We start from the raw sequence: 218,085 nt of genomic DNA, 5'->3' as shown, positions 1-218,085 counted from the left end.
TTGATTCATTTTTGTTTCCATTTGTTTCCACTAGAAACAAATTATTTTCCTTTTTGTTCAAATTCTTAAAAAATCTTGTGGTGATTAGGTTGCCAATGCAAAACATGAGGCCTCTAATCTATCCATGATTTGGAGCCTATATTTTGATAAGTATCCTCTGTGCACATATATGCCAAATAACTTGCTGAGAAAGTAAAAAAGCTAAAAGATTATTATGAACTTTTTAAATTTAAAATCAAACTTTAAATCACAGCCTGTTATTTAGTATAAAAAGTGCATTGTATTTGAGTTAATTTAAATGCATTAATTGAGGTGCTGAAATCTTTTTTCTTAATATCCTAGGGTTTTTTTAGTTTCCTATTTTTGGTAAATATGCCAGGTTTCAAACTTCATTTTGACACGGAGATTAATGACTAACTACCCTTTTTGCCTGGTTGATAGAAGCTTCGACATTTAATTCAAAGTTTTTTGGAGAACGTAGCTAGCTGCACTGCCAGCAAGCAGCGTCATCGGAGTCATCAGCGTTTGATGACGAGGCTCTACACCTTCAAGAAACTTGCTGATCACGCTCTGGTTGGGTCCTCTGCAACTGTTACGCAATTGTCATTTTCGCAGTTGTTCATTCCTTAATCAATTACCTTTTTCGCCAATTTTAGAGGAAGAGAGCTCAGAGCTTAGAACGATTGATTTTTCGAACACAGACGGAGAGAGAGGAGTAGGAGGATGGAAGGATTAGCAGGAGAAGGCTTGAAAGTGGACAAATGGGGATACCAGGTGAGAACAACTTCGGATGCATGCATCTCAGCCATCAACACCTATTACCACCAGGTACCAATACAATTGTATCTCTTGTTTAGTCTCTTCCTTTCCTTTCCCACCCTAATTTTCAGAAATCAGTTTTGAATTTTGGTTTATTTTGGTGAATTGAAGGTTCTTTCCTATGGAAGAGAGCGAAGAGTGATTCTTGAAGCAGTGTCTCATGATCCAGACTGCGTTCTCGCCAACATTCTTGCTGCTCATTTCCTCTCAACCGGTGACCCATCTCGTCTTTCCTTTTATCTCGCCGCTGCTGAGTCCCGACTTGTAAGTTGTAACTCTTTTTCTCCTTCTGAGTTAGCTATTCTATTGTTTCCCTTCCTAATTGCCTTTTCAAATTACCCAGGAACAAGCTACCCCGTATGAGAAAGCGGTGTTTGAAGCCATTTCTTCTTTGATTGCCAAAGATAAGGACGACGATGCTGCTCTTGAGATGCACTCAAAGGTGTGCTGAATCTTAGTTTTTTTTTTTTTTTTTCCCCCCCCCCCCCTTTCTTGTGGGTTTTGATTTTTTATTTGTTTATGTTGCTTATAAAATATGAAGATGAGATTATGTGAGCTTATGGCTGAATCGGAATCCACATGTAGAGGAGGATGTACCAACTTCACATGATTTAGATCCTACAAACGCTAAGCCTTTAGTTTACTCAACGTCAAATTTTTTTTTTGGGTGGGGGGACCAAAATGTCAATGATCACTTTCTTTGAGGTTGTAAAGCCTCTTATTGGTGCAAACCGGATCACTTCTCAATTAATATTAAGACACAACCTCAATAGTAGAAAATGGTTGAATGATTTCATATGAGAGAACCTCAAATATATAGAGCATACATCCCATGCTGGTAGGTAATTATGAACAATAAAGGAAAGATATAAAAGATGGAAATACAATACAAGGAAATGTTTGTATGGAATATAATACATGGAAATGTTTGTATAGCAAATATTATACATGGAAATGTTTGTATGGAAAGAATTCGAATTGAAGGTGAGATGGTATGGAAAGAATTCGAATTGAAGGAATGATGAATGGAAGGAATTCAAATGGAAAGAATTCAAATGAGAAGAGCAAATAATATGGAAATAATTCAAATGAGAGGAGGGAATAATATGGAAAGAATTCAAATGAGAAACAATTAGGGAAAGGATGAAAATCATCCTTAGCATGCCTAATAATTAATCTCCAATATGAAATCATCCCAAAAATGTGAGGCTATAAGTGTTGTATGGACTCCAAAAGTTGTGCTCAGCACTGGACAAATAGAAAGAACAAGGTTGAAGTGGAGAAAACAAAGCTTTGTAGAGCCCCATATTGGTGCAGATGTGATTCCTTCCCAATAAACCTCCAAGATGAAACTACCCGCAAAATGTGAGGCTATCTAGCAGTGTTGCACTTGCTAACAAGGGCACCCAAGTGCTCCAAGGGCTGTGTTTGACACACTGGAAAACATAAAGAACAAGATTAAAGTGATTGCAACTTTAAAAGCAAAGCTTTGTAGAGCTTTGTATTGGTGAACTCGTGATTACTTGCTGGTAAACCTCCATGATGAAACTACCCCAAAATGTGAGATTGGTTCTGCACTTGTTCACTATGCCATTCAATTGCTCTAAGGATTCCAATCCAAAAGACTAAGACTGAAGTGAAGCAAACTTCAAAACAAAGCTTTGAAAATGGGTCTACCTTCTATTTATAGAGGTAAAAGGAATAGCTAAGGCACCGTTTGTTTGCTGGAATAGTGGTGAGGTGGGAAAAAGTTTGGAAAAACAAACTTTTCAAATTTTCAATGAAATCCCAAAAGTGTGGTTTATTTGGTTCGTGGGGTAGGAAAGTTGGCAGACAAGCTTCCTTAAATTAAGGAAGCTTATTTGGTGAAGTGGCATGCTAACTTTTCCACCCCATGCCTTTTCAAAACTTCACAAAATAGGTGAGATTTTGTGAAAAAGTGTGAAAAACAACAAAGTGGAATCCACATTTAACAATTTTCCACAAAATCCTTTTCATTTCCTTTCCTTCTCTCTCATCCCATTACATATGGGACTCACATGTTTTTTTTTCCCACCCCACTTTCGCAAACAAACGGTGCCTAAATGTTTTAAATGGAAACGATTGTTTCATTGTTCTGTTAGACCTAGGATTATGGGTTCAACCTTTAAGGCAAAAGTGTTCAAAATAATATGTTTTAAGACGCCTTTTGTATTCATAAACTGACCCTCTGTTTGTACTTTTCATCATCAAATTTGAGTTGGAAATGTTATCTGTGTAAACAGATCTGGTTGCACTTCTCTCCTGCTAGTTTGACAAAGATGCCTTGTGCTTTGTTTTTCTTATGTGGGACTCCTTAATCCAATCCTCACTTCTCAGCTTGAACCTTATAAGATTTCCTCCATATTCGACTTATATCTTATTTTTATGGGTTTCCACAAATGGTCATCTATCTTTACAGTTATGAATTCATTATCTCTTGCAAAGACATTTTCTTTTGACTGCTGTTTAATGTAGCTATTTAATTTTTTTTTTTTGTCTGTGATGTTTGGTGTTCCCAGCTGCTAAAACAGTTCCCAAGAGATCTGGCATCTCTGAAGAGGGCTCAAGTTCTATGCTTCTACATGGGTCAACCAGAAAAATCTTTGATTCTTGTTGAACAGGTTAATTTCCTTCTGGAACAAACGAATATCACATAGATTTCTCTCTCCTTTTTTTTAATTTAATTTAATTATTATTATTAAAGTAAAGAGGATCATCTGCAAATAATGCATGTCCTGCCAGCAGTTTCTGAAATGCTTTGTCAAAATAATATTATTCAGGAAAGTGAATATGTTCTACATTGATCATCTCCGAGGCTTTCAACGATTATTTGACTTCTGAATCTTGCTGGGGGTTAAGGGGTTACCATGGGTTAACAAATCTCATTTTTGCAAGTGAAACAGGTTCTGCCACAAAATAAACAAGAGAGCTACATATATGGCATGCTTGCCTTTCCTTTGTTAGAACTTGGCAGAATGGAAGATGCTGAGAAGGCAGCAAGGAAGGGCTTAGAGATCAACAAACAAGATCTATGGTCACAGCATAATGTGAGTCAAATTGTTTCCAGCTTCTTGAATGAATATATGTTACTGCATTCTTTGACATGATTTTACCTCTCTCATGATGTTGTTTATTTGTTCAAGAGCAGATTCTGCTTGCCTATATTGTATTATTATCAATTCGACTGCTGTAGCTCATGGATTTTGGTCTGTCGAGTTACCTCCTGGATTAAATTTGGTTACTGAATATAATTGTTACCACCGAACAACAAGTAATCCTTATGTTTACTCTGTTGTATTTCTTTGATTGTATGAGAATTTGAGAAACAGGTTTATTTTACCCATTCATGCAGTACTGATATTTCGGTAGTTAGTGTTATGTTGTAATGTTAATGTCCTATCTGTGGACTTGGAAATCTATCATTGAAGTGCTGACAGACACGAGGAGAGTCCATATAGTTTGACCTTTGGATGTGGTTGCTGGTTTATCTTGAATTTTTGAATAAGTTTCATAACCAAGCTTCTGCCAACTACGCGACAACACATTCCCTGTTCTGTAGGATATCTTTATGCTGTTATGCTTTAAACTTTTAGCTTTTGTAATCTAAAATGGAGGGACCTACCACTCCCACTTCTTCCTCTCCCTGCAACTCTGTCCACACCCGATTCCTAGGTTGAATTTGCAATCCATGACTGATCCAAACTCAGGGACTAGGGAGGTTGGCATGGACAGCAGCAGAGAGATGTCTGAAGACATAGAGGTTCTTCTTAGAATGTGCTTTGGAGTTCAGATTGGGGCAGTGCATGGTGTGGCAGGAAGAGTAAGAAAAGGAAATGAGGAGGGCAGTTTGGTTACTCTACATCGGATTAAGGGTTGTTTGGTCATTTAAAATTTGGGGCAACACCACTTCAATAAGTAACTGAAAATATTTAACAGGGTTTGATGGATTGGACAATAGTGTTAAAACATATGGTTTCAAGGGAAGTATCTGTATGTCTAAAATATGCAGGGTGGAACACATAGTTATGGCTAAACTCAAGGGAGGTCTGTGTAATCTACCCTATTTTCTAAACTGCGAATATGAACCTTACCATTTTATTGGTTAGAATATTAAAGATACAACCTCATTTTAGAAATGGACGACATACAATTTATGCTACTACTCCAAAGGTGGTAGGAATTTACTTCATCTGCAGTTTACAAGTACAAAATATTAGGTCCACTTCCATGAAGTTGGGAAAGCGTCACGAGAACTTTTCAACTATTTTGAGCATTTTAACACCATAGTTAAGGCTTGAAAGCATCATTGTAACCATTTCATATTTATATTCCTTGTGCTTGCAATAATGCTGGTAGATTCTTTTGCAGCTTTGTCATGTCTTACAGCAAGAATGTCATTTCAAGGAAGCAGTAGAGTTTATGGAAGAAAATTCGTCTTCATGGGGATCTTGTTCTTCATTCATGTACGGTAAATCTATTTCTATGGCATCAGAGTTTGTTTTGATTTTGGTCATTTAGTAATTTATTTAGCATCTGAGAAAGCTAAACAATATTTATTTTAAGGTTCACACACAATTGGTGGCATGTGGCTGTTTGTTACATGGAAGGCCATTCTCCAACTAGCAAAATCTTACAGATTTATGATGAGCGTATCTGGAATGAGTTGCAAAGAGCTGATGCTTTTCAAGAGGTATGTTACCAATAGCCCTCTTCACCACAACCATATTGCACACTTATTACATTCTACTCTCATGCATCCAGGTGTATCTGAATGCTCTAGGTTTGCTGTTGCGGATGGACATAAGGGGACAAATTGGTTTCTTTGGAGATCACTTAGACACCTTTGCAGGCCTTCTAATGGATCGGGTAAGACTACTTATATTAATTTCAGATATTCTAAGGTAAAGAAGTTGGTAAAGCTACATGGCAGAAAAAAAACATGATGCCCAATGATAGGCTTAACTGCAAATCTTTTCTTGATTGACAATTGGAAAAGTTTAGAGTGGAAAGGGATACCGGGGGAAATTGTTGCTGATGCACAGACTCTATCAGAATGACTTCTTTAGAGAGACTTCGGCTTTGCTGAATGAGTATTTGATCAATGTAGACTCTATCATAGTGACCTCTTTAGAGATTCTTTGGTTTTGCTGAATGGGTAGTTGATCTTCTGCTGTCAATTTGATGTATACCCACAAAAGCAATTATACAGGAGTAGTACATCGAGACCTTGATTTTGTAACCATAGAGTGAGCCACACATTTCAATTCAGTCCAATACTGACTGGAGACTGGAAACAACTTCTGTTCAGCAGTTGTTTTTTTTTTTTTATCTTGATAAAATAGAAACAATTCAGTCCACTCATTTACCTCCCATCACAGCCTTCCATATCCACCATTCATAACTAGTCACTCACATCAACATCAACATGGCAAATAAATAGTATAAACAAAATGAGAAGAGGCAGGCATAAGAGACAAGGGACAAGACGTATGTGGTTCATTGGTATGGCTATATCCATGGTGCATGCTTGGGCTTCAATCCGAATTTGGCTTAGGTACGTAGCACCTACCATAAGGAGCCCTCTTCTAGATTCTTGTTGCATCCCCTTGATTTGATATAGATTTAACAATTAAATGTCTGACTTTGATGCTCAATTAATGCCTAAAAACCAACTAAGACCTTTTTTCTCAAACATTTTTATAAAGAATCTTTAAAAAATATTAAAGGAAAAATTGTAAATATTGAATTTTGTGGTTTATACTCTCAACGAATTGTGTTCCTTAGTCTTTACCCAGCCCCATTTAGTTATAATAAGGATGGGCAGTTCTTGTCATGCTGAATCTTGCATTTTTTCTAGTACTTATATGCTTCTCCGCGATACAAGCATGACTTTGCATGAAGCAAGCATGTAGGGCCGTTCTTGAGTCATGTTCACATATGTTAGATTTTGTATGGAGCCTCTACTACTTCTCAATTCATAAAGGCACATCACTAACTAAATTGGGCTGGGTGATCTTTCTCTGTTAGAGCTCTCTCTTGTTTTCTGTCAGTTGGGAATATTTTCTTCTCAGAACTTGTATGGCCAAAAGGCCACTTAAATAGCCAAGGATTTTTTTAACCAAGTTAAGGTCACGTGTTACGGTGTTCTAAACCTGATGTCGAGAGTTTCCTGAGCAACCCAGCCACACCACATTGCTCAACAATAAAAAGTGCCTCCATAAGATAGGTGTTGTAATTCATGAAAGATTTACAATTGGAGGGCAAGGGAAAAAAATTCACCGTGTGTAAAGCTAGTGATTAATGAAAAATAAGGTGTTGGTAACAGGTGTTAGTGGGAAACAACACCTATCCTCTACTATGCCGCAACCTGAAATATTAAAATTTTATTTGTAAGTAGCTTGATCATCTCATTGAAAGATACAGTGTCTTCTGATCCAAGAACCTAGTAGGATCCACACTTAACCATTGAGTTCTTCCAGCTTGCATTGGCTGCATGTTGTGGTTTTCCTGTCAGATTTATCCATTGGCCTATTAATCTAAAGGGGAATTATTCCTGAGAGTGCTGACAACACATCAAGCACAAGCCTGTTCTTATCACATATTTGCCTTTACACTTAATGCAGCCTTTTCTAATAATTGTATGACTTTTGTGGGATTGACTAATATGCTTTTACCATAGTTTTGTTTAGTATTTCACTGTGTGCTAGTTACTATTGTAAGAATAATCAATTGATTTCTACCTTTCCTGGGTGACATGTTTTCATTCAATAGTCCAATTGGCATGTGGAATGGCTCCTTGATCTGTTGATACTCTGGGCGTTTGGTAGTGTGAAGGAAAGCGACAAAGCAGAGGATTTGCTAGATGGCATGAGATCCAGGTAATGAGGATAAAGCAAATGCTTTCTTATGATGTAACTTCAATATTCCATTGTAAGGTGACTAAGGTCATTCTTCTTTCTTCTTTTTCCCTTTTTTGTTTCTTTTATTTTATTTATTTTTATTCTTGTTTTTTTTTTTTTGGGGGGGGGGTGTTTGAGGGAAGGCGAGGCATGGCTCTGGCAGGGACTGGAGTAGAGTTGGACTTATAATGTCTTAAACGGTGCTGGTTCCAGTATGGCTCAACTGCACCTGGCCCCATCCAGTTGGCATCGTTTTATGTGGAGGGCGTAGGGTTGTTTTTTGCATTTTTGAAGGTGTCTTGATATCTAGATTTTCAATTTTTGGACCTTTGGATGCAGAATTCTCATTTTATCCCGAAAATAGTGAAAAATAGGCTGAATTAGCCTACTATTTCCATTAATTGAATGGCGGTTGGAATGTTCTCACTCTCTTCTTTTAAGCCTACACTGTTGAAGGATTTATTTTTTAAGTCAGAAAGTATTAAAATGAGGCAGTTGAAGGTCAATTCCTAGTTTTTACAATGCCAAAAGATTTTCCTGTGCCACTTTTATTTAATTTTTGTTGGTTTCCTTTCATGAATTTTATAGGTGTACTAGAAGATTGAGCCTCATGGTTTGGCTACAACTTCCTTCATGCTTTTGATCTAATATGAATAAAATAAGAATTCATATTATATTTGACTTATTTCAACTGACAGCTCACCTCCTCTTCCCCCTCCCCCCCCCCCCCCAAAAAAAAAATAAAATAAAAATAATAAAAGGATTTGTTCGATGAGCCAGAAGAAGCAGCTGTCAATGCAGAGAGCAATTAAGGTTTTCTTCGTTACTCTTCTGTCTATTGTTTCTCTTAAGCCTATCTTATGGAAATGTTCTTTACTTAACTAGCTGCCATTGTTTTATCTTACAAGTAGAGTCAACTAAAGCATAAAACGTTGAGTTATATGATGTCCTGCTGAATTGAATGGATTAGTGAGTAACGTTCTTAGTCAGTTTACAAGTAAAAAACTTTAGTACAGAAAAACAAAAAAATGATAGTAGCAAGTAGAAACAAGATGTGCAAAGAAAAGTTAAGGGGTGATCTGACTAAGTTGGCTTACTGAATTGTCTTTTTTTGAACAGTGATAAATTTGTTTTTGTGTGTTATAAGTTCTACCAGTAGTTTTGACTTATGCTCTTTACTTAGGCCGCATACTGCGATTCTTTGTGGCACATCGTTATTTTTAAAAGAAAAACCCAAACCGCTGTCCGGTGACTTCCTTTGTGGCGTCGTGTGGGAGCTCCTCTTTCACCCTTCCTTCTCCCTTCACTCTTTTAACATTTTTCTGCCCACTTTTTCCTTCTTTTGTTCCCCCTTTTCTTCTGCCTGTTCTGTCTTTTTTTGCTGTTTCCCCAACTAGCCACTGTTGTTTTATCTTACAAGTAGAGTCATCTAAAGCATAAAACGTGGAGTTATCTGATTTCCTGCTTAACTGATTAGCGAGTAAAGTTCTTAGTCAGTTTACAAGTAAAAAAACTGAAGTTCAGAAAGAATTTTTTTTTTATAGCAAGTAGAACCAAGATGTGCAAAGAAAAGTTGAGGGGTGATCTGACTAAGTTGGCTTTCTGAGTTATCTTTTTTTGAACAGTGATAATTTTGTTTTTGTCTGTTGTCAGGAAGTTCTTCCAGTATTTTTGATTTCTATATTTTATGGCGCGTCTTCTATTCTGCTAAATTTTTTGTGCTTTAAGGAGCATTCTTGTAAATACAGACCAAGTTTTCTTGAGTCTTTGTGGTTTGATCCAGTGTTACCATTTCAATTCATTAATTATATGTATGTGTTCCTCTCAATAAATCATTGTGTGACTTTACATGCATAATCATTTCTTAAAATTTGCAATTTTCTTTATGTGATGATCTTGCTTAGCAACTTCCCCTTTCAGCATAACAATTGGCTGTTAATTTCTAAATTTACTTGATGGCATTTCATGCTAAAGTTCATAAATGAATTCTTGTAGGCATCATTTGTTTGCTAGATAAAAAAGAGTGGGAAAAGTAAACATGTAGGACCTACATGTAGTGGGGTGGGGAGTAGAAATAGAAATGAAAGAACTTTGTGGAAAAGTTGCAAGTGTGAGTTCCACATTTATCATATCTCTCTACTAATTTAGCGGGACTTTAAAAGAGGTGGGGTGGGAAAAATAGGGTGTCATGTCAGTAGACGGGGTTCCTTAAATCAAGAAAACTTGTCTGCTGACTTTCCCACCCCATTGAACCAAACAAGTCATGGTTTGAAATTTTGTGGAAAAGTTTACTTTTTCCATCCTTTTCCCACCCTACTTCAAATTCTTTTTAAACAAACGATGCCATAGTCCTTGTAGGTACTTATATCCTAGATATCTAAGATATGTAACATGTGATTCTTTTTAACAAATGTTAAGTTTTCATTTAATGAGCAAAAATCCTTTTAGATAGAAGTTTGTATAAACTGTTTAAGCCTGAATCTTATTTCCTTTAATATTCAGCTTGCTGAGGCCTTGTATTCATATGGGAGGGGTGATTATGAACATGCATTTCAATTGCTTGCTCCAGATTTTAATGCAATCGAATTTAAGGTACTTCTCTTGGATTAGTCTGAGACTTTTCCATTTTTTTTTCTGGGATGGGCATTAGAGAATTGAGTTGTCTCTTTTTCCTATGCAAGATGATTGGGGCATCCGATGAACAACTTGAGGTTTTCAATGAAGTCTGGTACAGCATTCTGTTGAATTCTGGGCGTGCTGAGAAAGGTATTCCCGTTGTTTCTTGTATTGCTGAAACTTATCCCCAGGTTTTCTGTATTTATATGGTACTTGTAATGCAGCAATTGAAGAAATTGAGAAGGCGATAAAGCAGAGGGAAGGGGTTCCTTTCTTATGGCGCTTGCTGGTACGTCTCTCACATTCAATGCATCATTGTTGTAATCAGTAACTATAAATCCTTTGGAATTTAGTTATGAAAATTCACTTTCACTTTTCATTCAAATCTGTTGGATGTGAGGAGTAAAATAAACATTACATCTAAAATGTATCATGACTAATATGACAGGAAAAAAAACCTAGAACCCTTGCAGACTTCCTAGGGAGCTGCTTGGAAACTAGTTTATATTCAGAAACATATGTATATTTTCCATCTCATGCATGATATGTATTTGTGTGGTTTGTCCAGGAGAGAGGTTATACAATGGCAAACAGGGTGGATGCTGTCCATGCATCAGAGAAGGCCAAGGCATTAGAAGCAGCATATTTTGAACAACTGGTATGGTCTGAGAGGAGACCTGGCAGAGCTGATGTTTATTCATCCATTTCTCCAGTTATGTAAAAGTAGATTGTTATAAAAACCATCTGATATACCCTTGCTCAGTCGCCTGTGTTTTAGTTCATAAGAAATGAACTATATAGAGATTGATCACTAAATAAAGGATGGGGAAATAAACTACGTTAAATAAATAAATGTTCTTGCTTGATTTGTGATTTTAGCCATTTCATTCTCGGTCAAAATTTGCAGAGTTGAGAGGGAATCACACACTCATTTTTTTTGTGTGGAAATTTCAGCGCCATCCCTAAGTTACCCCCTAAAATTGATGTCGCCCTCTAAGTTATTCAATTTATCAATTAGACCCCCTATAGAAGAAAAATACATCAGTGACACCTCCTGTTGTTAGGAAATCAATGTTAAGTGCTGATGTGAGCAGGTTAAATTTTTTAAAGAAACAAGAACACCTTTGAACGAAAGACTCGAAGCTCTATTCATCTTTTTCTTCCTCTATTGTCTTCAATCACTCTTCTTTGCATTTTTCTGATTTCTATTCTTCATGATTATTTTTTTATTTCCTTTCTCCTTTGCCATCTTCTTCTCATAAAATGTGGGGTAATATTGAAAATGGATAAGTAAAAATTAATTGAGATTAATGATGTTAGTAACACGAGGTCTAATTGATAAATTGGATAATTTAGTGTTGGCATTGGAAATCTTCCTCCGCACCCCTTTTTTATTCTTTTTTGTTTATGGGGGGTGAGTCCGGATCCTCACCCCGTCGGGAGCACACAGATGCTCCCCGACAGCTTTTCAACCACACAAATACGTGGGGCCCATAGGTGAAAAATACTTTTTGAAAAGATTAAAAAAAAACTTTAAATTTTCACATGTGAGCCCTAGGTGTTTGTGTGGTTGGGAAGCCGTTGAGGAGCAGTTTATGCTCCCCCGACGGGGTGAGGATTCGGACTCGTTTTAGAATGACATACTAAATGACACAAAAATGGTTTTGGACGTCAAATAAATAGTATTAAAATAGATAGCGTTAAAATGAAAATCAATAGGGTAAATGTTAGTTTTTTTTTTTATTTTTTATAAGTAGGGTAAATGATAGTTACCTTTCTCTTGTTGGTTAAATGACATTTAGACCTCCACTTAATATGCTAATGACATTTAAACCCCATTTTACATTAAAAGTTTACAAATCCTTCTACTGTTAACTTTCTCAATCAAGTGATAACTTTTTGGTTAAATATTCTTTTAAAACTCCAAAATACCTCTAACTGATATGATATTCTAGTCTAAACCCAAATCACCCTGAGATACTATAGAAGTTAAAACCTTAGGATACCCTTATTCAATTTAATAGCTAAAGCCCCAAATACCCATTGAGTGTGTTTCCGACTTTTTGGCCTGTGTGGGGGCAGCGACCTTGGAGCCTATGTCACTTTGGCAAAAATCGAACAAAAATTGGTGAAAAACGAATGAATTTCTCTTATATATGGCAAATTTGGTGATATATATTGCCGACATATTGGGAAGTCATGTCACCCCCCAGCGATAGGGCGATATATCGCCCTGTGACACTTTGTTCCTTGGTATCTACATACTTGTATATGTCAATACCCTCTGTTTGTACTCTGAACTGTCAGATTCAAACTAAATTATGCGAAAAGTTGCAAATAAATATCTCCTTTTTAAGTCTGTTTTTTATTCACATCAAATTCAAAACACATTTCAAACTTTCATGAAAGACTTTTTTTCTGCCAAAAGTTTGAAATTTATGCTTACGTCTTCTGCTCCCGAAATGCAATTCTTATTTGCCTTTCATCCAATTCTCCAAATAAGCATTTCATAACCAGAGAGGAAGTCTCAGGTATTTCACCCTTCTTCTCTCTTTCTCTAATTTATTGCCGTATAATGATCTACTTGAAAGATTTTCTTTAAAAATCTTTAAATGCAACGTAGGATTTTATTATTTTTTATTATAATCTTCATATTAATTTAGAAAATCGGTTGTTCATATTTAGGGTTTTTCTTTTTTGGTTTATAAACTTGGATTAAACTCTATGCTTTTCTCTGTGTTGGTAAGATTTTCAGAAGTATAAGTTTTGTTTTTTTGGGTCGAAGAAATAAAAATTTTGAAAATTACATAATCGAACCCTTCAACTGGCTTTCTACCATTACCCAAAAAAAAAAAAAAAGACTCCGCCACCACCGGCGATGCTGGAAGTTCGGGGGATTTTGCTAAAATGACTCATGGAAATCGGGAGTGGCCAAGCGGAAAGGGAAAAGAAAACCTGATATTGTGAAAGATGACTTCAAATCAAAACCCTACCCCAAGTTCTATACAGTTTCAACTGAAGGGAGTAGGAATGGAAGAAAACTTCAAGAAACGCTCGCCAATTTCCAGAGGATGAAACACAAATCTGGACATGAATGTTAGATTTCTTCTTTGATAGGTCCTAGGTCATCATTGTTCTGTACTTCCATCCTTGGTTCTAGTTATTTGATTTTTTATTTGGATTCCTTTTTCAGGAGTTAGGTTCTTCCAGCATCGCCGTCGTCGAGTGATTTTGTCGCCAGTGATGGTGGCAGTCTAAACAGACAGCTCTAGGGCCGGTGAGTCGACCGTTGAAGGGTTTGATTATGTAAATTTAAAAACTTTTATTCCAAAAATGTTAAAACAGAAAAATTTTGTATTTACGTCAATCCCCTTTTTAAGTGTTTTTTTTCCCTTCTTCTTTTTTCTTCAAATTCAAAACACATTTCAAAATTTTAATGAAAGACTTTCTCTCCGCCAAAAGTTTGAATTTCTGCGTATGTCTTCCGCTTCCATAATGCAGCTCTGCCGAGTAGCATTTCATATCCAGAGAAGAAGTCTTAGGTATTTCACTTTTCTTCTCTCTTTCCTCTAATTTATTGCCATGTGTTATAATCTGCATGAAAGATTTTCTTTAAGCATCTTCTATTAAATGCAACGTTAATTCTTACTGTAATGTTGATATTAATATAAAATATCGGTTGTTCATATTTAGAGTTTTGTTTTTGGTTTATAAACTTGGATTAACTCTATGCTTTTTCTTTGTTAAGAAAATGAGAATTGTTAGTTTAGTAGATGATTGGTTTTTTATGGAATGAAGGTAACTTTGGTAAAAATAACGAAAAAATGGTGGTGTTACAATCTACAAAATTTCTTTCTATTTGCATCATTCGTAATATAATTGGATAATGCCGATGGAAGGGCTTTAGGATGGAAACGGACCTAATTAGTATATTTAAAAAATCCAACTAAGAAGTTAGCGCAAGAGTTTAACTGAAGTTTAACTCATGAATACGATCATCAAAAGTGTACTCTTTTCATATTCAAAGATTTATATGACTAAGTTTAAAACATACCAAGAAACCCTAAAATTCCCCTTTAGCATTTGTATGACCATATTTAAATCAGATTTTATCTGAACATAATCCGTCTCTTTTGTATGCGAATAAATTTTTTTTTGTGATGTAGAACTTGTGAATGCATAATCAATTTGCTTATGAATGTGAATTTGTTAATAAAGATTTTTATCATTTGAATGATTAATTTTTGTGACTGTTGCTTTTGGAATTTCAGAATGTATTGGGTACCATTTTCATTCTAGAAGACTAGTTCTTTTGTTAAACCATCTTTACATGTATTTACATGTACTTTTGCTGATCAGATATTATTCTTTATTTGAAAATGAGTGTTTGATAAACCCATTCAGAAAATATTTGATCATGTAATGCTGACGTATTGCGTAATCCACCATCCAATCCACATTCTTGAAAACCCAAGGAAGAGGAAGTGCTCAAGAAAAGGCTACTCTGCAAATCAAGCTTCCACACTATAAAGCCAGCATTTGGCAAATTGCATTTGATGTAAAATCTCATGAGCTATGCAAAATATCATCAGAAATCAGCCAAGAATGGTAGATGTTCTTGATAAAGACTAATGAGTGAGTTGCTAATAGGGTTAAGACGATTTTTTGCAACAACATTGTAGAAAATCAATGCAAGCTAATAGGTCTAAAATGGATTATTTCGATCTTGTGCTAACTTAGGCAATGCTAATGATGGATATTCTATCACATACCCATGTACCCAACTATATACCAATTGCACTGGTAGAACTTACAAGGCATGCCATCAAACTCATGGAGCCTTGTATGCTCCAGTTGGAAGTTGGACATGGCATTGGCATTCATGATTTCTTCTGAAGAGAAGGAAGAGAAAGAGATGCTAGGTGCTACCAGTTCTAGTTCATTGCAATTGTTGGGTCATCAAAAGATGATAACCAATGAATCTTATTTATCATTTATAAACAACGTATGAATGATGGTTGCAGATAATTGGCAAAACTGTGATATATATGAAAAAGTATATATATCATCTGAACTCAGTGATTGAAGAGCTGGGAAATCAATTAAGAAGCGAAAGAAGTAAGAAAAAATGACATTTATATTTGGATACAAAGACAGTATAACCTTCCTCTCCTATTGTACTTCGATTGCTTCTTAAAATTATTTGAAAGCAGTGCTGAAACTGGAACCATGCAGCCATGCATTTCAGTTCATTAACGTGCTCATTCGTTGAGTTGTGTCCTTTAATGTATCCTTCAATGAATCTTCCGAGCTGCTGCTCGGTTCAATCATTTAAAAAAAAAAATGAACATCAGTTCTAAGAAACTCATATATTCCTTAGAAAGATCTAAATAATAATAATAAATAAATGAAAAACCAATCTTTTCAGTTTTTACCTGGATTCATAAGCTTCTTTGGAATCAATATATGATGATTGCCTATCATCCATTGTATCAAAAAATGCAGGAATTCCATTATAATCTCGTGGTACTTCTGTCAATTCTTGTTGGAAAGGAAAAGATAGAAATGTAGATTGATTTGGTGCTGCTGAATTAACACCAAAGTTGGATGCATAAGGATTTTGATTTTGAATCCATAAAGGGTTCACTACGTTTTCTTTAGAATCCAAGTAAGCATTAGGATTATTGGAAACATTGTTTCCATGGGTGGGATCCAGAGAAATTCCGGCATTGAAATTCTGATCATACGAATGATGGTAGAAAGGTATAGAATTGCTTGATGTGGGCGAAGTAGCCATGCCCAATTGTAACTGGGCAGATGGTGATTGGTGAGGTGATGAGGAAGAGGAAAGGAGATGGTTTTGCTGATGCTGATGTCGATATATGACAATCTGTTGATTGATGGCGTTGAGCTCGTGTTGAATCTGCTCAATCTGGAACCTTAGTTGACAGATGTAACCATAACAGCCATGGACAGGAAACTTCTCACGCATGAGAGCTTGAAACTTGATGGAATACATAGCATCGTTCTTCTCATTCGGCTTGAGTTGCTTCAAGATCTTGACGATATTACTTACACCAAACAGTCTGTGTGCATTCTCAAACACTCTGGGTTTGTCAGGGGGGAAGTATGGTGCAAGAGCACAATCTGCCGTGCATTTTCTTCTCTGGTATTTGCATGCAGCACAGGCTTGGCTGGTGCCACCCTTCACGGTCATCTTCTGTGAAGAATCCGATGAATCGATTAGATTTGGTTGAAACAAAACATCGAATAGGTGGAGGACATGGAAATTGATGTCAATGCAGGGCTAAAAAATGATGGAGATTGAAGAGGGAGAGATAGATAGATCAGATTTCATGGTTGGCAAATTAGGATGGGAATATGAGAAGAACTGAAAGCTGTAGCCTAAATGGAAATGGCAGATTGATCAGAAGAGGTGTGATTGTTACCGAATTTACTGGAAGATGAGGAAGACTGAGTAAAAAAAAAAAAAAATAAAAAAAGAAAAAGAAAAAGATAATCAAAAATGGAAAAACCGAATTTAGTGGGGGTGGTGGTTTTCAGTTTTGCAAGTGATTGAAACGAGTAGGGTCGTTAAGACAGATGTTGGAAGATGGTGGAGTCTATAAACACTGTGTGCCATCACCTCATCCCATTCTGATCATGGCTTCATGTGTGGAGCTTCCTTTAATCTATTTCCTTAACCACCACCAACCCATTACATATTTAAATCAAGGAAATCAATAATAATAAAAAATAAAAAAAATCATCATTATCATTGTTCTTAAATTTAAATTTGGATTATATCAAAAACAGTTCTCTGAAGGAAGTCATCATTATCACTTTTTGAATTTATATATGTTTTGTTATAGAATTTTCTAAGGTTTGGAATGAAGTTTTGATGATATGAAATAATTAATCTTGGATTTAAAACCATTGTAACAGTATCTAACATTGGCTCTCCTCTCTACCCAAAGAATTTATGAAGCTCTTTTTGATACCATCTAAATCAATGATTATTTATTTGAAAATAAAGCTTACGATATTTTGACCTATAATCATAAATAGATGTATTTGATATAATTTTTTTATCATATCTACCATGATTAGACTAGATGCTAGTCTTTTGAGTGTAACCTCAATGTTGGCACATTTCGATTCAACGATTTTGGGTGAGGCTTTATATCTTCGTTGTGTTGTTTTGAAATGCAATCCAATTGGGTTTTTTGTGGGTATGCGTTCAATCTAATAATCGCTCATGCATTGACTATCATTAGCAACAAACAAGGAAGCTTTCTATTAGGGTCTAGGGTGTCTTGGTGGATGTTAGAAGTATGTTAGGGAGACTTGAGCATGAACTTTTTTTCTTTTATTCCACGGGCATTAAATACTTCAGCGGATGCTTGGAGGGCTTTGTCCATACCCAGTATAATGGATTGGCCACTTTCCATTACTTGGCTTGGTGACTTTATTCAAGCTAGGTGTATAACTTGGTAGTTCTAATATAATTTCATTTTACAAAAATTAATATAAAAATAATTTAAACATAAATAAATCAAGAGCTAACTATAGTCAAGAGAATTTTTCCAAATAATTTCAAATAAACTACAAGTCACAAGTTAGGAGTTAGAAAAGCAAAAAAAGAAACTCCGTCTAAGCTTTCCTCTTTGTAGACTTCATAAATGATATTTTTATTTTATAAAATTTGTAAAACTCAATTTGAAAAGGAAACCAACGGATTTTATGGAAATTATAAATCACAACTTAAGAAAAAGAAATTGAATAAAATCACTTTGAACTTTTCCATTTTAAAAGTTTTTTTTTTAACGAGAATTTTTTTTTTAGCAATATCAAAGAAATTATAAATTGTTATAAACAACATTTATTTATGAATGTCCATTACCCTCAAAGAGATTGTACATCCAATTGAATATCTCAACTACTTTAGGATGCAATCTTGGTAATTCACATTCTTATATTATTGAATATCACAGCCATTTCATTACACAATGTTGACAGTCAATATTTTTATTCTATGAACATTCTATCTTGGGCGATAATCTATCATTCCATATCAAGATTATATTATTATGTGTGAGAATCATATATTGTATTTCTTTATAGACTCTGATATTACCATATTAGAAAAGATGCTAGTTCCATTATAAATATATAATGATTAATTCAATAGAAAGAGTTGAACTCATCTTGTCTTTCTTCTTTGATATTCAATATATCTTATGTATTTTATAACACGTTATCAGTACCATTCCACTCGAAGTAATTGTGCACGATTCCACTCAAAGTATTGCATTTTGTGAAGAAAGACGAGAAGCTATATATCATTATGTTTTGTATTCCGAGGTGAAAAGAATGATCGACCTCCCTATGCGTTTCTGTAAACAATGGATGAGTCTGCCTTGTCCATCTTGTAAAGTAAGTGCATAGTGATAAAAATGTATGTGTTTTATTGAATCTAAGAATCAAACAAATAATAAGATATTAGGTTGCCTTAACGATTGTGGTTTTTTATTAACCAATTTAAACATAATGGTTTTATTTATTGTATATAGTGGTTGCTAGTTTTGCACCACAAATATTATTAAATGCACCTGAAGTTGTAAGATTTGAAACTGTAAATTAGTACAATTCTATGGCTGCATTTGAAGTTGTAAAATTTAAAACTGTAAATGAATACAGTTCTACAGTTTTTAAAATTAGTTCTCAATTGAAATTATGAGGAGAAAATATAATTGATGAGGACTTACTAGAAAGAAAAATATTTTTCAACTTTTCATGCTTCATATGTGCTATTATAATAGTAATATCATGAAAAAGAGTTTTAAGAAATACTTTGAATGATATCATGCCTATTTATGACTGAGTAAAATAACGGACTATTAATGAAAAATCATGAAGCTCGTCTTATTGGTTGTGCCCATCCTCTGAAATGAAATGCAACAATACATGATAACCTGAAAAAAAGTAAAATTATAATTATGGTCATGACTGTAGAAGAGGACGAGACAAAAGATGGAATAATTACCATCATTTGATGGAAATAAATAAGATAATAATAAGGATTCTCAATATAACTTTCCAAGGAATGAAGATAATATTTGTTATCGATGTGGTGTGAAACCATTAGGCATGTATCTGTTGTAATCCATAATATTTCATTAATCTTTGTCAAACTTTAATTAAATAAATAAAAATAATGTGGAAATAAATTAGATTTTCAAAAATTATGATACCTTGATCAAATTAGATATCACCTCTTTTGTTTGGTTTTACTTTAAAAAAATCTCTTTCGTTTCCTACCCATACACCACCATAGATGAGGGTTTCTCTAATGGATTGCTAGAGAAGCAACTCTACTTAGAACACAACAATGATGGCATTCTTAAAGATTTCGGTGCACAAGTTCACTTATTCTTCAATCTTCACTGGTTCATTGTTTCTTATGTATAGTTGCTTATATTTTACTTGCCGTTCATCCATTACATAGAAATTTATCGGTGTCCATTGTTCACCATGTGCATTCAAGGAAAAATGTTGTATTCTATGCATGCCACGAACCCAAAGAGGAAGCGTTGAGTATATAAACAAAAGGAGAGAGAACGACGATCAGAAGAACTATAGTACCTATGAGGGCTATAAGAAAACGAAACTGTTCTTTCCATCCAATAATTTAATTTTAGGTTTTTCAATTAAATTGGTGGATTGTTTTAAAGAATGACTCGACTACTTATTAGTAAGTCACATTTTCCTTTTAGAGTTTTAAATCCATGTAGTTCTTCACTGAAAGATATTATATCTTCTCTGATTTATTTAATATCTTAATTTTCAACTTTAGATCGATGTCAATATATGATATCTTTATTAATGTCAAATAACAAACGAATATTGTCATTTAGGCTTTATTTGTTCGTGTGATATTTATAAGATTTGTAGTTGTTTATTTACTTAATTCGTATTTAAAACCGTTAGTCACACATTTTGATTGTAAAAGCAGTGCTTTACAATTCTATATCATTAGGAGTTGATCATATTGCATTTTATGACTCATTTTCTTGAGGTCTACCAATTTAATTATTTTTTATTTATTTTTTTAGTCTATCTAGTTTGAATAGTTTTGTTTTTATTAGTTTAGCATGATCTTTCATCTTCGCCTAATTTTCTGGTAGGAAATGTTTGGTTGGAAATTTAGAGCATTTTATTAATTATTTGAAATATTGTAAAAACCTTATGATCAAATTGTTTTATTTAAGTGAGTGCTCAATAACACATATCTTTCATTCCCCCATCCATTCACTACTACATGAGCTCACTCTCATTTCTACCACGCTCTCATTTTTGAGAATAACGAAGTGAATGACTTTTTGGTGATAAGGGTTTCTCTAACGGGTCACCAAAGATGAATGTCGTAAAAAAAGTAGCTTAGCTTAGAGCAAGGCATTAGCAAGAAAGTTCTTGTAGATTTCACTGTAAATGTTAACTTCTTCTCTTTAAATCTTCACTAATTCATTGTTTCTTATGTATTGTCATCTTCCAGATTCTGAATGCTTACTTAAGTTTTCATTGCTTGGATCATTTTGCTTCAATGAAACAGCTAGGTTAAGGTTCCAAATTTGGAACTAAGGATAGGGGTGTCAATTTTCAACCCAAACCGTTTAAACCAGACCGAACCAGCCTGTTATAGCCCGAACCGGCCCGAACCGATCTTTAATGGGCCGTAATTGGTCTTATGGGTCCCTCAGCCCGAAGGCGTTTCGTGGTCATTTAGCCGGCTTAAAATGACATGGTCAGACCTCGTTAGTCTTTACATAAATAAAAATAAAATATTAAATGTAATTAAATTTTGTTTGGAATTGTTTAAATGTAATTAATGATCCATGAATTTCAGTGTTTGAGACGTTGAGACTTGAGTTTGAGTAGTTGAGAGTTGCTTAAGTTTTAAGTTTTAACTTTTTAATTTTCAAATTTCATTTAGTTTTATTATTTTAAAATTTAAAAGTCTTAATTGATAACTCTTAACTCTTAAGTCTTAATGACTTAATCGTTAACTTTTTAATTTTCAAATTTCATTTAGTTTTATTATTTTAAAATTTAAAAGTCTTAATTGATAACTCTTAACTCTTAAGTCTTAATCTTAATCGTTAACATTGTTTCCCAGTTCTGAGCCTCACTTTCAGTCTTTAACATTTTCGCTTTTGTGAAATCAGGCATCAAGGTTTCAAATTTCATTTTCACCGTTTCATTTCCAAACCGGATTAGTCAACCCGAACCTGCTAAGACCAAGGCACTAAACCGAAAGCTTGTAGATCATTGAAACCGTTACTCTTTCTTTAAATGGGCACTGGTTCTGGGTTGGGGAGGTATTGTCACCTTCTAGATTCGAATGCTTACTCATGCCTGGACACTAGCTCCAAAAACACTAGGTTGACACCCCTAAACTAAGGATGTGTCTCAACTAAAATTAGCATTGAAGGAAGTAAAAATGTCTCTCTGTATACAAATCCAAGTATCAATATAAAGATGATATAATACAACTAAAAATTGATTTCAAAACATTTCCCTTCATTCCCTACATATATGGTCACGTGCATTTGCATGTGCAATTCTTACTAGTATATATATTACAAGGTAAACTGAAATCAATCCAAAATACTAATTTAATAGTTTCATACATATTTCTTATTATATAATATATTATGTGTAGTACTAACTAAAAGGAAAACTGTTTATCAAACATAACTTGTTATCATAATAAATTATGCATATATAGGTCATAAACATAAATATAAATTATGCCAATGAGATATTTTGCTTAATACCATTATGTGTGGGGTTTTTGAATATTATACATTGGTTTCTCAAATATGGGATATGCTAAAGCATATCTTCTATCAATGAGTCAATTCCAAAGGGTTTCACAGTTCCTATAAATAAATAAATAAAAATCACAAACTATTTATTTTCTCTTTATTTTATTGTTTGAAAAAGAAAAAAAAAACGTAGAGAATCAAAGTCAGGCTTAAAACCGAGTAGCTCCTAGGCTCTTAGTCACTAACATATAATATAAATACCTACTCAACTTTGCTTGTGTGAAAATTTTTGACATTGGATTCCTCTTTTATATAATACAATGGTATTTTTAGGTTTTTTTTTTTTTTTTTTAAAGTGAAATTTACAATACAACAAAGTATAGTATTTTTTGGTAAAAAAAACTTTCAAGAAAAGAAAGAAGAAGACTAAGAAGAATGATGTATGAGACACTCAAATCATAAAGAAGAATGATTTCATATTTGTGTTTGGGATAACCATATCCGATGACAAACCAATATATTGTCATATGAACAAAATTTGCTTGTTTTGTCTCTTGCAGCATCAATTGAAGAAAACATTAAGACGGTTTCATTTGAAAGGCTGTTTTCGAACCTCTCCCTCCAAATCATCTTGCCAAATGTCACAAATGTAATCCTGAAGCAAAAACTATAGAAACCCTCTGCCATGTATGCTCAACTCTGTAGAACCTCTTCAAAGTAGAGTTAATTAGGAAGAATAAGATGGATTCTTTTCATATGCTTGATTGATGCAGTAATTTTTTGAAACGTTGAACATGATCCATGCGTCTCAGAAGAACCGAACAAATAGAAAAAGGAAAATTTTCACTAAACCATTGACATTATTCATGGTTTTTTTTTTTACTTGATGATTGAAAGCATATTAAAATTATTCATGGTTCTTCACAAAATATCTTCTAAACAGATTCCATAGCCACTATGACTGATTCAGTTCAACAAAAAACACTTCCTTATACTAGCTGTTAATAATCACAGTAGATTCTCTCTGTTTCATATTTATTGAATGTCTGACATGTAATGCACGAATATTCAACGCAAAGTCTGTCTCACTGACAGGAGAAACGATATAAAACTTATCCATAGTAGTTGGACCCATGATCGAAAAGCGTGTGGAGATCTTCTGAGTTCTGACTCCAATAGGTTTAAAAGAGGAGTCCACCTTTGATTCCTTCTAAGCAGCGTTGCAGAATTGCAGTAATCTTCAAAGAAATGTCCACTGTTGGTCCTTCCTAGCGGGGATTGGAGCAGGAAGGTTCCTTATTTGCTGTTACTTCTATGAATTCCAAAACGGACCCGTTTCTTCCAAGACTGTGAAGGCCTTATTTATTCCCCAAACCCCCTTCTTCCATTAATACTTATCTTCTGTTACCACCCATTTCATTTCGATCATTAAGGAAGTCTAGAACATTGAGAGTTGAGAAATCTAAAGAAGATTGTGTTTTTGGAGAGATGGAGTTCTTTGAGAAAGGCAAAGCTGTTCTACTTCGAAGTCATCTGGATAAGTATCTTCTCGCCGATGAGGATGGAGAAACAGTTAGGCAGAGCCGGAACCTGAATTCCAGCAGAGCAAGGTGGACGGTGGAGTTCGTGGAAGGGTCAAGCCATTTTCTGCGATTCAAGAGTTGCCATGGCCGCTATCTCACAGCTTCTGAAGAACCCTTCCTTCTGGGTATGTCAGGGAAGCGTGTGATTCAATCTCTGTCTTCCAAGTCTGAAAAATCTGTACAGTGGGAACCCCAGAGAGATGGGATTCAGGTGAAGCTCAGGTCCTGTGATGGCACATACTTGAAGGCAAATGGAGGTCCACCTCCTTGGAGAAATACAGTAACACACGACAATCCACAGACCACAACTACACAGGAATGGGTATCATGGTTTGTGGAATTGGTGGATAACCCTGAAACCGATGAATCCATAGCTGATTACCAATCCCAGGCGTCGTGCTTGTCTTCTATGTCGGATGATCTCGTGGGCTCTGAACCCAATTCACCATCGTCGACGGCGTTGAGCAAATCCAAGAAATTTTCATTTTCGGCATTGGCCAAATCCTCAAAGTTCTCATTTCCCAAGTCTCCCAAGTCTCCCAGGTCTTCTTCAATTGCCTCTGATTCGGGAAAGGACGACTCCCACCACCATGAATTTTTCGCTCTCCAGGTTTGGTTTCCTTCTCTTTTCTCCCATTTGGTTTCTTTAACTGTACAAATTTAGCTGATTTGTTCTTGGGTTAGAATTACATTTTTGTTAGTGCCTCGAAATTAACTTCCCCATCCTCTGTTTTCCATCTTCATTGTCATCTGGGTGTTAAACCCCAGCACTACCAGGGGGAGATTTCCAAGATGGGATCATGGACAGAGCCAAAATCCAATCAGATTATTCAAATTAGTAAACAAAAGGGTAATTATAGGAGAACACGTCTGTGAGGTGGAGACTTTGTCAAATCTCTCTCCTGATCTTTAAGCCAACTCACACACGCAATTCCAACTAATCCACGTCTTGGAGCTTTTCAAAGCTTTTACATTAAGCCTTTCACGTGTTTCTCTGCTGATAATATCTGCAGTTAAAAGCGCGTATTGAGGTCATGCCGGCTTGGGTTTCACCCTGAGACCCACAAGGTCACATTTTTTCATTACAAAAGACAACGAAAAGGAAAACAGGGTTCAAGGGAGAGCAGGGCAGGGTCGGTAGACGATCGGTTCATCCCAACCCTCATTTTTGTCCTGAAACGGTGGCAAATCGTGTCTGTTGAGTGTAAAAACAGCCTTAGTAGTTTGTTTTCACATTTGGTACTGATTCGGGAATTTTTAATTGTATCTCCACCTTGCCCACTTGCCTTTGTTCGCAATTTGGTATATGAAGCTGGGTTCTGAATCATTCTGAGAGATCTGTTTTGGAATTTAATAATCTTTTGATTGCAGAGTGGAATGGAACTCTTCCGCAATGCCCAAGCCGTGCGGCTGAGGAGTCACCATGACAAGTATTTACTTGCAGAGGAAGACGAAGAAGGTGTGTGTCAAGAACGAAATGGATCTTCTCAGAGGGCTAGATGGACTGTGGAGTTCGTCGAAGGAGCCAACGTTATTCGTCTCAAGAGCCGTTACAACAAATACCTAACTGCTTCCAATGTTCCGTTCCTTCTCGGAATGACTGGTCGGAAAGTTCTTCAAACTATGCCCAGGAGATTGGATTCTTCTGTAGAATGGGAACCCATCAGAGAAGGACAACAGGTCAGGCTCAAGACTCGTTACGGTAACTACTTGAGAGCCAATGGAGGGCTTCCTCCATGGCGGAACTCGATCACCCATGATATTCCACATAGAACTTCTACTCAGGATTGGGTGCTCTGGGATGTCGATACTGTTCAGATTAGGGTTGAATCAACTCCTCCTCCTCCTAAACAAGTTGCTACCAGACAAGAATCTGAACCCGCACCTCCTAAATTATCAAAGCAGGAGGTTTGTATTTGGGGTTTTCAAAACCAAAATTGAAATTTCAGATTCAGATCTTTCCTTTAGATGTTTCTAATTTTTGCTTTTTTTTTAATCTCAATTTCACGTTGCAGTCGCTTGATGATTCTTATGTCTGTTCGCCGCCCAAACCTGATGGCCGAACAATCTATTATAATGTTGCCGATGATAATGGTGATGTAAGAGATGCAATCGAGGGTCCCAGTTTCATTTTCAAGGGGGGTAATGTGGATGAATTGACCCAGAAATTGGAGGAAGAGACTGGGCTTCAAGGTATCACTGTATGTTCTCGCAATATCTTGAATGGCAAACTTTACCCCCTTCGTTTGCATCTTCCTCCCAATAACACCACTATGCATGTGGTGGTTGTTCCAGCCTCCTCAAAAGGTGAGTCTCTCCCTCTTCAGTACATATCAATTCAGTTTGGCACCCTTTTTCTACCTTTCATGGATGGTGGTTGGTTTTTGTTATCAATTCAGAACCCTTTTTTATACCTATGATGGATGGTTATTGGTTTTTGTTATTTTTGTTTTGGGTGAATTAGCGTATATGGTAAACAGCCCAAATGGGAGAAATACAGGGGGAGGGCCCCAGAGGGGAATTCAAGATAGCCTAGATATGCCTAGGAGGATTCAACAAAGAAGAATAAGGCCCCATGTAACAACTCTATTGCTTGGGGAATCTAAAAGAGGTTTAAGTACAATAAGAGAGAGCTTGGAACAGAGTCTCTGCAAATTCCCTGCAGAGCACTATTTTATTGTTCTTGGAGTAAATGATTGAAATCTTTTTTCCTGTTAAAATTTTCTACTTTGTCCAAGCTTCAGTACTTTGTAGCTGCAAAAGCTCCCAGTAGCTTTATTTATCATTATCTGTTGGTCACAGCTAGTTTTCCCCTGTTTGGTATCATTAAATATTTTCTCAGAATGGTATTTTATATAGTTAATACTAGTTGGTAGTCGGTCTTACAGCCTCTAGTAATTTAGAATTCTGAGAGATTTATATTCTCTCTAATTTCCTTTGTAGAATCTACAGGAAATTGAACAATCTAGTAAGTATATGTATATGTGTGAGCAATAACACAACCTAAGAATGATCGAAGGAGAGAGAATTGAGTCTGCTGTCATTTGGTTTATGTTAGTGTTTCTTTGAAGTCAAATCATTTTAAAACTGGTAGGATTAGTCCACTGTTCAACAATGAAAACTATGTTATGCATTGTTTGTGTAAATTGTTTTAATGAATTGAAAATAACGAAGGAGAATCGATAAATCAATAATCTGTTTAGAAGTTCTTTGAGTATGTGTGTCATAGGAAGGTCCATTAGCATTCAAACCGTTGAGGGGGGGGGGGGAGGAAGAGAGAGAATGTGAAAAGCACCTTGCAAGCAGCAAGAATAGACCAAGACAGCATGTATGAGTCCACCTTTTGTAGGGAAACAGCACACACAGAGAGAGACTGCAATTCTGGTTTTATCTCTGGAATGACAAGAAATGGGGGACAACTGACAGCAGCAAGAATCATGTAACCAAGACATGCTAGTTGTTGCATTGATAGAAAACTAACCAGAATAGAATGGGTCAGAAGATTTGCTTAGATGAGGGAAGTGAGATGAGAGACTGAAAACACTAATGATGGTTTGAAAATTACTGGTGTTTTTGATTTCATGGGATCTGTTGTTTCAGTCATTACTCCTTGTATCTTACATATGGATTTAATTATTTTCTCTTGGTGTAACTAGTTTATGTCCTGTATTAATGTAGCAAGCTTGAAATTACGTCAGGTCTACACACAGTCTAATCTCACCCAATATGTGATTTGGAGTTGCTTGAAACCTATGAAACATTTACCTAAAGAGAAGCCTATGGAATGTAATCCCAAGTAAAAAGGATAGAACCCTAGTTATAGGGACCACAATGGGGCTCAAAACCATTGCTGGCACAAAACGTTGAGCCCTAAGGGAAGTGCTTGCGTATAAGAATAATATCGGAAAACAAACTTCTTCGCATTGGTTGTAATGTAGAGATATAAATGTGGGAAAATTATGATTAGCAAATGAAGCTCGCAGGATTGTAGTGTGACCATCCATCCTTTTGCCATGGATGCAAGCAAGCAATCATTTTGTAACATCGAACTAGCGTAAAAGAGCTTTTACTTGGATTAGCTTGCCTGATTAAAAATAGAGTGGTGACAGTTGATTATTTAGAGGATTTGTAACCTCCTGTAATCTATGCTTATTTGGCTACTTTGATTGCACTTGTTGTTTACTTAAAGCATTTGTTCTTTTGTATCAGCTGCAAGGGAATTTGGAAAGCCGATGAACCCAACTGTTGCATGAGCAATCCTTCGGCGTGATCATCCGTGTACAAAAAGAGAGAAAGCATATTCAATTAATTCATTCAGTTTCTGTGTCTCAAGGCAGTGAAGGCCTCTTTCAGTTGTGGCAGATGGTTGTTTCACCAGTCTTCACCAAACCCTTAAGACTGAACGTGGGAAGACATGATTATTAGGCCTTATAATTAATGTCCAATGTAAAATTTGGTCTTTTATGTATGTTAAAAGGATTTCAGTTTCAGTTTGCTTACCAGAAAACAAAAAGGTTCCTTTAGTTTGGACGAAGAATGTAATGGTTTTCATCTGAGGCCATCAGAAAAAAGATATAGATATTGTCGTCCCAGGTTTTTAGCTTGCTATTGACCAGAAGTTCAACTCCAAACACTCAACATCTTCACCCAAAGAAAAGAAGAAAAAACTCCTTGATTAATGTGTCAAGAAAATCGTGAAATGAAAAGATGTCCTTTAGTCAGGTTTTATTTTTAACCGCTATGGAAAATTTCCACAGCAGCTCTCCCTTGATAAGGATTTTTGTTGTCTCAATCTTCGCTTGGTTGATCAAACTACTTGAAGATCATCATTTAAATAACTAGTACGTTCACGACCCCTTAAACTATCATCTGGAAGTTGTAGGGTTTTTTTTTTCCTTTCCTTGGGGGGTTAGGGTTTTGGCAATTAATCAGCCTAAATGGTAATTATTACGTTTTCAACAATTCACCCAAATAAGTTGTGTACGTCAATTATACTTTATGTGTATAATAAGTATTTTAATACGAACTGATCTGAATAAATACGAAAGAAAAAATACGGAGGAGTAAGGGGCTTTGTTTATAAAAATCACTAGCAAATTGATTTTTTACAATTAGTTCAAATTTTTTATACCTCTGTAAACAAAAAACCTAATTTGAAACCATTTTTTCATTCTTATGTATAGCTACATCTAAGTTTAGAATGACAATATATAAAACTCATTTGTCACATAATTCATTAAAACAAAAAAAACATTGTTTAAAGCAAAAAGGAAATGTTACATAATGACACGTGTTTTTGTCTCAGAATCATATGGGAAAGGAGTATCGGAAATAATGAGTAGATGAGTCAAAGTATCATTGTAGATTGGAGTATCAATACCATGAGAGTGTAACTCATCTTTTATTCTAACTTTTTTTTTTTGGGTAAATTTTCTTTTATTCTAACTTTTTTACTTAGAAAAGGTAGCTAGATATTTCTGAAGATAACAATTATTTAAAAAAATACAGAAAAGAAAAACAGTCATCTATTTCAAGTCTAATTTTTCATTGACATTGCTCAGTCCATTGAGTTAGCTCTTCTATTGCAATAGAAATTGCTGCTTTCGAGAATAACATCAGCAAGTCAAAACATGCTTAGAAGACATGTAATGTATGGTTGTTCAAATGCTATTTAGGTGGATAAATCTGATCTCCATTTTTTAATACATTCTAATTTATCTTGACACTTTGAATTCTTTTTGTTAGAATGATTCTCATTATGTAAACATTAAAAAAAGACCATGAAAAATGTGTTTATGATATACACTGAAAATTCAAAATACTACATAAATAGTTTATGAAAGAGGAAGTATGTTACTAAACAAAGAAGGTGACCATTGACGATGAACAAGTTATAGATTTTGAGTGTTATAAATTATTAACGAAGAAAAAATAGAAAAAGAAAAACAATGAGAATGAATCGAATGCCTGAATGAGGGTTTCATGAATACAAAGTAATAGGAATTCATAGTTTTTCATACTCTTTGCGGGTTTCTATGACTACTTTAGAAGTTAAAATGTTAGACACAGCATTAAGTGCACGCTTAATGTACGAAAAAAGATCGATTTTTCAATTATACATTCGGATACACATATTAATACGGCTACAAATATGCATATTTACTACCTGTGGCCTATGGGTAAAACTGGACGTAGGCGTTCATCAATTAGATATACAGCCATAGTATGCTTGCTGGAAACCCTAATTATCTTGTACATTTCAGATCATAATTAAGAACGACAACTGTGCTAAAGAAATCTATACAGACTGAAAGATAAAACTACAAAGATTTGTTGCGCTCTCTTATTGTAAAACCTCATACTTCAAGATAACAGAGAAGCAGAAAAATCAATCATGAAGCTGGTAAATACAGAGCAACAGTTTATAGGCTAAAAGAAAGAGAGGGATAAAAGTAAAATGACAAAAAGAGCATATAGAACTTTCCCACCTTTCATTTGCTCCATTAAAGCTATGTAAATGTAATCAGTGAATGCTACAAAATATTGGGAACCGATGGGCCATCATCTTTTGTATGCACAGGACCTCCTTATGTCTCGCAGTACAAAAATAATCCCAGAGAAAATTTAGACCCCTCTCAACTCATTTTCTCTCTATGTAACTACGCTATTGGCTTCCCAACTGTATCCTTGCAACAAAGTTAGCTTGATGAACTCTTCCATTGCGTCTATGAACTGCAACACTTGTTGTTTCTGGTTTTCCTTGATCAAACTATCAAGCCTCCTTATTGGAAATTGGAAAATAACAAGAAACCAAAAGAACCCAAAATCTGCAACTTTACTATGAAACTTGAGTCAAAATTTCCTCCCTCAGCGTGAAGCAATAGCTCTTTATGTAGTATATACACAGTATTTCTCCAACAGAGCAAGTCAGCCTAACAAAATCTTGCCCCCTCTTCAAAACTTGGATCGCTTCACAAATTGTAGTCCTAAAACCCTCAGCTTCCCGAATTGCAGGATTAATACAGCTTTATGCGCCACTATGGACAGCTTGAACAGACGAACGCAGGGCAAACTACACTAGGAGCAACCATCCTCAACTCCCCCCCCACCTCAAAAATATCCTCCTTTAAGTAGTTGCCCATAGAATTACCAAGTAAAAAAACTAATTTACAGCTTCAAAGAAAAGAACCTGGGGTTGCAAGCGCCCTCTTTCACACATGCTCAGAACTTCATTCCAGTCACCAATCACCTAGATGAATCAAATTGATCAGCTAAAGCAGCAAAAGGAGTAGTAATGGAATGAAACGTGATAACTTGGTGAATAATACCTTTACAGTTTTGTCATCATACATCATCCACCTATCTTGTTCATGACTGTAGGCAAAGCAGTGGTAATGTTGCCCATAATAGCAAACCTACAAATTGCAAGGAGAGATCAGAAACCAAAAGAATCAGCTAACTGTCGCTCTTTCAGAAATATTACACCCACAACCAGGTTCTACATTGAAGTAAAATGTAAAGATAACGCAGTAGCACCTAAGGTTGCTGCTTGTGCTTTGTTAGTATCAACCCAAACCAGGTCAAAGTTGCAGCCCCGGTCCAGTCGACCTCAGGGAGCCAGTCTGAGGTTTTCCAAGCCTAAGCCAGTTAACAGGTTGGCGCTACTTAAAGATTAATTAGCCCAATCTACTCAAAGTTTGGCTAGGCTTGGACAGGGCTTATACTGTTGATGCCTAGGATGACCTGAAACATGTTTTTAGAAAACCTGAGTTATGTAATGGGGAGATATTTCATACACCTGCTGTGAGGCTCTCCATATCTAAACTTAACTTGCGGACTAACCCAATTTTCACACATGGGGTCCTGCAACAATCTATCTCTTCCCATGTCTCCTTGCTTTGACACTAAGTTTGTACTATCATAGTTCCAAATCTCTGTGAAACTGCAACTGATATCTCAATCAATCTTCGCTTGTTTTCAAAGTTTTGACCAAATAATACCAACTTTTGCCCAGAAAATGACAGATCTAGTTGAAACTTGGCAAGTTTGCTTTTGGCTAGGGTTAAAACAAGACTCAGAGCCAAGATTAAGAACAGATCTAGTTGAAACTTGGCAATTTTGCTTTTGGCGAGGGTTAAAACCACCCTCAGAGCCAAGATCTAGAACCTTGATTAGATAAATACAAATAGCCTAAGTCATGTATCATTTGCTTTCTTCTTATAATTAGGGTTGTAAATAAAATAAACCAACAAACTAGGCAAACCCGTTGAACGTGGGTCCTGCCACTGGGGGCTCTTTGGGGGGCATAAACTACAGAGTCTAACCCCTGCTTCAAAGAGAGACTGTTCCAAGAGACTTGAAACCTTGACCACTTGGTCAGAATGGAGCAACCTAACAGTCAGATCAAAGTCCACCATCCATAACGGTCATAGTCTCCTATGTCCTTGTCCACCAAATATGGTCGCATTATGACCTCTAAATTCTTCCCACTAAAACATGATGAATGCATGTTTATACCCAAGCAGGGTTCAAGATTCCATATAATCAAGAGTGTTTGTATATTCTCAATGTTCTAGGACAATGTGGCCTTAGATATAGCTAAGGGCCAACTGACAGGATCTCAAACAACCAACTTGATTTGGGTAAAAATCGTGTTAGGTTGTTGCAAGAAATAGAAAATTGGGATTTTAGGGTTCCTGTCAAAGCATCAGGGCTTGGATCCAGTGGATGAATAGGGGGGAAAGGGGAACCCAATCCAAGATTGATTGAATCTCAAGGTGGAAAGTGTTTCTTGAAAATGAAGGTTTTTGGGAGTGACAAAGAGATCAATCCTATACTTTAGGATGGCGATTGGGGATGGAATGGGATTCAGTGTACGATTGTATGGGGGCTAGCTGTGGTCAAAATATGATGGAAGCGTGATGGACAGGAAATAGAGAATAATTTTATAAGGGTTCTAGAGAATTAATCTCCAAACTGTTATTATATTATTATTATTATTTTTTTTTTTTTTTGGGGGGGGGGGGGGGGGTGTTGGCTTCTAGGGTTTTAGTGGTATAAATTTGATTCAAAGTGCTGCACTTTTGCTTCTAGGTTATTGCGCCCCTCCAGTTTGAACCTTAAACCGATTTCTTTTGGATTCTACCCCCATTTTACCTCATTTTAACAACTCATTTGCATTCCAACTCCACTCTTACTCCTCTATTATTGGGTTTTTGAGAATCAAACAAGGTGAGTTAACAAAGTTTTCCATTTTTTATGTTTGTTTTGTTTATGCCTGAAATCAACTTAGATTGCTTTCAAATTAAAGTATGTTTATTCTAGAGTGGCTTTTTTTTTTTTTTGAATGAATAAATAACTAAATTAAAGAACAAAACACCGAACAACAAAAAGGCCAAAGGGTCAAGGAGGAGTAATGAATTGGGAGTTAAGTCCCTAGGAGACAACAATGAGTTTGTTCCTAGGGGAATCAATTACCGGGGGATGGGGGATGGGGGTGGGGGTAATAGCCCTAGAAGATACATTAAAATAAATAGCATTCCAAATCGAGTCAAGAGAGCAGGATTTGGAAGTCAAGTGCCTGAGATTACGCTCCCACCACAAATGGTGAAACCATGGCACCAAAGACAAACTTACCGATTCGGTCACAAATAGAGGTACCTGAAAAGTTACTCAAAATCCAAGACCGTCACGATCAAACCCAAATGACAATGGAGTGGGGTCTTCTGGCTAGGGCTTTCCTCCAAGAGACTAAGGCAACTCTCATGTCCTCTCCATTCCAACATAGGATGCTTAGGTTTCGGTTGCGTTAGGAAGCCTAGTAGGAGGGCTTTCTCTCAGTGTAGGGGTGCAGATGTTCTTTAACCACCAGGGGGCCGGGGGAGGGAGGGGAGCAACAGGTTCCAGCCAGATGCCCATCGGATGCCTGATCACCCGTAGAATCAGGTGGTGGTTTAGAGCACTTTTGAGGAGAAGCTTCCTCCGTCTGGAGGGATTGGAGGGGATGGCTCAAATCCATTTGAGGAGTAGGTGGACCCGTTGACCCGATAAAGTCATGCTTAGAGACATTTTCTAGATGAGTTTAGCGCTGAATTGACCTCTTGGATTCACTTCCCCCCCTTCAATTTGGGCCGCGATGTTGGACCAACTAATGGGTGGAGGAATCACATATTTCCTAACCCTTCCGAGGAAAACCCCAAGAAGATTCCATTCCAATGAGATAGACTTGGGGATAGGAAGATGCTTCCAAATAAAGGTAGGAGGATTAAGCACCAAATGAGTGCTACCCTACTAGCGAAGGAGAGAAGCCGGCTTTTCCAATGTCGAGACTCATATGATGTGGTCCATGAGAGCATGATCAAGGCCTACCGATAAGAAGACCAAGGTAGATACGATAGGTTCCAAGCTTCAACCAAGAGATTTAGGAGATTGGAGTGCGAGGGTCGACACCCCGAGAGGAAGAGTAGATTTTCTAGGTTGACCTTAGACCCGATTGGACTCCAGAGGAAGGTGAATATGGAGGAGATGGAGCTATGGTCCGCTTTGGAGAAGATCATGAGGTTTAGAGTGTTGATCCATGATTATATGAAGTTAAAATTAATTTTTGCATATTGCTACTTTTTATTTTTCTGTATTTAAAATTTATTTTCTAAAATATTTGTACTCCAAAAATACACATGTATACATTCATATATGAGCTTCAAGTTGATGAAAGTGAGACACCACCACTTCATTATACTGTGATGGTGTTGAATCAGATTTTTTGTTGCAAGTTATTAATTTTAGATGTTTGAAAAATATTAAAATATTTTCAAAAATTACTTAAGAAATTTTAAAAAAATACTAATTAACTTATATTATATATTTAAAAATAGGAGATTATTTATAGAAGCATGTTTGTAAATTTTTTGAGCTTATTGTAATGCTTTTTAAGGTACATACTGTGTATTTCTTGTATCATACACTCTTTGAAAGATGTCAAACATAACCTGGCAACACGGGAAGCCACTAAAAGCGGATAGGAAGAAAAGTGATGCAATATTGCAAACGATAAGGAGATGGCCACTAGATTGAAGGTGCATCTATTGGGGGAAGTAGGGATGTACTGCGAAAAGGTGCCCTCGGAGATCAAGGCAATGGCCTCTATTGAGTGGGGGAGCAAAGGAAAAAGATAGCACAGGTTCACAGAAAGAGGAGACCGCGGAGTCCAGGATGCTAACTAACACCTTCCAAGCCAAGAGAGTAGGATTTTCATCCGGAGCCTCGTTGTGTGAGCCCACTCATTCCCATAGGAGGGTATATGATGATACCATTGTCATAGTCAGAGCTTTGGGTCCTCTAGAGCCGATTGAGCCCCCTCCCGTGTGAGGGGGAGTTCCTTCCCCCCCCCAACCTTACTTCCCTCTCGATCCATCTTGAGACTCTTCTTTATCCACCCTATTTGGGGCTGAAACATTGCCTTTCTTTGGAGAGTGGTGATACTTTCTCCAAATGGGCTATGTCCATAGTATTCGCATCCCTTACTCGTTGATTGGAGATCTTGGGGTGGTGTCAAGCCCCACCCCACACATAAGATATGTAATGTGTATTTTGCCTAAGCATAAAGAGGACTTGAATGAATACCTTAATGGATTAAAGCCCATGTGGCCTCATTATGGAGTGACTTGATGGTTGTGGTTGGCTGGTCCCACTGTCTCCATCATCAATTTCATGTTAAATTGTGATGGGAGGGCGTGTTTCTCGTCTGTGTATCCGTGAAAGAGGATAAATACATTTACAAATTATTAGCATGGTGAGGAGGTTGGAGTGGAGATGTGATCCAAATTTATCGATAATGGCTCCAACTATAAGAAAGTTGGGTTGAAGATGATGGAGACACCGGATATCAAAACATACTTCTATTGTAGTACTAATTTTAATTTTAAATACATATTACATTACAAATACACTTTATGACTTTATATTGATGCATTGATGGTTATGTAAATCATTACTATTGTGGACATTTTTATCTAGACAAATATAGGCTCTTTTGGACTCCGTGTGTTGCTCAATGCATTGATCTAATGCAAAAGGACATGGGAAAGGTCAAGCTTGTGAAGAACATTGTGGACCAAGCCCGACAAGTTAGCATCTTCATCTATAACTATACCAATGCACTAAAGACGATGAAGGACAAGAGTTAGTGTGACTTAGTGAGGCCAAACATAACCAGATTTGCTACCAATTGGATAGCACTCCAGAGCTTTGAGAAGAGGAGATTGGGCTTAAGCATTTTGCATCAGTAGTGGTTTAACTCGAGAGTTCTTCATCCTGAAGGACCTTGACCATACTCGGTGACAAATTCTAGAGTAATGTGAAGATAGTGGTGACAATGCTTGAGCCTATATAGCATGTGTTGAGGATGGCACATCAGCAGCGAAGACCTACTCTATACCACACATATGAGTTGCTATATGATCATCTTCTCTCTCTTCTCCCGGCAACAAGAAAATCCTTGACATCATCCAACATAGATAGGAGTTTATGTCGTAGCATCCACTACATAAGGTTGGTGAGTAGTTAAGTCTAATAATCAAATTAATTTTCATTATATTAGCACACTATTGACTATTCCCTCTTATTTTTGCTTTTTCTTACACAAGATATATCTAAACCCCAAGTACCATTACAAAGACATGCTTGGATGAGCATTTGTGTGTTGTCCATTGTTGATAGGTTGGCCATCCTCAACAGCAATCATCTTTATGGAGGTGAGATTTTAATTTGATATTCACAATTCATAGTTTTATACTAAGTTATTAAGTATTAACCTACTTATTATTTTTCACTTTATATATTATATGAGCATTTGGGATCCCAGAGTTTTGGTCTTTCTCCATTTGGGATGGGAATCCCCCTTAGGGTAAGTAAAATCAATATATCGGATGGGAATCCACCCTTGAGGAAAGCTTTTATCCTTTGCTGGTAGAGTAGTGCTTATTCAATCTGTCCTTCAATCTTCTTACCTTTATTGGAGTGGTTTCTTTTCTATCCCCAAATCCATTATCCAATCCATGGAGTCCCTTTTTTGCGCTTTCCTCTGGAAAGGGCAAGAAGTTTCCAGATTCCTTCATCCCATCTCTTGGGCCCTCCCTCCCAGTTAGATGGCCTCCATCTTCCATCCTCTCTTCTTGGCCCCTCCTTGCTCATTTGGAGTTGCTTTCCTACCATTTATTAAACAACCAAAGCTTGGGGCTCCTCTTCTTACCTCCATTTACCATAGCACCAGCTTTAGTCATATTTTTATATAACTACTTTTAAACTACTTTTATACAAATACTTTTTATAATAAACTAAAGTACTAAACAAACATTCAACATCACATTCACAAAATAAATAAAACATTCAGAATCCAATTATGATACTTATTCATTATAGTTTAGTATTATTTCACAAATTATTTTTAACATGACTTTTTTGTAAATATACATGAATAATATTCAAATTGGAATCGTTGATGTATCCATTTTTCCCTTTTTTAACCACTTACATGATAAATCAATAGATCTCTTATTTCTTTCCAGTCTTTGTTTATTTAATATTCATTGATTATCAATGTTATATCTCTCTTCCTTCTATTGCCCACTTTGGCCTCTTCATTTCAATTGCCTCTTCCTGGCTCCATATTTAAATTTATATACGGCATAGTAGAATAAATTATGATTAAAAAATATATATATGCACAAATTACAATTCCTTCTTTAGCATCTCCTATCCCTGCTGCCTCAAGCCATTCCTTTTCTCCTTTCGTTCCCATCTCCCTTGCCCCTTTCTTTGATACCTCGTACTTTTCTCTCCTCTATTCTTCATTCTCCATTCTTTTCCTTCTTCCCTCATCCTTCTTTCCGGAGATTCTTCTCTTTCGTCCCCGCGCTCTCTCCGCCATCTCTATCCAAGTCTCGTTTGATTCCTCCACCCTTTTCTGGCTAGACCCCGAGCATCCGTTGGATGTTCTCTTCGCCCTTCTTGGTCCCCGCACAGTCTATGAGACTCGCATCCCTAAGACTACCACCTTTGACATCTTCATCTCCCATGGGGCTTGGTCCCCTCTCCCCCACCCAGTCTCACACATGTTTGGAATGCACTCCCCCCTGTCCTTAACCCATCCCGAGATACCACCATTTGGTCCCCTTCGCCATCCAAATCCTTTACTACTTCCTCCGCGTGGAACCTTCTCCGCTCCCCTCATCCCCCAGTCCCCTGATCCCATTTGGTTTGGTTCAAAGGTCACATTTCCCGTCATACCCTCACCCTTTTGGGAGCTCTTAACCATGCTCTCCCTACCCAATCCTTCGTCATCAGCCGCCATATCCCCGCCAACCCTAGCTGCACCCTTACTAGAGTGGTTCAAGGTACATTAACCACCTTTTCTTTTCTTGCCCCTCCTCCCTTCCCCTTGCATCCATTTGGCCCTGCTCGAGATGCTCAAACAGGTTTGTTCGTAATTGGTCTTAGATCTCAAGAAATTTTGCCGGTCACTTCATTTGCGATCGCTTAGGCAAGCTAGTCTTTAGTGCCACTATCCATCACATTTGGTGGGAGCGCAACCTTTGAAGATGGACTCCCAAATCTCGATCCTTAGACCTGATTTGGAAAGCCATCTACTTTGATGTATCTTCTAAATTGCTTTCCCTTCCCCCATCCCCTATTGCCAACAACCCCCAGAAATAGGTTAATTGTTAGTTTCTGGGGTCTTAGCCGCTCTCTCATCTCCCCCTCTTGAGCTTCTTGCTCCCAACCCCCCTTTTATTTCAGCAACTTCGTAATCTTCTCCTGTAGTGTTGCTTGTTGTTTTGAATATATTAGTTATTCATAAAATAAAAAAAGTAAATTCATTTTATATTTAATTTGTTATATTCTATCTTTCAGTTTCAGTTAGTTATTTAAAGTATTGAAATGACTTGGAGTCTATGTTTGTTGCAGCTGAATGGTAGTTGCACTTTAGCCGTGACTCACCCCACTTGAGTATGATTGCATGCAAAATGCTCTCGCTGACATGCTTCGCCATTGGTTGTGAGCGAAATTGGAGCACCTTCAGCCTCAGCCTCTTAAAGTGGCGCAACCGATTGAGTGTGAAGCGTCTAGAGGACCTTGTCTACTTACACTATAATATGAGATTGAAGGACGATCACCTTCAACAGGGGATGGGGAGAGAGACTGAGAGAGTAACATGATCGAGTTGGCCGACATATTTGAGATGGATGATCATGATAACCCAATAGTTGACTAGATTAAGGGCAATAGAGAGCCCTTGCTAGATGAGGAGGGAGGTCATCCCAATAGACAAATTAAAGAGCAGAGTGCACATGTAGCTCCCGCCTGTACCTTCGTGTCACACCACAGTGCATCCACCCACAGTGAGGATTTGATTGTCTGGTTTAACACTGATGATGATGCGACTGAGGCATCCCCCGCGATGCGCGCGTGTTGATGATAAGGGTGTTGGACCTTATGAACAAGATTCAGCTGATCCTACGGACAGACCACCACCACTAGCAGTACGTGAGTCAGGGATGGGAAAGACGACCACCAAGATTCAAAGATCAGAGTCAGTTCAACAATGCGACAGAGCATACAGACCATGGTGGAGCTGCACCTCAAGGCAAAATGTTTCATCGACATATTCGAAGAAGGGGAAGGGGAAACAACATGGATATGGCATGGAGGACATGCCATCATATGAGTTTTACAGTCCGGCTGATGCGAAGAGCTTGGTGGGCTTTATAAGATCGATGATCATAAATGATCCTATAGATTTCACCTCTAGAGGATTTGGAAGGCATAGACCCGCAGAGTCCCAGTCATATGAATACTACTATGGAGAGTGTTGGTTATATTCGGTCGACTTGTGGACTTTATAGTTATGGACCTTATGGTGTCCCTCCTAGCTATCAGACTCAAGAGTTAGCCACCAGTGGAACCTTATAGTCATGGAGCTAATGGCATCCCTCCCACTCTCACCTAATGAAGTCAGTCCCAGTGGAACCTTATAGTCATGGAGCTAATGGCATCCCTCCCACTCTTACCTAAGGGAGTCAGCCACTGGGACCTTATCATGGAGCTTACGATGTCCCTGTCCCTACCGATGACCAGGGTGGTTCTTCGTTTGTTGAGCAGATTTTTCACTCTATACCACAGCCACCACTAACCCTTCCATCAGTAATTGCATAAATTCATTATCCGGAGATTCCCAACTTCCCGCTATTAGGACATCTTAGGCATGTGGATGAGGCCACATATAGAGATGTAGTATGTCAACAACTATATGGAGCATACATAATGGGACATGTATTATGCTTGGTATGGAGTGTAGAGGGAAGAGGGAGAGATGTATTAGGCAAACCTATACTTTGTAACATTCTCGATTCTTCTTATATATACTATATATTTGAATGGTAATTTTTCAATGGTTTTTTTGGTAAACTAGTAGTTCCATTGTGTTTATTATGTTTGAAATAAATAGAAGACAGGAATCCATAACATTGAGTCCATATAAGGCTCGAAACTGAAGTTCAAAACTTCATAAAAAGCAAATGATTCGACTGAAATTTCAGTTGAAACTTGAAATTTTTGGCCTTCTCTTGGGTCGAAATTCAAGTTTCGATCAAAATTTCTTCCTTGTGGTCATATCAGGCCGCAAATTGGATCCAATGCTGGAGCCATGGGAGGGACGGGGTAGTTCAAAAATTATGATGATCTAATTGCCATATTGGGCTGGATAGATTTCTCCTAGGAGAACACCTTGCTATGATCGTGTTGCAGTCCTTCAATAGAAAGCAACTTGCCTAGTTGAAGGGAAGGCTTTAATTAGGAACCTCAAGGGCCTCTCACCATCAAGGAGTCTATTAGTTTTTGGGATGATATTAAGTTTTTCAATTGCATGACTGACATCAACACAACAAATGTGAATAAGTTAAACTCTATACGACCCTACCCAAATTAATTGTTTCAAGGCATCAACCTATCGATCTGGGTCCCAAATGACTGACGGATTTTGTGGAAACTCTGAATTTGCTAACACAAAAATGAGCATTCACATGGTAAGCATTCATAAAAATTTCTGATAGTACATACTGGGTCGTTTAACATCGAACGGGTGGCCCATTTGGCTTTGCCGGGGTTCCATAGACCTTAATACTATTTGCACCCACATCCATGTTGATCCAAAGACGGTTGGCTTGAGTGAATTAGGGATTGCAATGCTAGACCACAAGTTTGATTTAATTAAGGAAATTATGCTTCAACAGAGATCGAGCAAATTGTATATTCAAATGAATTAATTGATTGAGAGATAATTGACGAAATTGAAATTCTGACCTTTCTCATCTTTAGAATTCTATTTTGTTAGTTTGGTAATTTGTTTTGCTTAACTATCGATTGAATTATTAAACATTAAACCAAAATATGGAGGGTTTTTGAGGATCAAACTAGAACTCTCACACATCTGAGAGAAGGAAGCAGCAGCTTTGCTAAATATTGCCAAGGAAAAAAATTGATAACATAAACCGTCTATTACTGCTCGCAATGGAGTCTATATAAAGGGCTGGCGCCATTATAGGAAAGCAAAAGTAGAAACGCAAACATAACACAACCTCCCTTGTAAAATCACAGAAAGGTGTGGGATTCCTAACTGTAATCCACTAAGAAGTCCTGTGCCAATGACATGCTAACTTAAACTGAAGCACAATAGAACCAGTTAAACAAAGACTTCTTGGTTCAATTGAACAAACTAAAAGAACTTCAAACAAAAAGTACAGAAGCTACTATCATACTATCACGAGTACTACTACTTGGACTTCTCTACATCATAGTAATGTTTTCTGTTTTTTACCTAGAGGGAACAAAATAAGTCTTATGATGTGATGTCAACTACAAACCACCTTAGAGTTAAGACCAATAACTAACTACATTGCACCTATTACAACCAAATTGTGATCCCTAAGTTCTTCTTTTGCAAGACAATGCCTGGTATTTACCTAAAAACTCCAACAGCTTGTATGTTTAGAAGCATACCAATCAAAAGCAACGTTAGGAAACTTGGTTTTGGTGGGCAACTCGGTGAGAACAAAATCAAGTTGGAGAAAGATCTTGCTGAGTTGGTGTATTTTTTTCCCTTGTTGAAACCAAAATAAGATTTGGGTGGAAACAAAAATTACTGTAAAATTCCGAGACACACACTCGGAGATCTTTCTGAGGTCTCATGGAGATATCGAAAACTTGCAGGTCATCTCATCTCAAAATCTAAAAAAAAAAATACATGATATACTACTACCAAGATCTCACCAAAATATCAGTAGGTTCTCATACTCAAGGGTGTGCTTAATTCTACCACACATTAGAGAAATTTCTTCCCTTGCTAGACGTCAAAAAAGACTTACAAGTAATGTGACCCAGGTTATAAAAACCATGCTTTGGGAATGGTATGGGTCCGCCCAGATCAAATATAATGGCAATGGTAATTCTGTAATTTCAAAAAACAATGTAGAACCCTTTAGGAAACCAAGGAGTAGAAGGGATGCATCAAGAATTAATTTTTTTTTTTTAAGCCAATGGACTACTTTGGAAGTTGAAAAGATGACTGGAATAACAGAAACACTGGTTATAAAATAATGCTGTTATGTCTAACCAAGCAAAGCCAGTCTTGTTAGTCCTAGATTGATGGGAGATGAACTAGGAGCCAACTCCTCCAGGATCTTTAATGAACCAACTCGAATCAGACTCATATTAATGCAGCACAACCAGAAGTTACTTTTCACACTAAAGTAACATAACCTAGCGGATAATTATTCATATCTAGTTGGCCCCAACTCCAGCTTGCAAGGAGATAAAAGTAGGAATTGTTTCTGTAAGATTTTTTAGAGATGATGTAGGATTTTGTTAATTTATTTATTGGGATGATTATGTAATCAGATTTTTAATTCAGGTAGGATATCTAGGATCAGTGTGCGTTAGTATTAAGTTGCTAAGAGTCCTAGTAGGATCCGTTTTTACCATGAGTCATACTATAGTTGTTTCCGTATTGAAGTATGTCTCCTTTATTGTTTAAACACTTGCAGTCAGTTTATTGAGCAAGGAATAGAAAAAGGAAGTAAAGCTTGGGTTCTGTACTTTCGTAGCTCCCCTCTCTCTCTCCACCTCTCTTCTTCTTCTTAAGAGTATTCTTCTCAGGTTACCCCTTCTTCCCCCTATATTCTTTATCCTTCTTTATCCTTTATCCCGTCCCCTGTTACGTACTCTCTTTGCTTTGTTCTTTGAGCGCTTTGCCTTCTGTTTTCTATTGAAAAAACACGATCACATCTGCTACAACTCAAATTTCAGTCACCAGGCTTGAGATAATTTTTAGGGGGGGGAATAGTTAAGTGCCATAGTCAGGTTTAGACAGAACAACGCATGCTATCTTCTTACCCTCAACGTCTCAAATAATTTGTAACCTTGCTTTTCTTCCTATTGCGAAGGGTTTTCTTACAACAAGGGTAATGGCGTCATTTCATATATGTGCTCAATAGATGTTCCTGGCAACTTTACTTCCATTGATAATGACATAATGGTATTTGATTTTAGTTTTGAAACTGTTTAATACCCCTGATTGGAAACCTATTGGGAACAGGTCAAAGGGGCAACTAAAAAGTCATATCAAGTATGTAACACACATGCAACAAGGAGGTTATGGTATTCTTGGGTAAAAACAAAACCATAAGTTATACATTTATTAGTCATTTATTTATTAGTTTTACTCATTATTTTAGACAAATGTGGCTATATAATATTGGTTTCCAGGCAGACACAATTTAAAGGATAATTGGTGGAAAAAATGCTATATTGACAGGAATGAGGACAATTGGAGATCAAGCCACCTGCAGATCACTTCGACTGACCAGCTAACAATCACGGGTATGAAAGCATTAAAAAGAGAGCCAGGCATCTGGTCCAAAAAACCCAATTTTCTACCATATAAATTGGCTGGACCATGAAAAGAAGAGTGTAGGCCATGATCATAATTTTGACTAATTAAGAGTTTGCCAAAACATAGTGGATAACTAGATACTGGTCTCATTTCATCCACAATTTGAATAACATTACTTTAATTCTCGGAGCAAATCAAGCCAAAGTCAAGATGGAGAGATACAGCCAAAAGACCATTTTTGGCCAAATTAGAATAAAGGTAAGTCTTTTTGTTTATATCTTTTCTATTCTGTCTCCTTCTCACCTTTATGTTTTCCTCATTCAAAGAACCCCCACTCTCCTCTTCTTTTTTTATTCCTTCTCCACATGGTTATCAAAGCGTCTGCCTACGCGGCAAAGAGGTTTTTGAACCGCTTAAATTGTGACCGCTTAACTAATGGACTGATTTCTTGCCGTTTTTTTGCTTAGGCACTACCGTTTTACCGCCTTTTGCGCCATATTGCCGCCTAGATGCTAAAGTAACCGCTTTTTTTACATTTTGTAATTTATGCATATTATTTTTATTTTTTTTTTTTTAATCATAATTTATTCTACAATGTCATATATAAATTTAAATATGTGAGCCATTTCGGAATCGAGGCCCAATTTGCAAATGAACTCCGAGGCTCAAAGTGCCTGTCAGCAACAGAATGTGAAGCATGACCCATATTCAACATTGATAATCAATGAATCATTAAATAAACAATGACTTGGAAATCGGAATAATGAGATCTATTAATTTATCATGTCGGCACTGTTTGGTTAAAAAAAGGGAAAAATGGATACATCAATTCTGATTACTGATATATGCACAAGAGTACAAGACACTTATTTGGCGTCACACTATCATAGAGGGAAGTAAGAATGTAAAATTACTACTTTCATTTTCATTTTTCACATTGATTACTGATATAGTACATACTACATAATTATTGTTATGAATCTTATGATGCTTGATGAGATGAAGTTATGTTTTTAATATTTTTTTGGATAATTTTTCACAATTGTGATTCTTGAATTTTTTTTTTTTTTATTTTTATGAATGTGATTGTTGAATGTTTGTTTAGTACTTTAGTTTATTATAAAAAGTATTTGTATTAAAAAGTAGTTTAAAAGTAGTTATATTAAAAATATTGACTAAACCGCTTTGGTTGCTTTATTGCCGCCTAAGTGCAGCTTAGTCGCCTAATCGCCAAGACGGAGCCCCAATCGCTTTTCCGCTTTAATAACCTTGCTTCTCCAATCTAACTTCTCTCTCTCTCACACACACACCCCATAACTAACAAATCTTATCTTCACTTCCTATGAGATTCACGTACAGCCTCCCTTATTTTTTTTCGTATAAGGCTTAGGTTTGTCTCCCTTTTGGCTTGGACTTCTCACTTCCTCTGATTAGCCTCTCTATTGTGTTTTCCTTCTCTTACTCAGTTCCCTCCTCTTTCATATCCCTTTCTAATTTATTTTATTATTTCAGAAAAAGTTTAAAGGATTTTGTTAATTTTATTATTCTAGACAACAAGTTTAGGTACAGGATTTTATCATTTTGCTAGAAACTGTTAATTAAGCATTGAAACTTGGGCTGCACTTGAAGCTTGGTCTATGGTTTGGGTGCAAAAGCTTGAAGATTTTATGCAATTTGAGTAATGTTGTATTCTTCCTTCTCTTTAATTTTAGCTTATTTCATGGATATTTTCTTTTTAATTTGTATTCCCTTTCCACCATGGTTATCTATATTCATCCCCTTGGAATTGGATAAAGCCATGGGGAAAGAATGAGAAGAAGAATTAACATGCCTATGTTTTAATTGACATAATTGCAAAGGACTTACAATAGCTGGCCGCCGTATTATGCATGTCATCCCATTGGACCATAAGCGTAATTGTCACCATACACATAGTGACACCATCATGCTTATGATTTTTTAGTTTCTAGTTAGTATGATTGAATGCTAACTACTCGTAGGATATGTTAGCTCTTTTTCCGCATCACTAATAGATTATAGATCTATGCCATGATATGTGCAGGTTTCACATGTTATTATTGATTTTATTTAACCAAGTGGTGAATCTTAATTACAACTTTTACAAGTGATTCCTTGAATTTAAACTTATCTTTGTCAACTTCATTATTCTTAATTCCTTGCATCATAGTGATAGATTCATTCATTAATTTTACACCTTCCGGTAGTTTAGATTAATTGAGAGACACTTCCCTAATGATTCACTTTGCGCATTTTGAGAGTGACAATTTAATCACTCATCTCCTTGAGACCAACCCCCGTAGCCAAAGATGACACTGTGCGCTTGCAGTTTTTTTTTTTTTTTTTTTTGCATCTTTGCAACAGGTAACACAACACAAAAAGAAATATAAAGCTTGAATTGATAGAAAATAATTCCGGCATACCACTGAAACAAGGCAATGTCTGTTCCCTGGATCCAATCCATGATATAAGACACCGATATCTATCTCCATTGTAAGGGCCGCTAATGTGGCAGATATGTCTTCTGCATTCTCACGAGTATTCTGCCAGCCCAGAACTGCAAAATGAAAGCTAGGATGAGTTATGGTTTTCCACCAAATAAAGTAATGACATAGAACAATGACAACTATATAGAGCATTACCTGTTGTAAATACATGAGGTGGGCTTGAAAGAATATGATGAATATAGTTGAGCTGTCCACAACCCCCCACCTCTGGGTCACAAGCTAGCTGGTGATTCCTCTCTACAAGCTTCAATAGCTCTTCAAATGAGCTATCCGAACACATAACCTGGCCACATAAGGCACGTTAGCAGGACTATTTGGTGAAACCTTAATACCTTCCCAAATTTAAAATTTCTGTACAATACTAGAAAACAAAACTGCTGCTGTAAAAAGAGTTTTTTGACATAAGACATGCCTTCATTGTTCGGAGTGCACTGGCATTGATATTATGAAAAAATGAGGTATACTTTAGATGTCTAGAATCCACACCACAGCTGTGACAGTTCATTTGTTCAAATATATCCATTCCAAAGAGATTATGTGCTATACAAGAGCTTCTAGTACAATCCCAAGAGCCCATGCAACTGCTTCCTTCTGAATAAGTGTCTGAAACACTTGTACTAGAAGTAAATGACTGATGAAGGCAATCAAAGATTACTGCCAATACTTCAGATGCGTCATTCATTTGTGCCTGTGATAAATCACAGATTTATCAGAATTATCCAAGTTATAAATTACCAAAACTATCCAAAATCCCATTTGCAATTTTAATTAAAGAAATTGCTGAAGATACAAAATAAAAGAAGAGTTAAACATAAAACACGGCAGTCTTGTGTATGTACCTCTTGGAAGAAGTTACTATCAGGATACAAGTTGCTTAGAGCAATCCTTAAACAAGAAGGAGAAACAGCTTCTCTTTGCTTATCTACAGATGCAATGCTCAAGGCAGTAAAAATTTCATACAATGCACAGACAACACAAGGATCTCCAACATGAACATGACTTGATGTTGATCTACTCAAGAATTCATCTCGGAATCGTTTCAAATGCCACAAAGACTGCATTTCAAAGGAAAAAGATACTTTCAGGCCATAGAACCAAATAAAAGTCAAAACAGACAGATTTGTTTTGCTAAAATTGCTAGCTTGCAGAAAATCATGGAGTTTGTACCTGTATGATTACATTCAAAAAGCAATTATATTCACCAACTTCATTTTTTAGCCCTGTCCCAAACACATCTCCTTCATTTTTGTCACTGGCACTGCAATCGTTGTACAGAGCCCCACAAGAATCTGCCTCTGGAGAAAAATTTACAGACGATTTTAGCTCTATATCCAATGGCATATTTTGATGTGCTTGAAATGTGTCTGAAAATAGACTTGAAATATATAAGAGATTTGGTTGGATGTGCTAATACTGCTTCCAAATTCTTTTTCCCCTGGGGAGAGGAGAGAGAAAGAGGGGGGGGGCATGGGAGGAGCATCCCCACTGGTTTAATGGAACAGGGAAGAGACGGTGCAAATTGTAAGTCACAACCTGCTCCAAATGGTCATGTGACATACCAACTCGAATTAAAAAAATGCACAGGCATAACATAAAATACTACTATTATTAATCTTGAATGTACTGAAATTTACGAAACACATCTTGATAACTTAAATGTTTCAAAGTCCAAGGAGAGGAGGAAGTTGGTAATGGCTTGAAATTGGCTACACAGAGTAACATTTAAAAATAGCTTATGCTTATGGTCTCATGCTGATGCAACCCTCCTCCTTTACCCGGGCTTGGGACCGGCAGTGCAGAACACACTGGCGGAGTTTTCAAAAGGCTTGCTGAATAAAAGCTTCAGGCTGAATCTGGTGCACAAATTGCCAGAATGATTCTCTTAAAACTAATATAGGGCTTACTATTAAATAAGAGGCACAGATTTTTTTAATTCTAAAATGGACATGGATCAGAATGACAACTTTAAGTTCTTACCCGAAAAAAAAGGAGGAAAAAAAGGCAACTTTAAATAGTAGCCAGCCAGGGAACACCCCAAGTCTTCAGGGGATGGGAGGTCTTTCAGTAACGACTTGAATAACTTGTTAATTGGGATAATTATTATTGCGCCCTTGTACTAAAGTTTAATTACTCTTCAAACCCTGATCTTTATGAAATTACTACTGCCTCCCTCACTTTTAACGGTGTTAAGAGGTTTTCAAGGTTGGACAAGTAATGTCAATTTTGCCATTCATTAGAACTTTTTTTTCGCTAAAAAGATCATTACATTAAACGAAGAAGAAATATTAAAAATACATCAAATAATACCTTATGAGGAACCAACATCCCTTATCCACAACAACTATTGCCCCCAATACACCCTTCCTCACTGGTTCCTACTCAAATTAGAAAACCACTAACTCATAAAACGAAATCTAAGACGTCTAGAGGCATCCACATCAACTTCATTAAGAATTGAAGCTGACCAAGGAATGTTTATATCAGAAGTTATTGTCCTAGCTGCCGAATTTGCCAAAAAATCTGTCACTGTATTAGTCACGATAGCAATGTGAAATCTTCCAATCTATAGTCATCAAATATTCTTGTAACTCTCTCCACATATGAAAGATATACCAAGGTATTTTCTTCTGCTGTATTAAAGTCACCATAGCTTTTGAATCACTTTCTACCCAAAGCTTTGTAATTTGTAAATGTCTTGCCCAATGCAATCCGTGAATGAAAGTTTCCAAATCAGCTTCAAAGTTGGTTTTAACATCTAAAAAAATACTGAAATTGTAAACCACCGCAGCAACTTCATCTCGAAATACTCCTCCACCGCCATACCTTCTTGGATTGCCCAAAGAAGACCCATCAATATTTAGTTTTACCCAAAGTTCGACATGTCGCTCGGCGCCGTGCGGCGCCCACACAGCGACAGTCCGCTGTCGCCCGACTCTTTCCAAATCGCCTCAAATCCTCTGTAATTAAAATACTCTTGCTCCTTCTCGTTCACTCTCTCCCTTAAAATTATTCATTTCCTTCTTAATAGTTGATGCGCCCTCCCCCTCCCTCCTTGTGCGCGGGAGACTACTATCTACACATCCCTCCCGTGCTTGCTTGCCGTCTTCCCCCCCCCTCTCTCTCTCCGTGCACTCGTCTTCTCGGTGGGTGCAGGTGAAGAGAGAACCAGCGTGGGTTATTTGTGTTGTGTTTGCCTTCTGCCTCTTCTTTCCTTTGCTCCTTCCCGGGCTGCGGCGAGCTTCGCGCCGCTGATGGTTGGTCGGCTGTCGAGATCCGAAGGCTGCCGGATCGTTGCCGCTCCGCGGTGCTCGTGGCTCCCCGGGCCCGTCCCGCTGGTCCGGTTCCGTTCCGCTCTCCGGTTCTCCCTTGCGCCCTTTTCTCCCCGCCTTGGGGGTGTGCCGCTCTCCGTCCGTGTGTCGCTTTCTCGCCGTCGGCGATTTCGCCGTTTTCGCGTTCGCCGTTTTCGGCGTTCGTCGTTGCTTTTCGTGTCGCCGGGGGTTTCGTGTCGCCCCCGGCGCACCTCGAAATTCGCCGTGTGTCGGCGAATATCGCCGACACCGGTCCATGGTTTACCCATCCTGCGGGGGGGGCGCCCCTTTTTTGTGGGGGGGGGGCCCCAGAGAGAAGTTAAGGCCTAGTCTTCTTGCATCCGAAAAAATGGTAGGAGTTACTTTTCTCCCATCCATTTTAAAGCCAAACTGTACTAAATCTGAAAAAATTAAACTCACCACCTCATCAGTCCTGAAATTTAAATTTTCAAACCGGATTTTATTGCGAACCATCCAAAGAAAGTATAAAAACAAACAGCATCCATTAATCCAAATCGTCCGTAAAGGAGACTATGAAGCCTGGTGTTTCCAAGCCTTGAACGACTCTACAATCGAAACTTTTACTGTCTAGTTATAACCAAACTTTGCTGCAAAAGCTTCTCCACATCCACATGAAAATGAGCAATGAAGAAAGAGATGTCCTATGTCCTCTAAAGCTTTACCACATAGATTACAACGAGAGGCCAGCATAATCCCCTTCCGAGTCAACAAGGCATCAACAAGTAGCCTATCATTAGAACTATCAATGCCCTCTCGTACCGAAGCTTAATTACTACCTCGTCCCCTATACTCTTTTGAATTACTAATCCAACCTTGGACTTTGCCCCAAATTACTAATGTCACCCTGCCATTGACTTCCTTTAGTTAATTGATGAAGTGACATCTTTGTATTTTTCAGAGACCCCAAAATAACCTTGAGGTTTGTTATTACTTATTTACCGTTGACGTCATCTCATAAGGATCTGACTCTTTGAAATCCAAAATGACTAGAATATAAGGGCAAAATTGGTATTCCATATGGTTTTATAAAAAGAATGGAATAACATCTTTGGCTTCTTAATTCTAGTGAAAGGCAAAATGTAGATTGCACACACAACCTTAATAGTTTTTAAACACCGTTAGAAGTGAGGGGCCAATAGTAATTTCATAAAGAGCAGGGTTCGATTAGTAATTAAGCTATAGTACAAAGGGGCATCAGTAATTATCCGTAAATAATAACAAACCTAAAGGTTTTTCAGGGTTTTTGAAATACATAAAGATGCCATGACATCAGTTAACTAACGGAGCTTAATAGCAGGAAGACATCAGTAACTTCAGGCGAAGTCTAATGTTGGATTAGTAATTTCAAAAAGTATAGGGGATAAGATAGTAATTAAGCTATTGTGCAGGGGGGCGTAAAAATTTATCTCTTGTTAATTTTATTCCACAAAATAAGAAATCAACTCTCGCCTTTCTCAACCTATTAACAGAAAGTAGTATTCTAACATTTTAAAATTTAGGTACCAGAAATGTACATCACACTCCATACAAAGAACAATTTCCATACTAGATAGAACAAAGCCATTACTAGAATAGCCGCAAAGAATCCAGAGGAAGCATGGTTCAAGATTTCAGCCAACACTCACAAACTGCTTTAGTTTTGACCTTTATCGAAATGAAATTGCATGACTCTATAGGCATGCAACACAAAGCTGCAGTATATGACACTTCTTAACAGCCCAAATTTGTTGGAAATCCTAAAAAAATTCACACACTAAGTTTCATCTAGGTGAAACTGTATCAAACCGCAGATTATTCATCCAAAAAAAGGTGAATTATTTCAATCCATTTCTTGACCAGTTTCACTGCCTTCAGTGAGTCTTGACACTGCCTTCCCAGAAACTCTCCATTTGCTCAATTTTTTATGTAGCACTACCCAATCTCGTGTGCATCCATTAAATTTCTTGCTAAACAACAACATTTGGCTGTTGATTTGCTGCACAAAATAAATGTCATTATGTGGAGACTGCAACCTAGAGTTAACGCACTACCTAGCGGTTTGTAATTTAAAATATTTTCCATTCCTAATTCTTACCTACACTTTTTCTAACTTGAATACTATGTGTTTAGTACTGATGGACCATGTCACTTTACCAACCATAGGTTCAGAGTTCAGTGTCAAAGTACCATTTTGAGGGAGTTCGTTAAAAACATTTAGGGCCTAAAACAGGTTGTACAGCAGTTTCATAGCCTAATTTGGTTGCGTGTCACCAAAACCAGGCCCCGCAAAGAACATAAGTACACCAACTAGGCCCAGATATTGGAATTCACCCATATCATTTGGGTTTTTGGCCTGATCACAAACTGAGACCACAATCTTGCTGATTGTGTCCTGAAATTGAAATAGAACTCAAAACTTTTCTTTCTTTCTTTCCCTTTTTTTTTCTTCAAAATGATAATGATAAAATTACAATAACCCCAAAGAAATAAATAAATTCTTATTGAAAAATAACAAAATGATAATAATAAATTTTCAATAACCCCAGAGAAATAAATAAATTCTTAAATACACCTATGGACCAGAAACCAGGATTGGATCACTTTATTCTTGGCCTGGGTTCCCAAAATCCCAGGCTAGGTCACACATATCCAGCCATGAGTTTGCTATTGCACTAAGTTTGTATCCTACATGGGTTTCTGCATGTAACAAATCAATTGAATGTCTTAAAAGTGATATAGGAAGAGATGTATTTAAAGACCTAGTACCCAAGCTCCAATATAAAACCTAGAAGAGAGCTAAAATATTCTCCGGTTCTTCAAAGTTGCATCTCTTATTTCAAACTTCTAAGGAGTTCCACAATACTAATGGCCACTAGTCATCTTAGTACCCGAAGTATGAAAATGGGGGGGGGCGAAATTTCAGCGAAATATTGGGGTTTCGGTGGGTGGCGAAATGATGACATGGATCGAAATTCCGCACCTTGGTTGGATGTTCCTTGGCAATTTAGAATTTGTCATCACAAATATCTTTCATTCCGATATTTCGCTGAAATTTCGCCCCCCCCCCCCATTTTCAGACTTCAAGGGGGGTATTTGAGCTGGTTTTTTGTGGCTAGCCTAAGTTGAGGCCAATAAATACAATGGGGATGATATTTTTGCCTAAAACCTAATGTAAAGTGGATATCTTGACCAGCACATGCCCACCTGTATGCAACGAAATTGGAAGTATGGAACATGAATTTAAACAAATGTAAATAAAAAAATAATGCAAGAGAACAATCAAATATCTTCGTTAAATTGCAAGAAATAAAAAGAAAGTGATCCAAGCATCTTAATACAATACAAGTAGTCAAGTATATATAATATATCATGTACAACAGTCAACAACACAAGTATACAAGCGTAGGCAAGTAAATAGTGATCCCATCATCTCAATAAGCAAGTATCACCGTATTTCGGCGACATCGCCGACATTTTGTAATTTCGTTTCCGCTACTAGGTTTCGTGTCGATACTAACCAAACACCAAATCGGCCACATTTCTCCCCATGCATCCAACACGCCAACCCCAAATATTTAATAAGCCAACCTAATCACATTGAAATATTTAACCCAGAAAAAAAGAGTAAAGCAAACCTAATCACATTGAAACTTGAGAGAGAAAATGACTACATCAACAGGGAGTAAAGTTGTTGTCTAAAATCAACTTCTAGTCTCAAAACAATAGTTCAGAATAAGTGATAGGGTTTTCGCAGGCTATACACACAAGGAAAGAAGTAGGCACGTACTACAAACAAATAAGACTGACTATAAATTTCAAAAAATTACGGTAGCGCTTTTAAAGTTCCTGCAATTATATTTGCACGACTTACCCAAAAGGGGTATAGTAAATGATGTGAATCCAACTTTAGGGTTAGGGTTTCTAAGATGAATTCCCTCAAATTTAGGGTTTGCCCAAAATCTTCCAGCAGTAGGTGTCAAATATATATGGCAAGAATAATATTGTTAAATAAATATGGGGATCTAAGTGCAAATCCCTTAATCTCACCCATCTAACCTTTGCAGATTATCTTATGATCTTCTCCAAAGCTGATGTCACCTCCAGCTCTTCAATCCTTTCCTCTCTCTCTCTCCGAATCCCTCTCGGGTCTTCATGTCAATCTTGACAAATCCTCCCTTTTCCTTGTTGGGGTCTCTGAGTCAGTTCGTTCCTCCCCTCAATCCCTCATTGGCTTTAACATTGGTTCTTTCCGGTGGTTTACTTAGGCCTCCCCCTTATCCCTAGTAGGCTCACTAACCACCATTGTACTCCCATGCTTGACCATATCAAGAAATAGCTTCAACTTTGGAAAGGAAAATTTATCTCCTTTGCTGGTTGAGTGGTGCTCATCTGATCAATCCTCCTACCTCTACTAGTGTGATATCTTCTCCATTCCCAAAGCCACCATCCCTTGCTATGTAGGGGTTAAAATGAGCCCATGGTTTCATGGGCTTGGATTACTTAGTGGGAGAAGACTAGCCCACATATTTTGAACTCCCAAGCTAGCTTGAAAGTCATAAAAGGAGCTGTGTGGGGTGTAGTGGTGGTGTTTCCATTTTGTTTTGACTGTGGTGTTGTGAGTGATAGGTAGGTGGTGTTGCTGTGGTGGTGTTACTATTAGTGTTGTGTCTCTTTAGAATGCTATATAAAGAGACTTTGTGGGTGAAAAGCAACTTGTGAATGAAATCAAATTGCTTGCTAGCATTCCCCTCTTGGAGAACCCTTGTGTTTGATCAGGTAGGTTGGGTTTGTCCAACGATCCACCGCTGAGCGGGGGGGTTGTTTTTTGGTTTTTTTGTTTTTTTTTTTTTTTTTTTTTTTTGTCCCCCCCTTTTTTTTTTTTTGGCTTCTGCTGTTTTGGAGCCTATTTAGTCCTTGTTCTTAACCAATATCCTTGTTCTACCACTCCGTTTTTTTTTTTTTTTTTTTTTTTTTTTTTTTTTTTTTTTTGTTTTTTCGGGGGCGTTTTGGGGGTCTTTTTGGTCTGCTGCCAAAAACAACATTTCTTTGGAAAGGCCAAGAATCCTCCTGCTTCCTCCACCCCATTAGTTGGTCGGTTATCTACAGACCCAAATCTGAGGGTGGTCTTGGTATCCGTCATATCCAGGATGTCAATTTGGCCTCTCTCCTAAAGCTAATCCGAAAGACAACCTCAAAGCATAATTCTATTTGGATCAATTGGGTCTATTCCTATCTTCTTAAATCTGACTCCATCTGGAATATCCCGACTCCCCCCAACCCTTCCTAGGTTTGGAGAAAGCTCCTCACCCTCAGACCTCTTGCTCTCTCCTCTTTCTCCATCCAAATTTCTTTTGGTACCTCCACTTCTTTCTAGCATGACCCTTAGCATCCAATAGGTATTATTTTCAACCTCCTAGGCCCTCGTATAGTTTATGAGTCCGGTATCCCTAGGTCAACCCTCCATGTTCATTGACGATGGTTCTTGGCCCCCTGTCCCCCACCCTTGTCTCGCTCAAGTTTGGACTTCCCTACCCCCGCTCTCTAACAACCCCCCCCCCCATGACCTTTCTATCTGGCCCCTATCTCCATCTAAAACTTTCTGCATTTCCTCAACCTGGAACCTCCTCTGCTCCCCTCCCCCTTTTCCTCTTGCCCCTTGGACCCCCCGGTTTGGTTTAAGGGTCACATCCTTTACCCTCTGGAGAGCCCTCAACCTCGGCCTCCCTACCCAAAGCTTTCTTTCTAGCCATCGAATATCTGTTAACCCCAATTGTATTCTCTGTTGAAGTGGTTCAGAGGACCTAGAGCACCTACCCCTTTTCTGGCCTCCTTTGGGGAAAAGCCTTAACCTCCATTTGGCCCCGCTCAAGACGCTCTTTCAGTTTCACTCAGGGCTAGCATTGGATTTTGAGACTCTATTCTGGATCGTCCATTTGTGATCGGGTTGGCAAGATGGTCTTCAGTGCATCCATCCACCATCTGTGGCGGGAGCACAACCTCAGGAGATGGACTTCCAAATCTCACTCTATTGACTTGATTTGGAAAGCCCTCTATTTTTATGTTTCTTCTAGGCTACAGTCTAACCCCCATCCCCGGTTATGGATACCCTAAGGAACAAGCTTAATGTTGTTACCTAGGGTCTTAAGTCCTCTTTTCAGCCTCTCTCTTGATGGCTTGTTCCCCCCCCCCCCCTCACTCTCTTTCTCTCCCCCTTTTTGTTTCTCCTTGCTGGTTAATACATTTTTTATTCATCCAAAAAATATATATGGGGATCTAAATGTGGAGGTTATGGGTAGGGTATGCATTTGACAAAATTATATAGAATGGGATAATTTGCGAAATGAGGAAAAATTAGGGAATAATCAATATGGGCTTGATCTTGAGAAATCTTCCTTGGATATTTTCCTTTCTTTTCTTTTCTCCTCTTTTATTTTTTCCTTTCTTTCTCTCTTTCTTTTTCTTCTTTTCTGTTATTTTTTCTGCTTTCTGGTTGCCGCAAGTCAGAGAAGGGAGGAAAAGAAGAATCCTAGAGAGATTGGAGGGTGTGGGGGTTGCCAGAAGGTTTGGGGAGGGTGGGGAAAGGGCTGGGGAGGGTCATACGGGGTAGGGGAAGTTGATAGGGGAGTTGCCGGGGCTGAGGATGCTGCTGTTGTGATGCGGCAGCAAGGGGGAGGGGTCTAGGTAGTTGCACGGAATAGGGGAGGAGAAGGGAGCTGTTGTAATTGCAGGGAATGGGAGTGGGAGACTGGGAGTGCTGCGATAGTAGGGGAGGGGTTTCCTAGGTCTCACGATGGGAGGGAAGTAAGAGGGAGGGGCTGCCATGGAGGTAGAAGAGAGGAAAGGGGGCTGGGCTTCTTGAACTTACTTGAAATACTGCTGGAGGAAGGTTGCTGCACTTGAATTTTTAAGAGCTGTAAAACCGCCATGTCTCTCCCAAAGAGAACCACAACCCAATTTCTCACAAAGACTCAAATTTTATTCAAAACAGACTTGATCAATACAAGGAAAGAATAGGCTATTTATAGTCAACTAAAGACCCTAATTCTAAGTGTGATTCTTTATAGATTAGGATCCCACCACATTAATCACAACCGTTGAAATAAAAATTAAAGATCCGATGAACCCTAATTGACACATGCTGAAATAAAATTCCATGGTTTGAGATCTCGTGAGATATCTCGCTTTTATAAGAAGGCGAGACAAGATTAAGGGCGAGATTCCCACATCTCGCTCGAGATCTCGCTATATCTCGCTGGAACTCTCAATTTTTGCCGAATTTTTAGCTAGATTTTCACTTGCAATTACTCTTAGCACATCTACAACACCAAAGGAAGATCAATCATTATATGCTTGTCTTATGAACTTATGAGTTATGACTTATATAGAATTTCTAATGGTTGTATAATTTTATTATTCTGTTCTCGAGAGTTGAGATTGTGATACTCATATAGATGGAATTTTAATGACATTCAAGTTATTTGATGTATTTGATACACTTACATTTCATTTGTAAGGCTTAATGGTTTTATATTACATGTAGTATAACCTTGCATTCCCCAATCCTGCAACATTTCGGATTCACATTTAGGGACAACTTAAAATTCATACATAGGGTTGTTTTCTCACAAACCCAAGCCCACCAGTGTGTTCAGAAGGCCTAAATTACGCTAACAACCAAGTTTGAGCCCAACCTAAACCCTAAAACCCACTAAAATGGGCCATTAAGTTGGCTAAAAAAAAAGACCATATCTAGACTGACATCTCGCCAACTCGGTTGAGATCTCAATTTTTGGAAGGGGTGGGCAACGAGATCTTGCTCAAGATCTTGAACCATGTAAAATTCTAAGTAACTTAAAACTCTAGACACATGCTACATTCTATTTAATTAAAACTCTAATTGACAAGTGCTGGAATTAAAAATAAAATTCTGAAAAAATAAACTAGCAACTAAATTAGGGCTGAAGTGACCAAGATATCCCTCCTAGAGGGCGCCCAGCCCTAGAGGGGCCCACTTTAGGGTTCAGCCAAGTGGGGATCAACCTTGTTCACATCAGTAAATCAGAGATGCACAGATCCAACCCGAACAAGAATCAAGTTGCAGTCTCTCAGCCACCAAAAGAACTAATTCCTCGCACACAAGGTCAACAAAACTCACATACAGAGTCTAGATCAAACAAGAATAGCATAACATGATTTTTTTTTTTTTTTTTTTTTTTTTGGGGGGGGGGGAATTACCAAGGCTTTGTCGCATAGCTTTCTTAATATCAGCTTGAAACCTTTCGTCATCAACCTCTTCACCATGTAGTAGTTGCAATGTCTTCGTTCCATTGTCAGCAGAATATGGATCAACTAATTTTCAAAAAAAAAAAAAACCCATGACCATTTTAGCATCTATAATGCAGTATACCAACAGAAGAAAGAATCGAAATAAAATCTCCCACAGTTTGGGTTAGTTTGGTTCAATCTTGAATCCAGTTTCTGGTTTGAACCAACCCAGCAGTTCCTAACTTCAAGGTTTTCTGATCACTTCAAAAGATTGGAAAACAATCCAGTCATGGGGTGTGTTTATGTCTTACCTACATTTACTTTTTTATAGAAGCTGTAATAGATGGCCCATTCAGGGACTCTATGAGTTCAACCATGTTTTAAGCTGTTTTATTCAGCTTGATTGGACTCAAACTAGGGAATCCACTTTGGATTGGGATTCTCTTTACAACTCAACAACTTAAAAACAAACTAGAAATGAGTCTTCTAAAAATATCCTAAATAAAAAATTACTTGCATAAATGAATAACTAATTTCCAGAAGCAAACCTACTTGAAAATTGGATTCCAACTAGGAATCCGAATCAGACAAGGACTCTAACCACTAATCCAATTGAAAAAACAAAAATATTAGCAAATTTATTGGACCCTTTTGATGTTTAAAGAGGGAAAGACCACAGTGCCCCTCTTAAGGGTTTGGCCAGCTCCTTGGTGTGCCAATTGGGCTTGGTTTTTGGTTCAAACTTTGATGGGCTTTGTGGGGGATGGGCTTGGTTACATCACTTTGTGTCATCATGCTAATAAAAACGGCTCGGTGGTATGTCAACAAACTTGGTGTTTTCAATATAATTATTTATTCATCCAAAAAAAAAAAAAAACTAGTCCACTACAGAAATGAGGCTTCATAAGCTTCAAAGGCATTTTGATGATCAGTCCGATTCCATCTCTGTCCATTCCGTTTGAAGAAAGGAAGGATCCCAAAGAATCAATATTTCTTTTAGTTGTTGAATCTCATAAGATCTTTATTGACCTAGAAAAGCTTAAGATAGAGTCCCTAGAGTGTTAATTTGGAAAGTACCAGAAAAAAGAAATGCTGCAAGTAAACATGTGGATATAGTTAAAGATCTGTATGATGGTTCAGTGACAAGTGTAAGAATGGTGAGGGAACAAGGTGGTGAAATCCTGATTAGTTGGGGTACATCAAGGATCAGCTTTAAGCCCATATTTATTTGACATATAATTGATGATTTACCAAAGACATTCAAGATGAGGTTCCTTGGTATATGCTTTTTGCTGATGATATTGTTTTGATACATGAAACACAAGTAGGGATTAATACCAAGTAGGGATAGAGTCCCTAGAGTGTTAATTTGGAAAGTACCAGAAAAAAGAAATGCTGCAAGTAAACATGTGGATATAGTTAAAGATCTGTATGATGGTTCAGTGACAAGTGTAAGAATGGTGAGGGAACAAGGTGGTGAAATCCTGATTAGTTGGGGTACATCAAGGATCAGCTTTAAGCCCATATTTATTTGACATATAATTGATGATTTACCAAAGACATTCAAGATGAGGTTCCTTGGTATATGCTTTTTGCTGATGATATTGTTTTGATACATGAAACACAAGTAGGGATTAATACCAAGTTAGAATTATGGAGAGCAACTTTGGAATCAAAAGGCTTTAAGCTAAGTAGAATAATATGGAATATCTAGTGTGTAACTTTGGTCGCGATTGGACAGATGATGCGGTGGTGAAACTTGATGAGAAGGGAACTCCAAAAAGCAATGATTTTGGGTACCTTGGCTCAATCATAAATAAAAAGGTGATATAAAGGATGATGTTGCCCAAAGAATTAAAGGTGGCTGAAGTGGAGATTGGAGAGTTGCATACAAGTTCTTATGTGATCAACATATTTCTTTAAAGCTCGAAGAAAGAATAAATACGACCATTGTAAAACCAACTATGATGTAAGGTGCAATTGTGCAAAGTGTTGGACTATTAAGAAGCATCATATAGATAAACAAAATGTAGCAGAAATGAGGATGCTAAGACGGATGAGTGGCGAAACTAGGAAGGATAAACTAATGAATGATCATATTAGAGCTAGTTTAGGAGTAGCTCTAACAAATGATAAGCTATGAGAAAGTCAATTGAGGTGGCATGATCACGTCCATCGAAGGCCTTTAAATGTCCTTATACGGAGAAGCGACTTAATCTATATTGAAGGAAGAAAAGGACTAAGGTTAGACCTAAGATAATCTTAAGAGAAATGCTGAAAAAGGATATGCACAGCTTAAACCTAGTATCTAGTATGACCTCAAATACAACTAACTGGAAGGGAAGAATTCAAGTAGCTGACCCCATTTAGTTGGGACAACTGTTTATTGGTCATTGTTGTTGTTGTTGTTGTTGCATGGTATAAAATATGGTAAAGTCAAAAGAGGTCTTTGGGGCTACTGTTTTGACTTATGATTTAAAGCGCGTACTAGCTTAAGGTCAAAGAGAAGGTGCATAACATTTGAAACTGATGTAACAGAAGAGAGATTCCTCATGGTATGGGTTAGGGATGGGGTGAAACTTGTAGGACATGTAATTGATGATATACGGGCATGATCCTTTGAGTTTGGTGTTGGTCTGACGGGTAGAATGGACTGGATCTAGGTTTTTGTTTCAAAGGTTTGAGGGAGCTCAAAATTTGATTCCCTGTTTTACAATGAACGGAAGGCTGCATTTAGGGATCGAACATAGGGAGCAGTGAGAAAGAGAAAAAGGACGGAGGTGAGAGATTGACAGGGATCTGTGAGTTTAATCTTAAGGCAAACTGAGGACTGGTTGATGAAATAATGGGTCTGCACAGTCGTTCTTCAATGGAGGGTTCTTCATTCTTGGGTTCAAGAAAGTAAAAGAAGGCAGGGCTGAATGGACCTACAAGCTTACCTTACCACTGATTTGTCCTTCAATGCAGTAGCCTGTATGATGGAGGTAGAAGACTCGATCCTCAGTCATAACAGAACCCTTGGACTTAAAACCCCAATATCCAAAACGATCTAGGACTTGAAACACCAAAAATCCCCGGTACTTGGACTTTAACCACAAAGAAACATCAAAACACCAGATAATTCTCTCATTGAAAGGAAAGGGCAGCAGCTGAGCAGCCAACTTTGCAAACAGTTACATTTCAATCAACTCTATATCTAATTTTTAGTCTTCCATGATGGGGGTTCATAAAGGGGTTTGTCAGCCTTAGTTACAATATGAAAATACTGAAGGAAAGATGATTGTAAATAAAAAGTAAAGCTTCCTTGTGTTGGAAGGTGTGAAACCCAATTACAATGCTAGGAGAATCTCCAGTCGCTAACTTAAAATTAAACTAAATATTAAGTGATTTTCACACCAGCTAGCGTAGTTCCAGCCCCACTAAACAATTTTATCTTAAAACTAAGGTATCAAGGTCCATGACCTATGTAACCTAACCCTTAAATAAGCCCAGCTAGGTGCTGAATCTGCATCAATGCTCTTGTCCTATACGGAGATTTGTAAAAGATCCTATTAACCTCAAAAGTATTTGTAAAGGTGTTATTTCCCTTGTACCACCCCCCCCCCCCCCCAAAAAAAAAAAAGTGTTATTTTCCTACCTATTTTATTGAAAAGAAAGCAGTTGTGGAAGACTCTAAAATGTTCTTGTTGTTTCTTGCTTGTGTGAATTTTCATTTTGCATATTTAATTCAAATAAATGTTGTAATAAGAAAGAGGCAATATTTACTAGTAATTAAAACCCTTTATCTCATAAAATCCTCATAAACTATACCTTCCACTAAATTAGTATACAACATTGCATTATCAATACTCCAAAGACATCTTTGTATCTACTAAGCTTTATTTCTTAACTTTGGCACCAAATGTCTTACTATGAATAAGTTCCATTTGTAAGAAGGTTCACAAATAGATAAGAAAAGGCAGGGTATGCTAGTACTTCATCATTCTCTTCCTCCATTTGGATCCGCATCCTCTTAGTGGTATCCGAATCCCTCCGATTACTATTAGGATATAAATATAGTATACCCCTTTCCTACCAATTATATCCGCCCGATAAAACTATTCAATTTAATTACTTATTTAGATTTATTTTTATAGATTTTTCACTTGAGATATGTGACTATTTTTCTAGATTTTCTACTAAAATAATTACCAAATTTGGTAAATTCTTAAATTTCAAACCTAGCCCTCACAAATATAATGGTAAAGATGTCAACAGGTGGTCGAAAACTTGTATTCAATCTGTATTCATGCCCATTTAGAAGAATCTACTTAAGAAAATAACTATCCGATTATCATCTAAATCCAACTGAATCCGTCTAAAAACTGATAGGATACTATCCGAATCCGTTTGAATAGAATAGGATACGGTATTACAACTATCCAATCTGTTTACACCCCTAAGAGAGATAGACACATAAGATGCTAGAAAATCATATACCGCTAGCATACTTATCCTTCTCCCTAAGCATATATTAGGTCTTACCTTCCTTCAAAATCAAAAGCAAAGAAAAACAGAGTATGCAGCAATTGAGTACACCAGCATAGATGTCCTTACCACTACCAGCTTGAAGGTTATCCTGAACCCTCACTAGCCTTTGAGTGGAAACTTTTGTTGGAGAACAACCTACTTCACGGTTCTCCTTTGAAGATGACGAGCCTTGCAAGTTTTTGGTGAAGCTGATCTGCCGTTTAGCTTGTTGTCCTCTTCGTCGCTCAGGAGAGGGAACATCTCCTTGACTTACCTGGCTAGACAGATCTGCAGAAAACAAATATACATCATAGAAAAGCTATAGATTTCTCATAATCAATGCCCAATCAAATTAATTAACAAAAAACACCAAATACAGAATTATACATCCAAGTATTAAAAAATCAGGGGGCTTTATCAACCTTGCTTGGCTTGGCCATGAGTGTCCAAGTTTGTCCTCTTAACTTTTGGTGGGCCAGAATTAGCAATGGATTTGCTGGCCACCTCAATCCCTTCCTCGTCATTTATAGTCATGTGAGTCCTGTCTCCTGAAACATCCTGACAATTCTTTTTCTTTTTTTTTTTTTTTTTTTTTTTGGGGGGGGGGGTGTGCAGGAGAAGGAATGAGAACTTTCTTGGAAGTTAATGAAATCCATACACCACAAAATTGATGCAGCAAAAAAATGAATATTTTCCTGAGCTTTCCAACTCAATATCCTGATTGTCCACATGAAAAATAAATAAATAAATAAAAACAAAATGGAAGCCACCAAGCTATTCCTTTTCAACCAACCAGAGAAAAATCACTTTGCATACTTACCAGCTTGTCATCATTGGTCTTCAAGTTAACACAAGGCAGCCATGCCAGATCCACTGACATTGTTCCGAACATCATTTTATGTTGCTCAGCAAGGTGCTTTTGTTTGGCCTCATTCTCAATTCGCCTTTGGTACTCCAAAGTTTCTTCAAGCTTCCTTTCCTCAGCTTCAATACGTTTATATTCATCCTCCTGTTGTGTCCAGTCATCATTACTTCCAGAAACAGCAATCTCAGAGTATGGATGATTTTCATCAGATGCAATGGGAGAGTAACTGCAGCCAGATACAGAAACAATGTTTTGGGCAATCAAGAAGAAGATAAAGTAAGTGTTTTCTTTTGGGAAAACATATATGAAAATTCATGACCCTTTTAAAAGCAAGGAAGCATACTTTTGTTCAGCCTGATGAAGGAGAAGCTGCTCACTACCACTAACAGCCTGCAAAGAACATAAAAAAAATAAAGGACAACGTAATCCTACAGCATGGGGTCTGTATATATGCTACATTAGCCTCACAAAAGAAATAAACCAGACAACACAAAGTTAAACCTTTGAATCTTTAGGCTTTCTGTAATCTTTGTTCTTTTTCTTATCCTTTGATCTCTCCTGTATCTGTTTCAAGCGATCACCTCCTCTATTGGTATTCTTCTCGGAGTCAAGTGCAAGTTCTGCTAAAAATGCTTCTCTGGCAGCATCAGACTTCTCTTTAGCATCTTTATCCACCAGATCCTCCAAGTGTGACTGGGGAAAACAAGATTAAAAACTAACATGTGAATTTTATCTGGAAAAGGTAGCAGAAAATATTCAAAGCAGTAACAAAACCATTACAAACCCGCATGAAAGACTTTACAAGAGGCAACATAAGTGCCCGGTAATCATATGCTGAGAAAGGCCCAAGCTTAAGCTCCAACTGTTGCATGCCACTGACACTCCTCATGATCCTTGCATCAATTTTACCAAGCTGCACCACTGAAAATAGTGAGAACAAAGAATCTAACTCTGGTAGCTCTTCCAAAGATAAAATCTATACCAGCAGACCTACCTCAATAGACAACTGTTCTTTCTGTTTATGAATTGCCATCTCAACGCACTTGTCGGCTTGGTGCATGTATTCCAGCATTCTCCCCTCATCTTCTTCACCACCTTCCACGTCACATAGACGAGAAGCGGTCAAAGTTTCCCCATACCCAAATGGAGTAACAGTAAAATTTTGTAAGTCTTTAAGAACGTTTGATAAAGCATCCAACTCAAATTTACTGCTTATGAACAGCATATCATTGTCCCTCTCAAAAAGCTCTTCTTGCCGCTTCCTCAGGATTGTTTCATAACTACGGGGGACAAATTTTGTAACATGCTCCCTTTTTTTGAGTTCTTCAAGACAGAGACTTTCAACAGCCTGAAAAGCATCTTCATAACTCAAATGCTCACATTTTCTCTCACACAAGCTCTGCAAGAGGTAGAATTCCTTCTCTAGCACCTGGAGAATTTCCTTGCCCTGTTGTGTTTTCTCTTCCTTCAGACGCGTCCAAGATGTCAGTTGCTCTCCACATGATGGACCTGTAAACATCCATGATATTAAAGCATCACTTTCGGTCAGCCCCCCATCTTCACGATCACCACCAACAAGGGAAGATACTGCAGAACCATCATCTGCTGAAGCATCATGATATGTGCTAGGAGTAAGCCTACCCTGCAGTAAGCGCTCATCCAAATGGAGACATGATGAATCACAGGTCAAAAGAATCCTCTCTTTGATTTCAGACACTGGTATGCCACTGGCAGAATCATCTTTCTCAGAATATCTGCCTAAACCACAAGAATTAGAAACTTCCCGTAAAAATCTGAGGATTTTTTTAAGCTGGGTGGCTCCCAGGAAGCAGATAGAGAGAGGTGTTTGGTCCAAGCCATGGTTTAAAAGTGATGAACCCGAAGCAAGACCCTGAAGCTCCTCCATGGTATACTGTATCACCTTGTTAAGATGGCTAACTGCAAGATTCTTATGTCTCAGAAGCAACTTAAACATGCTATTTATTCTCCCGAGGAGTCCTGCACGCTCAGAATCATCAGACAGTGGCCAACTCTGTGAAAGTGAATAATCCTTAGACAAATGGTTTTCATCGATATCTCTTAGATCATAATTGGGAATGTCCACATGGTTCTTAATTCCCATGGAACTTCCATGGCAAATATCCCCGACTCCTGATCCATCTTCCAACACCTGTGGTTTCTCATCATCAGGGGAAGAATCACATTTAGCATTGGAGCAACAATCAGCAACAGATTCATCCTTATTCCCGTCAGGATAGTTCCCCATATCAGAATCATCAACAAAATTACAGGGCTGGCATTTCGATTGATTTTCAAGATTGGCCAATGCAGCAGATACATCCACGGGCTTCCATGAACAATTAAGAAGCATATCCACCCAATCAGTCTCAACTTCTTGAGGCAAGACAGACTGTAATTTGGGTGGGAGTTGTCCCATGTGTTCGCGCACAACATGTTGCATGTGTGATTCACAATCTACGAATTTCTCACCACAGCGGCAGCACATCCAGAATTTCCATGTCTTATTGACTTCAGCAAAGCTAAGTGCTTCTGACAGGGCATCCGATGCCAAACCATCCTTGGCTGAACTGAAATAAGCACCGAGTTCATGAACACTCACTTCCAGCAAATTGCGCTTCTTGTCAACACTCATAGAGCTCCAATATGATCGAATTTGATCCATCCTATCCACGGAAGCAGCAATCTTCCGCAAATTGGCATACTTGCGACGCTCTCCCAACCTGTGAGCCCCCGGAGACAATTCCAAAGTCCTCTCGTCTTCGTTCTGGTGCTCAGGCGAGTCTGATGATTTCTGCTGCACCAGCCTGGCAGCAGCAACACGTACCTCAATCTCCTTTCTCCGTTCTTCGGGTGTCTTGGTTGCCTTTTTTATCTCATTAGGTCGCCTGCTCTGAACCATCCTGACTTCCATGGGATCTTCAGGAAGCCGCCTGATTGGGATGAAACGGAGCTTATTATCCTCGGTAGCTGCACTGCCCAAATGTTTCATCCACGAAGAAATCGAAGCAATGTTGGCCTTCTGAATGAGGGACCGAAGATCCTGGTGGACATGGGTGATCCGGGCATCGGGGCTGGACGACTTCATCTGATTCTCATCTTGCAAGCTTTCCTTTCCAGGATCGATCGGATTCTGAATCGAGAGAGCACGATCACACTCCTGCACAACCTCCTCATAACCCTTACTGTCATTCGAGGCCTCGTAAAGCAGATTAGCGTAGAAGTGTGCGAACTCAATGGAGTTGGGAGAGAGTGCAGTTGCACGGCGAGCAGAGTCAATTGCGTTCTTAAGGTGTCGCTGTTTGACATTGGGATCCTCGATTAAGGAAGCCACCTTAACACAGACAGTGCCCTGAACGCGGTAAAGTAAAGCAGAGTTCTCGTGGCGAAGGTGCGCCTCTTTCAGCAGCCTTAAGGCCTTATTATGGTTCCCAACACGGAGAGCATTGAGGGTTCGCTCGCATTCGAGCTTGACTGCAGAGCAGGCTGCAACATCCGATTCAGGTGAAGCAGAGGGTTCGATTTTACGCTGCTCAAAGGCAGAATCATCGAGATTCGGCGAACGCTCATCTTCAACGATTCTATTGACGGATACATCGGCGTCTGAAGATACCGCCGGAGATACTACAGTAGCAGCAGCAGCAGACGGTTTTGAACGCTGCCCAGGGTTTCGCTTCTTATTCCCCATGCGAAGCTGATCCCAAAACTATATTTGCTTTGCATGCATAACAACAAGGGGAAGAGGGTTTGGAATCAAAAACCAGACAGAGAAACACCCACTTGAAATTGGTAATACCCAATTGAAGAACAGTTGATTTCTGCCGGCGTAGACGATCGATTTAACCTTCAATCTGTGATCTATCAGGGTGAGTATCTCTTATCAATCTGTGCGTTCCCTTCGTCCTTCTCGCTCTCACTCACCTACCACGGTAGTAGAACATAGGTGAGATTGAGACGTTTCGATTTTATATTGTTTATCTTCTTTGGGCTTCACTGCTGTTGCGTTGGATTGAAAATGACGATAATAAATGGTTATGCCAGACCCCGGCTGCGTGCTTTCTTGTTGATTCAAAATCGACAGAGGAAGAAAGGTTGAGAAGAAGGAGATGACTTTCGAGTCTTTCTTGGTGACTTTTTGTGCGGGATGAGATTAATCCTGGAGATTCAATGGGCAAGAACCCTTGAAGACTCTGAATAATCCATGACTCGGAACCCCATTATTAAATATTAATTAGCTAAAAATGTTCATAATCGTCAAAGAATTGTAATAATTATAATATAATATTAAGAATTTCAAACGACAACTAAACAGTAATCTTTAATTGTTTGCAGCAAAACGATTGAATTCCGCGAATGACCAAGCTGATTCATCTGACAACTCACTATTCTATATTACCATAAATACACAATCGTCATTGATGAGAATATGAGATGATCTTCTACCAAAAAAAGGAAAAGAATATGAGATGATCCAATCACTGTTCATGTTTCTATCGTTCTATATGGAGTCAAAGACCGAACACATTTCTACCCAAAAAAAAAAAAAAAGACGAAAACATCACCGAAAGAAAAGGAGACAACCAAAAGATAGATCCAAACCTAGATCATTAAATTGAAGGCAAATTGCACTAAATGCCCTCAGGTTTGATGAATTACCACTTGCAGTACATGTTCTCTAGAAGTAACGAAATTGCATGTAGCTGAAATACCCTTCTATTTACGGAGGAATTACCGAAAATCATGGCGAATGAGAAAAACAGAATCAAGAATACCAATCAGAACGAAAGCCTATGAGGAATTGAAATTCTTGTTTTGTTGTTCTCACTATTTCATCCGGTCCCCGCAAAAGGATTAAAATTTTCTCCATAACATCAACAAAAGAAAAACAAGAATCGAAGAGAACTGTGACTATACGCACCAGAAGAGTACCGAAAATGAGAATCTCAATCAGAGCCAACTCAAAACCTGGAGATGAATTCTCGAAAACTGATTTACAACCAGAATCGATTCAGACTTAATGATGAATCTCCGCTGGAGAATATCGAATTCCTTTCTTCAAAACCCTATACAAGTTCTTGATGCTTTTCGATCCTTGATTTTCCAGTCTAAGTGATTCTTCGAAAAAGAACTACAGAAGTTAGATGGATTTCCTGTCCGGAATTTGAAGAGTGAAATCTCAGGAGAAACTCATGAACTTCGCTGAATCTATTCTAAACCACTCTCAACGACACTGTCTGTGCCTCTCTGATGGATATGCAAGCAGGCCAAAGCTTCCGAGGTGTTGAAAGTTTAGAGGGGTAATTTAGTCAGATAACAATTCCTACTGGTGGATTTCGATATTAATTCGAATTTCCGCGGCCAGGCGGCTTATAAGTGCTAATTCATCAAACATTAGGGACCTCACATGGAATTAACCATTTTAATTTCCACAAAAACTTTTCATTCCCTTAAACCCAGTCAAAGTCAAACGCTGCATTTGTTTGTTGGAAGTGGAACACGGGTGGGATGGAAAATTTCGTTGAAAAAATAAACGTTTTTTAAATTCTAAATGTGTTGTGTAGTTTGTTTTGTTGTTTGGAACAGAAAAGTTAGAGACAAAGCATCTTTAAATTAATAAACTTGTCTAGTGAGGTAATGAGCTAATTTTTCCATCCCAAGCTTTTTTAAAATCCTACAACATATGTAGAATTTTATAAAAAACCAAAAAGTAAGACTTACAATTAATATTTTTTCATAAAATTCCTTCATTTCATTTCCTTCTCTCTCACCTCACTACACATGGGGTCCATATGTTTTTTTTTTTTTCTCACGTCATATTTTTAGGTGTTCTTTACAAAAATACCTACTCAATGTTTCACCTAACAAAACTAATTAAAATTTAATTTATATTTATAAAACTAATTAAAATAGTGATTTTTCATCAATTTGACATTTTTACTCTTAAAATTGACCATACCAATATAGGGTGAAAATGACCAAAATGCAAATGAATGAAAAGTGAGTGATTTTTTTCCTTTTGGACAAAATAGTGATTTTTTTTTCTCTTTAGTGTAGTTAGTTTTAGGAATTAAAAATGTTTAAAGGGATAAGAAATCACTATTTTTATTCATTTTGTAAATCCGAACTAGTTTTGTTAAGTAAAACATTTAGTATTTACTAATGTAAAGGAAAATCTAAAAGTAGTTAATCATGTAATTTTTCTAAAGTTTTCTTCTAATGTTGACTCATCATTCAGTCAAAAGGAGGTGATCATTACTCTACTGCAATGAGTTCAATAAGTAAACACTGGGCCATTCTGTATGCAAGGCCAAATGAAAATGCTAATCACATTCTTTCATTATATACGTGGAAAGAGAATCCACCTATAAACACTAACAAAGTCGAGCAAAATTCGACTCTTGTCCTAAACATGTGTATTGCAGGGCAAAGTTTTCTTTCACACTTGGTGTCACCCTTTATTTATGAAGTCATCGCAACATAAGCGTAATTTAAACAAACTTGGTTATTCTTCAATCAATAAATGCACTTAAGGGGAAATTGTTGTCAAACTATGAGCGAGTGCTATGTAATTTGCTCAAAATAAATAAATTTTTATTTCAACGGATAAAACTGGTGTTTCATGCATTCTACGTCAAGTGTAAGCACTCCATCTTACCCAAAAAAATATACCACGACATGATTATGTTATTCTTTTTATAAAAAAAAAATGTATAAGTTGAGAAGATTAACACGTCACATAAAGCCACCCTGCATTCAATTGATTCATCACTTTCTATAAGATAATAATAACAAAAGCCAAGATCTAAACTTTTTGTTTAGTAACTAGTAAGATGTTTTAACTTCTTCTAACCTAACTCATAAAGAAAAGAATGCATTTATATGTTGGATGATAAAACAACTTTGCTAAGATCACAAACATTAAATAGATAATTTTCATTTTTTTATCATCTTATTATATGAATCTTAATGTCTGTTGATATAATATAATTAATGTTCTTTATGTATCATATGAACTTAGCAAATAGGAAACCTCCATTATCCAAATAAAGAAATAAATTTCTACAAATCCACTATGAGAAAGTCACACGCCACTCAATTTGATTTTCTTAGATTAAAGTGTGACATCTAATTACCATGGTATAAAACCCTAATGCCGCAAGAAACCTAAACAATAGCATTACAAATTCTAGTCATTTATTTGATTAAATTATTATTATTATTTCTTCTTTTTTCTTTCCGTACCTCAAAATTTTCTCTTACAATCTGCCTAAAATAAATAAGCCTAGATAGTCAGTGTGTCAGATGAGCTGTGAGAAAGAGTTTTGAGGTAGTGTGGATTTTCCCTAACGGGAAGAGCACACAGTAGTCCTCTGATGGCATTACAACCACAAATTATGTGAGGCCCACAAGTAAAAAATAATAAAATATTAATAAAAATAAAAATAAATAAAAAATAAAAAAACTTCATCACCCAATCCTGTGGGCCTCCTGTAATTAGTGGTCAACAGAGGTCAAGGGAGACGATCCGGACTAATTTTGAGGCTATTGGGGTAGAAGATCTGAATTAGCACAAGATAGACATCACACAATTTTTGCTGGGTTGGGTCAGGTTTTTCAAAACCCAATTCCTCTCAGTTCGACCCGATTCAGACCCAACCCTAAATCTGGCTGAGATATTTTAGCCCATGTCCAATTCTCTCGGGCTTAGCCCAACCCAGTCTGGCCCAGCCTGGATTGTTTTTTTAAGACATGCCATGCTTGGATCATAATGGCATAGAATAACTTCTCGAGTCCTATAGTTACAGATTTATTGCTTTTAGTTAGGCCACAGTGCTTTTCTTTCCTCTTCTTACCCTCCAACACATCCAGCCCCTCCTCCATTACTCCAATGAAAGTGTATGGATTAGCACAAATTGTATGAAGATCAGAAAGCACAAACATACCCAGAAACCACCACCTCAGTTACATTGAGGGTTTATCATACAAGTCATAGTTCCATCAAACTTTCTGCATGCAAGATGTGCCAATGTCAGGAAGACATTTGATTCAACTGTTGTTCACAAGTAACATGCTTGAATTTAATTACATTCAAAAATAGGAACTATCTTTCTCCTTTTCACGCAAAAAAATCTGCAATTATGCTGAGCTCAGATCACCACCAACCAAAGGGCATTCACTCAAAGTAGGAGTAAACCAAAGTATCTGCTGAGAGGCTTACCATACCCAGAAAACACCCAGAGTCGCCTATTCAGTAAAGGAAAGGAATCTAAAAGAATGAAGCAGCTGTTCCACTGATGGTATAACAAGAGAACATCCCATTGCCTAGCCACATTGGCCCCATCCTGTCATAATATTGATAGAAAAGGATGGCAGAACCAGGGAAGGTCATTGACAAGGCTGTAATAGCAATTCCATCTGACATAACATGAAGGTTGATAAACCAATAGCATGATCTTTTCTCCATTCATCTGGGTAGATATTCTTGTGAAGTAACCACCCAGACTGAGCCAGCCTCCTCCTTCAAGCCTGATTGGTAAAGGAAAACCAAAATCTACATCCATAAGTCCCTTCTTGCTTTCCACATCCTCACTGTGCATAAGTTCTAAGAAGTTGCTACCATCATCCCCCGTATGCCTGTCTGGTTCTGTAACAGGCAGGGACAGCAGGAATGTGAGCAATATGACCAGTAAGGGCCATAAGCTTCAAATAACAGCCCAAATCCGGTGGTGATTTTGCTTTGGTAGAATATCCAAGGACCAATGCATGTCTGTGACCGGGGTTGCAGACCCATTTCCATCATGCTCTGGAGCATAGCAAAGACATCGGCAAAATGAGTGTACTTTTAATGAATGCAAGTACGCAAAAAATTGCATCTTTGTAAATTAGGTAGTAAGCAGTTGCGAGCATCGCTAGATATCATTCTCAAGCCTCGTCAATATTGTCTGCTTTTCTCCACAAGTCATTCAGGGGGACGATACCACAGGTTCATCAGGAACCCAATTATTCTGTTCCATTTGTGCCAAGACAGCTTCTGTTTCATCAAGACATCCACAATGGCCAAGAACCTCCATCAAAATGTTGTATGTCACCTTAACAGGCTGGAATCCTACAATCTGCATATCCCAGTATGGCTATAACACAATAACGTAATTCCTTCTTTTTGCTTGCGATGTAGCAATTATATTGGACGCAACCAAATTAGGAATGCAACCATGAAAGATCATCTCAGACAACAGCTTGTAAGCAGCAGCTAGTTGGCCAGGTTTCTAAGTCAGTCGACTATTAAACTATATGTAAAGTATCCGGCACACAGACCCACCTCCTGCATCCGTAGATCCACGTCAAAATGCAACATCAAGAAACTCTGCCTTTGCTTGGATATCAATTAGCATGCAAAAGTTTCTCGATCAGGTTCACATCCAGCATCTTGAATCTGGTGGAAAACATGGATTACTTCATCCATGTAATTTGCATGCCCATAATGATAAATAAGTTGGTTATATGTAACCATATAAGGGCAGCATCCACCCCTGACCATTGATCCAGCAATGTGATTATGGCATTGAATTGTCTGGAACACCCAAGAATGCCAACCATGCTGGTGTAACTATGTTCATCATTTTGATTCCCCACTGGTACTTCACACAAGTCAAGAAAAACTGAGAGCAAGTGAATGATAGGCATCAAATGAGAAGCCCAGAGTCCCCAAAGCCTCTACTGTTACTGGCCCCCGCCTCATCAGGTGCAGAATTTTATTTGCATGCCCAGTTTTTATAGAGCACCAAGTCCGCCTTTTAGAATTGGACTCAGCAATTAAGTGGTATGAATCGGTTTAGCATCATTGGGGTATTGAGGGCTTCCCGTAATCTGAAAGCAAGCAGTGAGTTTGCTTCACTGTACCAGATTCTATGAACCTGGTTGACCTGCTATTAGTGAGTTGCAGAGCCTGTATAACAACTGATGGTTTCCCATGGGTCTTGGAGTAGTCCCTTCAGAAGGCTGCTCAGTTGATGACCTTATGTTGGAAATGGGCCTAGTAAGATCAACCACACAATTCTGAAACAAGAGGAGTGCCTTTATATATGATTGTAATTTACCAAATCAGAAAGGAAAAGGAGACTAGCTGGCTATAATACCAGCCTTGAAAAAGTAATCATTAACATGAGTGGATGTATGCACCAAATCCTTCAAAGCTGTAATGGACATTGCCACTTTCATAAATTGAATCATTAGATCATATTGAAGAAGAGGGAGTGGGTGGAATAGATGGCATTAGAAGTTTAGAACTAGATGAGCACCGCTCTCTACTTCATCTTCTAGTAGTAAGACTTCTTTCTGGTGCCAAAGTCTTCAGTGGTCACAAATCTTTTTTACTTCTTTGTTGCTTTCGAAATATAGTTGTTTTCATCTTCAGTGTGGGTGCATGAACTTCTGTCTGTAGGACTACCTAGTGAACCATTCAGGAAGAAAGATCTAGCACACCGGGAAATGGTACCAATCTGTCTTGATCTCGACATTATTTGCAAAACGTAAACAGCTTTAGTGCCGCTATTCAGAAAAAGGAACCTTGTGTCCCCAGCATTAAAGGGGCAATGATAATAAGAGTGCTCTGAGGCTATCAGTTGCTGATAGGTCATTCACAATAAGAACTCCATTCCCCCAAGACCATCCACAGCATATGCAGTTGAAACTCTCTGTTGAAGTCAGGGAACAGTACCACAAGGCCCCCAAGATTCCCCCTCCCAATCCCTCTAACCCTTACCCCCCAAAAAAATAATAATAAAAAATAAATAAATAAAATCTCTAACATTAACGGGTTGCATTGATCCTTATATCAAGCAAAAGGAAGGCCCAAAAAAAAAAAAATGCAAGACAAGGAAAACTAGTTCTAGGCATCAGGGTTAAAAACTTAAAAGAACTTCTCCTGTACTATAGGTGCAACTAAAAAGCTCATAAGCACCAAAAACTGCTTCCTGGTTGGCATTGAGCCATTAACATAACAACTAGCTCGGTATCCTAAAACAGCAAATTGACCAGCAGCTATCTGTCATTCATATGCTCCTGGGACATAGTTGAATGCCATTACGATTTGATATGGCCTTGATAATAGTACCTGACTTCAGATTCCTAATCTCAATAAAAAGAATTAGAGATTGGGCCACTCAGAAACATCCAAGCTAATAAGTATCAAGGTAAAAATAGTAGTCATATGGCGAAGATAACTTGCAACTTTAAAACAAACAATTGGCTAGTGGTTACTCACCCCTTCCTAAGATTTCTTTTGACAAACTAATGGTTCTACTAGAATTAGTGAAACAGGAACGATGCAGAAGAATTAAATCGACAATGTATGATAGACCAGTTGGCTTCCCATTCTTTTGTGAAATATTGGTGAGCCCAGCCAACATCTAGAGTGTTCATGTGGCTTTCCCTATCAAATTCTGGAATGACTTTCCAGCACAAAGCCTCCAAAAGCTGTGTCCGTACCTACGACAATTTCAAAATTCTTTTCAGGACAACACAAATCTAAGACCAGTCAAGACCTAGAAGATCAGCATATAAATTGCTGCAAATATATGTTCTGGAAGAAGTAGAATAATGGAATTGAAAAAAAAAAAAAAAGTTGCCAACAAGAAAATTAAGTAGTCCAAGATCAGTAAGTGTCAGGATAAAACCTATAAAAGCATTACAAGGATTACATTAACTTTCACCCTGCCACCCACAAGCTCTTTTGTCCGTCAAAGGTCTTCAGATATGACATTTTTAGCCAAGAGGTTGTAGCTCCCATATTTGTCACAGGTTCATAATTTGAACTTTGAAGCATGATCCACTTGAGTAGAATGTATATTCATGAAAGCATTCACAATGAGATGATCAAATTGCAGACAGACATAAGAAAGGAGAAAACATAAACAGTTCACAGGAAATGCTGCAGCCACCACAGCTTTTGTACCAACCGAGGGGAAATAATAGTCAACAGATTATCATAATACCATCCAGATAACAACATGAAAAAGTAAAAGTTTTTCTCATTATGTGAATAGCTATTACCAAACAGATAAAAACTGACTTGTCCAAGCAAAACGGTACCAAAGTTCTAGAAGAAAATGAAAAAAGCATATAAATAATGGCCAAAAAAGGAGGAAGCTTTGTAAGTTAAAACAAGGCACCAAGTGAAAGGCCAGCAAATTGTGCTTTCTAGCTAATTTTAACCTTCACAAGGTTAAGGAGAATGTGAACTGCCCAAAACAAGGAATAACGAGAAACAGGGTTTTTCCTAAGCATCACAGAAGCTCTAGCATATACCTTCTACAGCTCTAACACATTCATTGTACCAAGCTATATCAGAGCAGCAATTTGGAGCATGCTCACAAAAAAAAAAAAAAAGATAAATCAAAAGCTAAGGATACCATGTAGAATGCTGCCAAGAGTGATTCAATTACAATATGCAAAATAATTTCTTCCATGTTTGAGTTGAATTTTGTGCTTGATATCACATTGCATTGAAAATTCAAAACCATAAGCTGCAAAATCTCTCCATTTCATCGTTTTTTAATTTGGAAGATAAAACTCACTCTACTCTTTCCAGTTCAAAACCCTATTATTTGCTTAATTTTTCTAAAATTAAATCCATTATATTAATGGCAAAGTGAATTGACAAGTAAACCAAGATTTGAACTGGTAATACTATTAAAGAAGTAATTTTCATCTTACAGACGGAAAATTATAAGTATTTGTGGTTCTCAACCTCCCTACTTAAGTTTTTTGCTTCTTGAGGGGCACATGTCATAAAGTCATAGACCAAGAAAACAAAACCTCTTATCTTTTTCCTTCGGCATATTATTGTTATTATAATTATTTGGGGGAGGGGGGCTACCCAAGCAATTAGTAACTGAAATCAACAGATGTGTTAGTTTAGGAGGCTAATTTGATTAAAGAAATGAGCCATGGGGAAAGAAAAAGAAGGAATCATGTTGACCAAGCTAACACACCTAGACCATGGGAATTCAGCTAGGTATTCTGATTACTTCCATTGGAGATGATCAGTTCTTATAGGTAATATTCAAGTGTAGATGGTAGAAATAAAAAGTATCTAGTAGTAAACTTTCAACACTGAATGGTGTAACATGCAGAACTCAGGAGGGATAAGCCCAGGATAATACAACTGGAACATTTCAAGCTCTAGTTTAGAGATTTTTTTTTGAATGATGCCACAATGATACAGATGAAGCAAGTACCACTTACCTCAAGCTCTCCACCTGGAGGCTCTAGAAGGACAGGGGAGCCCAAGGATTATAGACTAAGTTTTGAGAATGTCCAACATCCAGCAAATTATCTCAAATCATTCATTTAGTACAATGAACATCTTCCTCATCTGACATTTCGATATGATCACTTTCTTCACCAGTAGAGTCAGATTCTCCCCCAGTTTCTGAGCCCAAATCCTCTTCTTGCTCTCCATTAATTCCCAATGTACCAGTTTCTGAGCCCAAGTCTGCTTCTCGCTCTCCATCAATTCCAAATGTACCAGTTCCTGAGCCCAAGTCCTCTTCCTGCCCTCCTCCTATCCCAAATTTATCTTCAAACCTAAAGCCTACAGATCTATCCTCAACACGATCTCTTCTGATTTCCCTCCTTTCACCATCCCTTCCATCCCAATCAGAGTCAAATAAATCCCGATCCACACGTGCTTTCCTAGGGCTCAACAAAATTAACTCAGCCAATTTTCTCCTTGCCAAATACAGATCATTTGGCTCTATCAATTCACCCTTTCGGTATGCCTCCCGAAGAAAAACCGTATGAAGTTTACCATAATTCCCTCTTGTTGATATATAAAAAATCCCTTGATGTTGAAGCAGAAACTCCTTCAACTTACTGGGTAAATCCATGGCCATTCTAAAATGTGCAATCCTCTCTAGACTAAGCTTCTTCTCCACGGTCAACGAAAGTAACTCATGAATTGTTGCAATTGCTCTCTTCTCCATGCGCTTCTGTGCCTCAAGCGAACGGAGGTCATGACCTGATACATCCTCATATGGTGACCAGTAAGGAAGCCGTTGCCACTTCCACACCGCAATCTTATAGTATTTACCAATCTTAAACCCAGGAGGGAAATTAACAATGAAAGAAAATCTTATGTTTTCAGCATCAATACCTCTTTCCCTGTATTCTTTCTCCCTCAGTTTCTCAATAGCACAGACTGCCAAACTTGGGTCTTCGTCAACTATCTCAACATACTTAGACCGAGGATCTTCCGCATCAAACAACCGGAAGAACTGTGGATTCTTAAGAATTACAGAGAACTCGAAGTCATCAGGAAGCCCAAAATCACGCCGGGCAATTCTTATATGTTCAAGGCGAAGGCGAGCTGTTTTCGACAACATAAGCAGCTTACGGAGACGGGTAATGGCATCTGGAATTTGGGCCTGAAGGGCTTGACTTTCTTGCTCAATCTGAAGGTTTGCCTTCCGGGTGAGACGACAATAGAGGATTCTCTGAACCGGGTGTTCATATATCTCAAAGACATGGGGGAATTTGAGGATGAACGCACCAGCCTCATGTTGTTTGAAGCCGAGGCGACGAGCTAAAGTGTCGAGGCGAGAAACGCAGATGGTGCGGTTTGGTTGACTGTGGATGATATCCTGAAACTTAAGGACCTTGCGTATCTTCTTATAGACTTCCATGTAGTTATCATATCCATGATCTCTGACTCTCTGTTGTTTCTTCGGGATTGAAGTGGACTGTGACATAGCTCTGGAACAAGTAAATTCATAGTAAAGGTGATGCTTAGCTATCAAGGTTTGTTTATGGCAGTGATTGTGATTGATTTTGAGAAATCTAAATGGGGAATAAGCGAAAAATCTAAGATTTTGCATCGTTTCTGTGGTTTTCACAACTTAGAGAGTAGCCGTAGAATTCTTTGAGAATTGGAAGTGCAACTCATTAGGGTTCTACTCAAGAATTGAAGATGAAGCAAATCTCTGGAGTGAAACCCTTATTCAGTAAGGACCAGGGGACAAAGGCAGGGGTGCTAGTGGTAATTAAGGCATAGTATTGGGAAGGTTTGAATAATAATTTAATTAAAAAAAAAAAGGGTAAATGACAACTGCAACTGCAAATGATGCTCGAGGCTTTAAGATTGAGTCTTGATATGCATGGATCGACTCTTACACAGAAGCAGCATCAAAGCATGGAATCGTTGTATGTCTCTCATTGGAAGCTGTTCCAACATGCAACAATTCAAGGCTGTTCATGCGCTTTTCGTCGTCCATGGTTTCCACCACAACAATTACGCTTTGAGTAAGCTTATTTCCTTCTGTGCTCTCTCCGACTCTGGAAGTCTCACGTATGCTTCTCTTCTGTTCTACCAAACTTCAAATCCGAATGCATTCATCTACAATACCCTCATTAGAGCCTACTCTCGCAGTTCAGAACCACAACGTGCTTTTCATTACTTCCACCTGATGTTGCTAGATGACAGCGTTACTCCTGGTCAACACACTTTTCCTTTTGTTCTTGCGGCTTGTGCGAACATCTCCTGTGTCTCTTCGGGTAAGCAACTCCACTGCTGGGTCTTTAAAAACGGTTTGGCTTCTTCCGACTCTCACATTCAGACTGCCCTTGTCCGATTTAATGCTGACAGTGGTTTATTAGTTGATGCCCAGAAGGTTTTTGATGAAATTCCTAACAGAGATGTTATCCAGTCGAATGTACTCATGAAGGGGTATCTTCGTTTTGGTTTTGCCTTAGAGGCTCTGAAAGTCTTCCGTAGTCTGCTACTCTCCGGAGTTCTGCCCGATGAGTTCTGTGTGGCTACTGCACTCACGGCTTGTGCTCAATCTGGGTCTCTTCAACAAGGAATGTGGATCCATGAGTACATTAAGAAGAGGAAAGGGATCACTGTGGATGTTTTCATCGGAACAGCCCTTGTTGACATGTACAGCAAGTGTGGATGCATTGACAAGGCTGTGGAAGCATTTGAGGAAGTGCCTAGAAGAAATGTCTTCTCCTGGGCTGCAATGACTGGTGGGTTTGCAGTGCATGGATATGCGAGAGAAGCACTCCGCTGCTTGCAAAGAATGCAGGAGGAAGATGGGCTTATGCCGGATGCAGTAGTGCTTCTTGGGGTTCTAACGGCATGCACCCACATAGGACTTGTAGAGGAAGGCAGGCACCTTTTAGGGAGCATGGAGGACGTTTATGGTATTGCACCAAAACATGAGCATTATAGTTGCACAGTCGACTTGCTTTGCAGGGCAGGCCAGTTAGATGAGGCACTTGAACTCATTAAAAGAATGCCAATGAAGCCACTTGCTTCTGTCTGGGGCTCATTGCTGACTGGTTGTAGGAGCCATGGAAACGTTGAGCTTGCTGAGCTAGCAGTTGAAGAATTATTACGGCTTAACCACGATGATGTTGCCAAGGAAGATGGGGCTTATGTTCAGCTGTCGAACATCTATCTTGGTGCAAAGAGATCCGACGATGCGCGTAGGATCCGAATGATGATTGGTGATAAAGGAATCAAGAAAATACCTGGGTGCTCTGTTATTGAGGTGAATGGGCTGGTTAGTGAGTTTGTTGCAGGGGATGTGGCACACTACCTTCGACATGAGATACATGAAATGCTGAATTTATTGTCATTTGAAATCATTCATCAACAATTATAGTATAAATATAGTTGACTGGAGGCTCTTAATCATTTTAAGTAGATCACTACAACTGATGCTTGTTTAAACTCTGAGCAGATGAAGAGTTTCAGTAGTGATTTGATCATACCATAATGGTTTCAAGCTGCCATCAATTGGAGAAGTTTTTATGGGTTGTGATCATGGTTAGTAAATATGCATGTTATATGCATATCAATGTATTGATGAAGAATGTAATTTTCAACAATATTTGGCAATCTTTCTACCTTCACATGGAACAATATGAGGAAAGACTATTGACATTTGGGTAAGGCTGGATAGAGCAATCGCTAACAAACTTGACAATGCCATTTCATGAAATCCACAATGTTTATGAGGTCAAAGTGGGTTCCAAGAACTTCCCTGTTCTTGTGGATTCCGAAGGTTGTAAAACTCCTGGACGGTGGCCCTTCCCTTTTGGAGAAACAGGGCTTTGACACCCAAATTGTAAAAATGTTGCTCAGCTAGTCAAGAACCCAGGATATAGTGGAGCAGCATCTCAAACTCTCCAACAAAAACAAAGGAACTCCAGAGGTAGATTCAAGATTTGGAATGCTTAAGTTTTTGGAAATTTATAATTGGTATTCAACCCTCAAATCAAGGACGATTTTTGGAAAGTGAAATCTCAAATTCAGTGATTGAATCCTTGATTCCTCAACACCTCTTTCTTTCATGCCCTTAGAATGCAAAGGAGATGTGCCAACAAAATCCTCAACATCGAGAAGGGGGATGATAACTGGCCTACTACCCAGCCAGAGGATAAAACAGAGTACCTCAACTGCTTCCAGCATTCATACTCTTTTGGGAAGATTTGACTTAACTTTCTTCAATATATATGGAGTTGTATGATTGAATCTCTCCTAAAGTTTCAGATGAGATGAACCATATCTTATGCACATGCCTTGGTGCTATAGAAGTGAAGCATCCTCTGCTTAGCATGATGCCTACAAAGCCATCAGGTTAAGATGGCCTCCATTATCTTCATCTAACTTCTTTGAGTTTTGTTTACTAGTTCTGTGGTTCCAGGACTGTGCCTGTTCAATTCAACAAAAGTCTAATCTTCTATATACCTAAGAAGAGTTGCCCCTCAACTGTTGAGGATTGTTGCCCTATAACTCGACCTGGCATTCCCCACAAAACTGATCTCTGAGATTATGGTCACGCAGCTCAAGGAGATTCTCCCTCACTATGATGCTCGTCAATCAGCATTTATTCCTGGCATTTCATTTTAGTCAATGTTTATTTAGCCCACGTTGTCTATCATTTCATCCGTGGCAAGAAAAAAGGGCAAGAAAAGGTTTGTTGCTCTAGAATTGGATGTCAAAAGAAGCCTCCAGTGAGCTTGAACAGGGTTCAATAGAGCAACTGTTTCTTCAGCTTGGCTTTCAGAGCCACTGGATTCAAATGGTAATGGCTTGCATCAAAATTGATTAACTTCATTCTCCTTGATTCTTTATGTGGTTCCATCTGTACCCTCAAGAGGGATTTGACAGGGGAACCCCCTATTGCCGGTGATATATTCCCACGTACGTCCAAGACTTGTGCTCCCACAGCTTCCAACAATCCTATTAGATGATTTTATTCACCTATCAGCATTACACCTTCGAAAATTTTCTTGTTCTCCAAGGCTGCTTTTAAATCTATTTTAGGCAAGTGGTTAACCTAACATGGCACAGGATTCAAGGGATGGTTCTCAAGAATTCTTCATATCAACCATTGGGTTGGTCCTCAAAAATATCTATGATTGCCTTTGGCAATTGGGAAACAAATCAAATCTATTCAAGGATATCTGAGACAAAAGTTGTGAGCATATCCAAAGCACAAGAGTGTAGCTGCTTACACTGCTGGTAAGCAAATAATGCTTAAGTTGCCTTTTCTCATGCTGGTATGATTTTATTTGAAAGGTTTCTGCCAAGTTCTTTTGGGACCAAGCAAAAGGAGACTCAAGGATGAAATGGATTTCATGGAAGAGACTCCGCAGATCAAAATCTAGAGATGGTCTAGGAGTTAAAACTCCCCAAATTAGGTAAATTAGATGCATAACACATATACTACTAGTATATAATAAAAATTTGTTATAGGAAGGCTGGTTTTGGCTAGGCATTCTACGGGTATCTACACTTTCCCCAAGCCTAACCTGACACTTACCCATAGATTGAGTTCTGGATATAATTTAGTGCCTCATACAAAGGAGGGACACCATTTAGTCCTAGAATTTGATCTAGGTGGCAACACTCTTTCACATCACAGCATACATGCTCCTCTAGATGCACTGCACATTGGATTTTCATCCAGTGCACCTTTAGGGGTATTATCATAATGCTCCAATCTTTTTTGTGCTCAAGCCACCTTTCATCTTGTAAAGGTGAATCTATAATTTTCAAATATCAGAAGGAAAATACCACAACTTCCACAGGCATATGCTTCTTGCTTTGGAAGTTACAATTAAGCAATAAACTAGTTCCTTAAGTACCCTTATTACATAAATTCTTAACAATACTATTATTGAAGCTATGGGCAATATTATGCTGATAACTGAGATACTCTGTGGACCTGCTGGAGTAGAAAAACTTCTTGTGATAAATTTCAATTTTCCTTTAGAAGGTAGTATTGTTTATTTATTTATTCGTTTCATTTTGAGCTTACTGTAACTTTAGGTCCATGATTCATTTGGTATGAAGTGAACTTGAATGAAAAAGCTCCAATTTTTTAATTGAGTAATGCTCTATTCTGTGGGTATGTACAGAAACAAGTATTGGTACATTGGCATGATGCTCTTCATCGTCAAGTGGAATCTGTTTAATGGGTGGGCTAAACATAATTTTGGATCTATCTGAAGGACTAATTGAGGCAGTCAAGTAATAAAAGTGGCTATCTTTGAAGCACTTGATTGACCCAAGGTTCGAGATCCTACTAAACATGCCAAACAGGGAGGTAGGTTCATGGCCTTGGGACATCTGTGCCTTGAAGTGACCATGATGGTGGATCTGATCATCACCAATTTTGTTTGTTAGTAACCTTATCCATACTTCTTGGCAAGTATCAATTTGACTTGTTTGTATAGGTTCCTATTCAGTTTTCAAGTTGTGGCAAGAAATAAAGGAAAGATGGTGGCTGCTTATTTTGTAACACAGACATCCTTCTTGAAAGGTTGTTAGAACTATACTCTGGTTGCTGCACAGAGAATGCTTGCATGTACACTTTTTCTCCCCTCTCTTTCAGTACACTATACAATGACTAAACAATAATACAAGAAAATTTGCATTTTTAGAATGTAGGTGGTGCTTGGTATTTCACTTGTTAATGCATATTCCCCTTGCTTTCCTATATGAGTTGTTTCCATACTGTAGTTCCCATGCAGGATGATGATAGTTTTGGTAGTTGTCCTGCCTCAATGTCTACATGTAAACTGGGCAGTCTTTGTGTTTGAGTCGAAGCTGTTGCATACTTGCATTAGTTTGTGGACCTGCAGTAAACTTACATTATAGACTTTCTCTCTTTCACTATTTAGTATTTAATACTAGATGTCAAATATATAGAGTTTGGATGAACAAAACATAATGCAGTGGGAGGCAAACTATGGAACTCATCCAAGAGTCTGGATCACCTCTTTGTAGTGCTCCTTTGACATTTTTTTTCATCATACATTTTATGTGGGGCCCACATATAAAATTGATAAAATAATTTAGGGGTGAGATCCTGAGTGGGTCCCACATAAATTGTATCGTGAAAAAGTGTAAAGCCCAATGGGAAGTAATCCGGACTAAATCCTCATCCAAGCAGGGGACTAGTAAGCTTTTGCATTTACAGAGTCCAATAATGTCTATCTATGCGGAAACAACAACCACAACAACCAGCTACCCCAGATCAGCCAATATCCTGAGACGTGGGGCTTACCCCATGTGTGTTGTCTGATCTGGGATTAGGTAACCTCTCTGAGTAAACTGATCCCAACTTGCAGTGATGCAGCTCAACACTGATGAAAGTTTTTGAAAAGGAAGACAGAAAAGCCGTACACTGACCTCTTGGGAGAATGCAGTTCAGATTCTCTTACAGGAATCATCCTCGTACGAGAATCTGAGGCAGCCAGCTCCAGGGACATCTGCACTCAATCTGGTGGGGCTGAGCAGGGCAGGGCAGGGCAGGCACCAACCCACCACATAGACTACCCTGTAGAAGCAATTATCTTAGGTGCTTTTGCATTGGTCTTGTGGGGATGAAAACAGGTATGATTGTGTTTGTGGTGCTCTAATCATTATCATCATCATCACAACATGCAAGCCTTTGCAACCTTTGCATTTGATTAGGGTTTTGCTTGAAACTTTTGGAAAGGAAGGGGGCATCATCATGGCTCTAACAGCTGCCTCACATGGAGTGTTTGATGTATAAGCCCTCTTCATCCATTAAATACGGAAACACTTTTGGGCTCTTCTTCTCTAGGCAATCAGCTTTAGCACTAAAAAGACTAGATGGTCCAGCCACTCATTCTGTTAATTGTAGGTCAACTGGTCAAGCAAGTTTCCCCAATTCTAACCACCCAGGAACACCTTCCCTCCAAAAAAAAAAAAAAAAAAAAATTCATGGTGAATAGTTGGTTACCAAACCCTGAATGGTCTGTGTGGATTAGGTTCCTAATCTTGCAAAGAAGACAATAAGTCTAAGTAGGCTATATGACAGTCAGCCATAAGCTCAAAATAGAAAATTGGTTGGTAAGTGGGGTTTTCAAAAAAAAAAAAATTAAAGAGAGTTGATTCAATTGACAAAGGCTAGTCCTCCATAGATCAAGATTTCAAATTTCCTTTAAGGTCTGAAGCATACATAAACTCTCCTGAAGATTACCCAAGGTTCACGTAACTGAGCCTGAACATCTCAGATCCAGAAAACTCAGAACAGCTCCCAGTTGATTTGGATTTGATTCTTTAAAAGATTTTTCTCAAACCCTGATCTTGCACCTCCTCAATTATTTGTTTACTAGCAGGGTTCAAGGAGGGGGGAGTCAGATCTACAGGATTGTCCAGAGTTGAAAACTTGGGTAAAGTTTTCAAATCTTTGTATGGATTTGGAACCATTGCTACTGTGTCAGAGGTGTTTTGTCTTTTGTTTCCAACCATGTATAGGAGAAAAGGACAAACATTTCTACTTTTTCTTTTACGTAAAAGCATTTTCTGTCTTAAATGTGTTTCAACATGTCTCGGTTCTTTTTCCTTTTTTTACTGTAATAACTGGAAAATTAGGCCTTGATTAAGATCAGTGATTAAATTTTTAAGCGGAAAAGAAAACCATTGAAACTTGATTAGGACTTTGAAAGTCTTGAAAACTAGTCTAATTTTAAAAAATACCAATGGATTTAACTCTTCTCCATGGTACATTTAAACAGAATCAATCTGTCCATGAATCTTGCAGAGGACCATTTCGATTAATAATCGAATATTCTCTTTTATTTGGAATTACTGATTCTTGATTTAATAGGTGGGGACAAGAAACCAGCTACCCTGAATCTGTTTCTATCAACCATTATCAAGATTCAAGGTCTAAGGCTATATATATGAAAGATCAGTTTTCAGCCATGACTCTTATTTTCATCTTTCTCATCCGATTTCAATCAAAACTTATCTTCGTGGCTTCATGGAAGTTTGAGTTTTCAACCATTCTTTGGTGGCTGAAGAAGAAAGAGCAGAGCTTCAAAGATGTGGAAATTTGGTGTGGACGACATTGTTTCATGTTGACTTTATCTTGTCTTATTGCAGGAAATTAGTATTATTTGGCCGTGTGGGATGGAGAAATAACTAACTTAAGCAAACATTTTCAATTGATGGAAGATATAAACACCATCACTATTTTATTTTCTTTGGAGTTGATGGGGACTATTACATATGCTATAGGTAGGGTCAAACTTATGACATCTTCACTAAGAGACATTGATCACTAATGACTGATCAACCCTTCAATGGTAGCACTATACTAATTCATGAACTCATCATCTATCATTCAACTTGTAAGATAAGATATTGACTCCTGTTTATGCTTATATCATCATCATAGTTTGACAATATGATATCAATTAGACTTAGGTTAATTCATTCCAAGACATAATCAATTTCAAGCTTCTACTTTATAGGGGCATTTACGGAAAGAAAAAAAAAAGGTCCTTTAAGGGTGGGGGAAAGTATTAATCTTGTTTCATACTAAAGAAAATTAATATATTATAATGAAAGAAAGGATTTAACTTCTTTTTTATATCCATGGTGAAGGGAGAATCTCTTGATCCATCTTACTTAGTCCTTCATTGAATTGAACAAGGGTATTTTTGGACATGAACAATAGGCCATGAGATTTTTCTTATTCTAATAAACTTAGAGTCTAATTATAATTGCATGTTGTTATTGGTGAAGAGATTCCATTTATTTCAAATGCATGACCTTTTTGGTAAGAAAATTGTAACACACGATGAGTATATATTGTCTGGTGACCGAAGAATATCTTCACCTACCATTTTTTTTATGAGTGTTAAGAATGCGAAGGTAGCCCAAGTTCATTTGGACTTCACATAGGAATATAGCATAAAAAAAAATTATGATTATTGGTATAAAAAACTTAATTAATCATAAATGGAGAAGGGTTTTCTTGTTTCGCATGTAAGTATGGGTTTCACTCTTACCAAAAAAAAAAAAAAAAAGTATGGGTTTCACATATGATCACATCTAGGGGTAAATATTAAGCACATAATATAAATAAAATTCGTCTTTTTATTTTTTTTTGTTTACCAACTCCAGTTTTCAAGGCTTTATCCTGACTAATTCAGTGTTCGACCCGGGTCACACACCTGGCTGTGATGGGTGGTCTACTAACGGAATTTTTCGCATCCATAAGGTTTTGATACCGAAACTTTGCTTAAACGGAACTTAAGCAGACCAAGCTGCTTACCACTTGGACCAATCCAGTTGATAAAATCCATCTTTTTAACTAACCTTTCATCTCTATCACATATTATATATGCTATTGTCAATCGTATTTATGATGCTACATTAATTTTTGCCTTAAAATTTGGATAAAATGAAATTTTTGAAAAATTATAATTTTTAGGAGTAGATATTTTGTAATATATTTATTGCTGAGGTCATTTTCGAAGACTTTAGAGAAGAATATTATGTGCTGTAGAAGTATTGGTATGACTTCTAGATACATTTGAAACTTGAGAGGGGGATTCATTTCTAAAAAATAAAAGAATGGGAGAAGATGGAGTCAAGGCATTCATGAATCATGAGGCTTGATTAAGAAAAAAGTATATTGACCACAAAAAAATTATAGACCACTGAAAATATATAAAATTAAGAAGAAAGTGTTTTTTCACCATCTTAGTTGAATGTCCATCACACCTACCTAGGAATGATTTAAGCAATCGATTGAATTAGTTAATTTCTATTGACATTGGAAAGCATTATTAGTTATTGGACAATTCAGCCAATGTAAAAAAAAATGTTTCACCACCCCTCCCCTTCCCCTAAAAACCAAAAAAAAAAAGAAAGCCAATAAGGGTGTTAGAAGTGGGACCCAATATGATAAATTGGTAATCGAGGTGCACGCAAGTTGGTTTGACTATTGCGGATGACAAAAGTCCTTCTTAAGAATGTAATCGAGGTGCACGCAAGCTGACCCGAATGAACATCAGACAAAAAAAAAAAGTTTAAAATCATAATAAAGACCTAGACACTGGAATTACCTGGCTCAGCTCAAAACTCAAAGCAAATTGAAACCAATAAAGATTATACAATCTATGTAAAATAAAGTCTTATGATATTAGTACAGACCTTAGAATAAAATCAAAACCACACCCAAAAACCAAAAGAAGCAAACACCATAACCAGCTCAGCTTAGAGTTTATATCTAAGTTGAAACCATTTTTATTTTTTGGTGAGAATTGAAACCAATATAAGATTATAGAATTAATGTAAGAAAAGTTTATCTAAAACTACGTTTGTTTGCTGGAATAAAGGTGGGATGGGAAAAAATGGGTGCATTTTTTTTTTAAAAAATTAAATTTTTTATATTTTTTCTTTAAATCCTAGAAGTGTAGTTTATTTGGTTGTTTGGAATAAAAAAGTTAGAGACAAGTTTATTTAAAATGTATAGCAAACCAATTTTCCCAGTGCAAGACTTTTCAAAACTTTACAAAAGGTTTAAAACTTTGTGAAAAAGTGTGAAAAAATAAAAAGTAAAACTTATAATTAACATTTTTTCACAAAATTCATTCATTTCATTTCCTTTTCCATCACCCTACTACATATGGGACCTACATTTTTTTTTTTCCCACCGCAACTTTGCAAACAAATGCAGCTTAAGGCTTTTTAGTGCGGATTCCGAATTTGACACACCAACCCTCCTACTAATGAAAAAAAAAAAAGTTTCAAAATTATTGATAAAAGAATGCCATGGAATGGGATGTTGTTACTTGGTCTTTACATATTATTCAATTTTGGGCTAAATGAAGGACCATTAGTATGAGGATATTTCTGTAAATTCACAAAATAGAATAAAATGATTTTTAATAACTTAAAAACATATATTTGGGGTAACTAGTAAGTAACCGAATCATACCTAATAAAACATAAAGAAATCATCGATTCTATCCATCATTTAGAATTTCGCTTTCTTTCAAAGACTTTTTTTAAAACAAGTCTCTTTACTTGCTCAACCCGCCTTGTCCTCTGCTCACTTTGCCGGAGACTGGCTTCTGCCACCCATGTCCGGCGAGAACCCCAACTCCGAAAACAAGAGAAACCCACTAGAGCTGAGATCTTTAGATCATTAAGCTTTCTGGGTTTCACTTCTTGAGCTCTCAATATGGGGAACTGTTACGCTTGCTTGGGAGTTGTGAACTCAGAAAAAAACCGGAACACATCGACGAAGAAAAAACGAAGAAAGAAGAGAGAAAAGAAAGAGAAACCTAACCCTTTTTCTCAAGACCCAAGACCTCCGGGGCCGATTCGAGTCCTTAAGGATGTTGTGTGTCATAGAACACGAATCACAGATAAGTATATACTGGGTCGTGAACTGGGTCGAGGTGAGTTTGGTATTACTTACTTGTGTACTGATAGAGAAACTAAAGAAGCTTTAGCCTGCAAATCTATATCCAAGAGGAAGCTCAGAACAGCCGTAGACATCGAAGATGTTCGCCGAGAGGTTGCTATCATGTCTAGCCTTCCTGACCACCCGAACATCGTTAAGCTAAAAGCTACTTATGAAGATAATGAAGCTGTTCATCTCGTCATGGAGCTTTGTGAAGGTGGTGAGCTCTTTGATCGGATCGTTGCTAGGGGACATTACAGTGAGCGTGCAGCCGCGAATGTGGCCAGAACGGTTGCTGAAGTTGTTAGGATGTGCCATGCGCATGGAGTGATGCATAGAGACCTTAAACCTGAGAATTTCCTCTATGCTAACAAGAAGGAGCATGCGCCTCTTAAAGCCATTGATTTTGGGCTCTCTGTTTTCTTCCGCCCTGGTGTGTGTGCTATCTACCCAAATCTGCTTGTTTGCTGATTTCATTTGATTTTGCTCGTTTTCTTAACTTATATGCTGGGTTTCTGAGCAGGGGAAAAGTTCTCGGAGATTGTGGGAAGTCCATATTATATGGCACCCGAGGTGTTGAAGCGGAATTATGGGCCGGAGATTGATATATGGAGTGCTGGTGTGATTTTGTATATTTTGTTGTGTGGGGTTCCTCCATTTTGGGCAGGTTTGCTAGTTTAATTTATGTTAAGAATAGTATAATTCTTTCAATGAATTCGTTTTCACTTTTATTTTTTATTTTTTATTTTTAAGGGGTTCCTTCTTCTTATCTTGTTGATTTTATTGTTTACTGTTTATTGCAGAGACTGAGCAGGGGGTTGCGCAGGCAATTCTGCGGGGGGTGATTGATTTCAAGAGGGATCCATGGCCTAGGGTTTCTGATAGTGCTAAGAGTCTTGTTAGGCAGATGCTGGAACCAGACCCAAAGAAACGGTTGACTGCTCAACAGGTTTTGGGTAAGCATCTTTTGCAGTTTTTGAGTTATTCAATCCGGTTGCTGGATATTGTCATGTTGCTGCTCTCTGTTCATTTATTTTGCAGCTCTGGTATTGATAGCATATAATGCACCAAGCTCTCCTTAAGGGTTGAGAAGTTATGAACCCAATTCCTTGAGCGGGTCCCTTTTATTGAAAAACCGCATTAAATTGGTTGGCCTTCTCAATTGATTGGGAGGGCTAGACTTGATGGAGAATGAGTAGAAGTGATCTTATTTGTCTTGTCTCAAGCCCACTGGGGAAAACATGCATAACTTAGGCCTTGTACCAAGTGTAACCTCAAAAAAGAGCCGATTGGAGGGCAAGGATCTATGTAGCCAACCACATTTAGTTTGGGATGGGCTGGGTTATTGATGTCCTTCAGCTTATGTTTAGCACTACTGTGCAAATGATTTCTGGTCAGCAAAATATGCCCATGAACTATTGTATCTTGACCAGTACCCTTTTTGTCATATGCTCTCTTGGTAGGCAATACTTGGAACAACTACTTAAATAGTATACCCTGAACTTTGCTAGTGAACATCAGGGTGTTTTTAGTTTCTTTCCTAACATACTTAAATTTGTAATCACTGCCTGTGATTTCTTTAAACTTGGCATCATAGTGTGTTGTTGTTTTGCCTAAGAAATTGTCTCAATTTTGGTTCTTAGTTAGAAACAAAATTCCTTACTACATGAGTTGTTTCTCATCTTTTGTTTTCATGACCACCAGCTCCACAAATGAATGACATTTTATAGTGCTTTCCATCATTAAATATCTAATGACTAACTGTTCTGGAAAAGGTTTATGGGCTGAGTTCTGACTTACTGCAGTAATTTAAGATGCAAAACATCCTACTTTTCTAATCCATTGGCTTGGAGCCTTGTTATGTAGGTAGTCATAGTTACTGACCTTAACTGGGCTTGAGGTTTGAGCTCCTTGTAACTTGGAGGATTTGTGCTCCGTCTTCTTCATTATTTCTTTTTTCCTTAAAGCTGAACATTCATCAAATCAATGCTCATTATTATCTCTAGATAAGAATTTCAGGTTATTTATTTGGCTCCCAAAGCAGGTATATCATATGCACACTAGGCATGTCAAACTATAATTGTTGAAGAAATACAGGAAATAGTGATAAATTTTCCCTACTGTTTTAATTTTTATATCATTCTGATACAATTCTAGCTGTTTAAGAAAATGGATTCATCTTAGCAACCACACCCATGCGTGCAATATTTTGAAACCTTTTTTCTGTAATATCGATTTGTCTTTTTCCAACCCTAGTCCAATTACTAGTATTATTATTATTTTTGCAGATCATTCCTGGCTACAAAATGCGAAGAAAGCTCCAAATGTTCCACTTGGAGATATTGTGAGGACAAGGCTGAGGCAGTTCTCTGTTATGAATCGGTTCAAAAAGAAAGCTATGCGGGTTGGTATCTAACTCCAGTAATAATTGGAGCCCCCCCCCCCCAAAAAAAAAAAAAAAAAAAAAAAAAAGGAGAAAAGGAAAAAGAAAAAGCACTTTTCCTTCTTTTCTCATTTTTACCACACTGGGGTCTGGGCCACCATAATTTGCAAATGGCTTGGTTCAGAGAGCTTGTGCCCTCCATGGACCAAAAAGATTGTCTGGTTTTAAATATCATGAGCTGAAACACACTTGATATGCTGTTTTGAAGTTCCCTCTTCCTGAACCATGGCATCGAATAACTACAATATTACAGGTTTTAGTTAGATGGCCTTTTATGCTGAGATTGACCTTGTTCAATCCAATTTCCTTTACATGGGATTTTTGTTGTAAATCTCCAGCCCATTCTATCCACCCCATGGGAATTTTCGTATATCTGACATTTATGCTATGTTTATGGTTTTAATTTGGGCTATCAATATTTTAGGTGATTGCGGAACACTTGTCTGTTGAGGAAGTGGAAGTCATAAGAGACATGTTTAAATTGATGGACACTGATAACAATGGGAAAATTACATATGAGGAACTGAAGGCTGGCTTGCAGAAGGTTGGTTCTCAATTGGCTGAACCGGAGATGAAACTGCTGATGGAAGTGGTAAGTTTATTCTGTCTTTTAAGGAGCTGCAGAGAAGTTGAATCCAGCGTCGCTATTTGGCCTTGTTTTGCATTTTGTACTCTTCTTGATCTTTGTCACATTTTTGCATGTAAGTTCATGTTTTCTAGATCCAACTCTTGATAACGTTCATTGACATGGAGAAACTGCTAGACCAATGTTTCCTTATCAGATGGGGACATCAGGCTACTTGTCCTCACAGTAGGTTGCCTGTTGGTCTGAACAGTCTATTGCTAGGATAAACACTTTGGATTTTAATGTCACATTATTTCTCCAAAGAACACTGTGTTCTGTGGTTAGGCCACTCCCCTTTTCTCTCCCTCAGTCTTGTTCTGTATGTGTCACTGAATTTATTTTAATTTGTTTCATTACGCCATATTGCAACACTTCTATTCACACTTCATCTCTATTTTGCCATGCTTCTCTTTTCCCCCTTCTTGTGAGTTTTCTCCTTTTTTGGGATGAGGGTGTAGGGAGTCACCAACAATTTTCTCATTTGTAAACCCTAAACCAAAACAAGCTATATATGAAAATATCACTTGTAGTCTCACCTGAGGAGAAAAAAAGACATAATTCATAGGGTAAGGAGTCACAGATGGAAGAAAAACCATTCCTGCCTATCCCAACAAATTTTTTATGAGCTAGAGGGTGATAATTTGTAAACTATGATTAGTTGGAAGTTGTCATTAATTACCATGAGAGATTCAAAGAAAAAATATTTAAAGTCATACAAATTTACATGATGGATTAGTCTAGATTCCAATTTGAATTATGTTTTTCAATCTACTTAAATATTTAAAGGATGGGAATGTTCTACGTAAAGTTTTGATGTGATAGATAATCTGGAATTGGAGACTTGGAAAATATTCAAATAATATATTTAGTGTTGCAATTGAACATTGGTATCAGAGAATCCTATCCTACAACTCTACAAGTAGTTCCAAATTGAAAATAATGATGAGGAAATAGGTGTTATGAGGAGAAGTCAAGGAAGACAACACATAACATAAATAAGCAAGACAGGAAATCAATTGCAGCTTACATTCTTAGGGAAATTACTGAAGAACTGAAGTGTGAAATGAGGAAAAGCTCCATTTCAGGAACAAATAGAAACTATGAAGCAGTATTCTGTAGAAAATACTAAAAAGAAGTTAGGTTTAACTCAATTAAAAATGAAGAAATTAAAATTATCCAAGAGAACATATTGTTGAGAGCAGAGAAAGAGAGAGTTTGTAGATTTATTGGGATGGGTTGAATCTATCTTTTTGGGTCTTGATATCGTTCACATAAACTTTTCGTTACCCTTTTTCTTTTGAGTCTATTAAGGTGAAGATTCTGACTTATTATTTCTGCTTCATGTAAAATGCAAGCTATATTGCGTTGTGTATGAAAAATATCTTTCAGTGTTTGCTAACTAGTCATAAGCCCAGATAAAGGAAAAGGTTTGGTGGCTCAGGTTGGCAGCCAGGCACCAATAACCCAGCCAATCCCTTTTACATGGATCCTGCATTCTACTTATGTCCACAGATTATTTGCTGAATAAGTTCCTTCGTTATTGGATTTTGTTAAATATCACTAAAATAAAATTTACTGCATTGAAAGGTTCATGTTTGACTTTGTTTATTTATTTACTTCTTTTTTTGTATAATCTTCAATTTAATGATTGATGGATATTATTCCAAAATTTACATTCAGGCTGATGTTGATGGGAATGGTACATTAGACTATGGAGAATTTGTTACGGTCACAATCCACTTGCAGAAGATGGAGAATGATGAACATTTCCGTAGAGCATTTGTGTTCTTTGATAGGGATGGGAGTGGTTATATTGAGATGGATGAGTTAAGGGAAGGCTTGAAAGATGATTCTGGAGAAATCGATGCTGAAGTACTCAATGATATCATACGTGAAGTTGATGCTGACAAGGTTTTAGTTTCTGTCATCCCTCTGCCCCTTTGCTTTTCAATGCTGCTATATCTGTTGTCACAGAAATCTGAACTGTTTTAATGTTCTTAAAAAAAAATCAGGATGGGAAAATCAGTTATGAGGAATTTGTTGCAATGATGAAAACTGGTACTGATTGGAGAAAGGCATCGCGACAATACTCAAGAGAAAGGTTCAAGAGTTTGAGCATTAACCTGATGAAAGATGGTTCTTTGATAATGGGTAATGCTGCAGATAGTCAAAGTACGGCCATTGAAGCCAAGGGAGATGCCAGCTAGGTCCTATGTGATGCATAAAAGTTCTAATTCGCCTAAAGCTAAACCAAAGCAGTGTGAATTTTCAGAACATTTAGCACACGAAAAGTATGGTTGAGGAAGAAAATATAATCCAGAGTCTTGGCTGGTTCAATTAGTGAAGCCATGTTACAGGTCTTTGGGTTGCTTTTTGGCTCCGTGGAAGCAAATCTTGCGAGACTTTGAACTGTGGCTGGAGTTTGGTGTTGTTGAAGGATGAATGGGTATCATAATAATTCTTTTTTTCTTTTAGAATTTCTGTCAAATTTGTAAATCTCCCAGTGTTGATTTGCTGTAGTATTTTCTTCATGTGTTTTTCTAATTGAACACCTTTTTCTTGGCATTCTGAACCACTTGAAGCTATATAGGTATGGAGAATTAGCAAGTTAAATCCTCTGCCCTGTTCCAAGTTCCAACTTGAATGTGCCAGCTAAATAGGCTATTGAGTTCAATATGAATAGAATTCCCTGTGAAATTTTCCCTTCTCCAGCTTTTACCCGAACAATGTAAAGTATTGTTGCCAGCTTGAAATCAGTACGGTTATTGTATGGAAAATCTTGTTTGTAATCAAATTTGGTGAAAATGAGTCTTACATTGTTTTTAGTTCAAGAAACATGGATGATTAGGTAGTCTGAATGAGAAATGTTTCCTGTGAGAGGAACCTCCTATCCATGCTGAAACTGACTGAGCAGTGTATGTGCTTCCCTTGTGTATCAAACCTGGATTGTGGCAGCCTCTAACATTGAGGTGAGAAGAACAAGGAGGCTTTGAAAATTAAGTCTCTATCCCTCCACCGCTGTGACTTGTTAATGCGCATTTAATGCGGCGAACGGTCGAGATCGAAATCTCGACCGAGATTTTGATCTTGATCATTGGCTTCACCGTTAATGCGCAGCACTGAAGCGGTCGAGATTTTGATCTTGATCATTGGCTTCACCGTGCTGCGCATTTAATGCGCAGCACTGAAGCACAACCCTCCCTCCACACTTTCTCTGCAGTGAAGGCAATATCCATGTAAATCATTGTGGATCACAAGATATATAAGGCTCATTGGTCTTGTATAATCCATGTCGGCAATTTTAATGATAACTCAAGGATACCGAGCAGTTCCTTTCTTGACTTTCTTCAACTGGTAGAAGCAATTTTTCGAACAGGTTATGGGCTATGAGAGCGATATTTCAAATTATGTTACTTTCGTATTGATGGAAAAGAGGAGAGAATGATGGGTTATTCGTCCATTCTTGATATTTTGGAACCTGAAAATCCACATCGACGGGCTTATATTTACTCTGACCTTTCACTAACAACTGTTTAGAATTTTATTAAAATCTATTTTAAATTAAGTTTCAAAATTAGTTTTTATAATTGCTTTGTTAGCGTGTGAGATTCATCATTCATGAGTGAAAGATGGTAATGAGACATCCTTCACTAAAGGAGTTTCTTCATGACTTTGAGTCTTTGATTATGATGCTCTTTGTGATATTGTTCACAATGTGTTGTGAGATGATTATGAATATCAATTGCAATTGATATGATAATTTTAAAGGTCTTGACTCTTGACTATGGTGATAAGGTGAGCATCCTTATAGGGTGTAAGTTACTGAAATTCAAGCTATTGACCCAGCTTGGGCACACCTCAATTATATCCTTAGTGGGAGAACTTTGTTGTCCGTAAGGGTCAAACCTATGACCTCTCAATTGAAAAGTATGAAATCTTACCATTCTACCAATTTTGCATTGGAGGTGTTGGAGACTATTATATATACTATATGTAATATTGAAACTATGATCTCTTCATTAAGAAGTGCTAGTCATTACCGTTTGATGGTAAAAATATAAATAATTAATTCTGAGGTGATGTTAGATTTTAATCTATATACTAGGACTTACTACACCAAATTATTAAGAAGATATGACAATTTTATGTACGCAACCTTATTCTTAAACTGTTACAATTTATTTGTATTAGGTTATTGTCTTGCGTAGTTATATCACTTTAAGTCTTGAACGAGGTTTTTCTCTTCATCTCCCATTTCTCTTGTCTCCATCATTTTCTCTTTGCTTTTAGAAAATTTTCAGTTAGAAGAAAAAAGGATAAAAAAAAATTCAGGTTGAAGCGAGCCTTGGTGCATCACTTGGAAAAACTCCGGATTTGGAAGTGCAAGTTTTGCTGCGGCGAGCTTTGCAGGTAGTCTCCTATTGTTGCTGGTCTCTGCATCTACGGTAGCGACGGATGACAATTTAGAACCTTCTCCACAATACCGGCACTACCACCGCAACAACCGAATTTCCACCCTTGTGGTGTGTTAGGTCTCTGCCTTTGTGGCGTGTTTTATCTCCGCCCTTCTGACGTGTACGTTTCCCCCTTTGTGGTGTGTCTACCCCTCTGTGGGCATTGGTAATAGATGATACGTATATCATATCCACTGTGCTTAATTGTTGTTGTGATTGTTATAACTCTTGTTCTAAGGGTTTATTGGGTTTGACCCATTCCTTAGTTTGGATGACCCTGTCCATTACATGTATGACAGTTTGATCAATTTCTGCTCTTTGGTTTGAACCGAATCTTGTGTTTTCATTCATCTATCTTTTGTATTTTTTCTTTCTTTTGTGTGTCTGTATTTTCTTAGGTTACAAATGAAGTCTTTAACTTTTTAAGAAAAAAAAAAAAAAAAAAAAAAGTCATTCCAACCCTCATTTTACAAGGTCCAAGGTCCAAAAGAAAAATCGCTCTCACTAATCAAGCATCCAATTTTATCGGGAAAAGTAAAAAAAGGATTTTCTCTCTTCGTCACGAAAAAGAGAGAATTGGTATCTACTTAAATAGAAAACATTGGCATAAAAGAAAAGAATTCCTCTAGTTTGATGACTTTGATCTCTAGAAATGAAAATTGTCAATCCATATCTTTGAATTCTTATTATGTGTCTAATTTCAAGTCAAGATTTTTCAATCTTTATTCATCCGGCCTGGTTTGGCCTGTCCTGTGCTCGACCCGGTCTTAACCCATTTTTCCAACTCGGATGGGCTTGGGTTATAAAAATTATCAATCCTGATAGGGTCGGGACAGGGGTTGCATCTTGGTCCAAGCCAACCGGACCCTATATTAGTTTAATTTGATTAAATCAAACTGAAAAGAAAAAAATTATGTCAATGGCAGGTTGGTTGGGTGGTAAGATCACTACTTCTCATCAAACGTTGAGTTCGATTCCATTGAATATCAAATTATTTATTTTGTTTCCTAAAAATTAGAGTCAAGTGATGGTAGAATTGGGCCAACACTAATCCTACTAGGGTTAATCAAGCCCTATTTGACTTTGTCAGAATTAATCAAGGTGGGCGGGGCCAAGTTGGATTAGACCCTAGGTTCGAATTAGAAATTTTAAAACCCTAACAGGATTGGGTTGGTCTTGGTTTTAATTTCAGTCTATAAAGTTAGGTTAGGGTTCAAGGCTGGTCCAACACAACCTGACCCGTTAACAACCCTAAAATTCGTCCGACACTAGTGATTGAACTCTAATTCTTTCAGCCAAAAGGGGAAACAAAATCCAAACCCTATTTTCATTTTTTGATAGGAGAATCCATATCCTAGGATTAGGTTCAAGTTAGAAATTTTAAAACCTTGACAGGATTTGGTTGGTCTTGGGTTTTAATTTCAATCTATAAAGTTAGGTTAGGGTTCAAGGCTGGCCTAGCACAACCCGCCCATTAACAACCTTAGAATTCCTTCCACACTAGTGATTGAACTCTTGTTCTTTCACCCAAAAGGGAAAACAAAATCCATTACCCTATTTTCATTTTTTGATAGGAGAATCCATATCCTAGGGTTCAAGGCTTGCCGTTAACAACCCTAAAATTCCTTCAACACTAGTGATTGAACTCTAGTTCTTTCACCCAAAAGGGGAAACAAAATCCACACCCTATCTTCACTTTTTGATAGGAGAATCCATATCCTATTTGACTGGTTGGCAAATCTCTTCCCCATGTGAATGTATGAAACCAAGTCCTACCAAATCCTCACCTGAAAATCTCCTTTAAAACTGAATTGGGAAGGTAGTTCAAATATTATCATCACATTCCGTGCATGGAACAATTAAAAATAAAAAATATATATAAATATAATCACTTACTTTATAATGCTTAATATCAAATCAGTATTTATTTTTTGGTTGCAGTATTAATTAATCATATCTAATAACCCACTCAAGATTTCTCTTAAACATATAATAATAATTCTTAATTAAGACCAAATCCTCTTGAAAACACAAAGAGCCAATCGTGAAATGCCAAACAGCATCTTTGCGTGTCTTTGCCGGTGACAAAAGAATTCTAATCAGTACTCTATTTCGTGGTAGACTCACACGTCACGTCCCATTAAATTAATAACGACTTTCGCCTCTCTCTCCCCCCCATAACTTACAACTTACAAGGTTGCACGTTCTTAGTGGTTAAGATACGCACCAGTGCGTACTCTAATCGTGTAGCGTAAAAGTGACCACTGCGCGAGGAAGGCGTAGTTCACATTTCACAACCGGCCGACCCGCAGCTGAAGGTGGAGACAGAAGAGAGGGAGGGTTTCGATACTAAATCGTCCATTCCGGAAATTTCTCGAGTCTTCGTTCCTGTCGATGACAAAGTTTCATAGCGATTTTCGATCTTAAAAAGCTTGATCGCATCGAATCTTTCTTCTGCTACTTGAATTTTGAGTTTCAAAGAAGATTTTGACTGTTCGGAGTTTGTAAAATGGGGGTGGATTACTACAATATCTTGAAGGTGAACAGGAATGCTACAGAGGAAGATGTGAAGAAGTCTTACAAGAGATTGGCTATGCGATGGCATCCGGACAAGAATCCAGACATCAAGAAGTCAGAAGCAGAAGCCAAATTCAAGCAGCTTTCTGAGGCTTATGATGTACTTAGTGACCCTCAGAAACGGCAGATCTACGATGCATATGGTGAGGAAGGCCTTAAATCTGGCAATGTTCCTCCTCCTCCTTCTTCTGGTGGTGCTACTAATTTTCGCTTCCACCCTCGTGATCCGGAAGATATCTTTGAGGAGTTATTCGGTAGTTCTGATGGTGGTAGCCGCCGTCGTGGTCGAACTGGTGAGGGTTTTAGCAGGAATCCTTATGCGGATGCTGCCGGCCAACCGCCCCGCAAGATTCCACCTGTCGAAAGGAATATGGGTTTTACCCTGGAGGAACTTTACTCTGGTGCCAAAAAGAAAGTGAAGATCTCCAGGATCGTTCCTGATACTTACGGGTAACTTGTTGCCTCTTACTTTATTCCCTTATTGATTATTGATTTCTTCACTTCATATTTTTTTCCCACAACTATGAATTGTTCGGAAGGATATTTCGAGGATTTTTAATTCAATGTTGCATCTTAGATAATTTTATTTTTACACCAATCTCTTTGCTGATTCGAAGAAGAATTACAGTTATTGATATAGTTCCATTTATAACATGGCGACGTAGCTCCATGAAGTGTGAATTCATGATAACCGGTAGAACTGCTGATTGTGGTTCTGCTGGCTTGACTATTCAGTCAATTTTTCTTATGATTTGGTTGCGGTTTATTTGTTTTACTTCCGATTACTGCATGATGTTAATTTATCACATAAGATGAGCAGTTTGAAGTGATATAATTCAGATGGAAGGAACTATAATAGCTAAGGGCAGAGCTAAGACAATCTTAAGAGAAGTGCTGAAAAATGATATGCATGGCATAACATAGACCTTGTATTTAGCATGATCTCAAAGAGAGCTGATTGAAAGGCAAGATTCCATGTAGGCGACCCCATTTAGTTGGGACAAGGCTTGTTGAGTTGTGTTGTGTTGTTTTGTTTTGTTAATTTGCTTCATCACAGCAAGGAAGTTTTATTTCAAAATTTTCATTGGGATTTTATCTCGATTTCTGTGTAGCCTGGCTATTTGCTCTGGATGAAAATGAAGATTCTGTCTTTAATAAATGATTTTTTGTTTGAAGGTTGCAATACTCTTCGCCAAAACCAGCTACTTAAGAGCAGGATCAAAACATTAATGCATCTGATAATCTTGATTCTGGTGAATAGCTTTTGCTAATGGTCTTTTTAGTCTTATTATGCTTCAATGTGGCATTCAGTGCTATCTTACCATGGATATCCAAGCATTAATATATTGTCCATATTAAGCAGAGACATGCATTTGGAAGGAGGGTGTTGTTGCTTTGCCTACAAAGTTTAGGCCAATCTTTATTATACTAATGAATTGTGTTTTCTGCCTGGCAGCATGTGCCCTGTCATTGTGAGTAGGTGCATAAACATGGGGTGGGGCTTTCTGCATCTATGGAGGTGGTGTTGCTGCCTACCATGCTGCTTGCCAGAATTTTTTCTCTCTATATTTTGATGGCAAAAGCTGCCAAATTAAGGAGGAAATGAACTATTGTTGTCTCCGGGGTATTCGCTCTTCTTTAGTGCTGAGTAGTAGATTGTAATTCTTTTCCCCTGAACCCGTATCTTGAAGCTTAGAGCAGAGGAAATTCAGAGGGGGAGAGAACTGCAAGTAGAAGAAGGGGATTGGGGAAAAAGATGAAGTCCAGAGAAATAGGAAATCGGGGAAACAATATTCTTCATTGCCTTTCCTTGCCATACCCTAATGTACTTATATGCTAGGACCCTTATTGTAATGACCATACTAACCTCCACTAGCCATGGCCTATTTCCCACCATGACATATAAGCCTTACCATAGGCCCTTCCCTTAAGGAGGATCATAACACCTCCGCCTTCTCTCTTGCCTGTCTCCCTCTGTAACATTCTCTTCCCCATATTTTGGGGTTTTGGTTGATGGTTATTTCATTCATCCAAAAAAAAAAAAAAAGGAGGAAGCAAATAAAAGGAATAAGTTGGGGAGGCATGATTCATACTAGTCAAATTTTTATTCTGATATAAAAATCAATGAAGAGTTAGAAGTGGGTACTCTTTTAGAACTGGACTGGGACAAATCTTATTTAAAAAGTTCAGTTGAAATGATCAGAATTTCTTTTGGTTTGACATGAGATGAAAATGAAAGTTTTGGAATTTTGGTTGAAACTTCCCCCACTCAAAAATTTTGTCTGTACTATTAAATTATTTTTATTCATTCCTAATGAATATTTCAGTTTTTTATACAGCAAGATATGGTGTACACTAGCAATCCAGGGTCTAAAACCATGCCACTGTTCTAGGTTATTATTGTTATTATTTTTTAACATATAATTATGAGAATGATTCTAAAAGTTCCAAAATGTTTACGAATACTTGATTAGAGTATCCCTGAAGTTTGGGCCAAATGTGTATTAACACTGAAATGGTCAGATGAAACATGCACTGCCAAAATATACCACATTTTGACTGAAATGTTGAAAATGTTGAAAATGTGAAAAATCTGGTGTTCATGCCACTGTCCAATATGCAGTATAAATGCATCTACTATCTAAAATTTGTTAGGAGGGATTCAGTTGACAATAGAGTGAGATTAATGGCTGAGGAAAGGTTTCTTTAGAAAATTGGCATTGAAGCATTTTTCCTGGCCTTTTGTCATTTTTTTCTTCATTTAATTGTTCAATACTTTGAAATTCTATCAGGTCCTTGCTAGATTGTCAAGATGATTTCGTTTGTTAGTGCAGTCTCAGGAATAAATGGAACAGCTGCAGGCCATATCCTATATGTGTCCTGGTCTCTGTTAGATTATTCTGGAACTAGGCCTTCTTTGAGATATTGTTCTATTTTCATTGGCTAGGGGCAGGTGTTTACTTTCATTTATCTTTGCCTGTTATTACTGTAGTCAACTTAGGGTTGTGAGTATTAAAACTGAGATTTGTTGATCTAACAGTCCTTAACTTGACTGATCTTCAGTTTTTTCTTTTTTTGGGTGATTTACTGATCTTCAGTTTTGAAATAGTGGAACAGGTAAAAACTCATAAGAAATCATTATGTAATGTGCTAGTGCTTGATATTAAAGACTATTTTGTTTTCTTTGTCATTGGAGAAAGACATCCGGACTGTTCTAGTTTTTGCTTTTGGTGGATATCAAATTTGCCATGATAGTTGGCATTATTTGAGTATTTTATTAATAGAAGCCTTCTCATTTTTAGGTTTGAGATGATAATGGGTGGCCTATTTTGGCTACTGCTGGTTGCAAGTCAATGTTGGTTACTTGGAATCTGTGACAAGGACCCAATGTTCATGGACTATATGTATAGGTTAAGTCAATCATCTTTGTTTAGGGAATTCTTCACTATTAAATAGAAAATAGGGTTTCAACTTCAATTCTTGAGAGTTAACATACTTCTTTTGTGGAATGCATGGAGAACAAATTATGGAATTAAGTTAAATACATGTAGGATGAAGAAAGGCCATTCTATGCTTCGTTGGATTGGTAACTGACATTTGTCTAGCTGGGATCTGTCCCTTGTGAGTGTCAATTGTGTCATTGATTAAGATATATCCACTTTGTTTTTATTTTTTTGTTGTGGGGGGAACAACTTTGAGTTCACTATAATATTGACACACTTCTTAATCCTTATGCAACTTTATCTCTTTTTTTAACAATACCTGGGGACTATTTTAAGCTAGAACGGAACTTTTGGAAGGTTGTGGTTTTTGAAAAAGGTTTGTGCTGGACTGTGAGGAAAAATATCCACTAAAAGAACTAGAGGAAAAATTGAAAAGTAGAGTAGAGAAAGGATTAGTAGTATGTTTTTCGGTTTTCATGGTTCCCCAAATATTTTGTCGGTCATCTCAGCGACACAGTAATTAAACTAGTTGTTGGTAAATTGGTTGTAGGGGTTCAACAGAGAGTCTTGCCAAAAAAATTAGATAGTCCGGTTGCAATGTTTACATGGATGTTATTTCCAATCCTACTATGGGCTTGGGGCTAGTTGCAATGGGTACTCTTAAACCAAGTATATAACAGACAATTGATGTTTGGAAATAGTTATTCAATGAAATTGGAAGAGCTTGTTGTAGACACTGCTTGAAATGATTTTCAAACCTTTATTGATAACATCTGCTTTTTGTGTTGTTAGGCTTTATCAATTATACCTGTCTGCATTTTGTCCAACCAGGATTATTTTTCCTTTGGCTTGATGCACCATTACATTGTTTACAGTAAGCCAATGACTGTGGAGGAGATCTTGATCATTGATGTTAAACCTGGGTGGAAGAAGGGAACAAAAATAACTTTTCCTAATAAGGGTAACCAGGATCCAGGCACCATTGCAGGAGATGTAATTTTCTTGGTTGATGAGAAACCCCATGCAATGTACAAGAGAGATGGGAATGATCTTGTGGTCAACCAAAAGATATCACTTTTGGATGCACTCGCAGGGAAGACTTTGAACCTGACGACGCTGGATGGGAGGCTTCTTACAATAACATTGAAAGACATTGTCAAACCAGGGTCTGAGATGGTGATAGAAAATGAAGGAATGCCGATCTCAAAAGATCCTGGCAAGAAGGGCAATCTCAGAATAAATTTTGAGGTCAAGTTCCCATCAAGGCTCAGTGCAGAGCAAAAATCTGATCTGAAGAGGGTGTTGGGAAGGAGTTGACCTTAAATTTGGTGAAGATGTTGAGTTTAACTTGTTAACAGGGGTAGATGGAAGTGCTATTAAGTTGTAAATATGTCAGCATTTCACTATCAAAAGAGAAGATGTGAATAGTAGATTTTTCTTTTTTGGGTGTGAGGTTGGGTGGGCATCAAAAGGAGAATGTGTGGAAACTCATATCGAATTTCATTTGGGGAGCATGAAGAATTCTGATGGTGGTCTCCATTGATGTGCCTTCACATGAACTTCGATTTGCATCCTAGAAATAATTCCTGGATTTAGTAGTGGCTAATTATCAGCACAGAACTTGTGGCAGTAGTTTGAAACTTGTGAAAAAATTTAATGTATTGATTTTGTCTGTTCAGTTTTTCACTGAGTGCTGGATTTTTCTTGACCGTACTGATCTTTGGCAGTGCTTGGGTTGGACTCCCTTTCTCAGTTTTATTATAATTTCCCTCAATGGGCATGGTTGCTATTCTGTTGACAGCGGTTTAAAGCTGCATTTCTGGGAGTCAACATACCAGTGGTTGTGGATTATTGTGTGTACTTGTGTCACTGGAGGCCTCAGGCATTAATTTTTATGTTGTCCATCAAACTTAAAACTTAATGTTTGCAGTTACAGGACCTCCATTAATTTTTCACTTTACCCATATAGTGTGACCCTGAGTAGCAAATAGCTCAATAAATCATGGAGAACACAGCATTAGTGTGACTCTTGAGTAGCAAATAGCCCAATAAATCATGGATAACACAGCATTTTAATCCCTCCATTCTCCGGCCAAAATTAAGTATTTTGCATGGTCGATTCGTTATCCACTTCCAGTGTGAGTTTTGTTTGGTTTTGTGAAAACAGAGGTGGAACGAAGTAAAAGTTGCTGATCATTTCCAGTGCCTTTACCGAACAAAAAGATATCCAGTACACTAGATATTATTGGTTGTACTCAATCCAAAAGACTCCATGTTTAACCGAGCTGTAAAGGAATTCATCAGACTTTCCTTGTTTATATGAGCTTTGGGTCTTTTATCACTTTTGGTAGGGCTTTCCCAGTGCACCCAATGGATTGGCCATCATAAGAATTTCTGACATGCTTCAACAACCACTAATCCCTTACCAAAAAAAAAAAAAAAAATCCAAAATGTTGCTGCCTCCACTGCTTCATATCATTTCATATTTGTTAGTAGATTTTTATTTTATTTTACATCCAGTTCCCATTAGATTTAGCACATTAGCTAAAAATTACGTTGGTAAATATAAGTATCGAAGTTATCTTATGCAATTGCATGATATAATGGTTATTTTTAAATTTTCATACAACCAAATAAAATCTTAGTGATTAGGTTCTTTTTCCCTGTTAAAACACGAGCAAATCACCACAAGATGGAGCTTACTGAAAAATGACTCGGATCATCGCTGTAAAATTCTCATTACTTACCTCAAAAATATATTGAGGATAAATCACCTAATTGAATTGAGGATGCTCTTTGGAAAAAGGTCTCTTTCAAATTCAAGTTGAGTATCCATATTTCGTATATACTTTATGATACAAATTTTGATAAATGACGCTGGACATTGTAAGGGATGCTTAGAGTGATTTGGACAATAGCATACATATATACTTATGCATTGAAGTAAATTTCATAACTTTGATAGTGATTTTAGTGTGTGAATTGCTTAGGTAATTGGAAGTAATTTGAGTCTATAGTAAACATCTTTCTAGTCAATGCAGAGCTGTTCTAGTGGTGAAACCAACACCTCTTAGTGAAGATGTTGTTGGTTTGACTCTTGCTGAGGCATATTAATATCTCAATTCCCCATCTTAATAAAGTCCCTTTGTACCCAAAAAAATAAAAATAAAAAATCTTTCTAGTTAAGGATAATTTGAGTTTTAAAATAATATTTAACAATTAATACAAGGAGGTGTTTGTTACCTAAGTCTAGATTCTCTCTATTTTAGCAAGTCATCCTATCATACTCATATATGGTTGTCAGGTCTTATGTGAATATTCAAGGATGGGAGGACAGCCTGTCTGAGTAGAGAGGATCTTCACCGAGAGTAAATGACATCATCCAACTATTTTGTCAACTAAGAGGGGAGGTAAGTGATATTTACATCTTCAATTGTACAAGTCTTGGGGACGGGATTGCGAGTTGTTGGGGACAATCTCAAGGGTAAAATGACATAAAAGTAGGAGAAGCACTGGTTTTGCTAAAACTGTTTTTGTCTAATCTTGTTAAGTGAACAAAACAATGCCTACTTTTGTAGGGAGAATTTATTTATGAGTTTTTTGCATGTTGCATATAACAATGGTGTGAAATTCTTGGTACTTTACTATAGTGGCCTAAATTACATGGCATTTACTAGCTAAATTACAAGTTGCACACTATTAGACTTTCATTCAAGATTATGTTAAGTCACAAGACAAATGATAATATTGCCGTCAATAGAGTAAAATGACATAACTACCCCCTATTTAATACCCTCCCATACCCGAGTCCTTAGGTTCTCCCTTACACTCATTTTCTATCAATACCTTGCAAGAAATTATCTTCTTTGCTCTTTTGGGGGAAAATTGAAAGACACTAAAACCATTATTTTGTCCCAATCATTAACAAAAGTCCAGAACTCTCTGGTGCTTTCTTCATCTTTCATTACCACCACTAGCGAAGACACCATCATCACCATCCTCTTCCCTTCCGGTGAAGTTTTTAAAGCAAAAAGTAACAAAGTGGATGTTGAAGTTTTGGAACGGACGAGGGGTAGGCGCATATGTGCTGGGACGGGATTGCAAGGTTGTAGGGAACAATGTCAAGGGGGAAGATGAAGGTAGAGAAACACTGGCTTTGGTGGTTTTGTAAACCTAAAACTCCTAGTTGTCTCATCATGTTGACTGAAAGAAACCGTTGTTAGTTTTTTAGTAAGCATTTATTTATATATTTGTTTTGTAATTAAACTTTCATTGCAACGGATGGGAAAGACACAAGGATCGGTTTGACTAAGGTCACGAAGCCCAAAAAAAGAAAAGAATGGGAATTTGGCCAACATGTCTGATCTGACATGGACGTGGCATTTTAAGGGATCTTGCTTGGGTGCTGCTATAAAGCGCAGCACACGGTTAAGATCAAAGCTAGGGTCGAGATTTTGATCTCGACCGTTCATTTTGCACAAGTGTAGAAAATAACTTTTGCAAATGAACAGTCGAGATCGAAATCTCAACCCTCGTTTCGATCTTGGCTGTACACAACGTGTTGATACACATGTAATGCATAGCACCCGAGCAATTTCCCCTTTCAGGCTAGGTTTTCAGCTGCAGTGTTGCCACATTTGGACAAATAAAATTTTTTTTTAAAATAAATAAAAAGACAAATAAGAAATTTACAAATGAAAAGATCTTGCAACTCCTTAATATCCTCCACTAATCCTCCGACGGATACCGGCGATATTGTGGTGTTGTTCAAGTAATTCACAAGGTCTTGACTATCCGATTCGACAATGAGAGAGACTCTTTGGCATGTTTTTCTTATCGTACAACTGGACTAAAAGAATCTTGACGGCAGGACTATTAGGACTGAGAATGAATTATATCTCAAACAACTCTCTCTTGTAATTTTGCAAGACTTACCTAATGGAACCACATTTAGACAAAGATCTGACATGGTGATTTTTTTTTTGTCTTTGTGATAACTTGCTTTTTTTCTGGAACGAGCGAAAAATTCTGTAATCTGGACTAAACAAAGACCCAATCCTCATAAGGTTTACATAATATAAATACATGGTTCTATCATCTATGAGCTCAATATCACACTCAATAGTGTGGGCCATGAATGCATGTCTTGTGCCATCAATTTATCTCACCACGAAATTGAAAACTCTTGTTGCTACACAATGGGTCGAAATAATATATAATTCTCAGTTATCAATTCTGTTGTGTGCAAGGGTATATAACGAATTTCTGAGATGTGCAGAATGGAGTGTGGAAATGGTAGGAGATGGCGAACTTCAGTATCTTAAGGCAGGAATCGTGGACAAGGGGAGCAAACTGGAAGTAATCTTGATGGCAATTAGGGAAGGACTGGCACACATGGACAATAACTAAATACAGACTAATTAAGTATGGTGCAATGAAGATGAATTGCTATAGTTCCTACCAAAACTGCACAGAACTTAATTTTGACTAACATAAAATCTTGTATTCCTAAAGCTAATTTTTGTAATTTTATAGATCCCACACTCAACCCTAATCAGTACTTCGAATCAAGCATCTACTACTATTAGAATTACCACCAGTAGTGATCTAACTTTTGGATCTAGAACAAGCTGTAACTGCTTTGATGAATATTAATAGATTTTTCTCTTTATTATCAAAGGAAAAAAAAAGTGAAGATCTTTTAACTAAGACCCTTTTTATTGGAAAAAAAAAAAAAACTCCTTTTCACACCATTTTATTGTGAGCAGAAACATGCATTCATTATGAATCAAAGACACAAAACATTAGCCGGCATGGTACTTATTTATAAAACCCGGCATCCTTAGGTATTCACTATAATTTATATACTTTTTTCCCCTTTTGGTTTTTAAGTTTCAACCTACATTTGTGTTGTTCAAATGCAAAACGAAAAAGAAAGGTATGACGGTGAAAATTCAAAACAATAAGAATAAGATATTGGAGGAAAGCATCAATACTCCAAAATCTTCTTTGGTATGTGTTTAATTAACATCAATATTTAGATTACATTTTATAGATCATATTTTAAATTATCTCAACCTATGAGTGAGTTTGGTTTCCTTGATCTTGCAGGAGATCCCCAGAGTCCCGGTCAAAGCTAAGAGCAAGAAGTGGCAACAAGATTTAGTGAGTTTTTTACCAACATGACAATGTTAGTTATTGTAACAAGGAGATAGCGAGACAATAGAAAAGTAACCTTAGAAGTTGGAATCGACATTTTAAGGAACTAGTTTGCGGTATGGTAAAGTATTCAGTGGCATGGGATGATTTCAACATGGTAGATTTACCAATAGCTGACCAAGAAATAAGAATGATTACAAGAAGAGACATGATGAGACTTATTGGGTTGAGATGTTTGTGCATTCCGACAAACAATGGTCATAGATGTTTTGGATTTTTAGCGCTGAAAAAAAAGTGCATGCTTACCATGGACGAGATAATCTATTTGTATGTCTTTCGTGATATTTTATATGAACCATGGATATCTTGATTCATTAGAAATCTGACAAATTCATTCAGGTAAAACATCAGAACTTAGTCTTGTCTCAGTTCTTTTATCCACCAGAGTGGTGATAGGTTTGTCTTGTTTCAATTAAGATTAGAAAAACTCACATTTGAATCACTTATTCTAAACTAAAACTTTTGCTTTGTTGGAATTTTATTAAGTCCTTTTCTTTGTAGATGAAAGACAAATGTCCACCATTCATATCAAAAGTTTGAGATTAGATTTAAAAGATACAATTATTTTATTTTATTTTAATTGAATCTTAACCCTGTAATGTAATTTATAAACGTATGTCACTGGTCTAGAGAGAAATGGATGGTCATGGTCCATTTCCTTGTTAGAAATGGACCTTATAAAATTCCATGTTTTGTTATGTGCCTAAAATTATGTTTCGGGTCATAAGTGAAATTAACACTAGTAAGCCCAATTAACTTCACTGATTAAATGACCAAAATATCCTCATATAAAATAAAAAAAATATAAATTACCACCTTACCTTTCTTTCTCATGCCATACAAAATCTTTAATCTTCTACCCTTGTTTCTCATGCGATACACAATTCTTAATCTTCTTCTTTCTCCTTGCCAGAAATCACCTACCACCAGCCCGCGCCAGAACCAACCTGTGAGAAATCACCCAACTAAAGAAAACCAAATTTTCTAAAATTAGGATTTGCCAATTGTCTTTCTTCTTCTTTTGCCGTCTCCTTAGGGTAGTAGCACCACCCGCAGTGGCAGTTCCACTGGTCGGTGGGAATTGATGCGTGTGTTTTTGGTTTAAAGTCATTTTTGCTGTTCGGATATACTTCAACAAACACTAATCACTCACAAATTTTATCAACAAAGAGTCATTGAAAACAAAATATTGCTGCTTCTTCTACACCAAATCATTTCATATTTGTTAATAGATTTTTATCTTGTTTTACATCCAATTCCCTTTAACTTTAGCAAATTAGCTAAAAATTACATTACTAAATATAATATAAAAACTAAATAGCTGGTAAAATTGCATGGTATAATGGATACTCGAATTTTCTTTTAGGTTTTAAAAATGTCCATACGCCCAAACAAAATCTTAGTGATTAGGTTCTTCAACTTCTTTGCCTGTTAACACACAAATAGATCAACTACAAGATGGGTTTTCTGCTGAGACAAGCATTATAGGCGGACACATGACACGCCGTTCATGAATGAACGTTGTTTGGAGATCAAAGAAGGAACTATATATATATATATATATATATATATATATATATATATATATATATATATATATATCTATATATGTGCACTGAAGCAAAATTTAGAACTTGAGAGGAATACTAATCCCAGAATTCAAAGCCAAAATATTTCGGCTCCTCCAAACCAAAATCTTGAACCCAGACTTCATTCAAGTTCTGGGCAGGAAATGTATGTTATTAGTTCTGAAATAGAGGCGGATGGTAGCTAGTAAGCTTCACCATTAGTGTTAAAGATGTGGTCTCATAAGAGCCTCATCACGAAAATTATGTTTTTTTTGGTAAACATCACGAAAATTATGTTGTTCAATCCATTTGGTAGAACAAAAATTATGTCGTTCAATCCATATGGGCTACCAAATTGCTTGAGCATAGTTTCCTTTAATAAGACTGATCCGTCTTAAAACCTAAGACAAACTATGCATCAAGCAAATGGTGGCTCATATGTCCCCCTAGTTGCTATGACAATTACTTTCCTACACGACAATGCCCAAGTCATCCTCTTCTCATGGACGTCATCAGACTTTGTTTGTCCATATGGGTTTTCCAGATGAGTCTAGATCATCTTCTCGTGAACGTATATACTGTTCCTTTGGTGTTTCTCCGCCACACATTTAGTGTGAGATCCACGTCTGAATATTTATAAAATAACTCAGAGGTAGAATGCAGTTAATATATCCATCTGCAGCGACGCCAAAACATAAACAATATTCATTAATAGACTTTGATAACTACATGTATTAAACAAGGAATAATATTGGTGCAAAATGAATTGGGAAGTTGTCAAACGAAATGACAAACCTTCAACCAAAAACGCATGTACTAGTGGGAATAGGCTCCACTTGTTGTTATGAGACCCACCTCTGAGGTGATGGATTGATATTTGCTTTGCAATTTGCATCTCTGTTGCACTGGTTCTCAAACAAATCTTAGCTCTATGCATTTTTAGAACATTAAAAAGACATAAAATAAAAAAGAAAAACACTTAACAAAGGTTTGCTTTGATATTAAAGGGCATTATAAGAAGTCACTGGGTCACAACTTATCACTATGCTATGCTACAACTTCTTCTTCCCCTTTTATATTGTGTGTGTGAGTGTGCCATTAAGGGTGGTGATTTGTTTGGGGAAGGGTAAAACTCTCATTCATAGAATTAGGCTAGAGTGCTAGCCCAAACTATTTATTTATTATCATTTTTTTTTAATATACAATAGAGCTTTTAAGGGGAGTGAGAGAAAATTATTACATGTACCACAAGGGAGAGTCGAATCTGTGACCTCTTCACAAAGAAGTAATGGTCATTGCTAATTGAGTCAACCCTTTGGTGAGACCTAACTATTTAGTTGCTTATCATTGAAGTAAAAGCTCCTTTCCATAGCATTTTACCGTGAGCGAAGACGTGCATTCATAATGATAATGAATCAAGGACACAACATTATAATTTACTAGCATAGTAGTTATAACGACCCATCAACCTTAAGTATTTACTATAATTCACATACTACTTTTTCCTTTTTGCTCTCAACCTGCAACCTACACTTGTGTTGTTCATATGAAAAAAGAAAAAGAAATGTATGATGGTGAAAGTTCAAATAACAATAATAAGACACTGGCGGAAACCAACACGCGGTATATGATTAATTATCATTGATCTTTGAATTAAATTTTTACAAATTAATTTTTTATTGATGAGATATAGATTCCTTCCATTCATAAGAGGATGAAACCTAATAGTTCCAGAAAACATAATCAAATTTATTTATTTTAAGGACTAATTTTATATAAGAGAAGGTGTTTGATCCATGTGAGCCCTACATCTCATATCTGGAGATTATGGAAAGGAATCTTGCAATCCATTTTCTCTTTAATCATTCATAGCCTTAAGATGCTTATTAATACATGAATATCAAACAAAATAAGTATTAGAAACATGCACGCACACATGGTCTTATAATCAATCATGTGTCAATTTTAGCAATGGCTGATCAACAATATTAAGTAGATAACAAGAAATGCATTACTGTTCACAAAATATTGGGGATTGTTAGGGTTAGGGTTTAAGCACGAGATTGCTTAAAGCATTACACCCTAAGTATCTAGTTTGGAATACCTAGACAGCTGCTTCCAAGTAGTATTTATAGAATAAATACTGAATTCTATTGGTAATTGGACTCTCCTACAAAGGCCCATTACACCGTTAGATCGTAACTAATCTGATGACTCATATTAGAACATAAGTTGAGTATGACCCAAATACCTCAACAATAAGTTGGAATAACTTGAGTACCTCAACCTAAGTTGGGTATGACTCAAATACCTCAACAATCTCTTCCTATATTCTACATATGGCTTTAGTATTAGTTCTAGAAATGTAATGTTCAAATTCAATACAGAATCATTCATAACTTTCCAAAATTGAATAATATCCAATTAAATTCAAATGAATACTTTAAACTAGAATCATGAGTTTTAGAATCAATTTAAACAAAATAAAATCAAATTAAGGTTCTACATAAACTATTTAATTTGTATGGATAATTAATAGTTCCTTCTAGCCTTGAACGGTTTTACTCATCAAGTAAATCATCCTCGTCGAGCTCCAGATTAAGATGCTATCCTCCATTTTCGTCATTTCCTGTAAATTGATTGTATCATCAAAATTGGAATGACAAATCTTTCTATGGAAGACATATCATCAGATATGGAATGATATATGGATAACAATAACATCATTGAAACATATTAATAATTTACATATTTCTTGTTTGGAATAATAAGGTAATCAAGCTTCATATAAAGGTTGCTACATCATCAATGTGGAATGACTTCACAAAGCTTTATACTTCACAATCTTACCAAATTATCTGAAATATGTACATTGTCATGAATGCTAACAATGGCTAGATCATATTCGAAACACTTCAAAATAACATAGAATTTTGGATTAAGACCTACCTATGTGGTGGTCTTTAACCCCATTTCCCCCACAGTTTTGGATGTTCGATCTTTGTCTAATCCCTTTGTAAGGGCATCTGTCATGTTCTTCTTTGATCTTACATCAATCAAAGAGATCACTCCTTGTTCAATAAGATAATTCAGCACGACCTGTCTTAGCCTAATTTGTCTCCTCTTACTATTATAAAGTGAATTATTAGCTATCATTGTCGTTGCTTGATTATCACATAACAAACTCAAAGAAGTTACCTTCAAGTTAACCAATGGAATATCCAAGATCAAATCTCTTATCCACTCTGCCTCATCCCCTGTTGAGGCTAGAGCATATAATTCTGATTCCATTGAGCTCAGAGCAATGCAAGTCTGTCTCTTAGATTTTCACGCAACAGTTGCTCCACCTAGTGTAAATATATAACCACTAGTGGATTTGTTGTTTCCTATATCTGAGCACCATGATGCATCAGAATATCTTTCCAAAATTGGAGGATGTCCAGCATAGCAAATGTTATAATTTGTAGTAACCTTAAGATATCTCATTAACCTTTCAAGGGCAGTCCAGTGCTCTGTACTATGATTACATGTGAAGCGACTCAGCATGCCTACTGTATAGGCTATGTCTGGCCTAGTGCAATTCATTGCATACATGAGACTACCAATCAGTTTAGAATATTTTGACTGATTCATAGCTTTACCATTATTCGATATAAGCTTTTTGTTATAATCATATGGTGTCTCTACCAGTTTGCATTCACTGTATCCCCATCTAGAAAGTAGTTTTTCGATATAACTGGATTGACTAAGGGTAATTCCTTGCTCAGAAAAACTTACTTTCATACCAAGAATGGTGTCTACAACACCAAGATCCGTCATGTCAAATTCTTTAGCTAAGGTTTCTTTGATGTTACTCACTACAGAATGATCAGAACCAAGAATCAGCATGTCATCTACATACAAGTAAATAATTACAACCTTATTCGACATAGACTTATAGTAAAGGCATTATTAGAGTTACTAGTTTGAAGCCCAAAGCTCTTTATTGTTTTGTCAAAATTTTTATGCCATAATTTATGTGTTTGTTTAAGACCATATAAAGATTTGTTTAGTTTACAAACTTTATGTTTGAGACCTTTCATGACATACCCTTCAGGTTGGTTTATGTGAATTTCTTCAGTTAGGTCTCCATTGAGAAAGGTTGTTTTTACATCCATTTGATGCACAACATAGTGCTCAATAGATGTCAAAGCAAGAAGAATTCTAATCGTGGCTAGATGGCAGACCGGTGAGTAGATATCAAAGTAATCCACCCCACTGACTTGAGTATAGCCCTTAGCTACTAAACGTGCTTTATACCGAGCTACAGAACCATCAAGATTTAGTTTCTTCTTCAATACCCATTTACAACCTACACTTTTGGCACCTTTAGGTAAATCAACTAAGGTCCACGTGTTATTTTGTTGTAAAGAGTGCATCTCATCATCAGTTGCCTCTGTCTATAGCAAAGAATCCCTATATCTCATTGCTTCCTTATAGGTAGATGGATCATTCTCTAAATGATAGGTTACATAATCATCATTAAAATCTTTGGGTACTCTATCTCTTTTAGAAGTACGCCTAAGTTCTGGTTCAATGATCAAACTGGGATTAGTGTCAACGGTAATTGGTTCAGATTCCATTATCGATTCTGTAACCATTTCTGTTAGACCTGGTAAGGTTCTGCCTTGATCTCGAAGAAACTTATTTTCAAAGAACACTGCATCCCTAGATTCTATCATCACATTGGTTGATAGATCCTAGAACCGATTTGCAGCACTATCTTCTGCACATCCTAGATATACACAAATGTTTGTTCTAGGTCATACCTTTGGTATTTTTGGGTCTTGTATCCTTACATAAGCAATACAACCCCAGGTCTTTAAGAGGTCAATTCTACAAGTGTGAAATCTCCCAGATTTCTACCCCTTTAACCCGTGGTTTTAAGACCGAGAACCTGGGCCTTGATTCGACGATAATTGTGGACCATTCAATTCGAGCCCGAAGGATTGGAAATTAAACAAATGTTGGTAAATGACCCTTATAATGACTCAAAAACTCTCTTAGAGTTTAAGTGAAGAGAGAAGATTAGTCTCGATAGTGTAAAAAGGGTAATTTTGGAATATTTTTAGATCAGTGATGGAGAATCCGTTTGCGCAATAGATATCAATCGAAGATCGCGAAAGACCTTTCCAACGAGCCAAGATCATCAAAATCGGAGTTCGTTTGGGGGTCCAACCATGAGCCGGTTTGAGCCGTTTAGGTGAACCAACCCCACCTTATTTTCTATTTAGGGGCAAAATTGGAAATTCGGATTTTTAAACCCTATTTATGTTTTATCTCATCCGTACGCATTTTTGGAGGCTAGAAGAGGCGGAGCTTTGGAGAGGAGAAATGAGAGAGGCGATTTTCATTCTCCGAAGGTGTCCGTGATCCGATCTTTGCAAAATTGTTCGAAAGGTTAGTTTTCTTTAATGCTTCTCTTACTCACAATTTTGTGAGTATTCTCTCTCCTTTCCTTTTGAGGAATCTTGAAAGGGAAGGCTGTTAGGCATCTTGGTTGCTTTCCTTTATTGTTTTAATGTCCCTTCGTAGTTTGTGGGAGTGATATATTTTCTCTTCTATTGAGGGATCTATGAAAGGGAATAATGATAGGTGCCCTAGATGCTTATATTTTCTTATATTAATGTTTCCCTTGAGTTTGGGAGTATTGGTTTATCTCTTTGCAAGATTTTAGAATTTGACTCTCTAGATCACCCACGGGTGATTTATGAGAGCCAAATTTGGGGCATTTTGATTTTGGTCAAATTTAATAAAATTGAAGGTACCCGTAGGATCCTTTTGTTTCCAATTAGATTTTCCCAAAGTTTTGTTTCATTATAAACTTCGAGTTGGTGGCAAATTAATGACCATTCACTAGTGAGGTTGAGAACTACCCTTTTTAACCTAGTTTTTCAGATTTGGGTTTTCGTGGGAAGACTTTAAGATATCATTTGAAACCCAAATTGGCTCTAATTTGTGATAATTATTTCTTTTGCATGAATAGGTTAATATATCTTTAGTCACTAATTTGTGAGAAGGAATTATTGATCATTGGAGGAAGAACAAAGTAAAAGGTGAGGAATATACTTAACTTTATATTACATGTGTAATGATGTCAGTTACTTTTCATTATTGATATCTCGTATTGCTTTAGTATTATCTTGTAGTTATTTTATGTCTTTTGTTAAGTATGAATTGCTATGATTTATGTTTATTATTACTTTTGATGTTGCTCCTTGCTTTGAAATCTATTATTGTTGTTATGAAATGGAATGTGATTGTATGAGAGGAGAAATATTATTATTTCTTCTACCTTGTATTTTCTACTAGGGTTGTGGGTTCACCCATTGCCCTAGTGATATTATATGATTGCTTATATTGTGGTTGGGAAGGGGAATGCCCTTTGGGCATTTCTCCATAGGATATCGAGGAGGCGGTATGGGACGCATTCCTATGGTGCCCTTGGCTCTTTCCCGTTACTAATTTACATATTTAGGGCATGTCTAGGTGTTTGGTTAGGTGACCTCGAGTACTACTACCCTTTCGGCAAGGGTATTGAGCGGTTAACCCGTGATGTTAGTGGTGGGTCCTGTATGTCGCGGCCCACTATCATCATAGAGAGGTAGGGTTGCATATAATAGATAAGGGCTCTGGCGCTCAACCGGTGAAATGACCCGTGGAGGACATGGAGATCATCCCGTCCATTATATGTGGATGACCACCGGGTTAATGAATGGGGTCCACGGATGCCTCCATTGAGGATTTCATTCATAGGTGGGAAGGTATTGAACCAACAGAGCACTAGGCGTGAGGGGAAATACCCGGACCATATGTAGTACGAGACCATATGACTTTGCATTGGGCCTAAGATTATCCTTGACACGCGCCAGATCTTATACCAATGGTGATGTGAGAGAATGGTGACCTAATCCCCAACCATGACTTGACAGGACTTTACACAATAACCGCGGAGAACCCAACAGACGTGCATCAGAGCCGTGAGGGAAGAGTGATGAGACCGCCCAAAGAAGACTGGTGTGTGACTTAATGCGTGTCTACCATAGAGACTTCATGATAGAGTTAGGAGCATAATCATTCACATATCATATCATTGTCATTAATTACATTATTGATATTCATGTTATATGTGTGGTGTGGAATCTTTAGAATGAATGTGTGATATGATGTTGAGTTGACCTCACTGAGTTCTGTTGAACTCATTCCTTTTATATGTTTTTTTTTCTATTAGATTATGTCGGTCAGTGAGGACTTCTTCCAAATGGAGGATGCGTTACGGGGATGTCTTCTTGAAGGAGTGACCGAAGAAGAAGTGGACGCACATGGAGCTTCATGCCAGTATCAAGACTGTTCTTTTGGATTGGATTCCATTAGAGAACAAGTTTAGTTTATTTTTCCGCTACGAATAAAATTACTCTCTTTTCTTTTAAAAACTCTGATGTTATATTTTTATTTTGAAGTAATGGATGATTGCAACCATTATTTCGGTTTTGATAACTTAGTATGATAAACTTGATTTATTATTGTCCATTTAATTATGCTATATCATGTTTTGTATGGATTTGTCACTGAACCTAGATCTTGCGGTGTATCACCCCCACGGGCATTCGGGTAATGACCGGATCCGGCTGGGTGGGGTGTGACAACAAGGATGTTTATACCATAGTTCATATGGAGTCTCAATCAATTTTGAGTGTAGTAACCTGTTTAGAATGTGATTCGCAGTTAATGTTGCTTCTCCCCAATAACAGGAAGGCATGCCAACAGTCAACAACATGGAGTTCAACATTTCTGTTAACGTCATGGTTTTTACGTTCAGCTATGCCATTTGATTGGAGTGAATAAGGTGCAGTAGTTTCAAAAATTATACCTTCAGAGGCACAAAAAGTTTTGAACTCTGTCAAAGAATATTCACCTCCTCTTTCACTTCTAAGTCGTTTAATTTTCAAATTTAACTGATTTCCAACTCTACTCTTAAAAAACTTGAATTTTTCAAATGCTTCATCTTTTGATTTTAACAAATAAATATGACAATATCTGGAGAAATCGTCTATAAAGGTAATTAAATACTTTCGTCCTCCTCGAGTTGTGAAATTTTTAAAATCACAAAGATCAGAATGTATTAATTCTAAAAGTTGTATGCTTTTAGAAACCTGACGAAAATGTTTTCTAGTAATTTTTGTTTGGGCACACACACTTCACATTTGTTAAAACCTTTAGACTTATCTAATGGTATGTCATAAATTTTGAAAAAATGGACCATCTTCCTATAGGTCACATGTCCCAATCTATAATGCAATGTAATAGAATCAATTAAACTTGAACTAATATGGTTTATGGTCTCATTTCCTAAACTTAGTTTATACATACCATTAATTAGATAAGCAAATCCAAAGTAGTGAGAGTTAACAGTTAAAATTACACTACCACAATGAAAAGAAATACACATGCCAACATTGCATAAAAGGCTAAATGAAATTAAATTCTTTTCTAAATTAGGAACTACTTTAACAGCTTTTAAAGTTAGTTTCTTACCTGAAGATAGAATCAGATTTGCCGTCCTCTATCGGTTACCATGGCTGATGCTTCATTTGCAATTGTTACAGTCTCTGAAACCTTGATGCTGTCAGTCAGCAAGTTTTTATTGTGGCAAACATGACATGTGGCTCCTGAGTCCAACCACCAATCTGAAGAAGTATTGGTCTTGACCTCCTTTGCGCCTATCATGGCTACAAAATGTCTAGGCTCAGTGTTATCAGTCGTCATGTTGACTTTTTTTCTTTTTAGTGTGTCCATCACTCCTTTTTTGTAGCCTACATTCAGACTCATAATGTCTCCATTTTCCACAATTGTGGCACTTGCCCTTCTTCTTGTGTAAGATAGTATTTTTGGCCTCCAACTTCTTGGGTTCACTCTTGTGTGGCTTGGTTTGCTTAGAATTATGCTTGGGATAAGTGACCATATTCGCAGCAGATTTTTGTCTATTCACCATCTCCAAGTTATTTCTAAATCTATTCTCATCTTCGATTCGTATGAACCTTTTGAGATCATCCAGCTCCACCTGTACCTTTTTCCTATACATCTTAGTTTTAAATGAGTGCCAAGTCGATGGTAACTTGTTAATAATTGCCCCAACAAAAAATTGATCACAAATATTTATTTTCCCTATGACTAGTCTGGATCTCGATTTTCAAGATCTTGGAACTTGAGGGAGTATTTCTTTGTCTTCAACAAATTTGAAGTCTAGGAATTTGTTCACTAGATGAGTTTTTGACAATTCTTCTTCCTTTTTATATTGAGCATCCAGGTTGTCCCATATTTCTTTAGCACTTTCAAACTTGCTGTAGGTTTCTGCAAGTCTATCTGACAGGACATTCAACAAGTAGTCTCTACAGAAAACCTCGTCTTTTTTCCATTTTAATTCATTGATTTTCTCAACCGTATTTTCAAAAGAGGATTCTACCGTATGAAACACATTCAGATACCTTAATCCAAATTGTGTTTTCCTTTTCCAGGAATTAAACTTAGATCTAGTAAAGGTCTGTAGTTTGACCATGTCAATTGGAACAACATCCATTATAATCCTGGATAAAAAAAAATTAAAGGAAGATAAATATAATAATTACATCTGTTAATATGATAACTATTGAGGGTATCTTAGTAGCCAATACCAATAGTTGTCAATTCGTTTCCGCTAAAAATAGGTTTCAATAACCAATTTTCTTTTCCAATAATGGTAAACATTGATTAATGACATGATAATCAATTCACCTTAGTAAAGTATCAATTAATAACAAAACAACAGTAATTACTTTAATCGATTCACGCTAAGTGTAACCACCAATTAATAATAAAATAATACTAATTACTTTAGTCGATTCACGCTACATGTAACTGCAGAGTTAGAGTACAATTGATGACTTTTGGATATCCGAATTGTTTAAGTATCAAATGATAAAACTAATGATGACTTTGGATATCTGAATTGTTAAAGTATCAATTAAAATAATGGAAAGCTAAACATGATGATGACTTTCTTCAAAAGTCCAATATATAATCTCAAATCTCAAATCTCAAATCTCAATTCAATAAATCATCAAAGTACTCATAATGATCGTTACGACTGATCGGATTTATTAATCAAGCGAAACGAAAAATTGTTCCGTTCAAAATTCACAACAAATTTTTAAAAAAAAATCTATTCTTTAGAAAGGAATCAAGTGAAGATAGAAGGAGCAACTTACTTGTGTGAAGGAGTTAACTCACTCTAAATTGCAAGTTGCAGATAACTTCGAGTCGAGCAGCGTTCGATCGCCTTCTCCGAACAAGAACTTCTCAAGAAAAACTAATGCTTTAAGATTGTTAGGATTAGGGTTAAAGCACGATGTTGCTTAAAGCATTACACCCTGAATATCTAGTTTGAAATATCCAGACCGCTGCTTCTAGCTAGTATTTATAGAATAAATACTGAATGAATTCTATTGATAATTAGACTCTCCAACAAATGCCCATTACACCGTTAGATCGTAACTAATCTGATGACTCATATTATAACATAAGTTGAGTATGATCCAAATACCTCAACAATAAATTGGGTATAACTTGAGTTTCTCAACCTAATTTGGGTATGACTCAAATACATCAACAATTGGATCCTTCTCAATACCTTCTATTGAGAAAAATACCACTTTTTATTTTAAAGCAGTGGTTGGTCAGTCTCGCAATCAAAAGCGTTGGCTTCTCTTTTAATTTTTGGTCTTATAGTTATTTACATTGCGAGGGATCGGATGTTTGATTCCCAAACATTCCATTAAGTCCTCTTTCTTCTATTAATATACTATCTTAAGATTCTTACAATGCATTACAGAAAAGAAAAGAAAATTGACTGTTTGAAATGCTCTTGAACTCCAGAAATTCTTATTTTCTTATCAGGCCTCGCAGGGCAGGGGAGTGGGTCATGCATGGGCCCACGTGAATTAATATTTATTCTATGAACAATTGTAAAAATTGTAAGCAAATGGATATAGTTTGTATACCATAATTTATTGTCATTCATTTGGTCCATAAATACTCATGGAGGGACGGTAGTAATGTTTTCATCTTATTCTGCCATGCAAACGATTGAAAAAAAAAATTGATTGAATATGATAAAGAGCATCACAGTGCCAAGATCCCACTACTGCTGGGTCGCGGGGGATTTGAATGTTCGCAGCATTAACCTCAATTTTGGCTTCTCAAGAGCAGGTATGTTGCACAATTGCATGATATAATGGTTACTTGAGATCTTTGGACCAGCCCTGAACTTAGGCAGATTTGGGAGCAACAAGTATGTTGCATAATTGCATGATATAATGGTTACTCTCTCTTTTAGGTTTTAAAAATTTCATACAGTCTTACAAAATCTTAGTGGTTAGGTTCTTTTGCTTGCTAAGACACAAGCAAACCAACCACAAGATGGAGCTTTCTGAAAAACAACTCAGATCATTGCTATAAAATCCTCCTCACTTTCCTCAAAATTGGGATAAATCACCTAATTGATTTTCAATGTTATAGAATCAGAGGATGGTCCATTTTTATGACCCAAAAAAAAACAAAATCTCTTCCAATTCAAGTTGAGAGTCCATATTTCGTATAAACTTTATGATAAAATTTTTGATAGCTGCACATTGTAAGGGATTCTAATATAATTTGGACAATAACATACATATACTTATGCCCCGAAGCAAAATTCAGGGCTTTGATAGTGATTTTAGTGTCTTAATTGCTAAAGTAATTTGGGTCTATACTAAACATCCTCTTAGATAAGGATAACTTGAGTTTTAAAATAATATTTAACAACTAATAAAAGGAGGTGTTTGATACCTGAGTCTAGATTTTCTCTATTCAGACAAGTCATCCTCTCATACTCACATATAATTGTTGTTGTGGTCAAACCCGTCAACCTGTAATTTTATGGTCGGTTCAGGTCTAGACCAACATTAGGTTTGACTATATCTCCCATATTAGAACCGAGCTCAAGAACGTACGGAATAAGAAGAAGAGTTCATATCAAACTCTACTATCATTATTCAAGTTAAGTTTGACCTACGGAAGAGAAGTTGGTTCCTGATACAACTCTACAACAGAGACTCCTCTTAACGGACCAAACGAAAACTATATAAAAAGGTATGATGATCATTAACAGGTATGCATTAATAGACATAGGTAAGAATTACCAAAAAAAAAAAAAAAAGACACGGGTAACGAGTTTCCCTCAAAAAAATAATAATAATACAAATAGACACTGAAAACTATGTGCAATTAATAAGAATGACACATGATGAGTTGGTAAATTATCTAGCACAATGAGAGAAGTAGAGTCAAGATTCAACATGAAGGTTGGCAGACTGATGTGTGTTTAGATCACTTCTCCGCCAAGGGAATGCTGATATTTTTTCACCACACATAGTGTGTTGCCTATGTGGACCTACTGGGTCCTACCTCTAAATTATCTTATCATATTTAGACGTGACCCAGATATAAAAAGTATAAGTAAATTATAGACAATGAAATTTTTACCTTTTAAAAATATTGGTAAATTAAAACATTAACAAAAAAAAAAAAAAACTTATAGAATAAGTCTTTTAGTTTTAATGAATGTTTTTTTTTAATTAAAAAAAATCTTACAAAATCATCATTATAAAAAAATCACATGATTTCCACTATAAAAGCCTAGATGCAAACCAAACAAATTATAGTAGTTAGTTGCCTTACAAATTGTAGATATTTCATTTAAAATGTAAAATCAAATAAAAAGAATAATTGAAAAAATCAGGAAAGAGAAACAATATATAATCAAATAAAATGAAAAAAAAAGTGAGAAAAAAGAGAGAGAAGGAAGGAAAAAAAAATGCCTAATCAGGGAGAAAATTTAAAAATGGACTCCTAACATCCAACATAGGGAAGGAAAGATAGATGAGAGAATAAATAAGAAGGAAAAATGATCTTTTTTTTTCCCCACAATGTAATGTACTCTAGGTGATCATGATTCCATGAAAAGCACTTAACAAGACGCTGGATGGACATATTAAAGGCCATATAAGACCTCACTTGGCCACAACTTATCACTAACCTATACTTCAACTTTTTATTCTTTTATTTTTTCTTCCCTCCCCCTTCTCTGATTGTGGGAGTGGGTAAAGTCTGATTTGTGGGAGAAAATGTTGAACTCTCGAGCCTACAATTAGGCTAGAGTGCTATAGAGCCAACTAATAATTTAATTTTTTCACTTAATACAAGAGAGCTCCCATAAATGAGGGGATTTTTTATCCGGTCCATTTCCTCAAAATAGACTATTTATTTCTTTGTGGATGTGTGACATGTGTCCTTATATCACATCAAAAGGTCGAGGTTACAGGATAATTAAAAAAAAATTTTAATCACACCCTTTTATGTGACTTGTAAATATGTATCACATCCAACAATAGAAAATAGAGTGGATAAAATTCCTAAATAAGGTTTAAGAGAGAGAGAATGCAGGGGGGAACTATTATATGTACTATTTGGGAGTCAATCAACTAACTTTTCATTAAAATGTGATGTTCGTTGCCAATTGAACCAACTCTTTGGTGGGACCTAACTATTTAGTTGTTTATCATGGAAGTAAAAGCTCTTTCACCCACCATTTTATCGTGAATAGAGACATGCATTCATTATGAATAGAGAACTCAAAATTAGCATGATTTACTAGTATGACACTTAATTAATAAAAAAATAATAAAACAAATCATCACCTTTTCACTATATACTACTTTTTCCTTTAAGCTTTTACCCCGCAACCTACATTTGTGTTGTTGAAATGCAAAAGAAAAAAAAAAACATATGATGTTAAAAGTTCAAAAGAACAACAATAAGGCACTGGAGGAAACTAACAAACACCAAAATCTTATATGGTATGTACATAATTATCATCGATCTTTAAATTAATCTTATAAATAATTTTTTTATTGATGAAATACAGATTCAAATTTATATTCTCAATACCCTAGTGGTTCTAAGTATGATTTTTGTTTCTTTTGGGTTCAAACTCTAAGTATGATGTAACTGCTCACTTGAACCCATGATTTGATCAATGAAGGCTTTTATATGTGATCACTGCTTAAGTGCTTAGCTTTGAGTCAGCATTCCCTAGTCCTCCATCGAATTCTTCAAGCTTCCCCCATTTCTTCCCTAATGGATCTCTATTGAACTACTATAACTCTATTTCTGAACCCTAATTCCATTATTATTTATTCTTTCAAAATCTAAAACTTGAAGTTTGAAATCTAAACTGATTTATAAATCCATAAAGCGGGGATAATGCTAGTATATGGACTAGTAGTTAATTTAAGTATGGTTATATTAGAATACTTAATAATTAGATAAAAATTCTGTTTTGATTCTATTTATCTTTTGTGTTTTTATAGGACTAATAATGTGAAGTGTTTGGAGTGAAGTATTTGGAAGACAAAGCAGTGGACATTGATTATAATTTGTGGTACAACTGCTGAAATTCCTTGGCACTTGGAAAGTATTGTTGCAGTATTTTCAATTCATCGTCTGGAAAATCAACTAAAGATTAAAATACCTGATAGGTTTGACTTTGAAATCTTTACGGGAAGAGACATGACAAGACTTATTGGACCAAGATATATTTTTGCATTTCATCAGACAATGACAGTTGATGTTTCGGATTTATACCGTCAAAAAGGAAACCGTAGACGAGAGTCCATGTGCATGTTTCTTCCTACATATACTTTTTAATATTCATCTATCTATTACTGTTATTAGGTTGAAGATCCTTACTTAAAAAAAAAAGATTGAAGATCCAACAAATGTAATCACTTCTCATTCTAAGTACACTAAAGCAAAGATAATCCTGATTCGTTTGGTATACTGTATATGATTGTAGTATCCATGTTTTAGTTAAGGTTATGTTGAAATACAATCAAGATTTATGATGATGAAAATTCAATTCTATAAACTAGTGCTCTAGAAGAAACCAATGTACTACAAAAATTTGAAACTAATTATTTGATTGCAATTCTATTAGAATCTTAATGAACAAATAACAAAAGTGGTATGGGTTTGTTTGTACCAAAAGTGTACCATACTAAATATCATATTTAAACCGTTTTCTCGTATCGATTTAATACCTAAACTGTACCAAACCATTTTTACAAATACCAAAACCGTCCCCTACAATGAAAATTCGGTATGGTACGGTTCTGGTTTTTTGGTATTCAAAGTTGGTACCATACCGAAACCATACTGAATTATCGAAACCGTATCGATTGACACCCTTACTTGCACCCAAAGAGTGAGAACCACGCCATTAGGCCAAAAACAAATTTTTTTGTGGAAGGTGGGATTTGAACCCAAAATCATTGGTATTCCAAATTTAAAAATCTAAACTAAGTATAAGATTGTAAGATTCTCAATTCTAAATGTGGATAATGTGATTAAGGTTCTCTTGGCAATTATTATTTAGTTCTCATGGTTATTTTAGGTTTTCAAAAAATACAAAGATGTTACATTATCACTCAAGAAAGGGAGTTTAACAACGAAGAAGCATTATTAATTTCAGTCAAGATCCAAAATTAGATTAGTAATTTAAAAAAAAAATACCCGAGAGAAGATAATAATTAAATTATAATAAAAAGAGCATCCCAAAATTAGTCATTGACCCTAAAATAATTCAAACATTTACTGTCAATGATCAATCAATCAAGATTGAATATGTTGACACAATCCTGATTTCCGCGTCATGGGTTCGCTAATTAGTATCACATTGGCCGAGCCAAAATCGGATTATTGAGTTTTGGTCTTATAAACCATCTTCAATTGGACCGATTCCTAGTTCCTAAAATAGAGTTGCCCTGGGTCCACATTTCATTCCCATGCACGGATTTACTGTGAATGAAGGGCACCTAAACTCATGGAATTAGTCTTGATGGCAATGAGGGAAGGACTAAAGCTCATGGCCGCGCTATTTGGGGGGGAAATGGGGGGGGGGGGGGTGGGGGAAAAAGGGGGGGGGGGGTGGCGGGGGGGAGGAGGGGGGGGAGGGGGGGAAAAGGGGGGTGGTTTTGGGGGCGGGGGAGGCGAAGCCATGGACACAAGCAAAATACAAGCTAATGAAGTATGGTGCAATGAAGATGAATCGCTATAGTTCCTACCAAAACCGCACGATACTTGGCCCTTAGATATTGCTCCGATTTTGACTAACATAAAAACTTGTATTCCTGAACCTTCTTTTTGTAATTTTAAGGATCCCACACTGAATTCTAATCGATGTTGCAAATCAAACATCTACTACTATGACTACCAACAGTAGTGATCTAACTTTTGGATCTGAAATAAACTGTAACTTCTTTGATGAATATTAATAGAATCTTTTACTAAAGACTTTTTTTATGGGAAAAAAAAAAAAAATCCTTCCGACACCATTTTATTGTGAGCAGAAACATGCATTCATTATGAGTTAAGGACACAAAACATTAGTGTGCACTGCATGGTACTTATTTATAGAACCCAGCGTCCATAGGTATTCACTATGGTCTTATGTATCAATTTTTCCTTTTGGCTTTTAGCTTTGAACCTACATTTGTGTTGTTCTTCAAATGCAATGAGAAAAATAAAGATATGATGGTGAAAGTTCAAAACAACAAGAATAAGGCATTGGAGGAAACCATCAATATTCCAAAATCTTCTTTTGTATGTGTTTAATTAACATCAATCTTTAGATTAAATTTTATAAATATTATTTTAAATTATTATCTCCACCCGTGAGTGAGTTGGGTTTCCCTGGTCTCGCAGGAGTACCCAAGAGTCCCGGTCAAAACTGAGAGCAATGTCTCTAATAAGTAGAAACAAAATTTAGTAAGTTTTTCAGTAAGTTATCTGTTTCTATTCGACATAGCAATGTCAATTACTGCTATAAGAAAATAACGAGACATTTTTAGCAATATGATTAAGAAGCGTCTAGGCAGTTGGAATTGACATTTTAGGAGCTTGCCGTGTGGTAAAGTGCTCAATGGAATGGGGTGATTTCAACATGTTATATTTACCAACAGCTGATCAAGAAAAAAAAACAAGGATGATCATAAGAAGAGACATGACCAGAGCTATTGGATTGAGAAGTGTGTGCATTCTGATAAATAATGGCCACATTGAAAAAAGAATCGTATGCTTACCATATACGAGAGAATCTAAATGTACGTCTTTCGTGATACATTTTATATTTTATTGATATAAAACATGAGAACTTAGTCTTGTTTCAATTCTTTTACCCACCAGAGTGATAGGTTTGTCTTCTATCAATTAAGGTTAGAGAAACTTATATTTGAGTCATTTATGCTAGACTAAAATTCATGTTTTGTTGAAATTTTATTAGGTCAATTTTCTTGTGAATGAAGGACACATATTTGTCATTCACATCAAAAGCTAAGATTATATTTAAAAAATGCAAATTTATTTATTTATTTTAATTCAAACTTAATCCTTTGATGTAACTCATAGACATGTGTCATTACTCATAAACACGTGTTATTGGTCTCGAGCGAAATGAATGTTCAATTTCCGTGAGGATGTAATCGTGGTGCACGTAAGCTGGCCCGGATGAACCTCATCCAAAAAAAAATAAAAAATAAGTAAAGAAATAAAATTACCAATGTACCCTTGTTTCTCATGCCATACAAAATATTTAATCTTCTACCTTTGTTTCTCATGCAATACATAATCTACCACCAGTCCATGTCAGAAACCATCCTGTATGAAATCACCCAACTATAGGAAACCAATTTTTCTTTAGTAGTCTTTCTTTTTCTTTTGCCGTCTCCTTAGAGGTAGTAGCACCAACCGCAGTGGCAGTTCCACCGGCCAGTGGGAATTGACGTGTGTTTGAATATTATGTTTAAAGTCAGTTTTGCTGTTCGGATATACTTCAACAAACACTAATCACTCTCAAATTTTATTAACAAAGAGTCATTAAAAACAAAATATTGCTGCTTCCTCTACACTAAATCATTTCATATTTGTTTGTAGATTTCTATTTTGTCTTACCTCCAATTCCCTTAACTTTTTAACAAATTAGCTAAAAATTGCTTTACTAAATATAATATAAAAGTTTTTTTTTTTGGTAATATAATATAAAAGTTAAGTAGCTAGTAAAATTGCATGATATAATGGTTACTCTTTCTTTTAGGTGTTAAAAATTTCCGTACACTCAAATAAAATCCTAGTGATTAGGCTCTTTTCCCCTTCTGACACCCAAATAGGCCAACTACAAGACGAGGTTTCTGCTAGTGTATATATATTTATGCACTGAAGCAAACTTTAGAACTTGAGAGTTATTTAGTTGTTTTAAATACTAATAAAATTTGGGTTTACGCTAAATATCTTTCTAGTTAAAAGATAATTAGAGATTTTAAAAATATATTTAACAATTAATTGAAAGAAGTGTTTGATATTTTTGCTAGGTAAATGAGAAATAAGTGATATTATCCAATTAAGAGAAGGTTCAAGTACTATTTAGTAAACTAAGAGGAGAGATAAGTGATATATATTTAACTTTTTATTTTTATTCATTTATCTTTTTATAGGGAAGTGAAGGGTTGAACTTTCAATCTTAAAATTAGGCTAGACCCAATAAAAATCCCGTCCAAGTTCATTGCACAACATTTTACGGTGAGCATAACCTTGCATTCATTATGAATAAACTTTGAACAAGTGATAGAAAACTCTAGATATGACCAAATTTTGCCCAATGTAAAAAAGTTGATTGCTTCAAATTTGATTCAAAGTTTTAATACACACCATTGGATGTGGCGAAAAGAGCAATGACGGCCTTCCATGAATTTTGGGTGAGATAGAGTAATGGCGATTCTTCTGAAAAGACCGAGAATACAATGGAAGGATTGGAAATAGGGGATTTACACTCAGAGGTCCTTACACTCTTCGGCAATGTTGCATTTGATGAGGGGACTGGAGTAGGGGGTATCGGTTTTATAGGGGTGCAGTTTGGAAGGGTCATCAGCGCTATGTCAGGACCAAAACTTGCAACATTGGCGATGGAGGAGGAGGCCGTCACAGTTAGGGACCTCGAGTCTAGTGGAACTTTTCAAGTGAGTGACTTAACTCAAGACGGTAAGGAACAAGCTATGGGGGTTTTCCTTCTCTTTTATTTCTAGAGATTTCAATGCTTTGCCCATTCTCTCTAGCTCAATAGGCCAGGTTTGTTTCTGCTAAGACCCTTTGGCCATTATCCTCTTTGTAGATTTAGGAGCTATGTCACCATGATCCAGTGTTAGCATCTTGTTTTGTTTTTTTGAATGAATGAAACCGTTTCTCTAGCAAAGGGGAAAAAAAAAGAGAGCTAGAAAGGAAATGACTTCGTTTGTCCATATGGATTTTGGGTCTTATCATTTAAGTCGCTTGTACAATTGCATCATACAATGGTTCCTCGATTTCTTTTAGGTTTTTAGAATTTCCATACAACCAACCATTATCTTAGTGATAAGGTTCTGTAGCCTATTAAAGTTTAAATCACAAGCAAACTAAATCACAAGACTCAGATCATTGCTGTGAATCTCTCTTTACTTCCCTCAAAATTATGTTGAGGTTAAATCATCTAGTCAGTCTCTAGTGTTACAAAATTGAATCAACGGTGATTCGAATCCAGATTATTTCTTTGGAAGGGTAAAGAATTGTGTTTCTCTCATACTCTATGACATATTTGAAACTGTGCTCAAAGATAGAATATTTTAAAAAAAAATCTTCTAACCTTATAGATTAAAAATCCCAACACAAATAGTCCCCCTAAGATTTCAGCTTCGTTGGATGCAGAGGCAGACACTAAAAAAAGCTCACAAGATCAATAGAGCATTTGCTGTGGGGAATAAATCCACTGCAGGGTTAGTCAAGTGGTTAAAAACCCATCCTCCCACGGGGAGTTGGGCTTGGATCCTATCCAAGAAACCCTCATTCGCCAGAGTTCTGGAGATGAATGAGGCGGAAACCGCCATGTTTTGTAAGGTAAGATCTGAGTTCAGAAAGCTCGTGAGTTCCAATAAGGTTGGTTTACCTCAAACCTTCAGGTGTGATTCCTACAATTACTTTCAGAATTTCTACGACGGCAACAAGGCTCACTAATTAAACACATTATCCCCTGTGTTTCTTTCTTTCTTCTACTGCTTATATGCAGAGTCTTTGGGATGGGCTCTGCATCTCCATGTTGAGAAACTAAGGTCAAGTTAATATCAATTTCTCTCACGGGGGCCTCTGCTTCTCCTGGGTCGCAAATGTTTTTGGTAACTCTTTTTTAATTTATTGTTGATTCTTCTTTCTTTTTCTTAAAATTGTGTATCTATCTAAACCAAGGAGCTGCTAGATCTGAATTACTAGCAAACTAGATGAATATTTTCTTGTCTTTAATTCCCACTGACACACTGATGCAGAGAAGGGGAGAAAACATGCAGAGAACGGGAGAAGGAGAAAACATGAGATGATAAAAATGGATCATTGGACAGGCCAACCACTTTGTTTCTTTTAAAACCGTATTTTCCGGGGGGGAAATCGGGGTTTGAGAAGTTGTTGTGGCCTTGGTCCGGGCCAACTGAACCACTTTGTTTTCAAATTTTAAAACCGTATTTTCTTCAGTGGTGGAGGATCTGAGCAGGCAAAATCAAGAGGGATTTGAATCTGTGAATAAAGTTGTTGAATGAAGCGACTGAAGCGGATGAAATGGGGTTAATTGTGAAAACATGATGCAAATCTTACACTAGAATAGATGAGGGTATTTTGGTCATAAAAATTACAATTTGTTCTTAATTGATCTTATTAGATATTTCAGGGGAGGCAGATGCAAAGTGTCCATTTATTTGGACTAAAAATGATATAGATCAAACCTCGGGGGTCCAGATAAAAATTACCCAAAATAATAATAATACAAATAGACACTCCAAAAAAAATAATAATACAAATAGACACTGAAAAATCAAGAGAAGCGGAGTCAGGATTCAACATGGAGGTTGGCAGATGTGCGTTCAGCTCACCTCTCTGTAGGGGAGCGCTGATTTTTTTCACCACACATGATGTTTTGCTTATGGGGAACCTATTGGGGTCCCACCTTAATATTTAAGGGTAATTTTCATGTGGACCCCCTGAGGTTTGACCTAGGTTACTTTTAATCCACAAAATATGATATTTTGCATTTGCCTCCCCGAGGTTTACAAAATAATCAATGTGGCCAAGGCCGCGCGTCGCCGGTCGACGGCAAAGGGCGAGAGATTTCGCCCCAAATTGTTATTTAAATTAAAAAATATAAAACAAATGTATGATAGATTTGAATCATTTGATATATGATATAATATAATATTATATAACATGTCACATCACATTTGCAAAAACAACAAAACTCAGTTAATAATAAATCATATTTAAATATAAAAAACTCATCAACATTATTTTTAATATTAAATAATTGACAAAGTGGTTAAACGGCTGAAGGCAAATCATTTTTAATATTAATTACTTGATAAATCACTTAAACCGAAGTTATTCTCTCTCATTGTAATAAATGCTTGTACATCGCATCAGTTTTACTTTACTTAAGGCTTAAGCAAGGGAAAGCAACCTGCACTTCGTCTTCTTTGTCGTCGTCTTCGTCTCTTCTTCTTCTTCTTCTTCTTCTTCTTCTTCTTCTTCTCTAAACAGGGTACAAATCAGAGGTAGTTGCAGAGGAGGAGTTGCAAAGTTTCGAAAAATCTCGTTTCAGTGTTGTGCGGACATGCGTCAGAGATATTTCCCACTTCAGGCGGTGGTGGTGGTTCTTCACTTCATATGCGTTTGGGATAATCGGATTTCATCTCCGGCGGTGGTTCTTTTGTGCGGTGGTGAAACCTCACTTCCTCTGTGCGTGGTTTACCTGGTTCCTCTGTGCAGTAGTTAGCCGGTTCACACTTCACTGAGATTTTAACAGAAATCAAAAGAAGAGAACCAGGCAGTGGTTTGGGCAGAGATTTCTATTTCAACAGTGGTTTCAGTGATTCCAGTGCTTGGAGAGAGAGAGAAGTGAACGATGAGGGATATTTCGCATCTTCTTCTTCTTCTTTGGTCTTCTACCGTCGATATTGGCCGAGTTTTCGCCGATTCGACGATTTTCCGGCGATACTGAGCGATATCTCGACGATATTATACATATATCATTTCGCCCCCTGGTTTCGTTTCGCCAGGGGGCAAAACTAGCAAATTTCGTCGAAATCTCCTTCCATGGTAAGGACATATCAATTTTTTATGACCAAAGTGCCCTTGTGTATAATTAAATTTTTTGTTTTGTAATCCCACAATAGGCCATCAGATTAGCATCACAAATATAAATTTCAATCCAACCTAATAAAAAACTAAGGTATGCTTGCAATTAGAACTTCTCTTTTTACAATTAAGGGGTTTCTTAAACTCTAAATTTACAGAATCAAACCCTTAGGTGAAACTAGATGGAAGCCCAAGAGTCTTCACTCAAACTCATCGGCAAACTAAGAGTTTTCACTGGAGGTTTGGTTCCTTTTCGTTTCATATCTTTTCTGGTTTACTTTGAATTCCCAACGACCTTGAATTCCCAACGACCACCGGTGGCAATGAATGGTAGGCTTCAATGGTTAGAAAGCTTAAAAGAAAAAACATAGGAGAAAAGAGGTGAAATACGGTGTAGGACAAGAATTGCCTATCCTTGTTAATTTCTCTTGCTTTTACCTACAAATCGCTCTCTCTTCTCCTTATTCTCTCACTCTCATTCTCACACAGAAGCTTCCATTTTCATCTTATTTTTGCAAATCGTCTTTTGTTTCTTTTTCTTGGCTACTTTGCAACAAAACCCAGGTGGGTTTTATCTACTGTTCAACCGAGAAGTAAAACCCAGTTGGGTTTTCTCTAATGCTGCAATTTTGAATCCATTTGCTTATGAGAAACGTGATCTGCAATTTGGAATCCCTTTGCTTATGAGAAACGTGATCTGGGTTTTAATCATTATCTAAAGATTTTTTCCATAAATATAATATTTTAATTGTAACATTTAGATAATTATTGAGAATGACTTTTATACTAGTTTTCTTTACCTTTGAAAACTATTTTCAATATTAGGATAGAAAAGGAGAGGGGGTTCAATAATGATATTTAACATATGATAAGAGGTTAAAGAAAACAAAAAATCCAAAAAAAAGGGGGGAAAATGATCCTTTTTTCTTTCCCACAATGTTCTCTAGGTGATCAAGATTCCATAAAAAGCACTTAACAAGATGCTGGATGTACATATTAAAGGCCATATAAGAACTCACTTGGCCACAACTTATCACTATCCTATGCTACAACTTTTTTTTTTTTTTTTTTTTCCCTTCTCTATTGTGGGAGTGGGTAAAGTCTGATTTGTGGGGGAGAATGTTGAACTCTCGAGGGTACAATTACTGGCTAGAGTGCAAGCCAACTATTTTTTAAAATTTTTTACTTGATACAAGAGAGCTTCCATAAATGAGGGAATTTTTATCCAGTCCATTTCCTCATAATTAAACTATTTATTTCTTTGTGGATGTGTGACATGTATCCTTATATCACATTAAAAGGTTGATGTTACGTTTACAGGATAATTTTTCTTAAAAAAAAAATTAATCACACCCTTTTGATGCGACTTATAAACATATGCATCACATCCAAAAATAGAAATAGACTGGATAAAATTCTTAAATAAGGTTGAGAGAGGGAGAATGCAGAAGGGAATTATTACATGTACTATTTGGGAGTCAATCCAAGACCTTTTCATTAAGAAGTGATAGTTGTTGCCAACTGAACCAACGCTTTGGTGGGACCTAACTATTTAGTTGTTTATCATCGAAGTAAAAACTCGTTCATCTTATCGTGAACAAAGACATGCATTCATTATGAATAGAGAACTCAAAATTAGCATGACACTTGATTAATAAAACAAGTTATCATCCTTTCACTGTATACTATTTTTTTCCTTTCAGCTTTTAACCCGCAACCTACATTTGTGTTGTTCAAATGCAAAAGATAAAAAAATGTATGATGTTCAAATTATCAAAACAACAAGAATAAGGCAGTGGAGGAAATTAACAAACACCAAAATCTTATATGATATGTGCATAATTATCATCGATCTTTAAATTTTAAATCTTATAAATCATATTTTTATTGATGAGATACATACTCAAATGTAGATTCCTTCATGGATGGAACACTAACAGTTCCAGAAAACGACAAAATCATTTAGTAGAAGATTCATATTTTACGTAAGAGAAGGTGTTCATGTTAGCCCTACATCTCATACCTGGAAGAGTATGGAAAGAATCCATTTCTTTTAGAATGCTTAAAAATAGATGAAGATGTTGTAAATATGTTTAAAACTTAATTAATATTATTTTATATTTTTATATAAATACATGTTTTAATCGTTTCTTTTATCTTCTGGTTTTTATTTAGTTCCACATCGGGCTAGGAGGAGTTGATTAACGTTTATATATAGTAAGAGCTTAGTTGATTTCTATTGAAGTGCAATAACTCTACTTCTGAACCCTAGATTCCATTATTCTTACTTTCTCGAAACCTAAAACCTGAAGTTTGAAATCTAAACTGATTTATAAACCCATAAAGTGGGGGTATTGCTTGTATATATATTAATACTTAATTTAAGTATAGTTACATCAAGATACTTAATCATTGGATAAAAATTTTGTTTTGATTCTATTTACTTGGTTGTGTTTGGATAAAACTGACAATATGAAGTGGGGGGTGGGAAAAAGCAATGGACATTGATTATAATTTGGGCTGCGGTTTCAAAGTCCTTAGCACTTGGAAATGATTGTTGCAGTTTTTTAATTTAATAGTAGTTTTGGTGTGAAAAGTTAATTAAAGATTAAAGTACCGGTAGGTTTGACTTCAAATCATTATGGAAGAGTCATGACAAGACTTATTGGCCTGAGAGATATTTTCTTGCATTTCAATAGACAATCATTGTGGATATTTTGGATTTCTGCTGTCAAAAAAGGAAACCATGGACGAGAGTCTCTGTGTATGTGTTTATTGGTATATGTATCTTTTAGTATTCGTCTATCTATTCTGTTTTCTTTTATTAAATTTCTTTTATTGTTATTAGATTGAACATCCAACAAATCTACTCATTCAAGATCTGAATAGCATATTCCACCTTTACATGTTTGAATTGAATTCAAAAGGTTCACCAGAAATCCTTAATATGAAACAAGATTTTAGAAAGACAAACTAGAAAAATAAGTGCAGTATCTTGTGATTCCCTTCCCATACAACATTTTCTTGATAACACTTTTTTTTTCTTAAATAGAATTTCGCTTGGGGGAGGGGGAAGTGGGCAGATATATATATATATATATATTTTGGGTGAGAATGTACTTTATATCATACTGAGGATTAGTAACAATCTGTGTGCATCTTTTGTATCAACATATTAAATTTTCATATGGTTGTCTCTATAGTTAAAAACCATAATCTCGGAGGTGCAATTTGGATTAACTAATTTTATTTTATTTTCTCTTAATGGCACCGTGAATGGATTGTCAAAGTTAAGCTGATACACATTCATCACTGAATTGGGTTACTCTTTTAAGATTAAGTCATGGGTTAAGCCTTATACATGTTAGGTTCTTGACACCAGGAATTTTCTATGTAATAAGCCACTTTCGTAGGTCTAAATTATGAGTTATACTATTGCTTACGAAATTAGGTACTCTATCTCTCTCTATCCCTCTTTTCTGGTAAGAGAAAATTTATTTTGAGCAATCAGAAGCAGAAAAAAGCGAGTCCACACAACAGTAGCTATTGGTTAGGATCTTAACCATACTTCCCTCGGTCTGATGATCAGACATTTGAATGTTCTTCTACCTGCTATGATACAATGCCCAAGTCAAACTCTTTTTATGGATATCATTAGACTTTGTTTGTTCATATGGGGTTTTTTAGATGAGTTTAGAGATCACTTTCTTGTGGCCGTATACTGTTCCATTGGTGCTTCTCCACCACACATTAGTGTGAGATTCACATCTGAATATTAATAAAATAACTTAGAGGTGGAATGCGGTGAATAAATCCATTGAAGGCGGCACCAAAACATAAATATTGTGCATTAATGGACTTTGATAAGTTCATGTATTAAACAAGGAATAATGATGCAAAATGAGTTGGCAAGTTGTCAAACGAAATTACAAACCTTCGCCCATAAATGCATGTACAGGTGGGAATGGTACTCTCAGGCTTAAAATTAGGCTAGAGTGCTAGACTCAACTATTTATTTATTATTATTATTTTTGATATACAAGGGAGTTTTTATGAGGAGAGGAGGAAAATTATTACATGTATCATAAGGGAGAGTCGAATCCGTGGCCTCTTCACTAAGAGGTAATGATCATTGCTAATTGAGTTAACCCTCTGGTGAGACCTAACTAATTAGTTGCTTGTCATTGAAGTAAAAGCTTCTTCCCACACCATTTTACCATGAGCAAAGACATGCATTCATAGTGAATCAAAGACACATCATTATAATTTACTAGCATATACTTATAACAACCCATCATCCTTAAGTATTTACTATAATACATATACTATTTTTTCCTTTTTTATTTCAACCTTTGTTGTTCATACGAAGAAAGAAAAAGAAATGTACGATGAAGAAAGTTCAAAATAATGAGAATAAGGCATTGGCGGAAACCAACATATGTGGTATATGATTAATTATCATCAATCTTTAAATATAATAGAGAAATGTACGATGAAGAAAGTTCAAAATAATATAGGATTATAAACTTATTTTCGAATTCATTCTGGACATTGAATATCCTGCTTCTCTTTCTCTTTCTCTCTCCCTATTGATATTTTGTTAAGCAGTGAACATAACCTGATTACACCTTGAGTAACCTTTATGGGGTGCAACTTTAATGGTTGGACGAGATTGGTCTTGGAGTGAAGACACAATCTTGCACAATTTGGGGTGCCTAAATACTTTAAAGAAAGTACCTCTAGTACGTTTCAAGTCTAAAAAAGTATTGTGATTACAACAACCATTTAAGTGTGTGCAGATTCCTTAATAAGTTTCAAAGAGATGATCCAATAGAAAATGTATGATGTTAAAACTTCAAAGGGTTTTTTTTTTTTTTTTTTTTTTTGCCCTGGTATTTTTTTTCTGTCTCCTCTCATCCTGGAGTTTCCATTCCTTTAGATACTTAAAAATACATGAAGATGTTGTAAATAATGTATAAGACTTAATTAATATTATTTTATATTTTTATATAAATATATGTTTTATCTTCTTTATTATGGTTTTTTTTTCCTTTGCGGTTATATTAGATATATATTAATATTAATAATTATATATGACTTGAGACTCCGGCAGGGGCGGACCAATGAAGGGGCCGGGGGGGCCATCCCCCCGGTTTTTAAAATTTTATCCATATTCCCTAATTCCTTAATTTTCCGGTTTTTCTCTTCCAACATGTGAAATGTCACTATTTGCCCCCCCAATATTGTGAACAATTTTAAAAGTAAATGATGGGTATAAATGTCATTCCCAATAAAAAACCCATCTCTCCTTTTTTCTTCCCTTTCTTTTTTCTTTCTTTTTTTTCTTTTTTTTTTTTTTTTTTTTTTTTTTTTTTGTTGGGGTTAAATGATGATTGAAAAAAAAAAAGGTTTTTGTAATCACAACATAATATTTTTTTTTATTAAAAACTCCCTCCCCCCCCCCCTTTCCCTCTTCTCCCCCCCCCCCCCCCCCCCTTTTTCTTCTTTTTTTTCTCTTCCCCTTTTTTTTGGGTGGGATTGAGAAAAATGGGAAAACTCTCCCCCCCATTAAGTCTCTTTCTCTTTCTCAATTTATTCGTTGTTTCTTTTTTTCCTCTTTTCTTTTGTTATTCTTTTAATTTGATTTTATATTCTATGTTTCTTTATTTCTTCGCAATTTTGTTATTTGATTTTGATTGTGATAAATGTCTATAGTTAGTAGGTAACTAACTACCATGATTGCATCTCTTACTTTTTTGGTTACACCTACACTTGTTTTGGTCTTGCATTTAACTTTTTGGGGTTGAAGTCATGTGTTCAATTTTAACAATGATTAATCAACATTAACTATTAGGGATTGGGTCTTTTCAATACCCTAGGTTTGAAGGTTGTGTTAACCATGGTGGCTATAAGTATGATGTATCTGCTCACTTGAACCCATGATTTGATCAATGAAGGTTTTTATATGTGATCAATGCTTAAGTGCTTAGCTTTGAGTCAGCATTCCCTAGTCCTCCATCGAATTCTTCAAGCTTCCTCCATTTCTTCCCTAGTCGATCTCTATTGAACTGCAGTAACTCTACTTCTGAATCCTAGATTCCATTATTCTTTACTCCCTCTAAACCTAAAACCTGTGAAATCTAAACTGATTTATAAACCCATAAAGTGGGGTTATTGCTTGGATATGGATTAATAGTTAATTTAAGTATAGTTAGGTTAGGATACTTAATCATTGATAAAAGTTTTGTTTTGATTCTATTTACCTTTTTGTGTTTTTAGAACTGACAATGTGAAGTGTTTGAGGTAAATGATTTGGAAGAGAAAGCAATGGACATTGATTATAATTTGGGCTACTCTGCAGTTTCTAAGTCCAGAGCAGTTGGAAAGGATTGTTGCCATTTTTAAATTTAAGTAGTTTTGTTGTGGAAAGTCAACTAAAATTTAATGTACCAGCAAATTTGACTTTAAATCTGTACGGAAGAGCATGACAAGACTTATTGGACTGAGAGATATTTTCTAGCATTTCGACTTACAATTATTGTCAGTGTTTTGAATTTCTGCTGCAAAAAGGAATCAATGGATGAGAGTGTATGTGTATGTGTTTTTTTCTTACATGTACATTTTAATATTCGTTTGTCTATTCTGTTTTCTTTTTCTAAATTTTCTGTTATTGTTATTAGATTGAACATCCCACGAATGTAATCACTACTCATTCAAAGAACAAGAAATCAAAAGTTATCTTGATTCTATCGTGATATTGTATCTGTATATGATATTTTGTGGGGCTTACATATATTTGATAAAAATAGGTAAATTATTGGTAATGATATTTTTTTTCAAATAGATATAAGTAAAAAAAAAAACTTATGATTTCAACCCTAAAAAAGTTGGTTGCCAAATTTTTTTTTGTAGGTAAAGAATGCAAACCAATGATAGTTAGTTACCTTACTAACTATAGACATTTTATTTATAATATAAAATCAAATAACAAAAATTGCAGAAGAAAATAAAAAAACAAAATATAGAATTAAATAAAGAATAAAAAAACAATAAATAAATTGAGAAAGAAAAATAACCTAATTGTGGAAAAGAGTTTTTCCCCAATTTTCCTTAATCCGTTTATAGAATAAATTGAATATTTAATAATATATTTTTTTCAAAAATTCTCTTAACCCATGTTTATAGAAGGAGAGTAAAAAAGAAGAAAATATGTGAGAGAGAAGAGAGGGGAGAATAAATAGGGATTGAGGAGTTAGTTTCTATTAAAAATGACATTTTGAATATTTAATAATATATTTTTTTAACTTGGAATAATATTTAAACGAAGGAGAATAAATAGAAAGAGAAGAGGGGAGAATAAATAGGGATTGAGGAGTTATTTTTTAACTTGGAATGACATTTATACTCATTATTTTACCTTTAAAATTTGTTCTCAATTTGTTTTTGGGGTGGGCCAAATAGTGATATTTCATAGGTGAGAAGAGAAAGAAAAAATCCAAAAAACAAAGGAAATTAATATAAAAAATGCGAAAGTTAAGACATTATTAAAAAAATTAAAAATCCGAGGGGGCGATGGCCCCCCAGCTCTTGAGTGGGTTCGGCCCTAGAAACCAACAACTCCTAGTGAAGAGGTTGTGGTTTAATAATAAGCCCCTTTGTACAAAAAAACAAAAGAAAAAAAAAAAAAAAAATAGACCACATGTAGGAGCCATCGGTTAATCTTAATGAAATTTATATTTTGCACTAATCAAGTAGAATCATTGCAAAATATTAAAGGCTCATACAAAGTTCGATTTGTAAAAAATAAGGTAATTTTCATCTGGACCTTTTGAGGTTCGGTCCAGATCACTTTTAGTCAAAAAAAGTTCTCCTTTGCATATGACTCCCCTGAAGTTTTTATAAATGATTAATTAAGGACAAATCATAATTTTGATGACCAAAATACCCTTTTGATGTAATGGTCAAGATTGTACCATGTATGTCATTCCAATTTAACGATTTATGTTGAAAAGACAAATTATAATTGCAATTTTAATCTTTTTATTTTATATTCAAGAGTCTTAAGAATTCAATTTTACAAACTTATATTCTTGATTAAACTCAATGCAATCCCATTTCCATTACAGAGAGCATGAGAGAGACAATTAGGGTTTGATTAGCTCCTTCTCCTGGTCAACGATTGGGGATAGTTCAAGAACTTGGAGAGAGCCTTTGGTGTCCGATGCATGTGCCGGAGCCCACCGTGCACGTACATGGTTTTGAAGCTAACAACGGCCGCCACGTCAGAAATGGCCGCTTCAGCCTAGCAGCGAGGCCAAGGATTGTGAGATAAGGAAGCACTGAGAGAGATGTTCTAGGGTTTCTCACTACCAAAAAAAAACCCCAACCCTAGTCTCGGTCGTCTACGACGGTGTATTCTTAGTCTCAGAGAGAGAGAGAGATTCAGAGATGAGGGGGCCCAAATCAATAGACAAGAGAGCGAGTGAAAGCGCACACGCGGTGGTTTTGTAACCAACGAAGAAACCCTTGTTTTTTTTCTTTCCTCTCTCTCTCATCTTCTTTGTGTATTTCATGTTCTTGCTTTAACTGAGTGAATCAAAGATCTCTTTTTCTGCCTCAAATCAAACCAGATAAGAGAAAACATAAACCAAAAAGAAACCCCAACCCTAGTCTCCGTCGTTTTTCTACGCTGTCTCCCTTGTCTCCGATAGAGATTCGAGATTCAGAGATGAGGAGGCCCAAATCAATAGAGAAGAGAGCGTGAGAGTGCACGCGCAGGTGAGTGTGAGAGCGCACCTTCGATGGAAATGTCTTTCCTCGTGGATGGAAGATTTAAAAATATGCTAAATATTTATTCACAGCTGGGGTTTTCCTTTATTTTCTAAGAATCTTGAAAAGGAAAACCTATGGACAAATCAAATACAATAAAACAAGGTTTATGTGAAACTACTAAGAATGATAAGTTTGTAATAGATACCCACGATGACCTCGTCCGTTGCGCTGAGTTGATTTTTCTGGCTGCTCATGTCTCACCCAAGAGTGGAGGAGAAGATCATCGATGAGATATCGACGGTTCTAAGGAAGACAAGTGGTGAGGATCGACGGAAATGGGTAGAACAGCCGCTGTGTTTCGATGAAGCGGATCAGTTGGTCTATCTGAAAGCAGCCTTGTCCGAGACGCTTCGATTGTACCCTTGGGTACCGGAGGACACTAAGTACGTTATATCGGACGATTACTTACCGGATGGTACGTTCGTTCCTGCAGGTTCGACGATTACGTACTCAATCTATTCGGTGGGGAGGATGAACGCCATATGGGGAGACGATTGGATGGAGTTTCGGCCGGAACGGTGGTTCTCGTCGGACGGGGAACGATACGAAACACGTCACTGCAAAGAATTTGAACGCAGAGAATTATTCCATTGCTTGGCTGCCATGCGGGTCCAAGGACATGCTTGGGAAAGGACTTGGCTTACGCAGATGAAGCGGTGGCGTGCTCGGCGGGGGCGGCCTGTGCTCATTTATGCCCTGCGTCACACTGCTCGTCTCATTTGACGCAGGATAATTCCATTGCTTGGCGAAGTAGATATAATTGTAAACTATAGTTAAGCAAATACAGCTTCTAGAATTATGTGACCTTGTTAGTTTAGGGATTCTAGCAAAAGGACGGCCAAACAAGTGAACAAGATAAAAATTCAGGTCTGAATTTGAAATTGAGAATTATTTGTTACCAAAAGAAATAAAAATTTGGGATGTCATCTTACCTTTCAAGGTGAGTGTAGTACTAACATTGTTATTATTCGATGTGTTGCTATTGCAATTGGAAGTTCACTCTTCTTAAGGAATGTTTCCCTTACCACACTTTGTCTTACTTGTGGCCATGCCTCGGATAATGTATGCCATGCCTTGTTTTTTTTGTCATCATGCACAAAAGTATTGGAGACTATCTCCCCTCCGTATTAATACATCTGATTTTTTAAGGACAAGTTTATTTGATTGGATGGATTTCATCAAAATAAAGTTCAATGGTTATGACAATTTAACCCTAGTGAATCAGATGTGGAGTGCCTTAGCTTGGTGTATATGGAATACTAGGAATGCAACACTATTTAGAGGGATTGAGGCCTCTATTATGCATATAATGATTATGTTCTCTTTTCTATGTGCAGATATATAATCTCATATTATGGAATTCCAAAGGGCTCATGGGGATCCTTATCCAGTGCCTAATCATAACATTTCTGAAGAACTTGCTCTTTTTCAAAATTTTGTTAATGGATCTTGGAACATTACTTCAAACAAAGGAGGTAGAAGGTGCATCATGTGGGATTACAATGGTGGCTTTGTAGCGGCTCAAAACAGATGTGGACTTAGTGCTTCAGCAACCTTAGTTGAACTTGAAGCCATTAGAGATGGCATTATTCAAAACTCCTCAATTTTTATCAAAGAATAAATCTTCACCAATCTTTGTTTTTATTAGTAATCTTACTACTATTAAGACAAATTCAGTTTAGATAAAGGATTGAGCTTTGAGTGGAGTTCGAGACCCAAAAAATTTTAATTGAAAGACCCATAATCTTATCTAGTCACATAAACACGATATTAAAGTCTTGTTTTATTGTCATTAACTGATATGACATTTTCCTCATAAAGGCAAACTCTCCAAAATGGGATTGATTACCCCTCCTCATTTGATTTTTTGTGCTAGAATGCTATTTGTCAACTATATAAAAATAATAAATAATTTTTTTTTTTTTTTTTTTTTTTTGCGTTTTTTTTTCTGGTCAAGTTCGGTGTTGGTGTGTGGTGTGGTTATCTGGTAGGTTACATGTAATAAATTTTTTTTTTTTGTATTTAATATTTTTCAAATTTACAAACTAACTTTTTAACGATTCTTGTTCTAAGTGTTTCGATTTTTTTTTAATTTAACGATTCTCCATATTGATAAGATAATAAATATGGAAAAGCGAATAAAACTGCGAGAATTAAAGAAGAAACTAATAATTCTGATTGAGTTCTCTCATTTTTTGGCTAAAATCAAACTTCCAGATAATCTTGAATAACAGAAGACTAAGCATTAGCTCCTCCTATCACCTGGGACATGGACCAAGTCAGAAAGAGGAACAAAGTGGGAAGGGCGAATTGCGACAAATAGGGCAAAACATTGTTAAGCCTCAAGCTAGCTTCCTCGACAGTCGGGCTTCATCTTGTTGTAGCTCCCTGTGTTGTCATCTTAACAATCAATCGAAAACACTGCATCTCCCCCCCAAAATTCATTACTTGCAGAAGGGGATTCCTAGGGTAAATTCAGTGCATTCCTATCCTTGTTTAAATATTTTTCCATAATACGTTTCTTGGCAATGCAATTCTTCCCATTCTTCTGGGTAAGTTTCTTTTCACCATCTGCTTGCTCAATGCAATGGTTTCCCAATTTAGTCCACTTTCCAACTTTCAGATCTCTCTTCCATAGTGATGTCGGGAGATTGAGTCAGGGAGCACTTAGGGTTTGGGAAATTGGAGATATTTGCTTGTTGAATTAAGGACTTACTTTAGTAAATTTATAAAGTCCTAAACCTTTGGTGCAAGATCAAACCTTTTAGATTTGGACATGAATCCCTGAAATATGTCTTCCACCGTCGGATTAATTATTAGGTGTGCCTTTCCATTCTTTGATTTGATTTAAAAATGTGCCAATATGGTTCTAACCATTCTTTTTAAATAGATTTGATATCCAGGGAATGGGGACTATAATATGTCCATATCCAAATAAAACAACCAATTAGTCTTATTAAAATATAAAGAATTTGATATAATATTAATGCAATTAAATGACATCACTCTTTAATAACCAAAATGACAAGAATATAAGGTAAAAAAATTATATTCCATATGGTTTTCTTAGATTGCTAGGGTAATATCTTAGTTTAGTTTCTTAACAAAGGGCAAAATGGAGTTATACATCCAATTTTAATAATCTTTTAACATAAATAAAAGTGAAGGGGCAATAATAATTTCAAAATAATACAATTCAATTAATAATTACACTATAATACAGGAAGCAATAGAACTTATCCTATAAAGTATTATTTAATGTTTTTATTCATACTTTCATTGACCACCACTAATACAAGACAATGTGACAAAATAATAATCTTTTGTTTGAATCTTCTAAGGGCGAGAGGTGAAACCTCACCATATATTTTAAATAATAATTAAACTACTTCCTTAAAGATATAATTGAGATACGTGTAAACTGATCAACAAACTTGATTCACATATGAAAAAATATGGAAAAATATGCATGAACTCACATGCCCCTCAAAAAAAAAAACATAGTTGATACAAATTAATGTTTTTTTACCACACATTTTGTGCGAGGCTTATGAAGAACTCATAAATAATTTTACCTTTGGAGTTTTTTTATTATACTCAAACGTAAATATCTTATACTAAATACGTGGTAAAAAAAACTTCACCGAAAATGTGATCTAGACTCAGAAAAATAATGTACATGATGAGACATTCCTAACTAATAATCATATTTAAAAAATAATATATATTAATTGATAAAAATAAAATGTCTATAATAGGAACGGGTGGCCATACACCCATCCGACATTTGAGCCGTTGAATTCAACGGCTTGGATTAAGGTGAGAGTACAATTGGCCATCCAGCCGTTGGCTTCAGTACACGTGGATGCATTAAAGCAAAAGCATACGACTTGCAAGTGGTGTGTTTGTTTTCCTTTGCCCTCTCCTTTTTTTTTTTTTTTTTTTTTCTTTTTTTTTTTTCATTTTCTTTTTCTCAGATTCCAAGTGTTTTTTGGCGCATGAGAGGAATTAATTACCCAAGGATGATTTATTCTTTAGTTTCTTGCTTCTTTGTTGCTCCAGCTAAGGCGATCCTCTGAAATATTGCGAATAATGCATAATCTGTTTCCATTGGACCTTTATGACATTATGCTTGGTTATTTATTTATCACTCTCATAATAAATTGATATATCCTATATATAATCGGAAAAGTCCACATTCATCTACTCGGTCTAAATTTAATAAAACAAGTAAAAAAATTATTCAAATTTTGACTTAAAATTTTTATAATAAATACACACGTTTTGTACGATATCAAAATTGAACATTATCTCCACTGAGATTAAATAATGGATTCATTCAATAAGTGGTTTATGTTTTTTATTAATAGAGAAAAATATTAATGTAGTTTCCACAACTCTGTTATATAAGAAGGGAAGAAAAAAAACCAATGAGCACATTTTAAAATATTAAAGGAAAAGGAAGTTTCATGTTTAGAAGAATGAGATTTATAAGAAAATGATAAGATCCTTAAAATTTTATCATAGAAATCATAGAAAAAACATAAGACTAGGCATAATCTGTTTTATCCCAATCCAAGAAATTAACTGACATCACTGCACTAGCACAATTACATTTACATTTGAAACACCTGTCTGTACATTAGAATTTTCTTAAAATTTTAAGAAAAGTTATGCTCTAACAAGTAAATGTGTTGTTCAAACCTGGCTGGCAATAATCTATTGGTTCACACATGGATAAAACCAAAACCAAGAGAGATGCTTCAGTTGAGTCTCATACAAGTATATGAAGTACGTCCGTAGATAGAAAATACTTGCTTAAAATTAATTTTAGTGTTATATTGGCAAAATTGTAAACCCATTCTTTTTTAAAATGCAAAAAAATTATATGATTTCTCGCAAACTCTTCAAGTTTAAAAACTTGGCAAACAAGATTCAATTGAAACGTGACCCGCTTCTTCTTTCGTCCCCAAATTTCCCTTCATTTTTTATACAGAAATATGGCTTTCTGGGTATCTCTCCTCCTGCTGTTTCTCCTGCTTATAACATACGCGACCTTGCCTATTTAAACCCCTCTTGTCTCCCCTTTTCCTCACTACTTCTACATCCTTTGCTCTCCTCTCTTCGCTTGCTCTCTTCCATCTCTCTTGCCCTCCTCCCTCCTCTCTCTCTCTCTTTTTTCTCTGTGAAATACAGTGAGCACTCTGAGAAGCATAAGCATACAGTGACGAGTATGGGTTTGGGAATGCCTTCTGAGGATTCAAGCTGGTGGGTATTGACACTACCAGCATTTCTGGGGACCAGAAATCTACTCGACCAACAACAGATTCTGTTTTCCATTCTTGTTACTTTCGTGGTTGTTGGACTTCTCACCTGGGCTTTCACTGCTGGTGGGCTCGCATGGAAGCACGGCAGGAACAGCAGGGGTGTTGTTTCAATCCCAGGCCCTCGAGGTCTCCCTGTTTTTGGTAGCTTGTTCAGTCTCAGCTTTGGCTTGGCCCACCGAAACCTGGCCTCCATGGCTTCCACCACTGGTGCCACCAAACTCATGGCCATCAGCCTTGGCTCCACACCTGTGGTGATCTCTTCCGACCCACACACGGCCAGGGAGATTCTCACCTCTCCCCATTTCGCTGATCGTCCGGTTAAACACTCAGCCAAAATGCTCATGTTCGAGCGAGCCATTGGGTTCGCCCCAAACGGCACTTACTGGAGACTCCTCAGAAGGATTGCTTCCTCCCACCTTTTGGCTCCCAAGCGCATAGCAGCCCACGAAGTCGGACGTCAACTAGACTGCTCTACCATGCTGTCTGCAATCGCCGAAGAACAGTCCAACGTTGGGTCTGTGCTCTTGAGGAAACACCTTCAGGCAGCTTCGCTCAATAACATCGTGGGCAGTGTTTTCGGTAAGAGATACCAAGTACTGGGTTGTGAAGAAGAAATCCAAGAATTGAAGGAGCTCCGTGAGATGGTAAAAGAAGGGTTCGAGCTTCTCGGTGCGTTCAACTGGTCCGATTACCTTCCATGGCTGACTTACTTTTACGACCCTTTCCATATCAATCAACGATGCGCTGCTCTTGTTCCTCGTGTGAGGAGATTTGTTTCCGAGATAATCGACGAACACCGGTACAGGCGGAGCCAACATGACAAGCTATCCGACAATGCAGACTTCGTCGATGTCTTGCTCTCTCTCGATGGTGAAGACAAGCTTCAAGAGGATGACATGGTTGCAGTCTTATGGGTATATATACATTCAACTCTACTTTTTCAATTCTATAAATTAAGAAAGTCGTTACATCTTACATGCATGAATTCTTTAATTTATTGACATCTTGATGATGATTAATCACAGGAAATGATCTTCCGAGGAACTGACACAACGGCACTGCTAACGGAGTGGGTAATGGCGGAGTTGGTTTTGAACCCGGACGTTCAAGCCAAGCTTCAACAGGAGCTGGACCGAGTAGTGCTCGTGGGTGACAATCAAACTCATAATAAGGGTTTCAGTTTAACAGATGCAGACCTGGTGAACCTACCGTATCTGCAGTCAGTGTTGAAAGAGACTCTGAGAATCCACCCACCTGGCCCACTCCTTTCGTGGGCCAGGCTGTCCACGTCGGATGTCCAGCTAAGCAATGGAATGCTCATCCCTGCACACACCACGGCTATGGTCAACATGTGGGCTATAACCCACGACCCGGAAGTATGGAAGGATCCCATGGTCTTCAAACCGGAGAGGTTCATGGAGAAAGCCGGTGGTGAGGATGTGGACATCAGGGGAAATGATCTCAGGCTCGCTCCATTTGGGGCGGGTCGTCGGGTTTGCCCGGGAAAGAACCTGGGGCTGGTGACGGTGAGCCTTTGGGTGGCGAAGCTGGTTCAGCATTTCAACTGGGTACCCGACACCGAGAAGCCAGTTGACTTGAGTGAGGTATTGAAGCTGTCCTGCGAAATGAAGAACCCTCTCTCTGTGGTGGCGGTTCCTAGGAATGGTGAATGAAGCAAGACTCCGTTATGCATGATTTGCTCTCCTCTGTGATTTTTATGTATGTATATAATTATTAAGTGTAAAATGTAAACATAAAGTTCCAACAATTAATGGTGTACATTAATAAAGATTATTAATGAAGCTCTATATTTGTTCTGTATATCATCTTAGTGATTCTATATTTGCAGTTCTTTATCAATCAAAGGAAATAATAATCTTGTTGATCTTTGGAGCTGGCTTTTGGCCGAATACCTTCAGTATTTGCATTCAAGAAGTGAAAACTCGTTTGGAATTCGCAGTTGAATAATAATAAGAGTGAAATAAAATACCCATGCATAGGGTGATAAACTGAAACTCCATATGAAATTTCGTAATTTAATAATAATAGTGGGAAAGCAAGCATTGTCTGCATAAGGAACAGCAATCGTTTGTTCTGATATTAGGTAACTATGACAAAATGAAAATTGCACACTTAAGCAATAGATTAATGTTTCATAATACGAGGTCAAGAGTTTTTGAAGTCAAGGAAAAAAATTCCATTTTATATTTTAATTTAACGTAGTCAAGATTCGCATAAATTAGCTCTAACGAACCTCGAATAAAAAATTAAAAAAATAATGTTTATAAGTTTTCAAATGGTCGAATTAAAGAATTTGATTTGAGCCTCCAAGCATATCTTCAAACTTTCTCCTGCCCAAACGAACATGCATCATGTGTTGATGAAGCTTATCATTTTTCTTTCTCCCTTCATTCTGCATCTGTCTGCATAAACCTTGTTTTAGAAGAGATAGAAATAAAGGAAGAAAGCCACGTCTCACCCAGAACTAAGTAGGAAGAAGAGATATAAATAAATTAGTACCAGATTAGTTCCTGTTACTTTTCTGGAAGCGGGGTTTGGAATTAGAGTTCATTGAATTTCAATCAAGGTATAAGTTTGTAAATTTGAATTCTTAAGACCCTTGAGTATAAAATAAAAAGATAAAAAATTATAATTATAATTTGTCTTTTTAATATAAACCGTTAGATCAAAATGATATAAATGGCACAAGCTTGACCATTGCACCATATGGATATTTTGGTCATCAAATTATGATTTGTCCTTAAATAATCATTTGTAGAAACCTCAGGGGAGCCATATGCAAAGGGAAATTTTTTCTGGACTAAAAGTGATATGGACCAAACCCTAGGGGTCCAGATGAAAATTACCCTTAAAAATAATTCTCTTCATATATGGAGCACAAGAATTTGTTTGGCATGTGAATATTTTTATTTTAAATCTTTAGATTTATATCTCATAAAATGTTTACATGTTTGGTATACATGACCGACCCAACTTGATTTCGACTCATCTATTGAACTGCTCAACCGACCCAACCATCTCACTTTAGTTCCCACAATTATAATACCTTTATTTTCATCTCAGCGATATGGACCAAACCCTAGGGTTGAAATTATTTAAGCATTTTATTAATAGAAGCCATCTCCTTTCGAGGTTTGAGATTTGATACTGGGCGGCCTATTTTGGCTACTGCTGGTTAAAAGTCGTTGTTGGTTATTTGGAAATTGTGACCAGGACCCAGTGTTCATAGACTATCTCCATTTGTTTAGGAGATTTTTAATTATTAAATAGAAAATAGAGTTTCAACTATTCTTGTGAGTTAATGTACTTTTGTTAAATACATGTAGGATGAAGAAAGGCCATTCTCTGCTTCTAGGCAATTGACATTCGTCTACCTGGGTCCGTCTTGTGTGGGTGTCAAGTGTGTCATTGATTAACACATTCTTTGAGTTCACTAAGAAAGGATTAGTATGCTTTTGGTTTTCATCAGAGACAGAATATTTAAACTATTTGTTGTAAATGGTTGTAGAGATTCAACGGAGTCTTGCCAAAAAAAAAAACTAGATAGTCCAGCTGAAACATTTAAATGGATGTTATTTCCAATCCTACCAAGAACTTGAAGCTAGTTGCAATGGGTACTAACCAAGTATGTAACAGAATATTGATATTTGGAAATAACTGCTCATTAAATTGGACGAGCTTGAAATGATTATCAACCCTTTATTGATTGTTTTTTGTGTTGTTGGGCTTTGTCAATTATAGCTGTTTGCATTTTCTCGAATTCATGATTACTTTTCTCCTTTGGTTTGATGCACAATTACATTGTTTACAGTAAGCCAATTACCATGGAAGAGATCTTGATCATTAATGTTAAGTTTGAGTGAAAAAAGAAGGGAGGGTAACCAAGATACAGGCACCATTGCAGGAGATGTAATTTTCTTGGTTGATGAGAAATCTCATCCAATATTAAACACAAATTGGAATAATCTGGTGGTCAACCAAAAGATATGACTCATGGATGCACTCGCGGGGAAGACTTTGAAACTCATAACTCTGGATCTCCTTACAATAGCACTGACCGACTTTGAACCTCATAACTTTGGATCTCCTTACAATAGCATTGATCGAAATTTCCAAACGGTATGAGATGGTGATAGAAAAAGAAGGAATGAAGATCCTGGAAATAAATCTCACTGTAAAACATAAATCTCATCCGAAGAAGGTCTAGATGTTAAGTTTAACTTGTTAACATGGGTAGGTAGATGGAAATGCTATTAAACGTCCCATTTCACTGTCAAAAGAGAGGATGTGAATATTAGGATTTTTCTTTTTCAGGTGTGATGTTGGGTGGGCCTGAAAAGAGAATGAAGAAATTTGTATTAAAAAAGAAATTAAAATTCAATAAAGTTAGCATGAAAGAACCTCAAATGAGAATAGGCTCCACTTTAACAAATTAGCTAAATTTTACATGATATAATGGTTACTTTTTTTTTTTTTTTTGGGGGGAATTGCATGACCATTTTTATGACCATAAAAGGAAAATTGTCTTTCAAATTCAAGTTGAGATCCATATTTTGTAGAAACTTTATGATAAAAAATTATTAAATATGACCTAGTACATTGTTGATGTAACACATAATTATGTTGTGTTGATATTAGCTGTAAATTGAGACAATTGTCCTTATTCTTTTGTAGCTTTAAAGCTATAATCCATTGGTTTAAACTAGACAACACTTTCAATGGGTTTTTTTTGTGTGAATACCTTCGAGTTTCTTTCTCTCTTCGTGTTGTTTGGCCTATTTTTCAGCTCGGTATGAATTATTACCTAAAAAGAATCAAAATTTGGTTGTTAAAATATTAGAATCTTCCAGTTGTGTACCTCAAATTTGAAGTTTACAGAAATTTTAGAAAAATATTTATACTTTTAGCCCATGTTTTATCTTGATTTTTCCTTCTCACCAATTAACTTTGATTTAGAGGTCTCTAAGCTTTTTATCCTGAAGTTCCATTCTGGGCTCAAAATCTGCAGATTCACTTGCTTGTAGAAGTTAAAGTTGGGTTAGTTGATTAGAGTGTTAGGTCTAGGTCGTTGACAACATTTCAGAATTTCAGAATTCAAGGTTGGTGAATCATCTGACATTGGCAACCCAATATAGATTTATCGTTCTAATCGGATTTGGAGCATTTGTGCTAGTATGATTGCACCTCATAATAGATTTATAGTTGTTTCAAGAATTAGATTTCAATCCACTAAATCAGAAATCATATTGATCCATTTATAATTATCATTAATATTTATAAACCATCTTGTTTTGGATTGATCTTCATCAGAAAATGGCTTAGATTCCTTATTCTCAATTCTAAGTTTTAAAACATAGGTAAGTATCAATTCTCCAAGAAAAGCTCTTTCTACTATAGAAAGAGGGGGGAGGGGGTGAAATTGAAATTTAATAAAAACAAGTCTCAAACTTCCACCTTTCCAAGGGAGTAAGGGAGTGAGGGAGGTGGTTATTTTGCCTAGAGTTTTGAGTTGAATAAGGTAAGGTCGATATTAATCAAACACTCAACCTTGACTTAGCTCTAATTCCCCCAATGTTAGAATTATGAGCCCAACTTTGGCTGAAGGCAAGTTTGAGCTATCAATTAGGCAAAACTTGCACCCCTACTACTATGGTTACTCTCAACTTTTATAGAATTTGCTAAATCTAATTGTTTAGTTGCTTGTCACTAGGCAAGAAGCCCATAACCATACACCATTTTATTATGAGTTAAGGCAACACAATAAATTGACTTCCTTTGCTACTGGTGATATTTGTTTAGATAAATAATTATTCCTTAGTTCACTTATTCTATACGTTATATTTTTAGCTTTTATCTTTCTACATATGAGATGTTGGAAACAAATAAGAATTATGACGATGAAAATTCAATGTTATAGATTAAGGCATTGGAAGAAACCAACATATTACAGAAATTTGTGGCAAAACCTACAAGGTTATCTTCTATCATGTTTTCTTTTGTAGAAATGTTTAACATGAGTCTGTTTTTACAAAACTAACCAAATTTTGCTTTGGGTTTACAATAGCGGTTGAAAAAGTAATTATCTTAGCTTCGGTGGAAATCGGAATGGGAGAAAGGCGGGAACATTTTTGTAAAGGGTACTAGTTCAGTAGTTTTAAAGAAGTGTACTTGAGAGGGAAATCATGTAACAAACTGTGATTTGAGCAGTATAAACAAAATCCTAATTTCTCTCTGAGTCTCTACTCTTCTTCTCTCTAAAAATATATATATATAAAAAAAAAATTAGAGGAATTGTAGTTACATTCCAGAACTTAATATTTCTTAATCTGGATAATTTTTTCAGTGCATTGCAGTTAAAACATTGAGCTATACGAAACCATTACACCAATCCAGGTTTGGCTTTATGACACAAGTTGAGTTCTTAACAAGACTAAAGAACTTATTCGCTTTTTTGGGAAAAAGAAAAAACACTAAGACCATTATCTTCATTTTCGTCCAAACCATTAATGAAAACCTAGAATGAAGGTTTTTTATCTTCCATCACCACCACGAGAGAAGACGCCTTGGCCACCAACTTCTTCCCTTTCAGCAAGTTTTTGAAGCAAAAAGTAACGAAGTGGATGTCAAAGTTTTGGACGTTGGAGGCTACATGTTCTGGGACAATATTGCAAAGTTGTAGGGAGCAATGTAAGGGGGAAAATAACATAAAAGTGGAAGAAACACTAGTTTTACTAGTTTTGTAATCCTAAAACTCCTTGTCTAATCTTCTTAAGCGAAAGAAACAGTGATTAGTTTTGTACTAGCATTTATTTATCTGGTAATTGAACTTTCATAGCATGGAATGAAAAAAACACAATGGTTCAGCCTGACAAAGGACATGAGTCAAAGTGTAAATTGGCCAACATGCCTGACCTGTCATAAATGCAGCCTTTCAGGCTAGCTGGTCAAGAATCGGGATCATCTCCCCGTCGGCGGAGGCTTCCTAACCACAAAAACATAGTGGGGCCCACAGGTGAAATTTTGAGTTTTTTTCTTTTCCAAAAAGTGTTTTTTACCGTGGGCCCCACTGTTTTGTGGTCAGGAAGCGGTCAAGGAGCACAAAGTGCTTCCCGTCGGAGGAGTTGATCCCGATTCGCTAGAGTTGATCCAGATTAACTTTTTCACCGTATCCTTTTAAGAATCTCACTAAATAATTGGGATTTTTTGAAAAAATGTGAAAAACAACAAAAGTGAGATCCAAATTTTTTAGAAAAATTTCACAAAATTCTTTTATTTTATTTTTCCATTATATGTATATATGCATCTTACATGTTTATTTTTTTTACCCGTTATTTTTATTCCATCTTTACAAAAAAGGGTGTTTTTTCAAAACCTATAAAACTTGACAAAACCTTAAATCTTTCCTTTGAAAGACAAATTGAAGGCAACATAAGAATTCACTAGGACACAAGTTATCACTATATAATATTACAATTTTTATTTATTTATTTATTTATTTTTGGAGAGAGAAGGGAGATGAGAGGAAGGAAATCATTACGTGTACTATTAGAGAGAGTTGAATCTGTGGCAAGTTCACTAAAATGTATTTGTTGTTGCCAATTGAACCAACACTTTGGTGTGACCTAACTATTTAGTTGCTTGTCATTGAAGTAATAGCTCCTCCTCAAACTATTTTATCATGAGCAAATACATGCGCTCATTATGAATTAAGGACACAAAATTAGCATAATTTGCTAGCATGGTACTTACTTGTAACAACCCATCGTCCTCAAGTATTCACTATAATCCATATACTAATTTTTTCGTTTATGGTTTTAACCTTCTAACCTACATTAGGTGTTTTTCAAATGCTAAAAGGAAAAGAAAGGTATGATGTTGAAAGTTCAAAACAATTAGAATGAAGCACTAGAGGAAACCAACATATTCCAAAACCTTATTTGGTATGTATTTAATTGTTTTCGATCTTTAAATTACATTTATAAATTTGTATTGATGAGATATAGATTCCTATACTCCATAGGTAGATAAAAACCCTAATAGTTCTAGAAAACAATAATCAAATTCAAGTACTCTACTAATATTTTATATAAGAGAGTAGGTGCCAAAGTGAGTCCTACATCTCATATTAGGAGAGTATCGAAAAGAATCCTGTAATCTCTTAGTCATTTTTAGTCAAGAGGCTGCCACGTGACCATCAAACGATCTGAGAGTATACGAACACAATACAAGAGTATGAGTGTTGATAATTATTTTATTTATTTATTTATTTTCTTAAAGGTTGGGGTTTGATTCTTTTTTATAGTCTTATGTAATAGTCCACGCTGTCCACACACCCCCTTCTCCCATAGTAAATTAATATAAATCGTCATTTTAAAAGTAATAATAATAATAATTTTATTTTACATTATGAGATTTTTAGTATTTTAAATTTACAATTTCAAACCCCCGTTTTTTTTGTTTGGGAATAAGGTTTAAACTTTGATTTTTGTTTGTGTCTGGGCATGTGTGAGAACAAGACATGTGTTCCTTGAAAAATCTAATAGTCAAAACGTATTTGGAATATGACAATTATTCACCCTTGGAATTTTCAATTTACAAACTTAACCCTTATTTCTACTCGTCAGAAAAAATCTCCTTAAACCAAACCAAGAAGTTATGATTTTCTTATAAGGGAAATAAAAATATAATTATTCAGATCTTCGGATAAATCTAAAAATCTTTAGACGCTCAAAAAAGAGGTGGTAGAAGACGACGCAGCGGTTAAGTATTTTATAGAATAATAGAAAACAAAATCCTATGTCTGCTTTTATGCATTTTAACCATTAGATGTTTCAAATAACACGTTTAAAATTTACTAGTTTAGAAAATCATAACAAAATTTACTAATTTACAACATCATGATCGTAGAAGATCTCCAGCTTCTCATCCCTTGCCAAAATAAGGCTTTCAAATTGTTTATTTTCGGGTTTTCCTCTTTCTTCTTCTTTAAACATTAGATACTTGGATCTGTGACTGAGAATTTGAACTTAGGAAATTTTTTGAGATGGGTTATTAAATGAGTCAGTGTGATAAAAAAAAGTTTTCTTTAATCTTTCTTTAACCCCTTTACCAACCGTTTGCAGGTTTTCTTTCGGCCACTGTTCAACAATGGAACGAATTCCAGGTGGTTCTGCTCTCTAAACACTGGACGAGGGGAGCTTAGAAGTTCGTATATGATTCTTTGGAAATTTAGGCTTCTTTTTTCTGCACACAATAACAACCGAATTCAGACATAAGTTTGTTGGAGAGTAGATCAAAATGCAGGCTGAATGAAGAAAACTTAAAAGTTCTTTCTGATTTTTTTATTATTTGGAATTGGGTAAATAAGGGGTTTCATTTTGTAAAGTATTAAAATTTAAACCCTTCAAATGTACAACTAAAAATTTAATATTTACAAGTAAATATCTCATTGGATTCTCAACCATTAGATTATATTTTGATTATGCTATGCAAATAAAAATCCCAATGGTTAGATGAGTCGCTAGGAACCCAAGCCCCGTTGGCTTGTTTTATCAGGATATTTAAATTATTTTTGGCATTGCTTTCTAAGTTATGCAAGTAAGAAATTGAAATCTTTTCATGGAGACGATTGAGAGACTCTTGTACAAGGTGCGAAATTTAGGTAAATTTCGCCGGTTTGCACCTGGGCGAACTCGGCGAACTCGGGGAAATTCACCGAAATTTCGCGGATAAAAATGTTAATTTTTCGCTTGATGTGATATCTGATCCAAAGCCTTCCTTCTCGATTCTGTTTCTAGTCAAACATATGTATAATAGTATTGTATTGCATGAATGAAGCTGGCAACCAATAGAAAAGAATCTTTAACTCTTAAGGGTTAAGAAACACAACAGAAAAGGTTCAGATGTAATTATGTAACTGCAGCAGGTTCGGATATTACTTCAACAAACACTAATCACTATCAAATTTTATCAACAAAGACTCATTAAAAACAAAATATTGCTACTTCCTCTACACCGAATCATTTTATATTTGTTAGTAGATTTCTATTTTGTTTTACCTCCAATTCCTTTTAACTTTAGCAAATTAGCTAAAAATTGCTTTACTAAATATAATATAAAAGTCAGTAGCTGGTAAAATTGCATGATATAATGGTTACTCTTTCTTTTAGGTGCTAAAAATTTCTGTACACTCAAATAAAATCCTAGTGATTAGGTTCTACACCCAAATAGACCAATTACAAGACGAGGTTTTCTGCTAGTGTGTATATATTTATGCACTGAAGCAAAATTTAGAACTTGAGAGTTATCTAGTTGTTTCAATTACTAAAGAAATTTGGGTTTACACTAAATATCTTTCTAGTTAAAGATAATTTGAGATTTTAAAAATATATTTAACAATTAATTGAAAGAGGTGTTTGATAATTTTGTTAGCTAAAAGGGAGGTAAGTGATATTATCCAACTAAAAGAAGTTCAAGTATCATTTAGTCAACTAAGAGAAGAGATAATGATGTTTAAATTTTTATTTTTATTCATTTATCTTTTTATAGGGAAGAGAAGGGTTGAACTTTCAATCCAAAAATCAGGCTAGACCCAATAAAAGTCCGTCCAAGTTCCTTGCATGACATTTTACGGTGAGTGTAACCTTACATTCATTATGAATCAACTTTGAACAAGTGATAGAAGACTATATATGACCAAACTTTGCCCAACGTAAAAAGTTGATTGCTTCAAATTTGATTCAAAATTTTAATACACCTCTGGACGTGGCGAAAAGAGCGATGACGGATTTCCATGAATTTTGGGTGAGATAGAATAATGGTGATTCTTCTGAAAAGACCGAGAATACAATGGAAGGATTGGAGATAGGGGATTTACACTCCGAGGTCCTTACACTCTTCTACAATGTTGCATTTGATGAGGGGACTGGAGTAGGGGGTATCGGTTTTATAGGGGTGCAGTTTGGAAGGGTCATCAGCACTATGTCAGGACCAAAACTTGCAACATTGGAGATGGAGGAGGAGGCCATCACAGTTAGGGACCTCGAGTCTAGTGGAACTTTTCAAGTCAGTGACTTAATTCAAGACGGTAAGGAGCAAGCTATGGGGGTTTTCCTTCTCTTTTATTTCTAGAGATTTCAATGCTTTGCCCATTCTCTCTAGCTCAATAGGCCAGCTTTGTTTCTGCTAAGACCTTTTGGCCATTATCCTCTTCGTAGATTTAGGAGCTATATAACCATGATTTAGTGTTAGCATCTTGTTTTGTTGAATGAATGAAACCGTTTCTCTACCAAAGGGGGGAAAAAAAGAGCTAGAAAGGAGATGACTTCGGTTGTCCATATGGATTTTTGGGTCTTATCATTTAAGTCGCTTGTACAATTGCATCATACAATGGTTACTCGATTTCTTTTAGGTTTTTAGAATTTCCATACAACCAACCATTATCTTAGTGATAAGGTTCTTTGGCCTATTAAAACACAAGCAAAATAAATCACAAGACTCAGATCATTGCTGTGGATCCCTCTTTACTCCCCTCAAAATTATGTTGGGGATAATTCATCCAGTCAGTCTCTTTTTCTTTTTTTTCTTTCTTTTGAAAATAATCAAATGCAAATTGTTTTAAATCATCTAGTCAGTCTCTAGTATTACAAAATTGAATCTACGGTGATCCAACAGTCGTTGGAATCCAGATTCTTTCTGAGAAAGGGTAAAGAATTTTGTTTCTCTCGTACTCCATAACACATTTGAAACTGTGCTCAAAGATGGACATTTTAAAAAAAAAATTCTTCTACTCTCATAGATTAAAATTTCCAACACAAATGGTCCCTCCTTAAGATTTCAGCTTCGTAGAATGCCAGAGGCAAACACCAGAAAAGCTCACATGCAGATCTAAGACACCAAAACATAATTACTATGCATTAATAAACACTGATAACGAGTTACCCCTCCAAAAAAAAAATTAATAATACAAATAGACAATGATAACTACGTGAAGTTAATAAGAATGATGCATAGTTTCTCAGGAAATTATCAATCAAAATGAGAAAGGCGGAGTCGAGATTCAATATGGGGGTTGATGGACTAACACATGTTCAGATCACCTCTTCGCCAGGGAAGCACTGATGTTTTTTCACCACAAATTGTGTGTTGGCCCAGATCACCTCTTTGTCAGGAAAACAGTGATGTTTTTTCACCGCATATTATATGTTGGCCCATGTGAGACCTACTGGGATCCCAACTCTAAATTTTTTTATTATATTCAGATGTGGCCCAGATATAAAAACTACAAATAAATTACTAATAATGACATTTTTACCTTTTAAAAATATAAGTAAATTAAAGCATTAACCAAAAAAAAAAAATCTTATAGAATTACTCTAATGAATGTTTTTATTTATTAAAAAAAATATTACAAAATCATCATTATAAAAAAAAATCACATGATTTCAAGTATAACCTAGATGCAAACCAAACAAATTATAATAGTTAGTTGCCCTACAAATTGTAAATATTTCATTTAAAATATAATATCAAATAAAAAGAATAATTGAAAAGATAAAGAAAGAGAACAATATATAATCAAGTAAAATGAAAAAAAGAAAAAAGAAAAAAAAAGGTGAGAAAGAAAGAGTGAGAAGAAAAAGGAAAAAAAAATCTGAGAAAGAGAGAGAACACCTAATCATGGAGAAGATTTAAAAATGAACTCCTAAAGTCTAACGTAGGAAAGAAAAGTTGAGAGAATAGATAAGAAGGAAAAATGAGAGAATAAAATTAGTTTCTACTTGGGATTTAACTATTTTTTCCATAAACCCTTAGATAATTATTAAGAATGACATTTATACTAGTATCTTTTGCCTTTGAAAATTTCAATATTAGAATAGGAGGGAGGTTCAATAATGATATTTAACATATGGTAAGAGATTAAAAAAATAATAATAATAATAAAGAAGGAAAAATGATTTTTTTTTTCTTTTTCTTCTTCACAATGTTCTCTCTTGACAATCAAAATTTCATAAAAAGCACTTAACAAGATGTAAGATGGACATATTAAAGGCCATATAAGAACTCACTTGGCCACAACTTATCACTATCCTATGCTGCAACTTTTTATTTTTTTCTTCTTTTTTCCCCCTTCTCTGATTGTGAGAGGGGGTAAAGTGTGATTTGTGGGGAAAATGTTGAACTCTCGAGCCTACAATAAGGCTAGAGTGCTAGGGCCAACTATTTATTTATTTTTTTCACTTGATAAAGAGAGCTCCCATAAATGAGAGATTTCATCCAATTCATTTCTTCATAAATAAACTATTTATTTTATCGTGGATGTCTGACATGTGTCCTTATATCACATCAAAAGGTTGAGGTTAAGTTTACAAGGTAATTTTTTAAAAATCCAAAAGTAGAAGTAGACTAGATAAAATTCTTAAATGAGGTTTGAGAGAGGGAGGGGGCCAGGGGAGAACTAATCCATGACATTTTCATTAAAAAGTGATGGTCGTTGCCAACTAAACCATCTCTTTGGTGGGACCTAACTATTTAGTTATTAATCATCGAAGTAAAATCTCCTTCATGCACCATCTTATTGTGAACCGAAGCATGCATTCATTATGAATAGAGAAGAACTCAAAATTAACATGATTTACTAGCATGACACTTGATAATAAAACAATAATAAAACAAGCCATCACCCTTTCACAGTATAATATTTTTTCCTTTCAGCTTTTAACTGCAACTTATTTTGTGTCGTTCAAATGCAAAAGATAAAAAATGTATGATGTTAAAAGTTCAAAACAACAAGAATAAGGCACTGGAGGAAACTAACAAACACCAAAATCTGATATTATATGTGCATAATTATCATCGATCTTTAAATTCTAAATCTTATAAATCACATTTTTATTGATGAGATATAGATTCAAATGTAGATTCCTTTAATGGATGAAACACTAACAGTTTCAAAAAATGATAATAAAATTAAGGGTAATTTTCATCTGGACCTCCTGAGGTATGGTCCATGTCATTTTTAGTCCAAACAAATGGAAACTTTGTATCTACCTCCCCTGAAGTATCTAATAATATCAATTAAGGACAAATTATGATTTTTATGACCGAAATACCCTTACATCTATTTTATCGTAAGATTTGCATCATATTTTCACTATTAAATCCAAAGGTGAAAATAAAAAAAGTGGAATATTCACTCGATTAAACACCGCCTCCGCATGTCCGTTTCATCTTTCCGCTCCCTGTCTCTCTCTTTGCATCGTCTATCTTTGTTTTGGAGTTTCTGTTTCCCTCTGCAACCAAAACTGATTATACAGAGCACACAAAGATAAGAGAATTAATTTTCATGGCTGTTGAAGCGCTGTATCTCAATCTCTTCCCTCCCCAACTAATTGTGAACAGGTAATACATCTTCTAAGTGCTATATATCCTCTTAGTTTTTCTTTGTTTCTTTTTTTTTTTTTTTTTCACTTTCTTATTTCTCCATTTGATTGAAATTACAGAAAACTAATGAAGAAACAACTCTAGTATTTACAATACCCAAATGGGTTTGGGTGGTATTCCACTCTCTACAGCCAACACAACTCCAGAAATGCTTCTTCCTTTCTACGTCTCCTCTGTTATGGCTGATCTAGTTCCTGCAACAACCACCACCTTACAACAATCTCCCCAATTTCAAGAAAACGCTCCAGAGATTCATCCATGGTTGTCATGAAAGACAACATCATCAACAATAACCACAATAGTTGCAACAGGGTTGCTCCTTTGTCCTTCCTTGGCGAAGACATTAAGTTTCAGATCCAACAATAACAATAACAATTAGAGATCGATCGACTCATTGCCCAATATGTGAGTAACACTCAATTCTTTTTTCTTTTTTTTCCCTTCTTAAATCTGTTTTTCAAAAATTGTGTTAATCGATTCATGTGTAAATGATTTGCAAATAGAGAAGGTTCGATTAAAACTTGCAAAACGCAGAAACGACATTCGAGAAGAAGAAAGGATTTCGAAGAGATTGAGAGGGAAAGACAGAGATGGAGAAAATTGGAAAACTGAATTGGGTTCTTGAAGAAAGAGTGAAGAGTCTTTGTTTAGAGAATCAGATACGGATAGATTTGGCACAAACGAACAACGGACTTCGGAGCCGTCTTGAACAGGTGTTGGCGCAGGAGAAGATGAGGCAGCAGTAGTTGGAGTAGTGGCTGATGATGTCACTTTGTCCTGCGGTAATGATGCAAAGACGAGGAAGACGCCGCCGCAGCAGGCAGAGGAGAGAGAACCAATTACGGTGGTTGCCGGAGTAAGAGTGGCGGTAGGATGAGTGGCAATAGGTTATTTTTCAAAGCGGCCATAGCTATGGATTTGGAGGTTTCGTGTTTAATGGAATAATAAATATCTCACTTTTTTTATTTTCAAATCTTACCGTAGAATAAATGCGTGGGTATTTTGGTCATAAAAATTATAATTTGTCCTTAATTGATCTTATTAGATAATTCAGGGGAGGTATATGCAAAATTTTCATTTATTTGGAATAAAAATGACATGGACCAAACCTCAAGGGGTCCAGATGAAAATTACCCTAAAATTAATTTGGTAGGAGATTAATATTTTATATAAGAGAAGGTGTACGTTCATGTTAGCTCTACATCTCATACCTGTGAGAATATGGAAAAAATCCATTTCCTTTAAATACTTAAAAATACATGAAGATGTTGTAAATATGTTTAAAACTTAATTAATATTATTTTATATTTTTATATAAATATATGTTTTTTTTATCCTATGGTTTTTATTTAGTCCTACATCGGGTTGAGAGGAGTTGATAAATAGTAAGGACCTAAGTAATATTTATTTGGGGTTAAGGATCGAACTCTGTTGTGATCCTGCCATGGTTATATATATATATTAATAATTATATATGACTTGGGACTTCGGCCATAGTCCTTGATCCAGAATAGGCCATTAGAGAAGCACTTTCCTTTAGGGAGGTCAGCTGGATAGATATCTTCCTGAAGGGAGTTGAGTTGAATAGGTACCTTCACAAAAAGAGATGATCTTACATTTTCACCCACAGCCTTTGAGGCTCTATATAAACTTATTTTCGAATTCGTTCTGGACATTGAATATCCTGCTTCTCTTTCTCTCTCTCTCCCTGTTGTTATTCTGTTAAGCAGTGAACATAACCTTATTACACCTTGAGTAACTTTTATAGGGTGCAACCTTAAAGGTTGGAGCTGATTGATCTTGGGGTGAAGACACAATTAGAACCCTTGTACAATTTGGGGTGTCTAAATACTTTAAAGAAAATACCTCTAGTACATTTCAGCTCTGAAGAAATATTGTGATTACAACAACCGTTTAAGTGTTTGTGCAGATTCCTTAACAAGTTTCAAATAGATGATCTAATAAAAATAGGTATTAAAAACATGCACACACACGTGGTCTTATTCCTAATTATGTTTCAATTTTAACAATGATTAATCAACATTAAGCATTAGGGATTGGGTCCTTTCAATACCCTAGGTTTGAAGGTTGTGTTAACCATAGTGGCTATAAGTATGATGTATCTGCTCACTTGAACGCATGATTTGATCAATGAAGGCTTTTATATGTGATCAATGCTTAAGTGCTTAGTTTTGAGTCAGCATTCCCTACTCCTCCATCGAATTCTTCAAGCTTCCCTGACAATCATTGTCGATGTTTTAAATTTCTGCTGTAAAAAAGGAAACAATGGATGAGAGTCTATGTGTATGTGTTTCTTTTTATATGTATCTTTTAATATTCGTTTATCTATTCTGTTTTCTTTTTCTAAATTTTCTATTATTGTTATTAGATTGAACATCTCACGAATGTAATCATTACTCATTCAAAGAACATAATCATTACTCATTCAAAGGTTATCTTGATTCTTTCGTGATACTGTATCTATATATGATGGTATTTTTGCTGATATAAAACTTCAGACTTAGTCTTGTCTTAATTCATTTACCCACAACAGGAAGGTTCTTTGTTTTAATTAAGCTTATGTTAAAATGCAAGGAAGATTTATGATGATGAAAGTTCAATTTTATAAACTAGCGCTCTGGAAGAAACCAATATATTACAAAAATTTGTTTGTTTTTTGAATGTTTTTATTATAAATTTTTAAATTTTTATCTCTTAAATTATAAAATAATATTTTTATTTTGATCATATATTTTTTCAGAACGCATTTGTTAATATTAGACCAGATGTAGGAACCAACGCAGAGCTGTTCTAGTGGTGAAACTAACACCGCTTCATTTGTTAATAATAAGCCCCTTTGTACCAAAAACGACCACATGTAGGAGCCTTTAGTTGATCTTAATGAAATTTATATTTTTGCACTAATAAAGTAGAAACATTTCAAGATTTGTAAAAAATAATTATCTTCATATGGAGCACAAGAATTTGTTTGGCATGTGAATATTTTTATTTTAAATCTTTATATTTATATCTCATAAAATCATATTTTTATCTCATATATATCTTTTACATGTTTGGTATACATGACTGACCTAACTTGATTTGAGCCCATCTATTGAACTGTTCAACCGACTCAACCATCTCACTTTAGTTGCCACAATGATAATACCTTCATTTTCAACCAATGAAATAACAACCTTACATTGATGGCTTGATGCTCAGAACCAGAGATTCTGCAATACAATTCTAAGAGAGACAAAGCATTGCTTTCACATGCAATGAAAGGAGCAGAGCTGCATATCTGGTAGGGTTGGGAAAGGTGGGGCTGGTATCCAGGTTCTAATTTCAGAATTTTAAAGTTTTCCATATCATATGCAGATGTTTTGTATGTTGCTTTATTTTCAAATGGTTTTTGGTTATTTCGGAGGACAGACATATTTAAGTGACGTTGATTGTGAAATATTCTTAGTGGAATTCTTCTTTCAGTTAAGCATTTGATACACTATCTCAGGGGATCAAGATTCTGCACTTATTTCTCTAGTTTGTCTTTCTAAAATCTTGTTCAAATTAAGGATTTTTGGTGATCCTTCTGAATCAATTCAAACATGTAAATGTGAATAGAGATTATATCATTATAATAGTTAACAGCCTATGTGTCTCCTTTATATCAACATACTGGAGGATTAATAACAGTCTGTGTATCTTTTGTATCAACATATTCAAATTTTCATATAGTTGTCTCTATTGTTAAAAACCATAATCTCGGAGGTGCAATTTGGATTAACTAATTTTATTTTCTGTTAACGGCACCATGAATATGGATTGTCAGCAGTTAAGCTGATACACATTCATCACTGAATTGGGCTACTCATTTAAAATTAAGTCATGGGTTAAGCCCTATACATGTTAGGTTCTTGACACCAGGAGTTTTCTATGTAATAGCCACTTTTGTAGGTCTAAATTATGAGTTATACTGTTGCATACGAAATTAGGTACTCTATCTCTCTCTATCCCTCTTTTCTGGTATGAGAAAATTTATTTAGAGTAATCAGAAGCAGAGAAAAGCGAGTCCACAAAGCAGTAGTTATTGGTTAGGATCTTAACCATACTTCCCTCCATCTGATGATCAGACATTTGAATGTTCCTCAACTTGCTATGACGATTACTTTCCTTCACGACAATGCCCAAGTCAACCTCTTTTCATGGATATCATCAGACTTTGTTTGTTCATATGTGGTTTTTTAGATGAGTTTAGATCACTTTCTTGTGGCCGTATACTGTTCCATTGGTGCTTCCCACCACACATTAGTGCGAGATTCACGTCTGAATATTAATAAAATAACTTAGAGGTGGAATGCAGTGAATAAATCCATCTCGAAGGCGGCACCAAAACATAAATATTATACATTAATAGACTTTGATAAGTACATGTATTAAACAAGGAATTCTACAAAAAAAAAAAAAAAGTATTAAACAAGGAATAATGATGCAAAATGAGTTGGCAAGTTGTCAAACGAAATTACAAACCTTCGCCCAAAAATGCGTGTACAGGTGGGAATGGTACTCTCAGGCCTAAAATTAGGCTAGAGTGTTAGACCCAACTATTTATTTATTATTATTATTTTTGATATACAAGGGTGTTTTTATGGGGAGAGGAGGAAAATTATTACATGTACCATAAGGGAGAGTCAAATCCGTGGCCTCTTCATTAAGAGGTAATGGTCATTGCTAATTGAGTTAACCCTTTGGTGTGACCTAACTATTTAGTTGCTTGTCATTGAAGTAAAAGCTTCTTCCCACACCATTTTACCGTGAGCAAAGACATGCATTCATAGTGAATCAAAGACACATCATTATAATTTACTAGCATATACTTATAACAACCCATCATCCTTAAGTATTTACTATAATACATATACTACTTTTTCCTTTTTTATTTCAACCTTTGTTGTTCATACGAAGAAAGAAAAAGAAATGTACGATGGAGAAAGTTCAAAATAATGAGAATAAGGCATTGGCGGAAACCAGCATATGCGGTATATGATTAATTATCATCAATCTTTAAATATAATTTTACAATATATGTGGTATATGATCTTATCATTAATCATCTGTTAATTTTAGCTATGGATGATCAACATTAGTTAGATAACAAGAGATAGCATAACTGTTTACAAAATATTGGGGATTGGGTCCTTCTCAACCCCCTTTTGTTAAGCGAAGTCCTACTTTTTATCATTTGTCACTTGATAGTATATCAATTAGTTCATGTCGTAGAAGACTCTATATACATCTTAATGACTAAATTTTTCTCCAAAATAGAAAAATCAATCACACCAATTTTGATGAAAAGTGTCCATTCTCTACTTCTCAAAAGCAATTGAGTTTGTCTCCGCCCTCCGGCGTGTCCTCTCTCCGCCCTCCGGCGTGAAACTCTCTGAATCCACTTAGTCTCAGTTCCAGTTTCTTAGAATTGTTTGCTCTGTCTCTTGTTACTTTATTTCCTCTTCTTAAATATCTCTCACTGTGATTATCTCCTTCGAAGCCCAAATGTCTCATCTGGATCATACCTTGTTAAACTCAGGAACTCTGATCCCCATCAAAATTCCTGAACATGGATCTTCATCCTCTTCTTACCCACCCTCATCCCACAATGAATCTCCAAGAACAGAATGGAACTCGGATGACTCTGATAATGAGGTATCCTTAGATGCTGCTGATGAACTGCGGGTGATTAAGTCATGGGAAAATACCTTAGCTGGGTATGTGATGGAAGGTAAGGTATTCAGAAGACAAGCTGTTCCTGAAGGCTTACTTAGTGCATGGAATACTTGTCACAAAGTTGAAATCATAAACTTGGAGGCGAAGTTCCTATTTCAATTCCAACATCAGCTAGATAAAGAGAACGTGATGAAAGAAGGTCCCCGGACGGTTTGGAAACCTACTCATTCTAGAACCTTGAATGAAAAGAAGAACTGGGAGTTCAAGTACTGCGATTTTTGGATTCGGTACACTCACTTCCGATTGAGTTTTTGGATCTCGTTATTGTAATGAAGATAATACGGAAATTAGGGGAAACAAACTCTTTATGGTGATTGAAGGTATGCGGTTTGGTACAAAAGTTTCATATGTGAGAGCCGGGGTGTGCATCAATGTTTGCAAACCTCTTCGAACGTGTATCAAGATTAACAGTTCCCAAGGATCGGGTATTGAAGCTCCGGTTAAGTATGAAAGATTACCAACTTATTGTTGTTTCGGAAGAATAGGCCATGAAGAAGGAAGATGTATAAGAAGATTTGAAGAGATGAAACTACACCGTGACACCATGGGTGCGGGAATGAACATTTGCGGGAGAGACCCAAACCTAAATGTGTTTCGAAATTAGAGGGGTCGAATCGAATCAAGGCCGATCAAGAATGCGAAGGTGATTTTTACTAAGCTTTACTCGGTAGAGAATGAAAGTGTCACCTCTGAAACTACACCGGAAAGAGGAGCTCAGGCCACCGGAGTTAGCTCGGAAAATCGGGGCTCAAGCTTTGAGGATGCTAAGTCAAAAGAAAAGCGGGGAAGAGCGGATGGTCACTTGTCTCTGCTGTGAGCGGCCTGAAAGAGAATGGCGAAGATGCGACGTTGTCAATACACACTGCTAACTTCCTTTCGGTGAAAGGTATGAAAACACTTTTGTTGATTGCAATTTCAAGAAAACCCAAACCAGCTCTGTTCATCCATCAATCAATCCACCAAGAAATCCTTCCGGGGCTTCAAATTTCAGCTTGCCATGAACATGCCCTCTCCCATTCAGAATACTGCGTATGTGCCCTGACCACTCCCCGCCATTGTCTCTCTCCTAAACCATATGGCTAGTTTTAATCGACTTCTAAAGATAAAGGTAGTCCGAGACTACTAAGTCAATGCTTATCCCACTTCGCCAAATCGAATTTCACAAGTAGTGGCCAGCTAACATCCACCTCTACCCGGATGCGCTTTCTTGAAAAATCACAATCCATTATATAATGGGCCTCCTTCTACCCAAGCCCATCTAAACTCAATCATGTTACCATTGGAGACTTTGATGAACAAAGGGCCTCTGATGCTTTAACTTCAAAGCCCAATCGGGATATTATTGAAATTCCTAGGCCTCCACCTTTACCGATAGCTGATGTTCCAAAGCCCAGCCCACTTCTAGAAAAGGAACTCCTTGAACATTGCTGAACCATCTAGGATTCTCTCTAAAGGCGTGAAGAGGTCGGCCAAAAAAAATCAGTTGGTACCACTCAAGCTAATATTCTTCTCAATGATGATGTCGGTCATTTTTTAGGAGGTGGACCCGTGGAGGCGGGTATCGTCCCACGGGAATTATGAAAATCCTAAGTTGGAATTGCCAGGGGTTAGGGAGTTCCAGGGCAATTCGTGCATTAAAGAATCTCTCTAAATCGGAACTTCCAGACTTGTTATTTTTGGCTGAGACCAAAAGTCATCACAAAAGAATGTTAGAGATAAAGAAAAAAATCAAATTTGAGGGCTGTTTTACAGTAGATGCAGTGGGATCAGCTGGCGGGCTTGCTCTATTTTGGAAGCATGGAATCCAGGTAACCACTTTCTTTGCAAATAACAGATTGATGGATTTTGAAATTACTGTTGAAGGAAAAAAATTCTATCTATCTTGTGTTTATGGTGATCCCATTAGAAATCAGCGTCAAAAAGTATGGGACCAGCTCATTAATATCAGTAGGCAAAGGGTGGGTGCCTGGATATGTATGGGTGATTTTAACAGCTTTCTTAGTTGGCAGGAAAAAGCAGGGGGCAACAAAAAAGGGAGCAAAGACATTAGCCAATTCCAAAATATGATTTCACAATGTGCCTTAATGGACCTAGGTTCAAATGGGCCGTGCTTTACGTGGAATAATAGGCGTAGAGGTGGGGCCAATATCCGCATAAAATTGGACCGTGTGCTAGCAAATGCGAATTGGAACTACCTCTTTGAAGATTCGGCTGTCTTCATTAAACCTGCATTCTGTTCGGACCATAATCCAATTCTGTTGGATTCGGCTGGAGGCAAAGTGAATGGTTTTCGTCCGTTCCGTTTCGAAGCTATGTGGTTGAGACACCCAAGATGTAAAGAAGTGGTTATTCAGGGCTGGAGAGTACCTAGCAGCAGAAGTGAAAAACACCCACTCTTTCAGAAATCTGAAAATTGTAAAAGAGCTCTTAAGAAATGGAACAAGCTGGATTTTGGTATTGTGCAAGACAAAATCAAAGATTTAAAAAATCAGATTGAGATCATTCAAAGTAAGCCGAATTACAAAGAGTTGATTGATGAAGAGGAGCATTTGAAGGAACTACTTGATGAAGAGCTTAAGAGGGAGGAGATCTTATGGCATCAAAAATCAAGAGTAGAATGGATCAAACATGGTGATCAAAACTCGGCCTTTTTTCATGCTTCTACTGTTCAAAGAAGAAGAAATAACAGAATTTTGAAGTTGAAGAAATCTGATGGTAGTTGGACAGCAAATGAAAACCAATTGGAGGAGCTATTATTGAATCACTTTAGTGGTGCTGTCACATCAGAGGGCATCTCCCAAGCTGCAATGGACCTTGCATTAGAGAAAGTACAACCATTGGTAAATAGTGAGCTAAATGGGCTTCTATGTAGCATTCCAAGTGATGAGGAAATCCTTTCGGCACCGGAAGCAATGGGCCCTCTTAAATCCCCGGGTCCCGATGGGTTCCCCCTCTCTTTTACCGAAATTTTGGGATATCACGAAAGAAGAAATTTGTAGCTTTGTTAAAGATTTCTTCACTTCGGGTATTATGCCAAGGGAGCTGAATAGAACCTATGTCTGCCTAATTCCAAAATGTGCTAATCCGGAGTCTCCAGGACAGTTCAGGCCGATTAGTCTCTGTGGGGTGGTGGTCAAGCTCATATCAAAAATCTTTGCTGATAGACTAAAGGATTCTTTAGCAGGTATTATTTCTCCCTCACAATCGGCTTTCATTCCTGATAGACTTATTTCGATAATGTCTTTATGGCCCATGAAATATTTCATTATGTGAAGCATAGGAAGAAAGGGAAAAAAATTTCTTGTGATGAAATTAGATATGCAAAAAGCATATGATCGATTGGAATGGCCTTTTATCAAAGCCACACTTCTCAAATTGGGGTTTTCAAATAAATGGGTGGATATGGTCATGGAGTGCACTACATCGCTTTCTTACTCCTTGTTGGTTAATGGGGTAGAAAAAGGCTCCTTTTGTCCAACTCGAGGCATTCGCCAGGCGACCCTCTTTCTCCTTTTATATTTATTCGGGTTCTCGTGTTCTAAGTGCCATTGTGAATGATGCGAAGGCCAAGAATTAATTAAAGGAATCGTGAAAAACAGAGCTCCTCGGATATCACATCTTTTATTTGCGGATGTCGCCTAATGTTCTCGAGTCAACCTTCATCGATTTGCCAACTCAAAGCATGTATGGAGTTATATTGTCAGCGAGTGGACAAACTATTAATGAAGGTAAATCTTCATTCACTTTTAGTCCTAACACGCCTATTCGTTTTCGAAGATGGTTTTCTAGAGTTCTAAAAATTAAATATGGTGAAGGGCCTTCAAGTATCTCGGATTACCTTCCGATTTTGGAATCAAGAAATCTGAAATCTTCAAGGAGTTAGGAGAAAAGTTGGCAAAAGAACTCAAGGTTGGAAGGAAAAGCTACTTTCTCAAGCGGGACGCGAAGTTCTTATAAAGTCGCTTGCTTCTACCATATCATCATATTCGGGCTCCCACTTCCTTCTTCCAACATCAGTCATAATGATACAAGAAGCATTATTTCCAATTTCTATTGGGGGCAAAAGGGGAGGAACATAAATTGCACTGGATGTCTTGGTCAAGATTGTGCAAATCTAAGGAAAAAGGGGGGCTGGGTTTTCGTGACCCGATTTTGCGTTGGGCTCTTCTTGCTAAAGTGGCGTGGAGGTTATGGTCACAGCCGGATTCCAATTGGGCTAGATTTATAAAATCCATTTATTACCCCAACCGCACCTTCTTAGAGGCCCGTAAGGTTCTCCTTCCTGGGCCGGGCATTCTCAAAGGTAGAGAAGTTCTTCAAATGGGCATCATCTCCTCTATAGGTAATGGAAGGAATACTCCTATTTGGGATGAGAACTGGATTCCCGCCCCCCTCTTTTCGGATTTCCTCTCCTAGACCAACATCATGCAATTTACTAAAGGTTTCGAGCGATCGGTCCAATTCTAATACATGGAATAGAGATCTGCTACAACAATTATTTTCACGAAGAGGTAAATGCTATACCGAAGATCCATCTCGCCCACTTACCGGGGATGTGCCTTGGGGGAACTTCCAATGGCATTTTCTCGTTAGTGCATATCATATTCTCTCGCAATCGGCGTGATTCAAGAATGAGCATGGCTCCCTCCTCCTCTCGGCGCCAAATGGGAAGAAGTAGCACGAGCATGGAAATTGATCCGATGCAAATGCCTTCCAAAAATCAGATCCTTTGTATGGAGAGGTTTGAACGCTTAGCTCGGGACAATTACGATCGACAAATTAATGTCATCCAATATGCAAAGATGTGGAAAGGAAACAATCATTAGATCACCTATTGTTCGGTGTGATCATTCTAGGGCCATATGGTTTGGTGTGGACTTACCGGAATTATCGAGCACACTCCCAAAACTCTCCGATCAGTCGCGAATAATTGGAATAACATCTATTTCCGGAGAAGAAGATCAAACATGAGATGTTGAGTCTCGTTTCTTCACTTGCTGGGTTTATGGCTGGCTCAATGACCTCTCGCTTCAACAATATTAAATGGAATCCGTCGATAGTAGATCGGCGGGCATCCGTTTTGGATGGATCGCGAGACTCCAACCTTCACTTACCCGTTCTGGGTTTGGGAGCCTCCGCGGATGGGATGAAATAAATTCCATTTCTCTTGTTCTCCCCGATACGCGTTTGGCTTTCTTCAAGAAATTCGATGGGATTTGTAGAGAGCTTTCCGATTCCCGAGATTGTTGCGCCCTCGCCGCCATGGCTCTCGGGCGCGTGTGGGCTCGAGAGGAAGGCCGATGTTATCTTCGGTGTGACTCGATGAACCCGGTTCATCTTGTGGAAGATCCCTTTCTCCCATGTGATTTGGATGCTCATCGTGGGTAGATGATGTCCGCGCTCATCATGTCCACCGCGTGGTCGGTTCGTTTATCTCTAGATGGGCTAACGGGCCGATTGTCTAGCTGGAAGGCCCTATCCTGCAAGTGGATGGTTTGGTCTATCCACCCTTGGCTTCTTGGCTTGTCTCGGTGTCGGGCTCTGTCCCCCTCTTAATTAAATCTCCTTTTACCAAAAAAAATTTTGATGAAAAGTTCTAATATATTTACCAAAGTACTACCAAATGAACTAATTAACCATGCTTGTATAATTATGTGCAAGTGCTTGATATGAAAAACTATTTGTTTTCTCTGTCAACGGAGAGAGACATCCGAACTATTCTAGTTTATGCTTTTTGGTGGATATCAAATTCGCAATTCTTAACACAAAAAAAAAAAAAAAAAAAACAAAAAGAAAACTCAAATTCGCAATGATAGTTGAAATTATTTAAGTATTTTATTAATAGAAGCCATCTCCTTTTGAGGTTTGAGATTTGATACTGGGTGGCCTATTTTGGCACTGCTGGTTAAAAGTCGTTGTTGGTAATTTGGAAATTGTGACAAGGACCCAGTGTTTTATCTTAATTTTTCTTTCTCTCCAAATAACTTTGATTTAGAGTTCTTTAAGCTTTTTCCTGAAGCTCCCTTCTAGGCTTAGAATTTGCTGCTTCACCAGCTTGTAGAACTAAAAGTTGGATTAGTTGATTAGAGCGTTAGCATTGGGTTGTTGATAACATTTCAGAATTTCAAAATCCAAGATGGGTGAATCAAGCGACACTGACTTTAATTTCCACAACCCAGTATAGATTTATAGTTGTTTGGTAAATTAGATTTCAGTTGGCTAAATCAGAAATCATATCGGTCCTTTTGTAGTTATAATCTTTATAAAACATCTTATTTTGGAATTTGGATTGATCTTCATCAGAAAATGACTTAGATTTCTTATTCATGATTCTAAGTTTACTTGTAAGTATGGGAGGGATGAAATTAAAATTCAATTAAACTGACCTGAAAGAACCTCAGATGAAATAGACTCTACTTTAGCAAATTAGCTAAAAATTACATCACTATATGGTATAAAAGTTTTTTTTTTTGGTTAAATATATAGTATAAAAGTTAGGTAACTTGTACAATTACATGATATAATGGATGATTCTCTTGATTTTGAGCTTGAGGGTATTGACCAAGTTCCTCTTCGTGCTGTTTGACCTATTTTAATCAAAACTTTATTGTTAAAATTTTAGAATCTTCCAGATGTGTACCTCAAATTTGAAGTTTATACTAGAAATTTTACAAAAATAAATTATGCTTTAGCCCATGTTTTATCTTTAATTTTTTCTTCTCTCCAAGTAACTTTGATTTAGAGGTCTCTAAGCTTTTTCCTGAAGCTCAAGCTCCATTCCGGGTTCAGAATTTGCAGCTTCCCTAGATTGTAGAAGTTAAAGTTGTATTAGTTGATTAGAGTGTTAGGTTTATGTTGTTGACAATATTTCAGAATTTCATAATCCAAGATTGGTGAATCATATGATACTGGTAACTCACTATAGATTAATAGTTGTAATGGGATTGGTGCATTAGTGCTAGTATGATTGCACTCCAGAATAGATTTATAATTGTTTTGTAAATTAGATTTCAATTCACTAAATCAGAAATCATATTGATCCATTTATAGTCATAATCTTTATAAACCATCTTGTTTTGGATTGATGTTCATCACAAAATGGCTTAGATTCTTTATTCTCGACTCAAAGTTTTAAAACATTGGTAAGAATCAATTCTCCAAGAATAGCTCTCTACTATAGAAAGAGGGGGTGAAATTGAAATATAATAAAAACAAGTCTCAAACTTCCACCTTTCCAAGGGATCGTAAGGGAGTGAGGTGGTTATTTTGCCTAAAAGGTTTTGAGTAAGATAAGGTAAGGTCGATCTTAATTAAACACTCAACCTTGACTTAGCTCTGATTCCCCCCAATGTTAGAATTATGAGCCCAACTTTAGGCTGAAGGCAAGTTTGAGCTATCAATTAGGCAAAACTTGCATCCCTACTACGGTTACTCTCAACTTTTCTCGATATTTGCTATATCCAATTGTTTAGTTGCTTGTCACAGGCAAGAAGCCCATACCCATACACCATTTTATTACGAGTGAAGGCAACACACTAAATTGACTTCCTTTGCTGGTGGTGATACTTGTTTGGATAAATAATTATTCCTTAGTTCACTACGTTCTGTATGTTATGTTTTTAGCTTTTATCTTTCTACATATGAGATGTTGGAATACAAGCAAGAATTATGATGATGAAAATTCAATGCTATAGATTAAGGCATTGGAAGAAACCAAACTATTACAAGAATTTGTGGCAAAACCTACAAGGTTATCTTCTATCAGGTTTCCTTTTATAGAAATGTTTTTTATAAGTTTGAGTTTACAAAATTAATCAATTTCCGCTTGGGGTTTACAATAGTGGTTGAAAAAATGATTATTTTTTGCACAGACATTTTTGCCTTTAATTGCCAATATTGCCGTAGAAGCGGCTACCATTGTCGCAGTTGTCACCACCGATGGAACTTGTTTATGGGCAAGAAAGGTGCTGAAGTGGAATGGGGTGACCAAGTCAGCGCCAGGTGGAACCATGTTGATATGGTAGATTTGAGAAAGAGCCTCTATTTTCTGGGTGATTACATGAGGTGAAGGCAGAAACCGGAATGGGAGAAACGCAGGAACATTTTTGTAAAGGGCAGTAGTTTAGTAATTTTAATGAAATGTATTTAGGAGGAAATCATGTAACAGACTTTGATTTGAGCAATATAAACAAAATCCTAATTTCTCTCTGAGTCTTTGCTCTTCTACTCTCTCTCAAAAAAAAAAAAAAAAAAAAACAGATGAATTGTAATTACATTCCTTAACCTAATATTTACTAATCTCGTGCATTTTTTCAGTACATTGCAGTTAAAACATCGAGCTATACAAAACCATTAAACCAATCCAAGTTTGGCTTTATGACACAAGTTGACTTCTTAACAAGACCAAAGAACTTATCCACTTTTTTGGGAAAAAGAAAAAATACTAAGACCATTATCTTCATTTTCGTCCCAACCATTAATGAAAACCCAGAACCCTCTGAAGGTTTTTTCATCTTCCATCACCACCACCACGAGAGAAGATGCCTTCGCCACCAACCTCTTCCCTTTCAGCAAGTTTTTGAAGCAAAAAGTAACGAAGTGGATGTCGAAGTTTTGGACGTTGGAGGCTTACATGTGCTGGGACAAGATTACAAAGTTGTAGGGGGCAATGTAAGGGGGAAAATAACATAAAAGTGGAAGAAACACTAGTTTTACTAGTTTTGTAATCCTAAAACTCCATGTCTAATCTTGTTAAGTGAAAGAAACAGCGGTTAGTTTTGTACTAGCATTTATTTATTTGGTAATTGAACTTTCATAGCAAGGAATGAAAAAGACACAAGGGTTCGGCCTGACAGAGGACACGAGTCAAAGTGTAAATTGGCCAACATGTCTGACCTATCATAAATGTAGTCTTTCAGGCTAGCTGGTCAAGAATCGGGATCATCTCCCCGTCGAGGGAGCAAAAAGTGCTCCCCGATGGATGTAAAATTTTGAGTTTTTTTTTCCTTTTCCAAAATTTTTTTTCACTGTGGGGCGGGCCCCACTGTTTTTGTGGTTGGGAAGCCGTCGGGGAGCTGATCCCGACTCGCTGGTCAGCTGTATTGTTACCACATGTAGGCAAATAAGAAAATTTACAACTATAAAAAGAGCTTGCAATTCCTTAATATTTCCTCCACTAATCCTCCAATGGATACCAATGATATTGTGTCGTTGTTCAAGTAACACAAGGTTTTAATTATTCGATTCGATAATGAGAAGTTTGATATTCTCCAAAATAGCATGCAAAAGAGCCTCCCTAACTATCAATGATTCTAGGAACTAGATCCTCCCCACCTCACCTATCTGTACACCCATCCTCGCATACTCACCTAAGGCTTGACATAGGTCCTGCTCATTTTAGGCCTTTATGAGTGTGAAAAGAAAAGGGCATGAGCAGGTCCTATTTGTTATGAGAGTACGAGACCCACCTCTGAGGTGATGGATCAATTGCTTTCTTTGCAATTTTCATATGCATCGCATTGGTTCTTAAGCTAATCTTAGCTCTAGACATTTTGGCACTGTTTGTTTGATAAATATAAAGTGGAGTGGGAAAAAAAAGAATTAAAAATAAATTTTTATATAAAATTTCAAATTATGCCTCATTATGTTTAAGAAAACTTGTATGCTAATGTGACATAGTAACTTTTTCACCGTATCCCTTTTAAAAATCTCATTAAAAAACTGGAATTCTATTTTATGAAAAATTGTGAAAAACAACAAAAGTGGGACCCCAAGTTTTTAGAAAAATTTCACAAAATTTTTTCAAATTTTTTTCTATTGCCTTACCCCATTATATGTATATATGCATCTTACATGTTTTTTTCCTACCCGTTATTTTTATTCCATCTTTACCAAAAAAGGGTGTTTTTTCAAAACCTATAAAACTCGACAAGACCTTAAAAATCTTTCCTTTGAAGGACATATTGAAGGCAACATAAGAATTCACTAGGCCACAAGTTATCACTATATAATATTACAATTTTTATTTATTTATTTATTTTTGGAGAGAGAAGGGAGATGAGAGGAAGGAAATCATTACGTGTACTATTAGAAAGAGTTGAATCTGTGGCCAGTTCACTAAAATGTATTTGTTGTTGTCAACCAAACCAACACTTTGGTGTGACCTAACTGTTTAGTTGCTTCTCATTGAAGTAATGGCTCCTCCTCAAACTATTTTATCATGATCAGATACATGCGCTCATTATGAATTAAGGACACAAAATTAGCATAATTTGCTAGCAATGGTATTTACTTGTAACAACCCATCGTCCTCAAGTATTCACTATAATCCATATACTAATTTTTTCGTTTATGGTTTTAACCTTCTAACCTACATTAGGTGTTTTTCAAATGCTAAAAGGAAAAGAAAGGTATGATGTTGAAAGTTCAAAACAATTAGAATGAAGCACTGGAGGAAACCAACATATTCCAAAACCTTATTTGGTATGTGATTTATCTTCGATCTTTAAAGTACATTTATAAATTTGTATTGATGAGATATAGATTCCCACACTCCATAGGTAGATAAAAACCCTAATAGTTCCAGAAAACAATAATTAAATTCAAGTACTCTACTAATATTTTATATAAGAGAGTAGGTGCCAAAGTGAGTCCTACATCTCATATTAGAAGAGTGTTGGAAAGAATCTTGTAACCTCTGAGGCATTTTTAGCCAAGAGGCTGCCACGTGACCATAAAACAATCTGAGAATATACGAAGACACTACAAGAGTATGAGTATTAATAATTTTTTACTTATTTATTTCTTTTCTTAAATGTTGATCTCCAAAGCATCAATCGATGATCTTGAATCGGAAGCCAAGGTAGAACTTTCATCTCCATTGATACTCGTCAAATTGGCTTCTAACTCTCCAGGTCCAATGTCTACGTATTCTACCAAACAAACATCAATAAATATGGAGATGTTAAAGGTTCCACTACTTTATGTCCACGGAGATTTTTGCCAATTGGGAGGCATACCTAGAGATTTCTCGTTTGAATATGTCAATGGAGTGAGTAGGGATTTCTAAGTGTGTCAGCATATTATGGATACAAAACATGGTGAGTTCAGGATTAGATAGGGTAGAGAAGGGGATGTCGAATTCCTTCAAGGGCATCAATTCTGTTCTTTGCTCTAGAATGGTTGAAACGCCTAAATTGTTTGGGAATGTTCTTTGGACGTGTTTATGATTAACTGCATAAACTGAATAAATATGCCCCAATCCTTTCTTTCTGATAGTCATATGTAAATAGTCCATGCTGTCCACCCACCCCCTTCTCCCATAGTAAATTAATATAAATCGCCATTTTAAAAGTAATAATAATAATAATTTTATTTTATTTTACATTATGAGATTTTTAGTATTTTAAATTTACAATACCAAACCCCCGTTTTTTGTTTAGGAATTAGGTTTAAACTGGATTTTTGTTTGTGCTCGCGCAGAAATCATCTGGGCATGTGTGAGAACAAAACACGTGTTCCTTGAGAAATCTAATGGTCAAAATGTATTTGGTTGATTTTTATACTTCAAAAGTTTGGAATATGACAATTATTCACCCTTGAAATTTTTAATTTACAAACTTAACCTTTATTTCTCCTCGTCACATAGAATGTCCGTTGACATACCAGTCCAAGGAGTTATGATTTTCCCTGAAGAATTTCAAAGAAAATAATATATAATTATTCAGATCCCTGGAAAAATTTAAAAATCTTTATACGCTAAAATCTTTAATCGTTGGATTTTTCAAATAACACTTCGTTGACACATGTTGCATTCTCATGCCGGTGCGGCTATCCTCGTAAGCACGATATTACCACACTATCTTTCAAAGAAATTAATAAGATTTTTATTTGCAAACGGCTTTGATTGTTTGATTGTGTCACGTAATCAAAGTATAATCCACTGGTTGAGAATTAAATATATTCCAAGGAAACGCCCTTGAAGCCGGCAAAGTTGTGGTCCAACGTGAACAAGGGTGAACAATTCTACCAAACCCTAAATAAGTTAAAAGTTTTACCCCCATGGACTATATAGTCAGCATAAACATTAAATCTCTACTAAAAAAGCTAAAAAAGGCTGAATTAAAAGAGTTCTTAAGTCTAAGAATTCCATCTACTGAGCAACAACATACCAATCAAAAGAGTAGTCACTACCATTATGGCATCAATCACACTCTTGTGGTCCGGATGTAGAACTAACTTAGTGATTTACAAATCTCTAGCAAGTAGCAAACCATCCCGAACCGCTTCCAACTCCACCATTGCAACCAAGAAGCTCGAACTATGACATAATTTTGCTACAAAAAAACTCCCATGGAAATCCCAAATAATACATCCTCGTCCTCCATTTCTAGTATGTTTATCCCAAGTTCCATCTACATAAACCTGATAATAAAATTTAGTATTAGGAGAATTAAGGAAATGGTGGTTGTATCAAGTGTCTCTCCAGGAAGGTTAAAAGCATATAAAGTCACATCATTATAGAGAGCCCAAAAAGCTCTTAGAGAGCCTTCCAAAGAAGGCCGCTTCCCTTCAAACAAGAAATCATTCCGAGCTCTCCAAAGCAAAGAGTACTCCATATGATGTCAATATATGATAAATCGTCTGTGTTCTTATATTTGGCATGTAAGAAAGCTATCTAGTCATGAATAAATGACCCAATAAATTCTGAACAGTTAAGTTTAAGTGGGGAAGCCTGCAAACAATATTGTGACAAATCACAAAAAACGAGAGCATGCAATGTAGATTCAATGGCTTTGACCATACAAGAGACATAAAGGAGAAAGACAGCTTTGTTTGTGAAATAAATTTTCACTAGTGGGAATGGCTTCACTAGCAACTCTCTATATAAAGTGTTAATAGTAGACCACATGTAGGAGCCTTCGAGAAATTTATATTTTTGCACTAATAAAGTAGAATCATTGCAAAATATTAATGGCTCATACGAAGTTCAATTTGTAAAAAGAATTCTCTTCATATGGTTGAAGCATGTACCATATAGCTTTCCAATGATATAGATGAAGGGAGTGAAAGAAACCAACGGAGCACAAGAATTTGTTTGGCATGTGAGTATTTTGACTCTAAATCTTTAGATTAATATCTCATAAAATCATATTTTTATCTCATATATTTTTTACATGTTTGGTACACGACTAAACCAATTTGATTTGAGCCCATCTATTTAACCGCTCGACCAACTCAGCCATCTCACTTAAGTTGCCACAATGGTAACACCTTCATTTTCAACAATGAAACAACAACCTCACATTGATGCCCAGAACTAGAGATTTTGCAGTACAATCCTACAGAGAGACAAAGCATTGCTTTCACATGCAATGAGAGGAGCAGAGCTGCATATCTGGTAGGGTTGGGGAAGGTGGGGCTGATATTCAGATTCTAATTTCAGAATTTTAAACTTTTTCATCTCATTTGCAATTCCTGTTAAATGATATCCTGATTTGCATAATGTTTTGTTTGTTGCTTTATTTTCAAATGGTTTTTGGTTATTTAGGAGGACAGATGTATTTAAGTGACATCCATCAATTGTGGTTGTGAAATATTCTCAGTGGAATCCTCCTTTCAGTTAAGCATTTGATACACTATCTCAGAGGATCAAGTAGGCACTCGTGTTTAGACCTGAAGATCTGAGTAGTATATATATTATAATCTCTATTCACCTTTACATGTTTGAATTAATTGAATTCAAAAGATTCACCAGAAATCCTTAATTTGAACAAGATTTTAGAAAGACAAACTAGAAAGATAAGTGCAGTATCTTGTGATTCCCTTCCATACAACATTTTCCTGATAACACTTTTTTCCCCCTTAAATAGCATTTCGCCCGGGGGAGGGGAATTAGTAACAGTCTGTGTGTATCTTTCGTGTATCTTTCGTATCAAGATACTAAATTTTCATATAGTTGTCTCTATCGTCAAAAATCATAATCTTGGAGATGAAATTTGGGTAACTAATTTCATTTATTTATTTTTCTCTTAACGACACCATGAATGAAATTGTCAACAGTTTAAGCTGATGCACAATATTCATCACTGAATTAGGCTACTCTTTTAAGATTAAGTCTTGAGTTGAGGCGTTGAGCCCTATACATGTTAGGTTCTTGACAACAGGAGTTTTCTATGTAATAAGCCACTTTTGTGGACTTAAATTATGAGTTATATATAATGTTGCATACGAAATTAGGTATTCAATTTTACAGTTTTATTATTACATCTCAAATTATATCGGTTTAGCTGGTTGGAACCAGTAGTTTAGATGATGTTATTCTAAAACATTCTTTTTTTGGCTTAGGGAATAGGCTCCACTTGTTGTTTTGAGACCCACCTCTGAGGTGATGGATTGATATTTTCTTGCCCCCCCCCTTTTTTTTTTTTTTTTTTGTTTTTTTTTTTTTCCTTTTTTTTTTTTTTTTTTTTTTTTTTTTTTTTTCTTCCCCCCCCCACATTTTTTGTACCTTTTATTTTTTTAAAAAACGAGGTGGGGTGTTTTATTTCCACCCCCCCCAAAAAACCTTTTTTTTCTTTAATTTTTTAAAAAATAAAAAACCCCCCCCAAAACCCCGGGTGGAACCTTTTTTTTTCCCCCCTTTTTGCAATTTGCATCTCTGTTTCGCTGGTTCTCAAACAAATCTTAGCTCTACGCATTTTTAGAACATTAAAAAAAAAAACCACAAACACTTAATAAGACCCTAAAAATTTTGCTTTGATACTAAGGGCCATATAAGAATTCACTGGGTCACAACTTATCACTGCCCTATGTTACGACTTCTTCTCTTTTTATATTGTGTTTGTGTATGGTGATTTGTGGGGGAAGGGTTATACTCTCATTCCTAAAATTAGAGAGTGCTAGAGTGCTAGACTCAACTATTTATTTATTTATTATTATTTTTTATATACAAGGGAGTTTTTATGGGGAGAGGGGAGAAATTATTACATGTATCACAAGGGAGACTCAAATCCATGGCCTCTTCACTAAGAGGTAATGGTCATTATTAACTGAGTCAACCCTTTGGTGAGACCTAACTATTTAGTTGCTGGTCGCTGAAGTAAAAGCTCATTACCACACCATTTTACCGTAAACAAAGGCATGCATTCATAATGAATCAAGGACACAACATTATAATTTCCTAGCATAATACTAAACAACCCATCATCCTTAAGTATTTACTATAATTTATATACTACTTTTTGCTTTCAACCTACATTTGTGTTGTTCAAATGAAAAAAGAAAAAGAAATGTATGATGGTACAAGTTCAAAATAACAAGAATAAAGCATTGGCGGAAACCAACATATGTGGTATATATTAATTATCATAGATCTTTCTCAATACCCTTTTGTTAAATAAAGTGTCACTTTTTATCATTTGTCATTTGATAGTATATGAGTTAGTTCATGTCATAGAAGACTCTCTACATACATCTTAATGACTAAATTTTTAATCAAAATAGAAAATCAATCACACCAAGTTTGATCAAAAGTTTTAATATATTTACCAAAATGCAATCAAATGAACTCACCATGCTTCTATAATTGTGTGCAAGTGTTTGATATTAAAAACTATTTGTTTTCTCTGTCACTAGAGAGGGACATCCGGACTCTTATAGTTTTTTCCTTTGGTGGATATCAAATTCGCAATTCTTACCCCCACAAAAAAATATCAAACTCGCAATGATAGTTGGCATTGTTTAAGTATTTTAGTAATAGAAGCCATATCCTTTTGAGGTTTGAGATGTGATATTGGGTGGCTATTGCTGGTTAAAAGTCATTGTTGGTTACTTGGAAACTGAGACAAGGACCCAGTGTTCATAGACTATCTCCATTTGTTTAGGGAATTTTTAATTATTAAATAGAAAATAGAGTTTCAACTTCAATTCTTAAGAGTTAATGTACTTCATTTGTTTGGTTACATGAGTCTAGAGATTTCAAATTTATAGACTTCAAATCTAGGATTTTTTTTTGGTTTGGTTTGTTGTCCTTTCTTTTTTTTTGTTTTTGTTTGTTTTTTTTTTCTTTCCCCCCTCCCCCCCCCCCCCTCCTTTTTTGTTTTTTTTCCCCGGTTTTTCTTGTTTTCTTTTTTTCCAGCCCTATATGTGGTGAAGAAAGGCCATTTTCTGCTTTTATCTGGGTCTGTTTTTCGTGGGTGTCAAGTGTTTCATTGATTAAGATATTATTTGAGTTCACTACAATGTTGACACACTTCTTAATCCTTTTGCAACTTTATCTTTTCTTTTAACAATACTTTGGGGTATATTTTAAGCTAGAACAAACTTTGAGATTTTAGAAGGTTGTTTTTTTTTTGAAAAATGTTTGTGCTTGGCTACATGAGGAAAATTATCCACAAAATGAACTAGAGGTAAAATTGAAAAGTAAAGTAAAGAAAAGATTAGTATGCATTAGATTTTCATCTCAGCTACGGAATATTTAAATTAGTTGTGGTAAAATGGTTGTAGGGGTTCAACGGAGTGTTGCAAAGTAAATAAATAAATAAATAAAATTAGATAGTCCAGTTGAAACATTTACATGGATGTTATTTCCAATCCTACCATGAACTTGAAGCTAGTTGCAATGGGTACTCGTAAATCAAGTATGTAACAGAATATTGATATTTGGAAATAGCTGCTCATGAAATTGGAAGAGCGGGGGGGGGGGGGGGGGGGGGGGGGGGGGGGGGGGGGGGGGGGGGGGGGGGGGGGGGGGGGGGGGGTGGGGGGGGGGGGGGGGGGGGTTTGGGGGGGTGGGGGGGGGGGGGGGGGGCCGGGGGGGGGGGGGTGGCCCCCCCGTTCGGGGGCCTCTCCCCCCCCTACTCCACCCCCTTAAACCAAAAAAAAAAAAAATTGGAAGAGCTTGAAATGATTATCAACCCTTTATTGATAACATCTGTTTTTTGTGTTGTTGGGCTTTGTCAAATATGTAACAGAATATTGATATTAGGAATTTTTTTTTTTCAGATGTAAGGTTGGGTGGGCATGAAAAGGGAATGAAGAAATTGGTATAAAATTTCATGTTTAGGCCGGATTGTTGATCATTGAATCTTGGGTTTAGAGGTGGGGTGGTTGCAGATGGGGAGGGGTGGTGATGATCTCCATTAATGTGCCTTCACATGAATTTTGATTTGCATCCTAGAAATAATTCTTTGATTGAGTAGACTCGGCTAATTATCTTGTTCTTAAGAGTCAAGAATTTATGGCAGCAGTTTCAATCTTGTGAAAAAAAATTTATGTATTGATTTTGTCTACATAATCAGCAGTGAGTGTTAAATTTGAGTCCATACTAAACATCTTCCTAGTTAATGATAATTTGGGTTTTAAAATAATATTTAACAATTAAGAAAATGAGGTGTTTGATACCTAAGTCTAGATTCTCTCTATCCAAGCAAGCCATCTTCTCATACTCATATATGGTTGTCAAGCCTTATTATGTGAGTGTGCGAGGATGGGAGGACAACCTGTCTGAATAGAGATAGATGATCTTCACTTCTGATATTTTTACCAAGTAAACAAGGAATAGGTGATACTATCCAACTATTTGGTCAACTAAGAGGGAAGGTAATTGATATTTACATTTTTAATTGTATTTGTTTATTTATTTATTTATTTATTTATTTATTTATTTTGAGGTGGGTGGAAGGGGAATGGTGAGAAAAGGATTGGACATTCAATTCTAAAATTAAACTAAACCCAATAAAAGTGAGGGTCCAAGCTTCTTGCACACCATTTTACTGCAAGGGGAAACACGCATTCATTATGAATCAAGGACAATATTTTAGTAGCATGACACTTAATTATAATAATCTATCACCCTTACGAATTTGCCGCACTCTATATGGTATTTTTTTCTCAACCTACATTTTTGTTTTGTTCAAACGCTAAAAGAAAACTAATGGTATGATGATGAAAGTTCAAAGTGACAAGTATAAGGCATTGGAAGAAATCAATATATTTCAAAATCTTATTTGTTATCTCCAGGATGTGCAGATAGTCTGAATTTTCATAGACATGTCTATTTCAACGAGTCTCTCTCTAACATAAAGCCCAGATCGTTACTCCTTTTGTACGGGTCAGAATTTACCCGACAAGAAATTTCTCTACCTTAGGACCAAAAGTTCAAAGTGACAAACAAAGCATTGGAAAAAAATATAGATTTTCCAAAATCTTATTTGTTATGTGATTAATTATCATCAACCTTTTAAAATAAGCATTTTAGAAATTATATGTTAATTTATAGATATTTATTTAAAAGATTCTACATAAATCTTAATGACCAAATTTTGCCCAAATTGAAAGAGTTGATTACTCCAAATTTGATTGGAAGTTCTAATATCTTTACCAAATGCAATCAAATTTGCTATAGGACAAAAAGCAAAGTTTTATGAAACATTATACTTCATCAGAAATTTTACTTTTTTTTTTTCTAAGGATTTTCCTCTTTGGCAATACAACTAAGCAAATAAATAAATAGTATTGCTTAATATTGGAATTGGCCATTTAGAATAATGATTTAACTATTTTATTTTAATGTATTATTATATTGTTGAAAATGGGTTATCTTTAAGAGAAAAATTAGCTACTATTTTCTCTTACCTTGATAAATTGTTGCGAAACTTTTTTTTTTTAATATAAAAATGAGTTCATAAGATTGAAGGAGAAATTTAAACTGTAGTAATTAATTCAACTGTCCATAATACATCCACTAGATCTCCAGCGAATCCTGAAAAGCTTTAATTTTAGTTACTATACTTTATAATATGTTTTATCTTAATTTTTCTTTCTCTCCAAATAACTTTGATTTAGAGTTCTTTAAGCTTTTTCTGAAGCTCCCTTCTAGGCTTAGAATTTGCTGCTTCACCAGCTTGTAAAACTGAAAGTTGGATTACTTGATTAGAGCGTTAGGATTGGGTTGTTGATAACATTTCAAAATCGAAGATGGGTGAATCAAGCAACACAGACTTTAATTTCCACAACCCAATATAGATTTATAGTTGTTTGGTAAATTAAATTTCAGTTGGCTAAATTCAAAATCATATCGGTCCTTTATTAGTTATAATCTTTATAAAACATCTTATTTTGGAATTTGGATTGATCTTCATTAGAAAACGGTTTAGATTCCTTATTTCTTAATAATCTCAGCTGTTTATTAAGAATACGCCACATGTCAATTTGTGGTGCCGCACTGCTGTGCACAGAAGACGATTTTTTCCGCAAAAGAGCCTCCCTAACTATCAATGATTCTGGATTTTGCTTGGGAGCAGTGCGTACGTGGCACTGCTCTGAGCAGTTCACGGCTGGATTTAAATCTTGCCTAGATCCTTGAATCTTCACCGTTATATTTTTCCACATAAAATTCAGTCACTTAAGAAGGCGGTTTTACCAGATAAACCAAATGATTAACGAACCAATTCGACGTGTTCAAAGCCCTTTCCTTTCGCTTCCTCCTTCAATCTTGCGGGCCTTCGATCTTGACGGGGCGGCGACTCCGCCGTTACTCTTCAAATCTTTGTGCAAGCAAAATCCATGAAATCATGATTTTTGATAGAGCAAAGGATCAAGAGATTATCCAAAACGATTCCTCTATTCATCGTCATCCCAACACCATCGTTCCAATCCTTTGCTCTTTTCCTGGGGTTCCAGACTGGTGAGAGATCTCTACAAGATTGCTAATTTACCACACAAAATACAAGAATTGCTAAGTGGGCGTGCTAGTTCGGGAACCTATTTCAAGGGTTTTAGTGGCTCGCATGGTTAAGCCTGGTTCGGGCGGTGTCCGATGGTAGCTTTCTGGGCTAGGGGGGGGCGTGGGGTGGGGTAGTTTCATGCAGGATCTGTTTCTTCTTATAGTTAAGATCGGGGTCAGGGGTTCAGATTTGGCGCGTTTCGGATTTTGATCTGTGGTACAAAGTTCTAATATCATTTCCAAACTCTATCTAATTCAATTCATAGATTTCTAGGATTTTGCTTGGTACAAAGATTTGGGGACGGGCTCGTGTCGTTGTTGCGGTTTTTTTCCGTTCAAGAATCAAGTTGAGGAGGGCGGAGGTGCTAGAGTCAATCAAGATTGATTCTTTTAAATCATCGTTCGAATTGGTTCGGTCAATTAGCTGGTTCGTTAATCATTTGGTTTATCTTGTACCGTCCTAGAGTCAATTGTGTTGTTTTGCATGTGGATAGATGGTGAGTTCAAGGATCGGGCAAGATTTATCCAGCTCGTGGCCGGGCGTTGCTCCCAAGCAAAATCCAATGATTCTAGGATCTAGATCCTCCCCACCTCACATGTCTATGCACCCATTCTCGTACACTCACATAAGGCTTGACATAGGTCCTGCTCATTTTAGGCCTTTATGAGTGTGAAAAGAAAAGGGCATGAGCAGGTCCTATTTGTTAAGAGACCCACCTCTGAGGGGATAGATCAATTGCTTGCTTTCTTCGCAATTTCCATCTGCATCGCATTAGTTCTTAAGCAAATCTTAGCTCTAGACTTTTTGGCACTGTTTGTTTGATAAATATAAAGTAGAGTGGGAAAAAAAAAAGAATTAAAAATAATTTTTTATATAAATCTCAAATTATGCCTCATTATGTGTAAGAAACCTTGTATGCTAACTTGACATACTAACTTTTTCACTGTATCCCTTTTAAAAATCTCATTAAAAAACTGGGATTATATTTTATGAAAAATTATGAAAAACAACAAAAGTGGGACCCAAAGCTTTTAGAAAAATTTCACAAAATTCTTTAAAATTTTTTCCTATTCCCTTACCCCATTATATGTATATATGCATCTTATATGTTTATTTTTTTCTACCCGTTATTTTTATTTCATTTTTACAAAAAAAAAACGACAAAAAAAACAAAAAAAAGTTTTCTCAAAACCTAAAATCTTTTCTTTGAAGGACATATTGAATGCAACATAAGAATTCACTAGAGAGAGTTGAATATGTGGCCAGTTCACTAAAATGTATTTGTTGTTGCCAATTGAACCAACACTTTGGTGTGACCTAACTATTTAGTTGCTTGTCATTGAAGTAATGGCTCCTCAAACTATTTTATCATGAGCAGATACATGCGCTCATTATGAATTAAGGACACAAAATTAGCATAATTTGCTAGCATGGTACTTACTTGTAACAACCCTTCCTCCTCAAGTATTCACTATAATCCATATACTATTTTTTTGGTCTATGGTTTTAACCTTCTAACCTACATTAGGTGTTTTTCAAATGCTAAAAGGAAAAGAAAGGTATGATGTTGGAAGTTCAAAACAATTAGAATGAAGCACTGGAGGAAACCAACATATTCCAAAACCTTATTTGGTATGTCATTAATTATTTTCAAACTTTAAACCTTAAATTATGCTTCTCTTTTCTTAAAGCATAATTTAGATCCTTTCTGATAGTCATATGTAATAGCCCCACGCTGACCACCCACCCCCTTCTCCCATAGTAAATTAATATAAATCGACATTTTAAAAGTAATAATAATTATTATTTTATTTTATATTATGAGATTTTTAGTATTTTAAATTTACAATTCCAAACCCCCGTTTTTTATTTAGGGATTAGGTTTAAACTTGACTTTTGTTTGTGTTCGTGCAGAAATCGTCTGGTCAAAACGTATTTGGTTGATTTTTATACTTCAAAAGTTTGGAAATTGGAACATGACAATTATTCACCCTTGGAATTTTCAATTTACTAACTTAACCCTTATTTCTCCTCGTAGAAAGAATTTCTCATGAAAACCAAACCAAAGAGTTATGACTTTTCCTCAATAATCTCAAGGGAAGTAAAAATATAATTATTCAGATATTTGGAGAAATCTAAAAATCTTTAGATGCTAAAAGAAGAGGTAGTAAAGGACGACGCAGTGGTTAAAGTATTTTCTACAAGAATAGAAAACAAAATCCTATATCTGCTTCTATGCATTTTAACCATTAGATGTTTCACGTTTAAAATTTACTAGTTTAGAAAATCATAACAAAATTTATTAATTTACAAAATTATGATCTTAGAAGATCTCCAGCTTCTCATCGCTTGCCAAAATAAGGTTTTCAAACTGTTTATGATTCTGTGAATGGGAGAATTTGAACTTAGGAAATTTTCTGAGATGGGTTATTGAATGAGTCAGTGTAATATAAAATTTTTTTCTTTAATTTTCCTTAGAAAAACACCCTTTACCAACTGTTTGCAGGTTTTCTTTCTGCCACCGTTCAACAATTCCAGGTGGTTCTGTTCTCCAAACACTGGATGAGGAGAGCTTAGAAGTTCGTCTCTGATTCTTTAGAAATTTAGGTTTCTTTTTTCTGCACACAAAAACAACCGGGTTCAAGTTCGTTGGACAATGGCTCAAAATACAGGCTGAATGAAGAGAGCTTAAAAATTCTTTTTCTGATTTTTTATTATTATTTGGAATTGGGTAAATAAGGAGTTAAATTTTGTAAATTTTTAAAATTTAAACCCTTCAAATGTACAAGTAAAACTTTCATTTGTACAAGTAAATCTGCCATCGGATTCTCAATCATAGATTATATTTTGAATATGTGGTGCGATCAAGCTATGCAAATAAAAATCCCAATGGTTAGATGAGTTGGCAATCTAGTGATACCTTTTGAATATAAAAGTTTTTCAATATTACAAAAGCTAACCCTAACTTAACCAAAATTTACAAAAGTAGGGCTGCTAGGAACCCAAGCCCCGTTGCCTTGTTTTATCATGATGTTTCAATTACTTTAGATATTGCTTTCTAAGTTATGCAGGTAAGAAATTCAAATCTTTTCATGGAGATGATTGAGACTCTTGTAGCGACAAAGGACTTATCATACAGTTAAGAGTCTACCCACGTAATAGTTTTCTTTTTCCATCCAAAAGAAGATTCATATTAGATATTCCAAGGAAATGCCCTTAAAGCCGGCAAAGTTGTGGTCCAACATGAACAAGGGTGGACAATCCTACCAAACCCTAAATAAGTTAAAAGTTTTACCCCCGCGGGCTATATAGTCAGCATAAACATTAAATCTTTACTAACAAAGCTAAAAAAGACTGAATTAAAAGAGTTCTTAAGTCTAAGAATTCCATCTACCGAGCAACAACATACCAGTCAAAAGAGTAGTCACTACCATTAATGGCATCAATCACACTCTTGTGGTCCGGATGTAGAACTAACTTAGTGATTTACAAATCTCTAGCAAGTAGCAAACCATCCCGAACCGCTTCCAACTCCACCATTGCAACCAAGAGGCTCGATCTATGACATAATTTTGCTACAAAAAAACTCCCATGGAAATCCCAAATAATACATCCTCATCCTCCCTTTCTACTATGTTTATCCCAAGTTCCATCTACATAAACTTGAAAATGAAATTTAGTATTAGGAGAGTTAAGGGAAGGGTGGTTGTATCAAGTATCTCTCCAGGAGGGTTAGAAGTATATAAAGTCACATCATTATAGAGAGCCCAAAAAGCTCTTAGAGTGCTTTCCAAAGAAGGCCGCTTCCCTTCAAACAAGAAATCATTCCGAGCTCTCCAAAACAAAGAGTACTCCATATGATGTCAATATATGATAAATCGTTTGTGTTCTTATATTTGGTATGTAAGAAAGCTATCCAGTCATTCTCACAAGCTCTTTTAACAACAAATTGTTATCAAATCTATCCCCCAAAAAAAAAAATTTGTTGCTGCTTCCACTACTACTATAATTTCATATTTGTTTGTAAATTTTTATTTTATTTGACATCCAATTCCCATTAAATTTAGAAAATTAGCTAAAAATTACATTAACAATCATAAGTATCAAAGTTAAGTATGTTGTACAATTGCATGATATAATGGTTACTCTTTCTTTTAGGTTTTAAAATTTTTCATACAATCAAACAAAATCTTAGTAATTAGGTTCTTTTGGTTGCTAAGACACAAGCAAACCAACCACAAGACAGAGCTTTTTAAAACGACTCGGTTCCTCAAAATTAGGATAATTCACCTAATTGGTTTCCAATGTTATAGAATCGAATATGATCTATTATCCAAATTCAAGTTGAGAATCCATATTTAATATAAATTTTATGATAAAAATTTTGATAGATGATGCTACACATTGTAAGGGTGCTAATGTAATTTGGACAATAGCCTACATATACTGATATACTTATGCCCCGAGACAAAATTCAGAATTTTGATAGTGATTTTAGTGTCTTAATTGCTAAGGTAATTGAAAGTAATATGAGTCCATACTAGACGTCTTCCTAGTTAAGGATAATTTGGGTTTTAAAATAATATTTAACAATTAAGAAAAGGAAGTATTTGATACCTGAGTTTAGATTACCTCTATCCAAGCAGGCCATCCTCTCATACTAATATATGTTGTCAAGCCTTATGTGAGTGTGTAAGGATGAGAGGATAACCTGTCTGAGTGGAGATGATCTTCACTTTTGATATTTTTGCTAGGTAAACAGGGAGTAGGTGATTACCTAACTATTTGGTCAACTAAGAGGGGAGGTAATTGATATTCATCTCTTTAATTGTATTTATTTATTTATCATTAATTTTTGAGGGGGGAGAGAATGATGAAAGAAGGGTTGGACATTCAATTCTAAAATTAGACTAAACCCAATAAAAGTGAGGGTCCAAGATCTTTGCACACCATTTTACTATGAGGGGAAACATGCATTCATTATGAATCAAGGATAATAATTTAGTGGCATGACACTTAATTATAATAATCTATCACCCTTACAAATTAGCTGCACATCTTATAGTATTTTTTTTCTTTTTTGCTTTTAACCATCAACTTACATTTTTGTTTTGTTCAAATGCTAAAAAAAATTAAAGGTATGATGATGAAAGTTCAAAGTGACAAGTATAAGGCATTGGAAGAAATCAACATATTTCGAAATCTTATTTGTTATGTCCAGGTGCAGATAGTCCGCATTTTCATAGACATGTCTATTTTAGCGAGTCTCTCTTGGAGATAGTGCCTAGATCGTTACTCCTTTTGTGCGGTTGAAACTTACCCGACAAAAATTTTCGCTACTTTAGGACCACAAGTTCAAAGTGACAAGATTAAGTATTCAGAAAAAAAAATCAAGATGTTCCAAAATCTTATTTGTTATGTGATTAATTATCACTTATTTTGCTGTCACCAATATTGCCGCTGATCATCTACCTAGGATGATCCTCTCAATTTCAAGTTCAAGGTTATGATCAAGTTCCTCTTTCTATTTTACCCCATTTTCAGCTTGTTTTGAATAAATTTGATTCTTATCCCAAGAAAATCATCTCTATTGTTCAAATTTTAGAATCTTGCAGATGCGTACCTTAAATTTGAAGTTTACAGAAATTTTAGAAAAGTATTTATACTTAATACTATGTTTTATCATAATTTTTCCTTTCTCTCCAAAGAACTTTGATTTAGAGTTCTTTAAGATATTCATTCCACTATGAAACGCTCTTCTCAGCAAGTGACCTGCCGAAAAGCTCCTTGCCGAGAAGTGCTTGATGAGCCCAACAAACCGAGACTGAACCAGAGGCACTAGTTAGTTTGGGTTTCTTGGGTTCAAAGGGTCGAACCAAACATCTATAACACTTCTAATAATGACTAAGATCATTGCTATAGAACCTTCTTTAATTACTTTGCTCAAAATTATATTGAGGTAAATCTTCTAACCGGTTTCCAATATAACAGATCGTAGGATGGTCTTTTTTCTAAGACCCTTTTTATGACCATAAATAAAAAGAAAAATGTCTTTCAAATTCAAGTTGAGATTCATATTTTGTAGAAACTTTATGATCAAAATTATGATAGATGACGCAGGACATTGTAAGGGATGTTAATGTGATTTGGACAATAGCATATATATACTTGTGCACTAAAGCGAAATTCCATAATTTAAGAGTCATTTAGGGTTTTAATGGTTTTAATTGCTAACGTAATTGAGGGTGATTTTGGTTTTTACTAAACATCCTCCTAGTTAAGGACAATTTGGGGGTTTAAAAGAATATTTAACCATTAATAGAATTAGGTGTTTGATACCTTTGTTAGGTAAAAGGGACGTAAGTGATATTATCCAATTAAGAGAGGGTTCAAGTTTCATTTGGTTTATTAGAAATAGAAGTAAATGATATTTATCTTTTTATTTTTTTCAAAATAATGAGGGGAAGAGAAGACTGAACTTTCAATCCTAAAATTTTGCTAGATCCAATAAAAGAGGGGGTCCAACCTCCTTTTACACCATTATCCTATGAGGGGGACATGCATTTAATATGAATCAAGGGCATGCAAAATTCACATAATTTATTAGTATGGTGCTTAATTATAATAAATAACCCAATACCCTTAAGTATTCATTGTACTCCATGTCAAGAAATGAAATATCGTTCATCTCGCCCAGTTCGATGGGCAATATGGTGAAATCTCACCGAAACATCTGCAAAGATTTCGCTGCCTGATTTAAAAGTTTTCTTCAAATTTGAAAATACGTTAATTAAATGTAGTCTCAGTGTATTTATCCATGTACCAAAAATATAAAATTGAAAAAATTAATAAAATAAAATATTCTTACAAAAGGTGCGAGTATCCATGTAATAAATGAAAAGTTGAAAAAAATTAATAAAAATAATATAACAACTTACAAAAGTACAAAACAAATCAGTTATGTAAAAGTAATGGTATAATAATATTTTTTAAACAAAAATATGTGTCTTTCTAACTTTCTCTCTCCCACTTTTCGTTAGTCGTCCCTAACCTCTCCGGCTATCCCTCTGTGACTATTTTTTCTGAAGAGAAAGCTTTTTCTCTCTAAGAATATGCACAAATGGTTGCTGCGAGCATGGGGACGTACAGTTGGAGACCGCCGCCGGCCCCAACAACAGCGAAGTTTAGTGTTTATCGCCGAGATCTTGCCCATCTCGTTTCGGAGCAACCTCTCGATTCGCTCGGTAGCAAATTTCGGCGATATTTCGCGGAAATTAAGTTCCCTGCTCCAAGTCTATTTTTTTCATTTTCGCTTTTATCCCCCAACCTATATTTTTATATTGTTCAAATGCAAAAAGGAAAAAAAAACATGTAAGATGATGAAAGTTCAAAGTTACAATTCCAAAATCTTATTCAGAATCCGATTAATTATCATTAGTTTTGAAATAACTATTTTATAAAACATATGTTTACTGATAGAATATTCACGCAAAACTTCCAACAAATGATAGAAAGCTCTACATGCATCCTAATGACCAAATTCCTCAATGTAAAAAATATTAATTACTAAATTATGTATATATAATCATGTGTCAAAAAGTAAAGCATTATGGAACATTATATTTTTATCAGAAATAATGCCACTAAAGAAAATCCTCAAAAGAAGGTAAAAGAACTAAACAAATAAATAATATTGCTTAATCTTGAAATTGGTATGTTTAGAATAATGACTGAACTATTTTATTTTATCATATTTAAAAAATATTTTTTTTAATGCAAAACCAGTGTTTGTAACCTGTACAATGGACAATTCCTTTATGAAGTTGGAAAAGGGCCCTTCACAGAATTATTTGATTATCATCGTCACTTAATACATATTTGGGTTCAAAAAGATAAGTTTTTTTTTTGGGATAATTACTGTTGCCCCCCTCTACTTTGATTTTATTACTAATAAAACCCTGTTCTTTACAAAATTACTGTTGCCCCCCTTCCTTATAACGGTGTTAAGTAGCCGTTAAGTTTGAATATGTAATGTCCACTTTGTCCTTCATTAAAATTAAGAAATCAAAAGACAATACTACCCCATTTATAAAAATCAGATTAAATGTCAATTTTACCCTAACTTCATTTATTTTGAATTTAAAAAATATTGGTTTTCCACCTTCACTAAACATAGTTATTTTGAATTAAAGAAATTGACAAAATTCAAATTCGATTTGGTTTCCCACCTTCTCCTCTAGCATACGTAGGGAAGGAAACCACAAATTTTTTTTTTTTTTTTGGGGGACCGGTGCTTTTTTAATATTGGAAACGAAACGTAACACCTCCCCATGGGAGTTTAGACTTTTAACCGCTTTACTAACCCACCATTGACGAAACCACAAAATCTTGCCAGAGAAGGAATTAACGAAGTAGGTGATATTCAGTTTCCAAATTTGAGTTGAATTCTATCTTCCCTCCTCTTCGGTTTCTATTTTAATTTTATTCAATTATTATTTCTTTATTTTGGTGATTTTTTTTTAGAGTAAATAGGTTATGATTATTTTTTTCTCTACAATTAATTAAGGGTATTACTGTAACTTGACAAAAGGGTAAATAAGTAAAGAGATAAGTAAAAGGGTATTTTGGGATTTCTAAAAAATATGGAGATGCCACATCATCATAAACTAACGGAACTTAACAAGTAGGGGGCATTAGTAATTATAGACAAAGTTAAAGGTTGGATTAGTAATTTTGCAAAATACAGGGGATACATTAGTAATAAAATCAAAGTACAGGGGGGCAATAGTAATTATCCCTTTTTTTTTTTAAGTTTGATAGATTGTCGAGGTGAATAGAAACGTGCTTCGATTTTCAAATTTATCATTTTCAGTGGCGGACCCAGGATGCAATAGTGGGGGAGGCCGAAAAATGAAAGTCAGATAACCTTTCCATTTGGGGTCGCAACTCTAAATTATTTTATTAAATTAAAGAATAGACCACATATATTTTGTGAGGCCCACACATATTTGAAAAAAATGATAAATTATTGATAATGATATTTTTTTTCCGACAAAATATAGGTAAAATTAAAGCAATAATATAAAAAAAATATACACATGACATCAATCCTAAAAAGTTAGATGCAAACCAAAATTTTCTTTGGTAAGAGATGTAAACCAAATTTTTTTTTTAGGTAAGAGATGCAAATCAATGGTAGTTAGTTACCTACTAACTATAGACAAAATCAAATTAAAAAGAATAACAAAAAAAGAAAAAATAAATAAATTGAGAAAGAGAAAGAGACCTAATTGTGGAGTATATTTTTTTCCAAATTTTCTTAAGCCACGCTTATAGAAAGGTAAGAGAATAAATAGGAAAAAAAGAGGAGAGAGGAGAGAGAGGAGAGAGAAGAATAAATAGGGGTTGAAGAGTTAGTTTTTAATTTGAAATAACATTTTTATTTTTGAATACCTAATAAGATTTTTTTTCAAAAATTTCTTTAACCTACATTTATAGAAACAGAAGAGAATAAATAAGAAAAAAAGATGAGAGAGAAGAGAAGGAAGAAAAAATAGGGATTGATGAATTAGTTTTTTTGTTAGGATTGACATTTATGCCCATCATTTTATCTTTAAAAACTGTTCACAATATTTGGGGGGGCCAAATAGTGACAATTCACATGTGGGAAGAGAAAAAAACCGTTTTAAAAATCCGGGGGGGGGGGGGGGCATGGCCCCTCCGGCCCCTTCACAGGTCCGCCCCTGCTCATTTTCATGTGGAAAGTGACAATCAAGCGCTAATGTTTTCTATTACGAATCCAACATTCCATCAAAGTTGGAAAATCTCTCACTTCCACTACTACAATAATTCCAAATATAGGTACTTTATGCTTTTGGTTTTTATCTTTCTACATATGAGATGTTGGAATACAAGCAATAATTATGACGATGAAAATTCAATGCTATAGATTAAGGCATTGGAAGAAACAAACCTATTACAGGAATTTGCGGGAAAACCTACAAGTTTATCTTCTATCATGTTTTCTTTTATAGAAATGTTTAACATGAGTTTGATTTTTACAAAATTAATCAATTTTTACTTCGGGTTTACAATAGGGGTTGAAAAAGTGATTATCTTAGCTTCTGCGGAAACCGAATTGGGAGAAAGTTTTTGTAAAAAGCAGTAGTTCAATAGTTTTAATGAAGTGTACTTGGGAGGAAAATCATGTAACAGATTGTGATTTGAGCAATATAAACAAAATCCTAATTTCTCTCTCGGAGTCTCTATTGTTCGTCTCTCTTCAAATAAAATAAAATAAAAAATCAGAGGAATTGTAGTTACATTCCATAACCTAATATTTAATAATCTCGTGAATTTTCCAGTACATTGCAATTAAAACATCAAGCTCTACGAAGCCATTAAACCAATCCAGGTTTGGCTTTATAACACAAGTTGAGTTCTTAACAAGACCAAAGAACCAATCCGTTTTTTTGGGAAAAAGAAAAAACACTAAAACCATCATCTTAATTTTCATCCCAACCATTAATGAAAACCCAAAACCCTCTGAAAGTTCTTTCATCTTCCACCACCACCACCACGACCACGAGAGAAGACGCCTTCGCCACCAACCTCTTCCCTTTCAACAAGTTTTTGAAGTTAAAAGTAACGAAGTGGATGTCGAAGTTTTGGACGTTGAAGGCTTATATGTGCTGTGACAAGATTAATTGCAGAGTTGTAGGGGGCAATGTAAGGGGGAAATAACATAAAAGTAGAAGAAACACTAGTTCTACTAGATTTGTAAACCTAAAATTTCTGTATAATCTTGTTAATTGAAGAAACAATGATAAGTTTGTACGTAGCAGTTATTTATTTGATAATTAAACTTTCATTGCAAGGAATGGGAAAGACACAACAGTTCGGCCTGACAAAGGTCACAAGTCAAAGTATAAATTGTCCAATATGTCTGACCTGACATAAATGCAGCCTTTCAAGCTAGTTGGTCAGCTGTATTGTTACCGAATCTAGATAAATTAGAAAATTTACAACTATTAAAAGAGTTTGCAGCTAAGGCAAAACTGTTTCTAGTGGTAAAGCCAACACTTTTTATTGAAGAGGCCGTCGGTGCGATTTTTGCTGAGGCATTTTAATATCTCTAACCAAAAAAAAAAAAAGAAGAAGAAGAAGCTTGCAAAAGAGCCTCCCTATCTACCAATGATTCACGAATCCAGATCCTCCCCACCTCACCTATCCGTGCACTCATCCTCGTACACTCACATAAGACTTGACATAGGAGTCCGCTCATTTTAGGCCTTTATGAGTGGAAAGATAAGTATTAAACAAGATAAGGATGACTTTTCATTTTTTTCTTTTTTTTTTCTTTTTCAAATAAGGGCCTGGATAGGTTGTGTGGGGAGGATCTCCACATGATGATTCACCTACTAAATCAATTTGGGCTGGAACAAATAGTACAACAGTCAACGGTAATGGAATTGTCACGGGCCTTAATAAAAGATCTCAAGCCCGCTACTCATTTTCTAAGGTTAGCATTAGTATTAGTATTAAGCCTTTAGGCTTAAAGAAAGATAGTGGGCTTACTTAGTCACAAAAATAAAGAAATAAATAATAATAATAATAATAATAAATTAATAATAATGAAGAAAACACTCAAAGGTGGGGATAGGTCCCACTTGTTACGAGACCCACCTTCGAGATGATGGATCAATTGCTTTCTTTGCAATTTGCATCTATGTCCATTGGTTCTTAAGCAAATCTTAGCTCTAGACACTATTTGTTTGATGAATCTAAAGTGGAGTGGGAAAAAAATAAATTTTTACATAAAATAAAAAAATGTAGTTTATTTTGTTTAAGAAAGCTTGTCTGATATGACATATTAACTTTTCCACCTCATCTCTTTTAAAAATTACACTAAATAAGTAGAATTTTGTAAAAAAATGTGAAAAATAACAAAATGGGATCCAAAATTTAAAAATAAAATTCAAAAAATTCTTTCAATTTCTTCCTACTTCCTTATCCCATTACATATATAGCATCCTGTATATATATTTTTTTTCTACTCCTTTTTTTACTTCACTTCTGCAAAAAAAAAAAAAAAAAAACCTTTTCAGAACCTAAAAAACTAGACAAGACCTTAAAATCTTTCCTTTGATGGACATATTGAAGGCCACATAAGAGTTCACTAGACTACAAGTTATCACTATATAATACTACTACAACTTTTCTTTCTTTCTTTCATTTTTTATTCATTTTTTTTTTCTTTAAGGAGGGAGAGGGAGGGAATTTGTTATATGTACCATTAGAGAGAGTTGAATATGTGGCTTCTTCACTAAGAGGTATTGATTATTGTTAACTGAACCAACACTTTGGTATGACATAACTATTTAGTTGCTTGACAATGAAGTAATAGGTCATCTTCACACTATTTTGTCATTAATAGATACATGCGCTCATTATAAATGAAGAACACAAAATTAGCATAAATATAGCAGTACTTACTTGTAACAACCCATCGTCCTCAAGTATTCACTATAATCCATATACTATTTTTTTTCTTTACTGTTTTAATTTTATAACTTATACACTAGGTGTTGAAATGCTAAAAGGAAAAGAAAGGTATGATGTTGAAAGTTCAAAACAATAGGAATAAAGCACTGGAGGAAACCAACATATTCCAAAACCTTATTTGGTATGTGATTAATTATCTTCTATCTTTAAATTACATTTATAAATTTTTATTGATGTGATATTTGCTACAATTCATAGGAAGATAAAACCCTAATAGTTCTAGAAAACAATAATCAAATTCAAGTAGGAGACTCATATTTTATATAAGAGAGTTTAATTGGTGCCAATGTGAGTCCTACATCTCATATTAGGAGAGTATCGAAAATAATCTTATAACCTCTGAGTCTTTTATAACCCTAAGATGCTTAACAATACATGAAGATCTAATAGAATAAGTACTAAAAACAAGCTCACATATGTGGTTTCATCACTAATCATGTGTCAATTTTAGCAATGATATTTAATCAGCGTTAGGTTTATAACAAGAGATGCATGATACTTCATAACATATTGGGGATTTGGTCATTTCAACACAATTTTGTTAGTGAAGTATCATTTTTTGTTGTGTAATTTTCATTTGGAGTTAAGTCACTTTAGTAAAAAAAAAATGAGTGCACTTTTCAGCGCCAAACAAAGTGATGCACCACTTTTGACAAAATAATCGAGGGATTCAAATCCACGACTTCTTCATTAAAAAGTGTTGGTCCTACCACCCGCCGAGCAACCATGCGTTGCCTTTTATTTATGTCAACCACGAGGGTGCCACATGACCATAAAACAATCTAAAAGACAATGCAAGAGTATGAGTGTTAATAATTATTTTATTTATTTATTTCTTTTCTTAAAAGTTAGGGTTTGATTTTTTTTATAGTAATGTGTAATAGTCCACTCCTCCCAATTTTTTAATAAATTAATATAAATCGTCCTTTTAAAATTAATAATAATAATAATAATAATTTATTTTACAATATGGGATTTTTAGTATCTTAAATTTACAATTCCAAATCCCCGGTTTTTTCGTTTAGGGTCTAGGTTTAAACTGGATTTTTGTTTCCGCTCGTGCAGAAATCCTCTGTGCATGTGTGAGAAAAGGATACATGTCCCTTTAGACATCTAATAGTCTAAACGGTTGATTTTTATACTTAAAAAATTTGAATGAGGTGGTAGAAGGCTGCATGGTTAAGTATTTTCACCTTTAAGATTTTTTAATTTACAAATTTAATCCCTATTTCTCCTCCAAAAAAGGTGGTCGAAGACTGCATCGGTTAAGTATTTTCTAGAAGAAATAGAATACAAAAATTCTAAACTGCTTTTTAACCGTTGGATCATTTGGATGTTTACATTCTCCCGTCTGTGCAGATATCTTTGGATGCATGATTGTACATGCTATTATACAAAGAAATCAAGCCGTTAATCAAGCGGTTAAAGACACGTCCTCTCATGGGAAGGGCCTAGGTTTGTACCCATTCAGAAGGCGTATATTAATAATTTAGTTTCCACTCCATAGTAACAAACTACCTTTCCACACACACAAAAATCAATGGAATTTTTTTTACAAACAGCGTTGATTGTATCACAGATTAAAATGTAATCCAACCATATAGAATCAAATAGTTGGGAGTTGATTATAAAAATTAAACCCATTTCCTCATGCTCAAACATCGTAGAAGATCTCCAGCTTCTAACCGCTTGCCAAAATAAGGCATTAAAACTATTTATTTCCGTGATTTCTGGGTTTTCCTCTCTTTCCTTTTTTTTTTGGTGAGTCTTTCCTCTTCTTTTAAGCACTAGGTACTTGGATATGTGAGTAAGAGAATTTGAATTTAGGAAATTTTCTGAGATGGGTCATTGAATGAATCAGTGTAATAAAAAAAGTTTTCTTTAATCTTATTTTTGTTTGCAGGTTTTCTTTCGTCCACCTTTCAACTGTGATGGATTTTACATTTAGGGATTTGTCTTTGATTCTCTGGAATTTAGTCTTCTTTTTTTTACATTTGCGGCTACCGCCAACAACGACGCCGCAGATTTTGCCACATGAATCGAATGGTAAGAATTAAAAACATAGGGTTTAGTGGTAAATATAACTCTCTCTTTTTTACATTAAAAATTTTTAAGTTTCCAAATTAATTCCCTCCTATTATTTCAAAGCAGATGATAGATCTCAAATGTGAAACCTTGCTTGACGTGTTGGATACGAGCTGGTTAAACCAAGTTGGATCGGTGATGGTCTGCGATCACGGCGACAGTGGTGAAGAGGGAGGTGTCATCGGCTAATTCATCAGGAACTTTGCAGTACACTACAACAAAGATAAAGCATTACTTTCACATGCGAGGCAAGGAACCGAGCAACATTGTCTCAAAGGATCAAGTGATCACTTGAGTTTTAGACCTAAAGAAATGACCACCAATAAAGTGGTGAGTAAGGGGTCACCTTGAACCCCACATTCAAAAGGTCCACTAGGAATCCTTATTTGAACGTTTACCAAAAAAAAAAAAAAAAGAAGAAGAAGAAGAAAGAAGAATCCTTATTTGAACTAGATTTTAGAATGACAAACACAGAATTAGCGTTGATAGTGGGTGATTTCTGGCAAAGAAACATGGAAGGTGGGGGCGAGTGGTAAGGGGGAACTAGACCTGTAAACATATTGGATTCGGCTTGGATACACCAATATCCGAATCCTAATCCGATTAGCAAAACCGCTATCCAAATCCGAATCCGGCAGAAATTTAGAGAAGGTATCCGAATTCGAATTCAAAATTTTATTAGATATCTAATAATAATCCAATCCGATAAGCTATCCGATTATTGATTGGTGGTTGTCATTTTTTAAAAGTTTTGATTTTCGATTTACAATTTTAGGTTAACAATTACCTCTTTCCAAATCTGATTATCAGCTCTTTTTTGATAAAAGTGTTTAATACTTGACTCTAACCAGATAATTTTTTATTTCCTATTATCCAATTACTGATTACCGGTTTCTATATCCGATTATCATCCATTTATAGAGGAAAAAATGTTGAATATTTTACTCTATCCATATAATTTTTTATCTGGATATTATCTGATCCGATAAGCAATTATTTGAATTCAAATCCAGTTGCTTAACGGACGGATATAGATTTTTTTCGGTAAAAAAAATTTGGATACGAACCCTTAAACGAATACGATTGCGAATTTGGAGGCAGATTTTGGCTGTCCATTTACAAGTCTAGGGAGAAGGGATGCGGCGGTTTTTTATAGTAGGTGAAATGTTGGGTATGGTATGGTAATTTAGTCATAAAACTCCTTATAAACAAAATATGATTGTTTTAATTTTAAATTTTGAATTAGTTTAATAGAACAAGTAAAAGTGGATAATGAGCAATATTGCACTTTGTTGGATTTGGATTACTAGCAATTTTTTTAACATAAAAAAGAAGCCTAAAGTTTCACTCCCACTTTAAAATACCACATTAAAACACTCTTAAAATTGTGGTTGCTGTATCTTGTAATTTCCTTACATACAACATTTTTCTGATAATATATTTGTTTCTCCTCCTTAAATGGTATTTCAGGGGGGCTTGGGGTTGGGATGGGGGTGGGGGAAAAACATTCTTTCTTAGCCAATCATTTGGTATATATGTGCACTGTTGTACACAGCAGTGGATGTTTTCCTGGAGGTGAAGGTAGGGGGAGAATAATTAACTGCCTATGTGTGTCCTTTATAACAATATACTAGAGGATTAGTAACAGCCTCTGTATTGTTTGTATCAACATATTAAATTTTCATATGGTTGTCTGTATTCTTAAAATCATAATCTGGGAGATGCAGTTTGGCACCATGAATGGAATTGTCAGCAGTTACGCTGATGCACATTCGTCATTGAATTGGGCTAAACTTTTTAGATTTAAGTCTTGGGTTAAGTTCTATTTCTATACATGTTAGGTTCTTGACACCTGGGGTTTTCTAAAAACCTACGGTTTTCCATGTAATAAGCCACTTTTGTGGGCCTAAATTTGATACGAAATTAAGTACTCTTATTTCCATTTTGAAGTTTTATTATTACGTCTTAAATTATATTAGTTTTGTTTGTTTAATCCGGATTCACATCCTCTACAATTCTTACCTCTTTGCAATTCCTTATAATTCGTAGCTAGGATTGTGAAATGTGGTAGCTAATCATCCAATGGTCACAATTGAAACCCAACTAAAAATTAAATCTGATGATCCCTAAGGGCCAGTTTGGTTACATGAGTCTAGAGATTTCAAATATATAGAGTCATAATTTATAAAATTAACTATTTGGTAAACTAAATATGCAGAATGAAATATATGGATTCATTTGTGATTTTTGTGAATGTGCAAATGTTTAGCGTTTTTATAATAGGGTTGAAATCTCTAGATTTCACCTCATACCCATAAATCTATAGATTCATGTTTTTAGTATAAAAAGATGAATCTAGAGATTTTCACAACCAAACGGGTATAAATTTTGCATTCATGAATCCAAAGATTCATTGATGTAACCAAACAGGCCCTAAAATTTCTCTTAATGGGGGAGGGGGAGATTATTACATGTACCACGAGGGAAAGTTCTGTGATCTCTTCACTAAAAAGTCCTGGTCATTGCTAATTGATTCAATCCTTTGGTGAGACCTAACGAATTAGTTGCTTGCCATCGAAGAAAATGCTCCTTCCCACACCATTTTATTGTCAGCAAAGACATGCCTTCATAATGAATCAAAAACACAAAACACTATAATTTACTAGCATATTACTTATAAGTTATAACAACCCATCATCCTTACATATTTACTATAATTCAAATACTATTTTTTTCCTCTTTCCTTTTAACCTTCAAGCTGCATTTGTGTTGTTCATATGAAAAAAAAAAAAAATGTTTGATAGTGAAAGTTCAAAATAACAAGAATAAGGCATTGGAGAACACCAACATATGTGGCATACGATTTATTACCATCGATCTTTAAATTACATTTTACAATCATATTTTTATTGATGAGATATAGATTCTTTCAATTCGTAAGAGGATGAAACCCTAATAGTTCCAGAAAACAATAATCAAATTCATTTATTTTAGGAGACTCATATTTTATGTAAGAGAAGGTGTTTGATCCATGTGAACCCTACATCTCATATGTAGGAGAGTATGGAAAGAAATCTTGTAATCCATTTTTGTTGATCTTTCATATTCTTAAGATGCTTATTAATACAAGATCAAATCAAATAGGTATTAAACACATGCACGTGGTCTTATCATTAGTCATGTGTCAATTTTAGCAACGGTTGATCAAATTTAGGTAGATAACTAGATAACTAGATATGCATAACTGTTCACAAAATATTGGGGAATGAATTCTTTTTTTGGTAAATAGATCTTTAATTAGAAAACGGGCAAGAGAATGCCAAGACATCCTGAGTACACGCTTCAAGAAACCAATGAATGGAATTAGATCAGATTGTCCTACTTGCCAAGGACAGGGCCTTTCTTAGCTAGAATGTCGGCTACCGAATTAGCCCATCTAGATACAAAATGAATCGACCAAGAGGGTTCACTAGCAAGAAGTTGACGAATATCCTCCACCACCCGAACAACATGTGAATCAACCGGGAGAAAAGGGTCCACACAGCAGTGAATAAGGCTCTACGAATCACATTCGAACAAAACTTCTTTAAAGCCTTCATTCTTACAATCTTACTCCATAGAAGCGCCTCCCTTAAAGCCAAAGCCTCGCCAGTGAAGATATTGGGGAATGGATTCTTTTCAATACCCCTTTGTTGAGTAAAGTACCACTTTTTATCATTTGTCGTTAGGCAATATACGAATTACTTCATGTGGTGAGGACTCTACATGAATTTAATGACTAAATTTTTTACCAAAAGAAGAAAAACAATCACTCCAGTTTTGATAAAGCAGTTATAATATATTTACTAAAATACAATCAAATGAACTAACTTGCTTATAAATTTATGTGACAAAAAGTAAAGCATTTTATTTCACCAAGAATAATGACAACAAATAAAATCTTTAAGAGGGAAAAAAAGAAAAAAACCGGAGAAGGTAGGAGCACTAAATAAATAAAGAAACAATAGCTTAATGTTGCGATTGATATTATTAGAATAAGCACTTAATTGTTTTATTTTATTTTATTTATGAAATATAATTTTTTTATGCAAAATCAGTGCTTGGAGTTGCAGTTGATATTTTCATTCCTACCAGTTGCAGCACTAGTTTCATTAAAGTAAAATAAATACGTATGCCAGTAATATTAGTTCCTTCTTTCCAATCATTTATCCTAGATTATTATTTTAAGAAGCGGTGAAAAACTAATCTGTTTTTTCAATGAATTTTATAGGTTGTCAAGAGCGAATTTCTTGGTGTTGGAAGCTTGATCATTTTATTGCAACACCAACTTACTTATACAGAAATTTATTTTGATTTTATTTAATATTTTATGCTTTAATTGATCTCAATCTTTTTTCTTGAATAACTAGTTTGGTTTAGCATCATCATCCCATTAGGATCAGTCTCCCTTTATACTGACAATGTGAATTTATTTAAAAAAGAAAGCACTGGTAATTGATATTGGAAAGTATTTTGCAGCTTTTTTTTTTTATGTAATATTAGTTCAACAGGCGTGGTAAGTCAACTGAAAAATTAAAGTACCAGTTGGGGTTGACTTTGAAATCTTCATGGGAAGAGACATGCTTATATGGTAGATATTGTCTTAACTCCCATTTAGGTCATCCTCAAAATCTTGAGGAATTTTTACCAAAAAAAAAAAAAAAAATCTTGAGGAATTTCTTTACGCTGATTTAGGGTCCCTTTTTATTTCTTTGTAGTTGTTGGTCTTTAGACGTTGATCCTGTTTTTGTGAAGCGCTAAATTGATTGGAAGTTAGGGTGAGTCCAGATCATCTACCCAGGAGTGGAAAATTTTTAATCAACATGTTTGAATGCTTGACGTGTATCCAATCTAAAAACAAAGTTAGTTTTCTGAGGAAATGAGAGAGAAGATTTGGAATTTTACATTTTTTTAAGTTTCCTAAAATGAACGATATTTATTTTAGATTGGACACCTGTAAATCATCCAACTACGTAGATTGAAATTTTTTTCCTCCCCATGTAGAAGGTGGAGGATCGAAATCAAACTTAGTTAAACACTCAATCTTGATCCGGCCATGACCTACGCTCAAGACCAAAATTCTGAACCAAAGTTTCGGCTTAGGGCAAGTTTGAGTCATCAAGGCCAAAGTTGCACCCCTACTACCGTTACACTCAATTTTCTAGAGGAAAGCTAGACCCACCTATTTAGCTACCTATCTATCTATCTATTTAGCTACCTATCTATCTATCTATTTTTCTTTCTTTCTTTTCACTTTGTGGTAAAAAATAGTTGGCTGTAAGAAGCTCATACCCATAAATCATTTTATTGAGTGAGGCATGCATTTAGTATGAATTACGCAAACACTAAATCGATGTTACTTCTCTTTATATAAATAATTACTCCTTCATTCACTATATTTCATACATTATTTTTTTTTTTCTTCTGATTTTGTCTATCAACAGAAGTGATGTTGAAATAAAAACGAGAATCGTGATAAAGAAAGTTTAATGCTATAAACTAAGGCAATGGAGGGAACCAACCTACTACAAAAGTTTGTTTGTATAATAAGGAATTTGAACAGTAATCCAAACACCAAATGCAGTTAGAATGTTAGAATCAAGCGCCTTAAATTTGCAAGCTTATAACAGAAGAAGATTGTAAGTCCAAGGTGTAACGTCTTCTAAGACTCAGAGAATAGACAAGATAGCTAACTTTTCCATGAAAACAAAGAGATTGGAATCTAGAAAGACAGTGAACCTTCAAGGAAAGAAAAAAATAATATTCAGAAGAAGAAGAGGAACAGCCAACGATGACAATTAAATAAGGAAATTTTACTAGAAACAGAAAAGGATTTTAAATTTCAAGACATAGGAATCGGATTAAAGCTACAAGTTTGAATCCGATAAAGCTTACGAAACCCTAGATCATAAAGCCTCATCGGTAAGAGAAAAATGAAGCAAGAGAAAGGAAGAGCAAAACTAAAAGACCAAAAAAGCTGACAAGAGCAAAAATCTCAGAGAGAAAAAGGAAAAGTTAGAGGAGGATAACAGTTGCATTCTCTCACAGTCTAACTCTCCCTAACCGATCGGTTTATAAATCGGGGTTGGCAAACCAAAAAAAAAAAAAAAGCTAATGCTTGGGTGTTGGAACACCAGCATACTTACACAAATTTATTTTGACTCCATTTATTATTATTATTATTATTTTTTGTATCTTTTAATTGATCCCAATCTCTTTTTTTAGATAACTATTTTGATTTTTTTTTTTTTTTTTTTGGTATCTTTTAGTTGATTACAATCGCTTTTCTTGGATAACTATTTTGATTCTATTTATTTTTTTTGTATTTTTTAGTTGATCCCAATCTCTTTTCTTGGATATCTAGTTTGGTTTAGTATCATCATCCCATATTCAGGATCACTTTCCGTCAAAGTTGACAATGTGAAATATTTGGAAGAGAAAACAGTGGTAATTGATGTTGAAAAATAATTTTGTAGCTTTTTCATGTAGTATTAGTTCCACTAATATGGTAAGTCAACTGAAAAATTAAAGTACCAGATGTGTTTGATTTTGAAATTTTTATGGGAAGAGAAATGCCCCTATTGGTAGATAATGTCTTGACTCTCATTTAGGGTCGTCCTCAAAATCTTGAGGAATTTCTTTGTAGTTGTTGATCTTGAGACATTGGTCCCGTTTTTGTGAATTGCTAAATTGATTGGAAGTTAGGGTGAGTTTGGGTCCTCTACTCACATGGAGTGGAAAATTTTCAATTTACATGCTTAAATGCTTGACATGTATCCAATCTAAAAACAAAGTCATTTTTCTAAGAAAATGAGAGAGAAAATTTGAATTTTTATATTTTTTGAAATTTCCCAAAAAGGGAAGATTTTTAATTTAGATTGAACATATGTCAAGCATCCAACCACAAAGATTGAAATTTTTCCTTCCCATGTAGAAGGTGGAGGATCCAACCCAGACTTAGTTGAACAGTCAATCTTGATCCGGCCATGACCTATACTCAAGCCCAAAATTATCAACCTAGGGTTGGGCTTAGAGCAAGTTTGAGTCATCAAGGCCAAAGTTACACCCCTATTACCGTTACCCATAAACAATTTTATTGAGTGAGGCATGCATTTAGTATGAATTATGCAAAAACTAAATTGGTGTGATATATGTTTATATAAATAATTACTCCTTAATTCACTATACTTTATACATTATTTTTTTCTGCTTTTCTCTATCTACAGATCTGATGTTGAAACACAAACGAAAATCAAGATGGAGAAAGTTTAATGCTATAGGCTAAGGCATTGGAGGAAACCAACCTACTACAAATTACATTTGTTTTTTTTTTATTACTTAATTCTCTGTTGTTTTTATTAGGTTCAACATCAATCACCACTCATTGAAAGAACATAGGGGTGAACTCATTCCGTTATTTTATAATACTGAATATAATGGTTATTTCATAAATATAAATCATCCAAATATAGTCTAGAATGACAGATTTTTTCAATTTTAATTAGGGTTATAGTCTAACAATTTCTAGTTTCTTACATAGATAGTTATATTCTATTTCAAAGCATTGTCTTTTTTCCATAGACTCTTAACAAGGTTATTGATTTTGACTGAGAATTGACAGGACCTCCTATGTACATGGGGCTGTTAACTAACGGCGATCTAAAACTAGGGTCTGATAGATTATGCATGGGGCAGTACCTGAAGCTTTATTTGTCAATGTCTCAACCTCCAGTCCTACAGGATAACCCCAACATTCTAATAAAGGATAAAAGTAAAAGTGGCAAGAGAAGTCAGCTAGAATTTTCGGTGAATTATATATTTCTAGCTGATATGGCATTGTCATAAGGAGATAATTATACGAGTTAAGAAGAAGAGTATTTGGCAGTTGCAACAGACATTTAAACGAATTTATGCTAAAGTGATCACCTGAATGGGATGATTTCAACATTTGGATAGATTTATCAATATGTAACTAGGAAATAAGAACTATGTATTTTCTTTTTCTATACATTAGTAAAACATGTAGGTACAAATGCACATATGGCCAGATTTAAGAGACTTCGAATTCAATCATTTTATGGTTAAAAAATTATGAAAAATAACAATCGACTTCAGATTATGATTGTTCTCAAATCCTAGATTTTGATTTTTTTAGTTTACATCTTTTATCGTTCAATTCTGATTAACGATATTCCTTATTACTTGTTTAATATTTTGTTGTGTTTAGTTCATGGACTATATAGGGTTTTTATTCAAAACTTCTCTTTTGTTCTCCGAATTATTGTAAGGTTTTCAAAAAATACAAAAATATCACTTTATCAGTAATTGCAGTCAAAATCTAAGATGAGAGTAGTAACTTGAAAAAGTACGTCTCGAAACTAATTCAAACGTTTATCATCTATCAAGATTGAAATCCATTGACACAATCTTGATTCCGCGTTTCCTGAAGCTGTTCTTCCAATCCCAGAACTTGTCTTCACTAGTTTGTAGAAGTAGAATTTGGAATTAGTCGATTAGAATGTTAGGATTCTAGTTATTGAGAACATCTCAAAATTCAAGATTGATGAATCAACTGACACGGATTTTGATTTCCACAGTCCATTACTGATTTGTAGTTATTTCATAAAAAAGATTTCAATCCGTTAGGTTAAAAATCATAATGATTCATTTCCTGGTTATAATCTTTAGAGCATATAAACCATCTTGAATTGGACCCATTTTGGATTGATTTCACCAGAAAATGGCTTACGTTCCTTATTCTTGATTCTGAGTTTTAATACCAAAAGGTATGGAGGGGCTGAAACTGAAATTTATCATAGAAGTAAGGTGACTATTTCACATGACAAGTTTGAGTAGAGTAAGTTAGGATCGTTCTTAGTTAAACATTCAATCTTGATCATGCCTTAGTTCTGCCCTCAAGCACATAATCATGAACCCAAGTTCGGGCTCTGGGCAAGTTTGAACCATCAGATCCAAACTTGTATTTCTACTACCATTATTCTCAACTTTTTTAAGGGTACACTAGACCCAACTATTTGGTTGCTTGTCATTAAGAAGAAATTTGTACACATACATCATTTTATTGTGAATATGGCATGCATTAAGTATGAATTGAGCACACACTAAATTAGAGTGCTTTATTGGTGCGATATTTGTTTATATAAATATTAATTGCTCATTAATTCACTATATACCATACATTTTTATTTTATGCTTTTATCTATCTATATAAGCGATATCGAAATAGAAGCAAGAAATATAATAATTAACTTCAATAATACTATAGACTAAAGCATTGGAAGAAACCAACCTACTAAAAAAAATTGTTAGGTATGTGGATGTTTTTATTATAAATCTTTGAATTTCTATCTCATATAATATCTTCATTTTTTGTATGGTGTATTTCTTAGAAAATATCTATCAATATTTGGACGACTTCTGTTTTTTTTCTTTTTATAAATTTCATTTTATCGTGATTAGATTGTATCCCTGATAGCATATATATGATGGTATTATTGAAAATGTAAAACGTTCAGATATAATATTGTCTCATTCTTTTTCCCAACAAAGCGAGGTTTGACCTGTTTAAATTAAAATTATATATATTTTTTATTCAATTTAAATCTTACAGATTCTAGTTTATTACAAAAATGTTACATATTCTATCCCAAATCATTGTCTTTTCCCTATACACTCTACCAAAATTATTGTTTTTTACAGAAAATCGACAGGGATTGCAATATGGAGATGTTAGCTGACGATGGCCTAAATGTAGGCCCTAATAGGTTTTGGACAGTATGGTGCCTTAAACATTTGTGACCTTCTCAATCTAGGCTGAGACCATGAAATAGAAAGAGAAATTAGTTGAAGTTTCATATGTTTTATCTATCTCTAGTTGATATAGTAGCGTCAGCTTTTGCCATAAGGTAAATTTTGAGATAAGTCAAGAAGAATCTCGGGCCGCTGGAATAAGCATTTTGATGAACTTGCAAAAGATATGCTAAAATGGTTAGCCACATTGGATGATTTCAAGAATACATTAGATTAGAAATAATTAGCAAAGAAAAGGGTGATGGCTTATGTTGTTTGATGTTTTAAGTCTTGGTTGTACTCATGGTTTTTATCTTTAATAAATATTAAAGTCTTTTTTTCTTTAAAAAAAATAAAAAATTTGGTAGACTAGTGAAACATTAACCATGGCCCATGTAGTGATGTTTCAAGATCCATGGATGTGAAAGTATACTATCTTCTAATTATTATTAGGTATTCTTTAACAAAAGGGCTTTATACACAGGAATTTATTGTAACTCACTTTGAAAGAACGTCTGTTTTTTTTTCTTTTTCTCTTTTTTATTCCAATAAATAAAAGAGTTTTTTTTTTCCACTTAAGTTGGGCCCAAACTCTTATTTACCCACTTAAGTAGCAAATATTACATGTTCCCCAATCCGGTGAACTTGGAACATTACAAAAAAAACTCAACGTTAATTTCCTGTTAACTTTGAATTTGAAATTACTGATGGGTGAAAGAAAATATAAATTTTTTTATTTTACAAAACTTTATTTAATTTTTTCGATTTATAAAAGAAATCTGTTAACTTTGTATTAATATTATTAGAATAAGAACTTAATTGTTTTATTTATAAAATATAAATTTTTTATGCAAAATCAGTGCTTGGAGCTATTCGTTGACATTTTCAGCCCCACCCAAGACTACGATCAATAAAGTAAAAATATGTATGCCAATATTATTAGTTTTTTCTTTTCCAAATCATTTGTCCTAAATTATTATTTTAAGAGGTGGTGAAAACTAATCTGCACCTTCAATGAATTTTATAGGTTGTAATGCCTAAGTGTTGAACTTGATCAACACCTTGATCACTTTGTTGCAACACCATCATACCTACACAGCATTTTATTTTGATTCTATTTACTTTTCTATATCTTTTAGTTAATCCCAACATATTTTACTTTCTTGGATTATTGGTTTGTTTTAGTATCAATATTCCATATCTAGAATGTTCTCCCGTCAAAACTGACAATGTGAAGTATTTGGAAGAGAAAGCCGTGGTAATTGATTTGGAAAATAATTTTGTATTTTTTCCTATAATATTAGTTCAACAGGCATGACTAGTCAACTGAAAAAACTGAAAATTGATAATACTAGATTGAAGAGACATGCCACTATTGGTAGATTATGTCTTTAACTCTCATTCAAAACGTCTTCAAAATTTTGAATAGTTTTCTTACACTGATTTAGGGCTCCTTTTATTTCTTTGTAGTTGTTAATCTTGAGACATTGATCCTCTTTATGTGAATGCTAAATTATTGGAAATGATCACTAACTAATGCAGAGCTGTTCTAGCTGTTAAAACCAACACCTCTTAGTGAAGAGATCGTGGCCTCGACTCTCTTGTGAGACATATCAATATCTCGTCCCTGGGCTTAATAAAGCTCCTTTGTACAATAAAAATAAAAATAAAATTTATTGGAAGTGTTGGTTATGAATGTGGTGGTCTTTTATTTCTTTGGTTTCTAGTTTTATAAGAATAAATAAAAATTGCTTCTTTTTTTCTTCTATATTTTAAGTTTTCTGGTAACCATTGAAATCGCATATTCCGTCTCCCATTTCGCTGTATACCTCAAATTCAAAGTGCATGGTGTTTATTCTATATTTTGTCTTAATTATTATTATTATTCTTTTTTTTATCTTCAACTAACTTTGATTTTGAGGTCTTTAATTTTTTCCTGAAAGTTTGAATAAGTTATTAGAGTGTTAGGATTCTGCTTGTTGACAACATCTCAAAATATAAAAAATTTAAGGTAGGTGAATCAACTAACAATGATTTTGATTTTCATAGTTTTTAATTAATTGAGCAAATTGCATTGTCACCCCAAAATAGAGGCCCTAAAGCATTGATACCCTATTTCATGCTTAAAAAGCACATAGACCCCAAAATTATATTTTCATTGGATATATTTGTCAAATTTATCACTCAAAACAGTTAAATTACTGTTTATTTTTTTTTTTAAATATTCTTTTAATAAACAGTGTTTGAAATGTTTTCAGTGACTAATTGGGCAAATATATCTAATGAAAATTTAATTTTGGGGTCTCTATGTTTTTTAAACACAAAATGGAGTGTTAGTATTTTAAGGCCTCTATTTGGGTGTGCTAACGCAATTTACTCTAATTAATTTATAATTGTTTCATGAAAAAAAATTTTAATTTACTAAGTCAAAAATTATATCGGTCCAGAGGCGGAGTGAGGATTCAATATCGGGGATAATGAGAGTCTAGATTATCTCTCCATCAAGCATCAGGGGAGCACTAATGCTTTTTCAACACACATTATATGAGCCACATATAGGATTCACTAGGGCCTGTTTGATTACTTGACTATGGAGATTTCAAAAATCTAGAGATTTCAAATCTATTAAAAATATAGATAAACATTAATAATGATATTTTTACCCTTAAAAAATATAAGTAAATTAAAACATAAGGAGAACAAATAAATATCTTAATATTTTTTAATTTAATTAATGTTTTTATTAAACAAATCATACAAAATCAACATTAAAGGATAAAAAAAGGAAAAGATGATTTCAATAGTAGAAGACTAGATGCAAACCAGATGTTGTATTATTTTTAATATTAAAAAATAATAAATGTTTTATTTTATTGGATTTATAAGTGCAGAAAACACATTTATTTACTTTAGAAAAGTGTTTTTTATATAGTCCCACATTGAAAATCGAGAGTCGGAATCCAAGTTAATTAATAGGTGTTGCCTATTAATTTTGATTTATAATAGGAAGACATGCCAATGCATGTGCAGTGTACAAGTGGGCACTCATGGCATTAGGCGTTTTCATATATTTTGATCAACGGCAGATCTTGGGTGATGGAAATAGATTCATAACATATCTATTCAATGGCTCAATTTGGACCTTTAGATCGTGCGGCCGAATGATCCGACGGCTCAAATCTGAACGTAGGCATTTTTATCCCTACAGAGAAATACACCCATAGGAACAGAGTCAGTAGAAGTGCCTCAATGCATATAAATACCCTATAGCTTCTCAACAACAAGATATAATAAAATTTCGAAGTTTTCTCTATTTTTGGGTTTTGTCTATGCTTTGCAAAATTTGGGAAAAACAACTTTGAGTTGGACTTCTTTATATCATAAGAGACAGTTCATCGGTACTTCATAGCACATTTTGTGAGGGCGAATTACGTCTTAAGGACAGCGACTATAGTAACGTGCTTAGAAGTTCTTGCTTTTACACTGTGATCTCATGCTCCGGATAAAATTTATATAAACTAGAATCATGGTAGTTGGTTAATTTAGGGCATGTTTGGTTACTTGAGTCTGGAGAGTTCTAAAATCTAGAGATTTCAAATCTATGGAGTCATGGTTCATAAAATTAACTATTTGGTTAGCTTGAATCTTTGGAATGAAATATGTAGATTCATCATTAAAAAACATCTATGAAGTCATGGTTCAAATGTTTAGCGTTTTTATAGTAGAGGTGAAATCCAGAGATTTCATCTCACACCCATAAATTTACAGATTCATGCTTTTAGTGTAAAATGGTGAATCCCTTGATTTAATGAATCTAGGGATTCACACAACCAAACGCGTTTAAATCTCCCATTTCCGAATTCAGAGATTTCAAATTTCTAAATTCACGTAACCAAACAGGCCCTAATACTAAAAATCTAAATAAAAGGAATAACAAAAATAATCAAGAAAAAGATACCATATAAATTCAGATAAAAAAATTATAAATAGTCAGTTCACAATATAAAAATTAAATAAAAAGAATAACAAAAAAATAATGGAGACAGGGAGACCACATAAATTCAATGAGTTTTTTACATGAGCTCCCCTTCATTTTCATGGGAAACAAACAGCACCCCATCCAAAATCAAAACCTTACAAATACTCCCTTCACCCTTAACCCTGTTACTTCTAACTATTATATAATTTTAATATGATTATATTACCTTTTTTTTTTTTTTTGTTCCCAACTTTCAAGAGAACAGTTCCGGCTGTAATTACTACTACTCACCGCCTCCTACCATCCACCGCCGCCACCAAGTAGAGTCATAGGTGGCGGTGTTTACCCTCCTCCAACGAGTAATTATCCGAGTTCACCTCCACCGAACCCAATCGTACCTTACTTCTCCATTTACTATCATATTCCTCCACCTGCTCCCATGTCAAATTCCCCCAATTGAAAGCTCCATTTGTGTTGTCCACGACTCTCATTCTTTCATTTTAGAAGTACCCACTACAAATAATTACTCATAGATGTTGCAGATCTGCAAATCAATCAATTAGAAGAGAGAGCTTAAAATGCTTTTCTCCACCCGATGGACGATAAGAAAGAAGATGACAAGAAGGGTTTCTAGAATGAAGGGTCTGCAACTCTGTATCCCACTGAAGTCCTGTACTCTGCTATCATTCTCTGGAACAGAATACTATTGACTATACTGCTCTCATTCTAGCTGTAGCTGTAGAATGATCTGTAATTTCCTGATAAAATTGTCATTTTTATTTTCCTTTTGTTTACCATTAATGTGATTAGAAATAAGATAAATTAACAATTCTTGCGGAAATAAGGAAATAATCCAAGAAATCTCTCACTTTTTTAGTTCGTTAAATGTTGATTTGTGGAAGACAGTAGAAATGATTCACTTTGTCCCCTTTCTCTCTTTCTTTTTTTTTTTCCTCGATCGATTCTGCAACTTTTTCCTCAAATGGGTAGAGGTAGTGTGGTGGAAAGTACGTGTGTTGAGTTTATCTTTTGGTCAGAAAAGAGAAGCTTGGGAATTCTGGAATGGCCTTTCAGAATCCGACCACCCTACTTTTCTCTTTTCCGGCCGGCCAGCTGCTTTTGTGGATTGCTGCAGGTGAAGCAGTAGTGAAGATTTCTCTTCTATTGGTTTATCGGATTTTGATTCCACTTCAATGATGCATGTGAATGAGATTTCAGACAAATCCGTTAAAAGTGATTAATTCTTCGTTTTTGAGTAGTGTAACTCTAGAAAATGAGTAATGCTGCTAGAATCACTTTTTTTATCCATGAAATTTAGGTGAGGATCGCACAAAGGGTAGTATAATTATATTAAAATTATTTAATAGGAATTAGTTAGAAGGTGGTTTGCCAAAGACGAAGGGTCCTTAGGTTAAATTGTTTAGTACTCCTTTTCCATTGACGCCGAAAGATTAAATTGTTTGGTACTCCCCTATCCATTGACGCCGCAAGAGCCCGCCAGAGGAGTCGGTGGAGAGAAAAATAGGGATTTAACTAGGGCGAAACCAGAAAATGGTTCACAGACGACCGGTAGAGTGAGGAGTTTTATTTTGTAAATTTACAAACTTTTAAAACCCTTGAATGTAAAAACAAAAAAATTATATTTACAACTAAACCCTCACCCTTTAACTCCACACAAAAATCCCGTTGGGGGTGGTGGATGCTCGATGTCGTGTCGAAAAATGGTCTATAATCCCATGACTTCGTCCATGTGGGATAAGTTGAAAATGGATCATGGTGCTTACGTGTATTGACACCTTTTTTGTAACATTATATTTTTCCCTAAACATTTTTTTTTCTCTCGATAAACTCATTAAAGGGATGGTCAAGGAATAGGAAGCTGAGAAAATGGAATCCAGATCATCAACCCGTTTGGGGTCCGTGCTCTCCGACGGTTTTACCACCACAAAATCGGTGGGCCCCACAGGTAAAAATATATATAAAAAAATAAGTAAAAAAAATTCCATCACCCAAACTCAGGGCCTCTATAATTTGTGGTGGTAAAGCAACTTCTCAAAATTCAAGATTGGAGAATCAACTGACTCCGAATTTGGATTGATCTTCACAAGAAAAAGGCTTACGTTCCTTATTCTTGATTCTAGTTTTAATACCTAAGGTATGGGAGGGCTGAAACTGATTTTCAACGAAAATAAAAACTTTCACATTTCCACTTTATCATCAAAGGAAAGTGACTATTTTGCATGACAAGTTTGACTTAGGGTAAGTTAGGATCGGTTTTAGTTAAACACTCAATCTTGATCGGGCCTTAGATCTACCCTCAAGCCCATAATCATGAACCCAAGTTCGGGCTCAGGGCAAGTTTGAACCGTCAAATCCAAACTTGAATCTCTACCACCGTTACTCTCAACTTTTTTGGGTATGCTAGACCCAACTATTTAGTTGCTTGTCATTAAGCAAGAAGTTGGTACCTATGCATCAATTTATTGTGAGTATGGCATGCATTAAGCATGAATTAAGCACACACTAAATTAGTGTACTTTATTAGTGTGATATTTGTTTATATAAATGATTAATTGCTCCTTAATTCATTATATTCCATACATTATTTTTTTTACGCTTTATCTTTGAAAAAATTATAATGATAAACTTCAATAATGCTGCAGACTAAGGCATTGGAAGAAACCAATCTACTACAAAAAATTGTTTGGTATGTGGATGTTTTTTATTATAAATCTTTGAATTTCTATCTCATATAATATCTTCATTTTGTTATCATATGTTTCTCATAAAATATCTATCAATATTTATCAACTTCTATTTTCTTTTTTA

The 218,085-nt window shown here is 35.8% G+C and overlaps 10 protein-coding genes and 3 pseudogenes across 15 annotated transcripts; 8 read left to right on the top strand and 5 right to left on the bottom strand.

Annotated features, from left to right (window-relative positions):
- The first annotated feature begins 409 nt into the window (after nt 1-409).
- On the top strand, nt 410-11,259 carry LOC149006836 (Tetratricopeptide repeat (TPR)-like superfamily protein). Its single transcript, XM_089165740.1, has 15 exons — nt 410-573; nt 657-828; nt 931-1,083; nt 1,163-1,261; nt 3,360-3,461; nt 3,744-3,887; nt 5,209-5,303; nt 5,404-5,530; nt 5,602-5,706; nt 7,612-7,718; nt 8,501-8,552; nt 10,242-10,331; nt 10,421-10,505; nt 10,580-10,644; nt 10,924-11,259. The coding sequence occupies exons 2-15, from the start codon at nt 724-726 to the stop codon at nt 11,074-11,076; spliced, it is 1,482 nt and encodes a 493-aa protein (XP_089021866.1). The 5' UTR covers nt 410-573; nt 657-723; the 3' UTR covers nt 11,077-11,259.
- A 4,312-nt stretch (nt 11,260-15,571) lies between these two features.
- On the bottom strand, nt 15,572-16,580 carry LOC149006835 (protein ASYMMETRIC LEAVES 2-like). Its single transcript, XM_089167496.1, has 2 exons — nt 15,791-16,580; nt 15,572-15,669 (listed from the first exon to the last, which is right to left on the bottom strand). Exons 1-2 carry the CDS (start codon nt 16,570-16,572, stop codon nt 15,600-15,602), a joined length of 852 nt encoding a protein of 283 aa, XP_089023622.1. The 5' UTR covers nt 16,573-16,580; the 3' UTR covers nt 15,572-15,599.
- A 6,764-nt stretch (nt 16,581-23,344) lies between these two features.
- Nucleotides 23,345-28,602, top strand: LOC149006834 (Actin cross-linking protein). Its single transcript, XM_089165245.1, has 4 exons — nt 23,345-24,376; nt 25,138-25,674; nt 25,782-26,073; nt 27,976-28,602. Exons 1-4 carry the CDS (start codon nt 23,672-23,674, stop codon nt 28,017-28,019), a joined length of 1,578 nt encoding a protein of 525 aa, XP_089021371.1. The 5' UTR covers nt 23,345-23,671; the 3' UTR covers nt 28,020-28,602.
- Nucleotides 28,603-29,942: 1,340 nt separating this feature from the next.
- On the bottom strand, nt 29,943-68,487 carry LOC149006833 (uncharacterized). 6 transcript variants are annotated; one of them, XM_089165241.1, is made up of 16 exons: nt 68,120-68,487; nt 64,178-67,391; nt 63,968-64,096; nt 63,685-63,876; nt 63,527-63,573; nt 63,139-63,409; nt 62,741-62,891; nt 62,406-62,606; nt 57,780-57,893; nt 47,404-47,531; nt 47,076-47,291; nt 46,649-46,924; nt 46,372-46,519; nt 46,153-46,286; nt 31,095-31,181; nt 29,943-31,015 (listed from the first exon to the last, which is right to left on the bottom strand). In XM_089165241.1, the coding sequence occupies exons 2-16, from the start codon at nt 66,887-66,889 to the stop codon at nt 30,929-30,931; spliced, it is 4,893 nt and encodes a 1,630-aa protein (XP_089021367.1). In that variant the 5' UTR covers nt 66,890-67,391; nt 68,120-68,487; the 3' UTR covers nt 29,943-30,928. The 6 variants fall into 6 exon arrangements, 5 of the variants coding, with proteins under 5 accessions (XP_089021367.1, XP_089021368.1, XP_089021365.1 ...); XM_089165242.1 differs by having other exon boundaries at nt 64,178-67,357; XM_089165239.1 differs by having other exon boundaries at nt 64,178-68,487.
- A 2,887-nt stretch (nt 68,488-71,374) lies between these two features.
- On the bottom strand, nt 71,375-72,885 carry LOC149006832 (uncharacterized; annotated as a pseudogene).
- A 154-nt stretch (nt 72,886-73,039) lies between these two features.
- On the bottom strand, nt 73,040-73,838 carry LOC149006831 (pentatricopeptide repeat-containing protein At1g18900-like; annotated as a pseudogene).
- Nucleotides 73,839-73,955: 117 nt separating this feature from the next.
- RPD1 (Ubiquitin carboxyl-terminal hydrolase family protein) lies at nt 73,956-78,536 on the bottom strand. The gene is made up of 2 exons (XM_089165199.1): nt 76,447-78,536; nt 73,956-74,688 (listed from the first exon to the last, which is right to left on the bottom strand). Exon 1 carries the CDS (start codon nt 78,075-78,077, stop codon nt 76,548-76,550), a length of 1,530 nt encoding a protein of 509 aa, XP_089021325.1. The 5' UTR covers nt 78,078-78,536; the 3' UTR covers nt 73,956-74,688; nt 76,447-76,547.
- LOC149006829 (pentatricopeptide repeat-containing protein At3g28660-like) lies at nt 78,277-82,411 on the top strand. The gene has a single exon (XM_089165201.1). The coding sequence runs from the start codon at nt 78,357-78,359 to the stop codon at nt 79,866-79,868; it is 1,512 nt and encodes a 503-aa protein (XP_089021327.1). The 5' UTR covers nt 78,277-78,356; the 3' UTR covers nt 79,869-82,411.
- Nucleotides 82,412-88,505: 6,094 nt separating this feature from the next.
- On the top strand, nt 88,506-94,848 carry LOC149006828 (calcium-dependent protein kinase 10-like). Its single transcript, XM_089164881.1, has 7 exons — nt 88,506-89,385; nt 89,476-89,619; nt 89,756-89,908; nt 91,241-91,356; nt 91,820-91,987; nt 93,701-93,931; nt 94,033-94,848. Exons 1-7 carry the CDS (start codon nt 88,728-88,730, stop codon nt 94,225-94,227), a joined length of 1,665 nt encoding a protein of 554 aa, XP_089021007.1. The 5' UTR covers nt 88,506-88,727; the 3' UTR covers nt 94,228-94,848.
- A 3,832-nt stretch (nt 94,849-98,680) lies between these two features.
- Nucleotides 98,681-104,899, top strand: LOC149006827 (uncharacterized). Its single transcript, XM_089165753.1, has 2 exons — nt 98,681-99,501; nt 103,370-104,899. Exons 1-2 carry the CDS (start codon nt 98,984-98,986, stop codon nt 103,809-103,811), a joined length of 960 nt encoding a protein of 319 aa, XP_089021879.1. The 5' UTR covers nt 98,681-98,983; the 3' UTR covers nt 103,812-104,899.
- Nucleotides 104,900-146,683: 41,784 nt separating this feature from the next.
- Nucleotides 146,684-148,481, top strand: LOC149006826 (cytochrome P450 78A7-like). The gene is made up of 2 exons (XM_089166975.1): nt 146,684-147,722; nt 147,834-148,481. The coding sequence occupies exons 1-2, from the start codon at nt 146,715-146,717 to the stop codon at nt 148,479-148,481; spliced, it is 1,656 nt and encodes a 551-aa protein (XP_089023101.1). The 5' UTR covers nt 146,684-146,714.
- A 12,692-nt stretch (nt 148,482-161,173) lies between these two features.
- On the top strand, nt 161,174-162,017 carry LOC149006825 (putative BOI-related E3 ubiquitin-protein ligase 3; annotated as a pseudogene).
- Nucleotides 162,018-166,252: 4,235 nt separating this feature from the next.
- On the top strand, nt 166,253-170,051 carry LOC149006824 (uncharacterized). The gene is made up of 4 exons (XM_089166987.1): nt 166,253-166,307; nt 166,856-167,047; nt 167,724-167,865; nt 168,590-170,051. Exons 1-4 carry the CDS (start codon nt 166,253-166,255, stop codon nt 170,049-170,051), a joined length of 1,851 nt encoding a protein of 616 aa, XP_089023113.1.
- Nucleotides 170,052-218,085: the final 48,034 nt, after the last annotated feature.

Source organism: Hakea prostrata, chromosome 8 (genome assembly GCF_041222555.1).
Source record: "Hakea prostrata isolate BN-2017 chromosome 8, UWA_Hpros_2, whole genome shotgun sequence".
Taxonomy (NCBI): domain Eukaryota; kingdom Viridiplantae; phylum Streptophyta; class Magnoliopsida; order Proteales; family Proteaceae; genus Hakea; species Hakea prostrata.
Note: the sequence above shows the minus strand (reverse complement) of the source record. Positions and strands in the feature narration are given on the sequence as shown.

Bases quoted from the DNA above. Each gene is read 5' to 3' on its own strand.
- LOC149006834 (XM_089165245.1), top strand. From the start codon at position 23,672: ATGGAGTTCTTTGAGAAAGGCAAAGCTGTTCTACTTCGAAGTCATCTG. The intron at 24,377-25,137 runs GTTTGGTTTCCT...TTTTGATTGCAG, and splicing joins ATGAATTTTTCGCTCTCCAG to AGTGGAATGGAACTCTTCCG. The intron at 25,675-25,781 runs GTTTGTATTTGG...TTCACGTTGCAG, and splicing joins CTAAATTATCAAAGCAGGAG to TCGCTTGATGATTCTTATGT.
- LOC149006835 (XM_089167496.1), bottom strand. From the start codon at position 16,572: ATGACCGTGAAGGGTGGCACCAGCCAAGCCTGTGCTGCATGCAAATAC. The intron at 15,670-15,790 runs GTAAAAACTGAA...TGAACCGAGCAG, and splicing joins AAAGAAGCTTATGAATCCAG to CAGCTCGGAAGATTCATTGA.
- LOC149006836 (XM_089165740.1), top strand. From the start codon at position 724: ATGGAAGGATTAGCAGGAGAAGGCTTGAAAGTGGACAAATGGGGATAC. The intron at 3,462-3,743 runs GTTAATTTCCTT...CAAGTGAAACAG, and splicing joins CTTTGATTCTTGTTGAACAG to GTTCTGCCACAAAATAAACA. The intron at 10,332-10,420 runs GTACTTCTCTTG...TTCCTATGCAAG, and splicing joins TTAATGCAATCGAATTTAAG to ATGATTGGGGCATCCGATGA.
- LOC149006826 (XM_089166975.1), top strand. From the start codon at position 146,715: ATGGGTTTGGGAATGCCTTCTGAGGATTCAAGCTGGTGGGTATTGACA. The intron at 147,723-147,833 runs GTATATATACAT...GATTAATCACAG, and splicing joins ACATGGTTGCAGTCTTATGG to GAAATGATCTTCCGAGGAAC.
- LOC149006828 (XM_089164881.1), top strand. From the start codon at position 88,728: ATGGGGAACTGTTACGCTTGCTTGGGAGTTGTGAACTCAGAAAAAAAC. The intron at 89,386-89,475 runs GTGTGTGTGCTA...GTTTCTGAGCAG, and splicing joins CTCTGTTTTCTTCCGCCCTG to GGGAAAAGTTCTCGGAGATT. The intron at 93,932-94,032 runs GTTTTAGTTTCT...AAAAAAAATCAG, and splicing joins GTGAAGTTGATGCTGACAAG to GATGGGAAAATCAGTTATGA.
- LOC149006824 (XM_089166987.1), top strand. From the start codon at position 166,253: ATGGAGAAAGTTCAAAATAATGAGAATAAGGCATTGGCGGAAACCAGC. The intron at 166,308-166,855 runs GTATATGATTAA...TGTTAAACTCAG, and splicing joins GGCGGAAACCAGCATATGCG to GAACTCTGATCCCCATCAAA. The intron at 167,866-168,589 runs GTGAGCGGCCTG...GTCATTTTTTAG, and splicing joins GATGGTCACTTGTCTCTGCT to GAGGTGGACCCGTGGAGGCG.
- LOC149006829 (XM_089165201.1), top strand. From the start codon at position 78,357: ATGGATCGACTCTTACACAGAAGCAGCATCAAAGCATGGAATCGTTGT.
- LOC149006827 (XM_089165753.1), top strand. From the start codon at position 98,984: ATGGGGGTGGATTACTACAATATCTTGAAGGTGAACAGGAATGCTACA. The intron at 99,502-103,369 runs GTAACTTGTTGC...CATTGTTTACAG, and splicing joins ATCGTTCCTGATACTTACGG to TAAGCCAATGACTGTGGAGG.
- RPD1 (XM_089165199.1), bottom strand. From the start codon at position 78,077: ATGCAAAATCTTAGATTTTTCGCTTATTCCCCATTTAGATTTCTCAAA.
- LOC149006833 (XM_089165239.1), bottom strand. From the start codon at position 66,889: ATGGGGAATAAGAAGCGAAACCCTGGGCAGCGTTCAAAACCGTCTGCT. The intron at 63,877-63,967 runs GTTTGTAATGGT...TGTTTTCCCCAG, and splicing joins TTGTAAAGTCTTTCATGCGG to TCACACTTGGAGGATCTGGT. The intron at 46,287-46,371 runs GTAATGCTCTAT...TTCATTTTGCAG, and splicing joins ACCTCATGTATTTACAACAG to TTCTGGGCTGGCAGAATACT.